The 271,110-nt window shown below is 39.2% G+C and overlaps 11 protein-coding genes and 1 long non-coding RNA gene across 19 annotated transcripts; 9 read left to right on the forward strand and 3 right to left on the reverse strand.

Moving 5' to 3' along the window:
• Positions 1-2,598: 2,598 nt before the first annotated feature.
• nbeal2 (neurobeachin-like 2) lies at positions 2,599-63,641 on the forward strand. Of its 4 annotated transcripts, none has more exons than XM_053233509.1 (55): positions 2,599-3,016; positions 19,352-19,440; positions 20,091-20,246; positions 20,705-20,792; positions 21,181-21,293; positions 21,582-21,664; positions 22,612-22,697; positions 22,808-23,114; positions 25,769-25,875; positions 26,800-26,886; positions 28,400-28,483; positions 28,958-29,056; positions 29,286-29,920; positions 30,308-30,440; positions 30,535-30,654; positions 30,864-31,200; positions 31,832-31,914; positions 32,691-32,783; positions 32,926-33,097; positions 33,580-33,713; positions 35,797-35,956; positions 36,255-36,357; positions 36,458-36,611; positions 37,259-37,405; positions 37,506-37,665; positions 37,762-37,850; positions 39,082-39,777; positions 40,538-40,713; positions 41,810-41,966; positions 42,345-42,488; positions 44,402-44,731; positions 45,871-46,020; positions 46,169-46,326; positions 46,635-46,759; positions 48,373-48,493; positions 48,675-48,835; positions 50,069-50,202; positions 50,330-50,437; positions 50,704-50,799; positions 50,904-51,028; positions 51,282-51,422; positions 52,699-52,829; positions 53,549-53,658; positions 53,929-54,046; positions 54,942-55,039; positions 55,208-55,321; positions 55,415-55,501; positions 55,785-55,894; positions 56,972-57,144; positions 57,515-57,609; positions 58,458-58,574; positions 58,663-58,824; positions 58,954-59,102; positions 59,937-60,072; positions 61,070-63,641. In XM_053233509.1, exons 1-55 carry the CDS (start codon positions 2,981-2,983, stop codon positions 61,175-61,177), a joined length of 8,385 nt encoding a protein of 2,794 aa, XP_053089484.1. In that variant the 5' UTR covers positions 2,599-2,980; the 3' UTR covers positions 61,178-63,641. The 4 variants fall into 4 exon arrangements, with proteins under 4 accessions (XP_053089484.1, XP_053089480.1, XP_053089490.1 ...); XM_053233505.1 differs by having other exon boundaries at positions 2,602-3,016; positions 40,535-40,713; XM_053233510.1 differs by lacking the exon at positions 2,599-3,016 and adding an exon at positions 15,841-17,112 and having other exon boundaries at positions 40,535-40,713.
• A 4,823-nt stretch (positions 63,642-68,464) lies between these two features.
• nradd (neurotrophin receptor associated death domain) lies at positions 68,465-78,503 on the forward strand. The gene is made up of 6 exons (XM_026939608.3): positions 68,465-68,962; positions 73,561-73,693; positions 74,388-74,756; positions 76,635-76,863; positions 77,101-77,243; positions 77,358-78,503. Exons 1-6 carry the CDS (start codon positions 68,909-68,911, stop codon positions 77,666-77,668), a joined length of 1,239 nt encoding a protein of 412 aa, XP_026795409.1. The 5' UTR covers positions 68,465-68,908; the 3' UTR covers positions 77,669-78,503.
• A 691-nt stretch (positions 78,504-79,194) lies between these two features.
• On the reverse strand, positions 79,195-80,379 carry LOC128318054 (uncharacterized). The gene is made up of 3 exons (XR_008301507.1): positions 80,222-80,379; positions 80,064-80,117; positions 79,195-79,308 (listed from the first exon to the last, which is right to left on the reverse strand). It is a non-coding gene; the product is annotated as an uncharacterized LOC128318054 (long non-coding RNA).
• A 1,231-nt stretch (positions 80,380-81,610) lies between these two features.
• Positions 81,611-105,399, reverse strand: setd2 (SET domain containing 2, histone lysine methyltransferase). Its single transcript, XM_026940092.3, has 22 exons — positions 105,251-105,399; positions 103,688-103,810; positions 97,073-97,094; positions 92,856-96,910; positions 92,074-92,205; positions 91,801-91,929; positions 91,588-91,711; positions 91,396-91,473; positions 91,076-91,173; positions 90,830-90,974; positions 90,214-90,348; positions 89,971-90,099; positions 88,390-89,568; positions 88,192-88,240; positions 87,799-88,042; positions 86,953-87,700; positions 86,643-86,768; positions 86,170-86,306; positions 84,906-85,017; positions 84,216-84,290; positions 84,026-84,127; positions 81,611-83,206 (listed from the first exon to the last, which is right to left on the reverse strand). The coding sequence occupies exons 2-22, from the start codon at positions 103,714-103,716 to the stop codon at positions 83,045-83,047; spliced, it is 8,010 nt and encodes a 2,669-aa protein (XP_026795893.2). The 5' UTR covers positions 103,717-103,810; positions 105,251-105,399; the 3' UTR covers positions 81,611-83,044.
• Positions 105,400-105,967: 568 nt separating this feature from the next.
• LOC113542508 (uncharacterized) lies at positions 105,968-110,485 on the forward strand. The gene is made up of 10 exons (XM_026940094.3): positions 105,968-106,101; positions 106,199-106,294; positions 106,372-106,433; positions 106,914-107,051; positions 107,219-107,360; positions 107,446-107,637; positions 108,353-108,448; positions 108,590-108,665; positions 109,713-109,848; positions 109,996-110,485. The coding sequence occupies exons 1-10, from the start codon at positions 106,004-106,006 to the stop codon at positions 110,220-110,222; spliced, it is 1,263 nt and encodes a 420-aa protein (XP_026795895.3). The 5' UTR covers positions 105,968-106,003; the 3' UTR covers positions 110,223-110,485.
• Positions 110,486-113,946: 3,461 nt separating this feature from the next.
• On the forward strand, positions 113,947-118,952 carry rbm12bb (RNA binding motif protein 12Bb). Its single transcript, XM_026939998.3, is given in 3 exon segments — positions 113,947-114,149; positions 115,787-116,582; positions 116,584-118,952. Coding segments are annotated over 2 exon segments (1,890 nt in total). The 5' UTR covers positions 113,947-114,149; positions 115,787-115,806; the 3' UTR covers positions 117,698-118,952.
• A 756-nt stretch (positions 118,953-119,708) lies between these two features.
• gra (granulito) lies at positions 119,709-130,210 on the forward strand. Of its 2 annotated transcripts, none has more exons than XM_026939672.3 (7): positions 119,709-120,316; positions 123,867-123,943; positions 124,113-124,165; positions 124,307-124,382; positions 125,156-125,262; positions 125,372-125,424; positions 128,018-130,210. In XM_026939672.3, the coding sequence occupies exons 2-7, from the start codon at positions 123,868-123,870 to the stop codon at positions 128,028-128,030; spliced, it is 378 nt and encodes a 125-aa protein (XP_026795473.1). In that variant the 5' UTR covers positions 119,709-120,316; position 123,867; the 3' UTR covers positions 128,031-130,210. The 2 variants fall into 2 exon arrangements, with proteins under 2 accessions (XP_026795473.1, XP_026795471.1); XM_026939670.3 differs by having other exon boundaries at positions 119,714-120,244.
• Positions 130,211-130,571: 361 nt separating this feature from the next.
• upp1 (uridine phosphorylase 1) lies at positions 130,572-135,054 on the forward strand. The gene is made up of 8 exons (XM_026939597.3): positions 130,572-130,725; positions 130,930-130,990; positions 132,506-132,617; positions 132,787-132,945; positions 133,108-133,222; positions 133,458-133,667; positions 133,791-133,937; positions 134,651-135,054. The coding sequence occupies exons 2-8, from the start codon at positions 130,944-130,946 to the stop codon at positions 134,797-134,799; spliced, it is 939 nt and encodes a 312-aa protein (XP_026795398.1). The 5' UTR covers positions 130,572-130,725; positions 130,930-130,943; the 3' UTR covers positions 134,800-135,054.
• Positions 135,055-136,069: 1,015 nt separating this feature from the next.
• mrps2 (mitochondrial ribosomal protein S2) lies at positions 136,070-140,751 on the reverse strand. Its single transcript, XM_026940137.3, has 4 exons — positions 140,611-140,751; positions 139,939-140,058; positions 137,272-137,401; positions 136,070-137,079 (listed from the first exon to the last, which is right to left on the reverse strand). The coding sequence occupies exons 1-4, from the start codon at positions 140,633-140,635 to the stop codon at positions 136,566-136,568; spliced, it is 789 nt and encodes a 262-aa protein (XP_026795938.2). The 5' UTR covers positions 140,636-140,751; the 3' UTR covers positions 136,070-136,565.
• A 3,752-nt stretch (positions 140,752-144,503) lies between these two features.
• On the forward strand, positions 144,504-150,243 carry stmn2a (stathmin 2a). Its single transcript, XM_026940138.3, has 5 exons — positions 144,504-144,658; positions 146,800-146,895; positions 147,171-147,346; positions 147,612-147,803; positions 149,005-150,243. Exons 1-5 carry the CDS (start codon positions 144,640-144,642, stop codon positions 149,062-149,064), a joined length of 543 nt encoding a protein of 180 aa, XP_026795939.1. The 5' UTR covers positions 144,504-144,639; the 3' UTR covers positions 149,065-150,243.
• Positions 150,244-160,481: 10,238 nt separating this feature from the next.
• fabp4b (fatty acid binding protein 4b) lies at positions 160,482-161,731 on the forward strand. The gene is made up of 4 exons (XM_026939973.3): positions 160,482-160,691; positions 160,920-161,095; positions 161,165-161,266; positions 161,419-161,731. Exons 1-4 carry the CDS (start codon positions 160,622-160,624, stop codon positions 161,470-161,472), a joined length of 402 nt encoding a protein of 133 aa, XP_026795774.1. The 5' UTR covers positions 160,482-160,621; the 3' UTR covers positions 161,473-161,731.
• Positions 161,732-174,740: 13,009 nt separating this feature from the next.
• Positions 174,741-201,484, forward strand: ankib1b (ankyrin repeat and IBR domain containing 1b). 4 transcript variants are annotated; one of them, XM_026939722.3, is made up of 21 exons: positions 174,741-174,986; positions 181,126-181,384; positions 184,804-185,104; positions 185,245-185,427; positions 185,590-185,707; positions 187,916-188,124; positions 189,623-189,711; positions 189,911-190,055; positions 190,959-191,125; positions 191,929-192,017; positions 192,564-192,694; positions 193,949-194,083; positions 194,259-194,345; positions 194,425-194,491; positions 194,598-194,743; positions 194,927-195,105; positions 195,645-195,696; positions 196,808-196,882; positions 197,945-198,056; positions 198,261-198,304; positions 198,390-201,484. In XM_026939722.3, the coding sequence occupies exons 2-21, from the start codon at positions 181,197-181,199 to the stop codon at positions 199,167-199,169; spliced, it is 3,297 nt and encodes a 1,098-aa protein (XP_026795523.1). In that variant the 5' UTR covers positions 174,741-174,986; positions 181,126-181,196; the 3' UTR covers positions 199,170-201,484. The 4 variants fall into 4 exon arrangements, with proteins under 4 accessions (XP_026795523.1, XP_026795524.1, XP_053088946.1 ...); XM_053232971.1 differs by lacking the exon at positions 174,741-174,986 and adding an exon at positions 177,603-180,991; XM_053232979.1 differs by lacking the exon at positions 174,741-174,986 and adding an exon at positions 182,187-184,317 and having other exon boundaries at positions 181,248-181,384.
• Positions 201,485-271,110: the final 69,626 nt, after the last annotated feature.

Raw genomic sequence — 271,110 nt, forward strand, 5'->3', positions numbered from 1 at the left:
GTTGAATGTAATTTCCATTCTAAATTTTCTGAAACCTTAAAAAATGCTAGATCTCAATGCCAATGAAATGTAGCCTATGCATAAATATGCAGACTCTTAGGTAGTGCCATTTATCTAAAGTGTGTTATTGTAAAATATGTCACAGAGTGATGGTAGAGTAATAACAATTTCATGTAAATACATACAGGGATAACAATGTCTTGTAATAACTAAGTTATAATGTAATTTGAAATTATTACATGTACACACTGTTTAGAGGAACCGTTTTTATTAGATGTTTGAGGGACCACCACTTCCTGAGAGTTGTCCTTGCTGTAATGTGGTGGTGTGATGATCAGACCTGAGCTTTTTGTGCTTGTGAACGATTAATTATATTTGAACGAGCCCTTTAAGTGACTCGATCGGGCAGTGACTCTAACCCGGGTCCCATAGTGAACTTGGGATGAACATGTACATGTTTTTACCTGAGTTGACACATACACGTTGACTCAGGGAGGAGTGCTTAATTAACCAGGCTGAGTTGGCCAAAAGCATTACTGCACAAACATTATGAGAACACATTTAACTATTTACTGGAGATGATCTTTTATAACGCTCTTGAAGTGGTCTGTTTCCTCATTATTTCATGATAAATTAAGGAGATAAAAGTTCAGCAGTTGATTCCATTGTTGAATTTGCATTTGGTAGCTGTTCACGGGAACTTTCAATATGCGGTCCAAGAGGTGTTGATGCAAGTGAAGGAGGCCATCATTAGGCTGAAAAAACAAAACAGACATATCAGAAAGATAGCAGAAACATTAGGAGGGCCAAATCACCAATTTGGTACATTCTTAAAAAGAAGGAATGCACTGGCGAGCTCAGCAACACCAAAAGGCCTGGAAGACCACGGAAGACAACTAAAGTGGATGATCGCAGAATTCTTTCCAATTCTTTCCAAGAAAAACCCCTTCACAGCATCTAGCCAAGTCAAGAACACTCTTAAAGAGGTAGGTGTATCACTGTCAAAATCTACAATCAAGAGACGCCTTCATGAACGTAAATACAGACAGTTTACCTCAAGATGCAAACCACTGGTAACACTCAAGAACAGAAAGGCCAGATTAGACTTTGCTGAAAAACCTCTAAAAAGCCTGACCAGTTCTGATGTAAGATTAACTTGTACCAGAATGATAGGAAGAAAGGAAAGGAAGGGCTCATGATCCAAAGCATACCACATCATCTGTCAAACATGTGGAGGCATACCACATCATCTCAAACATGTGGAGGAAGTGTTATGGCATGGGCATGTATGGCTGCCAATGGAACTGGGTCACTGGTGTTTATTGATGATGTGACTGCTGATAGAAGTAACAGATAGCAATTCTGAAGTGTATAGATCTATACTTTCTGCTTAGATTCAGTCAAATGCTGCAAAGCCGATAGGACAGCGCTTGTCAGTACAGATGGATAATGACACAAAACGTGTGTGTGTGTGTGTGTGTGTGTGTGTGTGTATGTATATGTATATATGTATGCCCCCCTTGTGCCACTTGTGCCACCAAAAACAGCTCTGACCCATTGAGGCATGGACTCTTTGTCATGTTCCTCAAACCATTCCTGAACAATTTTTGCTGTGTGGCAGGGCGCATTATCTTGCTGAAAGAGGCCACTGCCATTAGGGAGTACTGCCATGAAGGGGTGGAAAAGACTACATTCCCATTGTAGGTGCTTTCGGTGGTGGACAGGGGTCAGCATGGGCACTCTGGTCTACAGCTACGCAACCCCATACGCAGCAAGCTGCAATGCATTGTGTGTTCTTACACCTTTCTTTCATAGCTAGCATTAACTTATTCAGCAATTTGTGCTACAGTAGCTCTTCTGTGGGATCGGACCAGACGGGCTAGCCTTCACTCCCCACGCACATCAATGAGCCTTGGGCGTCCATGACCCTATCCCCGGTTCACTGGCTGTCCTTCCTTGGGCCACTTTTGGTAGGTACTAACCACGGGGACACCCCACAAGACCTGTCATTGTGGAGATGCTCTGATCCTGTCTTCTAGCCTTCACAATTTGGCCTTTGTCAAAGTCACTCAGATCCTTACACTTGCCCATTTTTTTCTGCTTCCAACACATCAACTTCAAGTACTGATATATATATATATATATATATATATATATCTCATATGTGTGTGTGTGTGGCAGGAATATTTCAGGGTTGGTTGGAAATCACTTCACTAACTTACCTCAGGTCTTGTAAATGCACTATGTTATCAGTCTTGTCAATGCGGTTTTACAGCGTGTATAGCCTGTTATTAACACTTCAGCAGGACTGGGAGTGGTGTAGACTAATCATTGTTTGAAAAAGAAAGAAAGTGCGTTCTTTCCTATCTACAATCACAGTCTTTACATAGTCCAAGTAATAGTGTAAAACAGTAGGAGACAGTTAATGTGGGTTACTGTATTACTGTAGGGGGCAAGACTGTAGCTATTTCTGGACTCTTGCGTGAACAGCGAGTGAGTCGAATCAAAATAGTCCGATTCATTAAAAAAGATTCATTTGATAGAATCGAAGCACTGAAATGTGTCGGTAAGCCCATCACTAGCGCTCTCTACTGTCATGTTTGAAAAGGTTTGGATTTTGGAGGTGTGTGTTGTGTGTGTGTGTTGTGTGTGTGTGTGTGTGTGTTGGGCGGAAAGTCAGCCCTGCATTTTGCTGGAAGTTTGTAAGGATTCCCCGGACAGGGATGCCTGATTACTCACACAAGCTCTTTTTTTCTCGTGTTGCTCGCTGACATCTTGCGCTATGTGTGTGGCTTTTTCGGACCCCAAGTCATGCGCGACCGAAGCCGCGTAACTTTGGGAGAGCTGGCCGAGCAGGTAGGCTCGCTCTGAGCACAGGAGCATGCGATTCCTCCCCGGCTGGATGGAACGACTCGGCTCATAAAAAGTTCAATGGTTTAATGTGCTGGTGAGGGAGCCGGAGCAGCAGGGCGGCAGGAGAATGGCTTCGAGTGAGCTCTGGATGTTATATACCAAGGTGAGTGGGACTAGCAGAGCCACAGCACGGCACCTGTTGTTGGCTTGGAGTTTGTCTCGAAAACAGCCGTGGTGTGGAGTGTACAGCGTATTTACATAGTCATATATAACAACAACAACAACAACAACAAGAAGCCTTTTGTGGTATGAGGAGAAGTGCTACCTAGCTGGCGTGTGGAGCCATAACCATTCCTGTCCCTGTCTCAGGCAAAACAACAGCAGCGCATTCAGGAAGTGTAAACGCGCTCTGGTAACTGTCAGCGTGAACAGCACTGTATATTCAAAAGTATATTTTTAAATAACCAGATAAACATTGCTGTAGTGGATGTCAAATAATGTAACAGGCAGTCATATCTGAGAATACACAGCAGTTTCTAACTTTCCACTAGCAGCCCTGACAGTGTTACCTGGGAGTCAGGTAGAGGCTGTGGTGAGCTGGGCTATTTCCTTATTCCTTACTGCTTCACTAACAGCAGTAAGAGCTCCCTGGCTTTAAAAGACACAGTGTGAAAGTAAAATAAATAAATAAAAATAATAATAAAAAGACTAGCCTATAACAAAATGACACATTTTACCTTAATAGCAGTGGCACTTTGTTTCTTTAGGATCAGTGCATACACTGTTGAACACAACCTATAATTTAGGTATCTCTACATTTCCAGTATGCATAAACTGTATTATACTGTTGAATCTCGCTGTAATGTGTTCGTAGGGCTTTATATAGATATTTTTATTTTATTTCTATTTATTTATTAAACATATCATTTGGCAGGGACTTGTTTACACTTGTGCTCACTTGTGTTTGGTGAGATAGACTGCATGAGTAAAAGCCCTAAAGACTATTTTATTCAATCAACAGTGTCTAACACTATATTTAACTAATCATTTATGTAAAAATAATAAATAATAATAAAAAAATAAGACAAGTTGCTTGTAGCTGTTTTCTTGAGAAATCCTGCTGAAGGAATAAATACGGACGCGCTGATTGGTTGCTTTCTCTGTGACACGCCCTCTAGTGGTTCATGTTCACAGACTAAAGGAAGATAAACATTTTATTCTCGTAATGAACATTAAAAACACATAGGACTCCATAGTATGTTTCTGAAAAAACGTTTTTAAGAATTATTGAGTGAATTTAGCTATTTGGTGTGTGTTTTTCTTGGAGTTTAGTGTAACTGTGTGTGTGTGTGTGTGTGTGTGTGTGTGTCAGTGCGGTCAGTGTGTTGGCTGGGGGTTCGTTATGAATGGTTGCCATAGAAACGGAGAGAGCCAGGTGCAGGATGCTAGCGGCTACTGCTAAAGCTGATAATACTGATAATGATGCTAATGATGCTTATGTCTCTCATGCGTGCTTATGTAAAAGTAGATATACACATTGTCAGCAGAACTCACTGATAAGGAACACATTTCTTTTAGTTCTTACACGGTCTTTTTTTCCCCTCCTTCTTTATCTCTCTCCGTTTTCTCTGTCGTTCTGATTCAGATATACTGTCATACTTGTAATGCTAAATGCTGTATTTATGAATTATCACTAACTGAGGAGCAGATTGTATCATTACTGCTCTTCTGAATTGTGCATTGCTCTTTAGCATTTTAGGAAATTAACTTGGATGACCACATAACCACATAACCTTTTGCTCAATTAGCTTTTTTTCCCTCATTAATTCATTCATCTTCATCTTCAGAAATCTTTAGCATGGTCAGGGTTGTGACACCAGGCCATCTAGCTAGTTTTTTTTTACCTGGCAATTACAGATACTAAGTTAATATTGAAACTAATATTTTAAGAGCAATTGAATTATATTTTCTACTGTATTTGTGGGTTTGGGGCAGCACAGTGGTGCAGTGTCATTGCCACTTCACAGCTCCAGGGTCTGCGGTTTGATCCTGAGCTCGGGTCACTGTCTGTGTAGAGTTTCACATGCTCTCCAAGTGTTTGCTTGGGTTCTCCATTTTCCAACTACCTTCTAAACACATGCTATACTACGCCAAATTGCTCCTAGGAATGAATCAGGGTGAGCGTAATGGCCTGGACACGGGACTGGTGAATTCTCCCGCCTTGCACCTCCGCTGGACTCTCTGGATCCACCATGACCCTGAGCAGGACAAAACTATTACAGAAGATGAATGAATTAATTTGTGGGCTTGTGTGTGTGTGTGTGTGTGTTTTTGAGGGGTGGGCTGTGTGTGTAGCAAATGAAATCAGTGAAATCTATGTGCTATATTGTTTTGATAAATTGCTGAAAGGCAAGAACAAGATTAGAACGAGCCTTGTAACAAATCTGATTTAATGCAATTTATTCACATCCTGTTAGAAGATGAAGTAGTAAGCAGATGCATTAGGTTTTCTTGGACGACAGCACAGTTGGCTGTATCATACCAAGAAGTCATCATTCCTTTCCACCCCTTTGTTTTTCTTTGAATGCATGCTTGACTGTACAGGGCATGCCTTAAGCCGTTGAATGTTAGACCTCAACACTCTCTTTGTTTCTATCAGTTGGCTGGTATTTTGTGTTTAAAGATTCTCACCTTATAAAGGTCATGGCTTTAAAAAGCCTGGCGTGCAAGTATCCTTCTTCTGCATTATGACCTTAGACTGTAAATCAAGCATTTAGTATTGACAAAGATTTTAAAAAAGTATTTAAACAATCTGTATATAATAAATGTTTAATAAATGTTCACCACTTAATGGGCAGTGCTGGGTCTTTTGTAATACTTCTCTAGTATTAGCATCAGTCTCAGCTGAATGAGCCCTAGACCATGTTGGTAAAGACCTAGATGATGGCGTGTGCATATCGTGAGCCTCAGCGTCTCACTAGTTTTTGAACCCTTAATAACTACTATTTGTCTCACTGTCTGTCAGAAACCATTGTGCCTAGTTAAGGGTGTTATTAAGAGCACTGTTGTCATCTTAATTCGAGCTCGTTCAACCGACTAGACTCTATAGAGGTTTTATGAATATATATAAAACCTGGGTGACTGTGTGAAAGTTTTCTACACTGTGTTTTCTACACGTTATAATTAGCATGCAGTGTGCAGGGTTAAGCACAGCATGTCTCAGAGGTGATACCACAGATAGACTGAGCTGTTCCTATGCCAGGCTGTCTTTAACCTGTTACAGCAGAGAGATGCCTCTATGTCAGACCACTTCCTCTTGCCTGTGCTGCACTGAGGACTTCAGTGATGTGATAAACCCACTTCCTGTTATGGCTGCTATCATTGGTAACCTCTTAAAACAACCTGTTTCTGTGTGATCATCAAAGACATGTCAGAAAATGTTTGTGAATTCAGGGCTGGATCAAATGAGGGAGGGCCTTTTGCATGGCAAAGCCTTTTTGCAAATTGATCCTGGACTTGCTGATTGGAAAATCATTTCCATCATTCAGAGGTATAACTAACAGGCATACAGAGCAGCTGATTATATATGTGTCAAATAACATTGTTTTGCACAGTAATAGAGCTATAATGATATTCATAAAAGATCAAATGAGTCATCATTACGATTCAATATTTCACTGCTGTAGACATCAATTGAATGCATCCTTTAGTGTGTTTAAACACATTTTATTATCTACTAACAGCAATTGTGACAAACAAGGTTAACAATCAGAATCATGCATTTGTCCCATTTCTTTTTGAAAGCTACTAGCCAGTTAGCTACGCTCTGAGGACAGGGATGTCGAGGTGTTGGCTAGTGAAGTACTAAAGGGGTTTACTGCAGGTGGAGAATGAGTAGAAGTGTAGATCTGGTTTTATGTGATAAAAAAATTTGCTTTCCTGTATTATTAGCATATTGAAGATATTTATGGCTGACTAGGAGTCCAAGAGAGCAAAACTGGCCATGCTCTCTGGGAGGGAGGGGTGGCATACTCTCTCTCCCCTATCAGTCACAGTGACACTAGCCAATCATGGGCGTTTGTGGGTTCATGCATGCTGAAGTGCTTTCTTCAGAGTGTGTTACACCGCCCAGTGACACAGCATGAGCAGCAGTTTGAAAAGGTGCAGTTGGCTGGCTTCACATGTCTCAGAGGAAGCACGGCAGCCTTCGCCCTCCTGGATTGGTAGCTGTTGTATGATAGAGAAGACCTAACCTGTGGGTGAGAATTGGCCAAGACTAAAATTTAGGGAGAAAATCTGGGGGAAAAAAGATTCGTGGCAACGTTATTAATATGGCACAATTGGTTGAGAGTAGATCGTGCCTTACTGTTTGCCATTCAAACAAAATGCATGATCGTGTTGCACTTATTAATATAACTGCACAAATGATTTTATGTAGTATTTCCTCATCCTCCAAAAATGAATTCTTGGCTATGAGTGAGCCACTACTGTATCATCATTTGACGAGTTTGCTTTAAAGCTGAATGTCAGAGTATAAATGTTATGATCTGAGTAAGCTGGAAGCTTCTTGTGATTTTTGCCATTTCTTCATGTGCAAAAGAGATCTGCTGCTTAATGACGCCCAAACAAGTTTCTGTATTAGTAAATTTGTGCGGTGGAGAAATCTGCTTATTTTGCTAAAAGTGTGTGGTAAAACTATGTGTACCTCAGTGGGCTTAATGATTACACTTGAGAATTTTTCACAAGGTGGCTCTTGTGGAAATCTTAAGTCATGCACCAGAAGGTCAGGTTCTGATGCTTAGTGGCACCTTTGAGCTAGGCAGTTTACACTGTATGTGTCATTCCAAGTAAACTAGGGATTCAGGTTATTCAGATTATGCCTGTGTTAGCCTTGGCTGGTTTTTATTCTCATATTCATTATGTGTCGAAGGTAATTTTCTTTCACCTTAGCTATATTAATTAAGGATTCGTCCTAATTTTGTTGTAAGACACTGAACATTTGTTTACTCTCATATCTTCTATGGACATTTATAATGCATTATACCACAGTGCTGATGAATTCTGAAACCTGATCAGAAGACGTTGATTCATTTTCCACAACAGTAGCTCTGAGCATTTGTGGCTTTATCACAAAATTGTAACACTGGCTGTCACTGTTTAATTGCAATTTCAGCAGTTCAGAATGTGTCAGTACCCATACTCTTCTTTTAAGCTTCACTTTAATGATGGCTCAATTTTTACATTACACCTACACATTTTTCAAAATACAAAATGGTCCTCTAGTTTTGACTTCTCTTTACAGTCAAACTGAACATTCCATTCAGCAGAAAGTTTTGTTGCATGTGTGGGTTGTTTAGCTGCTGGTAAATCACTGGCATCCATTACTGGAGGTTTAGTCTGTGCACGAAATGAGTTTGAGATAAACGGGCTGAATTGGCTGGAGCTAAATAGGTTACTGAGCCCAGTGTTGCTGTGATGATGCTCTGCAACACACCAGTATGAAACTAGCTTTTTTGTTGGTATGCTTTGAGTGTAAAAAAAAAAAAAAAATTGCCTTCACAGCAGTGAGGCAAAAAAATCATGGGTTTCATAGGTAAACTGTGAGTCTTGACAGGTATGTCAATGCCTAAGGTACCTTAATTAATTATATTAAGGCTTACACCGATCAGCCATAACATTAAAACCACTGACAAGTGAAGGGAATAACATTGATTATCTTGTTACAATGGCATCTGTCAAGGGGTGGGATATATTAGGCAGCAAGTGATCAGTCAGTTTTCAAAGTTGATGTGTTGGAAGCAGGAAAAATGGGCAAAATGGAAGGTCTTTTGGAATGTTCACGATATGCAGTGGTTAGTATCTACCAAAAGTGGTCCAAGGAAGGACAACCGGTGAACCGGCGACAGTGTCATAGTGCCCAAGGTTCATTAATGCACATGGGGAGCGAAGGCTAGTCCGTCTGGTCCAATCCCACAAAAGAGCTATGATAGAAAGGTGTCGGAACACACAGTCACGGCAGCTTGCTGCATTGCCGCAGACCAGTCAGAGTGCCTATGCTGACCCCTGTCCACTGCCGAAAGCACCTACAATGGTAACATGAGCATCAGAACTGGACCATGGAGGTGGCCTGGTCTGATGAATCTTGATGGAAGGCTGGGTGCGTGTGCGTCGCTTACCTGGGGAAGAGGTAGCACCAGGATGCACTATGGGAAGATGGCAGCGGAGGCGGTGTGATGCTCTGGGCAATGTTCTGTTTGGAAACCTTGGGTCCTGGCATTCATACGGATGTTACTTTCACACGTACCACCTACCTAAACATTGCTGCAGACCAAGTACACGCCTTCATGGCAACAGTATTCCCTAATGGCAGTGGCTTCATTCAGCAGGATAATGTGCCCTGCCACACTGCAAAAATTGTTCAGGAATGGTTTGAGGAACATGACAAAGAGATCGAGGTGTTGACTTGGCCTCCAAATTCCCCAGATCTCAAGCCGATCGAGCATATGTGGGATGTGCTGGACAAACAAGTCCGATCCATGGAGGCCCCACCTCACAACTTACAGGACTTAAAGGATCTGCTGCTAATGACTTGGTGCCAGATACCACAGCACACCTTCAGAGGTCTTGTAGAGTCCATGCCTCGACGGGTCAGAGCTGTTTTGGTGGCACAAGGGGGACCTACACAATAATAGGCAGGTGGTTTTAATGTTATGTAGTTTGGAGATTGTTCAAATCCCAATAATGCCACAGCCACCTGTGGCCGGTTGGCTGGCTCCATGTGTCTCGGAGGAAGCACGTGTTAGCCTAAACCCTTCCCAGTTGGTAGCTGTCATGTGATGGTGAGAGCTGGCTGATGGGAGGGAATTGGCAGTTGACCAAATTGGTGAGAAAATGTGGGGAAAAAAATTTTGGCAAATTGTTGTGATAGAAGAGGAATAAAAAATTTTGGGAAATTGTGTTATAGGAAAATAAAATATTTTGGGAATATTTTGGGAAATTGTGTTATAGGAAAATAAAATATGCCTTGTATTGTTTTATTCTTTACTTATTGCTTAACTTCATGGAATGCATAATTGGATAATTGGATAATCAAGGTATTGGGAGGTCACTTATTTCTAAAGAACTTATTATTATCAACAATAGTAATAATAATCATCATCATCATAGTCATAATCATACTCATACTCAGAACAATTTATTAAAACTTTTATTTTGTGTCAAAAATCTTACAATGCTTTGCATGTATGAAACTAAGTATGTTAAGTACAGCACATCTGGGGTCAGTTTCACTGCATTCTCCATAAAATGCAAGATTAATAAAGGGCTGATGGAACTGCTCAAAGATAAAAGCACTTTGTAAACTTAACTTATTTTGATTAAATGCCAGAATAAAGCTGCCAGAATTCCCAAAATGATATGTTTGTGGTCTACTGATAGAGGATGTAAATCTTGGTTCTGCACTGACGAAAATGATTAATTGTGGACAGGATTTAGGGAAAAATCCAGGGATACCTCCCTACTATTAGTTACTGGTTGAAAGAATTGGGATTAACTATTGCATTAGAAAAACCTATGAAGAGGGAGGTTACACATCTTTGATAAACTTTCATCGTTACCTTTGTGGAGGAAAGAATCTTAAGTAGGGAGAATCTTGTGACAGAATTATTCAGTAGTAGTTTAAACACCCTTTAAAGCACTAAGCAAAATTTTGCACAAGTTGCATTACACCTTTTATCTTCATCAGCTATTTATCATATATACGTACATATATATGTATGTATATATGTGTGTGTATGTGTATATATATATATATATATATATATATATATATACATATATATATAATGTGTGTGTGTGTGTGTATTCCTCCTTTTCCCCATATATGTGAAAAACACAGTAATGTAACAAACTATTCAATAAAAATACTTCATTACATTTCAACATTTTAATTCTGTGAAAATGACTGCATAATTAACAAAATCAAGACTCAAAAATTATTAATAAACCAGGATAATAAGTAAATAGGTTTGAAAACCAATTGAGAGTGTTGTCACTATCAAGCCTGACTAATGGTCACTATTCCAGAGTAAAGTGCTTGGGATGAAAGTTAAGATATGTCATGTATGGTTAGCATTTGTAGCAGTGGCTCGTGTCCATAGATTTTGGTGGGGCAGGATGACATTAATAATAATGCCTCAAGAATAATTAAGCCGAGAGGCTATCACACTTGACTTATGCTATAGGCTACTATCTAGTGAACTTTACAGTCATCCAGTATACAGTCTAGCAGCTTGTTTTGAGTGGTTTTAGACATACCCTTGTATATCTGTGTTTGATACAGTAGGTCTGTGTCTTGTCAAGGTGCACACAGTAGAGCTAATGTCATTAACCAGGGTTGCCAGGTTTCAGCAAAATTTCCAGCCCAACTGCATCTCAAGAAACCACACAAAATACCTGAAACTAGTTCAATAAAATTGGGGATTGTAAAAGGGAGACACATTTTTTTCTTCTTTTAATCAGCCTTTCTGTGGGAAACAAAGATACTGTATGTGTGTAGTACAGTTATCTACTACATAATTCCCATTTACCTAATCTTTGCAATACAGTATATCTTACAATAGAAATTGTTCTGTATATCACAATGTCTGAGCTCTGTTAGATTTAATTCTCATTATTTGCTATAAAACAAGGTCTTGGTGGCTGCAGAGCATTTTAAACTAGCCCAGTCTGGGGCGGTGTGATTCCCGCCCCAATGGTCCTCAATTAGTGCTTGTTGCAGATCCAGGTTTTTTCACCACTAGGTGCAATAATAACTCTATGGAACTAAAAAGGGGCAGTGAGCACGCTGCCCCATGATTGTGCAAGAAAAAAGGCGAACAAATCAATAGAACATAGGCTTTTGTCTGTCAAATAACAACATTTCTTTTAAATTGTTGGTCATTTAAAATGTATAGAGTTGTGAATGAGGAGTTTATCAAGATTAACATTTGTTGAATTGCTGACAAGCCACCACTGAGCTTACAGTCTTATTTTGGCTCTTTCTCAAAAGATTTATGACATGTCAGTTATGTGGAAAACAAACAATCAGCTAGCTCTCCTCCATTACCTACCAGGGAGGATGAAAGTTAAATGTGCTTCCTCCAAGTCACGTAAAGCCATCTAACATATCTTTTTGAGCTGCTGCTCATGTTACATCACAGGTCAGTGTGTCAGGTAATGCCTCCCTCCCAGACAGCACAGCCAATTTTATTCTCCGCCACATATGACCGTAGCGTCATCGGGATTCGAACTCACGATCTCCTGACAATAGGGCAAACACTCGGGTGGTGCAATTTAATTGTAATTTTTGAAAAATGAAATTGTAAAACATACAAATTAAGTGCACCTTTATTATTATTATTATTATTGTTGTTGTTGCTGTTGTTGTTTTAACGACGGCAATAATAATTTCACATAAGTTTTTAAATGAGCCCTTAAGGCTCTGTTTCAACATGCAAATCATTTTTTTTGCCTCTTCCTTGAACATACGTTCAAAGTGTACTTAAATCTGAACCTGCAGGACAAACAATCTGGCAGTCATTTCTTTAGAATTCAACCTAAAGTAACTTTGTTTAGCTCAACTTGTTAGACGCCTTAAGGTCAAACAAAGCTGACTGTTCCTTGTGTACAACTGAATCACACACATCGTTTTTTTATTCACGTCTGAATTTATTCACATGTACCAACGCAGTGATTTATCACTTTAATGATAGAGTGTCGCAGTCTACAAATCCTGATGATGAACTCCATTTTGAGGAATTTGCTTCAGACAGCATCTCTTGGAGTTTGCTTCTGGCCCTTGTAATGCTTCTTTGATTCTAAGTTTCCGAGAAAGAATTCTAGCACATTCTGAAGCCTGAGCATTAAAGCACCAGACGATTACTTGTAAAAGGCTCCTGGGTCTGGTTAATATACTTTTATGTCTTTATGTGTAATCATCTTTGACAGTTTATGGTCCATCACCCACATTCTCACATTTGTGCTAATAATGGGTGATTCTGGTTGGACACACACACACACACACACACACACTGTAAAGAACGTTTCAAATATTTTTGAGCTGTCGCAATAAAGCTTTAGCTTCTTTAATGTAGAACATGCAGTCTTATAGTACAGTCCTTTGGGCTTTGCACAAACTTAACCTAGGCCTCTTGTACCTAGAGGGCACATGGGCTAGACTCCCATCTTTGTACCTTTGACGCATCTGGATAATATGAGCTTGACTTGTGTGTACGTGCTTCTGGTTGTGCAAGGGTTCCTCGTAGCTATTGGTTCACATGTCTGCACCTGCCTGTGAAAGTATTCAATAACATCATGTTTCACTTGGAAATGTTTCAGAAGCAAAAATCTACTTTCTAGTAGCCCTTATCTGTCTTTTGAGATATGTTGCCTGACTTTTCAATTGTGTTAGCTGCTTTGGAGGTCCACTACAATGACTTAAGTTATTTAGGTAATTCAAATTATTGCCTGTACTTATTGCATGCTGTAGTGAAAGGCTAAAGGCTAAAGGGTATCTTTTAAACAGCAGGGAAATCTACCCGTTCTTAAGGGACATTTCCACCAAGAAGGACTGTTAAATCTCTCTCAGAGGGATGAGTCTAGGCCTGCTGCTGATGATCAGCTCCAGTACTTTCCACCTCCCTCTTGAGACTATGATTTAGCTATATTTAGCTCTCTTCAACTCATTTAGTATCACTGTTCTTTGTCTTCCTAAGCAAAGCTAGACTGTCAGTTTATAGTGCAGCGCTACAATCTGTGATTTCTGCTTCATCAAACTTTATTATCTAAGTCTGGGTGCTTAACGTTTGATGCACTATAAATGTATCTAAATGGCTCTATTTATTATTTTCATCTAATCATACCCTGTTTTCCCTAAAGCAGTGTTAGCCTACATTAATGCCTGTGACCTAAATGAATAGAATCTGTTTCCTTAAATTAAAACCCCCATCCATCCATTTTCTGTACTGCTTATCCTGCACAGGGTCGCAGGGGAACCTGGAACCTATCCCAGGGAACTCAGGGCACAAGGCAGGGGTGCCAACCCCTCAAAGGGCACAATCGCACACACACTTACACACCAAATGACAATTAGGAGATGCCAGTCAACCTACAACGCATGTGTTTGGACTGAGGAGGAAGCCCCCGAAGCACGGGGAGAGCATGCAAACTCTGCACACACGGAGGTGCAAGACAACAGTGCTAACCACTAAGCCACTGTGCCCCTCCAGCCCATGTCCTTAGTGTTAAACTCTTGTTTATGCGGTTTTAATTCATCACATATCAGATTTCGTTGTTTGCATTGCTGGCTGGTAGTGTTTGGTTTTTATAGGAAGTTAATTTAGCAAAAGAAACTGAGGTTCGGCAGCAGGGCATGCAGCTGAGGAAGCTGCTTTAATTAGTCCAGACAATTAGCTCTGTGAAGGATAATCTAGTTAATGACATAGCAGCTCCCCGTTTGAAAAATTCTAAACAAGCAAGTCTGTTTCCTTACTGTTCCTGAAGCTTTAGGGATCCACTGTCCAATGTGCATACACATTTGAATTACTGTAGTTGTTAAGTAGTTATTACTAGCCCTATTCCTGGACATGTACAGAGTTTAGTTTCAGCCGTGATCTGACAAAGCTGATCCGGCTGGTGAGCTAGGCCATTCCTCTGGAGCAGATGTATTGGATTAGGATGGGGAACCGAATCCTGTTGGAGCGTAGATTTCCACTCACAGGGTTGGTGTTTATTGATCAAAAGCTTCCTGTAAACAAATCATTTTATTCCTAGTTTCATCCTCAGCACATGAATTGAAGGGCATCTGATACCTTTTGTACACTTTTCTGGCCATGACCATAATAATCTTCAAGATTGCAATCTAACCGGCTCTCTGAACTTCTGTGTTTTCCTATTACAGAGGGAAAACAAACTTTTCAACACTGTGACACAATAAACCTTTTGAAACAAGATATAGTCACTGGACAGAACAGAATCTTGTCTTTAAAATCGGTTAAAGAATTTGAAGCAGTTGCTGGTGAGCATACAAGATAATTTTGCGTGTTACAGGAAAAGTCTCTGGTTGGTCGTAAAGTAGGCGGTTCTTTATATGTATAAAAAGAATTTATTTATATATAAAACATACCAGATGTTATAGCTAATGCTGGAAGTCTAGCTTGTGAGACCACTTTAATCCTAAAGCTAATAACTATGTTCAACCGACCTTGCCCTAACCTTTAGTTTTAACCTGTTGACCTACAAAACATAACCATAGCCTGAATGTTCTAGTTTCAGAACCCAACCCTACAAACTTCCCAGCGAGACCAGACTTAACATTCCTCATTCTGGTATCTACATACTTTTCTTAAGTTACTGAATAATATGCCTAAATTAAATAAAGGTTTAAAATTTAAAATTTTAAAATGCTCTGTCCTATTAGAAGCTACATAGGTCCACAAATACACATGCCCACATGCGCGCACACACACACACACACACACACACACACACACTAATCCCTCACGTATATGTGCTCTTAATTAGGTTTGAAATGACTCTTTCATACATGCTCGGGCTGTGTGTTTGCTAACAGAAAGCTGAACGGGGAACCTTAGAGAAACAGTCTTTGTGTCTGCTCAGCTGTTGCTGGAGTCAGGGTTGCTCAGAATGTCAAACACTGTGGACAGCTGCTTATTCAGCCATTTTTCCATCCAGGCTGAATTCAAACTCATCTTTTATACAGCGATTCATGGCATCTCCATTTAAATCCATTCAGATTTGAGTATTGAACTGTTGTGTTCTCAGAGTCATTCATATGTCATTGCTTGTTGTGATCTTGAGTAAGTCATATGTCATTGCTCATTTAAGAGCGCGAATGAGTTCCCCTATCAGCAGGTGCCGGTATAACTGTATGAAGCTGCTTTTACAATGGAAGGTACCGTTATTTCTTCTGGGTTTCACTTCAGATATCTGAATATGACATTTTCATTTCCTATTATTGTTGAATTGATGCTCTTCCTTGCTGCGGCAGTTGGTTTGAATAACAAATTTGGGGAAATTTGGGGTTCTTTATGGATTCTGTGAGTTTATGTCGTAGACTAATCTGTTTTACTTTGTGAAAAGATAGAAAAGTCAAGCATTAGGACAAATGAATTACTTGTCTGTCAGTCTTGATTAGTGCAGAATTTGAAAGTCTAGTATATATCTAGTGACCCAGATTACTTGCCGCATTCTTGTGCGTGCTGTTCTGTCGGCAGTGTAGAGTTTAAAACCAGCTGACTCAGCTTTATATAGTAGTGGCGTTGTAAAAATGGAAAATTCATTAAGGTTGATTTTTCTCACTGGCACCTGCTGAACCCATGGAACTACACCGTTGGCCTTCACCGCTGTTCCAATGCCTTGTCCCTCATGGGATTGACCCTAAAACTCAGTACTGACACACATACATGTGGTCTCACTGAGCATTTTTCCTCTTGTGGATGTAATTATGGTGCAGGAAGAACTGCTAGACACGAGTCACAGCATGTCCATTTACACCTCTTAGTTATTTCCACCTTTCACTTACAGAGCTCTGGGCCTTTGTTGCCTGATCTGTTCCTTTCCCCTAAGACACCTATTGATGCCTTTGGAAAGGAGAAGAGCCTGGAGAGCACATTTAACTGCTCCTGTGTCTGGCAGGAGGGTCGGGTCTTTCTAATTCTTCTGAAAAGCATGCCTATAAAGTCACAGTGTTAAGTTTAGCTGCTTAATCGAGTAATGAGATTCTATAAATGAGCTAGCCGTATAGACGTTTCTTTGTGCTAAGGTCAGAACGCGCAAGGTTACTCTTCCTTGCAGTTTTCTATCTTGCACTACTTTATAATAACTAACTGAGGGAGAATCGTACAAGCTGCTGGAAGTCCACCAATAAAAAAAATAAGACGGCAACAGTGGCAGAAACGGAAGCAGTGATGAGAGGAAATGTGCTTCGCTTAAAGTGACTTGGCATTTCCTGGTTGCTTAACAGAAGCAGAGAGACAAGACAGAAACACAAAGAGAGTCAGAGGGAGTGAGAGAGAGAGTGAAGGAGTGTGAGTTTGTATGAGGTAGAACAGAAGTATGTGCCGGAAGACATGAGTGAGTGTAAATGTTCCTGAGAGTTGTAGCCGTGGTGCCTCTGAAGAGACTGGGGTTCCAGTGCCCCCCTTCATCTTCCCTCAACTGCCATGAGACATGGACTGGTACCCAACAGAACACCAACTGGTAAACATCAGCCTTCTGTTTTTCCTAAGGATGCAAAATAGCTATGGCCGAGTGTTTTTAACATAGTGCATCGTCTTGTCTTGCTTTTCAAAAGGCTTGTGGTGTTTTGTGTATCTCAAGCGTATGACTCGTTTGTGGTGAAGTTGATGAAGAGCCAACTTCCTCTACACACTGATCAGGCTATATCACCGTATCACAGTGTCTGTGCGTAGCATGTTTTCCGGCGAGCATCACACGTAAAAGGCTTTTTCGGGGTGTTCTTGCTCTGTGGCTCAGTTCCATACGTCGGTAGAAGGTGTCATGTTGGCTCATCTCCAGACTTGAATGATGCTGGTTGCTTCTTGTTTAATGAAAGCAAAAATAAATGGCAGGGTGATGACATCTGTGCTATAATCGGTAACGCTGCAGGATATTGTGAAATACCACAATTAGTAATGAATTTGATTACAGTGAGTATTTTAGTGGGAGATGAGATAAGATCTCATACTCCATGCCAAATTGTTTTAGTTTTCAATTCGTGACATGGAAAATGAGATGGTACGAAACAATGGGTTTGTATGAATTTTATATGGGAGCTAACATGTAAACCTTATTAGGTGAAAATGAACTGAAAGGTCCAGTTGTGTTGTTGTATTAAATCTTGTGCTTATCTGATGTTAAAATCAGGTAGAACATCATCCCAGTAGAATAATTCAAGACAAATCAAGGATAAGCCCTTTGTTTATTAGTCTGGTTTGATTAGCCTGAAACTGAGGAACTTGCTGAACTCGCTCGATTTGTTAATGACAAAAGGATGATGATGAACTCTCAACTTCATCACATCACATCTTCATCCATATTAAACTTCCCTCTTTGATTTTTTTTGCACAAGTTTGGGAGTTATGTAACCGAGCGATGGTGTAAAGGCTTGACCGTTATTCCAAACCATTAAAGACAAATCTATGTTCTCACTTTGCGCAGAACCAGTCAAACATGTGGTTTCTGTCTTGCAATATTCTCCCAGTGACATCACACTGAAGCACCCACTGCAACATCCTGTTTCACCAACAACAGCCCTAGCAAGTTCTGGAGATAACGTACAGTGTGAAACACCACACACTGTGGCTTCACAACTCACTACACAAACATCCACGCAGCTCCCATAAAAGCGGTTGAGGACGATCATCTCCCACTGAAGGATGAAGGACGTCTTGTTTGAATCTTCACCTACACTTTTAGCAAAGACACTTTTTCTTTGTCTTTTCTTTACTAGTTTTGCACATTGAGGGTTCAAGTTTTGACCGTTCAGTGTTGTTTAAACGTGGCAAAGTTTTTAAAACTCTAACTTTCAATACTTCCTTTTAAATAGGCTAACACTACACTATCAGGGTTCTTCAAGGATTATTTGTATACTTAAGTGTTTTTCACTTCTTGGAGAAGTTATACATGGAACCTTCTCTGAAAGGAAAGCCCTCTGTTGGAGCATTCTGAGACATTCAAGAGTCCCAAAAAAAACTGTCAGTGTTCAAGATTTGTTTCTGAGTGTGTGTTCAGCTTGGGCGGAAGCACGTGTGTTATTCGTATCTGCAACCTTGTAAAGCTTATTGTGGGGGGTTAGTCCATAACAGGAGTCAGAACACAGATTTGGAGACGAGACAAAGAAACAGCGGGGTATAAATAGACATCCTAATCAATGGTGAGACAAAGAACAGGTGAACACATTAGGCTAATCAACCAATGACAACATAGAACTGAAACAAAAGCGCATGGCATGAACTCAATACAAAATGACATGAAAGCAGCATTGATTGCACTCGGTACTGTCCCGCACACTGAGAAGGGGGATTTTGCGGCAAATGCTTGTTTTCATGAACCCTAATTTTACATGATGTGTAACACATTGATGTTTAAAACAAAAATTTTGTGTTAAAACACAGATGTAGAGTCATACAAAGAACCCAGTGGGGAAAACTGCATTGCAAACAAATTGCTTTTTCAGGGCTGTTAGCATCTGCAACACACAGATGAAGAGTTTTATTCTGAACATGAGCTTATGCTCCTAGAAGCTATCCAAATATACAAACTCAGAAAGGAAATTTGTCTTTGTTTTAAGTATAGTGTGATGAAGGACTGACAATGAAGTATTTTTTTTGGCCTTAGTATCATTTTGGTAGCTGGTGTTGTTATACCTGGTATTGCTATCAAAGTCAAAATGATGTTATGGTGATTTGTGTCAATTATTCCTTCCTCTGTTCTACAGAAAGATGTTAGCTACCTGCAGCAGTGTCTGGAAGCTTTTGTGGCGTCCTTCGAGAAGATCATCGATGTACAGTCCCTGGAGCCACGCCGGTGAGTCAGTCTCACGCTGACTAATCCAAAGCATCAGGAGGACTTGGCACTGGCGAAAGTGTACTCAGCCAGTGTTAACTTCTAGGCGTGAAGGAAATAGGTTGTCTCTGTCATCCTTCCTGCAGCCGTGAATCTTAGTCAAGGCATAGCACTTGTTCACTGGAATATGTGCCACACTTCGAATGTTTCACAAAGACAACAAAACTTGTCTTTTTAATTATAGACTGATTTATTAAATAAATTATACGTTTTATACCCAAGAAACTTTGGCATCTACCATGGAAATGGTGTCAGTCACAGATCCTTGGTGTTTACCTAAAAACTCCTACCCACAATTGCTCTCTAGTGCTTTAAATAATTAAGTGACTCCTGTTGTTTTTCTCATCCCTGATCATATCCTAAAGGAATGTGTATAAATCAAATCATTCACAATGTCTTGCTCCTGAGTCGTACAATTAAAAAAAACATTTGCTGTATCGTCCAGAGCTCGCACTTCTATCTGTGGTCAGGAGACAAGAGACCAAAACTGGCCATGCTCTTTCTCCCCTGTCTGTTCACAGTATTCTATATCTCCATTTCTTCAAACCCTGCATCATGTCCATAATATTATATCTTAGCTCATACAGTAACTACTGTCCATATGTCTGTAGTCTGGAGGAGTGGAATGCTGAGGTGCCTGTCGTGCCGCGGGATTTTCTCGTGTTCCTGGGAACCCAGCTGTGGCACAGCGTCCTGCACCTGTCCGGTCAGGAGCAGAACAACAGCACGCCTCACCCACTGCTCCTCATCAAGTTCTTCATCATCACCTGCAGGCAAGGGTTCACTAGTGTTACACGTACTGCGTTTTGTTTTTCTGCTGGAGTTCAGTACACCTCTAGTGATTGTACTTTGCACCTTTTCTGTATCAAGGCCTGAATAACACAGGAACTGGTTCCTTTTATTAATGTTCGATGAGTCACACTTAAGTGTCTGAAGTTAAATGCAGCACTGCTCTTACTAAGTGTGAAATTCAGAGAATTAGAGGAATTAGTGATGTTTTTGCTAGGGTGAGAAATGTGGAAGCAGTTTAACACAATACTGATGTTCCTGTGAATGGTTCTGTAGGTGAAATAAAATGACCTACTCGTTATTGTTGGTTGGATTTTACTTGCTGTTGAAGAATCTTGTGCTGTTTCGGGCTTTGTTCTTGGAACTGGTTTGACAAGCACAGTGTCAACAATGGGTGGGAACAGTAGATTTGTGTTTGAACTAACTGTGAATGAACTTGCAGGAACATGGAGAATATTGACTCTGACAAGACCCCCGGCTTTGTGCTTGAGACCATCAAGCTGTTAAACTACTGTCTGAATCAGGTACACATTCACCATTTTGTAGCAGTATGTTTGTAACAAATGCTACAAACATAGTGCTACGAACATAATGCTACATAGTGCTAGGTATTAGGTTTTTCTTTTTGCTGTTTTTTAAAGAATAGTATTAAATTGTATATATGTCATATGCATTAAGCTTTGTCTGTTTAATGAAAGAATTCATCACATGCTTATTTTAATATCATAAAAAGCAAGATGTTTTAAATTACTTTTTTTGAACAAAGGTGGAAAAATGAGTTCATCCTTCTGAGCTTTCTTGTTGCTGTTTTTGTGATAAACACTAAGCACACTCAAGCCATTTACAAAACTCATGTAAATCTGTGTTTAAAAGGCGTGGAATGTGGGTGTGGTATGTTTGGGTGTGTTCCAGATAAAGAAGAAGCCCGAGGAGCAAAGCACTCTGCAGTCAGTGGCACAGCACTGCCTACTGCTCTGTGAAAACCTCTTTGACCCTTATCAGACATGGAGGAGACGGCAAGCAGGGTGAGCGTGTGTGTGTGTGTGTGTGTGTGTGTGTGTGTGTGTGTGTGAAAGGGGCAGGGTATTAACCCATATCAGGAATGTGTGGGAGATGAGCAGGCCCCTTCGTGAGTCTTGCCAGTAATAAACATACACACTCACACACACACACAAATGCACCATCACCCAGATCTGTGGGTATGCTGCTCATAAAAATACTGCACTCATGAGCTGTCCGATTCAACACATGTTAACGTACACTTGGTGTGTGGATAAGTGTGTAAATGACATTATTATGTTTGTGTGTCTCAGTGAGGAGGTCAGCATGCTGGAAAGGAGCAAATATAAATTCTCACCTCTCACCCTTCCAGAGGAGCTACCTGCATTCTTTCATGGTACACCACACGCTCCTACCTTTTCTGTCAATCTTTAAACATATACACACACACATACACACACACAGGTCCATAAGTATTTGGACAGTGACGCAATTTTTGTAATTTTGCCTTTGTACACCACCACAATGGATTTGAAATGAACCAAGATGTGATTGGAGTGTAGACTTTCAGCTTTAATTCAAGGGGTTTAAAGAAAGTAGTGCATTAATCATTTAGGAATTACAGCCATTTTTCCGGAGTCCCTCCATTTAGACAAATCCATTGTGGTGGTATATAGAGAAAATTGCAAATATTGTGTCACTGTCCAAATACTTATGGACCTCACTGTACCTTGTCGTTATGACCCCACATCTCATTAATCATCACCTTATTATTTATTTGAACCACATCTTTATGTAAGATCTTGTGTTCTGATATATATATATATATATATATAGATATATATATATATATATATATATATATATATATATGATTTTATCTGATGGTATTCATGTAGGAACCAGACAAGTTTGAAATTATTCTTGGCAGGTGTTTGATTTTTGAATTTATGTAGTTCTTGATATTGAAACACATATCATAATTTTGGTCCAAAAAAATTAGATATTTTACCCAGATCTTCCAGCCATAGGTGTTAGGATTTGGAACGTCCTCTTGTTTATGTGCTTCAAATTTGTCCCATCCAAGAGCAAGTGCACAGCTGCTCACTGATCCTGAAAATGTGTGGCATATGTGAGTGTGTTAATGTGAATATGTAACACATATAAATGAATATAGATACATATGACCATCAAACATCACCTCCTACAGCTGCAGAAGCACTGCAAATCTGGTGAAGGAATTTTGTCTGAATCGCCTTGTTCCTATAGACATTTTGTATACTCTGCTTTAATTTTACTATCTTTTTACATTGAATGCATATTTGGTCCTGGCTGTGTGTACAGACTGCCTGCAGGAGAGCGAGCGAATTCCCGATCCTCTGCTGCTGCGGCTGGTGCATCTACAGGGCGCCGTCACCAGCGGGTGCAAGGTAACCCACACTATACCCACCCCCTCTCCCAGACTGCTTTATGTTGACTGAAATGTTCTCTAACAGTACATGCTGTGTGTGTGTGTGTGTGTGTGTGTGTGTGTGTATAGAAGAATGGCCTGCTCTCCATCACACCCCATGCCGTGGAGGATCTCATGTCTGTGCTGCGCTCCTGGTGCCTCCGTCCTGCCCAAGATGAGCCCAAGGACCCACAAGTGTTATGCCTCACACTGCGCTGCCTGACTGCCATGATCCACCTGCTGCACTGCAGCAGCCCCGCCGAAAGGCAGGTGGAGATTAAGACCGTCCTCAACAACTATTTCCAGCTGCTCAACTGGAACAGACCGCCAGTGAGCGAGCAGGGAGACGGCCTAGCCTGGGAGGAGAGCATCATCACCCTGCAAACGCACATGCTCAGTAAGAGAAGCTTAACACACATGCTCATGTCAGAGCTTATCGACCATCATTTATCTTGCGTCATCAATACACTGTCACACTGTCCTAAACATCACTGTAATATAGTATTTGTGTGTGAGCATGGGAAAAACCTTTACATGTATCTCATTAATGTCTTTTTATTAGATCAGCATTTTAAAACTTTGTCCACTGTTGTCTGTACAGAGTGTATAAGCGCTCTTCTCTGTTTTGATGATGATTTGTGGGAGCAGTAGCACCACAGCATTTTTTTGACAGTATCTGATTACAAATGGAATTGATTAGGATTATGTCCACTTCCATATGGCATGTAACTCTCCAAAAACTTCAAATCATGATAAAAGCGCACGTAGCTAGCAAGGTTCTTTAGGACTTCTTTAGGAAGACTGACTGCATTTATTATTTGTGTTTGTCTCCTTAAAGCAGAAATGTCAAAGAAGAATGGTTTTGGTCAAAATCTTTCATCTTTTTTTAGCTGTTTCCTTTTTTTTTTTTTTAGCTCTATTCAGGGTTGCCCCACCCTGCAGACTCACTTTGGAGCTGCCCTGCCTCAAAAAAAAAAAAAAAAAAAAAAAAAAAAGAAAAGAATCAGATAATGATCTACTGATCCCCCCCAGTGTTACAGGGTCCGTTTCTTCATGTGGAGAAATAGAGAAGTGAATTTAAACAGATGTTCTTCTGTTCGCCTTTCCATCTGATCACTTCTCCAATGGCACTACACACTATTTCCTCTTTATTACTGTACAGGGACAGTGTAATGTAAGCACTGATTTGAAGGGATATTTATATTTGGCAAAGTTCTTATGCAATTTCTGAAACCAGTTCTGAGAGCAAAAACTCTGTTGTTTGTGATTGGAGAAAAGATCAGCGAGAGTAGATATAAAAAGTCTACACACCCTCGTTAAAATTGCAGGTTTTCGTGAAATAAAGATTTAAACCAAGATAAATCATGTCAGATCTTTTTCTATTTTTAATGTGATATAGCAACCAGTAATATTCAAGTGAAAAACAAATAGAAACATTTTAGAGGAAAAAAGAAAAGTAAAAACTTACAATAACCTGGTTGCATAAGTGTGCATACCCCTTAACTAATACTTTGTTACAGCACTTTTTGCTTGTAATACAGCACTCAATGTTTCTGAGTAAGAGTCTGCCAACCTCTTGGTTTAGGAATTTTGTTCCACTCTTCCATGCAAAAATGCTCCAGATCTATCAGATTGTGAGGGGATCTCCTGTGCACAGCCCTCTTCAAGTCATTCCACAGGTTTTCTATAGGATTTAGATCCTGGGCTCTGACTGGGTCATTCCAAAACATTGATCAAAGCCATTCCTTTGTTGACTCGTGTTTGTGCTTTGGGTTGTTATTGCGCTGGATATTGAAAATTTTCTTCATCTTTAGTAGTCTAACAGAGGCCTGCAGGTTTTGTGCCAAAATAGATGGGTATTTGGAGCTATTCATGATTCCCTCTATATTAACAGGAGCCCCAGTCCCAGCTGTAGAGATGTTGCCGCATAGCATGGTGCTAGCACCACCATGCTTCACTGTTGGTATGGAGTTCTTTGGGTGATAAGCTTGTGATATGTTTTTGTGCCAAACTTATATTTTACTATAACACATTTTTGCCACATGGTTTGGGGTGATTTAGGATGTTTTATTATTTTTTTTCTGTGAGAAAGGGCTTCCAGCTTGCCACCCTACCCCGTAGCCCAGACATGTGAAGAATACAAGACATTGTTCTCACATGCAGAGAGTAATCAGTACTTGCCAGATATTCCTGCAGCTCCTTTAATGTTGCTGTAGGTCTCTTGGCAGACTCCCTGATAAGTTTCTTTTTGTCAATTTCTCTATTTTGGAGGATGTCCTTTTCTTGGTTCTTCACCATGGTACCCCATTTTCTCCACTTGGTGATGGCCTTCATGGTGTTCCATATTATATGTAATGTTTTGGAAATTTTTTTTGTACCCCTCTTCTGATACTGTCCTGCAGTGAGATTCTGTACATGCTTTGTAATCTTTTTGAGGGCCATGGCTTCAACAGTCAGATGAAACCAAGAAAATGTCAAGAAATTCCTACAGAAACACTGGATCTTTATTTGGGGTTAATCAGAATCACTTAATGACAGCTGTATGATAATTATTTTCGAACATGAGTTTGAATGTCATTGGTTCGTTCTGAACACAGTCACATGCCCATGACAAAATTATTTCTTATTCCTTTTTTTCCTAAAACGTTTCTATTTGTTTTTCACTTTTTTGTTGGTCGTTGTATCACATTAAAGGTAGAAAAAGATCTGACATGATTTATCTTGGTTTTATTTTTTTTTAATAACAAATGCCTGCTATTTTTACAGGAATGTCTAGACTTTTTATATCCACTGTACATGGAAGACCAACATCCACCCAATCAGGATCGTAAGCGTTCTGGAAAGCTTTCTATCCTGCGCTAGCATCTAGCCAAGATTTGTGTTTTGGAGATACGGCTTTGAAACGAACCCTGAAGGGAAGGGCTGTATTTGGTTAAATTTTGAGTTTCAAAACAGAGAGCTTTAGCTAACTTTCGCCAAAATTGTTCACTAGAGCTTCAATCCAAATTCAGTTTAGTGCATGGCTGTAAATAACAGTGTGTTCTCCTGTAGATGCCATCCCAGAGATCCTGCAGTGTCCCGACCGACCCGTGCTGCAGGCCATTTTTCTGAACAATAACTGCTTCGAGCACATACTCCGGCTCATCCAGAACAGCAAGGTCAGTGTACACACTCTCACAGAAGTGTGTTCTCTGTGAGCACAGATTCTCTGCAATGTTCTCGACACACTGTTGTGCTGTAGGCAAAACTCAGAGTTCACATGTTCAAGGCCAGGGCAGAAATGCACGACCCTGAAATAGGATTGAAATTTTTAAATATTAATATGTCTTCACTAAGTTGCCAGTACATTAGGTACATCTACTTGTACCTAGCCATTTGCTAGTCTGTTGGTCTCTCTGTCTGTCTATCTGTCTACCGTTCAGAGCAAAAGTTTGTATGCCACTAGGACAAAATACAGACAAGGAAATTCATTCTATACCAAGAGATTTAGGTTAGGTTTCACAGTAAATCTAAACAGTATCAGTTAAAAAAAAAAGTTTGCACTCCCTTTCTTAAAGTGATATAAATATCCTCCTAATAACCGTTGTGCCCACATTTTGTGTTTATAACTAGCTCCAAGCTCTTTCATATCCTCTCTGCTGCTTTTGGATCATCTCCACCTTTGCACTGAGCTGTATTTAACTGTCAATCTGTGTATCTGTCTGTCTTTACTGGTTAAATTTGACATATACAATATGTACAGATAGATAACATTTCCATGTGTATATAAGGAAGAAAAAACAGCCAGGGAGAAAGGAGTTGAGAGTGAGTAGGTTGTAAGTTCTGTTATGTATTTCAACAGTATGGTTTTGAAAGACGGGTAGCCATGTGGTAATAATGTAAACTCAGGATTAGGAAGAGTCTCTTTTCTTTTCTTTTCTTTTCTTTTCTCTCATTTTCACCTCTCTTCATTTTCTACGGTTCATTTTTTTGCTAAAAAAAAAGTGCCTACTGCTGAACATGTTTCTGACTGTCTGTGTTCATTATGTGTGTTTTTCATGTTTGTGTGTATGTGTGTGTGTTCATGTCTGCACACACTGCAGCTCTATCAAAGCAGCAGGGGTAGAACAGAGTATGAGGCTCAGTGTGACCTCACCATGCGTTTGCTCACAGAAGCTGAAGTGGAGCAGGTACTTTCCCCTGAGGGCCCGTCCACAGGAAGCTCACCCTCCTCATTACACACACACGAACACACGCACACTTACACACACAAACATACAGATTGCTCACATTTTTTTTCTTATCAACAAATATCTGTGTGCATGCAGTCCTGCTGCACACACAGACCTGCAAACATGCACACAGGAAAAAACAAGAAATGGAGCCTTTCTTTTAGCCTTTGTTCAGATATGGAGGGAGAGTTTACTGTTGGCGAGCGTTTGGTGTGCTTGGGTGCATGGGTTTACATTTGGTGTGAACATGTCTGTGTATGTGTTACCTAGAGATCTGTGTATAGTTGTGTCACTGTTCATGTTTTCCTGCAATGGCTCATGGGTTTGTTGCATGTGCTGTCTTATGTAACTTGTCTTACATGGAGAGACGGGATATGTTTTTGGTGATGGCTGATCAGTGTTGGAAAATCTTATCATATGCCTTTCATATTTTGACTCTTTGTATGTGTGTGTGTGTGTGTGTGTGTTTAGCTCTAAATGGAAAACAAAATCTCCATGTTGAAAGGAATATATGATCATTTTGACATTAGGCCTCATTTATCAAACTGGATATGAACACATGTATTCATGAAGAGCACGTATACAAGGACTATGATATTCATGAAAATCCAGTTAGTCCAGAAAATGTTTATATCCCACAAGAACTTTGATTGATCAGCTTCAAATCATAAATCAAGGCATGGCCAGGCAAGACAGGTTTATTTCTATAGTACATTTAATACACAAAGGCAAATCAAAGCGCCTCACATAGCTAAAAGCAAAATAAAAGATAAGGAGGAAATGAAAGATGTAGAAGAGATATGTAAATAAAGTAGAAAACATTCTACATAAAACAGATTTAGATAAATAATTAAAAAGAATTGCAAAGTGTGGGCTGAAGTGTAAAGTTCTAAGTGTCAGGCTCAGGAGACAAGAAGTGTTGAGAAGTGTAAATTATGACAAATTAGACTTAGTACTTTATAGGCATTTACACGTGAATAAGAAGAAAATCAGCATTACCGAGTCCTTTGTAAATCTGGTGGGAATTTTTAGTTCTGTTATCACATTAACACGCAAGTTTACTAAAAGATGAGGCCCACTGTGAAGAAAAGACTTATGCATATAATTATTTAGCCACAGTAACACACATAATGGAAATATCCTGTGTGTGTATATGTACACTGGATTTACAGTTTATTAGATATAGATACACTCAGTGGCCATTTTATCAGTTACTTTGTGTCCAGTTACTAACCGTAGCCCATCTGTTGCCGTGCATCGCACACGTACCAATGTATCTGTCAGTGGAAAGAGTGTATCACAGGACCACCGCTGAGTGGTGACACTGACAGGGTTGTGGCATGGTAATGTGTACAGCGCAGCTATAAGTGTAACAGCCACATCAGAGGTGCTGGGCTACAATCAGAAAGTCATTGTAGCTTGGTAGGTGTATGTCATAAACTGGCAGCTCAGCTCATGTGTGTGTTTGTAGGTCTGGGAAAAAGGTTCTGACTGCATTACCGTACATGCCATTGGAGTCCTTACTGCCATCATGAGCAGCTCGCCATCTGCCAAGGTATGTGTGCTCTTAGTCTTACTCATCCACACACACCACATACACACACACCTCAGCTACTTCATCCCTACATCAAATCCCCCTTTCTTTTCTGCATTTATCATACATGCCGTTGAAGCTCTATAACCCTTCTACTCATTTAGCTCTCTGAGCTTTTTCATCAGTACTTAAGTGCTGATATTTGAGAGGGTTTGAAAGCTTGGTAAACATACAGAGGAGAAGTGGCTATAGCTTATCATATCAACATTGTTTAAACTAATGATATGAAACCACAGTGCCTGAATGGTGCCCTATGAAGGATTTTCTTAATGTTTTAATATTTGGTAATTGCTGTCAGTGGTTTTATGTTTATATGAAGTGAAGTTGACAGTGAAATACATGTCCATGAGTTTGCTGCTTTTGTAAAATCACAATGTTCCTCTATTTTTTGTTTAGGGTATGAGAGTGTATTTTTCTGTTGGCTTTCCTTTGCAGGAGGTGTTTAAGGAGCGCATAGGATACTCTCAGCTCTTTGATGTTTTAAAAAGTCAAGGTCAGCCGACCAAAAGGCTCCTCCAGGAGCTCATGAACATGGTACGTGAACTCGCTCACAGTTCAGATGAAACAGAATGTGACCTTGAAATGAATATGAACTGAACTTATCTCTCCTTTCCTGTTTCCACCTTTACTCTTTCTTCTTTTTCTTTCATTTCTCTCATTCACTCTCTTCTCATGTTGTCCCTTTCTCACTCTCTCTGTCCATGTCTCTTTCACTCTTTCTCCCTTGCCCACTATCCTCTCTTATCTCCCCACCCGTCTGCAGGCAGTAGAAGGAGAGCACTACCAGGCTGTCCCGCTGGGAATCAGTAACGAGCAGCCCCTGCTCCTGCTTCTGCAGTGGCTTCCCGAGCTAGGTTCTCGCTCTCTGCAGCTGCTGGTGTGCGAATGGCTGTTGGCCGTGTGTCGTGGTTCTCTGGCGTGCCGCTCTGTGGCCGTGGAAGCCGGCTTGGTGGACGCTGTGCTGGATGTGCTGAACCAGGGTCCCGAGCGACTTGAGCGCCAGTGTGCAGACTCTCTGTTGGGCCTGGTGCAGGAGCTCGGCTCACTCTCACTGCGCCCTCATCACCTGAAGAGCCTCCTGAGACTGTTTCGTACAAACCCGGGCTCACCACCTCATCCCTACTGCACTCGTACCGTACGGGCACTCGCTGCAATGGCTGCCCACGCCCACACAGGCACCAGTGCTCTGCAGTACTTTGACCTCACCCCGCCCATGGCTGGCATCATGGTCCCCGCTATCCACCGCTGGCCGGGTAACGGCTTTGCCTTTCACGCCTGGTTATGCCTCAACACCAACTTCCCTCCTCCAGTGCAGCAGCACCACTCTGAGTCGCACGTCACCGTCCCTGATAATACACTCCGCATGACCAAGGGCCCTCGCCGCAAACAGCTCTACAGGTGGGTTTGTTTTTGTGTACAGATATATTAATTATTACATTAATATTGATGGTGTTCCATAAAGAAAATACGATGTTGCTCTGAATGCTATCTGTGGGTTTTTAAAACACATTTCTATAACACAGTGCATTATGACATGACAATGTACGTGATTACTAATCTAAATACAAGACTATCTGTATCCTTGTTTAGTACTTGTGGCACTGTATGACTCAGGAAATAATTGCAAACTGTCAGATCACTGATTTATTACTCTTTATTTACTAGTACTATTTTATTTTCTACTATTTATTACTATATACAATATCATGCTATACCAGACTGTCTGGTCTATATATGTAATGGTCCTCATAAAAACGTAAGACAATTTCTAAATGATTCTCCTAGCTTCTTCACGGCAAGTGGGACAGGGTTCGAGGCTTTCTTCACCATGGAGGGAGTGCTGGTGGTGGCTGTGTGCACCAAGAAGGAGTACATGGCTATTTCACTGCCTGAGATGCCCCTCAACGATGGTGCCTGGGTAAGTGAAGTACATGCTATGTACCACACGCACAAATATGCATGCCTAGTGCATGTAAAGCACTTTGTAAATATGCTGTTTCTATTTTCTTCAGCACTCTTTAGCTATAGTCCACATCTCCGGTCGAAGGCCGTTTGGACAAAATCTGGTCACTATCTATGTGGATGGAAGCTCATGTAAGACAGCACAGCTGCGCTTCCCTACTCTCAGTGAGGTAAGGAGGATAAAATAAGATACAAATATAGTGCCAGAATCTGATATTATGGCATCTGTTTTGCTGACACATCATATAATTAAATATTTCTTCCTCTATGCTGTCCAATAATTATGACTTATTATGATTAATGAATTGTCTTAAGCATGATGCAATACATTAATCGTAACTAAGTTTAACTGATCTAAATTTCCGTCTCCATCTTCCAGCCTTTTACGTCCTGCTGTATTGGTTCAGCGGGTCACCGCACCACCACTACCACCACCTCCCCGACTCTGCCTCCCCCGGTACACTCATCTGAGCTGGCGTTCCCTGTGTCCACTGGCCCTCCGGCTCTCACCCGCTCTCAGTCTTTCCCAGCCTCGTTTGCTGCAGGAGGGGGAGGACGCTGGGGTTTGGGCAGAGATGTCCCTGTCTACACCATTCCCGCAGGACTACAGGACACAGAGTGGGGCTCACCGTCATCGCTGGATGGCCTGCTGGCCACCGCCTTCATCTGCCACGAAGCACTGCAGCCAGCACAGATACGCACACTCTATATGGCTGGTGAGAGTTTTGCACACACACACACACACACACACAAATGTCCATAGCTGTGTACAATAGCAATATAATAAACGCGACTTGCAAAGAAATGGTATGACACACCCACATGTGCACACAAATACTCAAACATTCTCACACACAAATAGCATAAGCCAGCCACATAGTAGTGCTGCATGATAATGCCTTAAATAATAATCATAATTCATTTTCTGAGTATTGAGATAATTTTCTCATATATAAAATATTGAAATAATTTTTTTTTATTGCATCATTTTAAATCAACAGCAACCAACTTTTCTAGTCTTCATACATATTACTTGTGCATATATTTTGGTGCTGAATGTAAACAAAATTAGACTGAAAATAAATAAATAATTGTGCTAAAACACGGCATGCTGTTAACTATAAACCATATGAATGTGGAACTCGTGATTTAATGGATCAGAGTCAGTAAACTGATATCTAACCTAAGCTAAATAGCTACATTTATTTCTCTAGTATTTCTGTTGATTGTGTTTATTTAACTGAGGAAGCCAAAACTGTGGTTTTGATTAAAATATGATAAATCATCATAATGTATCGCTTCTATATATGATACTTTAGTGTTCAGCTCTCTGCTTTTCTGATTCAGGTCCCAATAGTGTGTCCCTGTATAAAGCAGATGGAGAACTGTCAGAGCTCTGCAGTAAACTCCTGTTGTACTACACACCTCAGGTACGATCAGTCCCATTTCTTCACTACTGACCATTTTGCTAGCAAAGAGAGATTGTCACGCAGTGTATTCACAGCTAGTGCATGCATACAGTACCTGCTATTAGATTATATATGTACTTATTTATTTATTTATTTATGAAGATCAACAACAGCGTGGTGTGATGCCATTCCCACTGTGAAATGGATTATTTTTCTATAACAGCACATCCCAAAATGTTCCTCTTATATCACAACAGTTTGCCAATAATTATGATTTTTTTATTATTAATTAAAAAAATGACACAATAGTGTATATTGATTTACAGTTACATTTGCTGTTACGGAACATCCACAAGACAAGTTAGATCCTGTTATCACTTGTGTTATAACAGCTACAACATTAATTCCCTCACCAGGCTTGTTTATGTCTCTCTTAAAGTCAATAACAAAAGCACAGCTTGTTATTTTACTGAGAAACAGGAAAGTGCAAAGTCCTCTTTCCTGAAGACTTTCCCATGGTGGAATACTGACTGAATGTTACAAGGCTTTGACACCCAAGACTCCTTCAGTCCTTTCTTAAAGAAACCATATCAATGATTAGATGGGGAATTAGCTGTTACTATAAAAACCAATAAAGTATTAGAATGATCACATTAATTTAAACCTGTGATTTGCCTGTAAGAGCTGCTGTAATAGATAATTAATTATCATCTTGTGACTAATGAAATTTAAAAATTCAGCAGCCCTGTGGTATGAAATGCTTTAAGATTTTCTGTTGTGTGTTTTGTATCTTGCAGGCCTTTAAAAACCAGATCTGTCTGGATCTATCCCCCAACCATATGTATGACGGCAGACTAACCGGACACAGGGTTGTCAACTGGGACGTAAAGGTCCAAACGCTTTACTGTTTACATGGCAACATGCAGGGGGCTGGGTAGTAATTCGTCAGCATTAAGCAAAACACAGAACATGAGGGAGTGTATCCTGTATTCTTGCATTTATTTAACCCTGCCCCTGGTTGTTTTTGTGTAGGACGTGCTGAACTGTGTGGGTGGAATGGGGGCTCTGCTGCCCCTGCTAGAGCAGGTGTGTGTGCTGGAGCAAGGTGAGACTGCTGGGCAGGAGACCTCTGACCTGCTGGGACCAGATCTGACCTCCTCCAGGGGTCCTGCAGGCATGCTGCTCCCCCTGGGAAAATCCTGTGGTTAGTAATAGTGCAGACTCTAAGTGGATCTGTATCAACTTTTCATGCCTATTCTTGTCCTCAGAAAAATGTAGGGAGAATAAGGAATATGTAATGCTCAGGAATACTCATATACATAACATGTTTAGTTAGTGTAAAGGGTTCAGCTTTTCCATGGGTGCATTTGGCTAAGTTATGCAGTCAGCAGCTCTACAAATCCTTATAAATCATTAAATGGACACACTGAAGAATCACTAAACAGTGTGCAAATCTGTAATAGTTAATCTACACGGTGAGCCACAAGGTCATGATTTTAACATGTAACTCATGTCAAATGGACCATCCCTGCACATACAGTAGCACTTTATAAATGCATGATATTTATGCCTGAGGTATTTTTAGTAAACTATAAATGGAAACCACACATTATAAACTGATATGATATACGATTCCTGCGCTTTTCTAACCATGGATTTTTTTCTCTCTCTCCTTCACTCCATCAGAGGGCCGTTTAGAAAGGAACAGTGTGGCCGCATTCCTCCTTATGGTTAGGAACATGCTGCGCAATCACCCGGTCAATCAAGAGAGTCTCCTCCAGTGCCATGGACCGCCCATCATTGGAGCCATGCTCAGCAAGGTAGCACCCACTGGCAGTATGGCTAAAAATACTCTATTCACTGCACATAAAGGCATTTTCTCAGTGTACAACATGTTCAATTAGTTATACCACAGCACTGTTGAATTCCTGATTCTGATCCTGAATAGAAAATTAATTAATTAATTTTCTCTAGCAGCATGGCTCTGACAAGGCTCATTCTAATACGTTATCATTTTTATAGTAGCAACTCATTTACAGGGACTTGTATAGCAGACGCCATACATATTCTTTTAACCTATTCATAAATGGACTACTACCATGCTGATTTTTTTTAACAAAGATGCCAAATCATTGATATGGTGAAGCTTTGTGTCAGAAGGCATTTATTTAACATTTATAGAAGGATTCTTGGGTGTCTTTGTAACAGTCAGTTATATGAAATTCTTCTAGAAAGAGGACAGCACTCTTCTTGTTAACATGGCAAGCTGTATTTTTTTGTCAAGCTGTGTTTTTCTTTTTTTTTTGTGATTATATTCTACCAACATTTTCAACATACTGTAGTTCAAAGTAAAAAAAAAAAAAGGCATAGGAAAATGTATATTATAATATAATATAAAACCACTACTTCTTCCCTCTGAAGAAGTAGTCCCATGTCTGAAAGTACAAATTATACAGAATTAGAACTTTACAAATACTTTACTGAAGAATTCTTGAAAGTGTTCTTCAGAAATATGTTTTATATAAACATATATGATCTTAGACATCTGATATAATTGAGACTAAAAGCAGGTTTTCTCTTCTTTTCTCAGTAAAGGAAAACGTGTTGAATCTCTTGTCAATGGTAATAACAGATGTGTAGTAGATGCAGTATACATGGAGTTTCAGTTGAAAAACCTTTAAGTTTAAGAATTTCTTTATCAGTTTAAGTTTAAGAATTCCTTTCCTAGACCATGCTTTTATACATTCACATAAAATGCAAGGAGAGTGTACAAAGTGCCTTGACCGTTACACCTGACACCCGAGACTGTTTCCGTAAATGTTACAGCAATAAAAACTTCACCACATGAACTAGTATGCATCTTTCCTTGTTAAACATGTTTTTTTAAATCTGTTTATTATTAGCCTTACATTATGTGGAGTGTACCATACATCCTGGTGAATGAATGCATTAATATAAACCTATAATTTATATTACAGCTGGAAATACTGTCCAAGCCATGCAGTTATATAAAATTAATCCACACTTTCTGACCAATCAGATTCAAGAATTCAACCTTGCTGTGGTATAAACTGTAATAATATGTTTGGGGTTCTTCTGGCGATAAATTTGACATGCTCAGAAAAGTCTTAACGTGACATACACTCCCAGACAAAAGTGTTTGAACATGTTTTATTATTAAAGTTTAATCACTATTATTGCCACAGACCTAACAAAATGATACAGAACAGCAGTTAAATAAGGAAACTTAATTCTCTGTAACTCTCTGAAACTTATTAACTGCTTGCTCTCAGATCCTGATACTTTATTAAAGACAGGTGGACTTGGAGGATAATCCCAATAAGCACATAGATAAAAGACTTGACAATGTTATTATTAACTGTAAAATATTATATATATTAAAGTATCTCTAAATTGCTCTAAATAATGTCATTTCAAATGTCAAATGTCAACATTTCAAATGTCAAATGTGCAAACATTTCTTTGCTAAACAGTTTAATAATAAACTTTCATAATTCACTTATACCTAATCATTGGTTAGATTTTCAAATTTAAAGTATTAAAAATGAGATCATTTAAACAAAAATGCTAAATGTACAGTGTTTTAACAAACATTTGACAGTGCATTTATTAATGATTAATAATGATTAATGTCATGCTGCCCAGACCCACAAACGCACCTCTACCAGTATATGTATGCATGTCCGGTGACAGACAGACATTGTGGATCAGATGGGGTTGAGAAGAGGTCTGTGGCTTTAATACGACTCACATTCATTGATGTCTAAAACGTTTGCTTCTGCCATCACGTAACCATGCCACAACAAACAGGTTTCATTTTCTGCCAGACACGCATTACCATAGCTTTGTTTCTGTCTCACTCTCACTTTCTCTCTGTGTCAGGTGCCCAGCACTATGATGGATATGAGTGTGTTGATGGCATGCCAGCTGCTGCTGGAGCAGGTCTCCAGTGATGGCAACAGCACTCTGCTGTCTCTGCTCTACCAGCACCTCCTGTTTGATTTCCGCATCTGGAGCCACTGTCACTTTGCCGTCTGCCTCGGTAAATGCTGCCAGTCCAGCCTATTCCACTAATGACTCTGTTTTGGGAACAATTTACCAGTACACAATACCCAGAAAAGCTCCGAAAATAGTCATATTAATTTTCTTGTATAGTTGGACTCTCTGAAATACTCTGCTGTAGAAATATGTAACCTTAAACACTGTTTTAGGTTTTGACCAGCACGTAAAACCTCAAAAGCTGATTAATTAAAGTATTAAGCAGAAGGCCATGAGCCTTAAAGTGTATGTGTGTGTGTGTGTGTGTGTGTGTGTGTGTGTGTGTGTGTGTGTGTGTGTAGGTCACGTGCAGTATCTGTCCTCTGTCTTGAAGGAGGGCAAGCAGAGAACACGCAGAAAGTATGGGGTTCAGTACATCCTGGACTCCATTCGCTCACACTACAGGTAATAACTGCAAACACAAGACAGCACTGTTACAAAAGATAGACTGTAAAAGAGGACTTGAAATATGTTCTTTTGTGTGTGTGTGTGTGTGTGTGTGTAGTGTGGAGAAGGATGGCAGTGCTCTGTCAGATGAGAGGAAGACAGTGCAGACATCGCTCTTTGATCTACTGAAAGATTTCCTGTTGAAGTCTCCCACGACGAGGGAGCTGCACAGTATTCTAGCTTACACTGCAGTAGTACAGGACCAGCAGCAGGTTACACGCTGTCTCTGTCTCTTCCTCAGCTCTTCTCTCTCTCTCTGCTTTCCTCTAAAGTCTCTCAAGTCACAGTATTTACACTTCCTTAAATGAGAAGGACTGCAACTGTCCTTGATTCTATTCTATTCTATTCTGTTCTATTCTATTCTATTCTATTCCTACTCATTTCTGTTTTATTCTATTCTATTCTATTCTATTCTATTCTCTTCTATTCTATTTTATTTTGTTCCTTTCAGTTCTATCTACTGTTTTTTTGTTATTCTATTCTGTTCTGTTCTATTTTGTCCTACTGCAACATTTATCTCAAGTATAGGGAAATGGATTATTTTGTTTGATCTTATCCATGACACTCAGGCCTTAAAATTAAATTTCTTTGATATTGGAATAGATTAAAATATATTTTATATTATGTGACTATTACTGTAATATTTATATATTCTTAACCACTGTCTTCTTGGAGGCTGCACGAAGCAGATGCATAAACAGAGTTTATTTCTTTATGACACATCTCTCTCTCCTGTCTCTCTCTTTCTCTCACATTCTTAACCACTTCCCTTTTTGTTAGCCACAAGACATACTATTTGTTTAATTATAATAGCTCTCTCTCTCTCTCTCTCTCTCTCTCTCTCTCTGCCTGTCTGCAGGCGATCATGCTGTTGGATGTTTTGTACACTGTGCTGAGGAGCAGTCCTCAGGCTCTGTCTGTGCTACTGGATTGGGGGGTGGAGCAGCTCTACTGTCTGCTGCTGAAGCCCAGCTTTAGTGATGACGCACGTGAAAGAGTGTTCAGGGTGAGCACATCAAGCCCCTTGCCACTGCTTCCTTCTGTGTTTGTATATCCAGCCTCTGTATATCCAAAACTAGATACTAATTCTCCATGCTGCTCTGCAGATCATGTACAAAGTGCTGAAGAGCGAGCGAGTACCAGAGCGCAACAAACAGCGGGTTAAGCTGCGAGAGCCCACCTACCTTGGCCTGGTCTGCTTTCTGGAGGAGGTCCCAGTCACAATGACGATCATCCGCTGCCTGTACGAGCAGGTGCTGGCTACAGGTAAACAACTGATGAGCAGTGGGACTCCAGACAGTATGACATGATAAAGAACTTCTGGTTCTCATGTAGGTCTGTGTGTGTTTGTGTGTGCTGCAGATCCCTCGCCCAGCTTCAGAGATCTTTTGGCAGTTGTGTACCTGTCCCATCGGGCTGATCTCACTGTCCGACTGGATATATGTCGCAAGGTAAGTGGCTACCAGGAAGGAATAAAAGAGACATGAAATTGTCAGGGATTTCAGTCCAAAGGACAAACAGGAATCTTGCTAGGGTTATGGATTGCTTTTGATGCCATGTGGCAGGAAATTACAAAATCCATAATTATTGATGTAATATATCATGCCCTTTTTTTGTCAGTACTGAGAAGGTCATTGTATAATTCAGCTACACTAAATTAGTGTCTCAAAAATTGGTTATTTTATCTGAACATTTTTAAAGGAATACCGCATCATGTTGTCAACCTCATCTCCCTTATCTGTAGTGTATGGGTAATTACCATGGATTAGTATTGTGGCATGTTTTTCTGTCCTGAAAAAAAGAATGAAAATACTGTTTAGTCAAAACAGTCATCTATCAAGTGGAAACTGAACATAGAGGTGTCACCTCTCAGCATGCGGTGCGGCTCTGAGAGCTACGAGTACTCAATTCATGTTTTGTTTTGAGATCATGACATTTGCTTTTGTTTCAGTTCTAGTCCTCTCTCCTCCCTGTCCGGTTATTGGTGTGTTTCCCAATTGTGTCCTGGTATTCACTGTCAAGCTTGTAATTCGTTTGGCTGTTTAAACCTAGATGTGTGTATCTTTTGTGTGAAGTATTATTGTGCATATTGTATGGTTAAGCCCGAGCCTTGTTTTTGAAGTTCCGTGTTCCTTGTTTCCTGGTATTGACCCTTGCTCATGTATTTTTTGACTAGGGATTATCTGTGTTTAAGGTTCTCTGCTTGTTCTCTGAACCCCCACCTAGAATGTTGAGAGTGATTACTGGATTTGCCCTATTAAACATCACACACTTGCCTCCTGTGTCTAACTCCCACATGTTACAGGAGGCACTTCTATGTTTACTTTGAGCTACATTGACTACGTTGCTTATACATAACCACAAACTCAGACAAAGCAGTTCCATCTTTAAAATTATGAATTATACAGAATCAAGATAACTATTACTCCCCAACAAGTGCCCACGTGCCTAAGTTTCAAGTAAACATGTTTCCAGTCTTTTCCCAGTACAGAGAAATTGAGCAAAGCATCAGAATTCATGTCCATGGTAATCATAAATACAAATGCATTAAATAGAGATTTGGTTATAAAGTGCTGGAGTATTCCTTTAAAAATAATGATGTGTGTATGTAGTGTAGGCTTAGATATATTGGTGATGAGAGTATGACCTGATGTTTCTCTGGCCATCTGATTCCACCTACAGCTTTTCTACCTGATCTACTCCAATGAGGACTACATTAAGCAGCTTGCCCGGCAGCCTGGCTGGCAGGACATTCTCACTAAACTCTACGTCAAGGAGTCCTATGAGTCTCGCACTGCCAGCATATCCAGCCCTCACCCCTCACTGGAGCCTATTCCCTCCAGGCCCCTGCTCCGAAGGGATGACAGCATGGTGGACGGCCCTCGCTCTGACCTCTTCATCCCCTACAGCTCCCACCGTGAGGAAGCAGAGGAGGACGAGGATGATGAAGAGGAAGAAGCATCTCAGGATATTACAGAGAGTTTTATGGAATTGTCTCAGTCTCCATCTGCAGGAGGTCAGCTGAAGAGCTTCAGTGACTCAATGAACTTCAAGTCTTTCGACTCGGTGGAACAGGGCAGCCGCTCGTCATCCCTGTCCAACACAGTTGACGTGCCATCCACGTCACAGCTGTTAGAAGAAGAGGATGAGGGTCTCTATCAGCCGATCTCACCCTTCGGTACATCGCCGCTGGAGCTGGATCTGGGAGGGCAGAGAGGATCGCAGACTCCAGACACACCGTCTCCTCTAGAACATAACAAGCCTTTTCTTGGCCTCAGAGCGCGCAAGAGTTCCAGCTTGTCAAATGTTCTGGATGACACCAGCTACTGTACTGAGCCTCCAACTGCCGACACCATCTCCAACAACTCCAACCCACAGGTACTGCCACCTACAGCAAAACTCCTGTGACTGACATCTTATAATATAGATTGGGTGTTTGGGTTACAGCATTGTTGGGTTGAATCTGTTGTTTTCTCAGGGGTGGACAAATCAGTCTCCCAGGCACACAGAACAAGCAGATTCTGTTAGCTTTTTAATCCTAGTTGCATGGCAGATAAATGGGTTCAACAACCAGAGAAAGAAAAAAAGACTCCTTCATGACTTTTGGAAACCAGAGATTTCCATTCGGTTTGTAGATGTGTTTAAACATAACGCACTTCACAGAGGTGCGACACACCACAGTGCTGTAACTATACATGCTTTCGAATCCCACCACCTGCCGCGCTACACACATCACTTGAGCCAATTTGGCTAATGGCAGAATGATTTTAAGCCATAATATATATGTCTCCTGTTATCACAATAGATCTCGTGGTCCACAGAAAGTTCATATTATTGGTCCATGCTAGTCAGACTCAGAATAATATCTCATAGCTGAAACGCTTGTCATGCACACAACCATCATGTGCTATATTAGAAACTTTATTAGAAGTAATTAATGACCATAAATTTGATTGTTTTCCTTAGTCACTTAATTAGCAAATTCGCACGGCATACGTTATTATGTTACATTAGCTACCACTTTTTAGCCTAATCAGTTTCCAGACAACAGAAACATGGGACTGGGCAAACAGAGTGGAGCTTTTACTTGCCCTTAAACACTCAACACTTCTTTTCTTTTTCTGTTTATCTTTAGCAGGCCCCAGAGGAGGAGTTGTGCAACTTGCTGACTAACATTGTGTTCCGAGTGCTGTGGACTGGCACAGAAGGCACGGAGGATGCAATGTGGAGAGAGCGAGGGCAGGTTTTCTCTGCCCTCACCAAACTGGGCTCTTCCTGGCAGCTTGTGCGCCCCCCGGATGATATCAAGCGCAAGTGAGAAACGCATTCATTTCACCCCTGAAGAACTACTAGCATACCATTGGGGTGTGCCTAGTGTGCAATGCCTGAAATCCTCTGTAAAGATCTGAAATACCAGTCACAGGGTAGCTCAAGCCTCTGACTGATAAGAAACATCTGTTGCTTGATCTCTGCAACTAGTCAAACACATCATTTGTTACAGCTGGAAGGTTGGATAAAGCAGTAAAGCCTCAAGATCATACATAATGAATCTCCATGCTTCGTCCTGTTAGAGCTGTCATGACATACTGTTTGTTGACTATAAATAATATTTATCTGCATGTTTAAAATTCCTCGTTCTATTTTTAGGCAGCTAACTGAAACCTGTCAACAATGAGTGTGTGTGTGTGTGTGTGTGTGTGTGTACAGTACATACACCGTACATATACACAATCATTGGTTTAAAACATGTCTCCTAAACTATTTGGCCAAATAATCTTGATGCTTGATTTAGAAAAAGACTGAATAAATGCATGTCATTTTTGGCTTCCTTCATTTTCACTGGTAATGTGCACAGTAATGCGCTTTCTTACTAATACTTTAACTAATATTTTCTTACTAATACTTCTTTCTAGTACTTTTTAATTTGTTTATAGTTATGTTTATAATGTTACGTTAGTTCCTGTGATCACTTACATTGTAGCAGCTATAAAACAGTCATTCTCACACTCCCTCTCCTTCCTGTGAAGTTAATAAGACAAAAATGCAGCTCATCATGTTGCTGAGAAACCACAAAGTGCAAATTCTTCTGTCTAGAAGACGTTCCCTTGTCATAAAACTTGAATCTGTTTAAATCTGTTTATGTGGCGCATCTGCCATAGAAGTCTGTGTGTAAGACGTTACTATAGAAACAATGCCGTATTAGAACAAGCACATTAATATAAACCTTACAGCCAGAACTATTGTCAGACCTGCTGCTTATTTATTGTTTGTTTATTATTGACCTCAGAATCGAGCATTCAACAGTGCTGTGGTATAAAGACATTACAAACATTATGTTCTTGTTTTAATGGATATTGATTCATTTATATTTTCTCATGTTCTGTATATTGACTCTGTGTTTGTGTTTCAGTCTTTTGGAGATGATGCTGGAGTCGTCTCTTTCAGACCTGCGGGACTCTCAGGGCGTCTCTTTGCCTCACATTCCCTCATTGCTTCGCCTCCTCAGACTGCTACAGGATTTCCTGTTCGCAGAGGGCACTGACAATCAAACACTGTGGAGCGAAAAGGTACAGGATACGAGTATAAGCGTTCCACTATTTTCCGTCTGTCATACTTACACATAAAAAGGAATTTTCATATAAATGATAGAAATTGAACATTTGTGCATCTATTAGAAAGTGAGCTAACTGTTTTAATGCAGTATATTCATAGCTGCATACTGTTATTATTCACTTAGACATACACACACACACACACACACACTCTGCTTTGTAGAAAGTGTATACTATGGATGTCATGGTGTAGTCATTCTGTAAAGAGAAAAGCTGTAACTTCCTGTTATTGAACACTGTAGTGCACATTTCGCTGGCCATGAACTGTTAATGAGTAGTGTGTCTCCTCTGGTCTGCATGTGTGCTCATTGTGGTGTGTGTGTGTTTTTTCAGATCTTTGAAGGAGTGGTGAATCTGCTCGACAGGCTGCAGGCGTGGCACACCACTTCTGCAACAGCCGGAGCTACAGAGCTCAAACGGATGGCTCAGATTGGCTTGTGGATTATTACTGGATACGTACAGCAGCAGAACTCGCAGGTACACAATAACACACACTCATGCATTCAAGTCCTGAATCACTGTGAACTTTCTCAAGCAGCCTGAAGTAGCTGCTTGCATTTGACCTTTGGAAAGAAGATTTTTTTCAGGATGAATGGAGAGCCATTAGCGAAACTAAAAGCAGCGCATGTCAAACAAATGTTAATGTCAGCGTTCTGCCGCTCTGCTTTATTACAGAGCTGTCAGCCTTCTTTCTGCAGCTGGAGATAAAAGGAACATGCAAATACACACATGCATGCACACAATTTATGATGTTTTTAATACCTACCATCTTTACCAGCCCTTCATTCTCATGGTATAGTTTAAGTCATTTCAGAGAACTAAATACGTTCCCAATTTAATAAGTACAGAATGACTTTATGTCAAGATTTGACATTTAAGCAGTCTTCCAGTTGATTTCTATTAATGAAAATAGCTTAGCTTCTTCCAGTAATGGATGGCCATATTTGGGTTTATATGGTACACCCATTATTTCTCATTATTTCACTGACCTACTGTGTTCTAGCTCCAAAACTATCCTGAGAAATTAGTTAATTGAATCTGTTCTTTTTCTTTAATACTAATGTGGTATATTTAAGACCAGTCCGTTTTTCTTATAGCCATATTTTGCACCTCTTTAATGGTCTTCTAACCCACCACCTAAGCAGGCTCAGTAAATTTTAAGCACCTAAAACCAAGGGGGTGGTCACTTGTGCCTAACTGCCTATGCCTTTAGGAAAATCTAATGGGGAAAAATGCTGGATGGACATGATTGTAATGAGCCACTCATTGCTATTTATCAGTGCTAATGCTAATTACTGATTTTGTGAGCGCTATTTAACGTTGCTGAAAAGCTAGTGCTGTTACCAAAAAGAGAGTTTTCAAACGAATATTAATTTACATCCAGTAGCTGATGAATGTATTAAATAACAAGTCACATCATTATGAAGTTAATTTAAGAAATTAAAAGGTTTGGCACCCCAAACTAAAAGGCGTCCTTGGACAGCCTTCCCTTTCTCACCTCTGGTTCTAGCTCTGCGGTCACTACTGCAACTAGTTTATAATGACACACAGCTACCAAAATGCCTGGAATGCACTTTAATGAAGTGTTTCCACAGGTACTCAATGTGGTAGACACTATTTCAATTCCACAGCCGAACAGAAAGCACATTAGGTTTAATAACAAATGTTGTTAATTAGGAAATGTGCCTGGGTTTGTTTACATACACGTTCTTTGTAGAGAGGCGTCCAAGAGGCGTCCAAATTGGCTGAAAATTCATAGATTGGAAGAATCTATCTGGAAGAAGCTTACTATAAACCATCTCTGGGACTCAGGAAACATACACTATATGGCCAAAAATTTGTGGAGACCTGACCAGCACCCATATGTGTTTGTTGAACATCCCATTCCAGAATTATTCCCTCTTTGCTGTTATATCAACCTCCACTCTTCTGGGAAGGCTTTATACTAGATTTTGGCTGTGGATTTGCTCATTCAGCCACAAGAGCATTAGTGAGTTCAGGTACTGATGTCGTGCAAGGAGGGCTGGAATTCCAGTTCATCCCAAAGGTGTTCAGTGGGGTTGAGGTCAGGGTTCTGTGCAGGCCAATCGAGTTCTTCCACGTCTTCATGGAGTTTAGTTTGTGCACTGGGGCATTGTCATGCTGGAACATGTTTGAGCTACTTAGCTCCAGTGAAGAGAAATTGGAATGCTATTATATGCCATAATGTTGGAAGTGCACAAAAAGCAACAATTTGGGGAAGAATCACATATGGGTATGGTGTTCAGGTGTCCATAATCCTTTGGACATATAGTGTATCTTAGGTGAGAGCAATGCTTTATGTGACTGTATATGTTTATGATCACGTAATCTGAATGTTTATTCTGCATCTGCACTGTTTGTGTGGACAGGTTTGTGAGATGGCGTGTGTGAAGCTGCACAGTTTGCTGCAGACTGTGTTGTGTCTCTCATGGGAGGAGGTGTGTTTCTTGTTGGGCCGTCTGGGAGCCACTCTGTGGCCTGCAGAAGGCATGTCTATGACGGTTGGTACAGCGGGCATAGAGGCGGTGTTGAGGCCCCTGGTGCCGGTGGTACGCACACTCCTGGACCAGCATGCCGACCCTACCAAGCTGCAGCAGCTTCTGCCCAGCCTGCCCCCCACCAACGGCAGCGCCACCTTTGCCCAGGACCTGCTGTCCTACTGCAAAACAGCTGAGTGGCAGCTCTTCTACTGCAGCCATGTGAGTACATGCACATACACAGACTGAAACGTCTCCTTACAGAAAACCTCACCATATGAACTGGTAGAAATGTTTCTTTGTTAAATAACTGGACATTTTGTAATTCGTTTCTTATTAGCCTTAGATTGTGTAGATCATCCACCACATACTTGTAAATAAGCTGCTAGTATAGAAATGATAACATCTTAAAACGTGTGATTTGAATTACAGTTGACAAAAATAATCAACGCCTTCTGATTATTCAGATTCGGGAGTTCAACAACGCTATGGTATAATTAGGTATATATTATTAGGATTGCACTACAATTCTACATTTTTAAAAGCAAAATGTAAAAAATACATTAGGGATCAAAGAGCTGTACACTAATGCTGTGTGTATTTAGTCAGTTTATTTTGTTCCTTTTAATAAACATATCAAAGTCTTTTTAAAAAAATTATTATTATTAAGTTTATTTTTACAGTTAGCATCAATACTAAATTGTCTTCAGTTCACGCATAGCAAGTTAATCTTTACTCATTTTCACAGTTTTCAATGTAATGATGACCTCTGCCTGATTTAATTGGGCAAATAATTCACACGGTGGGCATGGGTTTGTTTTAAGAGGAGGATAATGATCCTGTATGGGCATGGATACTGTAGGAACGGAGTCCATATTTAGACCAGCTCAAGATTAAAGCAGTCTGCATTGCCAAAGCAAGGCAGAAAAGAAGGTGTGATTTATTTGCAGCATCTCCCAGATGGAAAATAAATCTTGGATTTAGATTAAACAGATGTCTAGCTCACTGGCTCTGGAGAGGCTTTATGGAGCAGAATATGACAACACAGTCATTAATCCGCTCTGCTTGTATATACAAATCACACACTATATTAGCATTCCATGCCTGAATTTGCGTGTGTGTGCATGCGTGTGTGTGTATATGTGTGTATATATGTGTGTGTGTGTGTGTGTGTGTGTGTGGTATGTTGCTTGGTGTAGCTAATGTTCAAATATATTGTATCTGTGCAGGTTCTGTTTGATTCTTCGTATTTGTGTGTGTACACAGTGTATGGCCATATTGCCAGATGTGTTCTATGCCTGAAGGAGGATTTAAATGACCTGTGAGCTAATCTCTGTTGGTTATTTTCTTTCCATTTCTAGGTGAGACCCACCATGCAGCAGTACGAGCTGGACACTTTTGGGAAAAGTCATGACTTACTGTCCAACTTTTGGAACTCGTGTTTCGATGACCTGATGAGCATGGCCGAAAAGAAGGCCAAGGACAAAGCAGATTTCAAAGCCAAGTTTCAGGTCTCTATCCAGTCATCTCCTGGCAGCAGGAAAATGACACCCAAAATGATGTTGCTGTGCTTTGTGTTAATGAAGAAATAGACTGGTGTACCATTCTGTTTTAACTCCTTCTCATTCATGGTAATTTTGTGTGTGTGTGTGTGTTCAGGAGTTGATTGTAGACCCGTACCTGAAGCGTGTACGCATTGAGAACAGTCGCTATTTGAGTGCACAGAAGCTAAATAACAGCCAGCAGGGGGTGGTGTGGAAGCACTGGAAATCCCTGCGCAGACTGCTCACCAGTGAGAGAGGAGCCTGGGCAAACAGGTGTGTGTGTGTATACATCCAGGGTCCTGCAGGAACTTATTTAACATCAATTCTCACTGTGCCTGCAGTCCTTATTGATTCATAGGATCATAGAAAGCTGATTTTGAATCAGTGCTTCAGTAATGCCTAGTGACAGTAGAGTAAAGTAATGACATATTATTATTATCATTATTATTATTATTATTATTATTATTATAAATCATCCATTGCTTTGTATTCTAGAGTGTAGATGTTAGTCGTACAAAATGCCTGGGATTCATCCCATTAAAAGGGCAGGTTTGATTAATTTTGGTGTGTTTGTGTTTTAGGGATCAGCCAGAAGTGAAATGGAAGCTGTCTAATGCAGAGACTTATTCCAAGATGCGTTTGAAACTCGTGCCCAACTACAACTTCGACTCCCACAGCGAGGCCAGTGCACTTCGGGATAACATGGGTGTGTCTCTCAGTGGAAATGGAGCATGTATTTAATACACTATATACATTCATTTATGCACTAGCACGAATCATAAGCTTACATGTTTATCTTGTTTAATGGAGACTACCTGACTTTTAAAGGGCATTTCATCAGCTAAAAAGGACTAATACAAATTTACTAATACAAAGACACTTTTCTTAGTAATGATGTAGATCACTTGTTGTAGGGTTTTATATTACACTGTATATTCAGTACACTTAAATATAGCTAAATACTTAGCAGCTTGATGTGTACTGGAAAAGTGTGCCTCAAAATTATAAGAAGTGGCTTCTGCAAGTGTGTTTTGTTTTTTTGTTTTTTTTGTTTTTTTACAGGTGCTCGCACAAAATTAGGTTTGTCACTTGGAGTTAATAGGAACTGTGATATATTAATAAAAGAGTGAAAATGAATTTCTCATAATAGCACACTTGGCAACTATGGACCAGATATATAACCAGATATATAAATGAAATGATGACAAATTCATAACCACTCGTATTTCTAAAGGTTATATAAATGTTATATTGGAATGAGACAATGCAAATATGCATATGGTGAAGAAAACTGCTCTTTAACACTTTAAACTTACAACTAATTTTATTCAGTTATTCATCTTATTCATCTTATTAAAGCATACTATTCAATAACTACTATGAATTATTCAGTACTACAGTGAAACTGATAGAAAGGCTGTGTAGTTATGGGAGTGAGGAATGTAAGTTTACTCCATGGGAGTTTAAGTGGTTAATGAAAAGACGAGAGCATGCGTTTAGGCTGATCTTATTAAAGACTACCACACTAAACTTTCACCACACTAACTCATTCCATACTGCACTGTTTGCAATAACATTCACATTACAATAATAATCACTTGAGGGCTTTTTTCCCCAAAGAGTATGTATGTATTACAATTCAGTATATACACTCACTTTATTAGGATTATTCATCCAATTATCCAATCAGCCAATTATGTGGCAGCAGCGCGAGCTGCATAACATCATGCAGCTACAGGTCAAGAGCTTCAGTAGATGTTCACATTAAACATGTGCACCAAGTGTTTTCCGCACCATTCTGTGAAAACTCTACAGACTGTTGTAGATGAAAATGTCAGATGTTCTGTTTCTGAACTACTCAAACCAGACAGCTATGCCATGTGTCACATTTTCTCCTCATTCTGATATTTAATGTGAACATTAACTGAAGCTCTAGTTCTGCATCTGTATGATTTTATGCACTGCACTTTTGCCACATGATTGACTAGTTGGATAATTGCATGAATGAGCAGGTATCCTAATAAAGTGTTTGATGAATATATTTCTAATACTGATTAAATCTGCCTATGCTCGCATGACTTTGCGTAATAGGTATGTATTAAGTAGCTACTTACAGATGATGCGCAAAGCTTATGGGATTTCCTCCAATTCCAATTATGCCAATGGTAGTAGCTTAATAAATGTTTTTATTTCGTTTCAGACTTAAACTCTGATGTTGACCTGATGTTGAACAGTTGTGATGTTTTGTGTTATTTGTGTGGTAATATCACCTTTGTGTGCATGGCATTAGTATTTAAATCCATTCTCTTTGCCTTGTAGGAGCTGAGAGCCCTCGCAGTTCCACCGAGCCCCTCCCGTTGGCTGTAGCTAAGGAAGCTAAAGTGAGTGACATGGAGGACGATCAACTGGAGGAAGAATACCTTCTCTTCATCGACAGCCAGTAAGCAGCCCCACCCACACACAATATATGCAAAGTATAAATTGGTAAGCTTAAAAGTACAAGTGCAGAATAATGCACATAAAGCCCTGGCATGTGCTGAGTGTAAAAGAGTTAAACAGCAACTGTGCATGTGAGTGTCAGAGATGACTGAAGTGCCAATGTGTGTGTCTGTGTGCGTCAGGGCGGAGGAGGTGGAGGAGGAGAGCCAAAAGGAGAAGCTGGTACTCTCTGAGGACTGTGAGCTCATCACTATAGTGGCTGTGGTAACGGGTCGCCTGGAGGTTACTACACACCACATCTACTTCTATGATGCCAGCAGTGAGAAGGAGGAGACAGAGGAAGGTACGGACAAGACTGTAGTCTTGCATATATTTATTTAAATTTATGCATATATGTATTTTAAAGAAAACAGAGCTCTTTTACTTGAACCACTATTCTTCTGCAGAGCAATCATGCCATACATTTAGCTGTATATACCAGGCTAGTAATCTAGTAGCATTGTCTTATAGTTAGATAGGTTGTAAAGCACAAATTAATTTATTATTACTGTATGTAAGTCTGTTTCATAAGTATCTGTACTTCAGTTGAGTTTTTCTTTCAACGAATGCTTTTATCTCAACGTTCTACTCACTACATTTCTCTATAAAAAAGTTTTGATGTGACTTTTTAGCATCAGACAGCTTCAAGGATCTAAATTCCTAACTAATCTAAACTTTACCAGATGCTTATCACTGTAATTTATCCGCTGCTACGTACACTCTGTATTATCAAGGCAGTTTGTTTTGTGAAAGCTAGCTATTAGCATACAGCTAGTTTGTGTTGTCAGAGTTATTATCATGCTTGCTAATGTTTAAGAGATTAGGTGCTCTTAGATGGGTTTGTATCTGATTTATTTTAATTGAGTTGTTGATGTATATGCTTATTTTTTAGGATTTGTTTTTATACATGATTGTGATTTTTATGTACAGCGCCATGAGAAGCTACTTTTAAAGGTGCTGTATAAAATAAATTATTATTATTATTACTTTTACTTACATACTTAAAGTAACTTTAAGTTTTTATACTTTTCTACTGGAGTGAAGAAGTTGAAGCTGTACATCAACTTTTACCCCAGAACTTTAATTACAAAAGAATAGTAAATATACTGTTACTTGAGTAAATAATTAGGGTACTTTTACCGCTTGTGTTTATAACATTCCAAATGGCTTAAATGATGGAAAATATTTATAGACAGAATAAGACTTTAATGGAATGGGTCAGGAAAAATAAATTTTCAAACAAACTGTCCTCAAACGTAGGGGAGAAGTCAGGACAGGTTATTCTGTCTGAAGAATTTGCCTTGTAGTTTGCATTATGTTGATTAGTACCATGTTATCTACATTAGCCTTGAAGAGCAAAAAGAATTAAACTGTGGACACTGAACATATCCTAGTTGATGTTTGAGTTTAATCAAAAGTTTGTGCACGTTTCCCTGAACACAGTGTTAAAGCGACCACATACGGGACATATCGTATATATGCTACCCCACACAGAGTGTGTCTATTAGAGTTTAAATGCTGGCGTGTGTTGCTGCAGGGATAGGCTTTGATTTCAAGCGGCCACTGAGTCAGCTGAGAGAGGTCCACCTGAGACGCTATAACCTGCGCCGCTCGGCCCTCGAGCTTTTCTTTATCGACCAGGCTCACTACTTCATCAACTTCAGGAAGAAGGTGAGCTCAATCCAGTAGTGATCATTAGCTCTGATGATACACACCCTGCACGAGGGATACTGCTGAAGGTTTCACGTGCACTCTTCTGATCATGTGAATGCACGGATGCTTTTTCTGACCACCGCAGGTGCGGAACAAAGTCTACTCCAGGATTCTCGGTCTTCGGCCGCCTAATCTGTTTTACTTCGGTTCCCGCTCTCCTCAGGAACTCCTCAAAGCCTCCAATCTCACTCAGGTATTATTCTAACCTTTATTCTAAACATTATGTGTTCATCTGACGTAGAGAAATGAAATGCAAGTTAATATTCTGAATAACAATTAATATGTAGTTAATATATCTATATTTGTAATATGGAATTTATGTTATTGGTAAAGACCTTTATTAGAAAACAAAGAAAACTGGTGTTAGTATTATACAGTGTTAAGAATTTAGGAATTCTAAATTTAGGAGTTTTGTTGGTGTGGTTTTGTACAGATATTTTTTGTGTGTATGTCCTGCAGAAATGGGTGTGCAGAGAGATTTCAAACTTTGAGTATCTCATGCAGCTCAACACCATTGCTGGTCGCACCTACAACGATCTGTCGCAGTACCCTGTGGTAAAACTCCACTTCATTTGCTTTCTCAGGTTTCTTTTACCCTTTAACTGGTGTTTCAGTGCAGCACTGCTGTGTGTGTGTGTGTGTGTGTGTGTGTCTTTCAGTTCCCATGGGTGCTATGTGACTACACATCTAGCGTACTGGATTTAGAAGACCCAGCTGTCTTCAGAGATCTGTCTAAGCCCATCGGAGTGGTGAACCCTCGCCATGCCCAAGATGTCCGAGAGAAGTGAGCTAGCTACTTTATCCTTACTGTATATCATCTACACCTGAAATTCAAAACCAGGCCTTTTCAACAAGCCACTCAAGTAATGCTGATATTTGGTCCGGCTGTAACCACTATGACTTATTCAGTAGTAACTAAAAAAACAGGAAAAAGTATGTAGTTACAAAAGAATGTAAGTCTGGACCTGCTGATGACTGCTGGGATTTAAAGGTGTTAAACAGAATGTAATGTGTGTGTGTTTGTGATGTGTGTACAGGTATGAGAGCTTTGAAGACCCCACAGGCACTGTTGATAAGTTCCACTACGGCACACACTACTCCAACGCAGCAGGCGTCATGCACTACATGATCCGCATGGAGCCTTTCACCAGGCTGCACATCCAGCTGCAGAGCGGCAAGTAGGGACCCGCATCACACTGACAGCACACGTAACACAAGACAGGGACATAAAGCATTGATGACTGTATACATGACTGCCTAGTACATGACTAGGGATCTCTTTATGCATTAGAAGATAAATGTATTTTTAGAGATGACATACCACTTTTTTCATTTCCGATACCGATACTGAAACCTTGAGTATCAGCCAATAACGATACCCATCCGAAATTTATTTCTTTTAAAACTACAAAGCTTTACAATTCTTTTTTTCTGAAACACATTATGTAAGAATACAAGGATGCTAAAGATATACCTTACACAAAACAGCAGCTTTTTTACTCAGTTAAACTCAAACACACGAAAATCACTTACGTTGCAAATAAAATACAACTATAATAAAATCAATTCCAGCAAAAAACGGCTAATATGTATTAATTTGTTACATGATTGGATCTAATCTGCTCATTTTTCTCCAATATTTGAGCCACCATTTTTTTTGCCGGTACTGGCTATCAAAAGATTTCTACTTATTTTACAAAAGGAGTTTTTGCTCTTGTAATGATCCCAGAATCAAAAAATTTCTAGTACCATATCTAGAAATTATGATCAGAATTATTTAAAAAATTAGTGTCATTATCTAGTGTTAATAAAAATTTCAACACTTTATAAAAACAGTACATTTAAGCTGCCAAAACTGCAGTCATGTCAGTAAGGTACTTTTGGTGTTTTTGTCAAAGGTGACCTAATTAGTGTAATTTTTTTCTTGTTTTTTCCTGGTAGCTGTAACCATATTTGCAACTGTCAGCGTGTTAAAGTCCTTAATGCCGATGCATCCAGCAGCTTGACATTACATGATTATAATGAATGATGTAAAACAGATTACAAGTCACTGCTTTTCTTTGAAATTAATCTTTTGTTTTAAAGCTGAGGTTAAGGAGTACTGGTAGTGTGTCACCATGATTGGCCAGTAGATGGCAGTATTGTACCTGAGGAGGCTGTGCTCTCTTTGGCATTGCTTACACCTGGGTTTGTTTCATGGTGTGGTGAAAGGGCTAAACAACTGTAAACTTACAGTTAATTATTCATTACCAATGTCATACTGGATAAAAAAGCACTCATGATAATGTTTCACAGTGTATCTTCAATCACAGTTTGTACAAGAGATAAAAAATATTCATATTAGGCTATACGTGTGTGCTTATGTATGCCTATGAGTAAGCAATTTTTAAGTATTATATCCTCCAGCCTCCTGATCCATTTTGTTTTGGGTGTGTGTTTGTGGTGTGTGTGCAGGTTTGACTGCGCAGACAGACAGTTCCACTCAGTAGCAGCAGCATGGCAGGCTCGTATGGAGAGCCCAGCTGATGTGAAAGAGCTCATCCCTGAGTTCTTCTACTTCCCAGAATTCCTGCAGAACATGAATGGTAGCTATCAGCACAGGGCATTTCTCTTTATTCTATAATGGCTTTCATTTGGACTTATACAGCTCACCCCTTGCACATATCTCCTTATATAATATGTTGTTTAAAAAAATATATTTATTATCACGTGGTTTGGCCTTGAACCAATATCAGATTGTGCTTTTCCACCAGACAGTGTGATATGGTATAGTTGCTAATCCTCACACTATACTATTTGTATTCTGGTCAAGTGTGTATTCTGTGTCTCCCATTGCATAATAAGACACATGACATTAGGAAGAGTTCTCCCCATGTCTGCATGTAGTTTTTCCAGTTTCCTCTCACCACCCAAAAGCATACCATTAGGTGGATTGGCTAGGCTAAACTGCCCCTCGGATCCACCTTGATCGTGACCAGGATAATGCATTTACTAAAGATGAATGAATGAATGATTTTCTTTGACACAAAATTTGAAAAAAAAAAAAATAATCAGACATATTGCTTACATAACACTAAAATGTGTGAGCCAGGGTCCCTATTAAGCACAAGAAACAACCCAAAGTGACAATACTTTAAGTTTACTAACAACAGAGAATGATGATTATTCAAAAAAAAAAAGAGGTAAACTTAATGTAGTGAACGAACATTTGGCTTTCCTTACTGTAAAGCATTTTAAGCTGCTCCAGGAAAAGATCTCTAAAGTACTGTATTATAATTGTTTTAACATATATTTGGTTCTACAGGGTTCAATTTGGGCTGTCTTCAGGTAAATCAGGAACAAGTGAATGATGTGGTACTGCCACGCTGGGCCTCTTCCAGAGAAGATTTCATCAGAAAACACCGCCAGGCCCTGGTAATTTACACACACAGACATGTATACACACGCACTCACACACACACACACACACACACACACACACACACACACACACACATACGTACAATCACGTACATACAATCAGCCACATACAATCAGGCACATACAATCAGGCACATCAGCATGGACTCACACATATACAAATAGAAACCACAAAGTCTGGTGCTTAGCATTCACACATGTGTACCTTGCCTGCATGTTTGCGCGCACATACACACACATCCAACATTCTGGTTGTGTTTGCAGGAGAGTGAGCATGTCTCTGCCCACCTGCATGAGTGGATTGATCTGATATTTGGCTATAAACAGCGTGGGCCCGCAGCTGTGGATGCACTCAATGTGTTCTACTACTGCACGTATGAAGGTAAGACACTCAGGCTCCCTGGCTACGGTTTAAATCAATCACCAATGTTTGCACGTATTTTTGAACGTGGTCTATATTCAACATTTGCCTGCTTGAATGGATAAATGTTTAAGGAATACATCAGCGATTCTCAAGTGAGGGACTCGTACACAACTATTACAAAAGGTGCAAACATTCACTGATGCCCAAGAAGGCAACACACTGCATTAAGAGCCGGGAAGTGTAAACTTTTGAAAAGGATGATTGGTGTAAATTGTTATTATTTTGTTTAAATATCTTTTTTTTGGTCATTTAGTATTGCCCTTCAGAAGTTACATAAGATATTTACATGTTTCCCACAAAACAAAAGTTTGTTCAAAAGTTTGCAACCCCCCTGGCTCTTAATGCAGTATTTTGCCTTCTTGAGCATCAGTGAATGTTTGCGCCTTTTGTAATAGTTGTGTACGAGTCCCTCAGGACAAACAAGGGACTCATGACAACTATCACAAAACATAAAAACAGTCGTTGATCATCCAGGTAACAACTGACAGGGTTAAGAATCAAGCGTCTGTAACCTTTTGAACTGGTTCATTTGTGTAAATTAAGTTATTATTGTGTATATGTAAACATCTGTTATATGAAATAGCTTATTCAGGGCAGTCCGAAATAAAAAACAAAATGCAATTTTTATGGTGTCTCTTATTTTTTTTTAATTATTAACATTTTGCAGATTCTGCAAGACATATGTAAACTTATGACCCCAACTGTAGACAAAGGGTTATGCATAGGCAGTAATAAACAAGTTTCACAAGACGCGAGACAAAGCAAACCTGAAAAACATGCGGCACCAGCTACACCAACATAAGCACACCATATATGGAACTGAAGAGCAAATGTTGTGTTATTTGCTCTTCAGGTGCTGTGGATCTGGATGCCATAGCCAATGAGACAGAACGCAAGGCTCTGGAAGGCATCATCAGTAACTTTGGGCAAACACCTTGTCAGCTTCTCAAGGTAGAACCTCAAAACATATCAGCCACAGCTCTAGTCCATGAAACATGCACAGAAATGTTTTACGTGACTTTCTTTTCTCTGTGCATGAAATATCCTCTTCTATTGCTGTTTTTAAAATACAGCAGTCTACAGTATATTGCTTAACTACTGTGCCTGGTTGTGCTTCAGGAGCCCCATCCTCCCCGTATGTTAGCGCAGAGCGCGTCCAGACGTCAGGCACGTATCGACACTCTGCCTCCCAACCTCTTCGAGCATCTGGACAAACTGAGACCATTCGTCGAGGTCAGATCTCACTTTTAGTGGAGACACTGGAAACCCTGGGTTTTTTTCATTAGATAAATTAAAACGTGTTTGTCTATATGTGTGTGTCTGCAGGTGGTGAATGATGGTGTGCCTCTAGTGCAGGCTATGGTGCCCAGGAATCAGACCCGCTCCTTCATCATCCCGGGGTCTGATGTGCTGGTGAGACATGAGCATCTTTTTACACACACACACACACACACACACACACACACACACACAGAGAGAGCCATGTCTGGATTATTTCTAGGCCAAGGCCTAGATTTCATTAACAGTAGCTAATCATATAATATAACCATCCAGCCATGAATATGTTTGATCAACGCTTATTTCTTACTGTCTTATTTATATCTGTCAATCACATACTTTTTTGATTCTAGAAAGCTATATATATAAGTGGTGTGTTTACATTCTATAAGTCTGTCATGTGTCTGTGTTAAACCAGGTGACTGTGAGTGCTAAAGGACAGATAGGAACACACAGCTGGCTGCCCTACGACAAGAACATCGCCAATTATTTTACTTTTACTAAGGACCCCACTATGAGCAATCCGAAGTAAGCCCACAAACACACACACGCACACACACTCACACACATATAAATTGACACATGGATATGGTTCACTAATCTGTAATGCTGTTAAGTCCAGACTTATTAGCACCCTTTGTAAAACATAAGAAATGTTCTATAGTAGTGCACTGGTTTCAGAATTATTGACACCCCACTTATCCTCTCTTGGAAAGAGAAAAACAGCAAGGAGCCTCTGCTGTAATAGACTATATGTCTAAAAGTATGTGGACACCTGATCATTACATCCATATGTGCTTGTTGAACATCCCATTCCAGATTTAATCCCACTTTGCTGTTATAATAACCCCTACTCTTCTGGGAAGGCTTTCCACTAGATTTTGGAGCTTTACTGTGGGGATTCGCTCATTCAGCCACAAGAGCATTAGTGAGGTCAGGCGCTGGTGTTGGGGCGAGGAGGCGCAGTCAGTTTTCCAGTTCATCCCAAAAGTGTTCAGTGGGGTCGAGATTAGGGCTCTGTGCAGATCACTCAAGGTCTTTTACACCAAACTTGGCAACTTGGCCTTCATGGATTTGGCTTTGTGTACAGGGGCATTGTCATGCTGGAACATGTTCAGGCCCCTTAGTTCCAGTGAAAGGAAATTCTTAATGCTACAGCAAACAAAAGACCTCCTGGAAAATTGTTTGCTTCCAACTTTGTGGCAACAGTTTTGCAAAAAAACCACTTATGGATGTCCAAATACTTCTGGCCTTATAGTGTTTCTACCAAGATCAAAGACATTCGTAGAGGGAACTTGGGCCTCTCCTACAGGCAGAATATTTCAATTTCCTTTATGTTCTTAGGTTCGTGCATGTGGACTTCCCTTTCCGATTCAGACCACAGGTTTTCAGTGAGGTTCAAATCCAGAAACTAAGAACACTGATTTTGTGTCCCTGCAACCATTTTTGTGTGGTTTTTTTTTTTTCAAGGATGATGATGTAGTTTATTTTTAGGGGTTCCAGTAAATTTTTGTACATTCTCATTGTTTCATGTTCACTGTTTCATCAGAAGAAGTTTTACGTTTTACTTACATGCGTGTGTGTGTGTGTGTGTGTGACATTTAGAACGCAGCGGTTCCTGAGTGGCCCCTTCTCCCCAGGGGTGGACATCGGGGCCCAGGTGCTGGTGGTGTCCAATGACGCCCGCCTGCTGTTCAGCGGAGGACACTGGGACTGTAGCCTTCGCGTCACCACGCTGGCAAAGGCCAAACTGGTGGGCAGGATCTGCCGTCACATAGGTGAGACATGAAAACACAACCAGACATTCAGACATACACAATCAGTCATAAACACCCAGAAATCCAGAGGGAAGAAGTGCAGTGTTATGAAATGATGCTGTCTTATATCTGAAAAGTGGTAAAGTGAATGACTCACTGAATAGACATTTAAAAATAAGTGATGTTAAATAACAAGAGCTGTCTTTCAAAGTATATATCTAGCTGATTAAAAAAAAGGAAAGAAAGTATTTCGGATACAAATAAAATAAATCCTAAATACAAATTGGCATTTGTTGAAACTGGTTTTGGTTACAGTGGAATAATAATGCATGTGCTCTAAATCTATCTCAAATGGTTATTAAATATTCTCCTGACACGGTGTGTTTTTTAGACGTGGTGACGTGTCTGGCTTTGGACCTGTGTGGTATCTACCTCATCTCAGGCTCTCGTGACACCACCTGCATGGTGTGGCAGGTTCTCCAGCAGGTCTGATCAGTGTTTAATAATCTAGTACTTTGTTAAGTTGGAGTCTGAATTGTAAAATGTAAAACATATAAAACTGCAGCAGGTTTTCCCAAGAAGAACAAGACCTTTCTAATTATTACATTTTTTTTATTTACTAATGAACAAACATGTCAGTCTTTTAGCCTGTGGAAAGTCCGTAAAACAACTTAGTTCCTGTTATCACTTAACGATGTAAACTATAGCTATAAAAATCGCTCCCTCGCCAGCATCTATTTTTTCTCTCTTGAAGTCAATAAAGCAAAAAATGGAGCTTGTCATGTTACAGAGAAGCCGGAAAGCCCAAAGTTCTCTGTCCTGAAGACTTTCCCATGGTGGAAAACTTATTGACCGTTACAACGTTCTGACACCCTTGTTTTATTAGTTTATTATTAGGTATAGATGATGTGGAGTGCAATACCGCCACACTTGTCCCTGTGAATAAGCTGTTACTATAGAATATATATTAGAATACAGTATATTAATATATGCAATCATATATGAGAACTAGCGCATTAATGTAAACCTGTGATCTTATAAAGCTGGCACTACAATCAGAGCTGTGTTGTTATGGAAAATAAATCAACACCTTCTGACCAATTAGAAGTCGACTGTGGCACTGTGATGTAACTGTTATTATTTCCTCAATGTTTTACTTAACTGCTTAAATGATATGATATCGGCAGTGGACTTACTTAACTAAACACATTTAATAACTAAGAACATGAATGATACTCCAGACAACTGAGGCAGATCACTCACATGATTTTTCATTTCTCTCTCCCTCTCTGTGTCTCTCCCTCTCTATCTCTCTATCTCTCTCTCTCATGCAGGGTGGTTTCTCCAGTGGTCTGTCTCCACGACCAGTGCAGGTGCTGTGTGGTCATGACACAGAGGTCACCTGTGTCTCCATTAGCACTGAGCTGGACATGGCTGTCTCAGGATCAAAAGTTAGTCACACTTAAAGCTAGTCAGACGTCACCTTCTCCTTGCTGCTACAAAATACAGATTTTGCTTCACTTTCTGTGTCTCTCTCAGGACGGAACGGTGATCGTGCACAGCGTCCGGCGAGGCCAGTACCTACGCACACTGCGTCCTCCCTGTGAGAGCTGCGTTTCTGTCCGGGTTAACCAGCTGCAGGTGGGAATGGAGGGTCACATGGTGGCACACACCATCCTGGAGGGCTGCTCTGCTGGGAAGGCAAGTCATCTTATTTACTTTTCTGTACTGCTTCATTGTTTATATGAACATGATGTATGTGCTGCTGATAGTCTGGCATGTTTGTATATTAATTTATGTGTGTGTGAATGTGTGTGCATGGTGTTGCAGGAGAAGTGTGCACTGCATGTGTACTCTGTGAACGGCACACTGCTGGCATCCATGGTGCTGGAGGAGCCAGTGTCAGCGCTCTATTTGGTTTCTGACTACCTCATACTGGGCACACTACAGGGCAACCTGCACATTAAAGACCTGTTCAGGTAATCAGCACCAATCAGGCTCTGGCTCATAATTAGCTCTGCCTCTTTCCAGGTTTTAATGGAAGCTATGCTTAAACTTTAGGTTGACTGTACTCTTAGAAAAAAAAGGCTCCATCATGCACCCTTATCTGGTCTTCACTTTGTCCCTTTGGGGAAACCTACAGTGGGGTCCAAAGGTCCGAGTGAAAATGCTTCCACTTGGCATTCCTATTCAATTTAACACAAAGGTTTTCATTACATGATATTGTGTAATGATATTATCAGCCAACACTGAATTTTTTTAATGAATTTCAGTGTTTCTTAGTATCTGGTATATCCCCTTTTTGCTTTAATGACAGTGTGCACTCAAGCTGGCTTGGACTCCAAGTTGTGTGCAAAACCTTATGATCCATTTTAGATCAAATCCATTGGCGTGTCGTCTGAACACATGCTTCAATGGAAGAAATCAGACTCACAGAAAATCTGATCTTTTGTACAAAGGAGTTAAATTTGCTTAAATTTGAATAGTGACCTAGAAATAGTGTAGGATCTTGAACACTGAATAGCCAAGATGTTGCACATTTCCATTTTTTGTTTTATAATTTTCAAAATTCTAAAACTTTCTGTTTATTTCCAGTTTTAAACAAAAATAAAATCCCAGATTTTCAATGTGGTCTCAGACTTTTGGACCCCACTATACATATAACTCCACCCTGTTTAGTAAGTGACAAGACCAATAGGTCCTTAAAGAACCATTTTTTCCGAGTGTGGATATGGTTTTGTAGTCCAGTTTATGGGACTACTAAGGCCTATTATTGAACATTTTGTGTGTATGTGTGTGGGTGTGTGTTGCAGCTTAGGGCAGGCTGCTAAGCCCTTGGCGCTGAAGCTCCCTATTCGCAGTGTATCAGTCACCAAGGAGAGCAGTCACATTCTAGTGGGACTGGAAGACGGCAAACTCATCGTCGTGGGAGCTGGGAAACCAGAGGAGGTAACAGAGTGTATTTTAAAATGTATACTTTTAATATAAAGTCGGAAAAGTTCTATCTGCTTTGACTGTATTGAAGATCAAAACATTATGGTGTAATATTTAAAAAATCACAGAACTGTAAGAATAATTCTTAATCATTGTGAAAATATACCCTAACAAACACAACTAGTTAGCTACCTAGTTTCTGAGTACTACATCATCCTCTGATAATTTGCATATTATATGGTGCTGGGTCAACATGGAGCTTATTTCTCGACATCACTAACTAGGCATAATCGAAGGAAGTATCGACTGTATGTGTGATCGTATGTGTGACCTTATGTGTGGACGTCTCCGAAAACCCACCAGATTTCACTCTGGAAAGCAGCCAAAAAGTTGAAATATAAAGCTGTTTACTGCATATGACATATTTTGACAACCCCAACTTTAAGAAACCAAAATGATATTTCACCAAACCATGTGGAAATGATTCATTTATTTTTTTTAACCTAGCCTTCCTTCAAATATCACATAGGATAAGGAGTTTGTTAACAAACTCAGTGGTAAAAAGGCAGTCTGTCTAAAGGTGTATAAAATGTTGCTATTTTCTCACACAGTGAATATCACGTTTTTATGTGCCAAAGCGAAATGGACCTAAAATGGAGTCTAATCAGTTCAGGTTGTAATCAGATACTGGCTGTGAAAATACCTGTGATAAAATACCTGCGCTGCAGTCAGAATGGAATCTTTACATTCAATTTTCTTGTTCTTCACTTTGGGGTATAACCAGATTGTATAATGCTATACCTGATACTTGTAAAAGTGAATCATATTTCAGATTATGTAATTTTCAGAAATTTATACAGTAGAACATGTCAAAATTTTACCACATCAAAGTTTTTCCCAGGCCACCATACAGAGAAATTTTGCAGTTCAAAATCCAAGTGTTTTTGTATTTGTAAGTATATTTCTTATTCTGGATCATAAAGTAAAATGTTCTCTTTGTGTGTTCATTCAGGTGCGCTCAGGTCAGTTCTCTCGGCGTCTGTGGGGATCTACGCGCAGAATCTCGCAGGTCTCTGCAGGAGAGACTGAGTACAACCCTACTGAGCATGCTGGGAAATGATCATCATACACACTCCACATGCCTTCAATAGGCCTTTTCACACACACACACCTGAGATGTTGACCCTGAACACGGGTCAACATATTTGGGGCTGCTGCTCTGGTTTTGTGGAATAAAGCAGAGTCGTCCAAAGCTGCACTTTTTAAAAAAAAAAAAAAAAAAAGGGAAAGGAACATTTCTATTTTATTGTTTTGAACTGTTTTTAGCAGAAATCATTCCAAAGATTGAGAATCAGAGAGAGGCTTTTACTCACATGAACTGGGATGTGAGAGTGGATTCAATCTCAGAGCCAGGAATTCTGGAATAACAGGATAAAGTCCTGACACACACCATCTACTCTGGGCAGGAAGCTGAGGGCACACACACCTCTCTCGAGCTGCTGGACATGGCTGGAGTGTGTGGTTATCTGTGCCGCTCGCTCCTGCTCTGCAGTACTGCAACTGTGCAAAACTTGAATTCAAAACTGCAGGCACACTGATATACCAACATTCTGATATACTTTTACCAGTGTGTGTAGGAGATAGAGAGAGAGGAAGAGAAAGAGAGAGCATTCGTTTATGTATTTGAGTGAGTGTGTGTGTGAATATCCCGTGGTTACACACTGTTGCTTAAAGCAATAATCAATGCACAGGTTATGTTTAGTCCACGTTTAAAGTTCACGTTTGCTTGATCTTATGCAGATTTGTAAAATCTGTGCCTTAAAATTTCTGTCTGCTGTTTATATTGTACTACACTGTTACACAATTCTATATTTGTAACTGCGTTTTTGTGTTCCACTCATGGTGGTTGCTTGTGATGTTTTTTAGAGGGCTTGTGCACTGGTTCCAGGTTTTTTCCACTTGTCCTATCGTATAAGAAGTGCCTTTCTGAATCCTGTGTTAAAACACATTGCTTTGGAAGTGTATAATTTCTTTACTTCTCATCAGTCAGGTATTCTAGCCCTCTCCTTATCTTTTCTCTTTGTTCCTGCCCTCATCTCTCTTAAGCTGTCTCTCTTAAGTGCCTTGACAACTAAAATCATTAATGAGTCTTAGCCATATGTGAAACTGCTTTTACACTGGTCATATGGATGTAAGGCTTGGCGTTAGGCAGAATGCCAACCATTTTGAGTTGTCCTCACTGGTATGTTTTTCTTTTTTGGTAAAACACTGAATCCTTTGAAGAGAGTTGGGTGTCTGTGGAACACATGGGAATGCAGCCACGCTGAGTTCGGGCTGCAGTATCGGCCCCCCTCGGCCCTGTGGATTGCTGTACAGCACACAGCCTCTTTACCACCCAGCTTTCCCTGCTGGCTTTTTCTACTGCAGTACAGGTCAAACACTGGCAAACGGTAAATGCTTGATGCCTTTTAAATGCTGATGAATGCTGTTTTGTTTGATTGTACGCCCCTCACCCCTCCAACACACATGCACGCACTTTTCTTATCCTAGCATACTACAATTTGCTCATCAAACTGAAGCCATGTCCTCTAGTTTGTGTTTCAAGTCTCATTTGTAGTGAACACTGCTGTGCAGACTGAATGAGTCTTTTCATGTTCGCACCACTGCCTGTCTTCTATTCATGCCCTGCACTCCAAGTAAACACGGTGGGAATAATCGATGTGAGTAGATGCCCTGCGGTGGGCTCTGGCACGCACACTGTTGGGAGATTTGTCTTCACACAAATTCATATTGCTGCGTTGTCTGGTATCCGGCTGGTGCTTATTAACCGCCACACATCTTGCAGTCTGTCTCTCTGAATTTGTTCTTTTTCCAGTATGTGTATGAGTGGGAGTGTATGGACTTGAAATACATCATGTTTCTCTCAACTGTCCTGTTGCCTCATTTTGTAACTACCTTGGATATCAGACGTCTGAGGAGGATCCCAGTGATCTTTTTTTTTTTTTTTTTTAGACAATGATACACAGTAAAACAAGGAATAACTCCTGGGGTTAGAGTTGGGGTTTGTTATGGTTCGTACTGCTCCTGGACTTTTCAATACCCTAATTTCCAATACATTCATTTCAATTAGTTCATGGGTGAAGTGAGAATACACCCTGGATGGGATGCAGTGCAATCCTTCTACTGACATGTTTGGAGTTGTCTGGAAGTTTTTTTTTATGTGATAAAATGATTATTAACATACAACACAATAGCAGTTGTAGAAGGTTTGCTTGTTTGTGTACCAGACAAAGGCAACTGGTACAAGAGCATTGTATATAAGCATGGGAGATGACTTTAGTATTATGAGCTTCTATCTCTTATTCATTCTTAGATCACAAAATGCAATTCAGCAACACTTAAGTATAATAAGAAGCAATTCAGCAAATAAGTCTACATAAGCAGCTTAGGAGATTTTTTTTATTTAGTGTTCTCACATTCTTACCTCATATTAATGTTGTTCTGTGTTTTCCCTTAATAATTACTGTTATTCTGTAAATGCAAAGCCTAAATAGTGGTTAGTAAAATCAATAATTAGGATCTAATTGTTCTCTTTATTCATTGTCTCAGCACTAGACATATAAAGTGATAAAACCTCCTAAATGACTGCTCTTAATTTTATCAGCTGTACTTTACCAACTCCAATGTACAGGGAAGTTAATGTTGGGTCGAAAGATGGTAAGTACCATGAGAGGTTTACTCAGTTGAACTAAAAAGCATATTTTTAAGGAAATATTACCAAAACATCAAATATGAAGACAATAATAAATATTTGAAATGCTGGTAACACTTTACTTTAAGGGTCACAGAAACAGTAATTATTAAGGAGAAGGAGTTAGCATCTACAATACGGTCAGAATATTAGTACCCCAAATAAAACACTAATAAGCAGTTAATGTTTCCAAATAACCACTGTATGCCTGTATGCAAATATCTAATATGTGACCCCATATATAGTGTTCCCTGTAACTTTAGCAAACATGCAGGCAATAATGTAAAAGCCCTTGCAGTGTCACAGCCATGCTTGAACGATTTCTCTTCAATGGCTGTTTCAGATTTTAAGCTTCCTCTAACTCAAGGGCCAACTCCTTTTTTCAGAACAAACTCTTTCTCTTTGAAACGTCTCACTCTGTGCCTCCCTCCTCCTGTCCAGACGTGTCAACCCAATCAGGGTTGAAAAGGTCACAGTTACCCTACATTTATCTGGCATAAGAATCCTTTGATGCGCTTGTGGGCCGAACATCCTGTAGCTCTGCCCATAAACACCCCAAGGGGGACAATAGAAGTGGGGGGGTGGAGGGAGACAGCCTGTGGCCTTTCTAGCCAGAGCGTGCTCAGAGAGAGAGACAGAATGAGAGAGGAACAAGGGGAGGGGGTGTTATGGTCACTATTCCGTCTCTGATCTGCCAGGCTGACAATGGGAGGAGGGCTCGACACCTCGCTCTCCATAAAAGCAGGTATCTCCTTCCCAGTCCCGAGGCAGGGGGAAGGAGGAAGAGAAATGGAAAGCCCCTGACAATTACTTGTTGTCTGAGTACTTAACTGTTAGAACCACAAGCACTTGTGAACAACCACAAATCCTCTCCACCCCTCCCAGATTCACTGCTGACCACCTATTTGTTAGCCTCTGGAAATCTACAGGACGAGCTGCCGCTGTTTTTTACTGCAGCTTTCTTTTCAGTGTTCTGTAACTTTTTACCCCAGTATGACGAGCCTGATTATGGGTTTGGACTTGCAGTGTAAATGCCATCAGGTGCTGCAATCACTGACGGTATGATACATCAGATCTGTTTATGTGATGGTTTGAAATTTAGACATCTAGATTTTGAAAAATGTGAATTTACTGCCTTCATAAGCAGAGCTTAAGTTAGATATATTGTGTTTTTAAAGCAATTGAAAAGAATGCAGTATGGTGCACTTACATGCTTTTCTGAATCAGCTGCATTTAAAGTTTTTATCAAATCAAATCTACCTGCTTATATCTACTACTTTGGCCCTAATATGATTGTATTTTGGTGCTCAACATTCATATTTCAATAGAACTGAGAAGCTGTTTTAGCCTTTCATGATGAATTCTAAAAGTGTATTTTCTGCATGTCCACAGAGACATTTCCTCAATATTAGACTAAATTACAATCAGTTAAACTAGAAATGACTAAAACATCACTATAGTTTTTTTACCTTTCAGTTCACATACTTAAAATTATTCTAAAATATATCAGGAAGCCATTTCACGAACTTTCACTTTTTTATCGGTCACTTCAAGAAAAGGTTTGTACTGCTTGTCATTTTCAGTCCACAAAGATGAGGTGGACAACATGGAGCAAACAGCGAGACAACTCTGACAAAGCAAATCCACATCAACAGCTGCTTTTTTAACTGAATAGAGCTTCAATACTTTGAATAGAGCTTCAATACTTTGAATAGAGCATCAATAGAGCAATGTGCAATCCAGTTGTTGTTTTGGCCCTGATGAAGAGTTACCCCTCAAAAACAGGCTGTGTAGAAGTGGTGCTATCTGATCTCCTTCATTCAAATGAATCAATGCAGATTTAATATGATTTGCTGAAATGGAAAACATATGTTATAGTAAAGATCAAGATAACCAATTACAGGACAGCCTGATGACACAAAAATCAAAACACAAAAAAAACAGTCAAGTCACATATCCAGTAACCTAAAATGGGCTGAATTGACAGTAAATTTAACAACATTTACAGATATTTAGATGTTTGCACATAAAATGCACATAAAATACTGTTTTATACGTATTTAAAGAAAGTGAAAATGTCTTCAATAATAACAAACTGAAAAGTTTGGAAATTTATTACTATTCAGAGCAGCAAGGAGTAAAACAATCAATAAAAATGATCAAATCAATTTGCCTTTTCATTTAAAGCTGTATATTTTCTCTTTGGTAAACTGTTAGGCAGTTTTCTAAGGAAACTGGATGTTAGGTTATTCCAGGCTCCTTGGAAAACTTGATACAGTTCTTTTGTCTCTGCAGATAAAATCCCAGACAGCCATGATAATGTGAAAACATTAACTCATATGGTCCATTACTTAATAAAATACTAAAATAAACTGTATCATTGACATTGAAAGAAATAATTTAGGCAAATATCTCTTTTATTCTTAAAATGTATGCATAAAATAGTTATGTAAGAACTTTTCTATACAAACAATGGTATCTATGACCATATTTATGAAATTTATTGCCATTTATTTAAATATTTAAAAGTGTGTACACTGGACGAATATTTGTTGTGAACACGTTTGTTTATAAATCATAAGTAAAATTGGATATTTTCCAAATAAAAATATTATTTGAGTTAGAATGTGATTTATATTTTGTGTATGTGTAAATCTGCATGAATCAGACTTGTGTTGAGGTTCGTATTGTGTAGCCTGGTGTAGCGCTTGTAAAGCATCAGCTGTGCTTTACTAAACTGAGTGTGTAAACAGCCAGTGGATGCTGAGACACATATCTGTTTTATTCTTTTCTCTTTTCCTCAGTAGTTGCATACTTCTCTTTCTGTGTCTCTTTGAAGCTCTCCTCTCATTGTAATTTGGGGGCTGTCTCCATTTGTTGCCCTCTGAAGTATCCAGACCACATGTGGTGCATCCCTGCGGTTTTACGACCACTGCCACTGACCGCTTGTTTATCTAGAAGACCTTCAGTCCCTCTGATTCAAAAAAAGACTGGACTATCCGTCTCAAGTGAAGAAGAGCATACAGCTATAGGCAGAATAGGTCCCTAATACACACACTACTATGAATATGATGATGCTGACTACAATAGTCATAAACCCTGTGATGGACTGGCATCCTACCCAGGGTGTATTCCCACCTCATGGCCAGTGTTTCTGGGGATAAGCACCAGATCCACCACAGCCCTCCCTCACGGAAAAATCACATACATGTCACATGTGATCATAAGGATTTCACGTGTGATTGTGTGACTAATATATGATCACATGTGAAAATCATGTGAAGGTAAGTTTTAACATGTTTTGTCCTGAACACGTGGCATCATGTGAACAATATGGAATAATGTGTGAAAAATAAATTATTCTGCATTTTTCAGAAAAATCAGAAAATTCTACTTCATATGTAAAAAATGACATAATAATGAATTAATAAATAAATGAATCGTGTGCCTCATGTGTGAAAAATCATATGTGAAACGTCCACTATGTGTGAAAAACTGTGCAGAATAATATTGTACATGCAAAGTGTGCAAAACATTATGTGTCTAAAATCCATGTGTAAATCTGACATGTGTATCAGGTGATCGTCCTCTGCAACTGATCCAGAATGCAGCTGCACAACTGGTTTTCAACCTTCCTAAGTTCTCCCACACCACCCCATTGCTGCGCTCCCTCCACTGGCTTCCTGTAGCTGCCTGCATCAGATTTAAAACACTGATGCTCGCCTACAAAGCCAAAAACTGACCAGCACCCACTTATCTCAAAGCACTTATCACACCTCGAGCGCCACCACGCTCCCTCCGATCCTCTAGCACTGCTCGACTGGTCCCACCATCTCTCAGGGCACAAGGAAGGCATGCATCGAGACTCTTCTCTGTTCTGGCACCAAGGTGGAGGAATGAACTTCCCCTAGATGTCCAAACAGCTGAGTGACTGGCAGTCTTCAAACGACGGCTAAAGACTTACCTCTTCATAAAATACTTAAATTAGCACTTTCACAAAAAAAAAAAAAAATAAATTACCTCCCCAACAGAGTCTTGGACTAATGGTATTCCTAGTTTGTGACCTAGTGAGCCAATATCAGAATGTATTTTTGATAGACTTCAAAGCACTATTGTAAGTTGCTCTGGATGAGGGCGTCTGCCAAATGCCATAAATGTAAATGTAAATGTCACATCCATGTGACTTTATTCAGTGAATATAGCAAGAAGAAGAAGAAGAATTAATTACAGTTCACTGGTGTCATTTCTCCCACTATGCACTAGGCCGCTAATACAGTGACACACTAATTGCAATTCATCCATCCATCCATCTATCCATCCATCCATCCTGTTCTCCATCCATCCATTCATCCATCCATCCATCCGTTCATCCATTTATCCATTTCTCCAGCCATCCATCCATCCATCCGTTCATCCGTCCATCCATTTATCCATTTCTCCAGCCATCCATCCATCCATCCATCCGTTCATCCGTCCATCCATTCATCTCCTTTCTCTATCCCTAATTCTTTCCTTTTTTAAATTTTTTTAATTTTGGAAACTTCCATTTCCCAACCACCATTCTGTCTCTCCGGTCTTCCCTCTGTCCAATCAGGAACGAAAAGAGAAGTGACGTCACAGCGGCACGCAGAAGCGGCTCATAAGCGGCTCGCTGCACATTTCAGTGTTGTGGCGGTAGTGCGCGAGGAGCGGCGCGTGTCCCGGTCGCTTTATCACGGAAACAAACTCAATCCCAACAGGAAACGACACCGGGATTATTTCTCATTCCTGTATCAGTGTTTCTAGAGTATATAGAGTCCATGTATCAGTGTTACTAGAGTATATAGAGTCCATGTATCAGTGTTACTAGAGTATATAGAGTCCATGTATCAGTGTTACTAGAGTATATAGAGTCCATGTATCAGTGTTACTAGTCTAGAGAAGCTGTAACGCGCGCGCGGAGAGCTCACACTGCTCTTTTCAGCAGTTCACGTTTGTACATGTGCGCGCAGCTTTTCACACACACACACACACACACACACACACACACACACACAGAGCTTCCACAGCCCTGAGCCACGCTCCGTGATTCCTGCGCGAGCCTGAAAGCAGAAGGCAGAGATGAAGTTTGTGGCTGCAGTGCTCGCGCTTTCCCTCCACATCACAGCCCTGAAGGTGAGTCGAAGCAGCGTTATGAGCTTTAATAACGTGTTACACTGTATTTCCGCTTTTCTCAAACATACTGCATGAAGAACAATGCTTTTCAGCTTTACTTCTGCTTAGAAATACATGTTCTGTTAGAAGATATCTGATCTGTGTAATATCTGCTATCTGTAAACTGTTTACAGTGAGGGACCCATTTAACTGTAACACTTCAAAAAACCAGGACCTCCTCAGTATAGATTTATTTTGCAAATGAAATGTTAAGAAAAAATGTTTAAATGTGTACAATAATGGCAGCAGTATGATAACAATAACAAAGAGATTTTTCCCCGTTTTTATTAACATTCTCATAGTCGATCATTGTCATGTATGTGGTTTCTATAACTAACAAAAGTCTTTAAAAAATGATGGATCCTTGGCTGTTTTTTTTTTTTTTTTTTTTTTACCACTTGGAGAACCATGGATTTTATACTTTTAACAGCAAAGAAATTATGAGTGTAGTTGTGTGAAAGAAAGAAGAATAAGAATAAGATTACTACTACTACTACTACTACTACTACTAATAATAATAATAATAATGATGATGAACAGTGACCCTAATGATTAATGAAGACAAAGATTATAATAAGTAATCTTAATAAATTTTAGCCATAAAAGGTTTCACTGAGTATTACACTGGCAAGTTTCATATATACAACAGGACAAGCAATGATACTCTACACCATCAACATTTCATCTGTTTTCTTCTAAAAACTATGGAAATATAAAGTATACATGACCAAATATACAAATTTTGGCTATAGAACTAATGCTGTGTGTTTGTACTGAGCTAGAAATGTGCTATTAAACTTTGGTCTTTGTTCCTTTTTCACATATAATCTCTCCTAAACGCTGATATCCTTTAGAGATATGTGCTATAATAACAGGTCATGAGAATTCTTAATGCAAGCTCTGGCTTTAAGTCTCGTCAAGTATTCCTCGGAGAAGCCAGATGTCCCAGCGCTCGTCTTAAACAAATCGTTCCCACAAAAATGCTCTCTTTATTCTCTGTATCAAAACATGGCATCCCGCAGACTGAAAAAAAAAAGCTATGATCTAATCAGTTTGTTATGCTGTCTGTCTTCAAACGAGGACTCTATTCATGTGCTCATGCTAGCTTTTGTTTTAGGTAGAAAATCAGTGTAAGGCAGATGCGGGTCATTCAGTGCATGGAAAGAGTGTGGAGGGATGAGGACAGTGCCACATCTGTCCCTCATGTCAGCTCTCGGTGAAAAGGCAACCACAGCTTAACTATTGCTGGGGCTGTGTGTATGCAGAGTGTAGTAATTATCCTCATTTTCTCCTGGTCTGCGGACGGCGAGGGGGGAGAGTTTGCAGTTTAGTAATTTGACTTTCCGTTTTGCTGCATGGCTTTGGTATGTGTGTGCATGTGTGTGTGTGCGCGTGTGTGTGTGTGTGGGTTCCTCTTGAACTCCAAACCCTCCCCTTCCTCAAACAGACTCCTTTGATGCGACTGCTCGGGGTCTCCAGCTTCTAACTGGCAGGTCTGTAAATGAGCTTGAAGTTTTATAGGTGAGAGAGAGAGAGAGAGAGAGAGAGAGCTTGATAAGCATGTCGTTTAATGTCTCCTGATTAAAGGGATGAAACATTTGTGGAAACACGTGTCACCTTTCAGGTTTCATCTTTGCAGGAATTACAACAAGTACTTTTGGAAATAGCAGTCTTGCATTCACTTGAATTGCACATTGGATGTGTTCAATTTTTTAAACTTTTAAATGTTAATAATTATATAATTAATAAGATTGGTGCAGAGTCTAGTTCTCTTTAGTGTGGACATGCATGTTTTTTTTTGTTTTTTTGTTTTTACTTTCACTAAGCCCTGCGTAATGAGATGATTTTGTGTAGAGCAGGCAAACTAATATATACAAATCACAAATACTAGATAATGTTGATCATTTTGGATTGCTAGTATATACGTTGTTATCATAGTATATGTTATTGAAGCTTGTTGTTTTAGTTATTGTTCTTTGTTACATGATTTATTATTTGTAAAAATGGCAGACTGCCCACCCTCTTCCTGCTGTTGATCTGCAGACCGGCTGCTGTTGATGGTTTGTGACAGACACCTGGGTGTGAAGCAGTGGCAATGAAGTTGTTTTCTGACTGAGCTCCAACCTCGAGTGGCTTTACATGTGTTCAACTTTCAGGCCTATCGTTAATCCCTTACACACTCCACATGTGCCCATACATCAAGTTCAGTCAGCAGCATGTGTGTGTGTGTGTGTGTGTGTGAGAGAGAGAGAGAGAGAGAGAGAGAGAGTGTGTGTGTGAGAGTGTGAGTGACCAGGACAGCCGTAGAGCAGAGCTCCCTTTGAAGCCCTCGCTGATCTTTGGTGGTCCTTTGCTGGCAACCTGGTGGAAACAGGAACCTCTTAAGCTAGTGCTGAACAACTGTGCCCTCTCTAGGGGACCTATCCCCAGTCCCTCAGAGCGAAGGATAAAATCTTTGTTGAGAGACTTCAGGATCAAAGGCACGAGCCTGTTCCATGCTAACTGACTTCTTTCGTATGCGTCGTCTCCACCTCACCGAGTCCACTCACAGACCTTGTGGTCATTCCGCTGATGTTTAACCATCTGGAGTTTATTCAGTGTTTGATTTAAGTTGCAGTGTTTAGAGACGGTTAGTGCCAGCATAGTTTATAGAGTAGGCAACATTTAATGCCATATTAGGAAATTAAAAGGGGAAATGTCCTTAATTTCCTAATATGGCATTCAGTGTGACCTAAAACAGCTTGTGGGGTTTCTCTCTTGCACGTCTCCCTCACTTGTTATTTTTAAATTATGTTAAGGAGTATATGACGTGAGTAGTGTGATGATATAACATTTTTGCCTTTTAACCTGCAAATATTGGTTAGATAGCAAAGTGAAGCGAAACCAGACACAGAGCGTGAATATGTCCAGACATACAGTATATTCCTCCCTTTGGTGTTATGCTTTGAAAGGGACTTTAAGGGGTTAAGCATGAAACAGAGGCTTTTGGATCTATTCTAAATGCATGCCTATATCATACAATATCCTGAAGTCCAGATCCTGTTATTATAGCACTCGTTCCCTCAGTCACGTTTAATCAGCACTGCATCTTTTATAACCGTAATACCAACTTATTAAAGTCTGCCATGATGATTATGGAATGTGCAGCCAAGGCTGTAGACTGGAACAAGTTTTAGCCTGTGGGTATAGCTTTGTGTGTGTGTGTGTTCACATTCGACAGGACAGCACACGCTGCCCAGAGATCAGAGAGAGACATCAGAGGGGTTGTTGAGGTTTTGCTTTTCCCCCACTTTGCAGGAGGTTAGTTGTTAGACATCTGTTTGCTCTTGTCAGCTCCCTGGAGGGGAAAAGGCCAGTCTGCCTTAAACCTAGCACACGTTTCAAACACCGCAGTCCTGACCTTTTCTCACACATCTGCGGAGCTGCAATGGGAACACATCAAAGGTCCCAGCGCACATTCACATGCTAGACTTGCCTCGTCTGTCCACACCCTGTCCTCGGGACTGCGACTGTGTCCCCTCCCCTCTGTCGCTCCTTCCCTCAGAGCACATGCGAGGACAGCTGTGGTATTTCTGCTTCATACCCATGGCCTGTGCACCCGTCCTCGTCTTGCCTTTTCCTGTGATTGAGGGTGGGTGGTTCTCTCGGGTCTCTTTTGTCCCATTTGCATTCACGCCCATGTGTGTAATGTCCCAGAGTGCCAGGATTGCCTTACCCTCCTCCCAGAACCTCTCCCTCACTCTCTCTTGTGTTTTAATATCTTCTTTCCATTGTGTGTGGCTGGGTTTGATTAAAGCCAGTCACAGCTGTTAGACAGTAAGACACACTGGAGACATACCAGGGTTTAGGACCATTCAGACACGGGTCCCGTCGCCAATCATTACAGACCAGAACCAACACTTAGGGAGGATTAGATACAGTACATTTATATTTACAGTTAGACACTTGGCATATGCTTTTATCCAAAGTGGCTTATAAGCACAACGCTGAGCAGTTGAAGACTGATGGCGTTGCTCAAGGGCTTTTTAGCACAGCTCTCGCTTTCGTTCTATTAAGCGTTATTGAGGAAGTATGTATGTGCCATGTTTTCTACTCTATTCTGGTGTTGTGGAAATGTAGTGTATCGGAAAGTGAGCTGATTTATTTTAAGGTACATAATTTCTAGTGTGACAGACGAGTGCGAAGTATGCAGAAAGAGGTTCGGGTGTAACGTTAAGAGACTCGCACCAAAAGGTTATCTGATCTCTGGTGTCCTCATCTGTCTTCAGAAGAGACTATTGATCCTCTCATTTGCATTGCTAATAGCTGATTGTTCTCACCACAGCCCCCCTTAACTTGCTGGACCACTCAAAACCTTTGATATGCTTGTGCCAGAGAGCAGTTGAGTAACGTTTTCGTCAGACGCTTTTCAAAAGGATTGTATATTCATTTATGTAATAAAAATCAAATATGTTTGTTTTATAGTAGCACTGTAATTAGTGCTGCTCTCCATTTACATCTGCTGTAGTATTAAAAACATATAACTTGTCGTATGTGTGTATGTGTTTCTGTTTGTGCAGGTGGTGGCAGGTGATGTGTGTGTTAGCGGGAAGTATACGTCCTCGGGTGAGTGTTGTAGTCTGTGTCCTGCAGGCACAGGAGTGGCGTCCAATTGTGAACAAGACGACACCAAATGCCAGCCATGCCAAGAGGGTGAGTGTTCCAGATCCAGCTCTGAAATCGTATGTGTGTACGTATATGGTATCACATGCGTTGATTTGTATCACACAATCCACACTTATTAGCTTTAATGACTCATTTTTATTTAGTCATTTTTGTAGTCAGTGACATTTAGCTGGATTTTCAAACGTGTGGCGGTCTGGCTTCTTACCCAGCATGATCTTTTCATTTTCAGCATGTCCATGTAGATTTGATTAAATATATTTATGTTTTCTCAAAGCTTAGGTGTCATAATAAGTTTTATAACGAGAAGAAAGCAAAGCGTAATTTTTATTCAGCCACAGGGTTTTCCCAGACATCCATCTCTTTCTTTCTTTCTGTCTTTTCTTTCTTTCTGTCTTTTCTTTCTTTCTTTCTTTCTGTCTTTTCTTTCTGTCTTTTCTTTCTTTCTTTCTTTCTGTACCCTATTTAAGGATCACATGTTTTGATAGGCTTAGAATGTGCAACTGAAAGTCAACTATTTGAGAGTTTCTTTGCCTTTGAACACAAAAATCCGAAGTGTGTTCTGACATGCCTAATACATGTATACAGTATTTGCCGTGTGAATAGATAAGCATTTATTCTGAACTCTCTCAGTATCTTAATCCAGTGTGTGTGAAGTGTAGTTCCATGTATGAATTTAGATGTCTGTGTTAGCTGAAATCTCATTCTTTCTCCTTCATCACAGGTGTGACTTTCTCAGGCTCTGAGGGACTGTCAGGGTGTCGGCCTTGTTCACAATGCCCTTCAGGTATCCCCCAGCTGGCACGCTGCACCATCACCCAAGACACCCACTGTGACTGCGGCAAGGGCTTCTTCCTGTGGAAGCGGATGAACGACACCGATGCTGTCTGTGCCCCGTGTGCCGTTTGTGGCCGAGGAGAGGGCGTAGTGCGGGAGTGTGGCCCTGCAGGAAACACTGTGTGTCAGCCATGTGGTCCCGGCACCTTCTCTGAGGATAAAAGCTACAACCACACCTGCATGCCATGCTCCCAGTGCGGAGAGGAAGAGGTGGAGATCAGGCCATGCCAGCCCAAGTCAGACACACTCTGCATGGGTGGGTACACGATTCTAAAACTTTAGCTGATCAGTGACAGATATACAAATAATTACAATTAATTAAAGGATTTTAGATATAGTAATACCAATTACATATAGATAATAACTGGAATACAATATGTAAAGCCTAAAATACAAAAATACACAAAGAAATGACTGATCACTAAACAATATTATATAGCAAAGGCTATGTAAATAATCTGTGAGCATGAAATAGGCCATTCACAGCCAATTCTCACAGCAGACCCATCCTAGGTTTTTGATCCTTAGCAATTATATTTAATTTTCTGTGATACTGCTGTTTAATTTTCTATCACACCAAATACATATTATTTGATGAAAATGTGTATTGTTAACCAAACCAGAGCAGCACTAACCTCTTTGTGGTCCATGCGTGTGTGCTTGTGGATAAACACGCTGCTGCTCACAGGTCTTACAGAATAAACAATTATTCCATTTGTGATAGTTTCTGCTCTAATTTGGCTCACAGCAGAGCCAGATTTTTTTATGACTGTTTTGGTTGCTTTTGGTCGGCCAAACAAAACTCGCATTTTCATGTGGAGTCGGTTACACAGGCCAAGCCAAGCTGCAAATGACGGTTACAACTCACACACTACTAAACATAACACAACACAAAGTAACTGCAATTGTTCATAGTTTAAAGGCTTTGACTAGAAGAATGATTTAAATATGACTGCAGATTGAATTTATCAGTTATGATTGCTGATATCCCCTTGAATTTAGTGTTACATACAGTGTATTATCTGTATGATGAACATGTTGCTAAGAGCAGCACCTCTGAGAGAGAAATGTTTTACATTTGAACAGTCAGGAAACCATTTTCCATGTCTCTTCACATCAAGTACATAGCTGTAGTGATGTATTTAAGCACAAGTCAGGCTTACAGAGTGCACCGGCAAAACCTTTCTAACAGGGTTAATAAAACTGTAAACATGATGCAGTGCCTTCATCATTATGCTGATGTATCTGAAGGTACTGAAGGAATAAAACTGGTTTTAAATTGTGCCTCAGAGCTGACACCTACACCAGCTGCCCCAGTGTGAAACGTGTGAGATGTGTTAAGTTGGTTAACAGGTTTTGAGGCAGCTGGATAGTGGGTCATGACCCACATTGATTGCTAGAGGACTGCATTGATCTCTCTCTCGTGCACACACACACACACACACACACACACACACACACACACACACACACACACACACACAAACAAACCTGAGGCACAGCATGAGACAAGACACTCGACCTAAACAGGGAAAGGCAGCAATGTTTGATCTGCATTTAGGGAGCCCACAAGGGTGTGTGTGTGTGCGTGTGTGTGTGTGAAATATTCATTTGGTTGGAGGGGATTTCCGCTATAGCATGGGTATGAAGCCTTGCTGAGTGATATTTGTGTTGTACTGCATGCCTGTTCCTTCCTTACGTTTCAGCTTACTACCTGGTACTCCAGTCTCGCCTGGCACGCAGGCGGTTTCTGGCCATGTGTTGCTCAGATTCCTATCTTGTGTGTGTGTGTGGGTGTGTGTGTGTGTGTGTGTGTGTGTGTGACAAGAGTGTCAGCTTGCTCCTCTTAATGTGGCTGTTGGAATTCTTCATAGCTTCAAACTCTGCTTGAGACCAGATGTTGTTCCCGTCACTATTAATAAACATGTTATTAAGCATTTAAAGCAACGGAATACAGTGATGATTTTTGGGTAGAGAGAAAACCAACAAGTCATGTCATTTGCAAAAAATCTATAAACAAACAAAGAACAGATTTAACTGCTATGGTGTGGATCCTAACAGAGGAATGGAAAGTTTACAGATGCCAAAATCCTTTGTTGAAACTGGAAATATCCTCTGAATTCTTTGCGTGCAGATCGAGACCTGCACATCTTTTCGCGGAATGGATCTGAGGGGCCGTGGGAGTTTCCACGTCGACCTGTTTCGTCCGACGAGGAGCGTGAGAAGAAGAACAGAGTGGTGACTGGATCTGAAGCTCCAGACCTTAGCTCTCAGCACCATCAGGGAGGCAACAATATCCTGATCTATGTATCTGTGCTAGCAGCCGTGGTGCTGGGACTCCTGATCTACGTCGCCTACAAGTGGTGAGGACTCTGACAATAAGATTTTATCATTCCGTAAAAATAACACTACAGCATTAACCCTTAAAGATATGGCTCAGTGAAAAATGCTAATCTGGCAAATAGTTGCCTCTTAGCATGATTGCATTTACATAGTACCAGTTAGTAGCTATTCATTTATTTGCAGGCAGCCATTTTATCTGAACCCAACTGGCTGACCGGTATGAGTTATAAGCTAATAAATATGTCTGTGTGTATTAGCTGGAAATCATTCCAGCAGAAGGCGGCTCTGGGGAAAGCCCGTGCTGCAGAGCTGAACAACGTGGTCGAGGGCGAGAAGCTACACAGCGACAGCGGCGTGTTCCTCGACTCTCACAGCCTGCAGGAGAGCCAGCCGAGCAAAGGTAAGCACAGCAGTCTCAGATCACGTCCTCACCTCCATGTGCATTACATCGTCACCACTGATATGTCCAGGCAGGATGCTGAATGCTGAGCCCACACTTTACTCTTCTCTGCAGGCAGTAAGCAGGACAGCAAGCAGGACTCACGCTACATTAACCTGCCCCCTCACAGGCAGGAGGAGGTGGAGAAGCTCCTGGCTGAGGGTGGAGGTCGGAGCTGGAGGCAGCTGGCCACTTTGTTGGGTTACGAGCAGGAGCGAGTGGACATGTTTGGCCGTGGTGAGGACCCCATCCACACACTGCTTACTGACTGGGCACAACAGGACAGCTCAACACTCGAGCTGCTGTCCACCGCACTGAGCAACATCGAGCGCCACGATGTAGCCAAAGCACTCAGTTCCCCCAATCAAGGTATTACCATGGTCTGAATTCACTTCATTTCAGTGGCCTGAAAGATGGACAGCAATGGACCCTAATGAGGAAAAGAGCACAGCACTCGTTTCTGCCTGACATGGAGAGACTTTACACTCCAAACGTGAGGAAAAGAACTGTATCCTGCTTGTTTTATATCGATATAAGTGCCTTTTTGCTCAATTTTGCAGCGCTTTCCACCAAGAATGGATGCTCTGCTCGTCTTCCGTTCAAGACTGTTTCAGTATTTATGTGCAGAGGACAGACTTCCTTTTCAGAGTGTTGACAAGCCAGAGCAAAACGTAATACTGGCTTTATAATAGGGAAAAAACTGGCCCTTTGTTCTTCATACCGCATTATAGTAAACGTTGTCATTAAGAGTGGTTCAGATGGCTTTGGTTACTGCCTGTGGGTTGCATCAAAAAGCAGGGAACGTGTTTCAGTGCTGTTTTCCACACTCACTCTTGCAGGAGGAGGAGCGTTTTGTTTTGGAGGAGTTATTATTCCTGCAAAAAATGCTTCGTCTTTCTAATGCAAACATTCAGATTCTTTGAACCTGAGCACAGCTTTCCAATGTGTGACTCAGTTTTCCCCCAAACTGAAACAAACGTACACACATGCTGTAAATGAAAAAGGAAGCAATGTTGTTTTATGGACAAACTATGTGTTGTATGTTAGCAAATACCTAATCATAAAGCACTGTTTCCTTCTGTGTGTAAACAGTTGATCAAATTATACAACTAGAAATATATCAGTGATAGGGAGCAGCACCATGTGACTGTATTGTTTGTCCTGTCAATCATGAAAAACATTTGTCTTTTCTTTGTCTTTTAATAAAAAATAATAACAGCCTGTGTGAGCAAAGAATGGGAGCATTTTCAATGAGACAACTTTTGTATTGACTCAGTTATAAGGTACAACAGTGATAACCTGCGAGAGAGACAGGACTGTCTTATAACAGTTAAGTACAGAATTAAACATGATGGGGCATGCTGTTGTAGGAAAATAATATATGACGAGGTGGAGTGATATGGCCTGAAACGAAGCGGAGTCACTGTTACAACCCTGAAGTGTTTTACTTTCTTCAAACAGCACATACAAAAAGTCACGCTGATACGCAGGACTCCTCCATTAATGTTAAACACAACACCTGTCTCTGTACAGAAGACATTTAAGTGGAAATTTAATACCACTGCATCCCTAATCACAAATATTACAGAAACAATGGACCTGAAACTTATTTGCTTGCATACTTTGTCTTCAGTAACTAAAGATTTCGATATGAAGAGTAAAGCGCTGATCTGCAGTGGATATTAAAGGTCTACATGCCCCTGCAGGTTTTGTGATATAAAAAACAATTTGAAAAACACATAGAAACTTTTTAGGGGGGAAAAAGAAAAAACTTACAATTACCTGGTTGCACAAGTGTGCATACTCTCTTGTAATGATATGTGACTGTGCTCAGAATGAACCAATCACATTCAAACTCATGTTCAAAAGTAATTATCATACAGCTGTCATCAATGACGTGAATCTGATTAACCCCCAATTAAAGGTCAGCTTTTCTGTAGGATTTTCTTTATAACATCATCTTGGTTTCATCCAACTGTTGAAGCCATGGTCCTCCAAGAGCTTCCAAAGCATGCACAGGATCTCACTGTGGAAGGGTATCAATCAGGAGAGGAGTACTAAAGAATTTACAAAATTTTAACATGCAACACCATGAAGGCCATCATCAAGAAGTGGAAAAAATGGGGCACCACAGTGACGTGACATACCAAGTACAGGACGTCCCTCCAAAAACAACAACAAAAGACAAGAAAAACCCTTATCAGGGAAGCTGGCAAGAGACCTACAGCAACATTAAAGGAGCTGCAGGAATATCTGGCAAGTATTTATCACTCTCTGCATGTGACAATGTCTCACATTTTTCACCTCTGGGCTATGGGGTAGGGTGGCTAGATGGAAGCCTTTTCTCACGAGGAAAAAACAAAAACAAAACATCTATAAGTCACCCCAAACCATGTGGCAAAATGTGTCTATAGTGTAATGAAACCAAGGCAGAACTTTTTGGGCATACAGTCTGGTCCATAATTTGGACAGTGACACAATTTTTGTAATTTTGTTTCTGTACACCACCACAATGGATTTGAAATGAAGCAGTCAAGATGTGATTGAAGTGTAGACCTTCAGAGAGTGACAAACACAGATATTCCTGCAGCTCCTTTAACGTTGCTGCAGGTGTCTTGGCAGCTTCCCTGATAAGTGTTTTTCTTGTCTTTTGTCTATTTTGGAGGGACGTCCTGTTCTTGGTAATGTCACAGTGGTCCAAATACTTATGGACCTGACTGTAATTCTGAAAGATATGCTTGGTGCAAAAACTAGTCAACGCTCAAAGAACACCAAACTTACGGTGAAGCATGGTGGTGGCAGCATCATCCATTCTCTTCAGCTGGGACTGGGGCTCTAGTCAAGATAGATGGAACAATGGTTAGTTCCAAATACCAATTTATTTTGGCACAAAACCTGAAGGCCTCTGTTAGACAAATGAAGGGGAAGAAAACATTCACCTTCCAGCACAATAACAACCCAAAGCACAAACATAAGTCAACAAAGGAATGGCTTCAGAAGTTCAAGAGATCCCCTCACAATCTGATAGATCTGGAGCATTTCTGCAAGGAAGAGTGGAATAAAATTGTTGAATTAAGATGCGCTAAGTTGGTAGACTCTTACTCAAAAACACAGAGTGCTGTATTACAAGCAAAGGGTATTTTAACAAAGCATTAGTTAAGAAGTGTGCACACTTATGCAACCAGGTTATTGAAAATGTTTCTATTTGTTTTTTGCTTGAATTTTGCTGGTTGGCGTATCACATTAAAGGTGGAAAAAGATCTGACATGATTTACCTTGGTTTCAATTTTTACATCACAAAAAAACCCTGCAAGTTTATAGTAGAGCTTCTACATCCACTGTATTTCATAACTACCTGACAACCTTTTGTGAATTCTCCATTATGCTTGTATTGGCATTTCTTTTTAGTTGTATCGATCAACAATAAGATAAATCAAGTAAGCGCTGGGTAAATCCACCACTCATGCAACAAAACATCTCCCTGATGGCATAAGTTAGCTCTTTTGAAGCTACACCCATTTCTCCACCTTGTTTTAGCAAAGCAATTATTCTTATGCCTTATATAAAAATAAATAAATAAATAATATATACATACATACATACATATTTATACATATTTATATATATATATATATATAGTTTATGGGATTTCTGTTATTAGTCTTGTATCAGTATGCTACACCACTATTTACCAGGTTGTGTACACATATCTTGTGCATGCAGAAAATGAAAACTCACTATCTAAAGATGGAGCATGACTGCTGTAGTCTCAGCTGGTACTTAGGAGCTTGTACTTTTATGCAACATTTTAGCTCCTAGCACCTTTCCTCCCTCTCAATCTGTTAATGATTTCTTAGGTTGTTCTGTTAAGCAGGATGTGAGAAGCGCCTGAGCTCTGGGCGCCTTTGCATGCCTCCACATTCTCCAGATGGAGCTGCTTAACTGCGGTCTGGAGCAGTGCTGCTGGAATGCCCGGCTCTGGAGGAGAAGGAGAAATGAAGAGGAAAGAAAGAGGGGGGTGCTTACTGCTAAAAAGGCACAGAAGTAAAGTCTGGGCTATATTCATCCTAGTCTCATAGAGTCTCTAATGAAAACAGTGAATCACTTTGATTCTGCCGTTACTTGGAGCCAGACATCTGCTGTGTTCCTACACACTGATGTCGCTCACTTGATAGTGAAGCAACAGCGCAGGCTTCAAAGTGCTCTGATGTTTTCAGCATTATGGTACTGCTCTAAATGTTCACATTAAACACAACAGGCAGCTATGGCATGACACATGAAGCATGTTCAAAGGAGCTGTGAAGCGGGAGACCACAAGCACATGTGACTTATTTTTACAAAACAGTTTATTTTAAAATGTTCTTTACACTCAGTATGACAATGTGCTTGCACAGTACTTACAGTGGAGTGGGACTCCATTTTATACATAAAAAATGTCTTTCAATAGAGAAAGAAAGAAATAAAAAGGGAGGAATAAATGACAACAACAACAAAAAAATACACCACCCACACACCCCTTTAAACCCAACAAAGAGCTGTGGGAAGGAATCCTGGTTGCTATGGGAGTACTAGAGCTGCTGGCTGGACTGAGGACTGACCTTATTTGTTAGTTTGGTATTCACATATTTACACAATAAACCACAATCTCCACAGTCCTTTTACAACATCTCTGCTTATTTAAAGGATTTCAAAAAACTATTTCTCAATATATTCACATATAAAGCAATATAATACATGTTTTTTGGGGGCGGGGGATTAATGCAACTTAAAAACAGGTGAGATGAGCTCATGATGCCATTATTGTACAAGAACCCTGATGATCTTGAATGTGGGGAAGAAAAAGTTCCAACACACCTAGAGGGCTTCACATTTACCTGTCTGAAGCTTAGTAAAAGAGTAATAGTTAATGGGAGTTAACGTAAAACAGCGAGAAACAAGTTGATAAAACAACAAATGCTACATGCCTCTGCTGTGAGGAGAATAAAAGTGGCCAAGAGTGGCTTAGAGTGAATGGATACATTGACAAACGTCCTTCACACTTCAATTCACTAAAAGTTATTAAAAATGCAGCTAAACGGAATGTCCCAAGATCCTCGGCTGTGCTGCAGGAACTGGGCAGTAGAGCCATGCTTGATGCTCTGAGAGAAGATGAACGCAAACCTCTGATAGCCTGAGACCGCACTTGATCCCGAAAAAGACCAAAAATCACAAACTCCAGCAGTCCATCTCAACCTGACAGGCTTGGCTTCCCCTTCGTCTGGTAGTCTTGATTAACAGCTGGTAAGGAAATGCCTGTCTCCTTCAATAAGGACTGCTAACAGAAGCCACCACTGACTAAGACAATTCAAACATGAACTAGGGCAACTGGCAATGCATGCAAGCAGATAACGAAGGAAATGGAATGAACTCCCAGTTTCCATGTTCTCACCAGCCATCTGATGAATGAGCTGCTGCGGGTCCTGTGAGTGAACATGAAGCTGAAACCGTAGTGCAGAGAGGTCATCGTGGAAAAGGCTAAAAGCATACATGATATCTAGGGGAAAGTCTGTGTAGCACCTATTTGTGCGTTTTCTGCACGTTTCTCTGCTTGCTGGCTGCGAGATTTTTCGCATGATTATCTTGTCTCCGTGCAGGGGCAGGACTTTCAGAGCAGCAGTTAGGACATGGTCAGAGAGTCAGTATAAAAACAGATGGACTAAGAGGCCCCAGAGATTTGCTGGGTAGTTTGCTGCTCGATACCTGCGGCATTGAGAGGAAGGAGGCTACTCCACCTCCGCGTCCTCTTTGGGCCGGTAAACAGCTCCAAACTTCTGCATGTATTTCTTAATGTATTCCTTGGTCTTGTGTTTAACGTTCTCGTTGCACTCTAGGTCCTCTGGGTTTTTGCAGGATTTGAGCTCCTTGTTCATCACTCCATGAGTCAACTGTAAACATACACACACAAAGTTCTGCTGATGAAAATAAGTCCTCAAAAAAAGTCCATTGAAAACAAAGTTTAGGGACACTTTCAGAATGGTGACAGTAGATACACAAACCATCTTGCTATGGAAAATAAGCGTTCATGATCCAACATATTCCACTTGTGGCCTTTACATAAGCTTTTGCTTAATAACGGGTCTGGACTGTTAAATTAAATAAACACTTTACTGATCAAAAGTCTTTCCTAGGCCTTTCCTATGCACCCAATGTTATTGTGTGTACGAAAAGTCTTTTTGTGTAAGAACACAACTTAGAACCTTTTCTACGCAATGTCAATAAACAAGACCCAGATGTGTCTCTAGTTACAAGCAGTAACAAGATTGCTTAAGTAGCAGCATCGCCAAATCGCCAAGCGCAAACAGCATAATGTCACAAAAACAGCATAATGTCACATTAAGATTGGCTCACGACGGAAATAAAGTACCTTTAGCCTTCGGCTGGCATTTCCTAATTATTCTATAAAGTAGGAAATGGTTATTTGGCCCAAATGTGTTTTGAGTGACACCAACAATGCCTAAATGTCAAATGCGATCTAAAACAATAAAAAAAAAAAAATATATATATATATATATATATATATATATATATATACACACACACACACACACACACACACATATATATATATATATATATAAATACCCTTTACATATGTAATATTAACAACATTCAAATGATATTTCAAACAATTAAATTTGTTGGCTTTTCTTAATATTTTTTTATTTCAGGAAAACCAAAAAACCCCAAACCAAACTAGTCCTTACCTTCCTGGCAAGATGTTTGAAATCTTCAGTGTTGCTAATGCGGCCCAGTTTGCAGTCAGGCTTTCGGTACGGATTAAGGCATTGGACAATAAACTGTGACATCTAGGTATACAATGAAAAAAAGGAGAAAGGTAAGGAAAGGAAAACAACACATAGCATGCACTAACGTAAGCATGAGCAAGTAGTATACCTCTTTGCGGAAGACCTCTTTACTTTTCTTTGCAAGCTCACTGGAGGTGTCTGCCTCAGCTGTCTTTGTGGAAAACTGTAAACATACAACGAGGTGTTATATTTTATGATGTGTCAGATTATTTCTTCATGGCAAATACTTAAAACTAGAGGCAGATGGGGTCTGTTAGTGTTTAAACAAAGTTTCGAACAGCTAAAATCAAGGTTTTCTGGGAAGCAGATCTAAAACAATAAGTAGAGCCAGAAGGAGCAAACAGCGTCAATCTTCACTGCATAGCGTTCTGTAAAGGACAGGGATATGATAGATGTGGCATGACAAGCCCCCAATGGCGTTCAAAAATAATTCCTAAAGGTTTATAAATGCTATCAAAGATGTACAGTGCAAAGTAAAACCAGTGCCTTTTATTAAGCTTGGGGCAAAGTAGAGCAGTTAAAACACATATGTCCTTTTGCTTAACAAAAAGTTCGGTCTCTCTGGGGACAAGTCCCAGCTGCTGCCCATTACATTGTGCAGCATCTTCAATTTACCACAAGCCAAACCTCAAACCCTGAAGACAACTCCAGAACAAGTCCTTTACAGTCCTTATTTGGACATTTACGACTTAGAAAAAAGAATTCAAATTAAAATATTTTCCTTAACAGAAACATAAGATTTGGAAAGTGGTGAAAGAGAACAAGATTTAATTCATACCTTTGAGGGATTTTCATCGTATGTTGGTGTCCCCAAGTCCATCTCAGCCTCATGCTCCACACTGGCCTCTTCCCCAACTCCATCCCAACTAGGAGGATCCCACTGGGTTTGCCTAACACACAGGGTAAAGTTCATTATAGGTTACACTCTGTATAAATACATTGATCATATATGCAAAGCCAGTGGACACAAGAGTTATTACAGGAAGCTCTCTGTTCAAAAGACCATGATTACTGTACGGAACACTGGGAATCTCTCAGCACCTCACAATTCAATTTGATTATAAAATAATTGTTATTTCTACAGCCTACATTATGATTGTTACCTCCTGCAGCTTTTAAAACAAAACACTAATTTAACATAATTTTTTTTTTCGATGAGAACAAATGCCACTTGAATTTTCATAATATTTACACATTCAAAGGCAAAAAAAAATCCACTTTGGAATGTCTAAGATCTCATCGGTATACAAGCCAGAATTGAAGCATTAGTCAATAACCCCTGATAAACATGTGAATGTATCTCATTAATTCACTACTAACTGCTCCAAACTAAACTCAATATAAGTAAACTAAATAACTTCTTGAATAATTAGGATTATGTGAACTTTTGTCCCTGTGTCTGTGCATCAGAGATTCGCATTAGCGCAATATCTCAAGAACTAGTGGATGAACGTTTGTAGAATTTATACAGGATTATCACTGAACTGATTAGATTTTGGAAGTCTTCTTATTTGAAGTACAAGTTAATTGTATTTCAGACATGTACATATACATACTGTATATATTAGTAACAAGAAGACTAGACTTGGAGGCGAAGGCAACCCTGTTCTACCTGTTTCATGTGTTTTGAATTACGGAAAAAAAAATTACAAATAACTTGTAGCCTATTATCACCTTTAGGGCATGTACTTTGTTTTATTCTAAATGGGCAATTTAGATCAATTTTAATTCATTTCAAATGCATATATTAGGCATTGGATATATATGGGCACTACACAAGCGCTACAATGTCATTATGTTTACTAACTAATGAAATGACACAATTGAACACAACTGAAAGCCATTTGGCATAACTGTACATTTTTGTTCCTGTGTGAAGCCAGGTTAAATATGGTGAATGTTTAGGTGGCTTGTCTAAGAAACTGAAGTATAGTCTAACTCCAGCCTTACCATTAATACAAAACACGAGTAAGATACAAGACTCACACAAGATCTCAAAGAGACAGCTATTTGGGCCAAATCTCAGTAGTGGAATTTTATACCTGGTGACTATATGATAGTAGTAGATCTTGCCCTCAGGATCCCGTGCTACCTTCCAGCTGGGAGGCAGGACAATGGTTTTAGGTTTGGGAGGTGAAGGAGGAGGCAGGTCCATGATGTTGTTGGGTACGATCATTTCCTGTAGACAAGTGAGTTAGAAGTGGAGTTACAATACTTGAACTGAACTTAAAATAACTATTAGACTGGTAATCTGAAAACACTGAATTTTAAGTCCTTAACTAGGGCTTCTATTCAAAATATCAACATCAATACACTCACATGTTCCAATATGACAAAGTATTCTTAGAACAAAGTCAGCAAGGAAACACTACACTGCCTTTAGAGAACTCTAAAAGTTCTCTAAAAGTCATGTTCTAGCTCCTAGAAGCTTTTGTTGCTGTGAGGATACACAAATATGTAGGCAGAGGCCCAACAGCGCCCTCTTCTGGTGTCCCGATTGAATTTCATTACCTACCTGCTGTACAGTTTGAGACGTGACTATGGTGGTAACTGTGCCGCCTTGCTGGACCACCACTCCCTGCTGGTGACCAGCGTAGACCTGCTGCCCCTGTAGGTAGGCAGTGGCTGGCTCGGTGTATGTCTGCATTGACACACAGACACAAAACAATTAGCAGTAGAAGTCTGTTAGGACATTAAACTTGGCACTCTGAAACAAGAAAGGGTCAGTGTTCTCAATTCTGCTAGGGCAATTTCTAGTTATACTTTGTATTTCAGGCTTTCCTGGATTGATAAGGTGTGTGTTAGTTGTGTGTCAAGTTTCCTACCTGAATGACGGGAGTGTTGGTCTGTGGGTAACCTGCAGGAATGCTGTAGATTGTCTGGCATGGTTGGCCTTGGTAATAAATGGCAGTCTGTGGCTGGGCTGTGTTCGAGTACTGCTGAGCAGGCTGCACGGTCACTGCCTGTTGTGTATTGGGATCCCAAAGTGTTGCATAGCCCTGCTGACCCTGCACTTGGGTGCCAGCTGTCTGAGTAGGAACTGACAGGACAGTGACGCCAGGGTCCTGAGCTTGTGCGGCTGGCTGGACAAACTGCTGTGGCTGGGCAGATGATGCCAGCTCCAGTGTAGCAGGCACATGTGCCAGACTTGTAGCTGAGCTGGCCTGAGTGGTGCTGGGGGACTGAGCTGCCAGAGTCAGGTCAGAAATGAGCGGCTGAGTAGTCTGATCAAAGGAAACTGTGCCGGCTGGAGTCACACACAGAGGCTCCATGGGCGGTGTAGGTAATAGCACCTTGCCTGCATTGGGGTTAGATGGGTCCACATACGTCTGAATAGGGTAGCCAGGTGGATAGGTCATGAAGCCTGGGCTTGAGGGATACACAAGAGGATTGAATGCTAGTCTCTGTAGCTGCTGTTGTTGTTGCTGTTGTTGTTGCTGCTGCTGCTGCTGTTGTTGTTTCTGGGCTTCTCGCTGAGCCACCTCCTGCTCAAAGAGCTTCCTTCGCTCCTCTGTTGAAAGCTTGGTACGAGCCTCCTTGGTTCGAGGTTTCTTACTGCTGGATGAATCATAGCTAAAAAAAAAAAAAAAAAGCCACACAAAGGGTCACACGCTATAATTAAGGAACTAGATAGTGTTAAGCTGAGCATTGAAGTGTATTGCACATCTCACCGGTCTTCATTTCTGCGGCTGCTCCTTTCATAGGGAGATGGGTATGGAGGAGAGGCGGAGCCTCGTCTACGCCGCCTTTCGGCACTGCGTAGCAATGACCTGTCAGAGTCTTTTTCTCGGTCCCAGTCTCGATCTCGGTCCCAGTCCCGCTCTCTCTCCCGCTCTCTGTCTCTGTCCCGCTCTCTCTCACGGCTGCTGGAGGAGGTGCGGGGTGTCAGCAGTGCCTCTCTGTCCCGACTGCGGTCTGTTTTTCAAAATTAAGACCAATTTGAACATTAAATTGCAAAGAATCATTAGAAAACCGGTGATATATTAATTTTAAACAGAAATCAGAACACAGTTCAGTACATAAAGACTATACAATATGGTCATCTAAAAGGACTTCAGACATACCATTAGATTCTTTCTCGGCCTGACTCTTCTTTGGGATCCTGTACACCTCCTGATTGATTGACGAAACACATAATTATAATCACAGAAATGTGTGTCTCATTCCACTTCTCTTTCCAACAACTTAAAATACTAAGAATACCACTGAAAGCAATTTATTAGATAACTGAAATTTCTTTTTTTTAAATGACTCAATCTTGCCTTCAGGTCTTTCCAGCTGTCAAGTAGGCGGGTGGCCATCTCACTGATGTCAGCAGCTCCAATCTGAGGCTCTTGGCTTCTCTCACTTTCCACATCAGATACAGCTTCCTCCTCATCCTGGGAAGGTGTGCCCACCACTGTGCCCTCTGTCGCCACTATCCCCAGTGGCAGCAACTCTACTGTGCCAACAGCTGAAACTGAAGGACTACTCTCCACAGTAACAGCACTAACTTCAGCTGATGTTTTCTCTGCAGAGCTGGCACCAGAACTAGGTGGAATGTTATCCAAGTTGGGAGGTGAAGATTCTTGGTTAACTGTAGACTCGGAAGGTGTAGTTTCCATACCATCTGAAGGCGTGTTGACATCAAGGGGTTCTGTAGGTGCACTGCTGATGGTGGAAGGAGCCATGATGTTTGTGACTGAAGGCTCAGTGCTCTCATTCTCCGAAGAAGACTCAGAGCTGGGAGTGCTCTCATCAGGGGGATGTACAGAGGGGCTAGCGTCTTCTTCAGCTTTGCCACTGGCAGCATCATGAGGTTGATCTATTGCAGGTGTCTGCACTTGAGTTTTTATTTCTGCAGGCTCAGATTCACTGTTCTCCTCCATGAGAGCAGGCAGATTCTCATCTGTCTTGCTAGTTGGTTTCTCCTCAGTTTCCTGTGCTTCTGTTTTATCCTGCTCAACATCCTCCTCCTTTATCTCTAGTTTTGCTTGACTACTCTCCACAGCATCTGAAGCTTCCTGTTTCACTAGTGGCTCTGGGGTCACAGCCATCTCCTCGCTGGTCTCTTTTTTTTCTGCTGTGTCTGCTGTCACCTCCTGTGAGGGCTCCTCCTCCACCTCCTCCTCTTCCTCATCTTCTTCCTCTTTACCATCAGAGACCTTGCTTCCATCTGAGAGCGCACTATCCAGGCTGTTCTCACTGATGATCTTCAGCCTGCGGTAGACAGCACGTTTTGGAGTGTCTCCATCCAGCTCTGGCGCCAGTTTGGCTGGGGGGCCGTCTGGGGTGTTGAGAGGTGTGTGGGCTCTGGAGGTGCTCTCACTGGAGTAACCATCTTGCTCTGTAGGCTGGCAAAGCTGATGGCTCTGGGCCCAGCGCTGGATGTATTGCAGCACACGGCTCTCTTCCAGCATGTTCTTAGTAGAAATGGGCAACACTGCTAATGCCTTCATTATCTGTGCAGAGCATGACAATACAATGGGAAGGTTTCAGTGGTTTTTAGGAAAAAAAACAACAAACAAAGATGTACTGTAATGTAGACAAGGTAAAAGCTTGTGTTGCTGCACTAAATATCAGATATCAAAATGCAAAAAAATGTGTTTTGCTTTATTATTACAATTATGAGACAAGCCCTGATATAAAATCTGCATATATATGCACACTCCCAATATAAATGGTTCCTATCTTGGGAAGGCATCAGAACACTGAACAGTGACCTGTGAAAAAATCTGTTTTGCTGAAACTAGCGCAATTTAGGCAGTAGTGTGTGTCTTCTTGTATAGTGCTGTATTTCTCTTGTCCAACTAAGTTCGAGATTTTGAGCATTACAAAAATACCACCCATTACTGCACATTTACCTCCATCTGCAGTTTGATGTTATTAACAGAGTTGCTTTTGGCTTCAGAGAGATCAACCATGAATATCCACAACAATGAGAGACCATGATGATCCAAAAACTGCTTGAGGCATGAAGAATTTGAAGTATTCTACACATATAAAACATGGCAAGTTAGAATGAAATTAAGCAACTACATCATCATCGTCTTGTAGATACCATAATAACAATATATTACTAGATAATGTTTTAATATGGCACCTACCTGGATGAGTTTCACACAAGTGAGTCTTTGCTCCATAGTTTCCACACGCACCATCAGTCTGCAGAGTGAAACCACTTGCTTCTCGTCACTCAGACCTTCCCCATTCTCTAGCAGAGCCTCTAGCTCCTCATCCACCTGTAATATGGAGATTATCACTTACAACATGAGTACTAAAAGCCAACACAATGGAAATGCCATAAAAGCAGCTCTGATCTCAGTTAAACTATCAACTGGTTACATAAGCAATGGCATCTCATGTGAAAAGAACCCTGCTTAGAAGCAGAGCTTTAATTTCACTATAGCAGTGGAATTCATACATCAAACTTCCTCCAGTGCATGTAATTTCAGGAACAGAATTTATGGACCAAAAGAGGTACTTGAAGTCTCAATTTACATGTTCCAGGTACACATCTGACCCAAATCAGCCCAGTATCGTTCTCTCAATACCCCTGGCATTCATAGATCAGTGTGGCAATCATCCAGACAAAAGAGGATGTTTGATTTGATTGTGCTGCACAGAAAACAGGTCTATAAGCTGCCATGATAACGATCTGTTTGGTTCACCTTTTTACTTCTCATAAATAGGCTGTACATTGTTAGGGCCAAACACACTTACTGTAGTCAGTGCACTGACAGCTTCTTTCTTCCGAGACCGCTCCCTTTGTTTCTTCCCCACCGCTGCCCGTACACTGACGCGATTCTCCCCACCCAGGAAGCCCCGGCAACTCGGTGCTCCACAGTAACACTTCTGTGCCTCTTTCCTGGGAGAAGAAGATAGAAAATTATTAACAAAAAGACTTTTGTAAAGGAAAAATAGTGTTGTATTGCTGTTGCAGAATGAAAATAAATGAAGTAAATTTACCCATATCTTTGGAACTGATAATCAAAAGTGAGCTCTGTCCCAGCCTTCACAGCTTTGGTGGTAAAGAAGCCAACTCTGAGCTGACCATTCACTGTCCACTGTAGGAGACAACAACTTATTTTGATTAAAAAAAAAAAACAAAAAAAAAAACACAGTGTTCTTGCCTTAAAAAATGAGAACTTCCAGACATCATGGGAATTCGCCCTAACACCACATGTCCAAGTGAAAAAGACACTACACAAATACTAAGAAATTAATTAGACTTTAAGTAATTAAACTATATTTAAGCTTGCTGGTCAGAATGCTAGTACAGCACTGACCTTCTGAGTTTCACAGTTGGGCTCACAGCTGTGGTTCATAAACCTTGAGCAGTTGCCTTTCAGTGTGGCATCAATGATCTGTAAATGAAACAAAGGAGACTCAATAAAATTTCTAAACGAAAGCAATTAAATGATAAAAGCAAGAGTTGTTGATAGCACATGTTTGTGTTTGACCAAAGGGCATAAGTTCACCTCGTTATTTTTCAAAGCCATGAAGTAGTAGTGGACATTCTTGCTGCGAGCATACTCTTTTACCCGTGACTTGAACTCCCTGTGATCCAGAACCTCACCGCAATACTCCAACACAAATGTGTTCCTGGATTAAATCAACTTAAATTAAATTCTGAGTCTCAATAGATTCAATTCTTTTATGATATATTGGTCTCATTGGCACTTGGTACTTACGGCTGTAAGTCTTTGGCAGCCCGCAAACCCCAGCCTTTGCTTTCAGTGAGAATTACTTCAAAATCTGCATGCTGCTTCATCTGAAAGCGCCGGTTTGAGCAATATACTCCATTTAAGCACCGTGATGAGCTTATAAGAAAGAGAAACAATACTTCTCAGGTTTTTTTTTTTTTTTGCAATCATTACTTCCAGTGATGAACAATTTTATAGCAAAAAAAAAAAAATAAAAGTACAATGCTTAAGCAAAACTTTAAGCAGTATGAGGTCACATACCATTCAATCATCAGCAGGCGATTCAAACAATCTTCTCCACAAGCCATAACTCCCTGTGCCCGCTCCTCTCTTGAAAGGACAGCACACTCACACTGCATTCGCTTAATATCTCGATGAGACTTATTCTTCTTGCTGTGTTTAACAGAGATTGGATGGGTTGTTGGTTATTTACTATTTTATAAAACGTTAGAAAGAATTTTGGAAGACATTCACCGCTTTACATATATGATACAGAAAGCAGTAGTTTTGGAATAATTAAGTAAATAAACATTGCATGCACATGCTAGTAAAATACTGAACATTTGCCGAAATATTCTCCAAAATTGTTCTCCCACTAAAATGCAAATGCAAGTACTTATTTAAGATCATTGGTTTCAGGCGAGCTTGGATGCAATGAAAAGACAACGTAAATTAATTCTCCCTTGCAAATAATGACCATAGATGTCACAGTATGAATCTTTTATTAAGCAAGAGAGAGAACTGTGAATTCTACACATGACTATAGATTTACATAAAGCTATGTGACTAGAACTGGTGATTCTAAAACACAGCTTGATATAACCGATGATAAGGTTACAGATAGGTCAGGTTGATCACCTAACTGACATCCTTTCTTAATTCTATATTCTTTTTATTTTAGATTCTGATATTTCAGTGAATGTGCTAGTATGAGCATTACTATTATTAAGAATATTAAAGTATATTATACATTAACCTTCAGAACAGGGGAAGAAAAAAAAAAAAAAAAAAAAGTTGTGACTTAAGGCAGAAGAGATACTAACCGTTCTGTCAGGTAGACGTTTTCCTCAATGAGATCAAAATAAGGAGGCATCATTTTAAGCTTAGCTTTTTCCTTCCAGAAAGCAGGATCCAAAAATTCTTTCAGACTAAGCAGTGGACGTTGTTCTTCTTGCTGTGAGGATATCTTGGTCTCTTTCGTATCCTTGAAGCGCTCGCGCTCCTCTAAGCATTCTCGCTTACAAGCAAGACCTGCCTCTGCCTCATTGTCTGATTCTGACTCCAGTTCTGGTCGTCTTTTCTTGGGTGGACCTCTGCCTCTATGAGGCTTTTGGCTGCCTTCCCTTGGAGGCTCTGAGATGATCTGACTCTCAGCAGTGGCTGTTACAAAGCTGCAATTGCTGCTTATCTCATTGGCTTGGACAAACGCTGATGCTGGAGGTTTTCTAGATGGTATAACTCCACCACCAAGTCCAAAGGCTTTTCCTTCATAATCTTCCTCATGGTCATTAGTTAAAGAGTCAGGGTGAATCTGGCACACTGTCTCATGACAAAGAGAAGGCACAAGTGTATTGACTGACATGCTTTTATCAGAGACTTTTGCCTGGGTCCAGTAACCACTATCTTGCCTGGTAAATGCACTTCCTATCTGCGACGGTTGTTGAGTGCTGTGACTGCTGTCTGGCTGCTGAAATGTGCTGCTGGGCTGCTCTGTTTGGGTGAAGTCACAAGCCAGGTTCAAACCATTCTGGGGCCTGAGATCATCTGTGCAACTGAAATCTCCAAATTGTTCCCTTCCTCCCTTTCTTCCATGCCAGCTGTCTGGATTGTCATGATACCGGTGACAACCTGATTCAGCCTCTCTCTGCGTATAGGTAGGTACTTGGTCGATTGGGACACAAGTCTTTGGTCTTTCTTTGACAGTGCAGTTCCGTTCTGTGTGAGCCAGTGTTGTGGTTGCCTCAGACTGGCTAGTGCTGTCAACGAAGTCGCTCTGGGACTGGTAGGGCATTTGCACAGAAGGCATACATTTATTCTCAGCAACTGACAAGATATTGTGTTTGCTTCCTTCAGCTGAACATTCTACAGGTTTTGGAGTGATTGGAGTGTTGAGATTTTTAGAAATCTCACTGTTAATGCTTATACTCAACTCATCTGCCTGATAAGTTAGTTGCCCAGAGAGAGCTGATGGGCTAGCTGGTGGTGTTGGCTGGTCAGTTGTCTCAAGGGTAATAGTAGAATTCTTTGGCACAACCACCACAGAGTGCAGCCGCTTCAAAGAGACCTGTCCATCATCTGAGTCGGAGTCGGAGTCGTCAGTTTCACTTTCCTCACTGTGGCTTTTACCATCACAATTGAACGACACACACTCTTGAGTCAAAGGCTTATATGAGTCGTCACTGTTCAATTTGTCAGAATTGGCATATTTCTGATCAATATGAATAACAGCACATGGACTGCAATTAGGTTTCAGAGTAACTTGATTTGCCAGGGATTGGTCAGCTACATGATCACTACCTTTATCACTGGCTTGTTGTGCGTCAACAGCAAATGGCTCTTGCTCAGGATCTTGCTTGATTTCTTTCTCAGAATCCATTGTTGCCTTGTCTGTCTCCTCGTCCAACTCAGACTTTAGTGAATCCATCATAGATTTCTCTTTCTTTGAGCATTTTTCTTCATGACTAGCATCATTGTTAAATTCTATTTTCTTAACTGAAATGACCTTTTTCACAGAGGAAGTCTCATTCTTTTGGGGGGTCTGATTTTCTGCAGTGTCTTGACCAACAATATCCCACCGCGACTTTTTAACATGTTTTATAACTGCAGCATTAGTCTGTTTAGGCTTCATGTCTGACTGCTCAGTTACTTTTTGAGAGGTTTCGACATTCATGGGCAGTCTACTGACTTCGTTACTGAGAAGCAACTGGGAAACAAATTTAGTGTTAGGTTTCAAGCATTCTCCAGGTGGTAATTCTTTCACAGAAAGAGTGTCTGCCAATGAACCTAATGAATCCTGACTGGGGGCGTAGCCTGGATAAAGTGGCTCATTCAAGCTAGAAGAATCATTAGTTTTGAAAAAGGTACCAACATTTGCCACACTAGTCTGTGCCTCTTTCAAGATCTGTACTTTATTTTGAATTAGAATGTCTGTCTGTTTTCCAAGTTGATCATCCTCTAAAGAAATGTCTTTGAGAGTAACCTGACATTTACTAATATTTACTTCACTGATAGCTGGCCACTTTTCCGTAACATTGGAATCTTTGTTTACACCTTGAAATTCAACATGACTTTTTAAACTGTCCTTTAGGATAACTTGCTGCTTTTGTTGGGAAGAATTATTTGTTAATTTAGACTGCCTGCTTTCTTCATGTTGGGAACAAACATCCACCTTGTTGAATTCTCCCTGAGACTTGATTTTGTCAGAACCCAAGTGTGGAAGTTTAGCATTAATATTTACTTTTGCTACTAATTGTCCATCTGTTCCAATATTACTTGACTTCGACTCTGAATTATTAGTTTTTTTAACAGATAACCTAACAGACCGGTCTGAGCCTTGAAATCGAGTTTTCGTTTTGTGCTCATCATCAGAGTCAGAACTCCCACTGGTTTTTTGGACCTTTTTCTCAGACCTTGACATGTTATTTGAATTGGATGTTTTACCATGTACCTCTGATTTTGAGTGGGAACTGGACTTTTTGTGACTGGTTTCAGTCTCGGGAGAACTCCTTTTACTAGGTTCAGAGCCACCAGTTCTCCCAGATCTCTCTGTTCTTGAGTATTGTGTTCTTTTGTCTGATTCTGATGAATGAGGAGAAGATTTTGAGTCTCTGTAGGATTTTGAATTAGAGGATGTCTTTGAATCTCTTTGTGAGCTAGAGTATGTGGAGGACCGGCTTGAATCACTGCCTCGAGTCCTGGGCTTCCTGAGGTCATCTTCAGAGTCAGAGCTGTCCCGAGATCTGCCATCACCTCGTGAGCGGGACCTCCTCCGTTCACGTGAACTTCTGTGGGCTCTCCTTTCGGAATCATGGTAATGTGACCTATCTGACCTTGACTGTCTTTCATTTCTTGATCTCTCAGATCTGGAGTAGGAAGAACTTGTTCGAGAACTTCGTGATCTAGACCGTGACCGACTCTTGGTCCTCCTTCGGTCAGAACGAGAAGATCGTGAGGATGTGTGTCTAGTGTCTCTATCTGATTTACATCGACTAGACCCTTTTTCATCTTTCTCCTCTCTCTTATCAGATCTGGATTTGTCTGAGACTTCATTTCTGGAGCTCGAGGACTTCTTAACAACAGCACTCTGACTATCACACTTTGCCACATTCTTGGAATCACTAGTCTTTTGGGTAGATGATGTCCGAACAGACTCGCCATCAAAGTCAGAACCTGGCAGGATATGGTCGGACTGACGGACATTTTTGCTGTGTTCAGGCTCAGAAATACTATCCTTACACTCTTTCCCAATATGGGAGGAATCAGTTGGTCCCTTAAGACGAGTGTCTAATTTCTCCTGAGCACCTTCCTCTATGTTAACTTTTTCAGAACAGTCAGTGACAGAGTCGTGTTGGAACAGAGCCACAGAGGGTTCACCTTCAATCTTTGCTGAAGATCTAATTAAAACTTCGGTCTCTGAGGTGGTATCATTTAAAACATCACTGACAGTGGGACGTTCTTCAACAACAGATACACTCAGAATCTGTTTCTTAAAATGCACCCTGTCATGTTTCGGTTTGGAGGTGAGGGGTACTGGGGAGTGTGTCGGCTGGGACTCAGCTACAGCTGTGGCCACAACAGAGGGATCAATTTGCTCATTCTTGCTTTCAGCACTCTGTCCTGTTAGGTCTGCAGAGGGCAGATTTGTAGATTGCACTGCAGGAGAAATTTCACTTGCAGCTTTCTCTGGACTTGGTGGGACAAGGAACACTTTCTGGCGTGGCTTCTTAGACTGGGTGAAGCTGAAAGAGACCTTCTGTCGACCCTGTTCCTCAAGGTTCACTTTAGTCTTTGTTCCTTTAGGCAGGAGATGGTTTGTTAAAACAACTCTAGGAGCAAGGCCTTTAAATATGACTTGCTTTGAGGTGTTTTCAACCTTGATCTGGGAATGAACAGAAAAGCAAAATATATTCTGCAATCAGAACAATATTTTGACATCATATTTACCCCAAAGAAAAGGAAAAAGGTTACAATAGAATAAACTGTAATCACAGAAAACTGATTTAAAAAAAAAAAAGAAAAGGAAGGAAGGAAACTTGCATACCGAACCATCAAGTGTCTTTTCCCTGAAGTTGATCATCAGCAGCAAGCGAAGGAAAAAGAAAAATATCAATTAATATTTTGGAATGAAGTAAATAAGAGACAAAGTGGTTTGAAATTATGTAAAAAGGTACACTTTCCACTAGCAGAAAAAATTATCAGTGTTTCCCACACATAGGTGATACTTTGGCCCTGGTATATTGACAACTGCCTAAGTGTAATTAGTTAGATTAAAAATCTCATTTATTTATTAATCCACTCATAGAAATGAACATGCATCATTTTTTTTTAAATAGCTGCGACATAAATACAGGTAGAAAGAGAGTGAGAGAGAGAGAGAGAGAGAGAGACTCTGGACATTAATTATCCTATGAGTTTGATGGCTAGCTACTAAGTTCCTATTGTAAAGAAGCCAGGAAACTGCTGCATTCGTAGTCAGCTCTTATTTCTGCACACTTTGTGACAGTAGCGGAACACAAAGCGAAGTCCAACCATTACCAAAATGAACAAGAGGTCAATCTTCTGGAATAATGTTGCTTACAAAACAACAAAATGGACTGTTCTCCTGAACCGATGTGTTAAACAAAATAGTTTCCGACTATTTTTCCCTGCTAGTTTGCTTTTATTGAGAAGATAACACAACCTATTCCACCATGCAATCACTTGGAATAGTGTGCTTTATTGCAGTCTTGCAATGTATTTCCAAGCAGCAGAATGTTATAGTTAAATAAAAGCAATTCAAGTCGATATCAAGCTGTTTTTGTGATGACACATGGCAACACATGGAAGGCTCTTTAAGCCGCCTTTTGTAATAGCTGACCTCTACTAAGCTGCCATGCACAATTCACTTTCCTCTTCACAAGAGTTTAAAACATTGAAATAAAACAAGAAATAGATCTGTAAAGTTACTGATATGTCATCAGTTTTAATTATTGCATTGGGGCCAAAATTTCTTACAATAACACACATTTATAGAATTCCACCTACACTATATCGTGGTTGGGAAGGCTGTGTGATTTCAGCTTGCACCCACAGTCTGGAAATTCAGTTCTTTTCTTGTTTTCATTAGTTGGCATTAATGCATTTAACTACAAAACTAGCTCATCATACACTGAGGTTAAATTATCTTACCCTGTAGGTTGCGAGGCAGCCAAAACATCAGACACATTGAGGGTTTCATTTGCCTGATAGGCTAGCTAATTTGTTCATTTTCACATTCCTGCATAAAACACCTGTAAAAATATAAAACGACAAGGACTTGAACCACCCCCACCACCAACCTACACCTCCAACCCTATATGTGTGGGAAACACTGATGATTTCATTTCTCTTGTACAATGGTCTGGTTAATGCACACAAATGTAACGTTCAACCTGAAAACAAGAATATCGCTTCTCATTAGGAACTAAATAAGGATCCGAGGCAAAAAACTAGGTTACATGATCCTCAGAGAATTATTTCTTTCCTACGACCTTCATAATATACTTCACAATGACAGTTGCAAAAAAAAAAAAAAAAAAAAGTGCTTTCAGTGATTCTTTTATAAATAGTCACTTATAACAGTATATGATCCACCTAGAGTGGATATAAAGTCTACACACCCATGTTCAAAAATGTCAGGTTTTGCGATGTAAAAAAATGTAAATGTAAATAAATGTCAGAACTTTTTCCACTCTCAATGTGATTACAACACATGGAGAGTGCAATTACAATTTACAATAAAATACAAATACAATTACGATGTAGAAAAATTAAGTGAAAAACAATCAAAAACATTTTAGGGAAAAATAGGAAAAATAAAAAACTTACAATAATCTGGTTGCATAAGTGTGCACACCTCTAACCTAATACTTTGTTGAAGTACCTTTTGATTTTAATACACCAGTAATAGACATTACATTCAGGCTTTTTGGCTAAGAGTCTCTCTGTGTGGCACATTCTAGAGCTATCAAATTGTAAGCGCATCTCCTGCGCACAGCCCGCTTCAGGTCATCCCACAGATTTTTAGTTAGATTCAGGTCTGGGCTCTGGCTATGTCATTCAAAAACATTTACCTTTTTGTTAAGCCATTCTTTTGTTGATTTGGTTGTTTGCTTTGGGTCATTGTCATGCTAAAAGGGGAAATTCCTTTTCATCTTCAGCTTACTAGCAAACACCTGAATGTTTTGTAATAAAATCGACTGGTATTTGTAGCTATTCATGATTCCCTCCACCTAGATAAAAGCCCCAGTTCTGGCTGAAGAAAAGCAGCCCTGAAATGATGCTGCCACCACCATTGTCTTGTCTACGGTCGTCTATAGTCTTATTTATTGTCTAATGTTATATGTTTGTTTTTATAACACCAGTCAAAAGCAGTGCTTCTAATTTCGTTGTATACAGAGATATACAATGACAATAAAGGCATTCATTCATTTATTCGCCATGCTTCACCGTAGGTACGGTGTTCTTTTAATGATGTGCTTTTTTTTTTTGCACCAAACATACTGTATGGTAGGGCTGCAGCTATTGATTATTTCAGTAAATAAGATTATTAGGCTGCAGCTATCGATTATTTTAGTAATCGAGTATTCTACCGACTATTCCATCGATTAATCGAGTAATCGGATAAGAAGTAATTTTTCTTTATTAAAGAGCAATACTAAATATACAAGAGAAAATAAGATAGGTCTCTTAAAATAAACAACTAAGAGAGAGAGAGAGAAAGAGAGAATGAGACAATCAACGTGAATGGCGCTTAGTCTTTCACAAAACATAGCTAACTTAGGGACATCATAACTAGCCACCATATTGATTTACGGTCTTAAATAGTCACTACATATAGCTACAATCAACAATCAAACGCTAACGTTGCCTTGTGTCGACTCCGCTCTGTGGATTTGATGCGAGGACTGGGTGAGATGTTGAAGCATCGAACTTTTACTGTTGTGGTACGCCAGTTCAGTCTTACAGTAAACACACTGTACGGAGTTTTCTTTTGGTTTTAGTTTGAAACGATCCTAAACTTTGGAAACTTTCTGCCGTTTTCTTTGGCCTGAATCTTCTCCTCGCCCCTCGCTGTTTTCTCGCCGTTCCTCCATTTTTCATTCTGCCGCGTCTTCTGTGTTTACATCACATGTCCAGCGTTTATCGGGTTGTGCGGCAGTAATAATGGTCCGTGGGGAAACACAGTGTTCCGTGTGTAGTTACAGTAAATGGACTGATTTTTTGTATTCGAGCTACTCGAGTTACTCAAGGAATTGTTTCAGCCCTACCTGAATTATTATACTTTCGGAATTGGTCTCATCAGACCATAACACATTTTGCCACATGGTTTGGGGTGATTTAGTTGAGCTTGGATGTTTTGTGTGAGAAAGGGCTTCTGTCTACCCACCCTACCCCATAGCCCAGACATGTGAAGAATATGAGAGACTGTTCTCACATGCAGAGTGTAATCAGTACTTATTAGATATTCCTGCAGCTCCTTTAATGTTGCTGTAGGTCTTTTGGCAGCTTCCTGGGAAGTTTTTGTCTTGTCCTTTAGTAAATTTTGGAGGGATGTCCTGTTCTTGGTGATGTCACCGTGCTGCTCCATTTTCTCCACTTGTTGATGATGGCCTTCACAGTGTTCCATGGTACATCTAATGTTTTGGAAATTTTTTGTACCTCTCTCCTGATTGATACCTTTTGACTGTGGGACCCAGTACATCATAAGCTCTTTGCAGACCATGAGTCAGAAGAAACCAAGATGATGTGAAGAAAATCCTACAGAAACAGCTGGTCTTTATTTGGGGTTAATCAGAATAATTTCATTGATGACAGCAGAGTGGTAATTACTTTTGAACATGAGATTGGATGTGATTGGTTCATTCTGAACACAGCCCCATCCCCAATTATAAAAGGGCATGCACACTTATGCAAGCAGGTTGTTGTAAGTTTATTTTTCCTATTTTTCCCTAAAATGTTTCTGATTGTTTTTCACTTAATTTTTTTATATATTACTTCATATTGAGGGTGGAAAAAGTTCTGACATGATTTATCCAAAAACCTGCCATTTTAACAGGGGTGTGTAGACTGTTTATATCCACTGTATGCTTAATAGATGCTTAATATTTCATCACTGTAGTAGACTGCAAGCACCTCAAAAACATTCAGTAAGGTCAGTTGTGCAGCCATTCGATTCAATCGGTGCAGATTAGTCTTGTGCAATTTTATTTTTGGCTGCTAGCAATTTTAATTTTAATTTAAAATATTGAGATAAATAATTTAACTGTCCAAAACCGTCAGCCTAAAAAAAAAAAAGACAGGAAAATAAGCATTTCCACCATTTAAGGAGAGTCCAGGAGGGCATAATAATATTACCAGCTGTGCAGTCTGGAGCTGATAAGCAGACTGAGTGATTCTGCACTAATGTACATTAAACAGTTTAAAAAAAAAAAAAAACATAACAGGACATTTCAATATATAATCCTTTAACAAACAGGTTGTCTAATGTCCATATGGATGATTTGTTGATGCTGCTCACAGTGTTGAGCAGGAGAGCACCAGTCCAAAAAAAAAAAAAAAAAAAACAACCAGTGTATTTAATCATCATTATCACCATTAATATTTGTAAAGTGATTTGACACTTGGATTTGACACTTTGTAGGCCTATTGATTCTTTTTAGGTCAAAAAACCTTTTCTCTCTATCAGCCGAATACCAAAAGTGCTGTTTTGACCATATTATAATAAATATAGTAAACCGATGTTAAATATATAGAAAGCGAGGGCACCACATGAGCCGAGAGCTTGAGAGATTGGGGTAAGTGTGCTTCCAGTAAGTGCCTGTTAATATTGGAGCGCTCAAAACACCTACACACATCATTCCAGATTTATGCGTTGAGTGGCTCCCATTGTATTTGGAAGAAAAAGAATGCTCTTTTGGAGTATTTTTCAGTGAGAACTCACACTAGCGTACTCCGATGTTTTTGTGGAGCTCCTACACAAAACGCCTAATGATTGGCAGGTCTGGTAATATAATCCGCGATAAACGTCACTGGATATCATGGCAATGTACTATTGTATAGGCATGATAATACTGTTGTATCACACAAAGCCTAGTGCAGATTAATCTTAGTCGGAAATGACAAATCTATACACATACAAATATCAAGGAATACGTATAACACTGGCATTAATCTGTGATCACATACAATGCTATTCTCAAAAGTTCGGGCCAAATCCAATCTGACTATTTCAACTTTGAACTGACATTTAAAAGCACCTTTGAGGGCTACACTTACAAATTAAACGCTTTTTGTGTCATGATGCAAACACAGTGCATTCAGAAACTATTCAGACCCCTTCCTTTTTTCCCCACATTTTGTTATGTCACAGCCTTATGTTAAAATGCTTTAAATTACCTTTTTGCCCCAATCCACCCCCCCTTCAGCTGTTAGACCGTATATAGACAGGTTTGTGCATTTCCAAATCAAGTCCAATCAATTGAATTTGCCACAGGCGGACTCCAAAGTGTAGCAACACCTCAAATATGATCCAGAGAAATGGGATGCACCTGAGCTGAATTTCAAGTACCATAGCAAAGGGTCTGAATACTTTTGTCAATGTGATATTTCAGTTTTTTCTTTTTATAAATTTGCATAGTTATCACAAATCTGGTTTTGCTTTGTCATTATGAGGTATGGAGTGTAGATTGATGTGAAAAAAAAATCAGCATGAGGCTGCAACATAAATGTGAAAAAAATGAAGAGGTCTGAATAGTGAATGTATACACAAACATACACACACACACACCCATACACACCTACCTGAGAGAATGCACATAAGCATATTTGCATCATGATACAAAAGGGGTTTAATTTGTAGCCCTCAGAGGTCCTAATATTCCCAGCTCCAAAATCACGACTACACATTGTGTGAAGGTTGTGTAGGAAAATACATCAAGTAGCACTGGGGCACTGGGATTGGCGCATGACCCAAACTAGAACTAGTGCAAAAGTGTATTATAGCAGTGTGAGGAGTGGTTAACAGAAGAGATGAGTGACTTTAGGCACATATACAGCTCATCTTCAAAACAATGAATCAACAGTGAATTCTCTGAGGAAGACAGGGAAACCAGTCTGCCTTTGAAGGTGTGCAGAGAAAAAAAAAATCAAAGGCAATGCGAGAAAAAAAAAAAAGTCAGTGTAACATTGCCACAAATAATTCTTTTAAGATTTTGAGATTACTTTGCTTCTGAAAACAGGTAACCACTCAAAAGGGATATTGAGGGAGAAAGTACGCCAAAAGTAGAAAATGCTTTAATTTAGTTTTGTATTATTTATAGTCAACTGCCCAGTCATCTAAAATCCTTCACTGGTGAAGGACTAATGCATATTTGGAAATGGATTCAAATTTCTTGCCAGCCTAGCTAAACACTTAGATACACTAACTTCAGACAAAACAGTGATCATGATAACCTGATCATCACTGTTCTAATAATATGAGCTAAAATGAGGAAACATGTGATGGGAACACCTCTGTACTAACAACGTGATTATTAAATGAGCCAGCAAAATGAAAACGCTAAATTACTTCCGGTCAGAAGCAACATGTAACGCTAACCTTGATCGTAGTTGCTTGGTGACACATGTAGAGGCTTACCTGAGTTCAGGATTCAGCAGTGCATCCATTTTGAGGCAGGCCGAGCGAGGAGCACCTTGATGGAAGCTCCCTCACTGGGATAAAGCAGCTCAGAGAAGCACGCTCTCTGATGTAATGCAAAACCTGAAGATGAGTGACAACACAAACGTGATTCTTCCTTTTGCATACCTTTTCATTCTTACTCTCTCTTGTACCTATTCTCACCCTGTCTTACTTTGACTTAGACTAGGATGCTGATTTGTTTGCACTACAGCTCAATGTTTACAAAATCTTACTTTTGCACAGGAAAAAACTTAATGTAGTGTCAGTGGTGGTGTAATTAGGTTATGGCAAGAGCTAACTTGTCTGTGTGGTGTGTTTGTGTATATACCCAGGTCATGAGAACAACAACTTGACACTTGAGGGGGGAAAAGAGCTGTTAGTGTTAATGGGAAGATGTAAAGCTGCCTGACGCCAAAGGAAACCAAATTAATATGCAAATATCATCTTGTAAGACTCTGAACAAAAATCAAGGGTAAACAGGTCTCAGGAGAGTTGCACAGAGTCTTAGCTTTGAAAAGGTTTCGAGCACTATACAAGCCAACACACACACGTTATTTGTGAAATCAGTATTTTACCTGGCCTTGGTCACAGAGGCTAGCTTTTGTTTCAGACAGCAAAAGCCTTACATGTGCAGAAAACGATGGCAGATCTTCAACATGATGCACACTCGATCGATGCAACAAAACAAAACAAAACCAAACCACACAAAACCCTTGGCTTAGACTGAATAGATGCTGGTGCTGATAAATGTTACATATGCACGTTTTTATCTCTAGTGAATTTAGAGCTAGCCAAAGCATAAACAATCCCAAGTGGGCAAATAATTTAGATTTAGCTCATCTTAACCATCTAATCTGATCAGTTGTTGGGAGCAGGACGAGCAGGTCCAAGGACGTAGGAATGGGATTGATCTGAACAAGGCAGTCCACAAGAATAACCCCAATAAACGGAAACACAGGAAGGAGACATGGGGGTTGTGAAATTTACACCGCGGACCTGAGGCCTAACGGCTAGGCCTTTCTATCCGTCCGTGTTAGCGAGAGAGAGACTGCTATGTCTCAGCTATTTTGACGCTTTGACTGGTCGCCATAGTTGTGTTTTTCGGTGTGACTGATGTGATCTGAAAGAGCTTCAGCCCACATACTCACTTAGTTTAGTTAAGCAAATATGGTTCGATAAACCAGTTCTGCATGAGGTTAACGAATGCTAAAAACCAAAGTCGGCTAGTTCACGACTAGTAGCTAGCTGTATGTTTTTCTTTACATGTTACTAGTGATAATTTAGTACATTTTAAGTGTAGAAAAGTGGTGTATCCTATTCAAAACACAGCATGAGGGTTTAGTGTGATTTCTGGGCTTAGAAACATGTTAAGCCTGGTAAAGCAGCCGGAGCACGATAACTAGTTAGCTCGCTGGCTCACTAGCCTTTTAGCTAGCAAGATATTTGTAGTAGATGTTTGTGTTCAGTGTGTAAGTTAACTAAACTGTTAAGTGGCAGTGTAAACATTGAGAAATTACTCACTTCGGACTCTGGTCTAGTTCAGGTAAATCCCCCATCGTCGACACCAAGAGCTGCAGTCTCCTTCGGTTGTTTGATAAACATCCACCATCAAACGTCAAATCCACACGGGATAGCCAGCTAGCCTTCCCCGAGCGCTCGCCTGCTAGCCGGCTAACTGTCCTCAAAAACAAGTCGTCCCACGTCTTAGGTAGATGCGTTTAGGGTCAAGTTAGTTTTGAATTAATTGTGGGTGCAAGTTAATCCAATGGAGTCCGTGAATAGAGCCGGGGTTTGCTTTTGGTGCACTTTTTTAGCACCATAGAGCATGTCGTGAAAAGCAACCTCCTTTTTGCTTCATGGTCTAATGAAGACGGCCAGGGCAAGCTCACACTATCCTGACTCGATACAATGCACCGGTTTCGACTCCTCCTCTTCAACTGCACTCAAAGCCAAGACGACACTGATAAGCACACTTCAGTCGAGCTCCGAAAGACCGCTTATAACCGGTCAAAGCAGGCCAGGTCGATGCGGCTACATGATAGTGGCGACTAGTCGTGTGTTTGTTCCACGGATTTAAAACAAACTCGTACTCAGTTAGCTCCGAGAGCTAGCATCATCACTTAGGCTAGTTTAGGGACTCTGTATTAGGATATCAGTTATGTAGCCGTTATTTTACGTAACGAACATGAAGTAACGAACATTAAGTCATTGATTAGGCGTGTAATAACGCTATAAGATTTCCTAGCGTCTTTGAGAGGCTGTTTAAGAGGCACTATGTCTGCTATAGTGCTGCAAGTTGGACAGTGTGGAAATCAGCTGGGCCTGGACTGGTGGAAGCTCATAACCAAAAAGTCAACTCAGCACAAGAAAAGGTAACTAACTAACTTTTAAACCAAACAAATCTCATACAAATTCATATTTTCTATCCTCCTTTTAAGACAATATCTTTTTTTTTTTGTCCATTTCTAGATGTCCATTCAGCTCCAGAGAGGGTAAACTAGCAGCAGTGTGTGTTGACACTGAGCCCAAAGTCCTCAGAAAAGCTGCTGAGTTTGTCAAAAATAAGTAAGTCATAATCCTAAAGACTGAAACATTTTCATTTATGTTGTCAGTGAAATTTCAATTTTAGTTCTTTCATCCAGGGAAATCCATCCATCCAACATTATTGAGGGGAAAGGAGGACGTGGAGGAAACTGGGCATATGGTCAGTCAAGAGTCATGCTCAGTGCCAAACAATGCAAATACACTCTATATAGCTCAAGATACAGATATTTAATATACATTATATAGACCTCAATTATACTTAAATGTTAAGTTTCTGAGAAATTATGCTTCCAGTTGTTACAAAGTAATAAAACACAAATATTTAGAAGGGTGACGTTTATTTTAGGTTACATTTTAAGTTAACTTGTTTCATGTCCTAACATTTTAAGCATACAAAAACAACCATTTCAGTATTTACACCTAATAAAGACAATAAAAACGTAAATTTTGCAAACCAATGTTTTTGAAGACAATAACAATTAAAATAAAATATTATAACAGTCGTCTGAGATAAGTCATGTGGCCATGTTAAAAAGAGGCGTATGTACTTCTATTACCGCATGGTGCATTATATGTTGTGGTATGTTTGCTGTGTTTCTGAAAAACAAAGTAACCCAAGCTGTTTGTATCTATAAAACAGGTTACTATGGAGGCCGAGGTGAAGGTGAGAATGGCTTACTCCAGCATACAATGGAGGCAGTGCGTCGAGAGGCGGAGAGACGAGATTACTATGGTGGAACGGTTGTCCTGCACAGTCTGAGTGGAGGCACAGGGTCTGGTGAGCAGTATGGCCCTGCAGTCAGTATTTAATTACTTCATCAAAACCAGTGAACTCTATCGTCAGTGTGGAAAGGACATTTATCCAATAAAGAAGACAAATGAAATCCCTCCATTTGTTTCCATTAGAGACTGTATATCTTTATTTCCACCTTTATGGGCGAGCAGGTCTTGGTTCACGGCTATGTGAGGAAATTCGTGAGGAGTTTCCTGTGGGTCATATCCTGACTGTGTCTGTGGTCCCTCATCAAAGCGGAGAGAGCCCGCTCCAGCACTACAACACTTTACTGAGTCTAGCAGCACTACACAGGTTTCTCAAATGTTAATTTGTTCGATCAGTTGTACATAAACTATACTCTACAGTTCTATGCAACTAAGTTCTCCCTAACTCACAGGTCTGCTGACGGCATACTTCTGTTTCATAATGACCATGTATTAAGTCGCGCTGGATTTCAACAGAAATCACATGCAGGGTTTGGAGCTGTCTCCTGTGGTTTTCCACAAAACACACTCTCAGCAATGAATGCCCACATAACCTCATGCATGGCTGGACTCCTGATGCCAGTGAATTCTCTTACTACAGGCAGGTAAATGTGATTCTGTGCCAAATTTGGCTGTTGAGCATGACATCATTATCAAAATTGTTTTCATCTTACTGTTTAATCTTACCTTATTTAGGCCAAAGAGTTGATGCTTTATTCCTTTTAATTCAATATGTGTTCTAGTGTTCTTAGTACTATTATCACACCATACGGCCAAAACTATGTGGACACCTGACTATCACACCCATATGTGGGCCTTCCCAAAATTGTTCCCACAGAGTTGGAGGCACACAATTGTATATGATGTCTTTGTATGCTGTAGCGTTACAATTTCCCTTCACTGAAACTAAGAGGCCCAAACCTGTTCCACCACGACAATGACCCTGTGCACAAAGCGAGGTCCATGAAGACCTTTGCCATGGTTTGCCAAGGTTGGAGTGGAAGAGATCTAGTGACCTGCACAGAGCCCTGACCTCAACCCCACTGAACACTTTCAGGATGAACTGGAACAATGACTGCACCCCAGGCCACCTCGCCCAACATCAGTGCCTGACCTCATGCTCTTGTAGCTGAATGAGCACAAATCCCCACAGTCACACTCCAAAATCTAGTGGAAAGCCTTCCCAGAAGAGTGGAGGTAATAATAACAGCAAAGTGGGGACTAAATCTGGGATGGGATGTTCAACAAGCACATATGGGTGTGATGGTCAGGTGTCCACACACTTTTGGCCATATAGTGTAATCAATGATTTCTATAAAGTGGCCAGAGTTTGGGAATGGAGCCATGGGAGTTGGTGAGGTCTGTATGCCCCATTCCTACAGCCAAACTACTCTACACCACTCAGGCTTCTGCTAGGTAAGTTGCGATCAGCTCAGTAGGCTGATTATGTTTTAATATCTTGAGATTTTTTTGTGTGTGTCTTTGGATGTTTTACTAATACGTATTAATGAATGGCAAGTTTGTACGTTGCTAATAACTTCTTACGCTTCTCTCTAGTGAGATGTCGCACTGGGACACTTTAGTCAGTGAAACACTTAAGAATCTGCTTCAGCATTCACCTGATGGAAAACCTGTATCCTTAAATAGGCATTATGTAAATGGGTATAATTTGCATGTTTGGTGAAGTCACAGAGCTTAGTTTCAAGCCTCATGCACTACTCCTAAAACTGGTATTCAAAGCCTACAAGACTATCTGAGAGTACTTAAATATTACACACAGACCATAAAAGAATTTGATAGTCCAAATTCTTTTATGCTGTGACTATTGAAAACTGTTTAACAAACATTATTGTTTATATTCAGTAACATACACAATTGTCAAACAAAACTAAATTGTTAATATTTTTACAATTCGCAAATGAATGCAATAAAGCAAGGTTTGTAACAGAAATTGTTTTTTTAAAGGAATATATAAGTTACATTCCTTTCATATATTTAAAGCTACAGGACGTAGATGCAGGCAGAAAATGCTTCTGGAAGCTACTTGCAGAAGAACCTTTTTTAAATGTGGGGTGTGTTGTGTTTTTCTTTTATTGTGTGCATCAATAATTTAGATAGAATTCAAGACTGTGTCCCAAATTGCACAATGCACAATAAAGAATGTACGTAAATATTAATACCATTGGTGTAGTGACATATTATTTAGTATGGTAGTATGCAGTTTGTAATGTGGCCAAAGTATTCACAACTCAATATTACAGGAGTGTTATGAGAATAAAATAATTTTAATGTCACACATCATGGCACAAACTCTCAACACAAGCTTGTTGTCAGTTGGTTAGCTGTGACTGCCTGATCCAGCAGCAGTGACTGGCATCAAAGATACTGTGGTGTAACTGCTAATTCTGCAAACTCATAAACAGCACATATGCTACAGAATGAAATAGTCACCTAACATTAGCTCTCTCTAGCTAAAATTTATGCTTGTTTATATTGGTCAAAGGGAAAAGATATAGACCTGCAGGAATTTCAGTGGGCATTAGATACAATTTCAGGTGTCGTTGAGGGGTTTGAGTCTCAGTGATGCTTAGAATACCCAGGACTAGAGTTGAAATTCCTGTTCTTGTGTAGGGTTACTGTTTATTTTTGTGTGTTGGTTATTCCTTATGGCTGAGTGCAGTATTCTAGTCGTGCTGTGCTGGCAGTTGCACGTGGCAACCGGGACAACTCATTTATCGATTCAAATGTCCTGCAGAAGCTGCGACAAGCACATAGGTGTGTCCACTGGAATCCTTTTCCTGTTGACCACTGGACTGGTGAGCTACATTTTCCACATCATTTGGTCAGGGTTTTTTTTTTATTTATTTATTTTTTTAAGTGTAAGCAGTTGTGTGAGAATGCTAGAATATGAAAGGATACAGAGCCAAACTCAACATGTATAACTTCTTTTCCTTATTTTCCAGATCCCCGAAATGAGGCTAATGGCTCCTTGTCCACCCGCATGCTCACTGTATGTTCCAACCACAGCAGTGTCACAAGGTTATTAGGCCATGTAGCTCAACGTGCCACAGAGATGTTAAGTGCACGAGCCTATCTACACTGGTATGAACGTTACGGCATAGAGATGGAAGAATTTCAGCGGGCATTAAATACACTTTCCGGTCTCATTGAGGAGTATGAGACTCAGTGATGCTTAGAGCTGTCACTGAATCATGAATCTATTAATGCGATATCCATGGATGGTGTTTAATGCCTAGTTGTGTACTTAGGTTTTAAAATGTCTTCATCTGCAAGCATTTTTAAAGTTCAAGGACATAAAAATATCTCTAGCTGTATCTGCTGGTGAAAAAACACATGGTCTGGCTTTTATTGTTGAAACCATTCACATCATAGAATTAAAACTGAATAAACAAAGAAGAGATAAAAGAAAATACAGACCTTCTTAGAATCAAAGCTTTGTGTCTTGGTTCCTTTTGTCATCATGCACATACAGTATACAGTCAAGTCAGAAATACACTGTTTTGCTCACTCGAGACATAATAGCAAATCCAGACAACTTGAACACTGAGTTCACTGAGGTACCTGTTCTCTTTCCCAAGCCTTATAGCAGTGAGAATTCTGTGGATGAGTATCAGAATGTCTCAAAAATTATACTAGTCTGGTCTCCCGGATTTTCTAAAAGAGACTGAAGACCAGGACAAAGGACATTATAAAACCTTAATGTAGGAAACGAAGCGGGAGTGGAGTGCCTCTAAACACTGTTCTCACCTATGTTATAGCTGCAGTAAACAGTCATTCCCTCACCAGTCTCTCTCTGTCTCTCTCTCACACACTCACACATACACACAAGTACGCACAAGTCTCAGACGCAGCCTGTCATTTTACAGAGAAAATGGAAAGCAGTACTGAGACCAAGAATGCCTACAACCGAGACTTCTTCCAAAACCTCACCACATCAAAGATAAAAATTACTTTGATAAATAACAACCCATTTTTAAATCCACTTATTATTAGGCTTAGATTATGTGGAACATCCCTATGTATGAGCTGTCACTATTAGAAACAATAACATATTGGAATGAGTGCATTAATGTTAATGTTCATGTTAAAGCCAGAGCTACCTGTGCTATTATACGAAAATAATGACACCTTATGTCCAATCAGATTCAAGCATTCAACAGTGCTGTGGTATAATGTACTTTACAAATGACCATAGAACCCCAAATCCACACCCTTGTCATGAACACTATCAAGTTCCAAAAAAACAAAATGGTAACTGAAATAAAAAAAATAAATAAAAAAAATTCTAAGTACCACAGGCTAATTGTTTTCTTCTACATTAAGATCCTATTATAAGGAAACAATGCATCAAAATACTGTCCTAGGATGGCTTGTGGACAAGCTCACAGCAAAACTTTGTGTATGTTGAGGCTTTAGATTTCCTTATAGTTTATGGGAAAACCTTACTATGCTTTATGTTAACTTTTCAGTAATGTTCTTTTGACAGCAAACACTGTGTATGACTGATGTCATGTGCGAGGTTTTGTACATGATGGAACATTATGTATTTTTGTGTTGTAGCATCTTAAGCATGACATTTTCCCAACCCCATTTTTAGTGATGCTGGCTGCAGTTTGTAATAAACAGGATACATTTCAATGCAGGTTCCCTTTTGTTGGTGTGGATTTTTTTTACTCGTAAATGCTGGATTATATTGTTAGTTACTGCTTGCAAAGTTTTAGAATGAAGGTTTAGTAACTGATTTTTTTTTTCGTAAGCCTGTGTATATATGTTTTTATACCATGGTGGACACCAAATGTCCCCACAAAGACAGGAATAGCTGAGTCTTGACTTTTTTTTTTAACCGCAGCTTTCATTTAAAAAAAAAGATTCTGTTTGTCACTTTTAAACCACAAGACTTTCCATTTGCAGTTATGTGACAGTTCAATGGTGAGGGCACTAACATTACATTGCTGTTAGTGGTTATGACTAGTGAAGTTAGAAGACTGATTAGATTAGATTAGATTCGACTTCATTTTCATCGCACAGAGTTTACAACTACAACAAAATGCAGTTTATCATCTAGCCAGAGTATAATACTCAAAGTGCAGAGTAACCAAAGAAAGAAAGAAAGAAAGGTATACACTATATAGCCAAAAGTTTGTGGACACTTGGTCAGTCACACTCATAAGCTTTTTGAAAATCCCATTCCAGATTTACTCTCCTTTGCAGTTATAATAACCTCCACTATTCTTGGAAGGCTTTCCACTAGATTTTGAAGTGTGGCTGTGGGGATTTGTGCTCATTCAGCCACAAGAGAATTAGTGAGATCAGGCAGGTCAGGTGAAGAGGCCGGGTGCACAGTCGGCGTTCCAGTTCATCCCAAAGATGTTCAGTGAGTGGGGTTGAGGTCAGGGCTCGAGTTCTTCCACTCCAACCTTGGCAAACCATATTTTCATGGAGCTCACTTTGCGCATGGGGGCATTGTCATGCTGGAACAGGTTTGGGCCTCTTAGTTTCAGTGAAAAGAAATGGGGGCATTGATGGCTCAGTGGTTAAGGCTCTGGGTTACTGATCAGGTTGGGGGTTCAAGCCCCAGCACTGCCAAGCTGCTGCTGTTGGGCCCTTGAGCAAGGCCCTTAACCCTCTCCCCTCTAGGGGTACAGCATCATGGCTGACCCTGTGCCCTAACCCCAACTTCCTAACAAGCTAGAATATGTGAAGAAAAAGAATTTCACTGTGCTGTAATGTATATGTGACAAATAAAGGCTGCTTCTTAGCTATAGCACACAAAGACATCATAGATAACTGTATGCTTCAAACTTTATGGCAACAGTTTGGAAAAGAACGACATATGGGTGTGATGGTCAGGTGTCCACAGATTTTTGGTCATATAGTGTATATGAACAGTGAGATGAGTATGTGCAGATCCAGTGGCGAATACGAACATTATCATGTCAATTAGGCTCATCAGAGACAGGTGTAAAGTTAGGAACAAAATATATTTCTCCAAGAATCACAGTGCTACACTTAACACGAAACAATGTCAGAGAAGAGGATAAGTAACACAGTGACAGTGTCAATAAATGCAGTAAACATAGACTATACAATAAACTGTAAACTATACACTCCTGGGGAAAAATGGGCCAAGTCCAAAATGGCAAAATATTAAGCTTTTAATGGTTTTAACAACAAATCAGTGGTCAGGAAATTAGCAAGAATTAAACGAACAGATAAAGGAATTTAGTATGAGAGAGCTTTTCCCTTTGATTTCTTTAAATATTTAAGCCTTGTGGCCCTTGATGGGCTGCATCAGATAACTGACAGATAACTGAATAATGACTAAACTTTTAACAAAAAAAAAAAAACATCCCAGAAGATATTTTTGGAAAAATTTTGTACACCCAGACATGTGTTCATGTGTTAGTTTGAATTTTACATCAAACATTTTAATCATTATCATGATTTTACCTTTGCGTACAAAAAGAGTACATAAGTGAATTTCCCTGTTTCTAGCTTTTCCCCAAACAGTTCACTGCAGCAAAAGTAAACGAGCAAATGGTGGCACAGGAGCTCTCAGGAAAGCATTTGTTTCATTCTTGCTAATTTTCTAACCAATGATTTGTTGTTAGGACCATTAAAAGCTTAATATTTGCCATTTTGGCCCTTTTCTTTTTTTGCCCAGGAGTTACTGTAAACAAACAATATAGTAAATGTTCAGCACAAATGTAATATTAATGTAAACATTGTTAACAGTCCTGAACAGCAATAGAAGATGTAAAGTGACTTTGTGCATGTTAGTAACCCCAATTTAATGATTTTATTAATGAATTTCTTTGAAATTTCCGGCTTCAGAAGCAGCTAGCCTGTGTTGCTGTCCTCAGTGCTGTAGATGGCGGTATGAGGAGCAGCTCTGTCTCTGTAACTAGCGCCGAGCAAGAGCACTCTCCTCTAGCTAGCTTGCTGCTGGAAAGCTTGATTTACTGACACGTTTTTTTTTTTTTTTTTGTCAAGAAAAAAGACAGAATTACAAAAAACCCAGCTTGTTTCCACCCTGGTTAAACAAGCACAGCAGTGGTTTATAAGCTAAATAAGGTGCTGGTCCGTGGCAGCTCGTGTAAGTGATCCGGTATTGCGCTTGTGATTTGCGTCTTGCTCTGTATGTGCGTCATCATGGCGGCCATACCTAGCATTGTTCTGCTCTGAAGCCTTTACTTTTCTACTACAGCTAACAAGTTAATATAAGATACTGGAATAGTATCTTGGTCTGTTTTGTGCGTTTCCTGGTGTGTTATCACATCTGTTTGGGTTTTTAACTGCTCTAGTAATCTACCGTGTCCCGTAACAGTATTATGTAAGCTATTATTTGGCTAATGGCGAGTTGGCGGTATTTTCTTTGTCACCACGATACAAGATGGCTAACATGTTTCATGTGTTTTTGGTGTGTTTAACTGGTGTTAAATTGGTGGCGTCTTTTTTCTGTCTGTGTGTAAACCAAAGATACATCCTGGAAGCTGGTTTGGTGGCATTGGTGACTGTTTTTGTTGCTGAATTTTGTTTTCTCAACAGTTGGCAAAGTAACATGAGGTCATTTTATTTATGGAGACTGTTGGGATAACAGAGTGTCATGTTGATTTAGGTTTTCACTTAAATGTGTTGAATACTTCACTTTTTGTCTCACTTCCCAGGGTTCCTAACAGCTTGGGTGACTGTTTGTTCAGAGTTTCACATGTCCGTATGGGTTTCCTCCCACCTCTCCAAAACATGCTATTAGGTGGATTGGCTACACTAAATTGCCTCTGTGTGTATGTGTGTATGTGTACATAATGCCCCTGCCATGGACAAGTGTCCCATCCAGGGTGTATTACAGCCTCGCACCCAGTAATCCCGGGATAGGCTCCGGATTCACCTCAACCCTGACCAGGATAAAGCGGTTACTGAAGATAGATGAATAAATTAATGAATGTCTAACTTTCATTCACTGAAAAACTGGTTGATCTTATCTCTGTGTGTACCTCATAAAGACATTCACTTCTTGGCCTTTAAGAAAGAAGTTGTACATTTGCACCAGATAATGTTTCAGGCCTTGGGATAACATGTTTATATGAGATGGTATCTGAAAAGTGGGATTAAGGTGTTTTGAATTCAAAGGTAAGTCTTGTGTGTTGGGAGTGGCATAGTGAAATAATTGGTGACTGTATTCTTCAAAGGGAAATTGAATGATGAAGTGCTTTGGAGAAGACTGAAGTGATCTTGGATGAAGTTTCAGACATGGTGGAACTGGTGAATGTAATCTTTGTGGAATGTCAGTTCATGAATCCATTCTGGTTGTAGCAGTAGACTATATTGTGGTGTGAACTGTCATTCGAGTGGACTTTACAGAAGGATCCGATTAGTGTGGTTGTGTTATAAAGTACCGAACAGTCTGTCGATTTCTGCATTGACAGAGATGGGTCATGCTTTGATCATGAGGAAATTGTAAGGAATGAATGTTGGATTGCTCAGGATGCACGTTTGTTTAAAGGTTTGTGTTTTTGAGAACTGGAGTGCTGTTATTGTGGAGGCCAAGTCAAGGGATCAAGTAACCTTGTTACTGAGAACAGGAAGTCACAATTTATTCTGTGTACATATGTTAATTGCTCTGTGGTCCATTATTAAGCATTGGTTTTGGAAAAAGGAAGACCTTGAATATTGTGACATGGTGGACCATGGCCAAGATGGAGATAACACTATCATGTGTACTTTTGTCTGCAGGTGCTGTTGTGTGTGCCATCATGGCGGTGGTCATCCGGTTACAGGGACTTAGAATCACAGCTGGTTCTGAGGACATTCGCAATTTCTTCACTGGCCTTAGAATACCCGATGGTGGGGTACATATAATTGGCGGAGAACTTGAGGAAGCATTCATAATTTTTGCATCCGATGAAGATGCAAGACGAGCGATGACTCGCTCAGGAGGATGCATTAAAGGCTCTCCAGTCAACTTACTTTTGAGTAGCAGGTCAGAGATGCAGAAGGTTCTTGAGGAAAGCACAAGGAAATCAGAAGCCGATAACAGGAGGAATTACAAGGAGGTTGTCAAAAGACCAGCAGTCGAAGGGAGACCCATGTCACTGAATGAGGACATGAAAGTAGATATGCGAAGAGGAGATAATCAAACCATGGGAAACAGACCTCCCCTAGCTTCTCCTAATGACTCTCGAACTCAGAAGAAAGAAGGAGATGGAGATAGCCTGTATTTGTACTTGTCTGGAATGCCATTCTCAGCAACGAAGGAGGATGTTCGTGTCTTTTTTGACGGTATACAAATTGATGACCTAATTTTCATGCGAAACAATTATGGAATGTTTAATGGATGTGGTTTGGTCAAATTTAGAACCAGAGAGGATGCGATTGAAGGTCTGAAGAGGGATCGAAAATATATTGGGCCACGTTACATCAGAGTTATGCCAGCCTCAGAGCATCAGTGGGTCAAATCAGGGGGCTCGGTTGTACCAGAAGTTGCAAGTCAGAGAAAACACACTTTAGAGCGTACAAGATCTCGCTCTCCCCGTTCGCCATCGGTCACATTCTCCTTCCAGTGAAGAGTTTGGTGTGTTGTATGAAAACCTCCCATATTCAGTCGAAAAGCGAGATATAAAAGCCTTCCTCCATCCTGTGTCTTTGACAGATGACCAGATCAGTATTTTTGTTGATAACAATAGCAATAGGAGCAAATCAGCTATTGTGGTGTTCAAGAATCTAAAGGACTATTGTTCTGGCCTGGCTCACCACAAGGAAACGTTTCTCCACAGCGTTGTTTATGTGTCTCCTGTCTCCAAAGAGAAGATTGCCACTATACTAGAATCTACTGATAACCCAAGAGAAGACCATAGAAGATCCAGCAGATCATCTGAACGTTCACAAAAGAGTGTTTATGACTCTGAGAAACGGTGCATATATGTTCGCAACCTGCCTTTTGATGTCCGTAAAGTAGAGATCATGGACTTCTTCCATGGATTCCAGCTTGCAGAGGACAGGATTATCCTGCTCCATGATGACAGAGGAGCTGGGCTTGGTGAGGCTTTAGTGATTTTTCAGACAGAAAAGGAGGCAATGATGGCACAGTCTCTGAATGGGCAAAGATTTCTTGGATCGGAGGTCATGCTGAAATGCATCACCTGGGCTCAGATGCAAGAATTTGGTATTGACAACAGCAGTATGCCCGAGAGGAACTTTCAGATGAACTTGCCAAGGTACGGCGGTGATGCAAATTTGCTTAATGACCGAATGTATCAGGACAGTTGTGACCTGATGCCAGATGCTCCTCACTATGGTCCTGGAAACAGTGGTCCAGTGGATCATTTTGAAAACCCTGATGCTTATGGACAGGGGCCGTGTGGTTCTGACCCTCATCAGTATGGACCACCTGACCAACAATTTAATCGGCCAACATGCGTCAGGTTGCTCAATCTACCCTCTAAGATAAGGGTTGATGAAATCTATGACTTCTGCTATGGGTACAGAGTAATTCCGGGGTCGGTCTCGTTGCAGTATAATAGGAGCGGAGCACCTACAGGCACTGCAACTGTTGTGTTTGAAAGCCACAGTGAGGCAGTCACTGCTGTCCAAGAATTAAATGGAAGACCCATTGGTACGAGGAAAATTAATATTGTGTTTGAGTAGAATGAGAGACTTTGGGCATTTCTGTAGACAGCTGTTTATATTGACTTGTCTTGTTTGCTCATTATATTTCTAAATACTCAACTTTTTTTCTTGCCTCATAAAGAAGAATACATGAACGATTAAATGATCTTTATTCATTTCAGTGTTTTTTGTGGTGTAACTTTTATTTCTTTTAGAAACTTTGTGGTAATAGTTATGCTAGTATATTACCATTTTACAGTTATGGCTGACTGAAATGAAATTTCTGTCCTTCATTAACATTCTTTCAGAAATGTTTGTTAATTTTTCACAAGTAAATATATGTGCTGATAATGTTGATTTTGAAGCCACTGTATTATTGATTTAAGATGGATGCCTACATGCTACTTTTTGTAATTTTATTTGATACATGTTTATACTGTGTACTGACAAAAAACAAACAAAAAAAAAACAGTAACACAACATTTCCTGGTGTGAGGGTAGGTTGTGTGCATTATGTAGGAGGTGGTAATTTATGTAAAGTTCCAGGCAACAGACTGTAAAATAAAACAAATTGTACAACACCTAAGTTGGGTGATATCCAAACTTTGCAGGATGTTTGAAAAACAAAATAGAAATGCAACATGATTGGCTGCTTGGATACTTGCATGAATGAGCAGGGGTACAGGTTCTCTTTTTAAAGGAGCTGGCGAGTCTAGCTAATTTGCTGTCTCGCACAGGAGTAAAGCACGTTTACTGTTTCCAGACTGTATGAGGTTTCAGCAGACTGACAGCTGCCTCCTCCTTATCTCCGAATCCCACCAGGAGATGATGTGACCCTTTTTGCCTGCACATGACCAGCAACTTCATTTGGCCTTTCTACAGGAAAGATCCACTGGTTTTTGTGAGGAGTTGAGCAGTGGTGCCTATAAAAGACGATCACATGGGTGTCTGTTAATGTTCACACTGATTATTTTCATTTGTTTTTGTTAATATCATTTCCCCCCCAGTATGTATGGCCTATATGCATGCATTTATTATGTTAGATTATGTTCCAGTAAAATAATTTAAATGTGAGCCAGAAAGGGAGGACATACTGTATGTGTTGTGGTGCACTGAATTATTAATTAATAATTATTATTGGCTTCGGTTGTTATGGTTAACACAAACCCATTCTTATGTTCCTTTTTATTGAAATAAAAGTACAATGGCATTACTTTTATATTAATGCAGCTCAGTGTTATTAAAATGCATCAAGTGTTGTAATGGAGCAAATAAATGGTCTGGATTAAATTAATCTTATCGATGGTGTCAATATGTCCATATGAACTCGCAGACAGAGATATGTTACCTCCTCTTACATTTCCAGACATTGTTTCCTATCTAGTGTACAGTTCAGTGCATGTTCTTTTGATCAATAGAAAATAAAAATAAAAACTGAAGTCACTCAAAGCCTCATTGTGTACGAATGAATGGGTGCAGTACCTGCACATGTAGGCTACAGGAAGCCCAAATGTGATAGCACAATATACAGCTAACTTCACAGCACCCTTGTCCTCAGCAGTGACTTTATTAACGTTTGCTACATTGTGTTACTGACAGTTCAAATAAGTGTATGTATTTAAACATATATTTAAGCATTAAATAAGCACACATTTCCTATTTTTTAACCTCAGCTGTCATGTGTTCCTACCATAATGACACACACACTATCTGTGTGAAAGCACGTCTGCTACCTAGGCGGGCTGGCTGAGTAGGCTACTGACTGACCAAAATGGCGGATCATTCACCAAAGAGACTGGGTCATGACGTCACATTCCCAAGCCCTATTATGATAATACACTTGTGTAGGGAATAGGGAATCATTTGGGAACAAATACTGTGGCTATATATATATATATATATATATATATATATATATATATATATATATATATATATATGTATATATATATATATATATATATATATATATATATATATATGTGTGTGTGTGTGTGTGTGTGTGTGTGTGTGTGTATTTAAAAATCTTTATTCGTCAGAGTGTCCTAAAATCAAATGGAAAACCAAATATTAACGACTATGTCTGCACTATGTGTGAAAGTATAAGCAGTAGCATTGAAACAGAGATTATTTTATATGTGTTTATAACGAACACTTGCCTGTTTAAATACCAACAGCACCTAACAGTGCTTTTACACCTAAAATAAAACTTATATTAAAAAAAAAGGTGATAATTATTACGAAGCAGCCACATGGATTATCTCTTCGGGGATTGATGTGCTCCGAGCTCGTGATTTGTTATTTTTTCGGGGCTATATCCTAAATAGCACCCTTCTCCCTATATAGTGTGCTGAAATGATAGCCGGAACACCCTTCCTAGGGCACCATAATATGAATCAGGGAGCTGTTTCGGCTTATCCCAGATGCTGAGTCCGGAATGGCACACTACCGTACTAAATAGGGTGTCAGAAATGCTGCGTGCCTCTGTATCATAGCTACTATCTGTAGATACTACGTAGTACGAGAGTATGTAGTAGGAGAGACCTTAGAGAGAGCACCGTTTCTGGCGTTGGAGAAATACATCACGTAAGACAGCAATGACAGTTTAACTATTAGAACTTTTTACACTAGTCACAGTCTGTGTTGGTTGATAGCATGGTAAGGTTTCATGTAGTTATTTTTTAAAAACTTTGTTTTAACGCTAAATGTTCAATGCTAGCAGGTTGCTCCATCAGCCATGAACACGGCATGGGCTGCTAACTTGTTTTTGTCTTATTTGGCCACTAAATCATTTATGTGCTGTGTTTTAGGCTCTTTGACCCACGTCCACGAGGGATTTTGAATCTTTCCATAAGTTAAATAGTATGAAAATAGTGTAAATATATGTGTTTATGTTTGAAATGGCAGTTGTGAGGAGCTCTTATCAGTCAGCGATGCTCTAGCATTTAAATGTAATCCTGGGGCAGAGGTGAACGTTAGCTAACATGTAGGAGCTAAAGCCATTTAACTCGCTTCTCCTGTGAATCACCAAAACAACAAAACTAAACTAGTTCACTTAAAGCTAACCAAACTCTATTCTCTCATGAGTGGGACAGGTGGTATTTATTTAAATACTGAAAAAACCACAGTAGAAACCCTCATAGAATTTGTAATGGTTTTAATGGTTATAATGGGACTTGTATTGGTTTTAATGGAAACTGTAATAGTCCCTGTGGGTCTCTACTGGTCATTCGTTGCCTTCTATTGGTGGCATGTTATGTCTAATGGATACCATTAAGGATCAGTAATGGCTTTAATGGTTAGCTGATGGTTTGTAATGTATTTGTAGTGGAAACCAGTAGAATTTCTGTAATGGTTTCTATTGTTTTTCTCAGCAGGGATGCCAGTCAGAAGCAGTAGTTAAAATATTTCTCATATTTGTGGTGATGGGTATTAAATTTTATATCGCTTAATATATTATTGCGTTAATGAATTACTGTATCTTTATCGTATATCACTTAATGTATTATTGTATCTTTAAACAATTGTTGATAGCAGATTTGTGCAATGTTTATCTAGCCTTCAGTATAGCAAAGGTTTGCACCCCAGCTTGGTTTCTGGGCAGGATTATCAGGTCTTAAAATGTTCATTTCAAAAATTGCACAAAAAGACATGAGCCCAACATGTTCAGGCATTGGAAAAAGTGGAGGATGCATTTTTCTTTTTTTTTCTGTCTTTGCATGGAAAACATGGTCACTTTGGTGCGCATGCATTTCTGTTTTGCAGTATCTACAATACGCCTTTTATCATCGCCTGGTACAGCCATTATCCACTGCACAATACCCTTTTTCCCTCTCCAAACCTCAGAACCAAAACAGCAATGGATCTCTACATTGTAGATTCACCACTATATGGCCAAAAGTATGTGGACACCTGACCTTCACACTCATATGTGCTTGTTGAACATCAAATTTCAAGATTTATTCCCCCCTTTGCTGTTATAATAATCTCCACTCTTCTGGGAAGGCTTTCCACTAGATTTTGGAGCGTGGTTGTAGGGATTTGTGCTCATTCACCTGCAAGAGCATTAGTGAGGTCACTGATGCTGGTTGAGGAGGCCTGGGGTGCAGCCAGTGTTCCAGTTCATCCCAAACGTGTTCAGTGGGGTTGAGTTCTTCTGCTCCTTTGCAAACCAGGTCTTTATGGACTTCCCATTGTGCACAAGGGCATTGGCTACGTTAACATGCACATCAAATTGTGTTTAAGGTCTATATTCGGGTTGCAGCCATTTTGCGAATACGATGTTTATATGCGTACAGGCATCAGAATATTCCTGTATACGTGGTTGTTTCAATATTCCTGTATACGTGGTTGTTGTAAGTAAGCCAATCTACACATGCACTTTTCCTTTCCCGCTATTATTTCCCGGGAGATTCAAGATGCTGCTGTTGGTTATAGAGTATATTCAGTTATTAGGTTTATCATTACCTTTCACACTAATTTAATTAGGACTATAGCACGCTAACTCTCACCATCAAAAATGCCCAACAACACCGCCTCAAAATGGAAAGGGTCGGGTAAGCATCTGTTAAGCTAAGCATGTGTTAGCACCCAGAATTCCTTGTGGACTGAGCATGTGCATATATCTCCTTTCAGTGGATTTTCTGAATAAGGTGTTTATAAATTTCTGATTAAAACAGGCATATTCTGTGGGTGGGAATCAGAATTTGGGGAATCAGAATACTGTCTTAATCTGAATCGTTTACAATATAATATATTGTATTATTATTATTATTATTATTATTATTATATACAATATAATAATATTGGAATATTGATGTGCATGTAGACATTGCCATCGTCATGCTGGAACAGGTTTGGGCCTTTTAGTTCCGGTGAAGGGAAACTATAATGCTACGGTGTAGAAAGACATTCTATACAATTGTGTGCTTCCTACTTTGTGGCAACAGTTTGGAGAAGAACCACATATGGGTGAGATGGTCCGGTGTCCACAAACTTTTGGCCATATAGTGTACATTGTTTTCACTTACATTTCCCTTTGTTTGCCATGGAAATGGATTAGATTTAATTCCAGTCATTTGCTTTAAAACAAGATCTGAGCAGCCGCCACAGATCTTTGAACTAGCCCCGAAAATGCCACCCATGGACTTGCTTGTCTATCTGTAACCTTGTTCCGAAACTAGCCCAATTTGGTTTAAAACAGTTATCCTGGCAATGCTGTTTCTAGGTGAAAGAATTCCGGAACAGAATTCCATGTTCGTTTAATTGTGTTTTCTACTTAAAAACTGTTATAGCAAGAGAGTCTAAGTCAGAAGTTATCTTTATTAGCAAGCTCAAAAATGTTTAATAACTTGGATGTAACTTGTTAAGGTGTCTAGTGACTTACATTATCAACACAGGTTTACATTTAAAAGTCGTGTGTAAGACTTGAAACATTAAAACCGTCTCAAACTCTCAAGCGGTTTGCTGTGACCATTACCATACACTCGTGGCTATTTTTATTACTTGTGATAATGAAGGAACTTTTACAGAATGTTCCTGGTAGGTTTCTTCATTTCAGGGTAAGGGTATGCAAACATGCACCCGATTACATTTTGCTGGACCTGTGTATGCTTTATATCCCAAGTGTTTTATTCTTCTAATACAAAAGTAATTTGGAATGCTAGCTATTTTTTTTTACATACATATATATTTATATAATTGAATCTGTTTATACTTACATTTAATGTTGTGGAACATTTGCAAATTAAGTTCCAGTTATCACTTAGGATTTCTCACCAGCCTCACCTTTTTCAATCCTTAATAATACCAAGTTAATAATAAAAAAATGCAGCTTGTCATGTTGCTAAGAAAACACAAAGCCTCAGTCCTGAGGTTTTTCCCATGAAGAAAAACGTTCCATGACATAAAACATAACTACAAACAGACAAAGAGCATGATGTCATTGGCAACCTGCTAAGGTATAAGAGGAATAAAACACTTCAGGATGCGCTGTCAGGCCGCATCACACCACACCACACCGTCGTTGATTATTTTCCTAAAAGCAGGCGTGTTTTCTTCCTTACATAAATAAATACCATAGTGGTTCAGTCTGACTTGACAAATTAGATTAATAATATTGATTAATGACCACACGCAAAGTGGTTTATTTAGTCATGAGTAAGGAAGCTTATGAATCTTAAGCATGACTGTGATGTTATTTCATCAGAATGATGGAGGTCTCCACAAGGAGGATGCGAAATCTGGCGCCAGCAAGGCCACTGCGCAGACTAAATAGTAATCAAGGTAACAGTCAATTCTCTCTGGATCAAGCTAATGCTTTTTAAGTACATGCTGGAAAAGTACATTTTCTGACATGTATCAAGGTGTATTAGCTGCCTAACCTGAGCAGTTCTGTTGCAGTGAACAATATTGTATGCCTTTATTCTAAGTCGTGTGCTGTTTATGTGTGTAGTGGTGCAGGCAGATGTAGTGGCTGAGCCTGTGGAGAAGCCAACAGAAAGACCAGTAAGGCTGTGTTTTTGTATCACATACTGTAAACATTCTCATAAAGTTGGCCGGTTACAGCGTGTCACTTTCTTCTCATTCATATCCAGTATACCTGGTAACCCTTTAGTAACAAAACAGAACCTGATGTTCTTGTTTCAGCTAAACATGATAAGAGTGGAGCATTTTTATGAAATTCTCAAGCTGCACAGCCAAAGTCAAGCACCTGCCAAACCAGGTAGGAGTCAGTTTTCAGGTATTCAGTCATTGTTGACTGTGCTGTTTTTTGGGGGGATAATCTATCTGAAAGTGGATTATTTTCCTATAAAAGCATGCATCAAAGTGTTCTATCCCCCTTATACCACAGCAATTTTTAATTTATCGAACGACTTGTACTTTCTATCTTTTTATACTTACTTTTAATGTTCTGGAATGTCCTGCAAGACCTACTGTGTTATAGCGGCTATAAACAGTCACCCCTCACCAGCCTTTCTTTTTCCCTCTCTACTGAAGTCAATAAGACAAAAGCAACAGCTTGGCATCTTACCAAGAAACTGGAAAGCCGGAAAGTCCTCTGTCCTGAATACTTTCACAAGGCGGAAAACTTACTATAAACGCACTAACCCCCGAGACATTAATAGAAACCTGTGATTTGAATTACAGCTGACACTATTATAAGAGCTGCTGTTATAGAAATTTAATGAACACCTTCTGACCAATCATATTCAAGAATTCAACAGTGCTGTGGTATAATGGAATATAAGGTATGAGGGAAACCTGCAGTATAACAAAAGTAAATCAGATTGTGACTGGCGAATGATCCCGGCTTGGTTTGTAGTGTAACACTGAATAAAGTTCAGCATAGTGCCAGTGTGATAACATGGCATTGCGAAGAGGACTTGATTAATAATATTAGAGCGTGTCCAATGCACAGGTAGCTGAATAATTTGATTGAATTGTTTTGGTTAAATGATCTTTGAGAATAAAGCTGGGCTCTTTTGTTCTTGATAGAGAGAATATCATACAGCAGAGACTTCTTGATCAAGTTGGCAAATTCACCAATGGCAAAGAAAAAACCTGACTTTCTACCAGATCACCCAATAGTTCTGAACAAGGGGGTAGGTTGCTCTTTACACAGATTTCAGTAAAATTCTAGGGTTGTTTCTATATGGACTGTAGGAGTGACTTTAAATTTCATTGTCTATTTGTCATTTTACCTATTCACAGAGGGAACCAGACACATACAAGTTGTTTGGCAACAACTGTGCTAAAGGGGACATGTAAGTACATTTATATGAATGCAAACATGTGCTTGAAAGCAGCAGTTAGCGTTGCTCCCTCACAGCTCTGGGGTCTCCTGAGCTTGGGTAACTGTCTATATGGAGTTTCACGTCCCCCCTCTGGGTTCTCCAGTTTCTTCCAACTTCCCAAAAAACCTGCTGGTAGGTGTATTGGTAATTCTAAATTGCCCCTAGGTGTGAATGTATATGTGTATGGTGGGCTGGTCTCCCATCCAGGCTGTATTCCCGCCTTATGCCTGGTGTTCCCAGGATAGGCTCTTGATCTGCCATGACCCGGATGAGGATAAAGTGCTTCCTGAAGGGTAGTGAATGAATGAATGAATGAATGAATGAAAGAATGGATGAAAGAATGGATGAAAATCTACTGATGGAACTCACAAATATCACAATTACAAGGACACACAGTATCATTAATGCAATGCACCACATATGCTCACTCACAAATGGCACAACTTTGCCGTTATTTGTGTGTCTGTGAAGGTAAAATTAATGCCATTATTTGTGTGTCTGTGACACTAATAAAATAAAACATAAAATATAATACAGGGTATCCCAAAAGTCTCTATACATAGGGGCTATGTATGCCAGCACCATGTCACTTGTACCTTCTTCAGTGGATGTTTGTAGATGTCCACTTCCCGGTTGGTCCGCAACATTTCAGTTGAAAAAAAATGGTCTTTTTTTGAATTAGTTAATAAGTTTGGCAACAGTGTTGTGTGTGATGTGCTTGCCATGTTTCCTGTTAAAGTCCATCGCAACCTTGCGACAGCTTCCCGATCCACCCATGAGAATGATTTCAATACATTTTTCTTTTGTCAAAGGCATTCTTAAAGGCTATCTGAAAAAATATATATATATAATATAAACTAAGTATGAAAAATTTGCTCAAAAGAGTTGTATGGAGACTTTTGTATGGAGACTTTTGAGGCTCCCTGTAGAAAATAAGCACAAACACAAAATTAAACGACTGTCTAAATAAAATGTTAAATAAAATAAATTAATGTGTTAGATATACAAATTAAGCAGGAAAAATGTAATATAGAATAAGAAAATAGAAAAGAACATAAAATAAACATAAGAAAGAAAGCCACAATTAAGACAGTCAGTCTAAAACGGGACAGCAGAGAGTGCTAAGAATCAAAGCTGAGGTGACATTTACATTTACATTTACGGCATTTGGCAGACGTCCTTATCCAGAGTGACTTTGAAGTCTCTAAAAAATCAAAAAATACATCCTGATACTGGTTCACTAGGTCATGGACTAAGAGTATTATCAGGCTAAAAAACTCTGTTGGGGAGGTAATATAGTAAGACAAACACACAGGCAGCACAAGAATTAATCAGTTAATTAATTTTTTTAAAATAAAGTGCTAATTTAAGTACTCCATGAAGACGTAGGTCTTTAATCATTGTTTGAAGACTGCCAGTGACTTAGCTATTCGGATATCTAGGGCAAGTTCATTCCAATAAGCGAGTCCAAACTGGTGGGGAACGCCTTTCTATAAAGCTAAATTTTCAGATTAGATTTCACAGCGGATAGTGAAGCAGTAGATTTAATACGGAGAGGGAGACTGTTCCAGAGAATTGAGGCCCTGACTACAAAGCTGCATTCACCTTTAGTCATCAGATGGGACTATGGAACAGCCAGCAGACCTAGACTAGATGTGTTGAGAGGTGTGGCATGTAACACCTTGTAAGTTATTAAACAAATTTTTAAATCAGTTCTCAAGATTGGTGTAATATGAGCTGTGTACTTCGTTGGCTTCAGCAGCTTCGCGGCTTGGCTGTTTGAGAAAAGAGCTTTACAAAAATTGAGCCTCTGGGAAATAAAAACATGAATAATTTTCAAAAAAAAAAAAAAAAGATTTTTTCACTTGATCCAGCTTGAGATTTTTCTGAACTGGAGAAAGCAAGACTGAACCAGCTTCTTCAAATGCTGTGTAAAACTCAGACCTAAATCCAGACTTGCTCCTAGGTTTGTAGAGGCAGGTCTAGCATAAGATATGAGACATCTAAGGTAAGAGTGTGGGAAGTTTGGGAATTGTTTTGGCTGATGAAAATGACTTCAGTTTTGTCCTTGTTTGGCTATAAAGAAGTTGCACAACATCCAGGTCTTAATGTCAGCCAAACAGTCCTGGACTGTGGAACTTCTTCAGCAAGTTTGGCTTAACTGACAGATGAAGTTGGGTGTCATGAGCATAAAAATGGAAAGAGAAGTGATAACTGATTATGAGAAAATCAGATAGAATAGAATTAAAAACACTATAAATATTGTAAGCTTAGACCTCATGGGGTCTGTCAGTGTAAAATTCAGGAATAGAAAGCTGTTTGGCTCCAAGTAGCCAGATTATTATTGTATATATTGAATAGTTGGATTACATTCATAAAATGTATTCTACAGATAAAGGGGTTCATGGCTGCAAAAAGTTTGACTCCCTGGTATACAGGGATGAAAGTTTTTTTTCATGTGCAATTGATATTTATTCACCTCTGTCTTCTGTCGAGAATTAGCACTAGGTTGTTGCGAAACTGAGACACAAAATAAGCTGATGTTTGTATGTCTTTTCTCTAGGTTGCCTGAATAATGATTCATCTCGATGTTGGAGTTTCAACAGATTGTTCCATCTTTAACATGTAATAATGAAAAGCTAAGAAGCAATGAGAATTTCTACTCGGAAAAAAACTTTACAGTAATGTATGTCATTATCTTTGTGGAAATGGTTCAACCTCAGAGCCTTGACAAGGCTTTTGGATAAGTTTCCATTTGGACCTTTGACATTACTTAATTTTGGCATTTAGACCATATCCAGCAGTTTCCAATTTCAGTGTAAAGTGTGTGGTCTGTAATACTTACTTACTAACGAACACTACAATGACCTTTTGTGACTTTTTTTTTTTTTTCATTCGAAGTGGAATACTAACAGAGGTTTGAATTTTGGAATGTAGTATAGAGTTGTGCTGCACTTTGTCCCTGAGGAGACTGTGTGCCTGGGGTCTACAGTATGCAAAGTTTACATGATTCCACTATTCCAGATTAGACTAAACTTCCTGCACATATTTATTTGCCAAAACAGACCTTGCTGCTTGTATGTCAGTGTGCCTAACTGTAAATAAGGGGAATAAAGGGGTTTGAGTTCTGTGCAAGCATTCTGAGCTGTGTCATTTTGAACATGGTACCTTTCAGTTACCAAAGTCAATGCATGCACTCATTTTATTTTTTGTTTGAAATGTATCTAAAAGGAATATTTGTACATATTGTATTTTGTAACTGTTTTTGTGTGTTTTGGTGAAACTTAGTATAAACCAACTGTGTTATAGTCTTGAAAAACAAATACAAGTCTTATGCAAGAAAGTTTTTAGTTGTGAAATTATTCCACTTTGACCTGTTAGGGAGAAAAATATAGATGACATTTTGGTTTTCATCTCATGATTGTACTGTGTGTGGGTAAATGAAGGCGTATTCCGTGCAAGAACCTTATTCTAGATAATGAAACTCAGCACTTTCCATATTGAATTCGTTAGTGAGGTGTGCAACTGTGGTCAGATTGAAAGTCTGCACCTACAACGATGTTTTGTAAATGACATCATTGGTAAGCAATTGGCTATCATAGTTATAACCTGTGTTGCTTCTTTTTTGGTCTAGCTAATGTGAATGTTATAAAGGTGCACAGTTTCCTTCCTAAACCCTTCTAACCAAAAAATCTAGGAAATTCTTTATTTGGTTCATACAGTATATGGCCAAAAGTTTGTGGACACCTGACCATCACTCCCATATGTGGTTCTTCCCCAGACTGTCGTCACAAAATTGTAAGCACACAATTGTCTAGAAAGTCTTTGTATGCTGTAGTATTAATATTTCCCTTCGCTGGAATTAAGTGGCTCAAACTCGTTTCAGCATGACAATGCCCCTGTGCACAAAGTGAGGTCCATTAAAACATGGTTTGCCAAGGTTGGAGTGGAAGAACTCAAGTTTCTTCTCTTGTGGCTGAATGAGCACAAATCCACACAGCCACACTCCAAAGTCTAGTGGAAAGCCTTCCCAGAAGAGTGAAGGTTATTATAACAGCATAAGGGCACTAAATCTGGAATGGGATGTTCAAAAAGCACATATAAGTGTGATGGTTAGCCCTGCTGAAAACAACAATAGAAACCCTCATAGAATTTGTAATGGTTTTAATGGTTATAATGGGAGTTGTATTGGTTTTAATGGAAACTGGAATGGTCCCTGTGGGTCTCTACTGGTCATTTGTTGCCTTCTATTGGTGGCATGTTATGTCTAATGGATACCATTAGAGACCAGTAATGGTTTTAATGGTTAGCTGATGGTTTGTAATGGTATTTGTAGTGGAAAGCATTAGAATTTCTGTGATGGTTTCTACAGATTTTTTTCAGCAGGGATATGTGTTGTCTACAAATCTTTGGCCATATGGTGTATATCTGGATAATATTTAAATTTTAGTTGCTGATTACAGTGTGAGAGATTTGAATTTTTTTCTTCAGCATCTGTTGTAGCATTTAGTTCATGTTTCATTACAAAAACAAAAAACTACTGTTGCAGCATAACAGATTTTCTGCTAATGTTAGCTTTGTCATAGCCACCACGTTTCTGTAAATTGGTTGTAAATAGTAAAATGAGTAACTAATGTCTCAAAAATGTAATTTTAAATAACTCTATTTTACTTTTATTGTTTGGGTTTTATGAAGTTTTGTGAATTTATTAGTATTTGTGATAAGTTGTTAATGTTAGCATAAGAGACAAGGCTAGCAGTCTTTTCTTAGCACTTTATTTGTACCAAATGCGACTCTTTGTCCAACTGTAAGGCTTATGAGATCTTCTATCAAGTTTTCCATGTTAATTTGTTAATGTAATAAGTTCATGTGTGTGGCTGTAATGTCACTAGTTAGCCGGTGCAGTTCGTGTGGCGCTAAGTGCCCAGAGCTCAGCACTTCCTTACTGAAGGGTGAAGCGCTGTCACGTACTCCAGTGTTACAGCCGGATGTTATGGGCTCGAGCTAAATCATCACCCTATTCCCTATACACGGCTACTGTATAGCGTATAAAACAGCGTCTTCCTGCACCCTATCTAGCGCACTACATGTACACTGAGGAGTCGTTTCGGATTCAGCCATAATCTATTAGCTGTAATATCGGGAAGCCCGTCCCGTATCCTTTTCATGAGCTGTCTGAAGCAGGACATACACAACCTTAGAGAATAAGAGCATCATTTCAGGGAATCACATCCTGCCTGAAACAGCATTCCAGCCGTCAGTCTGACAAAGGTAAAGTGCTTTAATTCTATCCATGTATTCACCTATTCGAGAAAGATCATGCCATTGATTAGAGAGAGAGGGAGAGAGAGAGAGGAGAGAAATAGAGGGTGTGAGACAGAGGTCATTTCTTTGCTCATGACCTCAGGGTCGACTGTGTGTGTTGACATCTTGTGCTCTCCTGCTGTCCTGCTGTCCCTGTGTCTGGCTCTGTAGAGGACAGGAAGAAAATGCCTCCGGGTTTCGGCGATGAGAGAAACGGAGACCAGTGTGACAGGTAGGCAGTCATGTCAAGCACTGATCTGTTCTTCACTTTCAGCCAGAAAGAAAACAAAACTCCTTCAATCTTCTGTTCTGTTCAAGTCAAAATCATCCGTTAGAAATGTGTAGCTACTCAAATCAGACCGGATTTTGTGGCCTGTAATAAAGATATAGGTTTAAACAAACAAACAAACAAAAAACCAACCAAACAAAAACACACCAACCAAACAAATAAACCAAACAAAAAAACAAACAAGCAAAAAAATCAAACAAAACAAACAAAAAAACAACAACCAAAACAACCAACCAAAACAAAACAAACAAACAAACAAAAAAAACAGAAAAAAATCTGGGAAAATGGCCTATTTGAAGTAGTAATCAGACTATGAAGATTAAATAGACAATCCTGTAGATAAATCCTTTTCCTTTAGTAAAGAGAATTATTTAGCTGAGGTCAGTGCTAATCACAGTAACGCTCCTGTTTTTGTTCAGTTCTTTGTTCAGCTGTTTCCAAGCGCTGATCACAAGTGCACCCCAAACCTGTTTGCTCTAGACAGCTGGCTTATATAAACAGTGTTTTGTTTATTTTGGTGTGTATTTGTGTTAGTGTGTGTTTAAATATTCAGACCTATTAAAACTTAAAGCAAAAATCCACCTTGAATGACTTGCGTGATTTTTGTAATTGTGATTTTTATTGATGCGTGATCTGTAACTGTGAATTCTAATGTGATCTTTAGTGGCGTCAGTGATTTATTTTTTTCATCGCAGAGCATGTTGGTCTGTTTTCACTACAGCTAACAGTTTCCTACATTATCCACAATGCTGTATGACTACCTGCTGATAGTCGGGCCAGTGGGATTTAGCCCTTGCTTCATCTCTGCTTGTTAAAAAGAGCAATGCAGCAGCACTTCAGTCCTTTAGTCTGTCCATCTCTCTCACTTCCTCATCTGTACACTCTGCTCCAACAGATTAGGTTACAACTTTCATGCTAATCCCGCTGTCTACACCATTGCACTCGTCATCTAGTAAATCGCTAACCAGCCAAGCCAAGTCTCTGCCATAACTCAGCACGACTGCTTCTTACAGTTGCACTTTGCTGAACTTTGAGTCCAGCATTTGCTGTCTCCACTACTTCTATTTCTCATACATATGACATCGAACATCACTGGAAAATAGTGACTGAGAAAATAAACCCTTGTTAGGAATGGGAAAGGAATTAGAAAAAATTAGGAAACCTGACCATTATCCTTTGTTTGGAATTGCTGATTTTTTTTTTGTTCTCTGATTAAAGGCCATTGTAACAGTGTCAGCAGTGTCCCTCTGCCATGTCAGCATGGGACAAAACACCTGACTTTTCATAGGATTAATGAAAATGCAACAACAACCAACAAAATAGCACCAGAATCGCTAAGAACATCACAAATATTTCAATATAAACCCATTTCATGTGCTTCAGGGTGGCGTTTTCCTTTAAGGTACAGTTACACTGCCTGTTTATGTAGTGGGTTTCCATTTATTTATTCACTAATAGGTCCATATGTGTTAACAACCCTCATCTGGAGTCCATGAAAGAAGACATACTGTACCATCTCAACCTGGATACAGCCACTCATGACTTGCCAAAACAGTTTGGGGATGTTAAAGTAAGTTAATAAATGATCAGATTGTATTGTACTATGCTATAATATTGCTTAATTGTCCAGGGTGTGCCCAAAGTTTAATCTTCCTGTTTTTTTTTTTTGTTTTTTTTTTTTTAATCGAGATTACTTGGTTTCTTGCATCATAGCCAAACTGTATTTTCTTTTCTTGTAGTTTGTATGTGTCGGAGGAAGTCCATGGAGGATGAAGTCTTTCATCGAGTACATTGCTAAAGAGCTGGGCCTAGCAGATCCAAAAGGAGAGTACCCAAACATCTGTGAGGGGACGGATCGCTATGCCATGTACAAAGTAGGACCTGTGCTGTCTGTTAGTGTAAGTCATCAAATGTCAAAGGAGAAAGATTCAGAGATCTGATGCGTGCAGAGTTGCTTTAACACTATACTGTGTGTGTTTTTTTTTTGTTGTTGTTTTGTTTTAATATCAATTCAGTCTGAGTTGTTCTGCATTGTAGACTTTAATGTCTCTGTGTTTTAGCATGGCATGGGCATTCCCTCAATCTCAATAATGTTACACGAGCTTATCAAACTCCTCTATCATGCCCGCTGCACTGATGTCACTGTGGTGCGCATTGGGACCTCTGGTGGAATAGGTACACTTTTATAACACACTGCTTCTCTTAATAAAGCAGGAACAGACACAGCAGATTGATTGTGACCAGCATCTGTTTTATGTTGCATGTAGAATACTCTAATAATATTAGATTTATGCATTAACAGTAATATTATTACTTATGTATGTACTTGTTAAAGGAAGCAGCAGGGCTTTATAACTAGGATGAGTGATAATGAATACACTGGACTCTGACCTTCTTGGTGTGTTTTCAGGTCTGCAGCCAGGCACAGTTGTAGTCACCAAACAGTCGGTGGACGCCATGTTCCTGCCGCGCTTCGAGCAGGTGGTCCTGGGTAAGACACTGGTGAGGAGCACGGAGCTGGACGTCGAGCTGGCAGAGGAGCTGCTACAGTGCAGCAAAGACCTGGCAGAGTTTGAGACTGTCATTGGGAACACCATGTGCACTCTGGACTTCTATGAAGGTATTGTTGTGTGTCCTGCACATGCAGGAGTGAGCAATATATACGATTTTTTACACCCATTATGCCAGTTTTAACAGCTGTTTTCTGTCTGTCTCACTCACTGCATTGCTGGTGCTGATGCAGGTCAAGCCCGTTTGGACGGGGCTTTCTGTTCATACACTGAAGAGGAAAAACAAAACTACCTGTCCGAGGCGTACGCAGCAGGAGTCCGCAATATTGAGATGGAGTCTTCTGTTTTTGCTGCCATGTGCAAACTCAGTAATATACGAGGTAGAACTATTACTTCAAAACCCATTAACGGTTCACTCTGATGGGAATGTCTGAAAACGCTCATATGTGGCTTATTTTGCAGTTCAATATGAAGCTAACAAGAATAGTTCTTGCTGTGGCTGAATGTTTATTTAAATTTGTACGAATCATTTAGATAGTTAGATTATAGAGATCTTAAAAAAGAAAAAGTGGGAAAAGAGAAAACAATCAAGTATGAACATAAGTGTAAAGAAATGAAAATAAACCTCTTCAAATCAGGATCCATAAGAACTTTGTGACGACGTTCTGAGGTTTTGGCTGTTTGCAGCTGTTTAAACAATAAGGAGCTTTACCTTTAACATTATTATGCTAACATTATGATGATCATTATTGAGTTCCTGGATTTATTTAGCCTGTTTGGTTGTTCACTTGAATTGAATGGGTTTAATCCAAACCTTAATAACTCAGGCCTATATATAATAGACCTGGGCCTTAGGGTTCTGTGACTGGAAATTCAGGAATAAAAATGCTCTGGTGCACCAATAAAAAATAGCCAGAATATTTGAATAATGAGCCTAATATTTAAATAGTTGGATTATGTTCATGAAGTAAAGGGTGTGACAGTAGCCCAGCAGCATTAAGAATCTAATATACATGCACACATACACCATATTTCTTATTTCAAAGATACAACATTGCATAGGTGTAAAATCTCATTTCGACTTCTTTCCCAGCGGCTGTGGTGTGTGTGACGCTCTTGGACCGGCAGAAAGGAGACCAGCTGACCAGTTCTCATGAAGTCCTGCACAGCTACCAACAAAGGCCACAGATCCTCGTTGGCCATTACATCAAAAAGAAGCTTAATGCCTTCAAGAGAACTTAGCTTTTCCGTTCATAACACTGGAATGTAAAACAAACCAAAGTTTCAGAGACATCCTATCCTGGTGATATCAGTATGATTTTACATGAATTATACAGAATTGCCTTTGCTAGTAGCCACACCTGTATACTGATTATACAAGCACTTGAATATATTTGAATATTTTAAGATTTTATGACACATGCTCTGTGCTTGATGCTGTCTATTATTTGAAAAAATTTATATAATAAAATGCAGAACTATTATATAAAGATTAAACCAAGTTGTTGTTTCATGAGTAGCATATGTGTACTGAAATGTAAAACATCAAATATTGCACAGCCCAGCTGGAATAACACACTGTGTGCCTCAAACACGTTCCCCATGCTTGGCCCCAAACATCCATACCAACACATACTTCTTTTCAGTGCGCTGACTCGAACTATTGTTGTTGTTCTCTGAAAAGTGCACATGGATGCATATTTTTTTCTCTTCATGTCTGATGCTTGGGTTTGTTGTCTTTGTCACTGCTTTATGAGGGGCATACATCATGTCCAGTAATGAAGTCATATTCATTCTGCAAATATGCATGATGAGATGTTTAAAATGGTTCACTAGGTCTACTGGTGACCCCTGCTGGATCTGATTGAAATCTTTATATCTTGTTTTTAAAGAACTGCTCAGAGCTTCATACAGGATACAGATCTCACACTCAGTTGCTCTGAAATTATGGATGTCACTGATACAGCCTTGAGTGTATACAGTAGATGATGTTACTCTTTCATGTCAAGCTCGATTTCTATATTATTGGTTCAAATGAAGGGCAGCTCAGGTTATCATCTGCATGGTGTTTAGGTGATTCCACCAGGTTCTACAGTCTCCTCAGACTGTCCAAAAACATACTCTTAGGTGCAAGTGTGTGTGTGTGTGTGTGTGTGTGTGTGTGCATGTTGCCCTGCGATGGACTGGCGTTCCAACATGAGATGTGGTCTCCCACCTTGTGCCCAGTGTTCCCAGGATAGGTGCTGCATAAAGCCATTACTGAAGATGAAGGAGTTAATACACATGTTCCTAAACCTGGTCCTGGAGTACCCCCTGTGTCTTCCCTGCTCCCAACACACCTGATTCAACTGATACAACTAACCAACATTCCTTCCTGACCTGAAGTGAGTGTGTTAGAGCTGGAAAACCACTAAAATGTGCAGGACAGGGGGTTTCTCCAGAACCAAGGTTGGGAACTTGTGAATTAGTGAATGGTTCAGATGATGTGTAGAACTACAAAAAAAACCCCAGATTTAATCAGAAACGTTAATTTTACTTAGTGATGGAACCCAAATGTTTAATAGTACATCAAATCTCAACATGATACACAAAAAATCCTGGAGACTTTCAGTATCCTTGGCTACTTGTTGAGATATAATGGGGATTCTTAACCCAGTCCTCAGTGCCTCAGAGATGGTCTACATTTTTGCTCTATCTCGGTGAGAGTTGGGATACAGTGGTTTTCCAACCCAATCCTGAGGATACCATACACTCCACATTTTAGTGAATCCCTGCTTGGACACACCCAGAGGTGGTGCTGGGTTTGATAATTAGCTGATTCTATCAGTGGTGTGTTTGAGGGGAGGGGAAAAAAAATATCAACAAGGACCAAGAACTAGATCAACACTAAGCTCTGAATTGTGATGACCAGCTGACAAAAAAAATTCAGATTAAGTGCAGAACTTAAACTTATCCTCATGTCTCTGTGGGTCTCTAGACTGTCTCTCTCTCTCTCTCTCTCTTTTTGTTCATATCCCCTTGAGCAGCTCCATTTGCTTCCTCTTGTCCTTTGCCCTGTTGATAGCCATCCTGAACAGACGGCAGTACAGCTCCACTGCAGCCGGAGTGTCATCGTTGCCCGGCACTGGATACGTAATGAGGCTTGGGTCACAGTCTGAGTCGATGATGCCCACTGTGGGAATGTTGACCTTGGCGGCATCGCGTACGCCAGTGTGTGTCTGGAAGACACTGTTTTGTGTACAGAGGAAGATGATGAGGTCAGGAAGGCGCACCCCAGTGGCATTGGCATTGGTGAGCACACCTCCCTGCCAGTAGCGAGCGTGAGCATATTCACCGCATTGCTGCGCTGTAGATTCAATCAGGTGTGTGAACTGGCGCCGGCGGCTTACAAAGAGCACGATGCCGCCGCGGTAAGCCACGTGTGCTGTGAAGTTCAGAGCCTGCTGTAGGTGGGATGCGGTCTGCTCCAAATCAATGATGTCCATGTCCAGGCGTGTACCAAACAGATAGGGCTCCATCAATCTTCAGAGAGAGACAAACAGACAGGGCAATTCAACACAGGACACAGACAGAGATGGAAAGAGTACGAGAGAGGCTGTGTGTGCCTGAGTTAGCTGACGAGTGTAAAGAACAATTATGTACAGAATGCTATCAAACTTAATTGGCTTGATGAATGATTACACTAATGAAATAATATAAATAATTTTGCTCTACCTGTGCCTGCAGCCTTTCTTGTGGCCAAGGTGGACTCGGGCCTCAAACAGGTCCTTTACAGTAAAGAGCTCAGACACACTGAAGAAGTCCGGCTGGGTCAGAGGAAAGTTCATGATCTTATCATTCACATCTGTGAGACAAAACACGAACATGGGTAAGCATATAAACACTGTTTATATAAATAAAAACAAACATTTCGGTGTGTTCAGACTGTCCAACGCAAACATTACTGTATTAATACATATATACTGTACTTTGTTGGGCAGCATTTTAAGGAGCAAGAACATTTTAGACGAGCAATTAACATATATTTTTTAACATATTCCTCGGTTGGCTGTAGAGTTCTGCTTGCCACTTTGTTTAAATCTTCATGTCATCCTATAAACAAAATTGTCGTGTTTGTTGAGAAGGATATGCTGCCTTAATGTTTGACCTGATATAAATAATGCACCATAAAAAAATGTTTATGCTGCTTTCTAAATGGAAGAGATGCATCAATTCCACAAGTTTCATTTTTGATACTATATATCAGAGCACTGAGTGTCAGCTGATAGCCAGTATTTATCTGATACTGACGTCTTTACACTGCCACTCTTCTGAATGCTTCTGTTGGCAAAAGATGTAAAACAACAGAGGAGTAAGGCCAGTGTGATTTAAGAGTTTGTCCTTGGCAACATTTGTGTTGTGTCGTTCAATATTACACAAGTTCACGGCATAGACTACGACAGTGGATTGGATCAGAATAAATCCAAACGGATTCTGATGCGGTGTTTCATCTCAGTACAGGCTTGCTACTGACTCTATTCAGGAATGTCCAAAAGCTGCTCAAAAATGCTGCCAAATCCAAAATGTGTCTTGAATTATATTCTGAAGTGTCCCTTATTACCTTGATACAAATGGTGAATATCATGGAATGCATTGTATAACTAATTACACACAGACATTTCTGATTGGTCAGAAGGTGTTGATTAATTCAATTGCAATTTTATTTGTATAGCACTTTTAACAATGGACATTGTCACAAAGCAGCTTTTTGACTATAGAGTCAAAACGTGCAACTGTGTAACCAGGAACTTGTGATCTTAAACTTTTTTAACTTTCTATAAAAGCATCTCTGACAGTAGAGCTAAATACTAGGCAAATCAGAGATTTGTATTAAATGCACTAATTCTATACAATTTATTTACAAGGATTTGTATGGAAGACGCTCCACATAATCTTAGGCTAATATAAAGTAGAACAGATTTTAAAATGTTGTTATTTAACATTTACATATAACTTGTAATTATTGACATGGTGAAGCTTTCTGTTAGGAGATGTTTATTTAACATTTATGTAAAGAGTCTTTGTAATGGTCAGTGAGTTTTCCACCACAGGAACGTCTTCAAGAAATAGGGCTTTAATCTTTCTGTCAATGACAAGCTGTGTTTTTTTTTTTTTTTTTGTATTTCAATTTCAAGAGAGCAAAAATAAATAAGTAGGTGAGGTTCAACTATGAATGCTTGTTTATAGCTGCTATAATGGAAATGATAACAGAAACTAACTTGTCTTATGAACATTCCACAACATTATAGTTAACTAAATGAAAAGAAGCAGCCTTTATTTGTCACATACACTCCTGGGCAAAAAAATTGGGCAAATATTAAGCTTTTAATGGTCCTAACAACAAATCACTGGTCAGAAAATTAGCAAGAATGAAACAAATGCACTCCTGAGAGCTCCTGTGCCACCATTTGCTCGTTTACTTTTGCTGCAGTGAACTGTTTGGGGAAAAGCTAGAAACAGGGAAATTCACTTATATAGTCTTCTTTTACACAAAGGTAAAATAATGATAATGATTAAAATGTTGATGTAAAATTCAAACACATCTAGGTGTACAATATTTTCCAAAAATATCTTCTGGGATGTTTTTTTTTTCTTAAAAGCTTAGTCATTATTCAGTTATCTGTCAGTTATCTGATGCAGCCCATCAAGGGCCACAAGGCTTAAATATTTAAAGAAATCAAAGGAAAAGCTCTCTCATACTAAATTCCTTTATCTGTTCGTTTAATTCTTGCTAATTTCCTGACCACTGATTTGTTGTAAAAACCATTAAAAGCTTAATATTTTGCCATTTTGTTTTTTTTTTGTCCAGGATTATATACATTACAGTACAGTGAAATTCTTTTTCTTCAAATATCCCAGCTTGTTAGGAAGTTGGGGTCAGAGTGCAGGGTCAGCCATGATGCAGCACATGGCGCCAGCAGCAGAGAGGGTTAAGGGCCTTGCCCAAGGGCCCAACTGTGGTAGGTTGGTGGTTCTGGGGCTTGAACCTACAACCTTCTAATCAGTAACCCAGAGCCTTAACCCTTTACCCTCAACTGCTCAGATTTATAAATGAGATAAATGTAAGTCACCCTGGATAAGGGTGTTTGCCAAATGCCATAAATGTAATTCATTAATAATGAAAACTGTAATGATTGCTAAACTGCTGTGGTATAACTGGAATAAAACACTTCAGGACATGCTGTTTGGGGTGGTAATGCATCACCCCACCCCATTGCTGATGATTTTTCCTTCACTACCACGCCCTGTCATGTTGTATTCCTTACGGATCACATTTCTAGTCATGGTACTGAGCAGAAATGATGTAAATACACATGCAAATGTTTGAATTGAGTTCCATACCAGCATCTTGGTTGTGAAAAGCAGGTGTAGGTTTGGCAGCAGTGGTGTATGTGTGGCTGCTGCAGGAGAACACTGATCCCACCTGCCTCACACTCCTCACACTCCTCACACCATGGATTACTAATGACACCAAACCAACAAGGAGAGATCACGTCAGAAGAAGATATGGAGAAATAAATCAAACAAGTCAAACTAATTAAAATACCAGAAGTGACACCTGGCTGATTAGCAGGGGTATTTCAGTAGCATAGACACTCTACTGTAAATACACATTATACAGTATAATATAGTGAATCAGTACACTGAATATGAAAATATTAACCTCACACATGGCTCAGCACCTGCTAGTCTAAATGCTACGTATGGATTAATAGAGGTGTTGCTGAATAACAGATTGAAGCGTTCATATATTTATACATTTCTCACGCGCTCCTTCACGTGCCAGTGTGTTGAGTCTCACTGACTAGCTTAGAAACATTTAGCACACTTAGCCGCTAGCCGGTTATTAGCTAGGAAACATGACTCTATATGAATAAAACAAATCAAACTATCTTTCTTTTTTTACATTTTAAAAGAAATATGCATACATCCATTTCTAACACTCATTTACTGCTTCCATGTCAAGCCTCACAGCTAAATCCTGTAAGAAATATGTTTCATTTAACATTTCACCTTTGGTTAGTATCCCTGCAGCCATGCTTCCGATTTCCCCGTGTCTCCTCCCACTGAAGGTCAGCCGAGTAGCATTCTGGGTAATGATGTCATAATGGGGAAAAAACCACAAAGGACACGGACTACAAGTATGACGTACACAGCTATAGGCTAGATGTGACTGATGCTAAGCGTCAACACTAGAGACGCCTTTCATTAATGTTATGTTCATTAAACGTTTCCTTACAGAAATCTTCACCATAATCAACATTTTTAATCCTTTTATTATTAGGTTTAGTTTCTGTGGAGTGTCCTCCATACGTGTTCCTGTGAATGAGCTGTTACTATAGAAACAACAGTATTGGGAAGGAGTCTATTAATACACACCTTTGATTTGAATTACTGTTGTTACAGAAAATTAATCAACACCTTCTGACCTAGATTCTCAAATTCAACCATGTTGTGGCATAGTAACAAAAAAAACTTTTGAACAGAATGGAGATGTGTACATTTTTCTTATTTTGCCTAAATATCGTATTTTTTCATTTAGTACTGCCCTTCAGAGGCTACAGAAGATAGTTACATGTTTCCCAGAAGACAAAATAAGTTAAATTTACCCTGATCTTCAAATTCAAAAAGTTTTCACCCCCCGGCTCTTAATGCATGGTTTTTCCTTCTGGAGCATCTGTGAGCGTTTGAACCTTCTGTAATAGTTGCATATGAGTCCCTCAGTTGTCCTCAGTGTGAAAAGATGGATCTCAAAATCATACAGTCATTGGAAAGGGTTCAAATACACAAAAATGCTGGAAAACCAAAGAATTTGAAGGACCTGAAGGATTTTTCTGAAGAACAGCAGGCAGTTTAACTGTTCAGGACAAACACGGCACTCTTGAACAACTATCACTAAACAAAAAAACACAGCTGTGGATCATTCAGGTAACAACACAGTATTAAGAATCAAGGGGATGTAAACTTTTGAACGGGGTCATTTTTATAAATTCAACTATTATTTTCTCTTGTGGACTATATGTAAACATCTTTTATGTGAAATATCCTATTCAGGTCAGTACTAAATAAACAATAACATGCATTTTGTATCATCCCTCTTATTTTGGTAAAATAATTAACATTTTGCAGATTCTGAAAGGGGGATGTAAACTTTTGACCTCAACTGTATATTCACACCTAAGGACAATTTAGCATAACCAATCTGCCAAGTGTATGTTGGTATGTTTTTGGACAGTGGGAGGAAACCGGAAAACTCAGAGTAAGCCTGCATGCAAACACAGGGAGAAGACGCTAAACTCTGGACAGATGGAAAGAGTTCAGGATAGAACCAGGTTCCCCAAAACCACTACACCACCGTGCCACCTGAAATGAATAACATTTATAAATATTTTTAGAATATAAACAGACAACAGTAAGGCAAAATGCAAGAGAAGAGAATAAAACAGAATAGAAGAAAAGAGAAGAGATGAGAATGGAATAGAAGTCACACACAAGTCACAGGTCACAACACTGATTGTCATATGTATAAGTACCACGTATACAATGAAATATTTGCTTGAACGCTTCTCCACAGACTATAAACAAGACAATAACACAACAGACAACACTACTAAATACAAAACCTTAGATTAATGTAGTACAGAGAGAATAAATCAGAACAGAATAGAATAGTAGAGATTAGTATAATATAGAAAAGAATAAAACAGAATAGAATAGAATAGAATAGAATAGAATAGAATAGAATAGTTAGTGCAGAATAGAATAAAATAGACTAGTATAGTATAGGAAAGAGTAAAACAGAGTAGAGTAGAACAGAAGAGATTAGAACAGAATAGAATAGAATAGAATAGAATAGAATAGAATAGAATAGAATAGAATAGAAGAAATTATAATAGAATAGAACAGAAGAGATTAGTACAGTGTAGAATAGAATAGACTAGACTAGACTAGTATAGTGTAGAAAAGAATAGAATAGAATAGAATAGAATAGAACAGAATAGAATAGAATAGAATAGAAGAAATTATAATAGAATAGAACAGAAGAGATTAGTACAGTGTAGAATAGAATAGACTAGACTAGTATAGTGTAGAAAAGAATAGAATAGAATAGAATATAATAGCAGAGAAGAGAATAGAATAGAACAGAATAGAATAGTATAGAAGAGATTAGTATAATATAGAAAAGGATAAAACAGAATAGAATAGAATAGAATAGAATAGAACAGAGTTGCTGTTTTGCTATTTCTGCCGTGTTTGCTCGAGTGTGTGAAGTACGCTCAGTGACATTTGAGGATTTGTCTGCAGAGCTTTGTCAGACTGTGAGAGTGTGAGAGAGCGGTGGATATGTGCTGTGCTGTACAGGGCAGCTGTAACTCTGATCATGTTCTTGCACTATCTGTGATAAGTGGAGCCATCCTTTAACATTGCACTGCTTTGCTATGTCCATGACACAGCAGTATAGAGTCTATTTTATTTTATTTTCTATTTATAGATCAAACTACACAGTAAAATGTTTTGTAATCCGGAGGTAATTCTGATTGTGTATCTCTGTATAATGCCAGTTTTAGTTGGCCTGGTTACTGGTTACTGGCAAACTGAAAATTCTGATCATGATGTGTGGATGATTCACTCTGTGATGCAGCATAATTAAGGGGAGGGAGATTTACCGATTATCTCACATAGCATTTGATTCCAAGGGTCCGTAAGCAGCCACTTTAAAGGTTTTTGTGATATTTGCCATCTAATGCAGGTGTCGTGTTTCAGTCTTGGGTCAAAAAGGGCCTGACTGTTCTGGTGCATATCATGTGTGTGATGTGGACCTTAATAAGGGCTGTGTTCTACGGCACGTGGAAAAAGATGAGTGTGGGCCAGGAATTAATTGCTGTCTGCTATAAGTAAATGAAATAACCGATGGATAGCACAGTGCTGTGATGGAATGGTGTCCCATTCAGGGTGTATTCCCATCTCACTATCAGTGTTCCTGGGATAGGCTCCAGATCCATCGCAACCCTGACCAGAAAAAAAGCAGTTACTGAAAGCGAGTGAAAGTAAGTAAGGGTAGCACAGTGGCGCAGTAAGTACACAGCTCCAGGGTCCCAGGCTGGATCCTGACTTTGGGTGGAGCTCTCTGACCCCCTGTGTGGAGTTTCTCATATTCTCCTAAGGTTCCTGAGGGTTTTCTTCATGTTCTCTGGTTTCCCCCCACCAGAATAATAATTAAATTGAATTGAATTGGCTAGACCAAGGGTCTTCAATCATATCTGCAAAGGACCATTGTGGCTACAGGCGTCCATTCCACCCAAAACAGATGGCACACTTCATAGTGGATTGGAGTCCAATATGAACTGATTAACCCAGCGGAATCAGGTGTGGCTCCTGCTTGCTGGGAATGAAAACCTGCAGCCACACCGGCCCTTTGGGGATAAGAGCGAAGAATCCTGGGCTAGACTAAATTGCCTCTGAATGTGTGAATGTGTGTGTGCATAGTGGCCTGTGATGGACTGCATCCTATTCAGGGTGTGTCCCTGTATTGTGTCCTGGGCTAGGTTTAGGATCCTCTGTGACCATAGACCAGGATAATGCTGTAATACTGAAGAAGAAGAAGAAGAATGAATGAATGAATGAATGATGAATAAACAACCTGTCTATCTTTGTCAGATACATCTGAAATACCCTCTTATTAAATAATTATTATTAAAAAAAAAAACAAGGGATCAAAAATATGAACTGGGCATAGATCCAGCTTTCCTTTCCTGGCATGCTGATTTACACTGGTCGGTGGCAACAGCAGGAAAACATCTGTAAGATCATTTCTGAGCTGTGTAAGCTATTCGCTTAAACGCCTGCCTTTTTTTACGTAAAGTGGCAACGGCCAATCTGCTCTCGTGTGGAGATGCTGATCACTGAACCGCTCCCAGTGCTTATTAGTGCTCTCTCTCTGCCGGATCGCATTGTGCTCTGCTGATTCAGTGCCTTAAGCATCGCTCCTCAACGCCTCCGGCACAAACCGCAACGCCTGAACACTTCACCCAAACCACGACAATGGACAAAATCGCTGTCGGTAAGTCTGCTCTTTCTACATCACATTTTGACTAGATTTATGTTATTAGGCTCTAATTTGTCGACGCTGATTGAGATGTCTGATTCCAGAGGATGGACTGACTATTCACAGAAATCCCGACAGATCCTATCCAACTAGAATACATAAAATCATCATCATAATAATAAAAAACATGGATTTCCATTTAGATCAGATTGAATGCAGTTGCGTTCATTCTATTTTGTAAGCCGGGGCATCATGATTCAATAGCCTAGCAGTCTCCTTTTCCCAAAGCTAAAAAATGATTTGGAAATAGGATATAAGCCTAGGTAAATGCATTAAGTGTAAAACGAACCCATATCTGTATATAAATTTTTATCCGTTTCTGCGTGCAGAATGGCGCACCTGCCACAGCTCCCTCCCCAGCATAATGCAGAAAGACCCCACCCAAGACACCCGGCATCTTCTCCTCTACAACCGCTCCTGCAAAATCCTGCACAAACAAATGCAGCTTTATAGCAACCATCCACGCACCTTTTAGCTCATTTTCACACTCTAACCGCGCGTCATGCCTTTTATATTCATAATGCGTTATGGCAGATGGAGTGCGTCTGTGCTCTCCGCCTGGCATTGTGTATGCTCGATGGCCTTTAAGAGCTTTATATGTTACACATTTGGCAAAGGCTGTTGATCAGATCATACGCCCTGTTAAGATCAGAGATACAGAGAAATATACAGAGGAGTTCTTGGTTTAGGAATATCGACTCACAAATGAAAGAGATGTCAAACATTTATTGAAATGCAATAGAAATAAGAAATGGGTTTTTATGTTTATGTGCTGGATATAGCCTACCTAATTTGTTACTGATTTATTGAAAGACTAACACACATTTGTGAGTAACAATGGTCTACAATTCTTTAAATCGACAACAACAAAAGAACCCAGCATTAATAAATAAATGTAAAAAAAAAAACTCATTATTTTTGAAAGGAAGCTCAGGCATCAATGGGTTGAGCCTCAGGTTTTACTGAAAGCTTGGCTGTGAATGGGTGTGACTGTTTTACGACCCAGACAGCAGCAGCAGCACAGGCCCAAATATCAAAATATGCAGTCTTATCTTCATCATATTTAATATAGATACAGGTCTGATTCACCATATATATATATATATATATATATATATATATATATATATATATATATATATGCATGTATGTATATGTATATGGGTATATAGGCATGGGCTTGTGTGTGGTGTATCACATAAGGCCTGGCTGTTCTGTACATTGAGGGAAATTGCTGAGGAGTAGCAGCAGGCCAAGCGGACCACAGATTGGGAGGCTGGCCAGCCCTGCAGCAATGGAACACTGCACATGGTGGCCTTTGCTGCTCCATGCAAATCATTATCTACGCTCTGTGGACACTAGTGGACATCCGTGCACGGGGGACCATGTGTCTGCTCCTTTGTCTTGTTGGCTGTGTGTGCTGGGATTGGTCATAAAGGAAAAAACCAGCTTTGGGGTGGGATGGCTGATGTCAGATCAGAAACCACAGACTATCTCCACCTAACTCTAGTCTAGTGTCTCACTGCTGAGTAAAATGTTTTAGCTTTGTTCTGTTCCCCTAGATAATGGAGTTTGGAGGATGTGCCTGCAATCTGTAAAACTCTACAGATGACAGGAAATGACCAGCATCATTAGTCTGTCCTGCATATTTCATGAGACTGTGAGCTCAGGCCTCAAAATGTTCATAATTCGTTTGTAGCTGAGCCACCTGTGCTGTAAGGCTTTGGAAAGACTTAAATATGCACTTGGTAAAGGAATATGCACTTTGCGCTCGGTAAAAGCTTCATATTTCATTTTGAAATTAACTGAATTAACTGGACTAAATGGAATGTATCAGGTGGTATGTGGGAATATCGCTGAAATACTTCTATATTAAACTAAAGCCCTGTACTTGGGAACTGTGGATTTTAACATACAAGTTAGAGTTGTAATGATTAACAGCTTCTAAAAAATAAGCTTATTATTATAAAATTAGTGTTCTTTAATAATGTAAAATTGGTTGCTCAGAAACACACACACAAGCAAAACACTCATTTGATATAATTTTATGACACTTTGCACTTATGGATGAATATTTAATTGCACTTTTTTCACAGCATACAAAGAAAAGATGAAGGAGCTGTCTGTGTTCTCACTCATATGCTCCTGTTTTAACCCGAGACTACAGAAAAACCTGGACTCCAAGTCAGAGTGTAAGATATACTTCAGTCTTATATTGGTCTACATGCTTAGATTTACATTCACTCATTTACAGTACTTGATTTGAATGACATAATTCATATGTAATCTTACTTAATCGGTATGGATTAAATATGAATTTAATTGGACACCTTAGGATGAGGAATTCAGTTGGACTTCAAGGAGACTATTATTATTATTACTTCTGAACACCAATTAGAACACAATTAAGACTTTAAACCACAAAGAATGCTTCTTTTCAGTCGTTTCACATGTGCTTGTCATGCAGTCATGGAGGTGAAGCCCATAAACAAACGGGCCTCGGGTCAGGCCTTCGAGGTGATCCTGAAGCCCCCCTCTCCAGTGTCAGATGTGGCACACAATATCGTAACCCCTCCCAAGAAGAGGGACATCTCTCTGGAAGACATTCAGAAGAAACTGGAGGCTGCCGAAGACCGCAGGAGAGTGAGTGTTTGCAATTCGGTATTAATACTGACATGTTAGCATTCATGTCTTGATATGAATATTGATAGCGAGATTAGCTTATGCTGTGCATTCTGATGTGGAATCAGGACCCAAATTGCTTTAACAGGGTAAGATAATACATATAAAAGGAAGCGTGATGAATTTGCTAAACTTTATGTTATTTATTAATTTCATGCACTCACTAGCTTATCGTTTGTTTGCATTGCTTATAGCGTGCTTGCTTATAGTTGGCTTCTCTCCCCAGTCTCAAGAGGCCCAGGTGCTGAGAGCTCTGGCTGAGAAACGGGAGCACGAGCGGGATGTGCTGTTCAAAGCCATGGAGGAGAACAACAACTTTAGCAGGATGGCCGAGGAAAAGCTCATTTTGAAAATGGAGCAAAACACCGAGAACCGCAGGGCTCACATGGCGGCCATGTTGGAGCGCCTGCATGAGAAGGTAGAACATGACATTGACACCATGTGACCAGTTAGCCAGGTTTTGCTTATATTTAAAATTCTTTTAGTTCCAAAAAGTTGAACATGTTGGCTTGATGCTACAATAGTCTCAGAATGTACGTACAATTATATTTTGAAGTCACTGATTGACATGTGACTCTACGGTGTGAAAGAGTGTGTGAATGTGTTAAAAGTAGAAAGCTATTAGTCATCTGTGTGATTCAGGGAATGTCAGGGATATAAAATAAGTTTGTAGTCTAGAGATCATATGCATATGGATACATTTGGAATGAACAGATAACGTGTTTGAAACAGACACAAATACTGAAACAAATGGGAGGTGTATTATCAGTTTTTGTTTTTAGAAAGCTTGCCAGTAAGATTCACATGCCACCTGCTTGAGTCTAGAGGTGTGCATCAGGACTGGGATCCTGCAGAATGCAACTAAAATGTCAAGCTAGCGGGAGGTTTTCTACTTTCATGCAGACAAGTGGTCAGATATGAAGCTCACAGGAGAAAGAAAGCCCACATTCATTTACACGAACATGAACGATGCGTTTACAGCATTCATTCATCCTTAGTAACTTAGGTTGGGGGTGTGGTGTATATTTTTTTTTACATATTTTTACATATTTTTACATATAACATCTATATCTTGTCTAATAGATTCTATTCTATTCTATTCTACTTTTCAATTTTATTCATTATATTCTGCTTTTATTATATTTTATTATATATTATTTTATTATATTATGCACTGTGGGACGAGGCACTAAGGAAAAACATTTCACTACATTAATACATCACATGTATGCAGTGTATGTGACAAATAAAGAATCTTGAACCTTGGTGATTTGAATTAGTAGCTAGTACTTAATTTATATTTTGGGAAATAGAATCAACTGCATTTGTTAGAAAATGTCACAAGTAGGTACAAACAGAAAATAATAATTGCACAAGCAGTCCCATGCACACCTCTATTTAAAAAAAAAGGAAAAAAAAATCCATTTGGAGTAGGACACGCCCACTTCAGGTTTAAATCCCAAAACAGATACAGATATTTGGATCATTAAACAGACATAAATACAGGTATTATAGAGTGTACCAATAGTTTTGGTGTAATTAGGTCATGTACGAAGGCCTTGGTGTGATATTTCTTTGCTGTCATTATGTGACTGTTGTTGTTTTTGTGCTTTTGTCAGGAGCAACACGCTGCTGTGGTCCGCAGAAACAAGGAGCTGAGAGAAGAGCTCACAGCGTGAAGGCATCTTTCCCTCACTTTTCCTCACTCCGCTCATCAGCTCACTTACCCTCCTCTTACACACACACACACACACACACACACACACACAGAGTCAGTCAGTACTAACTAGCAAGTAACATTCTCCTATACCGTTTAAAAGGTCTTGCTTGATTTCATAGATTATGACACAGATTATTTTGTAAATATATCATATAACTTTTAGATTAAACAAAAACACATGTCAAATGTATCAAACTTATCAATGACACAGTGTCATTATTAATTTATTTATCCAATTATTTTTACTCTAATTATTTTTGATTAGAGATATCATGTGTTTATTTATTCGTTTGGAAGATTCTGGAATTCTGGAATAAATGATGGTTAGTTTCATTATGACGAATGCAAACAGAGACACACTGGGACATTCCCAGCATCCACATACACTCACACACACACACACACACACACACACACACATAAATATACGACAAACCGTACAGTGTATTTATGCTTACATACAATATAATCATGACATTGCACTTCTTCCATCTACTGAATGAAACAACCTTGTTCAAGCTTAACACATTCTTCATCTGCAGCAGCACATCGACACTCTTTTGCTCCTGAGCCAACGTCTGGACTTAATATTAAATACAAAATGTTTAGTCTCTTTACATGCCCTTTTTATATTACTCATAAGAGCATGTTTTTCTCACTTTGACTTCTCCAGCTAATGTTGGCACTGGCTATCATTTTCTGAACACAAACGCACTCGATTTACTGTTTTTTTTTCAGCAGGACACGTCATCATCTCAAATGCCATCATTATTCCGCCATATAATCTGCTATTAACTAATGTAAAACCTTTGCCGGTCAAATTTCATCCTCCTAACTTCAGCCATTGAGGAGGAGTGACTAATCGTTTGTGTGAATCTGAATGTGTGTTTGTGTGTGTGTGTGGGCGTGTGTGTGTGTCCATGTTACGGTGGCTAAGCTTCTGTGATCGTTCTCTTCGGAAGCAACATGTGAGATGGAAACAGAATATGCATCGAATGTTTTTTTTTTAATTTTTTTTTAAACTTTCATGGTTTCCTCTCAAAATATGCCTGCCTGCATCTTCTGCTGCATAAACTGTGTTTTCCCCTCATTTCTCTGTGTGCAAAATTTGGTGAATAAAGATTTGGGGTTCTGTGAACATGCTGTGGATGTAATTTCTGTGGGTAGATTTTTGGCAGGCAGTAAGCACAATCTAGTTGACTTATACATTCAAAATATCAGCTGTTATGTACAGATGGCATAGATACATAAAACTCTTTCTGAGCATAACACATTTGAACAAATTCTGCTCCTGAAGTGTATGTTGACTTGAGCCCTGTGAGGCATCTTACACACTTCATTTAAGATAATAAAGTATTGGAACATGGCAGCAGGGATTGCAAACGCTATTGTAGCACACACTGGCACTGTGCTATATAATGGCTGCAGTTGTTAACCCCTTAAATATCCAGAACCTGTTGGTGAGTCCAGACTTACAGTCCTCACTCTTATAACTACTTCACTATTACCGTCATTCTAATTACTAATAATTCATTACAGTAAGAGGAATAACTGAATAATTAGCTGGGATTTAAAGTCAAAATGTACTTCCACAATCAAACAACAGATTGTGTAGAGATCTCTAAACTGCCAAAACCACTTATACCAATCACTGCTCAGTTCTCGATTCTAATTGGTCAGAAGGTGTTGATTAATTTTCTATAACAGCGCAACTCTGACAATAGTGCCAGCTCATATGTTTATATTAATACTCTTAATATGTTGTTTCTATAGTCACATCTTACACAGGGGCCTTTATGGCAGACCTGTGTGTAATTGTTGATATGGTGAAGTTTTCTGTGAGGAGTTGTTAGCATTTTTTGGAAGGAGTCTCCAGTGTCAGTGTTTTGTAATGATCAGAGCTAAAGCAACAACTTTTTATTTTTTTAATTTTTAAGCATTGCAGATTCTTGACAAGCTCCATTTTTTATCGAGAGAGAAAGAAAGAAATGCTGGTGAGGAAACGACTGCTATAATGTTTAATAACGTAAGTGATAACAGAAACTAACTTTTTTTCATGGATGTTCCACAACATTAAATTATAAATGAAAAAAAGTATGGTAAGGTGTTCTTTAATGTAAAAAAAATTTGTAAACGTTGGTAAATATGTTAGTATAATATGGTAGTATAAGAGAAATAAACCATTTTGGGACAACATTAACTGCTGGCAGCTTTCCAAAACCATCAAATAATAATGGCAGTTTCCAACAATGAAATAATAACGTGGAATATTCTAAAATGATTTTAGATGGCCCTTTTGCAGTATTTGTTGAAACAAATGTACGCTAGCTCATCCTTGATGACTACAGTTAGATAAACAGGTTCACTTCAGGAAGAATGGAAATGCTGTTTATTTAACCTACAGTAAAATGTACCAGCTAAGTTAATATGCTTGGTGTTTTATTCAATTAGTGTGTTTTATATTAAATTATCTGTATGTAAGCATAAACATTGTAAATAATAATGTAATGTATAATTTAATGTAATCTTTCATTAAATGGGAGCCTTGTTTCTAAGCCATCCTTTTTGACTCTGTACAAATATCCATGTTGATCTCCTGCTTGTCCATGTACTTATATAGCCAGCCATCTATGACAGGACAAGAAAAGTCAGAACACCAACCCCATTTCTCTGTTCAATATAGTCTATAAGATTTACTTTCCACTCCTGCAAGGTTGAGGAGGATTTGGAGAGGCTTCAGCTCACCTGAGCCCAAACTCTGTGGCATGCAATCTATCTACTATGATGGATAATGAGCCGGTCATTGTGACCATTTGCTTGCAGCTGATGTCTGTTCACGTGGCAGATGCATTCATATGACAGAGACAGTGCTATGATCAGTAGACATTCAGGGCTTAATCCCTATAAGACTGTACCTATGCCAAACCAAGTATGCCTAATAACGCACACTTGTGATACAAGAGTATTTTAAGTTAAAGTAAATAAAGAAACCTTGTACTCTGCTGACTGGGATTTAACATACCAAACCAGACCCAACATACTTTGCAAACGTTGTTCATGTGAAATTTGGAATGTGTGTTTTAATGAATAAATTAACAGACCTGTGACATTTACTCAGAGGTACAGCTCCCCCACCTTTGTTTGATATGAACAACTAGCAGAGCTCTGTTCCTATAATACGGTGTAAATGTAAATCATACCATGGCGTAACGGTGGTATGAATAAAGATAGCGAAATGCTTTATAGCAAAATGCTTTCAGTCAAAGTTGTAAAATGTTTTCCTTAATTCAAGTTGCAGTGGTTTTACATCTGATCATTAAACTAAATGTGTTTGTTGTGCTAGTTTATAGGCTTTTTAAAAGCTATTTTAAATTGTCTCATGTGTCTCGGCCAGAAAATAATCGTATTATTTTCATATCATTTCAGTACTGACAAAAAGGAAAACTGAAAACTTTAGGTTAGACAACGTTAATAATTTTAAATAAGCCCTTGTGACAGAAACAAATATATTGCAAACATTTTTTGTAAATGACATTGCCAGTGTTAAAAACACACATAATATAATGCATCCATTTAACATTACTGTACCCACACTGATGGTACCAATGAAAGAAGCAGAAAAACCTTAACACTCAGTTTGCACATGCTTTTGCTAACCATCCCAAACACTCATGGTTTGCAGAATGTTAGGAAAATAAAGGTTGATTAAAAATGACAAAAAAAAAAAACGGCTCTTTTCTAGTTTTTCATGTAAACAGATCTCATCCTTGCTCTTGGCTCTCTTAATGCCCAATGCCTGCTGTGACACGAAGTGATGCAAAGGGAATTAAAAAAAAGTGAAGTGTCTATCAAACATAATCATGAGAGAATGAGGGACGGTGGACACTTTAGTTCTGTCAGCCCTCCTAACCTCCAGTGGTGGTACCTTCAAGTGCATGCACACTGCAACTATCAATAAAGTAACCAAGTAAGCATCTGACGTAGTATTTGATATAAATCTCATTGTCATACAGCCACTGTTCCCTTTTTTCTTCATGCCTCATATTTATATTTATATATATATATATGTCTGACCTCATGTGCACTGTGTAACTATCAGCTAACAGTGATTATGGCCAGAGCTACAGGTAACCTGTCCTGTAAAAATTGGCGACATACTGCTATCATCTTTTTTCATCTATTCAGTTCAGTAATGCCGCATTTGACTTACCTCATGGTTGAATGGTTCTCCCGCACTATATCACGCTCTCCACCACTGAGCTTGTGAAGTTAGATGGACTCTTCTAGCATGCATACAGTGCCTGGAATTCCAATCTCCTCCATTCCCTTCATTTTCCCTGTATCTCCACGAACTAAGACCTCTGCACTTCAGCTCGTTCCCACAGCCCCCACAGTAAGTCTCCCGGGTAGCAGGTGTCTGGCTCAGCATGTCTAACATAGTGGTCAACTCCAGCTTCGGCACCATCCATAAATGAATCCGAATTAGCCTCGACCAGCTCACATGCACTGCTAGCAGGCTCCAAACAGGCTACAAATATGCAGTGACAGCTACCCTGATGGACCCGGTCTTCTGCATGGTCACAAAGAATTTCAAGGTGGCACAGTTATACGAATATTGAAACATTAAAGGAGGGCTCTGTGGCACATGCCTTAGCTAACAGGATGGTTTACCCGCAGGCTGGCCTAGGCCCACTGGTGGTGTCACCTGACAAAAACCAATGTTCAGACAAGCTGCCCAAGCACTGAATGCATTCATTGATAACATTATGTTGAGGTTTTATGACACTGAATATGTATACAGGAACTATTGGTCCAATAAGCAGCTATGACAGAACTAGTTCCTCTATCTAAAACACCTAGGCCAAGGCTTTTCACTCATCTCCTTTTTGGACAGCACCAAGTGTGGATGACAGAGTCATGCCGTTGGACACATTCACAACCCTGTGAAACCTACCCTATGTAATAGGGTCACTCTTTGGGCCTGTGCCCAATGATGCCAGAGAGAGAAGGGCAACGGTTTCAGAAATTAGAAACCAGCATAGCCAGATGGACTGGCCATGTGGCACCCTGAAATCGCCACAACCTGGCTAATAAGCTAGATGCCCGCAAGTTCCATTGGCTTTGTGCGAGTCCTAAATGGACAAAGTCATGTGCTCAGGTCCCTAGCTGGTGCATTAAATGTTGCCATAAGTGCCATAATGACTCATTTATGGCATGAGTCAGGCTTTAGACATTGCCCCTCAATTCTAAGGAATCCTGTTGAGCATGCTCAAGAACGAAGGGGGCTGCTGGCAAGACACTTTAAACAGAGCCTGTCCTACTGGGTGGTAGACATCATCACCATGGCCTATACATTTTGGACACCCAGTCCATACTGTGACATTCTACTCTACAAGGTGCATCTCCTTCTCATGGGCCTTATTTTGGGCCTTTGTACTCCAGGACGTCTGGGCTGCTGGTTCCTGGATGTCCCCATTGCACCTTCTCCATGTTCTACATGAAGGTTTACATCACCCCTCCCAGTGGTGCAGCATCAACTCTAAGCACATTTCTGGGTAGTTCTGATGTCCTAAATGTCCGGTTCCACAGGAAATATTTGGCATACATTGTTCAGGTGCCTCATAGCACCCCTGGCAGTTTTGCTGAGATAGGACACTAGCAACAGTGATTCTATGAATCCTGCATAACTGCCAGGGTTTTTTGTCATTTGGAACCAGTGTCTGCTCACTGACATGTTTCCAGGAACAGATGGCTGAATGATGATGGTGTTTATTCCAAATACTGCATCATGCAACACATGACTTTGTTTTAAGATCTCGACAGGCATTTATTCTATTCTTGTATCCAATAGACGCACTGTCACACACTGTGTGTGTTTGTGTGTGTGTGTCAGACACAGCACTAAATAATCTGATCAGTTTAGGATTTTACCTGAGGCAAGCAGTTACAAGCTCTGATCCCTCTTATGCTCATATTCAGTGCATGTCACTCAGTGTGTGTGTATTTGTGTAATAGAATTCATTTTTAGGTTGCTGTACAGAATTTATTCCAGTCTGTTTGTGTGTATGTAAGGATGTGTGTGGAGTGGGGTGGGGGTGGTGATGTGTCTGCAGGTGTGTTATGCAGATAATGGTTCATTTCTGATCCTCCGGCACAAAGCAATTATTATCATTTTGCCCGAGTGGGATTGCAGGCGCTTGTTAACAGAAGCATGAAAAAGGTGAATACAATCTACAGTTTATACGTCTGCAGATGTCTCAGAGAGCCTCATACGAGCTGGTGATTCATGCCTCGCAAATATTCGGCCAATATCAGTGCCACTAATGTGAAAGCCAGAAGCTGAATGTGTAGTTGTCAGATTGAGACAGACTAAGCTTAGATAAAGACTAGATTAAGACTAACCCAGAAAAAGGCAGTTTTGTTATAACACAAGCAAACAGAACAAAATGAGAGGCAAAAGAGCTCTCAAAAAAAATAGACTATTCTTATCCTTACAAAGAGTTAACACAGAGGGAAGATCATCAGCACTCAAGCTATATAAAGAGAACAAAGCTTCATAGACTGAATGAATGAGAGGTATCCCATCACATAATGTTACCAGTGAAAGCATTAGATCTCTGGAGGTGGAGGTTGTGGAGTGACTGATACTAAATTATTATGAAACTCGCAAAGTAATTATCATTGACATCCACACATCTAACTTATTTTACATTCAAATGTGTCTGACACTGACACTTGTATATCATGCAGGCTAAAGGGTGCCAATTCTTTAATCCGAGTGAAAATAGACAATTTAAAGTGCAAACTTTTCCATATGATGTTAAACTACAACAAAACTCAAGGATTTTCTGTGGCTTAATCTAAAATGGTGTTTTGTCAGGCGCTCGACATACATCACCACTGTTATACCCTATTTAAAAATGAAACTTAAAAATGGTGTTTTTTATATGAAGCATGGGTAAGAAATGTGTAAGTCCAGCTAAATACAAACAACAAAAAAATACTGTGGATAAAAAAATTTAATGTCATGATGAAACAGTACTGGTTTGAGGAATGAAAACAAAACCCAGAAATGAACAGTATTTTGCTAGGAACAAAAATGTAATCATCTTTAGCTGTTCCAGAACAGAAATATTCATCTGAAATCTCTAATACCGGTTAATAACTTCTTTTTTTCCATTCCATGTGGGCCACTAACTTATTATTCCTATTTCACTTCCATCAGAGTGTTGTATGAGAATTGCTACAAAGCCTTTTGGCACAAAGCCTACCATCTGCACATGCACAAGCCTCATATAAATGCACATACCCACCATCTCATGTCCAGTTAATACATAACTACAAATATAAAGCATCATAAAATATAGTCTAGAATTTTGTTTTTCATAAAATATTAAGCATTATTGCTACTCAGATACTGAGGTTGGATTGTATAGTTTTACCTTTATAATTTGCATTATTAATTAGGTTGAAATGCTTGAGCAATCCACTATAATTAGTCCACTTAATGTTATAATGTTTGCAGCTCTCAGCATGTTTCTGCCAGCCTGATGGTGCTGAGCTCGAAGTTTCTTATACAACAGGAAGCATATTTACAATACTCATGCCTGCATGTGTACAAAAAGCTGCCCTCAATAATGAAATGGGTCTAAATGACTGTAGGGGGTAAGAAGATGATAACTCTATGAAGAGAGAGAGAGAGAGACTTTCCACTGTAGATTATTCTAGCACGTTTCTAGAATAAAGGACTCTGGAGTGTACAGTTATTAAAAAATAATCAACTCCAGGGTAATAACAGCCACATCAAACCACCCCATGTTGACTACTTTCTTATAACTGCACACTCTGTGGGGCTTTATTCTAGAAGCTTGCTAGAATAATACAGTTGAAGTCACCCTCTGCTTTATTCCTTACAGTTGGAAGGCTATGTATTCATATTCTGACAGTCATAAAGCAGGTGAATTGTGTATTCTCTTACAGGATCTACAGTCCAAGACCACTGTAGATCATTTTAATACCTCCAGCTGATCCTGTTGACATCATCAACCATCCACTGTCCACAAGTACTACATAACTGCCCAAATGCCCATATGGATCAGTGTGTGTATTCACAATGCAGTGCACTATTTAGTAATGTTAATGTTAGGACAATGGGCAAATTTAAATCCACGATTGTCAGCAGTTTGGCTTGCAGTCTGGTCTCCAGTTAAGACCAGTAGGATGTTTATCAGACCCAGAATAAGCCTCATGTTCTTCATGCAGGACAGTGATGCTCTGGCCAGGTGTGTTTAAAACTAAGTAAGAGCAATGAAACTGTGAAATAGAGGAAAGAAGGATGTTTCTTGTGTAGGAACAGTGCCTCCTGCTGGACGCACAACAATTTAGCAGTTTTCACACCCCATCAAACATCACAAATCACCTATGAATATTGATAGAATCCATATTGAGTGTGTCTGTTTTTAAAATCATAAATAGCCCTAGTCTAATTTTAATATTCAGATGCTGCAGGTTGTATTAAAGACACAGAGTTATAGCTTTTTTTGTAGCTGTTTTGTCCTGTGTGGATTGTGTTTGACTCATGGAGATCCATGACCTTTACTGAGTACTACCGTATTAACACAGTAGGACAAATTAGAGCTTAAACTAAATGGTCCACTGAAAGTCAGCAAATAACAAGGAATAAGTGTATATGGGTGGTAGGGTGGTGCAGGGTAGCGTTGCTGCCTCACATTTCCTGGGTTCCTGGTTTAACCCTGAGCTCGGGTTATTGTCCAAGTTTGGTGTGTTCTCCCCGTGCCTGTGTGGGCTTCCTCTGCATCCTGTGGTTTTCTGCCACTGTCCAAAAACATGCAGGCAGGTGGATTGGCTATGCTAAATTGCCACTAGGTGAGAATGAGTGTATGGTGCCCTGCTAATTCACCTGCCTTGTGCCCAGTTTTCCAGAGATAGACTCTGGATCCACCACAACCCTGACCAGGATAAAGGACTTACTGATGATGAATGAATGAATGAATGAATGAATGAATGAATGACTGTTAATATGATTAACTATTTACTAGCAATAGTTATATTTTTAGGACAAATGTTTGATGTAAATCATATCTGACCAATTAAAACATTGCTGTGAGCTGTGTCATCAGACTGGCCCCTGGACACAATCAAAACCAACGCAATGACATACATTTCAGACCTCTGTGTTTGTAGGTGTTTACACAAAAGGGCTAAAGCGTTCCCCATTCTTTCAAACAGACCCACACACTGGTTGCCTTCACATCACTTATGGCACATAAACTAAGGAAGAAAGGCTTAAAAGCTTGAGCCATAAAATCTTTTTCTGGGCAGATACAGTACATCATGTATGGTATTTTGTTGTAAACACATAAATATCACTAGTCATGTCTGAAATACAAAGGATGCGCAAAACTTCCCTGCTACAAATGCTGAGCAATTGTCTTTAAGGATGTGTAAGTATACTGTGAAGCTAATGTAAAATACTTTCAAAAGTCTCTAAGTTGCTTTTCTGTTTCTTCTTAATGAAATGATTAAGCCTCTGAACTCCAAGGACCCATGAGAGGGTCCGGACATACAGTACATTCATCATTATCGTAACTACATGCTTTTCTTTAGCAGTTTCTCTTTAGTTACTGAACACTTCAATTCAGTTCAAAGCAGCTTTACTGGCATGACCAAAAATAGTACAATATTACCATAGCATCAGGGAAAAAAAAAAAAAGATTGAAGATTCAAGAACTTTATTGTCATATGTGCAGTAGGCCCACACACTGAAATCATACTTTGTTACACACCTCTGGATGGTGCATAAAATTAAGTAAACTGAGAAAAACACAATATATACAAAGATATACACAATATATATATATATATATATATATATATATATATATATATATATATATATATATATATAAGAGAATTTAAAAAAGTCCTGTGAGACAATGAGCAAAAAAATTTCCAAAATAAATAAATAAAACAGAAAATATCAGCAAGGACAATAATAATATAACTGACAAAATAACTGATTAACAATAGTAAATAGCAGCAGAAATATGAATAAAACAGTACTAATTGCAGTGATTATGCATGACAATAATAGGAATATGTTGCTTGAAGATACATTGCTTTAAGATAACTAAATAATGGACTGACTGGAATAAAAGCTCCTGTGTCTAGTTGGCCTAGAAGTGTGTCCTCATAGACTGAGTAGCCTAGCCACTTAATGCACCAGTGTGCTATACTGGTACACTGGGACAGCAATCACAATACGAACAATTGCTGTCTCTGTCTCCAAAATAAATGCTCATAATTGCAACAGTCAGAGAATCACATCCCCATCTTCCTATCTATTCTTATCATCTATACCAGTGCTTGAGCATTATTAAAAGCGCTACATTTCTAATAAATGATCATTGTCCATTATATTGTTTTTAATATTGTTTAACCTGTCAACATGACTTGCAAACAGAAATGGTTAACCTCTAAAGCTTAATTTGAATATATACGCATATTTATTGTACCAAAATATTGCTACAGACTTTAATCTATATGTGGAAAATGTGTTGTTTCATTAAATTTATTAACCTCATGAGAATGTGTAACCCAGCCAGAATTGCTAATCCAGCATGCTTAATAAAATTCCTATAATCAGGATTAGAGCTGGCTACATTCTCACAGCATGACAGCTGTACACTGTGTGAGATATGCAGTGTGTCAGTCCTACGTCAGCCCTGACATGGCCACTGGGTGTCATAAATCAACCCATAATGTTAATACTGTATTGTAAAGTGTACTGTACAGTTTCATAGTTCTAACTCCAGAACTGATACCAGTTTTAAGATTAACTACATGCAGCCTTACTGGCCAGACATAAACGTTTTTGTCATTTGCCAAAGGTTTTGCTTGAAAGGTTTTTATCAGACACTTAAGCCTTATCGAATCCCTTTATTCACTTTGATTCTTGATTATTGACTCATTGGTTCCGAGCAATGTATTTCTCAATAACTGGAACTCGTGGAGTTTCTGTGCATGCTTTCTACGTGTTCACCTGGGTTTCTTCAAGGTTCTCTTGCTTCCCCCAACCTTCCAAAACATACCTATAGGCAGATTGGCTATGATAAATGTGTGTGTGTGTGTGTGTGTGTGTGTGTTTGTGTGTGTGTATACAACTGTATGTAATTCAATTCTTTTGAGAGAGTAGTGCATAATATATATTGAGTTCTTTCTACATGTTTCATAATGTGACACAACTAGTGATTTATGTTCCTATTTCTACACACACACACACACACACACACACACACACTAATACCCCACCCTTCTTAAAAAGCTGGGGCCAATGAAATTTTTCCACCTCTAGGTAGTGGCCTGCTTACGCTGCACATGCCTCTCTCTTTAATTCCTCTAATATATGCTCCCCAGTGTTCAAATCAGCATTAGAATTTTACATTAGAGAACACCACACAGTCTTGTTTCACTCATATTTATAAAGCACTGTGAAAATGGACCAGTTCCAGGGTACATGGAAATTAACTGCAAGTGAGAATTTTGATGAATACATGAAGGCCATAGGTAAGTTTTTTCTTACACTATTACATACTAAATTAAAAGTAAATGGATGTTTAGCACTTTTCCACTATAATCACATATCTAAGAAAGTGTGCACTTGTTTGCATTGCCCAGGTTTTAGATTTTTTTTTTGTTGCTTTCAGTAGTTTAGGTCTGCTATTGCACCTGCTCCCTTCCTGATTCCCATCACCATCCTCTAAGGATTAATTGATATAATCTTTGGATTTGCAGGTGTTAGTTTTGCGTCCAGGCAAATCGCTAATTTGGCCAAGCCAACTCTGTTATTCAGCATGGATGATCAGGGGCTCATATCGATGAAAACCACAACTACTTTCAAGACAGTGGAAATAAAATTCCGGTTGGATGAGGAATTTGTCGAGATCACCGCAGATGACAGGCAGGCAAAGGTAGATTCCACAAACCTTTAAAAACTGCAGGTTTTACTGTATATTCTTCCAATATGCATCTTGTTTCAGACTGTTATGGGACTGGTGGATGGTAAACTCATTCAAACACAGACCTGGGAAGGCAAGAGCACAACGATTGAAAGAGAAGTTCAGGGTGGGAAATTGATAGCGGTGAGTAAGACTGATTGCCTAATTTGAGGTTGATGCTTCCCTTTCTGTCACATGCCCCTGTTTACCAAATGTTCCAGAGGAATGCAGAAGTGTGTGTGTGTGTGTGTGTGTGTGTGTATGTGTGTGTGTGTGTGTGTGTTTCTTTTCTTTAGAAATGCATCATGGATGACGTGGTATGTACGAGGACGTATGAGAAAGATCAGTGACCCACTTTTACAGACCTGCTGAAAAGACAATACCTGTATCCTAAATGGCTACATAATCCAAATTAATGTACACATTAAATATGATATAACAGCTTCTACGCCCCATGCAGTGCCCTCACTGTCCAGGAGGGAGCGGAAGTGGATTTCAGTGAAACATCCAGCTTTCAAGAGCTCATTTTTTTAAATGTTGTCTATTAAAACTCATTGATCTAATTGTTATAAAACCAAGCAAGATGTCAATAAAATTGAATAAACTATGCATGATGTTTGATTTTATCAAAGTAATTCATGCACACACCCAGCAAATATTAATTTGTTTAAAATGCACATTGAATCTGTAGCCATGCAACAGCTCTTGAAGAAAAAAAAAAGAAAGTTCATATAAGGTCAAACGAAACTAGAGTGTTACTCATCACTTTATTACACATTAGTGCCAATGATATAAATCATATATCACGTTATTTATGCTTAGCGCTTTGCAGCAAGCTGGATTAGGAGTATTAGGAGATAAAAAACATCTGTTTAGTGTCTACCTATCTGCAAACCAGGATACAAGGAGAGGATTAACACATAAAAGATCAGGTTTTCATACAGAACCTGTAGGATTAAGGGCAGGAGACCAGCGACTTGTAATTAGAAGAATGAGACAGAATGAAACCAACCTAAAAAAGGGTCTCTCTTGAACAATACAGAACAAAGCATTAAAGCAAGCAGGCTTCCACTGAAATGATGAATGTCATAATACCTGGCAAATATTAACACTATAAAAGTAATTACTGAGAAAATGACTAAAATATAGGAAATAAATGTAAGGAATAAAACACTTCGGGACCATTACTACCCAAAGCTGATATTTTAAAAATAAAAAAGTCGTGTTTTAATATAACAACCGGGGCGCCGTTATGATTTTTGGGCCCCCTGACAAATTTCTACTCCGGGCCCCAAGTCCCCACCTCCCCAATTATCTGATGAAAATATGGGGTTCTGCTGGGCCCCCTGTCTGACCAGGGCCCTTAGAATCATCCCAACCTCCCCCGTTATGACATCCCTTATAACAACACATCCCAAAGTGTTTTATTTCTTTTATACTGTAGCAATTTGCCAAGTATTACAAGTTTTATTTTATTAATAACAACACAGTGTTCTTTTTAACCCTACATAGTTACAGTTAATGTTGTGGAACACTTACTTACTTTTTCTCTGAAGTTGATAAAAAAAAATGCAGCTTGTCATGTTTCTGAGAAACCAGAAAGCGCAAAGACCTCTGTCCTGATACCTTCCCATGGATGAAAACTTACTGACCCTTAATGAGCTTCACCATATCAATGATTATATGTTTTTTCTTCATTAAATGACAACACAGTAATATACTTATTATTATGCTTAAATTTTGCAGAGGTCCTACCATATAAATTCCTGTGAAATGAACCATACCATAGAAATGATAACACAGTAGAATGAGCACATTAATATAAATCTTGGATTTGACATACAGCCAGAGCTATTTTCAGAGTTGCTGTTATAGAAAACGAATATAATGAATCTTCTGACAAAGTTTGACAATTCAAAAGTCCTGTCATATAAATAGAAAATATTAAAATATTACATGTAATATAGGTGAATATTACTAAACAAGATTATTATTAATCATTTTTTGTATATTTTACTCATAGAATCAGATATTCATTTATTAAATAATTTCCCAAATTCTCCTGATTGTTGGAAATGTATTCTGAAAAACTATATACCACTTGACTTTCATTTTGAGGCTGGGAAGTTTCAGTGGCAAGATTTTTGCAGTCCAATCAATGTAAAGGATATCATCTGACCACTAAGTACCCCTTCCCACCTAAGCATGTGATGTCTTAATCTTTAGCAGTCTTTAATTCAATGGCCCATTGAATTAAAAATCCTCAATAACCCTGGATTAATATTGATTTGACCCACTTGAAGGTAGGTAACAGGGAATGCTTTGTAGATTTGACCCCTCAAGGACCTATATTCTACCACCCATGCAGTCATAATCTTCATTTCATTATCATTTGGAAAAATACCTATTAATGAGGTTTCTGCTGTTTCAGTTTCTTCAATTTGAAGAATTTACCTAGAAGTACAGTAGCTTTGATTTTTGTAATAATCAACATAATTATGATAATTTGTAACAACCTCTACTCCACTGCATTTACAGAAAGTCTTCTTTTGCCCCAGGATTTCCACTAAAGTTTTTCACCATTTTCAGGAGGACAAATATGTGGCTTCAGCTATGAAAATGGAAGTCATAGTGTGGTATAACCGTGACAATAAACCGCTAATGGTGCTGTAACACAGTTTCACACAGCTTTTAGAGAAATGCACTTTAAGTTCCGGCAACCCAATTGTATTTGAGTTTATAACAATTCAAAAGCTTAATGATTATTAATGATTATTAATGATTATAATGATCTGAATATAATAACACATAAATTCAGAGACACTGTTTCCACATTATTGGTATACATAAAAGAATTAGAGCTCCAAATTATGGACTTGGGCCTTACATGAACTATACAAAGAATTTGTTTTTTGCTAATGCTTCTGTGGAGTCACTGAAAACAGATTAACATGGCTTAATGAAAAAGTGAACAGACTACTTGTCATGTCTTTGTCTGTTTCCACTACGAACTCTGTCGCCCAGAATCCTCCACAGCAAAACACTTCTACATTCAACTCCATTTCCCATCAGCCGCAAGAACTACAAATGTTGTCACATGACCAATACCCATGTTCATGTTCACCAGACTTCTAAACACTTGATTACAATCACTAACACACACACACAACAGCACACAAGCGCTCATTCATTGCGAGGTCTTGCTCCTGGTGCATGCTAGTGACATAAGCCTTTGTATTCTCGGTTGATCTAATGGTTTTAATTATAGTTTGTTTGACTACATTTTTGAATACCTCTTTGGATTTGTCTTATTGTGTTTAATAAACCTGCATTTGTATACAACCTGAACCACCTCCGTGACACTACTCAGTACAAGGCACTCCTTTTATAGATTTTAGGTCAGTTTTTTGTGGCACTTTCATGATTCAATAGCTACAGAATGTTGGATGGATACAAGGGTGGATGAATGGATAGATAGATGGAAGGATTTTGGGATATTTATATATCTCAATATCAATGAAACTGACAACTTAATAAAGAATACAGCTTAATAACTCACTATTCTACTCATAATCTCAACAACACATGCCTTTGACCTACAGAAATTCTTTAAAAAGGCATATTCATTCATTCATTCAATCATCTTCAGTAATCACTTTATCTTGTTCAGGGTCATAGTATTACTGGAGCCTCTCCTGGGAACAATGGGTGTGAGATGGGAATAGACCGTGGATTGGACACCAGTCCATCACAGGGCTTCATGCACACACACTCACACACACTCATTCACACCTAGGGCCAATTTAAGGTTGGCAGTCCACCTACTGGTATGTTTTGGGAGGTGGGAGAAAACAGAAAAACCCTGAGGAAACCCACATGGGCACAGGGAGAACATGTGAAACTCCACACAGGTCAGCATCGACCCAGGAGCCCTGGAGCTGTGAGCAGGCAACACTACCCGCTATGCCACTCTAAACAGGTGCAGACAATAAACTATTAGATTTCAAACCCCTCAACATTAGGTTCTTGACATTTTAAGAAAAATGAAATTTGCTGACTTTCTTTTGGCAATTTCTGCAGCATGCTGACTGCTTAAAATATTAAACAAATCACAGTTTAGCCAAGTAGTCTATTATTGTTCATTGCTGAATTGTTTAAAGAGTTATCATCTTATTTGGCAGCTTGGTAATTTTACCAAGTGGTTCACAGCAGATGAATAAACCCTATAACATGGTTTAGGTTACAAAACAAAATATTTCTAAAGTAAATCTTGGCAGTGAAATAAATCCAGTATTTTCTCCAAATCAATGCCTTCCAATCTTGCCCTGCTTATGGCAAAAAACGCTCATGTTGTCAAGTCCCTACAAACAATCCCTGTGAAAGACATGGCGTGAGTTCACATATAAAATGTTCACCTCTACTGTTCGTATAATGTCTGTGTACATTAAGTGTAGCCATACACATCCTAGTTCACTTAACACCTTTGGACACATGAAACGAATAGCAGAAAAGGTGAACAAGAGCCAGTGACTATTATAAACATTGTTGTGAACAGACTGTCCTGCAAATATAAACACGACTTTAACTCTGAGAGTACTGATCTAAACAGTGCTGTTTTTACCCTGGAAAGAGTCTTTATAGTACAGCAGTAGCTTTCTTTTTGGCAGTGTGTTCACTCAAATTAAGGTGTATTTGGGATTGCTTTTAAACATTAACGCAGCACTGCCATCTTGTGTGCCCTTTACGCACATACACACTGTTCAATTTGCTGATTTTTACAATCCTTGAAATGTTTTGCATGATTAAAATTAAAACTTGTGATTAAAACTTTCTAAGCTGGGTTCTGACAGTCTGTAAGTAGAGTTGTAATGATAACTGGGCTATTTAAAAACATGGCCAATTCAATTTCAGCAGACATTTCACAATATTTTATACAGTATGTTCATCTATGGTCTCTTTACTGTCTTGTGTCAATTGGCAAGAACTAACCACTGGAGGCACTATTTGCGAAGAGTCAGTCTTGGACCCTGAAGATTGTCTGAAGTGTTGAAACTCAATGATCATGTGTTAAATGCAGTGGCAAACCGAGGCCATAGGTTTTGGTGTGGCCACTTGGATCATGAGCCTAATATTTATGATTCATTTATGTATTCAATTCTTGCTGCTACAATATTTATTATATACTGTATATAGTCTTTATAGTCTCTACCCGGCTGCTACTCCTTATGTTTATATTTACAGCAACTTATATTGTTACACTTTTGCACTACTGTCATCTGATTCACTTTCTACTAGAACCGTGTACTAGTCAGCGCTGCACTGTAACTTACTGTGCCCATTGTCTTGTTTTAGGTAGTTTTGTACTGTCTTGTGTTGTCTGCACATGTCTGCACTGTGCACTTTATGTAAATATACAGTATGTAGTCTTCTGTAGTTCTGTGTTTGTTTTATGTAGCACCTTGGTCCTGGAGGAACGTTGTTTTGTTTCACTGTGTACTAACTAGCTGTATATGGTTGAACTGACAATAAAGCCACTTGACTTGACTTGATTATGTTAGTTTGTCCAATTACTCTTGAGCCTGTGAAAATGGAAGGACTCTGTAAAAAATGGCTGTAATTCCTAAACGATTAATGCAATACTTTTGTTAAACCCCTTGAAATGTAGCTGAAAGTCTACACTTCAGTCACATCTTGATTGCTTCATTTCAAATCCATTGTCGTGGTGTACAGAGGTAAAATTACGAAAATTGTGTCACTGTCCAAATACTTATGGACCTGACTGTATAATACACACACCCACACACACACCCCACCCACAGACTCACCATCCAGGAAATGGAACATGGCCAGACTGGTTTGAGCTGCCAGGAAGGATATAGTAACTCACATAATCACTCTTTACAACTTTGGCTCACCCAAACTGGACAGTTGAAGAATAGAAAAAAAAACTTGGTCTTTTTCCAGTCTTCAACTGTCCAGTTTTGGTGAGTGTGTGCCCATGAAAGTTTGATATATTGTGCATTCTGAGATGCTTTTCTGCTCACCACAATTGTGCAGAGTGGTAATCTGAGTTACTGTAGCCTTTCTGTCAGCTTGAACCAATCTGGCCATTCTACACTGACCTCTCTCATCAACAAGGCGTTTCCATTCGCAGAACTGCAGAACTGCAGAACTGCTGCTCGCTGGATGTTTTTTATTTATTGCATCATTCTGAGTAAACTCTAGAGACTGTTGTGTGTGAAAATCCCAAGAGATCAGCAGTTATAGAAATACCCAAACCAGCTACCAACACTCATGCCATGGTCAAAATCTCTAAGATCACATTTTCTCCCCATTCTGATGGTTGATGTGAACATTACCTGAAGCTGCTGGCCCGTATCTGCATTATTTTATGCATTGCACTGCTGCCACATGATTGACTGATAAGATAATTGCATGAATGAATAGGTGTACATGTGTTCCTAATAAAGGGCTCCAGGGACCCTGGTTTGAGCCAGAGATCAGGTTACTGTGTGTGGAGTTTCCTCCGAAAAACATGCTGATAGGGGGAACCCAAACAGGATGTATTCCCACCTTGTGCAAGTGTTCCCAGGAGGGACTCTGCTTCCAGTGGGACCTTGAGCAGGAAAAAGCAGTTACTGAAGATGGTGATTTGGATAAATATTAACCAAACTTTTATTCTGATTTGAAGACTGAAATGCTGACTGTGCAAAACAAGGAGTCAGCACACACACACACACACAGACAGTGTGTGTGTGTGTGTGTGTGAGAGAGAGAGAGAGAGAGAGAGAGAGAGAGAGAGAGAGAGAGAGAGAAAGACAGACAGAGAGAGAGGGACCGACAGAGAGATAAAGAGAGAGAGAGACAGACAGAGAGAGAGAGACCGACAGAGAGATAAAGAGAGAGAGAGACAGACAGAGAGAGAGAGACAGCGAGAGAGAGACAGAGAGAAAGAGACAGACAGAGAGAGAGAGAGACAGACAGACAGACAGAAACTTGACTTTGACAGTCCCTTATTTTAAACAATTCATGATGTGTCCACCATTTTTATATCAAATAAATAGCATTTTTAAATGCCTATTTAAATAAATAAATAGATAAAAAATTAAGTAGTTAAATGCGTAAGTAAAAAGGTAGATAAAACACAAACGTAATGATTAGAACACCATAATAATTTGCTTTAAAAAATCAATTAAAACCTTATTTATACAATAAGTTTCTTGGAGAGACATAAACATTACCTGTAAAAGCATTTCATATAAGAGTAAGTGCTTCTGTTAAAAGGTTAAGATTAATGATTCATTTTCAACACAACATGAAACCTCACCCTGCCCCCAAACCTTACAGAAGTCCTGCAGTCTGTGCGTCATTTTCGAGTAAGAAAACTCAACTCTGAGTCTGGCCTTCAAAAGGGCTTTTAGCATCACTTCTGGGTTTAGTGTTCCACTGCCTTTTATTTTGTTTTGTTTCGTGTGAGCCAGGTAGCTAGTCTGGCCTGACCTATTAAAAAATTGAGCACGAAGATTTTTTCTTTCTGTGCAACTGAGTATTTAGGGCCAAAAACGAACAGGTTTTCTGTCAGAATTTGACCCATCTTCCCTAGACAGAGAGAGAGAGAGAGAGAGAGAGAGAGAGAGGGAGAGAGAGAGACAGAGAGAGAGAGAGACAGACAGACAGACAGAGAGAGAGAGAGAGAGAAAGAGAGAGACAGACAGAGAGAGAGAGAGAGAGAGAGAGAGAGAATTGAATTTTAACAAGACTTTTATTACAAAAAAAAACCTCTCCTATTCACAATACACTCCTACAACACAGTAAGTTTAGGTGGGGGGGAGGGGGAGGAAAAAAAAAAAAAAAAAAAAAAAAAAAAAAAAAAAAAAAAAAAAAAATCACAAAGTATGCATAAAAATCAGTTCACCCTCAAAAACAGAGCACAGAGCCTCATTACAACACCAAATACATTTAAAAGTGACAAAATCATCAATGGACTTATAATAAAGAAAATCAATCAAAACTCTTGACTTCACCAAGTTAAAAAACAAGGCTACTATGTTCTGATTTAAGTTTTGTTCTATTTTCTTTTTCCTACTTGTATAAATGGCCAGTTTTGCTTGGCCTAAGACAAAATTCAGTAGTTGACAGACAAATCTTTTCTTCCTCACATATTTGTACCCCAAAATAAAAGTCTCTAGAGAAAAGGTCTCATTACAACTCCTGAAAACATTACCTACAGCTAGAAATAGAGGTTGCAATCTACAACAATTCATAAAAGCATGAAAGATGGTTTCTCTGTCAGAACAGAAAGGACATGTAGAAGTAACCTCAGGGTTTAGAACTGAGATAAAAGCATTGACCGCGACAGCACCATGAATAATTCTCCATTGCAAATCACCTGTTCTCTTGGTCAACGGTGGTTTATACAAGGATCTCCACTCAGGTCTTGTGTTTTGATCCAGTTTAAAAACATCACGCCAGGGAGTATCAACTTTCCCATTTAAAACCTTTTTGCTAAAAACCAAAACACAAGACCTGTACAAAGATTTACCAGTACTTAAAAAGAAGTCTTTACACAGAGATGTAACATTTTCAATGAAAGGAGATGTAATCCCTTCAACATTTACAGACAGTAGTAGACAAGGAAAAGAGTCTTTAGGATCAGGAACTCGGGAACCAGCACAATACTCTGCTAGCAAGTCCATTTCAGTTGTCTTAAACGCCGCTTTCCATTTCATGAGCAACTGGGTAACCAGACGAATAGACCTGATTCCCAAATGTTGAGCTAATGCTGCTTTGTTCTTGAAATCCGGCCCTACAGTGTTCAGTAGCTGACTCAGAGTAATAATGTTGTGTTCAATCAGCAACCTACTAAGTCCAGGGAAAAAGGAACTGTCTGTTAGGTCCAACCGGGAGCCACAGATTAAAGGCTCCTCCAGTAACCAATGAAGAGAATGTGATTTTTCTGGTCGTTGAACAGCAAAGAGACTCCAAACTTTAAAAATGTTCTTGTAAAAAATTGGCAACGTGGAGGTGTCCAGTTTTAGGGGATCCATCAAAAAAAGTGCTTTGTCCAGCCCCAAACCTGCAAAACTACGTAAAATCAGGCATGAAACAGCACGCCAGCTAAAACGTGATGGTCCATCCAACAGTCTTTGCACAAACTGCAGACGAAAGGTTGCAATTCTGCTCTGGAGATGAATTAGTCCTTGACCACCTTCCTCCTTGGGCAAGAACAGAACATTTTGTGAGACCCAATGTAATTTATCCCAAAAGAAGTCCACCAGGGTAGCCTGGATTTTTGATAGCAGCTGCAAAGGAGGATCTACACAGGCAAACTTATGCCATAAGGAAGATGCCACCAAATTATTAATAACTAAAATGCGTCCTCTGTATGACAATTTTGGGGACAAAGACTTCCATTTTTCTAGGCGTCCTTTGACTTTTTCTATTAAACCTTCCCAGTTTTTCTGCACTGTTGTGTCATTGCCTAAAAAGACCCCCAAATATTTAAAACCTTCTTTTCCCCAATGTAAACCAGCAGGAAGTTTCGGTTTTCCACTTTTCCAGCTTCCTATCAGTAGTGCTTCACTTTTATTCCAATTTATATTAGCAGAAGATAAAACTTTAAATTTTCCAAGCAATTCAGATAAAACCTGTACATCATTTTGCTTACTGATCATAACTACTATATCATCAGCATACGCTGATAATAAGAAATTGCCATCACAGTTTGGCAAAGATATACCATGAAGTTTCATTCTTATTTGTTGTAACAAAGGCTCTATGGCCAAAGAATAAAGCATACCAGAAAGTGAACACCCCTGTCTGATACCTCTACAGGCTCCAAAAGGAGCACACAAACCACCATTGACCTTGAGAATGCTCTGAACATCACTATAGAGAACTTTCACCTGATCTATAAATTTTTTACAAAAACCAAAGGCTTTCAAAACTCTCCATAAATAAACATGTTCAACACGATCAAAGGCTTTCTCTTGATCCAATGATATTAAACCACAATCTAGATTTAGCACCTTAGAGACATCGAGAAGATCTCTAATCAGGGAAACATTATCAAAGATTGACCTACCAGGGACACAGTATGTCTGGTCAGGATGTATGACCTTGTCCATAACCTCTGCCAACCGATTAGCTAAAACCTTAGAGAGCAGCTTGTAGTCACTGCACAGGAGGGAGACCGGCCGCCAGCACTTGATGTCCGTCAGGTCACCCTTCTTGGGTAGGAGAGTCAAGACTGCTCTGCGGCAGCTCAACGGCAATAGCCCTCCGGCTAAACTGTCATTCAGTACCTCCAGCAAGTCTTCTCCAAGCTCTGACCAAAATGACTTATAGACGTCGACTGGCAGGCCATCCATCCCTGGTGCTTTTCCCAGCTCCATACCTTGGAGGGCCTTCCAGAGTTCCCCCATGGTCAAGGCACCTGAAATCTTTGCGTTAACTTCCTCTGACACTTGAGGAAGGTTGTCAAAGAAATCACTATCATGCCTATAATCTGGACTCAGTTCATTTTTATATAAAGACTCGTAAAAAGTGACTGCTCTCTTACGAATGTCTTTGGGGTCAGTCAGCAATACCCCAGATTCAGAACGTAAAGCATGAATAACCCTGTTCTGTCCATTTTTTCTTTCCAAACTGAAAAAAAACCTTGAGGGTACATCCATCTCATTTACACTTAAAAAACGTGACCTGACCAGAGCACCCTGTGTTTTAACCCCTAGTAGATCAGACAACTGAGTTTTCTTGTTTTTTATAAGAGACTCCACATTACTTTGATTCCCAGGCAAGTGAGCCAATTCTTGCAATTTTAAAATATCAGTCTCTAAGGTGTTCAAAGTCAGGGTTATCTCTCTAGTGATATTCTGGGAGTATTGTTGACAAAACTGTTTTATCTGAACTTTCCCAAAATCCCACCATTGCTGCAGTGTTCTAAAAGAATTCTTTGTAGTTTTAAAAACATCCCAGAAATTTTTAAAACTTTCTTTAAAACACTTATCATCCAATAAGGTGGTATTTAGATGCCAATAAGCACTCTTTGGCTTAATAGAGTTTAAAAAGATACAACACTGCACCATACTATGATCTGAAAGACATGATGGGATAATAACACAACTCTGAACAATACTACCATGATGTTTAAAAACATAAAACCTATCCAGTCTTGCCAATGAAATCGTGTTATCACGAACATGGGTCCAAGTGTATTGTCTTTGTTCTCCATTAAGCTGTCTCCAAATATCAATTAATTCATGTGTTTTTGTTAGCTGAACAAGACGTTGACGTGAAGGTAAATGGGGTTCAATGTGATTTCTATCCAAGTTGGACTCTGTGCAATTAAAATCACCACCCAAAAATAAATATTCATCAACACCAACATTTTGTAAAACAGAGCACAAAGTATTTAGAAATAGCATTCTTTCAACAGCTGAAGTTGGTGTATATACACAAATAAAAACAAATACAACATTTTCAAAAGAGGCTCTTACTTTCAAAAGTCTCCCTTTAATAACCTCTTCAATCTGATAAGAGCGTGGGCTGAAACTCTTAGCAAAAAGAATAGCAACTCCACCACTCAGTGAAGTATTGTGACTTAGAACAGCAATCCCATTCCATTCTACTGCCCAATCAGCAGCATTATTAACATCAGTGTGTGTTTCCTGTAACAGAGTGACATCAATTTTTTTCTGATAAATTACTTCAAATAATGAAGCTCTTTTGTGCATATCTCTAGCACCATTCAGATTCAGGGTAGCAACATTAACATGACACATACTTAAGGAAAAGAAAAAAATCCCTGCCCACAGGAACATTCTATTACAATACCTGGCATTAGGCTTTCTCACTGTCCTCATTACTGAGCTCAGAGTTAAGTTTGCTCAATGTCTTTTTCAATCGATAAACCTCTTTATTTGTAAAGGAGCCCTCCATCATGAAGCACCTTGTTTTCTCAACAAACTGCTTTATGTCAGGAAAGTATTCGTTAATGCGCACTCCTCTCTTATTCTTCGTAGCTCTGAGGAACAGTTTAATGTCATCTACCTCATAATGACGTCCAGAAAAATCACTCTGAGAAAGACTAACACTCGAATCAGAAAACTCACTGTCACTTTCCGTTTCATCCTGATCACTTGGCTCGGTTATATCTGCTTTCTTTGCATGTCTAACAATCGGAGCTTTACCAGACTTCTTTCTTTTTAATGGGACTTTAAAATCTGCCTGCTCTGTTTCCATTCGACTGTCATCATGTACATTACTCACAGTAGATTGCAAGTCATTGTGGAAAGCATCGTTTAAAAGGATATCTGTCTCAGTAACGGCTATCTCCGCCTGAGCATTAGACACTTCTACACCAGAAACTGTGTTTTCAGCTGCTAATTCTTTAGCATCAGTTGGTGTGATCACAGGTAAAGCATCATCATTCTTATCCTTCACTACTCCTATCCCTGATACACCCGGGGCCTCGTCTGACGGTCCTGCTTCATCGGGTTCAGCGTTAACTACCACGTCACTTCCGACAGCGGCAACGTCACCATCAGCTGACGGGTCGTTTGAGTTTTTTGCGGGACAAGCACGGATTAAATGACCAGATTGCCCACAATTAAAACATTTCATTTTATCAGTTGTTACGTAAATAATGTAATCATACTCATCAACCCGAAAGTGCAAGGACACATCTAACTCAGCATCGTCATTCATAATCATGTAAACAAAGCGCCTAAACGAGACAACATGCTTCAGGAAAGGCGATTCGCTACTGATGGGGATCTTTTTAATAGGAGAAACCAGTTTACCGTAACGAGACAAAGCTTTAGCTAATACCTCATCACTTAAAAACGGTGGTACATTGGACAATGTGACTTTCTTTGATGGTGCAGAAAGTGGAAGCACAAAGGTAAAAAAATCATCAATAACAATCCCTGTCTCAACTAGTTCGTTAGCCTTTTCAGTAGTGCTGAGAAATATAACCGTAGCGTTATTCATCCTGGAGGCAGACAATATGTTTTCATGCCCAACAACATCACCCACTGCCAGGCAGCATTTCTCTACACTAACCCCGGACGCCACTTTCACTCCATGACGCCGGGTCAGTGAACTCAAACACTGCGAGCGCGGGGCCGGCATGCTCCCGATAAAACAGGTAGCACGCGGCCCAAAACAACTGCACCGTAAACCAAAAACACACAAAAACAACTAACAAAGAGAAAAGCCAAGAAAAGAGAAAAAAGATTCACTCACAGAATCCAAACGCACTCACACCACTCAGTCCACACGCTCACCCCCAACAATCACACCGGAAGTGAGAGAGAGAGAGAGAGAGAGAGACAAAGAGAGAGAGAGAGAGACAGACAGAGAGAGAGAGAGAGAGAGACAGACAGACAGACAGACAGACAGAGAAAGAGAGAGAGAGACAGACAGACAGACAGAGAGAGAGAGAGAGAGAGAGAGAGAGAGAGAGAGAGACAGACAGAGAGAGACAGAGAGAAAGAGAGAGAGACAGACAGACAGACAGACAGAGAAAGAGAGAGAGAGAGAGAGAGAGAGAGAGAGAGACAGACAGACAGGCAGACAGACAGAGAAAGAGAGACAGACAGACAGACAGGCAGAGAGAGAGAGGAGAGAGCGCAGGAGCAGGAGAGGGACTTGTATTTTGGTGGAAGGTTAAACAGAGAGGGAAACTGGCTGCTTGTTTACTGCTTCACGCTTATTTGAGCTCGTTTACAACAAAGAGCAGAGAAGGGAGGCGATTTTTGGAGTGAAAGTAACCCAGATCGGATTGATGACTGCAACGTTACCAGAGTTTTTCCAGTTCAGCAGGACGAGCGGACTCGCAGCTATTGTTCCTGATACTCGGGTAAACACATTTAAAATTCTCATCTATCATGTTACCATCTTTCCATTACGTTAGACGCGTGATTCTCGGTGTTAAGGTTATCAGTTTCATACGTTATCAGTGAGTCAACAACAAAGTTAGCATTTAAGACAACACAAATGAGCGCTACTGCTTCTCCCCCTAACCCTCGCTCATGTTAGTAAACAAGCCGCCTAGCTAGCTAACACCGTGGCATGCTAGCTTAGCCAGGTATAATGTCCAAGCGGGTTGTTTTTTCTGGTGTTCGTTATCAGCAGCTAACCTCATTATTTTATTGTCTGTTTTATCTTGATAGCTGGGTCATTGTTGTAAAGTAAGAGTATCCGCAGGGTTGTTTTATTAGCCCGTCAGATAGGTGTCTGACTCCGTTATGTAAAGCGGTGAAAATGTCTGGAGCAAGTTAGTGTTTATGTTCACGCCGAGTGTGTTTTGCTTAGTAACGCTAGCTAGCTACTGTACAGCCAGGCCGGTGTCAGGGCACGCTAACTAGCTGGCTTTCTAACATTACCTCTTAGTATTAGTTCTCTGAAGGCTCTGGGTCAGTGAGTTAGACAGCTAACTGCTAGCTAAATGGATGTATCTCAGGAGCCAGACGGTTCTTCGAGAAAAATAAACTGAAGCTAGCTAAATACGAGTGACACGACAAGGCATACTACGTTAATACGGATAAAGAAATAGTCTGAAAAGTATGTGACTCCTTTTATTTCTCATATGAAAATGGCTAAGGTTGGGGCTCTGGACGTTAATGCTGTGTGTGGAAGACGTTTAGGAAGCTAGGCAATACTGCTGTCTTGGTGAATAAGGTGTGGTTGCTTAACAAGGTATTCTCCTCTGGCATGTGTGTGTTAGAAAGCAGAGCACACACACACACACACTCACACACACAGCCCAGACTCTTCTAGGAAATTTAGCTAGTTTATCTCTAAACAGCAGTGAGGAGCTGCAGGACAGCTGGAGGACACCACACAGCCTCCAGTCCACACCTTTCAGCAGAGCCCCTCTGCACAGCCCTGCTCACACACACCAAGCTGAAGTGCTCTGCAGTGTGAGACATTTCAGGTTTGCTTCAGCCTGGTGTGTGCCTGCTGAGGTGACTGATGAGCCTTGTTGCTCACAGTTGTGTATCCTGCTGAAAAATCCAGCCTGCTACCGAAACACAAGCCGAGCAGGTCAAACTTGTAGACTGTCTTTGCCAGGTGGTGGATGGAAACAGTTTCTGAAGTACTGCATAAGATTCAAATCTAACATCCTAGACAAGTTGTTTTTAAGAATAAGAATAATAAAAGAAGAGTAAGGGAAATTGGAAAACCTCTAATATTTATTGATCTGTTTAAAGAATAAGGAAGATGGAAAATAATTTACCAGCTGGCAGAAATGGTCTGTCAGCTTGACCAGCTCGGTGTGTGTTTTGGCGGATGATAGCTGGTCAGACCAAGCTGGGTTTTTCAGCACGGGTGTCGATTTGAAATTTTCACGCTATGGTAACGTAGTCTAAACATACCATGACACGCACGAGCTGTTCTTTTTGGTTAGAAGGATATTTCTGAGAAAGATTTCCTCCTAAAGTCTCTTACACTGTCAGTATTTATAACGCTGAGCCCCCCAAGAAACACATCTAACTAGCATGACAGTGCTTTTTAACCAAAAATAGATAGTTCTAGTCAGCGATGTCGTGTTGTTCTGTGCTTTTGATACAGTTACGGATGTGCTAGTGCTGGCAACGGAAGTAGCAAATTAACATGTTTTGAACAGTAGAGGATTCCATAGCCAAAGAGTTTTCAGTGTAATCAGCGTCTCCTTGTCTGGAGTGCGATTTAAGGGGAAATTTTTAGGGAGTCATAGCCAGACACAAAAGGGATGAGAAAAGTAAACGGGTCAACGGTAATAGACAGAAATACATTTTAATTTTATCAGTACTTTGAAAAATCAGCAGTGAGGTCACCATCTAATCATACACTATGACTAATCGTGACATCATAACAACTCTAGTTATGTGTATTACTTGGCACTGGTGCTAGCTGGCCTTCTCTAACTTGTAAGATTGTATCATAACACTCCTGTAACACTCCTGATGACCAACGCTCACTCCAGTCCTCATATTTTGTGGCCTCTCTCTTTCTCACAGTGTGTAGTTGTGGCTGATAAAGAAAGTGTGTGTGTGAGTGTGTGTGTGTGTGTGAGTGTGTGAGTGTGTGAGTGTGTGAGTGTGTGAGTGTGTGTGTGAGTGTGTGTGTGTGTGTGTGTGTGTGTGTGTGTGTGTGTGTGAGTGTGTGTGAGTGTGTGTGAGTGTGTGTGAGTGTGTGTGAGTGTGTGTGTGTGTGTGTTAGTTGTTGCTCTGTTTGTTTTGCTCTGTGTCTGATCAGTGATGATTGTACTACTGTCTGCTTCTCTAACACCTCTGTGGATTGGTTTCTGCCTCACTTATAAGTCACTTGGATAAGCATATATATATATATATATATATATATATATATATATATATATATATATATATAAAATATAGTAATTTTTTATAGTAACTTTTTTTTATTGTAATAGTTGTCTCCTGATTATGTTGAGTACAGAGTGGCATAGTAACTCAGACTACATGCAGGAAAAAAAAAAAAAAAGGATAAATGCATTAAATGATTCCCTTCGATTTCTATGACGTAATTTAGAGATGTAATTTAGGTTTTTGAGCATTTTCAGCACAGCAGTGACACAATCAGTGGCCTAATAATGTGTGTCTCTATCAGGAGTGGCAGTTGTTAAGGTTTTAAAACACCCTAATGCCACTGCTGGGTTGAGAAATGTTCACCAGACAAAGGCAGTCCTGTGGTCACAAACTGAAACTGATGAAAGATGAACATACACTGAACTACAGACTCGAACTGCATACCTACCTTTAAGGTCTATTAAAGTGGTCACTAAGTGTACTGTGTTTAAAAACCACAGCAACGCTCCTGAACCTGATGCACTTGTATCATATCTGTGTTTCTGCATCCACCATTCAAATCATTCATCTTTTTTCTTTTATAAATGTCTTGTTAATAAATTCATTATAAACATTAATATAACAGTTATAGTGTAGTGTTTCAGTCAGTACATTTCTCTCTGCTTCCCTGTAGAGGCAAATGTATGATGATGTTTTACTTGGAAATGCTATTTGTGACAAGAAATGCACTCACAAGTTGTTGTTGTTGAATCCTGAGGTCACGACAGATAAAAAATGAAAATACGTCAATGTTGAAACAGTAACCTATTGAAAAAATAGTATGAATAAATTATATATGGAAAAAAATAATAACAATAAATAATGAGTTCTAGAATATTTCATAAAATTGGAAAAAATATAATGACTCTTTGCCTAATTTATCTGTTTTTTTGTTTTTTTCTTAATAGATAAAGGGGTTTGTATTGAATAGGATGGTGAGGTAGTGGTAGATGAGACAGAGCTCTTTACAGTCTTCATTTAATGGTTTAAAACTTTTCACAATACATTTGTTTGACGTGAACGTCTATTATCTGTATGTACCTGTATCTGTATGTATGTTTCAAACCCGGTCACAGCCGTAATGCTTTTTTATTCTTCACATGATATTAAGTGAAATACAAATATTTCAAAAAAAAGATTTTTAGCTTAAGACAAGCTGCATTTAAGATATGTATGTTAATCATTCTGATTTCAAATCTAAACTTCACAGCTTTTTAAAAGTATGTTTCTCCCTAAAATGTTAATTTCTATTCACGTCCATAATGGAATTTACTTCGCTGCAGTCTCTGCTAAGTGAAAACATGTTTTTGTGTTTGTGTTCCTGTGAGGTTCTCGGAAAATACAAGCCAAATGATTTGCTAAATGCTTAATCAGTGCAATTTGTAAGCTATTTAGTTCCACTTTATGAGTGCAAATGTTACATCCATAAATCTGGAATTTCCTTTTTGCAAATAACAGCTAGGAAACAAAGACTGTACATTTTATATTAACCAAAAATGGTCTTGGTTGTCTTGTGGGTGTATGTGAGTTGTAACCTCTCAGGCTAAAAGCAGACTTGAGCATCAGCTGACTGGTCACTTCGGGTGCCTGTGTGGACAGATGGTACGAGTAGGGGTATAACTGTAGCCGTGCTGAATCCTGCCCCTCCAACAGAACCTGTTCCCAGTGGGTTGAGGGCAGTTGGCAGAGGGAGCCGGATGCCCCTGGTGCTCCTGAAGGAAAAGTGTGTCTCGTCTCCCTGGCTCCTGTGGAGCATGAGTCACTATACTGGTGGATGTTGCACTACATTTTTTGCTGAAACGTGTGGTCTTAAATTGTGAGCCTAGTTCTTTTGTTGGCTTAAGCCAAATGCACACTATAGAACTTTCAGAATCTCTAACCTGCGCACACTACAAGACTTGTGACTCAGTTGTTTGGTGGATGTAGGGGCATAGATACTACACAACCTATCACCTGGACAGATCCCTGAACCCTAAATACTGCATTCTCACGAAAATAAACGCAAAAGCTGTGTATCGTGTGACTTTGTACGGAAACATTAAAAAGAGAAATAGGAGAACATGTGGAGGACGGATTGATTGGTAAAACACAGGCAGCGAGGATCGTCAATTCTGCCAAGAGAACCTGAGGTATAGTGTAAACGTAGCTATTTTTATACTGCGCGTCACGAGGAATCATGTGTTTGTTTTTATTTTTGCTGTTCCTAACGACCATTTAGGTATGCCATGCCATGCTTTCTTACAGAAGCATTTTTATTGTGCCTACATTTTGCATTTGTCCTACTACACAAATAGCTGGATGGAGAGAACTGGATTCAGGAATCTGCTGCGCATGACAGCGGATGAATTTGAGTTCCTCTTGGGCTCTCATTGGCTGTTTTTCAGTGTTGTTCTAGCTTCTAGTCTCAGAGGGCGTCATTGCCAAGAGAATCAAACAAGTTTGAAAATATCTGAGCCTCTGCAATCGCTCACAGACTAAGAAAAATTGCGTTGATTAACTGCACACTTCCTGAACTTCACACTACATGAGCAGTCGTTTCGGGAAAGTGCAGCGAATAATCACAAAACCGAGTTGTTAAATTAGTTGGACATTGGGGCTAAAGTCATGTAGTGTGGCTTTATGAGGCAATATGCAGTTTAGATTGCAGCAACTCATACAGCTTTATCCCTGTCATTTGCAGTAGAACTTCAATTACCAGATTTACTGAATTACTTTACAAGGCCTTCAGTTATTTAACAGCACTAGTATGTCATGATGGTTTGCAAAGACAAAGATATTTTTCATGTCTAATCCTCTGAAGCCATGTTTATCCATTAATTTTCATTCTTTTCATATGGGTGCGTCCCTAATTGTTACATACAGTTAACTGAGGAGCACAGCAGGGAAAACCGGTTATTTTACTGAATCATGTCCATATGCTCTGTACTTTGTTCCTTTAACATCCTGCTCTGTCAGTGGGGTGCTAGCATGCCATCACGCAAGTCAAATATTATTTTGTTAACACAAAAGAACTGTTGATAGCAAATTGAAACACAACGCTTTATACTTAGAGGATCTGTATTCTCTCAGCGCTGAATGTATTCAGCTTTAATAAGAATTTAATGATCTGAAAGTACAGATAAATTTTTTATGGGCCGGTTGTTGTGCTCTGTCACAAATATTTAATTAGCATAAACAGTTAAAGTATCCTGGTGCGTTTAACGTTAGTATCTGTGTAAAAGAGCTAAACGTTAAAGGCACTTCTGTCCTGCAAGTAGAGAAAAATGCATCAAGTAGGACATGCTCAGCATCTGCTCCTGTCAGGCCCCTCATGTGGCTGAGCATGTGACTTTGTTTTTGTGAATACTGCTGGGCCTCGATGGGGAGAACTAACTCTTCATTCTCTAGCAGAGAAAAGAGACAATGTCTGCGTGGACACATTAGGCCTTGTTTGCTCTCATAGTTCACTGGACTACACTGAGGTTTTATGAGAAACTAAAAAGGCAATCTTGAGATGGATTAGACTCCTCCTCTGGTAAGTGTTTGGCAGATAATGATTTGGCTTGTGAGCATGTAGGCTAGTGAAAACTGGATACTAGACTGTGCTGCTGTTTCCATTCTCAACATGCATGTGTAATAGGATCATTTTTGTCTTTCTGATGTTACCAGGAGATGCGCGATGCCGGATCCACAGCCTAAGTAGTGCTGAGTGGAGAGAGCTGAGAGCTGGGAGCTGAACGATGGGGAATATAGCGACTAAGTTTCGAAAGGCGCTGATTAACGGAGATGAGGTGCTCGCCTACCAGCTGTACGAGGGCAACCCGCAGTTTAAAGAGTCACTGGACCCCAACACCTCATATGGGGAGCCTTATCAACATAACACCCCTCTCCACTACGCTGCTAGGCATGCGATGACACGGATACTCAGGTAACACACAATATTGGGTCATCTCAAGGTTACATTTTATTACTTAGAAGGTTTAATGGTACTATTAATGCTTTTGGGCAGGATTTTTTGCGCTGTACTGGAGAGTAGGGGTGGTCGATATAACGTTATATCGATGATATCATTATACTTGAAGATATTTCTATTATACATGATATATATCATGATAAATATTTCCTCCGTTACTGCCAGAGTTTTAATAAATTAACATTTAAAAGAAGGAAAAATTGTAAAATTAATTGTTCATATTAAAAATGTTAAAAAACAAAAGATACCATGGTACCTGTGATATTGAAGAAAAGTGTACTGGGGCACAATTGATATTATATCATCCCAACACTGCTGGAAAAAGATGTGTTGTTACTGACACCAACTTTATATGTTTTATTTATTGTTTCTGAACACCTTCTTAATTGTTCTGAATGTTTTGAACACACTTATATGACCCTACTTAGGTAGAAGTCTTAAGTCTTGTGTAGAACTGTAGAACTGCCCTATGAACTTATTTTGTTTATTATCAGGTTATATGTAGTTTACCACTTGCACATTAAACTATTTGATTTAACAACAGAATGTGATTTGACTGGATTATTAAATTAAATAGTATGTGAAGTGTAGAGTTTTCTGGAATTGTGTCCATATGCTAGATATTTATTCCCCTATTAGGATAAAAATATTCGAAACGGCTTGTTATCTGGCAGGTGTCTTCTGCTTTACATGCTTGTGGTCACAGTACAGGCGCAACAGGATAAGCCATAATTGTGGGATTTGCTTTTGCTCTTAGGTGTTGTTTGCTGTCAGGTGTTGATGTCTCAACTGTAAGGAGGGGGTTGAAGGAGCAAAGGAGCTGTCCATGTTCCCAATCATATCCAGTCATCTAAACACTTAGAGCTTTGAGTGTTGTGTCTCAGCTGCTTGTATAGCTGGGTTTATTTCTCAACAGTGAGAATGATAGTAAGAAATGAAATAGTGAAAAAGCAGACATTTCTTTACCAAATTCCTCACAGCATTTTTGGACATGACCTCATCAGCCTTGGGGAAAAGTGGAGAGTTCTTGACAGACCATCTGCCTCAGCCAGCCCAAGAAGGAAGATGTAATGGTGAACGTAGTACAAGCCTGATTTACCATCAGCGGGGGGGATACGTCAATGTCTGTGTGTCACAGGATGTTTTTACAATGAGAAATATGCAACTCTGTCAGATTAGCAGGAAAATCGTCTGTCCAAATGCTTTGACCTAAAATGGTTATGTAGGAAACATTCTGTAATTTAGAAATGCAGTTTTATTCCATTTCTTAAATCTGATTTAAAGCTGCATTTTAATCTTAGTAGGTGATCATGTCTGAAGTACAGCACCAAAGCAACAAATTGTTAACAGTGCTTTTGGAGTTTACTCTCTGTCTACAAAGTCCTGGTGCATCTGAGATCTATTGATACTGGAGCGTATACAAGCCCTGGGTTTGTCTGAGTGCTAGTATTTGTTTCAGTGGTTGAGATGGTAGATAACGTGGCTGAAGATAAAGTACAAATTATGCATCCCAAACGTTTCTCTGGTCATCGTAAAGGAACTCGGAGCTTATCTCTTCTGATCTAGGACGTGTCACTTGATAGTGTTTGTCTGCTGCGTAAAATAAAAATAAACCCCATACATCAAATTCACACAGGAAGTACCATGTAAGCAAAACGTCTGCTTGGTGTAAGCAACTGTCTGTCCAGACCACACCAACTGCGTGGCGTCCGTGCTATTGCTGCTATTTGTCACATGAGGAATGGGACAAAGTTGAGCAAGCTGTAATTACAATGGAATAGTAAACAAAGTGCATATTTGTTTTAATCCACTTAGCATTATAAGTAGCAATACTATACAGACTCTTTACTGTGTAACATTTGCAGGATTAATATAAAATCATGTCACCTTCATCACATTTTTTTCAGATTTTTGCAAATTGATCTCTCTTGTATCTAATTTTGAAATTAAACTTTGTCACCATCTCACGGACAAGATTCTGTCAATCAGTGCTTACACTAAGGGGGCAGTTTCCTTTTTTTTTTTTTTTATAGAGTATTGTACTTGGTTGGCTAATGCAGAGACTAATTTTTACAAATGTGCACAGGAAGAGGAGATTGCTGTGGGGATTTCTGATGAGCTGTGGAACTCTTGAGAACATTAATAAATGCTCAGTTAACACAAGGAATAATTTGATACACTTTAAAATGTGCATAGGCTCTAAGTTACATAAAATATTTCAAGAAATTTCCCCACTGTGTGCAAACTGTAAAATACAACGGGCAAATATAGAACGTAAAGTTTTGGACATGATTAAAACTCCATCAGTTTTGGGAATGTGTCTTTTAGTTTATTTTGACGTTCGACAGAGTTTGCTGTTCAGATCCAGATCATAAAGGTGTAATTGTAAGTTCTGTACTTAACTTCCAAATGTTCCAGTTGTGGATTACTGGAATTTTCTTTTGTCTTTTTCTTCTTTTTTTTCCTTTATACTAAGGTGCTTATGCTTTTTTTTTCTTGCCTCATGAGCTGTGGAACTCAGTTAAAACAAGGAAGATTTTGATGCAGTTTAAAATGTGCATAGGCTCTAAGTTACATAAAATATTTCACGAAATCTCCCCATTGTGTGCAACCTATAAAATTGCATGATAAAATTAAAAAGTATTCTTTGCTCGTGAGTTAAGATCAGCGGTCTTAGAATGCATACTGTGACATGTTCCCAAGTGGCCAAATTAGTGCAGCTTTTACCATCTAACCACCAAGTTTTGTCAGTGTCAGAAATTTTTTTTTATCTCAGAATATGACCACAGTGGGGAAACCTCGTTTAAAAGCCACCAATAAGAAGAAGGCATAGGACTCACGATGACTCAAGAGACAGCAACAAAATACTGTAGTGTCAATGGTAAAAGGTAAACAAAATATGCTAAAGGACAGAAAAATTATCCTTATTACCTCAAGCTCGCTTTGAAGAATGCTTCTGTTTATGTGACCCCATTTTCTGCACAAGCCCAGATCGCTCTGATTGATTCCGTAAGCTTAACATAGTCATTTTCTTTAATCACAGGTCTATATTTAGAGGATCTTCATTGTATAATCTGACACGGAGAACACATGATCTTGCATAGTCTGTTATAGAATTGGGCCAAGATTTTATTAGGCTCATTTCATACATTGTGACGAGTAATAGTGTTAGAAGTCTGCTGTAAACGCACAGTGTAAAACAAGCTTTAGTTAACAAAGTTTGAATTGTTCTACTTATAATGTAACTGGGCAATCATAAATTATACAGCTGTTCTCATCAGTGGGGGAAATGACCTTAATAAGTAGATTATTTTTTTTCTTCTTTCTTTCATCCATTTACCCTGATTCCCTTCTCTCCATTCTTTCCTCTTCAGGTCCTTCCTATTCAGCAAGGATGGCAACCCCAACAAACGCAACGTGCACAATGAGACGGCGCTGCACGTGCTGTGCATGGGACCGCACATCCTGCTGGCAGAGGGGACGCTGCAGCCGCGCCTGGCACGGCCCTACGAGGATGAGCGGCGTCGTGCTGACTGCCTCCAGATGATCCTTAAGTGGACCGGTGCCAAGCTGGACCGTGGCGAGTACGAGAGTGCTGATGTCAACGCCACTGACAACAAGAAAAACACGCCACTGCACTATGCCGCTGCCTCAGGGATGAAGACGTGTGTGGAGGTGGGCATGTTCTTCAAATGACTTCTAGATCTTCTGTGATTTTAGTGTTTCTCTAAGTCATGCTACGTAGTAGACATACTGTCGTGCATAATGCCATTACTAATATGTTTTTGCATTATGTATAATTTCTTTCATCACAGCTGCTTGTAAAGCGTGATGCAGACCTGTTTGCTGAGAACGACAATAAGGAGACACCATGCGACTGTGCAGAGAAGCAGCATCATAAGGAGTTGGCACTGAGTCTGGAGTCTCAGATGGTCTTCTCAACAGACCCCAATGCTGAGGACATTGAGGCTGAGTACGCTGCCCTTGACCGCAGGGAGGTGAGCAGCATAATAACCTTTGTAAAATGTCAAGACTTTGTAGTTTTCATGGGGCTTGTCATAAAGTACACTTTAGATTAGAAAGCTGTAATTGGTGGAGGTGCTGATTTGGGATGTAGAATACTTGGCTGAATGATTAATCTGTCTCTGATTATGTCTCAGTTTTACGAGGGCCTGCGGGTCCAGGACCTGAGGAGACTGAAGGACATGTTGATAGTGGAGACAGCAGACATGCTGCAGGCTCCTCTCTTCACTGCAGAGGCTCTCCTCAGGGCACATGGTACGCATGCCATAGTCACACTAAGATATCTGTTGGGATCTTCTTCACTTGGCCAGGTTCAGTCTTTGGAGAATGGAAAATGTCAGACTATTTAAACATAAGTCGATATTGGACATGTTAAAGCTGCCTGTTCTAATACTCACAATAGCTGATGGAATTTGAACCCCAATATCCCCTGAAAACTGCATTCCCCTGAAAATGCCAAATGTGAAATGTGTGTAACACTGGTCCATCTCTTGCATTTGCTTTTGTATGTTTTATCAAATGGAATTAAAGCCTAGAAGTTAAAGGCTCTCTGGAACAAGTCACACAGTTGGATCTGTGCTTTCTTTAATTATCTCCAATTAAGTGATCAGGCCAGTAGAAGGCCTTGTTCTAGATGAGTTGCACCCATGGGGAAAACAGGCAGAGTTCTGCTCCACCATGCTTGCTATTATTACAAGTCTGTCCTCTTTGGATTTTGCTAGCGCAGGTTAAAATATGGGGTGTTGCCTCCTTAGAATGTGTAAAAGATAATTCTGTGAATGCAAAGGATAAACAGTATGTATAATTACAGGTTATATATGAACATTATTTTACAAAAACTTAACTGAAAACATAATCATTTTCCACAAAAGATTCAGTCATTTGAAATTGGTTACTGGCTAATAAAGTCACTTTTTTGTTCCATGTCACCCACAAACTTCTAATTTCTGTCTTACCTCCAAACTCCCAAATAATTTTGGATCAACATGATGTATGATTACTATATGATTTCATTCAGCGTATCATTTATCACATGCTATACAGCATAGGCTCTATATAACATTACATGGCTTTCATTTACATTACAAGGTAAATTTAACTTATTGTAAACATTTTCTCAACATAATACTTCATTATGTTTGTTTGCTTTAGACAGATTACCAAGCGTTTAAGTTGTTGCACTCTGCTTATGAGAACAAGAGAAAGACCGCTATGCCATCTAATCCAGAATTGGGAATAAATACGGGCAATTTGCTAACTCCTGAACTTGATATTAATATACTGGTGGTTATTATTGTGGGCTACTTCTTAGCAGTATTTGGAACCTCCATAGAGTATAATTCCATAATGTCTGTCCATATATTTTATTATATTAGACCTACATATAGCCTATGTAAAAGGAACAGAATTAACCAGTTTTTCATTTTGTTCTAACCAATTTATGAACATTATGTTGAGGTTGGAACGCAAGAATGGAAACGTATTTCTAAAATACTGATTGTTTGTTTTATTTTTTTTTGGCTCTGTTTCTGAGCTCTGGTCGGCAGTGCTTTCTATCAGTTGTAATATGTTATTTATCTGAGATCCGGTTGCTTATGTATTAGTAACTTGCTAGTATATTAGTAACCTGGAAGATACAATGAAAAGAGAAAAATGTTCTCTCCCTACCTTTCCCCTTCTTACTATTAAATTTTAAACCTGAGTCTTAATTCTGTTAGTGATGGTGTCGTCAGTGGTCAACTTTTTTTAAAATTATTATTTATTTATTATTATTGTTAGTATTTTTTTAAAGGACTGGTGTCTACCAACATTTAGAGACTCCTGAATCTGGATTGTAACTGTGTAATTCTAATGTAATTGTATTTAAATATATTACTAAATACTCACTTAAATACTGGGTCCTCTATTGGCTCAGCTAACAACCTTCACTTTGCTTTAGAAGTTTTGGAATGTGCTTTAAGTCAGTGATGGTTTAAATCAGTATTGACGTGGTGCTCTGACTTAAGTACTACACTACAGTGCTGTGTTAGTTGTTGAGCTTGAACAGGATGACTGAGCATGTTTTACATAACAGCAAAGTCAAGAAGTTATATGACTGGACTTTGTGCTTCCCTAGTTCAAACTTGTGCATTAAGCAGATCCTCATTATAAATTGTGATGTGCGTGACCTGCTTTAGGGCCTGTTTGGGCCCTATAAAATGCTTTTATTTTAATATCCTGTGCATAATATTTGGACTAGGGAGATCTAGGGATTCCCAAAGGCTGTATTTGGAAGTTCATCAGAAATTAAGGTTTCCGAGGATATTATTCTTTTCACATAAAATTAGAAGACTAAGTAATTAGACTGAATGAATGAATTCTGAAGTGAAGTCTTGTATTATAATATCATTTTGGAGCAGTATGATCTATCAGACAGTTCTGCAGTATGATACACTTAGTATAAACTATATCTCTTCTACACAGACTGGGACAGAGAGAAGCTTCTAGAGGCGTGGATGTCCAATGCTGAGGACTGCTGCCAGCGCTCTGGTGTTCAGATGCCCACTCCTCCACCCAAAGGCTACAATGCCTGGGATACACTACCCTCACCCCGAACGCCACGCACCACCCGCTCCTCCATCACGTCACCTGACGAAATCAGCCTCTCGCCTGCTGATGACGATCGCTCCCTGGTGAGAATGCAGAAACATAAACACATCTTTTTTTAATATGGAAGCTGTACATGTCTACGTTATTTTAATGCTGTTCTAGCTCTGTCTCAGTGAGTCATGTTGTAGGAGGGAGGTGTCAGTGTCATTTTTACGGTTTAGGTTTGTTTATGTACACTAGTGTGCGTTCAGATTTAGCAGACAGACTGTTTCCCAATTTGTCCCCTTGGAGGATATTTTGTGAGAAAATCATAGTGTGCATTAGACTGTGTGATGGTAACTGTATCTCGGTATTTTTCGCAATATCTGCTGATCAGTTAGCACTTTATAGCTTCGATCTAGTGAGCCTTTTCTATTAGAAAGACACTAGCTTGAGCACAGTCAGTCTATTAACGTATCAATACAGACACTGTAGTCAAACAATGACTTTTTCACAGTGGCCACTTGTACACTCTTATAGACAGTAAAACCACAGTCTTCAGAATAGAGGAGCTTTTTAGTAGATGACTGAATGGACAAGATGATGTTTGCCATGACAAATACGCTGTTTCATCCAAGTGTTAAGTGTGCACACTACACGACTGTCAAAATCTCAGAATCGCTGAACCACTCAAACTACATGATTTTAATCAGTTCTTTCTTTGATGTAGTAGTGTTCACACTACACAAGCTATTGCAAGCAAGGCTCTTGTACTACACAAAAATTTTTCACTTGTAGAGTTCCCTGATGAAGTGTACATGATCCCCAATTCCCACTTGCTCATGAAAATAAACTCAAAAGCTGTCTATCAGGTGTCTTTGGCTGTGGTGGGTGTTTGTACACTATTTTGCAAGAAATAAGAGAAAATCGATTGGTAGGACGCGAGCAGCGAGGACTGTCTGTTCTGCAAAGAGAACCTGAGGTATAGTGCAAAGAAACTCTATTATTAAGCTAGATAAGCTATTTTTATACTGATTGCTGCCAGGAATCATGTTGTGTTTATTTTTAATTTTGCTATTCCCAACAACCATTGGGGTATGACATGCCACATGTAAGCACAACATTATTGTGCTTACATATTGCTCTCACCCACACAAATAGATGGATGAGATCTGGATTCAGGGATCTGCTGTGCTTGACAGCAGATGAATTTGTTTTCCTCTTAGACTGTCATTGGTACTCACACTGCACGAATCATCTTAAAAAAATATCAGCATGTGTGACAACTTGCAGACTGAGAAACTCGCATCACTGAACCGCTCACACTACATGAGCTGTCGCCACGGGACCATGCAGTGAGTTGTCCCCAATCTAGAGGAAGGGGGTCAGTGACTGAAATCAAGGTTAACTCGTGTAATGTGCACTTGGCTTAAGCTCCTCTGACACTTGAAACATGAATATTGTGTATATTTTTATCCACAGCACTTTTTAGATTTCTCACTTTGGTATTCCCAGTTGGCCTGGTCCTGGTATGGATGTGTATCACCTCAAACTTCCTGAAAGCTTCTTGCTCTGATTTTTGCTTTGTGTTTATTCTCTCAGTGTGGTATATGTATGTGTGCTGCCTCCATGTTCGAAGAGCCTGTTGATATCCCGTGTGGGCATGAGTTCTGCAGATCATGCTGGGAAAGGTGAGAGTTGTTTTTTCCCCCGTTGTTCCGCAGGCCATTTGCCGCTACTCAAATTAAATTGGGCTTTTAAAACTGATTAGATGCACGATGTGTGCCATGTGCTACCTTGTGACAGCTGTGCTATTTTCATCCAACACTTGGACCAGTATGTCCACTAAAGACTAGATTCATTTGTTTAGTGAAATGTCTTCTCTGGCAGCTTTTTGAATATGAAGATCCAGGAGGGAGAGGCTCATAACATCTTCTGCCCAGCCTATGACTGCTTCCAGCTGGTTCCCGTGGAGGTTATAGAAAGTGTCGTGTCCAGGGAGATGGACAAGCGGTACCTGCAGTTTGACATTAAGGTATAACCTTATCATGGACGACACATGCTACATTTTATAATCGGTTGTTGTGCAGTTTGTCCTCTAAGAACCTAAAGTGATACTGTATGATATGTAAGCTCAAGCCTCATGCAAGGAAATCTTTTTATTTACACTGAATGTTTTGTTTTGATAAATTTTTTTTTTGCAAATTTAATTTGTACTCAAGATAAGGAATTTACTGTCTCACAAAATGAGTCATCTTTTGCTTCACCGCTGCTGACCCAACTTTTTTAATTTAATCGCTAGCTGTTAATTTGTCACTGCTCCGTGACATTCCAGTCACATTTTCCTGAAGGAACTTCGATGTGTAATGTGACATCTGGCTAAGACAGCTAACGTAACCTAAAATGTGAACTATGGGGGGAAACAACAGTAATGATTCGCTGCCCCTGCAATCTGAACATGCCTTGGAATGACGTGTTTCATGCTGTGTGCCCAATAACTATTCATTATGTTGCCATAACAACTCTGAATCTTTTGCTGGGATGCTCTAGTTCTGTTGGTAATGCTGGTCAGGGTAGAGGTTACTAACGGACATGATGGCTGTCTCGATCTGCTAGTAAAAAATTAACTTCTTTATCATAATGCAGTTGTGCTTGAAATTAAAGACTCCCATTAGCGATCATTTGCTTTGTGCTGTACAATGTTTTACAGCCTATATATTAACTTTGATTTGGTGACACATTACTGTGTATTGTAAAACACAGTTACTATGCTCATGTAAAATGAGGATGCATCAGTTTTTCTTTTTATTGTGCTTGTTTTGATAATTATAAATGTGCTGAGTTTACTGGGTCCATCTCTCTGATTTATTTGTCTGTATTTATTTCTTTCCCTTCCCTTTCCCCCGTCTTGTTGCGTCTCCCTGATGTTCTCTGCCAGGCCTTTGTGGAGAACAACCCTGCCATCCGGTGGTGTCCGCGGGCAGGCTGTGAGAGAGCGGTACGCTTAGCGAGGCAGGGGCCTGGTGCCAGCGCCTCCGACCCGCTCAGCTTTCCTCTGCTCCAGGCCCCGGCTGTGGACTGTGGCAAAGGCCATCTCTTCTGCTGGTCAGTGCTGATTTCCACCACAGCGCCATAATTACCATTCTAAAACCACAATGCTGGCAGGTTCTACTTTTAAGAGCAGGGTTAAAATTTTCTTTTTTATGGCTTTGGACAAGAAAATCATTGGTTTAAATGTTACAGATTTTTGCCCTTTTGAAAACTATTCATATGCATTTGTATTTTATGATTTGTGGTATACATGTATATTTTGCCTCCTGGCATGGCAAATCACTGATCATCTCTTCCCTGCAGCTCTGTCCCTTCTGTTCAAACTGCACACATGCACAGTCTTCAGTTATGTATCTAGCACTGATTGTGCCAGGCCTCATTACACTTACCTCAGCGCACTTTTGTCTCCATTCCTCCATATGCTGTGTGGACATTTGCTCATAGCTTTATCTAAGCAAGTATGGCAGGAACATAGCTCTGCTCTCTTGCTGATATAACTCCATTTTCTTAACAGTCCCTTTCATTAACAGTAAATGACCACACTTCACTTAAGAGTCCAGCTTTTCACATTGATACATTCTGAGAGTCACTAGTCTGCCAATTCAGCATAATTATTGTTGATCCTTTTGTGGCTTTCCAAACTCTGATGCCTGTTTCAATTGTGTGGTTTTGTCTGGACAGTGAAATAATGATAAATGCTTTCCTTATTTAGCTGCTGCAATACTGAAGTGCTCAATGGCCAAAATGCAAGTTTGAAATTAAGCACGTTTACAGGATATATGTTCAGATGTACGTGCTACTATGCACATCCTTCGCCCTGAGCTACAGTGTCTGTGTGCTTGTGTGTGACTCTGCAGGGAGTGCCAGGGGGAGGCTCATGAACCCTGTGACTGCCAAACATGGAAAATGTGGCTGCAGAAAGTTACTGAGATGAAGCCAGAAGAATGTGAGTATGGTTTTGCTCTACACCTGAACAACAAATGCATAGCAGGTACTAACCTGTGTCAGTCTTAGGGTTCAATGTATTGGAGCTCCATGGTGGTTTTAAAAAAAAAAAAAAAAAAGACCTTTGCCTTCATGCTAGGATTGGATTGCAGACTTGTAACTAGTTTGTGAAGTAGCACTGCACATAATATTTGATCTGTAGTGTTGTTATCTCATATTGGATTAATAAGTGGACTTTTCTTGAATGGGATGAAATATAACTGAGTGCATGGCCAAATGTGTGGAAACCATTTTACATGTCTATAAGGAATTCTCTGAGGTACAAGTTGTGTAAGAAACAATCGTGTAAGAAATTGCCATTTACATATTAAGGGTTTTGTCCTAAGCTACCCCTGAATCAAATGGGAGCTAGAACTGCAGTGAAAACATAGGAATCTTATTTTCATTTCTAATCATGTTTATTGTGTAACCATATGAAAATTTGCCTTGTCTGGTTGTCTGTGCTTGAAACAAGACGAAGATCTATTTTTGTCCTTTTCCCCTGCAGTGGCAGGTGTGAGTGAGGCGTATGAAGATGCTGCCAACTGTCTGTGGTTACTCACCAACTCCAAACCCTGCGCCAACTGCAAGTCTCCCATTCAGAAGAATGAAGGCTGCAACCACATGCAGTGTGCCAAGGTGCTCTTTTAGTTTCTGTTCCGAGGTGCATGGCATAAATATTGAACTTCAGGCATTACCTTAATGTTTTCCTTCTTTTTCTCTCTCTCTCTCTCTCTCTCTCTCTCTCTCCCTCTCTCCCTCTCTCTGACTGCCAAATATTTGTTGAGGTGCTGCAGGAAAGACTAATATTATTTTTAGGCTGGAGCAATAAATATCAAGTCAGAGATGTCCTTATATAAATCAGCATTATGCACTCTGATGTTGGACATGAACATAAATTAATATGGAAATAAATATTTCAGTCCACCATGATACGCATTATTTAGAATATTTTGTCAAGATACTTGTCACAGGAATTCTTTAATATTTGTGTTATTTTTCCTTATTATTTCATTTAAAGGTTATTATAGTTTTATATTTTATATAGACCATATCGCTGTTGAAATTTTAAACCTGATTGGTCAGGTGTTGATTAATTTTCTATAACACCCTCTGACAGTAGTGCTGACTTTAATTCACATGATAGGTTTATATTAATTATACTGTTTATATTAATTATAGGGTTATATTAATTATATTGTTATAGATCTACATAATCTAAGGCTAATGACAAATGGAAAATAATTTATTTAACAAAGAAAAATTGCTGACATGGTGAATTCTGTAAGTAGACATTTATTTTACATTTATGTAAGGAATATTTGGTGCCAGCTGTTTGTAACAGTGACTTTGTAACATGACAAGCTGCATTTTTTTGTCTTTATTTGTCATTAATATTGTCAAATATAATATTGTCATTAACTTCTAGAGAGAATAATAAGAGAGGCTGTTGATGTACAATAAAATGTACAATAAAATGTACAGTACACTGTGTCATTCTTTAACATAAAAAAATTGCTGTGTTGCCAGAGAAATAAAACTCTTCAGGGTGTGCTGTTATTGGTATTCAGCTTTGAGAATTTAAATCACAACACCCTTGAGCTCAACACAGTCTTGATCTCTGCAGTACTGATACTGCAGACGTCTTCAGTATGAAGCACACTAAAGAAAACACATTTCGTTTATGGTCACCAGTTTGATCACAGCTTCTCCAGTTTGTTTTAACATATTGCAAATCATATTACAATCGCAGTGTCTAGCAGTGTAATCGCAAAATTTATTAAACAGAAATAAATGGTTATTAAATCGTCACGATAGGCTTTTGATACATTTTAATAAGCATTACCACAGTGTCCTCCTGTGTGATCATATGCTTCCCTTGTGTCTCTACAGTGTAAGTATGATTTCTGCTGGATCTGTCTGGAGGAGTGGAAGAAGCACAGCTCTTCTACAGGAGGATATTACCGCTGCACTCGCTACGAGGTCATCCAACAGGTGGAAGAGCAGTCTAAAGAAATGACCGTGGAGGTGCACACATTTTTATTCATTACGCTCACTTTGTGTATATACAGAAATATTTAAGTATGCGCAAATGATTTATTTGTGCCTTAGGGAATAATATTAATAAAAACCTTTCTTGATTCTGAAGTTTTCTGCACTGATTATTGTAAAAGTTCATTTCTGGTTTTATTTAAACATGCAGGCTGAGAAGAAGCACAAGAGCTACCAGGAACTTGATCGCTTTATGCACTACTACACACGCTTCAAAAATCATGAGCACAGCTACCAGGTGATGGATTGTTTTGAAAGTTTTTTTCTGTAGTAGGATTATACTCAGTCCTAATGTCCCCTCTTACTGTTCTATATAGCTGGAAGAGCGTCTCCTTAAAACGGCCAAAGACAAGATGGAGCAGCTGAGCAAAGTCCTGAGTGGAAGTAAGGCTGTGTATTTCTGCACTTGTTTCACACAAATGCCTCTTGTCAGAGCAGCAAGTCTCTGCTATTAGATGCAGAATGAAGACTCTCTGGCTTGCTATTACAGGGGAAGGAGGCGCTCCAGACACTACTTTCATTGAAGATGCAGTCCATGAACTTCTTAAGACTCGCCGTATCCTCAAGTGCTCTTACCCTTATGGTTTCTTTCTGGAGCCCAAAAGCACCAAGAAAGAGATCTTTGAACTTATGCAGGTAATGCTACATCCATTTCCACTTGCCTTAACGTCCTGCTACTGAGACTTTGCAAAGAAACATCTACCACACCAAATTCTGAGTCATCTCCAGTTAATGATCATTGTGCTGGACAGCAGGGTAGTGGACTGTGGTCTTTATGAATACAATCTGGTTCATGTTCACTTCCGTTGCTCTCCTCAGACCGATCTAGAGATGGTAACGGAGGATCTTGCCCAAAAAGTAAACAGGCCCTACCTCCGTACCCCTCGCCATAAGATAATCCGTGCCGCCTGCCTGGTGCAACAGAAGAGGCAGGAGTTCCTGGCCTCTGTGGCTCGAGGCGTGGCACCCAACGACTCACCTGAAGCCCCACGACGCAGGTTTGTACCACTTCTCTATCTTATTTTATCTGTATTGTACAGATTTATGTATGTTGCCCAGATTTTTGCCATGCAGGAGTGGCGGCAATTTTTGGTCAGCAATTTATCAGTAAACTTAAAGAAGAAGAGTAATAAGGATCCCTCATATCATGTTATATTTTCCACATCCGTGTCTGACAAATTTCGGATGTGGCTACAGTTATTCCTGCCTCCTATGCTGGTATTACCAAGCACTCCAACAATTAGAGGACAGAGCCGAATATCCTGCAAAAGGGATTTGTCTGAACACAAGTGGAGGGGTAACACATCTCCAATTCTTCTGAAGTTTCACTGTTAGATTTGATATGGTTGCATCTCCGAGCTGAACCGCATCTTGAATGTTTGATCACTGAATTGCTCTCCAGGGGGGGGAAAAAACAGGCTTGTCTTGTTGTCTATGACTTGGATGACACTGTGCGACTCTACTTTCATTTTCCATATGACATCCGGTCATATCGGTTGTAGGATTGTACGTTGATCATGTTTCTGTGGTTTCACAGTTTTGCTGGGGGCACATGGGACTGGGAGTACCTGGGTTTCGCATCTCCAGAGGTAATTTCTTTTCCTGTTGACTCATGTTAAATAAATGCCATTTGCATGTTAGCCTAGTAAAAATAATACATCTAATGGGAAATTTCTCAACTCAGCCTTAACTATGTGAATACTATAGCATCTGTTTCATTAAGATGTTGAATTTACATTCCCTAATTTGCATCATAATGGCAGCGCATTAATGAAGGTTAGACACATGTATTATTTCAGTAGCCTACTTAGTTGTTCTAAGCAAGTTCTAAGCAGACATTCACCAGTAAAAGTAGCTCTAATTATATACCAATTTTGGAAAAGGTTCTCTTATTTCCTTATCTTGGTCAGAAAAAAAAATCAAGGTTCTCAAATAAAGGGCAATTTACTCCATCACCATGGGAGTTTATGATTGGATTTAATTAGACTTAGAGGATCTGTTAGGCTGAAGTCTTTAGGAAAAAAGAATCACTGTTTCAGCAGAGAGTACTTTCAGAGAGAGAAAAATCTCTTATATTGGACATAAGAATTTACTTTATGCATATTCATAGCTTAAAGTGTTGTAGAAGTACAGACAAGTATTATGGCACAATACAGAACTAAATTAAAGTAGTAATATTTATTGTATGTGCACATGTATATAGTATTTCGTCTTGTGTATTTTGTTGTTTTTCCTTCTCTCTCTTAGTGTTTTTACTGAATTTCTCTATTTGATTTATTTTTGATGCATTTTTTTAGTAAATGCAATAAAACTATAAGCTTCACAAGATATTCTCTATTGAGAAACATCTTTTATATTGCCAGAATGTGGGAGGGAGTGGTAAACATGTGTACCACGAAGCATTTAGAATAACCCTTCCCTTTGTGTATTATTTGTGTATAACCTGCTTTTGATTGTGGATAATTGATTTAAGCCACGGTCTACCATTTGGAATTCTAGGTAATGAAATAACAGCTATGTTAGAATTAATTCTCTGATTTATTGTTTACTTGTATTTCTTTGATTAAGGCTTTACTGGTACATAACGGTCTATAGCTCAAAATAAGCATGCTGAGATTTGAGGTGCAACACTATTGGATGTCTGAGTGTGTTCATGTATAGCTGAATGGTATTCCACTGCTATTCTGTTCTAATCTAAAGATCCAGGGGAGTCAGGCAATTCTCGGAGGAATTGATCCGAGAGTCCACATTCAAAATGCAGGAGGCCAGCGGCAGGTATTACTGAAACCCCCCTCCCCCCCAATATTCTTCCATTTTAGGGATGGCAGCATCAGCAACAGAATGGCACCTGTCATCTGCACTCCATCACTCTTTTCATTGTTCGTTCTTTTATTTGGCAGCATGCTTTTTTTTTTTTTGGTTGTGTACTCTGCAGTTGACTTAAAAATCTCATGCCTGAGAGAATATTACCTTTGTTTTGTTTGTTGTGGAGTTGCATCTCTTAGTGAGCCCCTTTTTAAAAAAATAAATAAATAAATTTTTGTTTGGTATCGTTGAAAATCTGCTCCATTCCTTTGCAAGCATGTACATGAACCAGCCATGTACATACTTTTTTTTTTTCTTTTCTCTGTTTTTTTTTTCTTTTCGAAATATTGTAGCTCCCACAATATGACTTGCTGAGATGTGATGGTTCAGGTGTCTTGCCTTTTATTTATGTTTTATGCACTCAAAAACTATATCAGTTCAGTAAGAAGGGGATAAAATAAAGGAAGAAAGAACTACTTCTTAATCATCATTTACTCTGATTACTGATGTAATATAATATCGTTCCCTTAGTATAATACTTCTTTGAGCCTAGACCTTTCTTTTGCATGCATCTTATTTTTTTTTAAAAGATAATCATTTTTCTGAAAACAAGTTGCTTGGCCTCCTGATATAATTGAAACAACTGCCTTTTTCTGATTGCTTAAAGTTAATACCATTGTTCATGATGGTGTCACAAAACAAGGAATTACCACATACTGTATACTTTCCACAAGTCCAGTCCCGGACGGCCACTGTACAGGGTTGTGTTTTATTTATTTATTTATTTATTTATATTATTTTTTTAACATTTTACTTTACATTTTATTTTATTTTTGCTAGCCTGCTAGATGTGCTGTGGTCATACAGGTCTGTATTTGTGTCACAGTTTTGTGGAGGTTGTTTTGCGATTTCCCTTGAACGTGTTTTAAACAGGCTCTTCTTCAACAGGGTAGGGGGGAGTCTTCTGTGCATGGGCTCAACAGCTTCTCTGAAGTGGTTGAGTATGTTGTGTTTTGTTGTGTTACACTGTAGGAGTATGCGGAGTTCCAGTACAGACGCAGACACAGACAGCGCAGGCGCGGAGACATGACCAGTCTGCGCAGCAACACCCCGGACTCTGATGAGCCCAACCCCAGCAATTTAGGTAACTTCCAGAAGCGAAAAAGCTGCAGTATGCTTTTTATGCCTAGTTATAGAAAACCCCTTGGAATAGTTACTCATGTTCCTCTACATACTCTTGCTATAATTGTGGATAAGAGCTGAAGAGTATTCGGAATTATTCTTTGAGGAAAGCATTTTCATATGAGTTTCTTGTGAGTTGATTTCCTTCTCCTGCCCATTCTCTCAGATTCCGAACAAGTTGGTTGTAGTCAGAGACAAGGATTACCTATGGTAAGTTTTGTAACTCTTTTAATAATAACGTCCACACTGAAAAATTACAATGTGAGTAATTCCTTTCCTTTCTTCTGTCCTGCAGCCCAACAGCTCCTTGGATGAAGACGATCCTAACATCCTGCTGGCCATCCAGCTCTCTCTGCAGGAGACTGGAATGGCCATGGGGGACGGAGGTGCTGTAGACACCCAGGAGCTGCTGGCTCACGAGGCATCTCTGGGGGCCATCGGCACTTCTCTGCCCTCCAGACTGGACCCATTGCTCCATGGTGTGGATGTTCCCCGTGCTGCACTGAGCAGTTCTGAGCTTCTGGAGCTCGGAGACAGTCTAAAGAAGCTGGGTAACATGAGTGGCCAGAACGTCCCGCAACGCTTTAACATTGTGGGCAATTCCAGCCGCGAGCCCACCGGAGGCCCTTTTCCACCTCCTTCTGGACACGCAGACTCTGCTGAATTAGACTCTGCTGACAATGCTAATCTTCTGGGCAACATAATGGCCTGGTTCCATGACATGAACCCTCAGAACATCAGTCTGGTTCCTTCAGCCACTTCTTCTGATCCAGAGTTTGGCGCTCAGCTCAGCTCTGAGCAGACAGTGGAAAAGCCCTTCCAGCAGTGGACAGCAGAGGGCGAGCAAGAGGATTGCGAATACAGCAGCATGCAAGAGAGGGAGCCTGTCAGACCCACTCAGCTGGACCTGGTGAGTGTAGATGTGCCATCTGCAACCGCTCTTGTGCCCCAGATGAGTGAAACCCTTGGCGCCTCTCAGCCGAGCCACCACGGCGACACCCTTAAATGTGACTCGGACCCTGAGCAGCCAAGCAGCAGCTCTTCAGAGTGGGAGGGTCAAGTGCACCTTGTATGAAATCAAGCCTCCTCCTCCTCCTGTTCCTCCTCCATAACCACTTTTGATGTGAATAAGCTGATGAAGACATCAATCGTGAGAAGGGAATCATTCATATACTGACATGATTAGAAATCGGCTGAAGCCCTATTTTAAGAACAATGAAATTGTCTTGAAACTTGTCTGGTGTCTCTTGCTGCAGGCCTGTGTTTTTTGTGCTTTGAGGACATGATGTGTAATTTTCTAATTAGAAGCAGACAGTGTTTCACAGTCTTGAAAAGGTGAACAATTATGAAAAGGAAAGCAGTTGAAGCAGAAACCGCCAACGGAACAAAATATGCCTGTCTGTAGTCTGTGGCAGGGAATAATTAGGGTAGTGAGCTTCACTATAGAACTGTCAGATCTCTTTACACAAAAAGGTCTACTGTATTGAACAGGACTGTTCAGTCTGACAGAACTGGTTTCCGTGAATGTCCCGTGCAACCTGAGCAGGTATTTTTTTTTTTTTTTTTTTTTTTTTTTTTTTTTGGGAAAGACCTGCCATCATAGTGATAGGTGTTACTGTAGGTGCCATAAACACTGGTCAGCACATGCAGAGTTCACACACACAGTGGACAGAGTGTTGACTGTGCCTGCTGCTGAGGGCTAGAGAGCCCTTTTGTAAACACAACCCTTCCTTTAAACCCAGTGTATAGTAGTGGAGAAATTAACTCTAGCAGCTTCCTTTGGAGAGCTGGGCTGTTCTGAGGTGTTGATCATGGCAAAAGAAAGCGCAGTTGTTCCAGTCGCAAACTCTTCATTTCTTTGGTCAAACCTGATCACTGTAATATGCTACTGGTATTTTAAAATGGAAAGTAACGTTGAATTCGTCCTGTGCAGGAACACTGCAATGGTTACACTACGCAACTTATTACAGTGCCTTGTCCCTGAACCTCCCCACTTATTTATTGCCACATCTCTCGAGTGCTCTATCAATGATGCGTGCTACCTTAAACTGCACGTCACTCTAGTTTTCAATGGCAATGGAAGTAACAGTCTCCAGATTTAGCATTTGTATTAACTTTTTTCTATATTCTTGACCACCCTTTAGTTAGTCTCTGGGCTCCATCTCCAGAGCTTTTTATAAAACAGCTATTAACACAGGCTTGTGTGGGATCACTGCTGATGATATTTTTTCCTGTATCTCTTATCCAAACCAGTTTTAGTGGTGATAAAATGAGTTGAGTGTTCGAGATGATGTGTGTACAGTACGTGATGCCATTGTGCTTCATCCATAATGTAAAGCGCCAGACCTAATATATTGTGAAATTGATTTTCTATTTATTTGAAATTGAATGTCTTTCATAAAAAAAAAAACCTGAAATAATGGATAATGTACAAAAAATGAATGAAAGCCAATGTTTTTGTCCATGTGTCAAAAAACAGTCCTTTTACAGTGCCACTTTTAAATAATGCGCTTTAAACTAATTAATTGTTACTACTGAGGTGATTTCTTTTGTTAATAGCCTTTTAAACAAACAAACGGCAAGCTTTTTGGTATGGGCATATAATTCCTATAAACCCCCCTGGCCATATTCTCAATCTAAACTGCCATTTTATTAATCCTGAATGGCAGTATTCACTGATAACATTTTGGAAGTGGTAAATTCGCACTTAACTTTAAAGAAATCCCCAAACGATAATGGTATATATTAATGCAGTTTTGCATTGCTGAAGAAAAACAATTACTGTATTGCCAATCAAAATTTAATTCCGTAGTGAAAAAGCAAATCTGTCCTAGTAGTGATGGTAGAATTACTGAAATTCTGTACTTTACATTTGACATCGTCTCATGTATTTTGTGTACTCATGTAGTACAAAATGCTTTAAAGGTTTTTTTCTTTTTCTTTTCATACCTAAATAGAATTGACTAAGTAACCTGCAGTATTTCTTCAGTAAGCAGTAATGTATGTTGCCAAAGTGATGGAGCTAACATCGTGAAGCGCTCGGTAGGTTCTTTCCATCGGTTTAGATGTGAAGTGACACGTCCTTTATGTGACAGTATGCTGTGCATTAAATCAAAATACACAAGTTCTATTTTCTTGGAGAAAAAAAGGTGATTTGAGTGTCAATGCAGGCAATTGGAGGAAAAAAAAGGCAAGCACATTTTGTAACCCATTTTAAAAATTTATATTGTTAAGTGACTAATCCTTGAAATGTTATTTGCACTTTCATAGTCTATACTTGATACATTCCCAGTTTATATGGAAAAAAATATATATAAATGGTTGATGTTTGGCCAATACATTTGACTGAACTGAGTATGAAACTCAATAAAGTTATGAAGCCCCCCAGTAGCTGGACTTTCCTCTTGAAATTACTGTCGCATGTACAACTGTAGTTCTCAGTCCAAGTGCTGGGTGCCCTATGCTTTTGCTAATTCCTTTTATCAGCTGATTAGCAAGGGTTTCCTGCGCTGTGATGGAACATGGAAAACCCCAAATATGTGGCGATCATGGTGTGGAATAGAGAAGCTCTGATGTGTAGTGTAACAGCAAGTAGGGGTATAAACCTCAGGCTTCCACACAATACAATATGTTTTTGATTCTTAAGGCAACAATTTGATATTTGACAATACAACTGAATCTGCTTTGATATGTTATGATGTGATATTAGATTTAGTAGCCTCTGATCGATACGTGACCAACTTCATTCAGAGTCTGGAGTGGGCCTACTTTCAATTCGCAAATCATGATGACTATCGTAAGTACCAGAGTTATGGGCAAGTGACCTTGCTAGCCTATTAAATTATTTACACATCAGTTTAAAAATCTCAATTATTACATAATTGTCTCTTTGTTTCTGGTCAGTTATTGTGGATAATCAATTTATGATTCTTGCCTTGATTAATTTCAACCATTGCCTTTTAAATAGGTGCATCCATCCAAATCATCCGATCGTTACGCCCCTAGTAATAAGCAACATTTAACTTAAAAGTAGAACATATTTTATATTTCACTTTTACATGTCAGCTTGAAACCATTATAATGCTAATAGGGAGTTCAGCTGAACACATCCAAATGTTAATATACAAAACAAAAGAAATGCTACCCTACCTTAAACCAGCTCCACAGATGCGAGGGAGTGTGATGCTTTCCAGGCGTTGCACTGCCAGAGCGCCAACATGTTTCATTTGCATCGTTAGCTGGAAAAATTTATGAACTTGTGCTAAATCCTCTCATTTGTTGTAGGCTAGGGATTTAAGGTTTAGCAATGGAGTTGATTTAAAACATTAAACATTTTGGACATTGGTCAATGTGATTGAAATGCTGTCTTGACAGTCCCACAGCGACAACAGAAACATGGGTCAAAACACAAGTATAATAGTCTTTTAAACTCAGTAGGGATTAGGGAGGGAGCTTTATTAAGCTTAAATGTCAGATTAAATGATGCTGCAGAGAACCTTTAATACGGTGGTTCTGAATTCTGGTGCTAAAGGACCCCTGCAAATTTTGTTCTACAGCACTCCTGACCCAACTCTGATTGGTCAGCTGATTACCAAGCATGGACATGGGCGTGTTGGAGCAGAGGTCTTGCAGCACCAGGGATGGAAACCATTATTCCCTAATTAGAAGAAGTAAAGATTCTTATCAGGCTTGTCAAGAATTCTTTACTCTTTAAACACTAGTGAAAATCTGTAACTTATGCAACTGAGGGGAAAAAAAAATCTTGAAATTGATTTCCTGTAATGTTTTGGTTTGATTTCTGAGAAAGCTTAAGTATATATTTGTACACAAAAACACTTAATAGACTGTGACTGATAATGGAGTCCATTTACAGATTGGTATCTCTTAAGGGTGTATGGAAACAGGACGATTTTGCTGTTATACTCTAAGAGTCCAGTAGAGTGTAGTAAGCTTCCACAGAATGAGAGTCTGTCTATTCTGCTACTCATTCTGGCAGCTGTGTGTGTGTGTGTTGCTGGCAGACGCTCCTGGCATGCTCCACCCCAGACGTGATTTGGAGAGGAAGAACCAAAAGCTTCCTCTGGTGACTATTAAAGTATGTCGACATCCGGCTTGATATTCCCACAGTCTATCTATCACAGGTTGCTTAAATGAGATACTGTACATAGAGTATAGATATATTTATTTGGTGTTATTTTCCAGAGGGGAATAATTGTATAGTTGTTACAGTAGAATTTACAGTACCGTCTTAGGCACATGTAAAGAAATGCTGTAAAGTAAAGACACCTTCAAAAAAAAAAAAAAAAAGTTACTTATTTTCAACAAATTAGTAGAAAATTTAGATGGTAGGTGGGTGAAATAACTTCTCTTAGTGGTACAACAGGAAGATTGTTTAGCTGATTCAACTTTTCAAGCTGAATTTCTCTAGAAGTGATTCACCAAATGTGAAACATGTTTTAATTCAGCAGTGATGTTTCCAACTTAATGTTAACACATTTTTGAAAAATCTTGTTTTATGCAGTCTTATGTATCTTACTCACTTTAGTCTTTTATGTTACTCCTTGATCCTTGAGGTACAATGTTTCATCCCACTGTACCTGTATGTATTGATGGGATGATTATAAAATCTACTTGTCTTGAATGGGTTCTAGGCCAGTTGATATCTGACATCTGAACAGTACACTTAGGCACATATACTGTAATTACATTCCCAATTTGCTGAATTGTGTGCATTTGCAACTGCCTTTACAAACCACACATGCAGTATGCATTTGCCAAGACTGCCTTCTGTGTGAGCAAGGCCCTTAAGTTGCTCTTTGGGCCTGCTGTTGCTTTATCTACAAGAAACTCCTCATAACATGGGCTTGTAGTACATCTGATTCCAGGCACACTGCTAGTGATCCATTCCTTATGAAGTACCTGATTAGTTTGCAAGAGATGTTCTCGTGGTATATGGCAACGATGAAAAACTCCATGTTGGAGCTGTCTGGTATTCATTTGTTGCCACACACGCACACAGACGGGTGGTTTTAATCCCAATACCAGGGCTTTGGTCATTAGTTTACTTTGCTTATTACTATAAATTGGCCTGTGTGGTTTTACTGCACACTCATAATTAGATGCTTTTCTTTGTAGGACACAGGACCTCATTTGCCTTCCTGTGAACTTAGATTCAGAATTTCAACAACAACTAAACAGATGCTAGTCATTCCAAGTTCATTATTCAGTACATATCCTGAGTGTAAGTTATCCATTAGTTAATTTTATTGCCAGTATTAATTATTAAGCAACTCTAAAAATTAAAGAAAAAACATTTGTTTAAATACTGAAATTGGTGCTAAATGTATTGAAAAGAAAGGCACAACATTCTTCAAAATAAATACTACCATTTTTCTTTTGAAAGTAGGATTAAAATCTAGTCTGTTCATATCTTTTCTGTTAGATACAGTATGTTACTTTTCTATTTGATGTTTTTTTTTTTTTTTTGCGATGGATTATATGTGAGACAGTGTGTGATTATATGTGTGGTTTTACCAAAATAAATAGTTTGGCAGATTGAGTAAGCTCAATTATTCATTCTCATAAACAGTTAAGAAAAACTGTAATATACACTTGGGGAAAAAAACGACAGGTGAAATCTAGAACCCTACTAAAGCATTCTTTCTGGGAAAATGCTTAAAGGTTCTAGGTTCTATGTTCCCCTTTCATAGTGGGCTCCAAGTATCTAAGTACCCTTAACTATACAAAGAAGAGAACAGGCAGATATGAACTGCTGAAGTGGTGATGTTCACAATTTTATATGTGTAATTATCACCACACACTATTGGAGACAAGAACACACTATTAAACCTGTTTGCATGTGCTATGAATGAAGTACGTTGTAAGAGAGATTTGTTAAAGTTGCTTAGTTTTCTTATAATCAGTAGGTCGGATTCCGTCATATTTTCCAAATCCTCATCAGGAAGGCCTTCTGTCTGCAATTCATTATACCCACCTGTAGGTTCACCTTGTCTTAACTGAAGTGAATGGTTTATGAGGACTTCTGTGAGCCCCCTCCGCCCGCCCCCTTCCCTAGTGCTTAAATGCCACTTTGGTTCCCTGGCTCTTAAATTTCCCTGGATACAAAAAAGTAATAGAAGTAATAAGTAATAGAGTTTGTGGGAACAAACAGTGCGCTCCTCTCAGACACAAACTGAGAGGCCCGCAGGTAATACTGAACCCCTGGAGAGGTAGCCTCAGATGCCGGCCTGGATGAGGGCAAGTGTTGGATTACTGTTGCACAGTGACAACACGATTATCACACAATGAACGTGCTTGGGCACAGGAGCTCAAACGCCTTGTATGTAATGAACACCGGGCACCATTACAACGTGATACCTGGCTGTGGAGAAGGACAGACTGCACCCGTCTTCTTCCACTACAGAACGTAGTCCTGTCTCACCAAGATTTAGATGTTAAGTGATTCTCTGCTATATGTTTAAACAAAAATGGAAGGCTCCCTCTTCGGAAATGGTCCTGTTTCAAAGGATAATGTCTTATCACTGGAATAAAGCCCCTTGGGATCCCTTCTACTGCTACCAGTAGATCATTCTTTGCAGGGAGAATCTAAATAGTGTATGTAAACTAGCTGGGAGTCTTCCCCTTTGCTCCTTAACTCTGGCCATATGGGGCAGCTACAAGCCCATGTGGTTGTGATAAAGGCACAGTGATAGCTTCTCTCCACGCTTTCTCACAGAGACGCACTGTTGCTTGGCAAAAGTAGGGCAGTCTTACTGACAACCACATGCAGTTACGAGGAACAAACAGAAATCTGCGCACAGGTTTATGGCAATATGTTGGAGGACCAAGTGTAATAGATTAAGATTGTATGCTTTATAAGAGTTCCTGAGATTATTTGGTCATGGTAGATAAAATCTCTTTTTTTTCCCCTTGTACTGAGACTGTTAGCCTTGTAGAGCATTGGTCTAATGTCAGATTTAATCAGAAAGCAAAGGCAGAGCTTCCAGCTTGTGCATAAGCATAAATTAATATCCTCTTTTTCTTTACAAAGAAATAACTGTACTGTTAGATTGTGTACGCTGGCAAAAATCACTATCATACAGGCTCTGGTGTACAGTGTGGTGTTACTAAATGATTTAAGTACGTACGGGACATGCATGAGGTAATCTGTGTTTGCTAGTTGTACATAATGATCTGCTTTACCTATCATTTAATTTCAATGACATGCCATGTCTGATTAGATACAGTGCAGCTCATGATACACAGTGGTGGTGAATGCAATGAGAATGTCATGCCCATGCTTTTTCCTGTCTTTTCTCAATATTCTGGTCTCTATATGGTTTCTGGATGACCCTATAATGTCCTTTAATCTTCTTGCTTTAAGGAAGATGATAGTTGTTCTGTTCCTCTTCAATCTGACTACAGCTTGTTTCATGTAAGCAACTCTACCACAGCTCCTTCATTTTTCATGTGCAAAGATGGCAGCTATTCTTTCTCTGCACAACATTTTCATCTGCATGTTGGAATGAATCTTCGGAACAAATCACCAAAACATTTGCAAACATCTGTACGTCGATGTATGAGTCAGTCATGTATTCGCAGAACTGAAATTCACTTTAGTTTGCTGAGGCCTTTCAAGGAAAGATGACTCCCTGGGTGTGCTGTTTGACTGTGGCTTTCCAAACAGCTGGGGGACGTGATTATCTGTTCAGTGTCGCTTACCGAGTAGACTCTGCTTCCAGCTTCCGTCAGAGGGTTCTCAGAGGCACTGCTCTGACACACATTGCAGACAATAAGGACTCTGTGAGCCCCTCTCCATCTAGGGCATTGAGCCAGCAAGGAGCATCATTTCGGCCCAAAGCAAAACTGAGTACTGAAGCGATCCATCTGGGCAAAATAGTGTTAGACATGGGTTGATGTCAGTTGCCTAGGTAATTTGGCAGTGCATCCATATTTCTGTGGATTGAAATCAGAAAAGTTGTTCATTTTCAGGTCAATTACATGGTGAATATTGTACATAACCCATGAATAAACCTTGTGTGATCACCGATGGTGCAAAAAAAAAAAAAAAAAAAAAGTTGTTGGTCTAGGAGGATGGGTTACCTCTTTCCGAGACGAACACTTTGTCTTGGGAAGTTTTGCCACGTGATACTAACAGCTGGACAAACAACTGTAAAGCACTTGTAAAGCACTTGTGTGCTCTATTGTAAAACACTCTGTATTGCAAATTGCAAGACAAATCTTGTATTTGTTTCTGAGATCACTGTACTTTAGATTTACTAAAGTACATCACAGTGAGTGACAATGTAAACTGTGAAATCAAATTTTATTATATAAATCTAGGAATGAATCTTTGGTGCAAATGATCAAAGCCTAAAATGTAATATTGTTTTAGGCTAAAATGTCTTTAGGACAAAAGCATTTAGGACACACACACACATTCTAAAGTCTAACCTCTGCTACCCCAGTTAGTTTCTTTGAAGAGAATGTTAGCACGATCCAACAGTCTTTTCACAGCACCTCTCCTCTCTTCAAAAGTCCTCTAACCAAATGATATTCTACACTAAACCATTCTGATGTCACAGCTTCCAAACAATATCAGCACTGCTAAGTAGCTCCAGGATGCCAAACAGCCTTGCTTCAAACTCATACACCCTATAGAAACTGCCCATGCTAGATCAGGTTAACTGATCCTGATCTTTTTGATCTCATCAAAGCCTTTGATACAGTTAATCTTAATATCCTACTGTCCATCCTCACTGGCCTTGAAATCTCAAGCACAGCATGACTGCGTGATGTTTGCATCATATCTGGATCGGCACCCGTATCAAGTGAGATGGAGAAGATTTGCATATGCTTCATGCAGACTTTATATTTGTTTGCTATGTCTTTCATTTGTTTATGGTCAGTAAGTGTTTTATCCTGGTGAGGGTTGCAGTGGATGCAGACCCAATCCTTGGAACACTGGATGCGAGATGGGACCCTCTATCGCAAGGCACCATGCACACATATATTTGCGCATTGACACCTAATGGCAATTTAGAGTCACCAATCCAGCTGCTAGCATGTTTTGCGAGGTGAGAAGAAACCAGAGGAAGAAACCTTAGGAAATCCACACAGACATGGGGAGAACATTCTAAAGATCCACATAGGCAGTAACCTGAGCTCAGGATTGATCCAGGAACCCTGAAGCAACGAGGCTCTATATCTTACCATTTGGTATATCTTACCAAAATTTTACCAAAAAATTATTATTACTTTTTTTCATCTCCTCTCAGACCTTTTTTAATGAAAATTTCCAGTTAAACTATCTGTTTATGAGAGTGATCAGATGAGAATTGCCAGACTGGTTCAAGCTGACAGGAAGGTTACGGTAACTCAAATAACCTCTCTCTACAACTGTTACTCTTTACAACCGATGTAAGTAGAAAAGCATTTCAGAACAAACACCATGCCAAACCTTGGGTGGATGGGCTACAAAAGCACTTTTTTGACAGGTTCCACTCCTGTCAGCCAAGAGCAGGAATCTGAGGCAACAGTGGGCACGGGATCACCGAAAGTGGACAGTTGAAGATTGAAAAAACATCGCTTGGTCTTTTTACAATCTTCCATTGGAAAACTGTCCAGTTTCTGTAAACCTGTGCCCACCGTATTCTCAAGAGCTCCTAACTGAAGCTCTTGACCTGTATCTGTGCGATTTTATGCACTGCTGCCACATTATTAGCTGATTGAATAATTGCATGAATGAGCAGAAATACAAGTAAACCGGTTGGTACACTCCTGGGCAAAAAAAAAAAAAATGGGCCAAGCCCAAAATGGCTATCTAATGGTTATCTAATTCAGGTTTTGTGGCTAGAAGATGTGTTAAAAAGCCACTGCTGTCTTGGAAAAAACATCAGAGACAGAAGTTTTTGGCAGAATATGGAAAGTTTGATACAGAGCGGTTCAGTAGAGATGTGTGGAGTGATGAATCACGATTTGAGTTGCATGGTGATGCTTCAGAGAGGTGTCTTTGAAGATCTGTTGAGAAATACAATAGTGTTTGCATCTCTACGACAGTTAAGCGTGGAGGAAGCGGTGTCATGGTGTGGGGAGCCTTTTCAGCTGCTGGTGGAAAGTCAGTTAATGCTTTGGAATACAGGAGAATTTTGGCTCGCTTCCCACAATTGAAAAGTTGTTTTCTAAAGAGGGCCGATCAGATATAATTTTTCAACAAGACAATGCTCCTGCCCACACTGCAAAGACCACCAAAAAGTGGCTTGAGAAGTCCATCAGGCTCATGTTTTGGCCTGGTCAGAGTACAGATTTGAACCCTATAGAGAATACTTGGTCTCACATAAAACCCATCTAACTGGGAAACATTTTTCAACTACTCATCAACATTGAATGGAGCAACAATGACTCTTCTTTCTGTAAAAAGCTGTCCACAAGTTTACCCACAAGGCTTAAACATTTAAAGAAATCAAAGGGAAAAGCTATCCTATACTAAGTTACTTTCTCTATTTGTTTAATTCTTTCTAATTTCCTGACCAATGATTTGTTGGTAAGACAATTAAAAGCTTAATATTTTGCCATTTTGGGCTGAGCTCTTTTTTTTTTTTTCACCAGAAGTGTATAATATATAGTATTCTTAAGTATCTTGATAAATATGTGAAGATACTATTACAAACTTGTAAAAGAGTGGAGACATTTCATTAGTGGATATGTGTTAGGATGAAGGCTGCTAGCTCGAGAGAAGGTGTATAGGGCACCTTGAGTAATAGTTGCCTGTCCTCTGAACCCACATCAAAGTGTGTGGGATTCAGCACGGAGCCTGCAGTGGCTCCTTCACACATTCCATGGGCAAAAAAGATTACTTAGAGAAATACAGTAGTACAAACAAGTAAATATGACCAATTTTATCATTTGATGAAATCCTATTTTGCATACATGTTACATAAATAATGATCAGATGCATTCAGTATTTAATGTTACAGCAATCGATGAACTTTTCCCACGTGTGACTGAGCCAAAAGTTGTAGGTGTTTCAGGTTTGTCAGAGAATAAACCGTCTGTAATTAAATCATTATTTAATTATACCTGGCAGCTGAGGGGATTCTTGATGAACACATACAAGGTTTCAGAGTACCAGATTTGTTGCTCTGCTGTGGCATATATTCCTTTACTTTATCCTCTCCTTAAAGTTAAGATTTCACTCCCTCCCAGCACTCTTTCCTTCTCAGAATCTCAGCATATACAGTGGGGTCCAAAAGTCTGAGACCACTAAAGAAAATGCTTCTATTTGCAAGTTTACAAATTTAATACAAAATGTTTAATTACAAATAATCCCTTCTGCTTTAATTACTGTTTGCACTCGCGCTGGCATGGACTCCACAAGTTTGTGTAAAAACTGATGACTCATGTTAGATCAAAACCATGGGAGTGTCGTCCGAACACGCTTTTCAGTGGAAGGAATAAATATCAAGGAATATCTGACTTTTTGTACAAAGGAGTTACAAACGTCACAATGTCACAAATTTGCTTGAATTTAAACAGTGACCAACAAATCATGCATAATCTTGAATATTTAAGATTTTTAAAATTTCCTTTTCTTTGGTTTATTTAATTCTTTAAAACATTCATTTACTTCTAGTCATAAATGGAAAAAAAACAAACAAAAAAACAACACAACAGAATTTCAATGTGGTCTCAGACTTTTGGACCCCACTGTATCTGTTCCCCCCTCCCATTCTTTGTCATCAGATGAACCGATAGTTAGAGGTAGTGTTGGCATGACAAAGCCCAAGTGTGTTGTAAGGTGACAGTTAACAGTTCCTGCACAATTTGTGACTAATATGACTTCTAGGCACAGGTGCTGTTTGAACCTTTAAGTGCTTTGATCTTTCTTTCATTCATCCCCATTCATCAGCAGATTCTGTGCAGGCTCACACACGATAGCTGACTCACTCTTTCACGTTGCCTCTGTAAAATAATAATAATAAAAAAAAAGTATTGTCATTCACATTCACTCCAATGAGCTAGTAAAATTCCAAGGAAAGTGTGGTTAATAATTTCAGTCAGTCTAAATAACTGAGCCACTGTACAGAGTAGACTATTTCATCTCCAAGAGTCAGGCTCAGGGGATTCCAGTTATCCAAACTGTGGTTTTCTTTGAGCTACGATATACTGTACGAGATGTGATCCTTTATGGAGTGAGACTCTGGATGTGAACAGGATTCCAAAGCTCATAAACACACCGCTTAGGCAGAGTTAAAGAGACAAGGTTAGAGTAATGGATCCTATTGTCCTCTGTCTGACCTCTCTCTGAACAGCAGATACGACCCAGGGTGCTAAAAAAACGAACATTTTCACCTTTTAAGTGGAGTAGACAATGTTTAATTTTTGAGACTATACAGAGAAATTAAATATCAAATAAAAATTGTGGAGTTGATATGGTATTGTTTTATGAATTATATTATTTTAATTATACAACTAATGTTTAAAAGTCCCCATAATATTTAGTGTCGTTGTAAGTTTAGATGATATTTTTAGTGTAAATTATTCTTGGTCGTGATTCAAAATCTTCTGACTTACTCTCACGTGAACACTCAGTAGTACTATGGCAGCATTTATGGTCAGATGAAACATGACTCCTCATTTCAGGCCACCATACAGGTAGTCAATAAAAGCTGTTATGTTCCTCATAAAAGTAGCACATGGTATATAAGTAGGAATGGAGTAGTCTTGTGACTTATGATTGGACTGGAGGATGCTGGAGCATTTATATTTGGCTGAAGACAATGGTCACTCATAAAATAGGAGTTGGCCTGTCAATATAGCTAATGGTAATAATTAAAGATAACGTTACCCCTTTAACATGCTTAAACTCTTACACATGTTTTCATCATTTAAAGAAAATTTCAATTTCATTCATTTTAGTTAAAAAAACAGTATATGTATACACTATATGGCAAAAAGTATATGGACATCTGACCATCGCACTCATATGTGCTTGTTGAACATTCTCATTGCAGATATATAAGTCCCTCTTTGCTGTTATAATAACCTCCACATTTTGGAGCGTGGCTGTAGGGATTTGTGCTCATTCAACCACAAGAGCATTATTGAGGTCAGGTACTGATGCGAAAGATGTGAAATCCTGGTGCACACTCAGCATTACAGTTCATCCCGAAGGTGTTCAGTGTGGTTGAGGTCAGGGATCTGTGCGGGCCACTTGAGTTATTCCACACCAACCTTGGCAAACCATGTCTTCATGGACCTCTTTTTGTGCAAAGGAACATTCCAACTTTGTGGCAACAGTTTGGGGAAGAATCAGATATGGGTGTGATGTTCAGGTGCCCACAAACTTTTGGCCATATAGTGTACCTACTGATTAGGATAGGACCATACTCAAGGCCAGTACACATTAGGGATCTAACCAAATATGAATACATTAGTTGGATTGAAAAAGTAATGAATAGAGTACACAGGGCATGCGGTACGAGTGGTTATATGCATTTACATAATAACTGTCTGGTCAGGGTCGCAGGGCTACTCCTTTACATGTTTGGGAATAGAACCAACTAAATTCGTTAGAAAATATCACAAGCATGTACAAACACAGATAATAACTGCACAAGCAGGATTACAAAAAACAGCCTTGCGCAAATGTTTAGTTGAAACCGATTATAAACGGGAGTGATGAAGAATTGTAAGAACCTGAATTCATAGACCATGCTAACAGTGCACTTCTGTCATAGTAGAAGGGTCAAATATTAAAAAAAGCTTCAAGCTCAAATCTGAATACAGTTATGAATATTTGGAGCATTAAACAGATACAGATAGTGTACTTGCCTAACACCCCTAGCACATATGAATCAACAGCACAAAGATACTGTCTGTAACATGAGCGCTATTAACATACAGTAGTCATATATAGTGTTTATGTGGATCAGGTACAGACATGAAACATGTATAGTAAAATAAATTGTAATTTTGGACAAATAAATGGAAATGAATAAAGTATTAAAATGTTTGACAGGGCTCTTTGCTTTTGTCACTACTGTGAACACAGATCTTACCAGTGTGTTTTTTTGTAATAGCCCTGGCTTGTGTAATACCTAAAATTACTGCCTCCACTGACCACAACCACAAGCTGGTCGCTCTCCATCGTGGGTAAACTCAGGCTCCTCAGCTAATGAGCAATGTGAAATTACAAAAATGTCCAAAACTTTCTTGATCCAATTTGAATGAGCTAACATGTCAGCAGACATTAAATTAAAGCTGTGTGGCTAACCAGTAAAGTTGCCGAGCACTCATTAATTAAGCTGCTAACAGGATCCAGAATTAACAAGCCAGCATGCTAAGCCTGCGTCTAAAACGGCGTACCACCGGAACAACAAAATAGTATGCCACTGGTAGTTTGAATATGAATAACTCTGCAAAAAAAGGATATAATGCTCAAGTGTCCAAAAAGTGTACATGCTATTTGTTTGTGCATTATCAGTATGTAGTCATATAAGTTCATACAGTATGTCACTCAGGCACTGGGCCACACCTGGAGAAAGTGGCCCAGCAACATATTGTTTGTTAAGCCAGAATCAGAACATACATATAACTATTTATTAATATACAGAATGATATTAATCTCTTAAAAAGTCCAAAACCATTGGCTGCCAGCTGGGGTGTTCTTGGGAATGATAAAAAGGACGATCATCCAGGAAACTTCCATAAAAAATGACCCGCAACAATCCCAACTGCAAGCCATGTTGTGGGAAAGAGACCTTTGGTAGGTGGTCAGAAATATGATATTTGTTTAATGTCATGGTTGCCATATTGACAGTTTTGATGAGAATTTTCTGGCAGGAATTTGTCTCAAGGGTTGATCCATTTTAGGAACAAAGTACTCCTATTCCTCTGATGCTGCTCAGTGTTTATAAAAGTGGAATGCAACAGTTGTTTTGGAAACATTGCAGCACGAATGAGGGTGTGTGTAAAAGTGCAATTTTGCGCATTTTCTGCGTAGAAGAGTGGGTGTACTCTTGGGTGTTTCTGTGTATGTGTTTCCTAGTTGCTCAACATGGGTTCGTTCCATTTTTTTTCTTAATTTTTCATCTTGAGTGTTCCAAAACCCAAGTGTTTTCTCTTGTTTTGGCTGATGTTTTGTTTCTAACCAATTTTGTTGCTGATACAACTTATTTGTTGGTGTAATTATTTCTCCGGCGGTGTCATCTGAAGAGTTGTGAAATTAGGTGGTGAAATGTGAAGGGAATGCTGTTCTTAACCGCAATTTATTTGTGTTTATGTTTCAATTATAACCTGCCATTAATATTGCATTAATAATGGTGCAAGGCTTTCGGAGGAACTCTTGAGTTTGGTAGAGGGAATAAGCTTTGTCTGGGTAAGAAAATCGTCACAGTCTTAGCATAAATCAAACAAATGAAAAGTGTTTCAAATGTACATCTGGATAAGTGCAAAGTTCAGTGAAGAAAGCTCTAATGGATCAAATAAATTAAATATAATCACACATATTAACTCTATGGTTCTTAAAATTAATTCTGTGCTGTGATCATATGGTGGTCTTTAGAAATGGTTTTATTCTGGAAAGGATGAACTAATGAACACAGATCCAGAAATAAACCAGCACCATTCATTTGAAAGTATCTCCAATAAACAGGGTGTCACAAAAGTCTCCATACATTGGGGTCTATGTATGCCAGCACCACGTCAGCTGTGCCTTCGTCAGTGGATGCTCGAGATCCGCAACACTTCCAATCTTTTTGAATTAGTTAATAAGTTTGGCAACAGTGTCATGTGTGATGTGCTTGCCATGTTTCCTGTTAAATCCATCACAACCTTGCAACAGCTTCCCGATCCACCCATGAGAATATGTTCTTCTTTTGTCATACGTACTTCTTTTGACAAAAGAAGAACGTATGACAAAATATGAAAAACTTTGGAAGTATGGAGACTTTGGGGACACCCTGTAGTAAGATTTTGGGTCAATATCCTGTCTTTCTCCATTCTAAAGGCTTTACATCTTACAGTCCTCCAAGCCTCAACAGTATCAGAGATTTGGAAAAGGGTCTGCAGTGCTCCCATCAGAGCCCCTGCTACTGTAGAGAAATCCAAGTGCTTACAAAAAGGGCTGAGTTTAGCCGGACCCATTACACTGTCTGGTTCCCTAAGAGCCCAGCTTTACTGATCAAATGACAGACTGGGCACGAAAACAAAGGCCACCGTAAACCCTCTCTCTATGCAGAACATTGTATGATATTTCACTGTTGTGATGTTGTTGGTCACAAAGACACCTACTACAGGAGTGTGCCAAAAGTAAATCCCTTGTAGCATTCTTGGTGGTTGTTTGGTTTGAAATATTGAATTGAGAAACACTGTACTGTAGGTTGGCTATAAAAGTAAAACACATTTATAAAGTAATCAGGCACTAGACCTAAGAATATATGCCTTTGGTGGCACAGTAGATGACAGTGCATTTAACTTGGAAGGTTTGCAGATAGGATAGTGGAATACATTCAAGGCCCCACATTACATCCAATTAACTACAGTTAAATCCAAACTCCAAGATGAGATGACATATTGTTGGTTTGGTATTCAAAAATAGACTGAAACAGAAAGTGTCTGCAATCTTCACAAGGCTTTTTTTCATGTTGTGTAAGGATAAGCTGTCAGGCTGCAATTCAACAACAGAGAGACAGAGAGAGACAGAGAGAGAGAGAGACAGAGATACAGATGCTGATGGAACTTTGTGATTCTCCAAATACAGCATAGACACATATGAAAATAATATCACGGTACATTTGGGATTATGAGGAGCTGTTTTTTTTTAAGACAAGATAAATGGAAACTGAAAGACATCGCCTACACAAAAAGATAGTGTTGAATTTCGCTTCCAGTTTTAAAGAATCTCTTTTTTTTCTAGAAGTAACCATGTGGAAGATGTGGAAGTGGTACACATTTGGCAGGAGTCCCGTCTATTGTTTTTAGACTTTATAATAGTAGGAGAAGCAAATGTGATATTCATTGCACATGTGTTGTTCTTGGATCTTACTTACATTGAGAAATACGCAATGATTTATTCCTTCTGTATATGCTGATTCAATAGAATTGGGTAAGCCTTTCCAAAATTTACAGTAGATACATACAGTATGAAGCCGTTTTTATGGCCTTTTTGTTAAATTAATATCTTGTAATATGGCAACCAGTTGTTAACTATTATGTATGTACATTTGCTCACTAAAGTGTAATACATTAAATAATCTACATGCTGTCATGGTTTCATTGTCAAGCTTTTGTCATTGTCATGCATATGTGTCATCTTGTGTTCCACAGCCTTGCTCATAGTCTGTCTGTTTTTAATATCCATTGTTTACATTTATGGTTCTTGTTTCATGGTTTTGGTGTTACACTTTTTCAGTAAAATCTGCACTTGTATCCGCTGCCTCTACAAAATCCTGACATGCAAAATTATTTATTTTTAAATTGAACATTAATGCCACATAATACTGTACATGTTATGTGACTGGAACCAATGGTCCAAGTACTAGTTTATGTTTATATAGAGCTCATTTAAGTGATTTGACTAAAAGGATTGTTCAGGAGGTCCTTATACATGTTTCTTAAACTTAGGAAAATAACTCTTAGGAGAGACTGAGGTAGTCCCCAAAAGCCCTGTAGTAATTTATCTTCAGCTTATTCTACAATCCTTGTGAGATAAGATCCCTGTAGTGTAAGACCCATTCCTAGTGTTTCTAGGAAAGCTAAACCTTGGCTGTTAACCTCTTCCCTTGATACACTGCTCTTTTAGGTACACTTCTATTTCATATTAACAGGATTCATTCATTTCACATCTGTGTGGGATATGGACACTGTACACATCATAAATCTTCTCTCACTCCTCTGCTTCTATACATTTAATGGTGTTTGGGCTGAATTCCAGCTCTATGGGTGAACTGCCCATCAAGATCCATGCAAAAAAAAAACAAAAACAAAAAAAAAATAGCCACATTACAGCCAATTCCATCCCTGCTGCAGATGGGACGCAGAACATACCTGAACTCAAATACTAAAACTTTTGGCATAGTGTTATTTGAGTTCCCCAGGGCTGGATCTATTCTGCAATATGAGGTAATATGATTTTCTAAGATTTGCTATTATATTGGAACTGTCAGAAACACATGCCTTTATCAGGGACTGAACAATTCGCTAGGATGTGATCAGGTTAAGATAAACTATCCTTCGCCTAAAAGAAACATTTCCCATTTCCAGGTGATCTCGTGCCTGCAATAATTTGTTCAATTGTGCTAATCTATTTTAGGAAGTGACTCTTATTGGCTTTTGTTTTCCTGAAACCTAAGAAAAGAAGGGTGAAGCAAAACATGCACTCTATTTACTCAGGAAATAAATAACCCAGTATTCACAACAGTCACAACAATCAACCCTCAAATTACAAAACAGTATAACCAGAATCCCAATTACTCTCCACTCGTTGTCACTAAGCCACACAGCATTATGCTAGGCACACAAAGCCTTTTGCTTTACACTGTAAAACATTTCAGTATAATGTCTAGGCTAAGGGCTGCACACACAGAGGATCTGTATCGTAGCTCTTTCTTGGATGTGGATCAAATATCATTTGTTCAATTGTACTGTGAGTTTAATGGATCTTGGCCATGTTTTGCAGTCTCCAAGCCATGTGGACAAATTCACAGTCTCCTCCCTGTCCACAGGAACTGACTAATCCTAAACTGCTATTTCTGCCTGGGTAACAGCAGTGAGATGCCTTTCTCCATCTTACGCACCTTCCAGCTAATTAACTCAGATGACAAGTTTCTGGAAATTACTGGAAATGAGGACCTCCCACTGCTCTAAGTAGCTCTCATAGAGCTGGCATTTGATTGCCATTTTATTCAATTATCTCAGTGAATTTCCAGTTATACAACTGATTTAGACTGAAAATTGTAAACTTGGAAAAGTCGAATTGCTCCAGTATATCAGAAGTAAGGATGCAATGCAATGCCTGTATCTGTATCCTTATCAGTATATGTATTGTTCTACACCACTTGAGTTTATAATTGGTCTCAACTAAAAAAAATAAAGAAATTAATTAATTAACTAACTGATCTCTGTCTGCAGGTTTCATGATGAATGAAGAATCTGGTCAAAATCAATGAAATTCTGAATACTAGGAATATAAATAGTTTTGGCTTACTATGCTCTATCATCGGGAACTTTGGGACTGAATGGAAAATCCTTGAAGTAATTCACTGTAGCACTACGCCAGAGTTTTTCACATTTGGTATTTTATGTTTGTGTAAAGTGTATAACTGAACCGAATACGTAGTGGCGCAGTGTGTGCATCCTTCAGTCACTATTAAAATTGGGCTTAAATTGGGATTTAGTTATTAGAAGTTGTTCACACTAATAACATGAAATTGTGATTTAAAAAACCAAACAAATGTTTAATATGCCTGCTGCTCTATTTAGGTTTTAAAAATGTATTACTACAGTTACAATTTTAATAGTAGCTAGGCCTTAACTTTTCAGTTTTCCTTATATCTTCTGATAATTTTTTTCTGACAAATATAAATGATACAGTGAAGCCAGGCACTGGGTTTCTGATCAGAAACCCAGGTTGTGGGTTCAAGCCACTACACCACCAAGCTGCCTCAGTTGGGCCCTTAACCGTTTCTGCTCCAGGCTTGCCAAATCATGGCCGACCCTGCACTCTGACCCCAACTTCCTAACAAGCTGAGATATGCGAAGATAAGACTTTCACTGTACTGTAATGTATATGTGACAAATAAAGGCTTCTTCTCATGGCCTAATGGTTAGAGGCTCGGACTTGTAACCCAAAGGTCGTGGGTTTGAGTCTCAGGTCCGGCAGGGATTGTAGGTGGGGGAGTGAATGACCAGCGCTCTCTCCCACCCTCAATACCACGACTGAGGTGAGACCCTTGAGCAAGGCACCGAACCCCCAACTGCTCCCCGGGCGCCGCAGCAAAAAAGGCTGCCCACAACTCCGGGTGTTTGTTCACAGTGTGTGTGCGCACTTGGATGGGTTAAATGCAGAGCACAAATTCCGAGTATGGGTCACCATACTTGGCCACACATCACTTTACTCACTCATAGAAGTTAAGCTTTTCAAATGAATGTTATTTATTAATTAATTTATAAACAAACAAACAAATAAATAAAAATTGAGAAGGATGTATTTTGAAGCTCATTTTCGTGATAGTAAGAATCTCATACAGTAATTCTATTGCCTCATAATATTGCTCAAAGACAGAAATTACAGTATAGGATGACTTATTATTAACCTCTCTATAAACACAATGACCAGAACTGCAGAAAAAATGAAAACAATACATTATTGGTTCATAAAATCACTGCCTGTTGCAATGTTTTGTTTTAATTATTGGGCTGTCAACACACAGCATGACCAGGCCATCATAAAACAGTTGTTTAGTTTAGATGTGAGACATCATTATGTCCCTCATTTTAGGATCCTCAGCCCAGGCTTTCCTCACTGCATTGATCTCATACCCTGAACTCCAGTTTCACAATGGAAGAAGTGTTTCTAAATATTGGGGCCACCTAGACCTGTTTTACTGTTGCAAGACAGGCTGATCTATGTGTGTAATAACACATGTAACCTCTAATACTCAGAATGAGCTCTTTTATGGAGAGGTATGTATGGGTATATGTGCTCCCAGAGTTGCTCAGACTTGCGTGCTAGAGTTTGTTATTTATCTACATACTGACTGTACACTGAGGATCCAGACCTTCACCTGACACACACTCTACCATTATTCCCAACAGAGAATTGTGTTGAATGCCAACTGCTCTGTTCTGCAAACTGTCCATATTGAAATCAGAGCAGCAGGCTTTCCCTCCTAGTGATTTAATGATATGATTAAAAGTTGCAAAATCAACCAGAAATGTTGTTCTTACCATGTTACAGCTGATGTGCTTTAGGCGATAAGAGTGGAGAAATAACGGGCAGAGAGTAAAGCCTGGGGAGGACACTCCACAGCTAGAGGCTGTTAACAGGGTGTAAGAGGGACTTTTCCTCATGTTATTGTCAAGCTTTAACTTTCTCCCGACTGCATAGATCAGAAGATTGACAAATGATAAAAATTGAGAAAAAAAAAAAACGATTAGGGGATCACTATTGAGAGATTGATGTTGTGCCACCCTGGTTGAATTGGCTGAACATTCTGGAACAAAAGTAAGAAAATAGTTGCGTAAGTGTAAAACTTAATCACAGGCACCATTTTCTTTGCTTATAAACAAAAATGAGCGTGAAGTTCACATGACTGTAAAAAAAAGCTGCACCCGCTATATTAGTATTAGGCATATTAGGCATAAATCTTTAAAAAAGCAAGGCTTAAGGACAACATCATGCTACATAAAACCTCTAAAGTAACATCTTGAGGCCTTTCAAAAATCCTCCAGTACTGATTTATAAACTGTTAAATATTTATAAATATTTATTCAAGGCTTATAAATGTGTCACATTATAAATGTGTTACATTAAACAGTGTCTAACTTGGGGTGGTTCAGTTTAAACATCATTAAAATCATCATTAACATCATTAAAATCAGTGCATAATTGTTCCAAATTGCTAATGCACTGATGTTATGTCACCTCACAATCCTCAGGATTTGTCATTAGTCACATCAAAACATGCATCTTTATTCAAAGTTTTCAAAAGGATCACAAACTCTTACCCACAAGAACTTCACAGAGTTTAGCCAATGACATCTTGTCTTAAAAGCAGCGGCCAGGAAAGGCAAAGCTTGGTAAATAAACAGTGTTTGGAGAAATTGAGGATTGCACTGGGACTAATTAACTTTTCCCAAACATATCTGGAACAGTGAGTCCTCAGTGCATACACAACAGCAATTCCATACCCTTTGGGCTTCTTAGACTCACTATTTTATGCATAACCCCAAAAAGAAATACATATACCGACCCTTTCTGAGGACTGATGGAAAATTTGCATTCTGGTATCAAGTTTTTGTTTTGAGAATGTTAACATGTGCGCTATCTTTTCTAAGAAAGTGCATTCCATTGAATAAGGATGCCTAAATGATGTGAGTTCATTTTTGGCAGTGTACCAGCATTTGTTATGATTATATCTCTATAACATTTCCTGGTCTGACTGGCCTTTAAGGATCAGCATGATCCTGGGATTACACTTTGAACTGGCTGGGTGCCAAATAAACACTATGGATATGTTTGGTGAAGTGACTTGTTTCTGATTTCGATTGCCTTCATTTAACAGCAACATTTTTTTTAAAAAAGATTTTTATTAGTATTGTTATTGTGAATATTTGAAAGAGATAAGACAAACATGACTATCATATATATACAATTTTAAGTTAAGGGATCACGACTTGATTCAGATGATAGTCATGTTTGTCTTTTTATTTGCAAAATGTTTAAAGTAACCTAATAAATATGCTTTCTAACTTGCTGATCTATGTTGTTGCTATAAAAGTGAGTCAAAATCAGAATCAAAGTATGTCAGCAACTTACAAAGCATATTTATTATGTTACTGTGAACATTTGAAAAAGAAAAGACAGACATGACTTATCATCTGTTTATAATGTTATGTGATAAAGGCTTGATTCAGATTTCTCTTGATTCATATAACAAAGCATTAAATTATTGCGTAGTTCAGGAAACACATACAAGTTTGGCAAGTGAAATGTCAAATCTGCCAATAAAGAATCAATTTCTCTTTAAGAAAAGAAGGTCAAGCTCATGTTGTCTTCTGCCATTTGGCTCTGACAGTATCGCTTTTCTCAGTGTTATCCCAGACATTGCAGCTTGACCACCACTTCCCTACTCCGACTTTGCATCTTTAGGGACAGCTCTGAGTGGCAAGACAGATGTGCGGACAATAGACACTTCATTCAGCCTGTTGTTGAGGCGGAGACTTTTTTGGAAGATCTAGCTAGTGTTGAATACACCAAATCTGATGAGACAATTCATGTATACTACACAGGATGCTGATGATTTTTTTTTTTGTTTAATTGTCATTGTATCTGTTTACACACAAGCAGTAAGATGAAGTAGTTGACCCATTCACTCAGTTGAACAAATTAAACAAATGCAGCATATATTGTAAAAGATGGTGTCAGATCCTGAGGAGCATTAGCTTTGATTGTCTGTTCCTTGCACAGAGCACAGAGCACAGGAGAAACCAGCGTCTCTGTGCACACTAAGTTTGTGAGTTCTGTGAATCTGCCTCCAGTCACTCTGCACTTATGAGCTCAGCTCTGCTGGCAAGTCTTACAGCTCTGTGATCTCAAGCCAGTCTGCACTGGCACTCTTGTTAACCAGCTCCACAACAAGAAACTGCATTTCTTTCTGCTTTAGCACTCTCACTCTCTCTTTTCTCTTTCTGTTGCATTTTTCTGGCATCCTATAACCAGGAGAGCTGGCACCTTATGCTCATTCTCTTTATTTGGCTTCCATTCCCCTTTGTCTCCTTCCTGACAACACTTCTCCATACAGACCCATTTCTGGTAACAGTGTCAGGTTTTGAGAACATGTTTATATCTTTTCTAAACCTTCCAACATTATTAGTTGCACAGCTGTTAACAATAATATTTCCACAATGATAGTTTTAATTTAACTGGGAATGTTATGTGAAGCAAACTGTTGCAGCGGGTCACTGAAAGTCATTCGTGGTCAAATTATATAGCCAGAAATCACACTAACCTACAGTTACCTTTCAGTAATTATGAATAAATTATACCAACTGATGCAGGACAAACACACAAAAGAAAAAAACACCCAATTGTTGGTGGCAAAGTGTGGCAGGGAAATGCTTTTCCATGCAGCTCCATCGTAATCCTCAACAGCCAAGCGAACAGTTTTTTTGCCAGGTAAAAGCGGTTCTATGTGGGGGCCGGCAGTCGCATTCACCTGTCTTCTCCCTCCCTTTTGTTCTGTAGACTGAAGCATCAGGCAGAGGGTTGGGTGCTGTTTTGTCCCAGGTGGTGGAGGGGGAGGAGCACCCAGTGCTCTGCTTACAACTGCCAGCCCCGCTCCAGTGCTTCCTCCGCATGGAGGATGCTGATGCCTGGATAACCCATTGGTATTTGGCACTTGAGCCATTTAAATTTGATGTGGTCCACAGGCCAGGGGCACAGATGGAGTTGGCAGAGACCTGTTTGATCTGTTGGTTTTTGTTTTTAAAGTTTATGGGAAGCATACTTTAAAAATGATTGCACGACATAAAAAGGGAAAGTTAAAAGTAACCAAAATCATCCAGCATCCAGCATCCTTTACACACACACACACCGGGTTCTACACAAACCATTATTACATTACAATGCAGGAATATTATTTATGCAAGGTTACAGCCTAACCTTTATAGAACCTGCTGAATACGTTACTAAATGTTCTGTCAATATTCTCACTCAGCTTAATAAAACTATTATGCATGCACATAGGAACACACTCAAGTCAAGTCAAGTGGGTTTTTATTGTCATTCTTCTATATAGCTGGTATACATCAGAACGAAATGTCGTTTCTAGAGGACCATGGTGCAACACATAACAGTACAGTAGTACAGTATACAAGACTACATAATGTGCAAATACACAACAGTGTATTGAGACGAGTGCAAGACAATAAGTACACAGAACAAAATACACAGAACAGTGAATACACAAGACAAAAGATAAGCAGTGCAGTGATAAAAGAACAGTGTTGTGTAGGAAAGGTTTTGCAAAGATGGGCTGTAAACTACTCAGTAGTGTAGCAGCATTATTGGCTGCAATGTAGACGCAACGTTAACAGCCAATGTTTCTCATAAATTTATAGGGTCTAATGCAGCATTGCAAAATGCAGGTGTGCAGTGGTATTGAGTCTTACTGGGTTAGGTGTTTGACTAGCCCAGGTGAGCGCTGGGAGGCAGCAGGTTACTGAATAATCTGACTGCCTCAGGGAAGAAACTGTTGCAGTCTTGTGGTGGTGGCAAGGATGCTCCTGTACCTTCTGCCAGATGGCTGAGAGGGGTTATGCACAATGCTGGTGGCTTTGCAGATGCAGCAGCTGTTGTTCTTGGCTAGGCAGGTGGTGTTGAGAGTCCAGGAGATGTCCTCTGTCATGTGCACACCAATAAACTTGGAGCTTTTAACTCTCTCCACAGTTGTTCTGTTGATGTGCAGTGGTGAGTGGTCCACTCGTGTTCTTGTGAAGTCAACATTCATCTCTTTTGTCTTATCAACATTAAGAGATAGACTGCTGTCTCTACACCGTTCTGCAAGCTGCTCCACCTCCTCTCAGTACACTGATTCATCATTGTTGCTGATGGGGCCCACATCTGTAGTGTCATCAGCAAACTTGATGATGTGTTTTGAACTGTACTTTGCAGCACAGTAATGAGTGAGCAGGATAAACAGCAGTGGACCGAGCATGCAGCCCTGAGGAGTGCTGGTGTTCAGCGTGGTGGTGCTGGAGGTGGTGTTGCTGATCTTAATGGACTGGGGTCTCCCAGTCAAAAAGTCCAGGATCTAGTTGCAGAGGGAGGTTTTCACACAAAATAGCCTCAGCTTTCCTTTCAGCTGTTGTGAGATGATTGTATTGAATACTGTCTATCAACAGCATCCTTATATAATTGTCCTTTTTGTCCAGGTGGGTCAGAGAAAGACTCACTCACTGAAATACAGAGCAATTTACTGTTGCCAATCCACCTACATGCATGTTTTTGGATGTGGGAGGAAACCGGAGAACCTGCAGGAACACAGACAGTAACAGAGCTCAGGACTTAACCATTTTGGCTGGAGCTGTGAGTCAGCAATGCTACCTGCTGCACTATCAATTGTGATTGCTATTTTTTTTAAGTCTTTCAAGTTCCAGATATAACAGCCAGCCAACAGAGGAGTCCACTAACTGACTATGCACATCCATTAAATAAATGAAATTAAAGGCTGTGGAGGAACAGCCAGTCAAAACTTTTCATGTCCCCTTTTGCAGGAGTAAAGCCACAATTACTTCACTGTCTGTGATGTGATAAAGATGGTATTTCACTAGTCACAACTCCTAAGTTAGTAAGCATCCTCAGAGGCTAAATTGGTACATGTCCATATATGGGTCTCTCTAGGAAGTGGATGAAGAGTGAGGCCACAAGATTTAATCCTTGGTATTGAATGTGGCTGGACTTAAGAGAACAACACTAGAGGCTTGTGTACAGTATTGGTGCTGATATTAAAGGCCCACACATTGAGGTCCGATAAGCAAACTGGCTAACCAGACAGTGGAACCATTCAGGTGCTTTTCAAATAATACAATCCTGAACAGATGGAACACATGTGCTGGAAACGATTGCTGTGGAGCTTTTACCAGTTTTTCTCACCCACTAAAATGTTTGCACCATATCCCCTTGCAGCAAAGTGCTGCTTAGAACTGCCAGCGTTGTCAAAAAGGGAAAAAAATGCAGGGTGAAAATGTGAATCAGATGGTATAAGCAAGCCTATAATTGTCCTTGCCTACCCTGCTCTAATCTATGTTCTACTTGCATAGGATTATCATGAAGCTATCTTACTGTCAAGATTGCATGTGATTCAGCTGTGTATGTTTCCCAGAAAATGCACACTCAGAACTGAGTCAGTGTTTGCGGAAGGGGGTGGGGGCTGAAATCACTAGTTTATAACATTACTTTTGGCACATGCTCTGGAATCTGAATAACTACTTGAGTGGACAGGACATAAAAGCACCGTCTGAAGGCATTCTAGGGTTGAACTAGTGTTTGAAAATATACAGAACATTAAGACCAAGGATTTATTCTAAATGTATAATTATGTACTGAAAGCTCCAGAGTCAGCATTAAATATGCTGAGGGTCAAGTCCAGTAAAAGCATTTATATGTGAGGGTCCAAAGCATACATAATACCAGCACTGGTTTTGCTGGTTATATCAAAGCTCTCATTTCAGAACAAATGTTAATTTCTCATGTACAATGGATATAAAAAGTCTACACACCCCTGTTAAAATGACAGGTTTTTGTGAAGTAAAAAGAATGACACTAAGCTAAAGCATGTCAGATCTTGTCCCACCTTTAATGTGCAATTGCAAAGAATACAAATAAAGTGAAAAACAATTAGAAACACTTTATGGAAAAAAAAAAAAAAAACTTACAATAAGCTAGTTGCATAAGTGTGCACACCCCTAAACTAATACTTTGTTGAAGCACCTTTTGATTTTATTCCACCACTCAGTCTTTTTGGGTAAGAGTCTATCAGCATGGCACATCTTGACTTAGCAATGTTTTCCCACTCTTTCTTGCAAAAACATTTGTGAAACATCAAATTGCGAGGGCATCTCCTGCACACAGCCCACTTCAGGTCACTCCACAGATTTTTAGTTCAGGTCTGGGCTCTGGTTAGGTCATTCAAAAACACTGATCTTCTTTTGGTTAAGCCATCCCTTTGTTGATTTGGATGTATGCATTGGGTCTTTGTCATGCTGAAAGGTGAAATTCCTTTTCATCTTCAGCTTACTAGCAGACACCTGAATTTTTTTTGCACTAAAATCAGCTGGTATTTGTAGCTATTCATGATTCCCTCCACCTTGATAAAACCCACAGTTCTGGCTGAAGAAAAGCAGCCCTGAAGCATGATGCCACCATCACCATGCTTCACCATGGGTATGGTGTTCTTTGATTTCCTTTTTTTGTGCCAAACATACCTTTTGGAATTGTGGACTTATCATACCTTTTGGAATTATGGACTTTTCATACCTTTTGGAATTATGGACTTATCATACCTTTTGGAATTGGTCTCATCAGACTATAACACATTTTGCCACATGGTTTGGGGTGATTTAGTTGAGCTTGGATGTTTTTTATGAGAAAGAGCTTCCATCTAGCAACCCTACCCCATAGCGCAGACATGTGTAGAATATGAGAGATTGTTGTCACATGCAGAGAGTAATCAGTGCTTGTCAGATATTCCTGCAGCTCCTTTAATGTTGCTGTTAGTCTCTTGACAGCCTTCCTGGTAAGTTTCTGTCTTGTCCTTTTGTAAATTCTGTTCTTGGTAATGCCACTGTGGTGCTCCATTTTCTCCACTTGTTGATGACGGCCTTCACAGTGTTCCATGGTACATGTAATGTTTTGGATATATTTTGTACCTCTCTCCTGATTGATTCCTTTTGACAGTGAGACCCTGTACAGGCTTTATCAGCTCTATGCAGGCCATGGTTTCAGCAGTCAGATGAAACCAAGAAGATGTCAAGAAAATCCTACACAAACAGCTGGTCTTTATTTGGGGTTAATCAGAATCACTTCATTGATGCCAGCTCTATGATAATTTCTTATGAACATGAGACTGAATGTTCTGAACACAGCCACGTCCCCAATTATAAAAGGGTGTGCACACTTATACGACCAGGTTACTGTAACTTTTTTATTTTTCCTATTTTCCCCTAAAATATTTCTGATTGTTTTTCACTTAATATTTATTCGTTGTAATTTCACATTGAGGGTGGGAACAGTTCTGACATGATTTATCTGGGTTTAACTTTTTTCATCACAAAAACTTAACAGGGGTGTGTAGACCTTTTATTTCTACTGTACCTCTATTTAAACCTCATATTCTTTAATAAAAAATTGTTGGCTAAGAGACTTTGAATATCTTAGCTCTTATTGCCTTTAATAGCATGATGATATTTCATACTAGTTAACCTGTCGACCTCTTACATTTTGAGATAATGTTTTGAATGTGGTAGGGTTTTTCACTAAAGAAGAAAATGGATTTTGTGTGATAGACAACAAACATTCTTTAATTTACTGTAGTGTGTTTATTGTATTCAATGTATCACTCCATGAGTGCCATCTTTGTTAGCCTGGGTATTTTATTCAGGCCGTATGTATACACTTTGTAAGAGTGTATTATCCAGGCCAGATGTTTTGCATAAAGATAACGCTTATGTAGTCCTTTTTTTCTGGGCACAAATTATGTTGACCACTTGAAAACACTAAATACACATGACACTGGTCCTTGCAATGACAGAAATGTTGCAATTTGGCTGTTTATTTACTGCTCTAAACATCTTTTAGATAACTTTGAGTTCAGAAAATTAGTTTTAAATGCCTTCTCTGGAGAACTCTATAATGAAAGGAATACTTAAGCTTTAACAAACATATAAATCAGGGTATAAATTGATGTATTATTGTTTGAAAATGATATTGCTCTTAAAAAGCAATTTGATACTTATACCATTCATCAGTTTTTTGCAGATTACTGGTCACAGATTTTGAACAACATTCACTTCATATTTTAGCTAATAAACTCTGTGATAAAAAAAAGAGTGTTATGGCTAATTAAGTCCATTTTCAATATGTCCAGAATTGCAAACAGGTTTCCTCATTGATCCTCAGCTATGAACTCTGCTTTGAATTTAAGAACCGTTTCTATGTGGGTTTTTTCCAGATACAGTAGGTCCTACTACTTCTGAGAAAGGTAGTATGCATTGGCTACTTAAACTGCTCCAGTGTATGAATGTGTGTGTGTGTGTGTGTGTGTGAGTGAGAGACTGTCGTTTATGATTATGTACTTGCCAATGCAAATAGATATAAATGAGTCATCAATTATCATGACTCATGTTTACATTCACTTCCCAGATGCCAGAACAATGAACAGATTCCACCTAGCAATGTTTTAACAATAATTCATACCATCTTTTTTTTTAAAAATTTATTTATTTATTTATTATTATTTATTTTTTCACCATGCCACCATGAGACAATGGCTTCAAACTGATGCAAGTGTCTTAATGTTCACTCTATATTTGGGATATCACAACTGTAAGTTCTAAGCACCAACCAAGCCACAGAAAAAAAAAAAAAGTTTAATTCAAATGTGTGAAAGAAACACTTCACTATGACAACATTTGAAAATTTGTTCCCAGGAACACTGGGCATGGTACATCAGCCAGTTGAAGGGCACCATGCAAACACACTTACACACTTACCCATTTACACCCAGGGGCAATTTGGAGTCACCAATCCACCTACTGGTATACTTTTGGAAGGTGGGAGGAAACCAGAAAACCAGGATGAAACCCACAGGGAGAACATGTCAAACTCCACACAGAGAGTAACCTGAGCTCAGGATCAACCCAGGCACCCTGAAACTATGGGACAGTAATGCTAGTCACTGTGCCACTCTATCTGAAACCAAATCATTTCAAATAACATGGTCACAAATACTTGCCTTAAATACAGTTCCCTCTGAAAGTATTGGAATGGCAAGGCCAATTCTTTTGTTTTTGCTGAAGACATTTGAGTTTGAGAGCAAAAGATGAATATGAGATGAAAGATCAGAATTTCCTGATATTTACATTTAGATGTGTTAACAACTTAGAACATGGCACCTTTTGTTTGAACCCACCCATTTTTCACGTGATCAGAAAATATTGGAACATGTGACTGACAGGTGGTTCCTGTTGCCCAGGTGTGCCCTGTTAGATTGATTGTTTATACTAAGTATACATGCCTCATTTGATCAGTCTATATGAATATGCAATAGTTTAAAACATAAATACAGCAGTTCATTTGACCAGTTTATTATAACCAAATATTCAATGGTAAAAAAAAATCTACAGTACTGCTGTGATTTTGTGCTGTGGGGCTGGTTTTGGTACTTTTTCTTGTTGTACAGCTGTCTTATTTGGGTTTGGTCATGCTCTTTTAGACTCTTAGTGTTTCAAGCTTTGTTATTTTTGGCAGTCACAGTAACAGTTGATCTGTCAGTGTTGCAGAGGTGATCAGGCGGAGCACCCATTTTATTGCGTGCAGGCCACCACCCTACATTATGCATCATCATAGCCCTGTCCCAACAGCTTCTAACTAAGCTTTGCAAAATAGCAGCAGGATTTATGATTCATACATCAACAAACAGATTTCTATTTACGACACTGAACTGTTGAGCATTGCTTTAGATTACGTTGACTGAAGGGTTGTCATCTTAAATGGGAACGGAAGGACAAAAATGATTGCAACACTTACCATTCAACAGTCTTAGGTCTTCCATGGGAAAATTCCAGCGGAAATAGTGCAAGTCATCAGACTATTTTGTTTATGCACCAACTCACCTACACAGAAGCCCTGAACTGCAAGTTGTGATAAACCGAGTTTAAGTGTTATGATGTTATTTCAGTAAATATGTAAGTCTTATTCATAGATCGGAATTTGAAATTTGATTTGAATTTGGAGTATATTTCCGGATATATACTTAGGATTAATACTTTTGGAGTATTAAATATTAAGTCAAAATAATTCCATAATAATGAGTTATTATGCTGAATTATTCGTTCATTATTAGTTAATGAGATATTATGTAGAAGTATCAACACAACACTTTTCTTTTCACAAAATTTTCTTCACAACTTGCAGTTCAGGGCTTCCATACCATCAGGCTTTTACTGTGACACAGTTTTGTCAACTTACGTTGTATTTTAGAGATTAAATCATTATTTTATGTCAAACCATACATTATGAACTAATTATTGTTGGTATTGCACTCTGACTTTATGACCTTCTCCGCACGTTGAAATATTAACCTGCTTATTTGTAATCTGCTAAGCATCATGTCCAAATCATGCTCATAATTGCCTCAACACCAGCAGTAACATCAGTTCAAAACAGCTCACTCCAACCGTACATTCTGCTGTGGTTCCTGGAAAAGAAGCGTAGATGTTTGAAACACAGTTAATGACACCTAGCCACTGAACTCTCCCCTGGGGAACATCAGGCAGATTTGGCCTCAGAATGGGGCCTGCTGCTTGCACACAGAAAAAACATACATAGAAAAGGTGGAAATCTGGCTTTTACTCCTTTCTGTAATGACTACAGGTCTGATTAACTGCTTCTAAAATAACAGTGCTTATAGAAACACATTGCATCACTCTACAACCACAGTGCAAACCCTAATGGGACATTTGCAAGTGCCCCTTTCTATACACCACAGGTGTATTCCAGTGGTCACCACCTCTGGACTAAGATGAGATTCCTTAGCTTGAACCCTTACTGTATTGATGAACGATTCTGCAAAAACAACAACAACAACAACAACAACAACTAAAAAACACATAAAGCACCTATCAGCATCAAAACATAGAGTTGTCATTGTACAAGTCAGGATAAAAGATGTGGGATAGCTGACTTATTTATATGCTTGCCAAGACTTCTGACTTTATATGGCTGGGATGCAAATGCAGGTTTAATGATGCAAATCACAGAGTAAAAGTCATAAACATAGAATGGTTCAGACAAACAGACAAGAATAGGGAAACAAGCAGGGTTAAAACCAGAACAGCATGCACACAATAGTAAAGGTGTGGTAATGTCACTAGTGATGTGCTAGAGCAATACTTCGCATTGAACAGAGGCTTGAAGTGTCCAGTAATTTCAGTTTAACATCCAATCAAACTTATCAATGTAGATAAATATCAAGAACAGTGCCAGTTTATCATCTACAATGACTTTGTCTTGCTAAAGTATTTAGTGCTAGAGCAGGGTTGCCAGATTCAGGCAATGGAAAAACACTAATTTTTCTTGTTCTCAGTCTTTGTGTAAGAAACATGGTCACTTTGATGCGCTTGAATTTTTGATTTACAATATTTGCAATAATTTTTGTCATCATCTAGTACAGACATTATCCACTCCAGAACCCCCTTTTCCCCCTCACAATTTTTGTAATATATTTTACAAGACAAATCGTACACTTGCATTACAAGACAATCGTGTACACTTGCACATTCCCTTTGTTTGCCATAGCCTACTGTATATTCATCTGTGTGCATCTGAATATGGATAAGGCACCAGACTGCAGCATGGAACTTGAGGATGAGCGCCCTACCTCAGTAAAATGTTTCAAAATGCTGGATTAAGCAAAAACTCATATACAATGAGGTGTCTCTTTTGTATCCTTAGATGCCTTGAACTCCATCTAATGTGAAAAAACATTAAATTCCATTCAATTTTATTTGTATAGTGCTTTTAACAATGGACATTGTCACAAAGCAGCTTTACAGAAATATATAAATTCAGGATATACATTTTAAATTTATAAAGTTATCCCTAAAGAGCAAGCCAGAGGCGACAGTGGCAAAGAAAACTCTCTGAGACGATATGAGGAAGAAACCTTGAGAGGAAAGAGACTCAAAGGGGAACCCATCCTCATCTGGGTGACAATGGATAGTGAAATTATAAATAATTCCCTTCTATAACTGTGTACTACATGGTCAAAAAGTGAAAATGAGTAACCAGGAAATTCATTATAGTTTTCACATGAAGTCTATTTTGTTGTAAGTTATCAACTGTTCACTGATGGATACTTGAGTGCAAAACGTGGCAATTGCAGTCCAAAGCCATCATCATGGTTTTTTAAGTGGTACCATCCACAGTAATCTCATGTATCGTTAGGCTGTCCATGTGGGGCCATCCCCATCAGCAGAGAGTGATTTCCAAGTGATGAGAGCTCCAACCAGAAGTAGGGCATCAGGATGGATCAGGCAGGTCCGGAGAGCAGAAGGGTTCAGGATCACTGGTATCACAGGAGTAGCACGTGTAGCTTGACAGAGAGAGAGAGAGAGAGATTATTAGGTATGCTAATTGTCATATAATGGTAAAGGACAATCTATATTGTGTGCAGTGTGCAAGCAGGGACTCCAGCAAGACTAGCTATGACAGCATAACTAAGGGAGAGTCAGAAGGTAACACAGACATGAGGGTGGTCTGGGACATAAAGCGGCCAGCCACTCCACCGTCAACAAACCTGAGTGAACATGTGAGATTTTGGGGGAGGGGTGGTACTGACAGCATCCAAACATCCCCGTTCACCACAACACTTTATGCCCGTGAACCCTCTAGATCTGCTTCTTTAACTGAGAAAAAAAACATTCACAAACGGTTTGACTAAACAAATATGTTTTCAGTCTACACTTAAACACTAAGCCTGTGTCTGAGGTCAATAGTAGTATTTTATAATCAAAGCAGAATTTGATTGGGAACCAATGCAGGGAAGATAGGGATGATGTGGTCATATCTTCAGGTGCTAGTAAGGACTCTCATTGCTGCATTCTGACTAACTGGAGCTTGTATATGCACCTCCTGGAACATCCAGACAGTAAGGCATTGCAATAATCCAACCTAGAGGAAACAAAGCTTGACCTTGTTCAACTAAGTTACTGTTTTCTTTGCTAATGCTGAGTTAGACTAGCATCAATTCCAGTGAATAAGATAACTGGCTGGGCAGAAATTCAAATTCTAGCTAATGGTAAATATTAGTTATTAGTTTACAGGATTTACAAGATATTTATTTATTTTTTGCTTCTGATGAATTCATTAGCAAAATATGTAGTGCCAATCATGCATATTACAAGCAAACCTAAAGAGAATGAATGATGTTTTCAGGCAAAGCAGCAGAGTGGCTTTAAAATAAAAATAATCTAGCAGTTTTAGATAAGTAATAAAAGTTAGGTTTCACGTGAAAACATGGTATTTACTTAATTGCATCAGCTGAAACATTTACTTTTTACTTGTTAATACTTGTGTACATTTAAAAGGAGCCACCATTTTACTTTCACTTGAATATATTTTTGGCTGGATACTTCTGCTTTTAATTGAGTATGATTTTGACACATTATCTATACACATTATCTATTTCATTTCAGTTGCCTATAATTTCTAAAGGATTCTGTGAAATGGAGTGTTTACAGAGGGGGACGACCTGACACTTGCCAGCACTTAAAATTCATTCAAACTGTTATGTATTGGATTGGAGAAATCCTTGTGGCTTATTTACTGTAAAGTGTTTTTCACAGATTGAGACTGAAACTGACAAGCAATAGGATTATTCTGTCTCACTGAAAACAGACAAATCAAGGTAGCTGAGAATATTAGCATTGGACATTTCATATCCTTGGAAAGGTTTTCTGTTAAACTGGAAATTAACAAACTGAGACCCACACAAAGATCCCCAGAGATAATCTCTGCACTGCAAAACAGTCAGTAATGATGCAAGGTAAGGACGCAAGTGTAGGTATTCAAGGCTTTATTCAATGTAGCAATCAAAACAAAGACTTAATTCAAAGTCTGTCAAGGAAACCAGAAACAAGATCAATTGGCAAAGCCCTGCAGAGAGTGGTATGCTTAACTGAGCGCATCTCCGGATCTGCTCTCCCCTCTCTGCGTCATCTACACCAGGTTCTTGGTTTGGAAATTGCGCCATCTCAGATTGCAACACCCTTCGGCGGATAGTGAGGACAGCTCATCGGGGTCTCTCTTCCCTCCATCACAGACATTTACACCACAGGCTGCATCCACAAAGCCACCAGCATTGTGGTTGATTGCACGCACCCCTCACACAAACTTTTCACCCTCCTGCTGTCTGGTAAAAGGTACTGAAGCATTCGGGCCCTCACGGCCAGACTGTGTAACAGTTTCTTTTCACATTTCTGTATTTACTTTACGACCAGCATTTTTGCTGCTACAGTATTTATAAAATACTATACATAATTTTTTGTCACTACTTATACTCTCTACCTGGCTGCTACCCCGATGACTGCTATGTCCATTTATAGTATAAACTTATCTGCCGAATACTATGTCATAGTATGTTATGTTTACATTCACAGCAATTTATTATATTGTTATTCTTTTGCACTACTGTTATATCTGATCCTTTCATACCAGAGCTGTGTACTAATCTGTGCTGAACTGTCTCTTACTGTGCCTATTGTCCTGTTTTGTTAGTTATTGTACTGTCTTGTGTTGCTTGCACATGCACTTTATGTAGTATTGTGTAGTCTCTTGTAGTTCTGTGTTGTTTTATGTAGCACCATGGTCCCGGAGGAATTTTGTTTCGTTTCACTGTGTACTAACTAGCTGTATATGGTTGAAATGACAATAAAGCCACTTGACTTGACAAGAGCTGCTAAAATCATCAGGGACTCCACCCACCCACCCCGGTAACTGTCTGTTCTGTCTGCAGAAATCAGACAAGCGCTTCCGTAGTCTGATGGCTAAAACTGAGTCTCTGGAGGAGCTTCTTTCCCCAGGCCATCAGACTCTTCAACACGGACATGTCCACCATACAGATCACTTAGGACTCCATAAAGATCTGTCCACCATAAAGCTCCCTCAGGACTCCTTAAAGACTCTCCAGTTCCTCTGCACTCCACTTGCACTTTGCACACAGCACTTTGTATTGTTACTACATGTAACATACTAGCATTTTTTCTACGTTCATTTTTTTGCACATTCCCTGCATATATTTTACAACCCTTTTTGCATATTCCTGTACATATATTTAACCCTGTACATATATTCATCCTGTTCATATATTTAATATATTTCGTATTTCTTATTATTTCTGATTTTTTTTTATGTACAGTCTAAAGAGGAGTAGGCCAGGTTCTCATTTCACTGCAAGTTATGTACTGTATATAACTATGTATGTGACAAATAAAAATCTTGAATCTATAGCTGTTAGCTGTTACTAAAGTAGTTAAAATTGTCACATAAGGCTGGATTTGGGTAAAATTGTAGCATTATAGCACCAAAGCTATAAATGTTAATCACAGCCAGTAAGCTTATGTTTAAGGTTAAAGCTACATTAGAGCAGTGGTGGAATGTGAAGAATAGAATTTTACTGTGCTCTAATGTTTATGTGACAAATAAAGGCTGCTTCTTCAATCTGATATTGAAGTAACCATTAGATTATTCAGGATCCATGTGTTACCTATATTGAACTTCTGATCTCTCCTAATGGCATTGTGTGGGTTATTTCTACCATAAGTAACACCAACAAAGCCCTATAAAGGAGTAGAGTTGACTACTGAATTTTAACTTGTAATCCTTCTCCCCACAGCATTCAGAGGTGCTACATCTCTGTAGTTAATATAAATTGCTCTCACACAGCAACAGATTAATACAACATTACTGTTTATACAACAGTTAATACAAAACTGTTTACTTACATTAATAAACAGTTAATAGAGCCAGTTCACAACTTGTGCATCATTATTTTTATTCTGGCTCCCTGGTTTAGCACGAGGATTTTCCAAATTTTGCAACACTAGTTGATAAAAATTAAATGTCATATTGCCTCTTGCTTCAGCATTTTCTTTACATTCATCTGACAGCACTGTTGAATTCTTAATTCTTGTTTGTCCAAAGCCATTTAATAATTTTCTATAACAGCATGCCCTCCCATGTTCTTTTCATAAGCATAAGTAAAACACATAGTAACACACACATAGGGAAAAGGAATGAATATCCTTCACAGAAAAAAATTTTCATTTTCATTTTTTGGTTTTGTTTTATTTCTATAGTGAGATATCTAAATTTGCAGTAGAAAAGTTCTCTGATAAATTTACAGCAACATCTTCACATTTGTCCCTCTTTTCTGTTTGTTATATTATGCTACTTCTCAGGACCTGAGTAGGGTGTCAGTATAGTCTAGGCAACACATAAAAACTCATTGATGTAGTTTAATAATTTTCATAACTACATGCTAGATATCTACAAAATCAGCTTCATTTGTGATCCAATATCAAATCTTTTTATTTTTCACATTGTGAGATTAGATATGTAAGTTCAGTTTGTACAGGAGCAACTTATCTTCAATATCTGAGTATATTGTCATTTTGACTAACATTAATACATACCCTTTTATACATCCTGAGCATACCTTTCTATATTTAATCAATTATTAGACATTGTTGTCAAAGATCAGGTTATCAAATGGGATCAAATGGTTACATCACTACAGTGATGTAGTAGTAAATTAGTAAATTCACTACATTGTTTTCCATGAAATATGAAACTATGCCATGTGTATGTTGTCAGTCTGAGTTTACGGCTGCAATATGTGTCTAATGGAAGTATATCAGTGCATCCAAGTGTTTGTCCAAGCAACACAGAGAAATGTCTGAAGGACTGGGCACTTCTTTGAACTATGGGGGTCGCCTGCATCCTGCAAAGGAAGTAAGGAATAATTTCAAGATGGGACATTCATGCATCTTGCACAATAGTACCACTGGACACTGATGTATCTTTCTGCTGGAAGAAGAGCCACAGCCTGCTGGGAGGGCACAGGAGCTGTAAGCTGTAACAGAGTGCACACCAGACATCAAGATTCCTGACCAGTACCTCCACACAGCTAAAGACGCCTGATGGAACTGAATCTTCAGGAATCATGTCCTGGTTAGTCCTATGATCACCATAGAACATTCCTGCTGGTTGTGATGGTTCTTGAATGCCTCTCTTCCAAACCCAAGAAAATATTTTATATATTACCAAATAATATTAAAAGTTTTGCTAATCGGATGGAGCAGTAACCAGAGTGCAGGAGGTGATGGCCCAATGAAGGGTAAGATTCTCCACTGGCCAGAGGAGGACAACCTAAGGCAGGGCTTCACTGCCACTGGGCACCTGCTTTGATGAAGGTGTAATCTGTATAAAGGAGTGTGTGTGATGCTTCTTTTGGGCCAACAGCATCAAAGGGGGACTGTAAGAAATTACAGTCTGCCTCTAAGCAGATTCCACTCCAAGGTAGGTGTTAGAACAAGCTCATCCCCAAAAAGGCTTAATTATCATAGAGACAATTCATCTCAGTCTCAGCAATGTGTGGATAATACCACTTGAAGTGATGGGCATTCAATTATAGCATGGAAGCAGCAGTGGGACATCAAGAACTATCCCTGAACAAAGGAGTACGTGACCGTAATTATCATTCAGAAAGACATGCGTCTAGACAATTGTTTCACTCCACCATTTGGCTGGTCACAGCTGTAATGACATCAATAATGTGAGAATGGAAGGTGATCACTTCAACTGTTATCTTTAATTTACATTTAGAGCATGACTTCATTCATATTACAGGTGGGAAAATCTGGTTTGAAAAACAGTATAATATGTCTGAGCTGATATCGTTTGAGGTTCACACTGAGTCTAATGAACCCGAAGTGCTTCATGTACTTTGTCACTGCTATGCTGCAATAAAGTTATTTTTCATTTTGATCTTTGATGTCCTCATCATTTTTTTCTTACAGACCCCTCTTTGAGGGCTTCCTCAATATATTCCTTTATGGCCTGCCTGGGTCTCTTTGGCTGAGAGAGGGTAAACACGGTTGCGAGGGAGCATGGGTCCCACTAGAAGCTCGATGTCATATGCATGATGCGGTGAGAGCCCCCTGGCTTTCACTTTACTGAACACCTTGCTGAAAGCATGGAACTCTGGAGGAATTTCCACATGGACTTGGGAATCTGGGCTCTCTATGGTGGTTGAGGTGATGTTGATGGATGGGGCATGGAGATATTGGGTGTGACAGTAAGTCAACCAGTGCACAATCTCTTGTTCTGTCCAGGAGATCTGAGGGTCATGAATCTGCATCCACGGGAAGCCCAGTACCACTGTGAACTTGGTGGTGATAGTAACAAGGAGGGAGATGCTCTCCTGGTCTCCTGGAGATGCTCTTTTTCAGTGTCCTGCCTCAATGACTACCGTCTTGTTGCATTCACACCCATCATCATGAAGTGCTTTGAGAGGCTCCTCATGAGGCACATCAAGACTCTGCTGCCCCTCACTGGATCCCATGCAATTCGAGTATTGTCCCAACCGCACAGCGGATGACATCATCACCACAACCCTCCATCTGGCCCTCACCCACCTGGGCAAAAAAGACACATATTTTCGAATGCTGTTCATAGTCTTCAGTTCAGCATTCAACGCAATCACTCCTCCACACCTGATCAGAAAGCTGAACCTGCTGGGCTTGAACACCACCTTCTGCAACTGGATCCTGGACTTCCTGACTGGAGACCTCAGTCATTCCGGATCGGGAACAGCATCTCCTACACTACCACACTGAACACTGGGGCCCCCCAGGCAAGTCAAGGAAACCAGAAACAAGATTGAGGCCAGGATAGCCAGCAAAATACAAAGGTTTGGTGACGACTGGAACAAATGAACATAGCGTGTATACTTTGTGAAGTGAAGGTGCAGTGAGGGTGCTTATGTACTGTGTGTGATTGAGTCCAGGTGAGTGCAATTAGTAGTCAGGTGAACGTGAACCTTAGTGTATCCGCTGTATTCTGGGAATTGGAGTTTGACGCTGATTCCAGCGTTGACATGACAATCAAGAGGTAGAAAAACAGTTTAATGTTTTCTTAAACAAAGTGGAAATACATTCAGGAGGTAGAATGTGATACTTTGAGGAAACACTGGCTTTGGCAAAACGTCTTTGGTAAGTTTTTGAGCATGAGCTGGAAACAGACCAGTTGCAGAGTGGAGTATACCCCCCACTAACTGCATGAAGATCATGGCAATCTGTCGTCATACTGGCTATTCCATCTAGTGCTCCTGACAACTATAATTTGAATTTAATAAACAAAAGTTTAAAACTCCTTTGTAAGTACTAGCTTTGGTCTCAAGGTCAACATGCCACTTTGCAAAATGGCCATGTCAAAAAATATTGCCATGGATTTTTTTTTTATTTCAGCAACATTATTCAGCTTCATAAGTACTTAGAACAGCTTGATACCACTGTTAATGATGCTATTCTCATAATTAAAGAAGGCACATGCTGTGAATTTCAGGCACCCTGTCTGGGACAGCAGGACAGGAGTAATTATTTGAATCAGGTCCTCACTTCTCTGCCCTTAGCTCTAATGGCATGGAGAGTCAGTGAGTATAATGAGGCTGAAGTGAGGTCCAATTTACATCAATGCCAAATAACACAGGAAATTCTTGCCCTAATGACACTGATCAGAATGAATTTTTCACTGCTGATCAAACCTCACATCCAGGGGCTCCATAATAATAAGTGCTTGATGGCACAAAGTCAGTCACCCTTTTAATTAGCAGGTTTGAAGCAATTCAAGAGGTAGTTTGTATGACATTGCTTACTGTGAGATGTTTCATGTTTTTTCTCAGGTTAGAAAGTTATTAATGGCCAGCAACTGTTAAGATATTTTAGTTTCATGTCAACATTTTAAATTCTGTTCCCAGCAAAAAACAAAGCCTGTAAATGAGAACTGCGCTTGGAAATAGAAACAGGTTTGTCTTTTAAGGAAAGTAATAGAAAGAACCACCAAGAATTCTGCAGCATCTTCCCAAAGCCATAGTTTTAAGTGATTTAAGAAAAAGCCCCAAAGAAACATTACTCCAAAATAAAACCAAGCCCAGATGTGATAAGTACACATAGCAATTTTCTACAGAGAGATATTGTAGCTAAATATCCAGGTTTAGCTAAATTACAGTAATACAGAGTTACGTTCTTGTAGCATCCATGCAACAGACTTACATACAACATTCCTTAAAACACATTGCTTAAAATGGCTCATAACCACCCAAATGAAACTGACAATCATTCAAGCGTGATGATACTAAATGACACTGTTTTATAGTTAAAAAAAAAAAAAAAAACAGGAAAAGGAAACGCTGAGAGGGAAAATTACTATCTTAAGACCAGCTGTATTTATGCTAAACTCTATACAGTTTATGGAGACAGTGTTTACTATAACTGCCATTGTAGCCAATTAGCAAATCCTCTATTTGAAGAAGGTATGGAGAGACAATTCATTTGCTGTGCTTGTAAAAATATCCCATATGATGAATGAAAAGACTGTTTATAGAGTTCTCTAAAGACTTACTTGAGCATGCCATTTTTGGATGTATAAACTTGTGCCTGTTAGGAAAACTGCAAGAAATGAGAGAGCTTGCAAAGCTGTTTGCAAGTGTTAGTAATTGTGTTACTATAGCACTTGCTTCAAACCCAGTGCTTATGATGTTTGCAGCATGGGTACCTTTCATCTAGTTTTCTTGACCTGTACTTAAACTTGCAAAGCTATACTTTATTCATTTCACTGCTTCATACTGTATCTGTATTGCATCTTGGACAATCATATATTTCCCTTTAATGACATCAGAATCAGAATCATAATGTTCAAAGTACACAAGAATTTAACTTGGCAGATCAGCACAAGAACATATAATGTGCAAATAAGCAAAATGTATAAACTACACAACTACAAACACAAAGTCCACATAAACTTGCCAGAACACCTGTACCTCTGTTCGTTCGTGTAGTTATCCATTCAGCCAATCATGTGGCAGCAGTGCAATGCATAAAACCATGCAGAATACAGGTCAAGATCTTCAGTTAATGTTCACATCAAAACATCATAATGGGGAAAAATGATCTCAGTGACTTTGATTGTGGCATTGTTTTGGTACCAGATGGACTGTTTACACAGAGTTAACACAGAATGGTGTGAAAAGCAAAAAACATCCAGAAAGCGGCAGTTCTGTGGGTGGAAACGCCTTGTTGATTATAGAGGTCAGGAGAATGGCCAGACTGTTTTGAGCTGACAGGAAAGCTACAGTAAGTAAAAGTAATGAATCTTTACAACTGTGGAGAGCAGGAAAGCATCACAGAATTCACAACATGCCAAACATGAAGGCGGATGAGTTACAACAGCAGAAGACCACATCAGGTTCCATTCCTCTCAGCTAAGATTGTTGCTACAGTGGGCACAGGCTCACTGAAATCACCTGGTCTTTTTACAGTCCTCAACTGCCCAGTACAGGTTTTCATATTGAAGTGACTGGTTAGTGTACCACACTGTTAGTATCATAAATGGAGGGTGAGTTCAGTTTATTTGTTATAGATGGTTTGATGAGAAGTGTCACCATTGTTGGGAAAAATTTGTTCAGATGTCATGTAGTACCAGTGCCATTTACCTGAAGGGAGTTTCTGAAACAGATTCCCCAGGTGTGTGGAGTCAATTAGGATTTTTCTGGTTGCTTCTTGGCCCGGATGTAATACAGCTCCTGAATTGAGTGCTGCTGCTGAACAGTCAGCTGTGCACACAGTTCATTTCACTGTGGTCTTTGAGGAGGAGACTGAGCTGAACCACATAGTTATGGATGAGGTGAAGATGCTCTCGATCGATGGTGGATCTGTGGTGATCTCAATGGACCTCAGTGGTGAACTGAGACAGAACTGGTTGAGAGATGTTGAGTTTCAACAGCTTTCATAAAAAGATCATTCAAGTTTTTTTTTTTTTTTTAATTATGGTTGTTGTGTTTATTTCCCATTTGAGACCTTTGGATGGTGCCTAGGAATTTGAACAACTCCACTTTCCTTACTGCTCTGTTGTTGGTATTTCAGACTGTATTTCAGTTTAACACTCTACTTTCATAAGAGCTTACCAGGAGCAATTCTTAGTTACAGATCAATCATCTGTAGCCTCATTTCATAACAACAATATGCATGATGCCATGCAGGATCATTTATATAATTTCTCTTATAGTATTTCCCTTTGCTTCAGCGATGTTTCCAGTGGAGTATGTTTTAATAGCAGCTAAAGGTGACAGCACTGAAACAGAAAAGCGCACATACAAATTCCTGCCCACGTAGAAATAAATTAACACAGTACTCATAAATAAAAAAATTAAAAAAAAGAAATGAAAAAAAAGAAAACAAACAAAAATAAAAAGCATAATATCTTTATGAGCTCTGCATCATCAGTCAATTACAATACATCTTTAAATGCATGATTGTTCTGTGTGTGCATCTCTGCATGTGCATAATAGACATTCAGTTATGTTTTGTAATTACTACCCTCAAAGGTATATCACACAGAGAGAGTAAAGACTGTATAACAGTTCAACAGTGATTTTCCTGATGTACATGTAAGTAAGAGGTGTTACATTTGGCCAATGCGATGTTACAAGTGTGCTGCATTGCCAATCTTAAAAGTGAGCTGTTTCAGTGAAAATGTACAGATGATATAGGTAAACTCACAAAAGATATGCATCATGTTATATGGGAAGTATGAAGTCTGTAGTTTAAATTATTGTTGAGTAATTTAACTCAAACCACAAAAAAATGTTACAGTTGTGCCACCTCTCTTCTACCTTGTGGATATGTGTACTACACTATTAGTAGCTTCCCTGTGAGCTAGCACTATCCAACCATGGTGTTACTACTCTGTCTCTCTGCTATCTTGCTCTTGCTTCCGATCAGTTAGTGGATAAACTTGACACTCTCCCTCACTCTCTGTCCAGCTACACATGCTACTTCTGAGATGCCAGTGATCCTGACCCCTTCTGCTCCCCGGACCTGCCTGACCCATCCTGATGCCCTACTTCTGGTTGGAGTTCTCATCGGTTGAGTTCACTCGCTGCTGCTGGGGGTGGCCCCATATGGACGGCCTGAAAAACCATTTGGTTTGCTGGGGATAGTGCCACCTGGGGGCTGTGGAGATGGCTTGGGGATCACATATGGGGAGCTGTACTGTAATGGCTTGGGACTGCGATTGCTGTAGTGGCTTTGGGGCTGCAGTTGTCACGAGCACCTTCATACTCACGACTCCATCAGTGGACAGTGGATAGATTTTAACCAACCGGACTTCTTGCAAAAACTGTGATGAATTTACTGGTTGCACAATTGCACTATTTGTCCATATAGTACACAGTAATAGAAGGGATTTATTTATACTGTAATTGCACTATCCGTTGCACCCAGATGAAGATGGGTTCCCTTTTGAGCCTGGTTCCTCTCAAGGTTTCTTCCTCATATTGTCTCAGGGAGTTTTTCCTTGCCACCGTCACCTCTGGCTTGCTCATTAGGGAAATATTACAATATATTTTTTGTCACATATTTACAATATATTTTTTGTGAATCCATTTATTTCTGTAAAGCTGCTTTGTGACAATGTCAATTGTTAAAAGCGCTATACAAATAAAATTGAATTGAATTGAATTAAACTTGATATCGAAAAAACCCAATGAAAAATGTAAATCTAATTGTTATGTGGTTAAAACATTATGTTATGTGGTTTAACTGACCTCAGTATTTTTTTTATTATTATTTATCACATCCCTTCCATTAATTGAACTCATAGGTCATGTTATCCACTGCAAGTGCTGACTAGATTTCAAGCAGGAAGTTGGTGATTAATAGAAAAATTCACTTGAAATGCCACTCCTTAGAAGCGATCTGATAGAGAATGATTAAGAATTTTGATGAACAGATATTAAATATATACAGCTGCATGGGAATGGCATTTAACACAGATAACACAGTTTGTTCAAATAGAACAAGCTGGGGCAGAAGATCATAGTTTACTCAGTGACAACTATGCATGCAATGAATGTTCACAAAATGAAAGTGTTTTATTCCTCTACACAACAGTAGCTTTCCACCAGTATTTTTTTTTTATTCATTAAAGAAGGACAGGTCATACGTTTTATCTATTTATAGTTACACAATTAATGTGCAGTTACAATATAATTAATGTTGTGGAACATCCATGAAACAGGTTAATTCATGTTATTACTTACACTATATGGCCAAAAGTATGTGGACACCTGACTATGACACATGTACTTGCTGAACATCTCATTCCAAAGTTAGCCCCACCGTTTGCTGTTCTTATAACCTCCACTCTTCTGGGAAATCTTTACACTAGTTTTTGGATCATGGTTGTGTGATGATTTGCACATTCAGCCACAAGAGCATTAATGAGGTCAGGAACTAATGTCTGGTGAAGAGGCCTGGGGTGCAGTCGGTGTTCCAGTTCATCCCAAAGGTGTTCAGTAGTGTTGAGGTCACATATAGGGTTCAAGGTCAGGCATCCGCATACATTTGGCCATAGCAACAAGCCACTTCTTCTTGAAGTTAATAAGGGAAAAAAATGTGAGAAACAGCAAAACACATGTAAAGGAAAAAAATGTAAAGGAACAGCTTGCGTTTTGCCTGTTCGTTTACACGACAACGGCGTTTTGGGGACTGAAAACGCATATTTTTGAAAATGGGTTTCAAAGTGCAAGGTTTTGAAAACGCCACCGTTATCGTCTCCATGTAAACACCCAATACGGGAATCTTTGAAAACGGTGACGTCATGCGCGTAGATTTGATTATATGGAGCATGTCCTATACAAGTCCTTGTGAATGAGCTGTTACTATAGAAATGATAGCATTTTAGAACAAACACATTATGATCAGGACTCCATCAGTGGACAGTGGATAGATTTTAACCAACCGGACTTCTTGCAAAAACTGTGATGACTTTGTTGGTTGCACAATTGCACTATTTGTCCATATAGTACACAGTAATAGAAGGGATTTATTTATAATTGCACTATCCGTTGCACCCAGATGAAGATGGGTTCCCTTTTGAGCCTGGTTCCTCTCAAGGTTTCTTCCTCATATCATCTCAGGGAGTTTTTCCTTGCCACCATCGCATCTGGCTTGCTCATTAGGGATAAATTCACAGTGATAAATTCAAATATTTACAATATATTTTTGTGAATCCATTTATTTCTGTAAAGCTGCTTTGTGACAATGTCCATTGTTAAAAGTGCTATACAAATAAAATTGAATTGAAGTGAATTGAATTATGCAACATATGATTTGAATTATATCTGGCACTACTGTCAGAGTTGCTGTTATAGAAAATTCTGTTATGTTAAAGAAAACACCTTCTGATCAGTCAGGTCTGAGAATTCAACAGCCCTGTGGTATAAACAATAACTATTACATTATATTTTGGCTTGGCACCCTGTTCAGGGTGTCCCCTGCCTTGTGCCCCGAGTTCCCTGGGATAGGCTCCAGGCTCCTGTGTAGGATAAACGGTAAGGAAGATGGATGGATGGATGGAAGGATGGATGGATGGATGGATGGATTTTGGCTTGTCAGGTATTATCATGACTATTGTTCCATGATTATAAAAGAGAATTCTTTTTTACCTTTTTAAATCAGCATGGCAGTACGTTATTTTGCCTAATATTCTAAAATCAGATTTTAAAAGCTATGGATCTGGTTTATTCAATAATTATTATAGTTTTAAGTCAGTAATCTTCTACAACAGATGAAAGGGCAAGAACCCATAAAAACTAAACTCTGCTAAGCATACAAGGTCTGAATAAGTTCTAATCTGTTCACACTACCAGCTGAGCATTTTTTTCCAAATGGCATTGAGGCTAATCTTTTTCAATTACAGATTACATTCTATGATTTATGCTTGGTGAAAACTGTAATTTGTTTCTTTTTACAATGTAAAGAACAGGGTTAAATGAACTTGTGTCTGACATTTCCACACCCGTCTACAGAATGAGAGAGTTACTTCCACTCTCATGCAAGCTACCATGCTGCTACAGCTGCTATAAATTTAAAACTAGGCAACCTGGACTCACTCTTTGAGTCAGTTTAAGTCATGGCTAAATCAGGAAAGGCTCAGTGCTAAACTGAACACTGAAGACAACTGGAGATTCTGTAACGGTTTCATAAATTGAAGACTGAATAAACTTTTACACTTACACTCACATTAACACACAAGAGACAAGAATTTTCAGAAGTTCATTGCTATGTGCCAGTTACTTCCCACACTTTATCTCAGCAAAAGTAGACCTACAAAGACCAGGAATTACGTATCTCACACTGCAGATGTGAACTATTTTTTTTTTTTTTTTTTTAGAAAGGATAGTAAATTAAAAACATTAATAAGGAAGCCATTCTCATTACACTAATCCAATTTTGTCTTATAATATTTTTCTTTACCAGTATGGAATATATGGTAACAGTTAGACCAAAGCTGTTTAGGATATATTGGGATCTACTTGATGCTGTGAGTGACACAGACAGGACTTTAAAACTTCAGACAAATGAACTTTGGACAATGATGGACTTGGACAGGGTAAAATTGGTTCCTCACCAGAATGAACACTGCAGCATGTGCTACAGTAAATCTCACCAATAAACAAGGAAGCCACTTCTTGCCACATAATTGCAAGCAGGGCTTCTGTAGACACAGGGCAGCTAAAATTCATTTTGGATCAAAACTTTGTCAAATAGAGCTTTTGTATTCCTGCTTCTATGCCTCCTTTTAATTTACATAAACAATGGCTGTGTGTCTTACTCCTTGTTTTAGTTTCTTTTACTGTACAGATTTTAAAGCTTGTGGGAATTAACATCAGATTAGGGCCAATTCCTGAATGGATAATGGGTATGTTAATTTGTCTGTGATGTAGCTCCCATTAGAAACTCAAAGACCCCTTTACCAGAAATGGTAAAGTCTTGGTAATGCAGGTATGGGCCACCCCATAAATTTATAAGCCAATAGGCAACACTGGAAAGAGTTTCTTTATAATTCTTAGAAGTCCCAATGAAATCATTTCCAGCTAGTCTTTTTTTTTGTTCTACTGCAGGGTTTGACAAATTTCAACTGTGCATTAGCGGAAAAAAAAATATTTAGCTTGAGAAATTAAATAAAATTTGTGGTCTGTGGCTTGGTGAGCTGTTGCACAATTGTAGTTGCAGGAGAGGGGATGAAGGGATACGACAGGAGTTTGGGTTATTTTCAGTGTGCAGTATTTTACTTTTCCCTTAAAGTATCTATTTAACATTTCAACATTCAATGGATATTGAGTAAAAAGCAAAAAAAAAAGGAACATGCATTGGAAACATAGTATATAAATGCCAGAAAAGATTATTGGCTACATTTAGACCACTCTCAATTTTATTTTTATTGCTCACTGGAGATAGCACTTTATTTCCAGGCATTTTCAAAGAAAAGAACATTAAATCTCTTTTTTCAAACTTGTTTTCCCACAATTCCTAGTATAAAACACTGCCTCTCATGACAAAAGCTGTCAGTGAATAATACAATTTTGGACACTCTACCCTACAGATTAATATGGTGCATATGGTGCCTACATGGACCAGTGCTCAGGACTCTAAATCTACAGACCAGTGATTTCTAAATCAAATACTCTCAGTTTTCTCAGTTTTTTCATGTTGGTTTTTCTTTGTATTTGTATTTCCTGTTATTGTAGGTCTTTGTGTAAAGAAAGTAAACTACCTTATTTGATAAGTAGAAAAAAAGTAGAAAAATGTCTTCTTTTGGGGCGCTGTTGAGTTGTTCCTGTGACTGCATTACACATACAAAAATAACACACTTTCTCCTTGTGTGCCTGTCTCATCCAATCCCTGATGACTAATTGGGCGTCATCAGATGAGACAACAGGATACAAGATGTATCTAAACTTATGTCTCTATCTGCTTGTGTTGTGCTATCTGCTATAGGAGCCATTCCTCTCACCCACTTACCTGATAACCACCATGGGAATTAGAACCCAAGTCACCAACAGCTTACAACCACTGATAAGAAACGCTTTGTACAGTAGCCAGCACAGGAACAAGATAAGCCCGCTGTGTCTGGGTACTCTTGTGACTAAACATGACTTCCCTGTAATGATGTTGGAAAAGAAAGAGTCATTTGAGCATTGTGAGTATCTAGTGCATGGGCTTTCTTGCTTATAAATACTAATATATGTAAATTATAATGGCAACTTTACAATAGCATATAAAAAACTAAGGTCATGAACATTTTCTGAAATTTTCTTGTGGATGGGATGGTAAAAATGTTAAAGAACTTCCTTTTAAGGGCAAGGGGCAGTTTAAGGAAGGGAAATATCTATGGTCTAAATCCAAGTCTAGAGCTGTCCTAATTGTGAGACTTCAATGGCAGTGTTAGATAAGTAGTTGATAGTATCTATTTTCTATTTTAAAAAGAGACAAGAAATGTGCAGTAACTGACAACTGACTGACTGCTAGTTTGTTTTTTTTTTCTTCAAAGGATACATTGTGCATTTCAAACTAACATATACTCTACATCAGATGATCACATTCTTAGCGGTGGTGAGGACTTATTTTTTTCTTGATTGATTTTTGTTTTCAAATCTGTTGTTTTTTATTCTGAATATAGGACCCTGGTATCTGCATCCAGAGTTTCAGGTTTTTTTGACAACCCTGTAAGACAGTGACTGCTGTCATCATTCAGCATGTGGCCCTGTCTGACCCCTGCCTCTTCGCTCCAGCTCTGACACCTCCAGTGGAGTGTGTCAGCCTCCTGCCTGTGTCTTGCACGTTTTGCACTTTTTTTGTGACCACACACACACACATACACACACACACACACCCACACACAGACACACACACATGTTTGTCTTACTATCCTTATGAGAACCTTCAAATGACATAATTATTAATGCAGCTAATTAATTATGCCTATACTTAAACCTAACTTTAACCTCAGTAAGCAAAAGAAAATCTTACTTATTTTAAATTTAATTATTTTTTAAAATGCTGTATTCCTCATGGGGAGCTTTGTGGCCCCCAAACACACCGACATAGAGAATAGATTCCCACCCATCTCCAATTAGACACCTTACTAGTGATAGAACTAGCCATGTTATAAAATAGATTTATACCACAGTCTGGAAGAATGACAGGTTTATTTTAATGCACTCGTTCCTATACATTATCGATAATAGGCCAAGCTCATTCACAGAAACTTCTATGGCGAACGCTCTACATAAATTAAAGCTACTAACCAGATTAAAAATCAGTTTTTTTGGTTAATGAAGAAAAACATATAATCTTTGACATGGTGAAGTGTTTGTTTTTTTTTTTTTGTTAGTAGATTTTATACATTTATTTGATACATTTATAGAAGGAGTCTTGGGTATCTGCACTTTTAGGTTTCTTAACATGGGAAAGTCTTCAGGACAGAGAAGTTTGCACTTTCCAGTTTCTCAATCATGCGTCAAGCTATGTTTTGGTCTTAAATATTAAATGCAACTACAAACAGTTAAAAACACAATTTGTCATTCATTACAAATTTAAAAATCATTGGCACATCACTGTGGTATGTACAGAATAATATGCTTTGCATTGTGCTGTATCACACCATTCCAGCATGTATTATTTTGGTATAACAGCATGTGTTATTCCTTATTTAACATGCCACATGTGTTATATACTGGTTTTATTTGTTTTAAACTGCCAAATGCTGAAATCTAAAAAATAGGGCAGATGCTCAGTAAATCAGAAAGCACCATCATTCCCATAAAAAGCTTCTTAGAAGACTGGAACACATACCTTGAAGTATGTGTTTTATAAATGTAGAACTATTTAATAGGCTGCCGATAATGAGGATCCATAAACCTTCTCTTCACCTGTCTCATAACTTATTCTTGATTGTTTCCTCTCTCTAAAGATGGAAACAATTTGCTGGGTGTATCTTGTAATTGTCCTGGTTTCACCCTTGTATGAGTGAGGAGACTCGGGAGAGCAGAGAAGGATGTATTAGCAGACTTTCTTGGCTCCACTATACATCTGGATCTACTGTACACCAATTCTTTCTAGGCAGATCTGCTATCACTGGAAAATCATATAGACATCAGACATAGTTCCTTCAATCTAAATGTCTCTAGTGATTGTTCCATCAATCATGCATAATAAATAGCAACATATACCACATTTATAAGCTAAACCAGAACAGAGATAATACCAAAAATCTTCAAATCAAATGGAGTGCCAAAAACTAGGGCTGAGAACCAATACTTTGTTCTTTTTTGTGTTTATATTTTAACCCAGGTGTCTGATAGGTCTGATTGATCATAATGTACAGTGGGCGTGCTTCTTAACTTGCCAGCTCACCTTTTAGACAGTGGTGTATAGTAATAAAGTAGAAGTACCTCATTACTGTAGTTAAGTATGTTTTTGGAAGTATTTCTACTTTACTCAGTACAAAGGTTTGTTCACTTTGTTCACTTGTTTACTTTATAAATCTTCAAAAGCAAATGGTTATTTACTCCAGACACATTTGTTACTTGCTTAACTATTGTTACTTTCATGCATTAAAAACATTTGTATGACTTTCAAATATTATGTCTTGGCTGTAAAATCATCAATTTATTTTATTTCTGAAACTGCTTTGCAAAATATGATACTTTTTTTTGAAAATGAAAAAAGAGGAGAGGAGGCACCCAGAATACAGAAAATTGTTAAACTGGTTATTACTATTATTTATAGTCTGCCAGTCTTCCCTTTCTGAAATAACTGTAATGTGAATCTACAGGAAATTTTATCAAAGAGTTTAGCAAATTTTCTAACACCATAGTGTTATTTAAATTAGTGCCTGAACTAACTAGTTAACTACAACCCAAAACTTAACAAAGCTGAGGTGCTGAACGCTGCATATAACTGCCATCAGTGCTGGCTTGAAATAGGAAGGTTATGTACGATTAAGTGGAACGTAATGAAATAGAACTGTGATTAATTATTTTTTTTATTACTCAAATTGATTGTGTACAGATTTACAAATCCTCTCAAAAATCCTGTCAGGTTAACTCATGTTAGATAGCTGTCTAGCGTTAGCAACCACTGAAAATCGCAGTGGAGTGTCTGATATGTGCAATAAGTATTTTTTTTAAATCTATAATAATTATCAGAGCTTCTGTTGTAGAAAATTCTAATCTAAACAAACAAACAAACAAACAAAACACTGATTGCTTCACAAAGTGAATGCTTTACTAAATTAAAGCTACAGGACCATATTCAAATTTGGCGAGTTAACTCTGCAACTTAAATTAAAAACATATGACAATATTTGCACAGGGAACATTCTGGGCATCTCGCTCCCTCTCTCGCTCATTCATTCATTCATTCATTCATTTCATACCAACAGTGGCAGAAAGCATGAAGCATATGAATGAAAAATGTTGTTCAAATGTGTCCATGACATACAAAAACAAGTTCATGAAATCCTTGATACATACATACACACACACACACACACATATATATATATATATATATAATTAAACTGACTATGCACTCATCCTCTATGGTTAAAGATGTTTTATTACTGTAAAACATTTTTAACTGTAAAGAAAATGTGTCATTGAACTCTCATTGGACTCTCTTTTTTTCCTGTCTGGCACCTGCTATTCAATGTATTCAATGTATGTTGAATGTGTGTGCTTTGGCTGTTTTTGAAATTCAACACCGTGACAGCAACAATGATATTAATTGTAGAATCACTGACATGAAGGTAAAAATGTTAGAGTTTGATACGTTGCTTTTATCATTATTAGTATTATACCTTTTGCTCATGATCCAAGGCATGGCACTATTAATATCTACATCTATATTCCAAGTTTGAAAGGCATCAAGTCTGTAATACAGTTTGTATTGAAAAATATAAAAGCATATAAAAATGTCAAATAAGCTGCCATAATAAGACAGCAGTATTGATTTGAAAATATCAAAACAAATATGTAGAAATGATCTATTTATCTGTAAAAGCTAAGCACAAAATGTGCTCAAAAAGTTTTTTTTTTTTTTTTTATTTCTTTTACCTCCGTGATACAGTCTAACACTGTAAGTGCACATGTGAAAGAACTATAATTTTATACAGTATGGTCATCCATGGTGCAGTTCAGTTCAGTGTCCAGAATTACCAGAATGATGTCCATGTAAACTCTAGAGCCTGGCTCGTGTGCTAGAGTGATTGAAATTGTGTGCATATTATTAGAAAAAGAATGAGAACTAGGCGAAAGGTGACCCGGGCCTTGCTTAGTCTCACATTTCAGAAAAAAAAACATGCCTGACTAAAAAGAGCTACATAGTGTTTGAGCTACATAGTGCTTTTGTGCCATTGTTTCCATGGCTTGTTATATCACTCAAGTTCCAAAGGTCATATCCAGCAAAGGAAGTCCCACATAGCTGAGACTGCCAGGCCCCTAGACCCTACCAGCCTCCACACTGATTCTTTATCAGTTGAATGTCTGTGTTTTCCACTTTGGTGGCCATGCGAGCCATTGTTATCAATGTGACTTTGACACACATGACGTCACCAGAACTGTTTGGACTCTGATGACAGCGGAACACTAGCACTGTTCCCTCATCATGCTGTGTATACTGAAAATGACAAACACATCTGCTCAGTTTGAATGAAAGATCTTTGGAGACAGGATTCTACCATACCATACTTTAAAGCCACAGTCAATAATTTCAGGGTAACACTAAGCGAAAGTGTTGGGAGTGTTTTGCTGAGATAAACCTTTGAATGCAGGAACCAATAATCAATAACATGAAACATGATTTCAATTCCATATGAAGTTTATGTGACACCTAAGTGAAGTAGAGTACAATCCATATAGAAAGCAGTGATACAATAGTGCCAATACACTGTGTTTCATTAAATGGCAAGAACTAAGTGTAAGGGAGTAGTTGCAGGAAGAACAGAAAGAGCCTCAAATGAACATGAGGGTTGGAGAGTTCTAGTACTTGCAAGGGCTATCAGTCTGTCAAATTATTAATGACAAAATTTGATAACTAAGTAACTGTAATAGATTCAATGAAATGAAATGAAGTGACTCCAAAGACTGTGTATATCAAGATATCAAGAAATAATCAAAATACAAAAAAAAAAAAAAAAAAAAAAAAAAAAAAAAAAAAAAAAAAAACAATAATAGGGTAATCTATAAATGGAAAAATCACATATCAATTTTCACCTCAAAAGGCAACACCATGACAAAAAGTGACACTTAAATACTTATAAGCATTGCTGCCTCAGAGCTACAGGGTCCCTGGTTTGATCCTGAGCTTGAATTACTGTTTGTGTGGAGTTTTGCATGTTCCCCCAGTATTCACATGGGATAACTCTGGGTAAACTACTTGATAAAAATACATTTGTAATTTTCCCCCATTTTCTCCTCAATTTGGTCATCTGTCCTTTCCTACCCACTGGCCAACTCATAACAGTTACCAACCGTGGAGCATGAAGGCTATTGGGTGCTTCCTCTTGAGACATGTGAAGCCAGGCACACTATCTTCACATCACCGTGTGTCACAGGGCATCGTAACATACTTGAAGGAAAACAATGTCTGCCCTCTTCCCCATACATGAGCTCACAGACACCCGTGATTGGCTATTGTCACTTTGATTGAGAGAGGAGAGAGAGTATGCCATCTCTGTCACACACAATTTTGCTCTTCATCAAAATGTCAAATGAATATATATATATATATATATATATATATATATATATATATATATATATATATATATATATATATATATATATATATATATATTCAATCTAGTGTGTCCGATCCTTAAACTAGCATTTGTTTATGGCAGGACATAAAGGAATACTGGGTGAATGAGAAACATGATGGCTGAACTAAGTGAAACAGTGCTACTGGACATGCTAAAATGCTGAAATGCTAAAATGACATTGCTAATCATCCTAACAACATAAGGAGTGCCCCCTTTATCTTAGGGGCGATAGGAGGTTCCTCCAATGCCAGTGACCCACTGCAGTAATCATCACCCGATATGGATGTGGACAAAATAGCCTGTTCTGATATCAATGCCAGGCAAACTAAACACTACTCCTCCTAGGACATGATGTTTCTACAAAGAGATCAAAAAGCCCACAGAAACCTTTGTGTCCAGAATGGTCAAGGTTTTAAAATATCTCCTGCAAGATATTTACCAGAGTAATTAGGGAACATTAGTTAAGTGACTCAAAAAAGAAACAAAATATGCTTTTAAAAAAGCTAGAATGCAGGAGGACCTGTTCTATTTATTTTTACCAAGTACATGAAGAGAATTCAAAGAACAAAATGGCTCTCAGTGACTGAGTTGTAAACAGATGCTTGTTTTGAGAGGAAATTGCTTATTGGAGAGAAAGAGATCCTTATGCTGAAGCACCACATGTCAGTACCGTGTGTTAAACTACTGTGGTGTTAAACTACCACTTTCTCCAATTTAATTAAACAGATGCCTCACTGCTCCATTTACAACCATCCACAAGATAATACGACAGTTAGAGAGATACATAAGAGACACACAACAAACTGTGAGGAGAATTACTAAAACATTGTCTAAATGACAATTATAAATGAAAGCAACGCTAATTTATGGCAAACAAACAGCAGAGATTACTCATAAGACCCCATGTTCTGGATTACACTGATTTAGCCACTTTGGGGAAGTTCATTACTGGGCATGTGTCACTGGAAGAAATGTGGATGACCACCCATAATAGAAGTCAAACATGGCCGGATATAAGTGGAGTTGGAATTGCGAGAAAATGGGGGCCCTGCTCCACTTCGAGGCCTGACTGGATTAGTGGCTGAGCCATTACCAGCTGTGTGTTAGTGTGTGTGTGTGTGTGTGTGTGTGTGTGTGTGTGTGTGTGAGAGCTGCAGCTGGGGACACAGTACACCAGCTGGGCCTTCCTCTGGTTACACTCATCTTGTCCCTTTGTGCACACACACACACACAGTCAGTGCTCTTCATCATCTACATAGTCATGAAACTGTGTAGGGGAATGTCATTAGCTCGATAGACAGAACTACTGGAAAGGAATATAACAAATAAGTGTATTGATTGCAATGAATGAATTGAATGTATTGATAAATCATCTGAGAAGAGAGGCATTCAGAAAAGGCGGAAAGTACTGCTCTTTAATGTGTTGTTAAAGTAGTATTTGTAATTTTCCCTATTTTGTTCCAAAGGTTATGGAATTGTATTTGCATATTTAAAAGGGAACAAGGATACTACAGGCATTTTCTTTCCAGCTCTGTGCAGTAGAGCCCTCTTTTTATTCTACAGATTTTTGCCATAATTTCATTGTGGTGTGCTAAGAGGCAGTGTGGGAGCTCAGGGAAATACTGGTGGAAACCTCTATAGTTAGGATTGAATGTCATGGCAAGTTGTGTATTGTAACTGTTTTTAGCTGGAGCTGTATATATTGAGGTCAATTAGAAATTCCATCTGCAACAATGATTAAACATTGTTACAAACTGAACATGATTATTAAATTGTTGTGTAGAAACTACACAAACAGCTGTTGTTAAAGCACACACATAGAATTTTCTGTCAAATCTAACAATTTTCTGAGCCACAGTATGACTGTTAAATGTTGAAAGTCTGTAGAACAAATCAGAAATTCCTAGAAAAAAAAGACTCATAAAAACCCTCCTAACATAAGTCACACAAAACAGCACAGAAGTAGACACATATATTAATACAGTAACACAATACCCACATTCATTAGTCTCATCACTGAAATCTGTGAACTCATAAACCACAGATCTCTGTGGATTTCCAAGTAAACATTGCAGTTGGAAATTCACACTAGAGCCATCATGCATCATCAGTGTATGAGAGGTAGTGGTGGTGTTCAATACCAAGAGAATAGGTAAATGTAGTTAACCCAACAAGAGCACATTTCCTAAATGAATACAGATCATTCTTAGTTTTAGTGCTAATCTATACTGTCTACAGCTAGAGGCTGGGAAATTCTGCTCATCAGTCCTGCACCACTGAGTGCTAGGATGAACAGAGGAAGCAGCTCTGATTTATCAAAGACAAGTCTGAGACTTTCAAAGACGAGTCGTATTTCCCCAGCCTCCCCAGGGGCCAACTAATGCAGCCAATACTGCGCCCATCTGAATTTTCCAGATGTTGGACGTTTTTACCTGTCCAACGTCAGAGCTTTATTTCAGGTCATTAACATCACACACCCCAAAAATACTGATGCTGTCAACTTCAGAGCCCAGTGGCTTCTGTGTAACTCAGCGACAGAGGCTTATAAAAGAGAGAAAAATGCATATTTTTCTAGTTATATACTAGCTAGGCAAGTGCAAGCATGAGCAAGGTTTACACACCCACGCCCACACTCAATTACTCATTTGTGAGAAATAAACATGACGGCCAGGCTGAAAAAGAGATTCTGAAGAGATATTCACTCCATCAACTATCATGGCAGAAGTGAGCAGGGGAGAAGAAAAAATACCTATTGTGCAGCATGCAGCCACACAGTGTGGTCAAATGTTTGTTTTGGCTGATCAGAGTTGAATGTCATTACTTTATCTGACCATCGGTGCCAGGAGCATCTCTTACTGGCTCCAGAGCAGCATGAGAAAATGTGTCCTTAATTATCAAGTAGACCACTGCAGAATTGGACTGTGGTGTTCTGCATGCTGGAGAACATCAGCATATGTGTCATGCAACAATAAATTTACAGTAGAGGGGGAATCATATTACTGTTACAGCTTCTCATTGCTAAATCTGCTTGGAATTGGTATGCTCTTTATTTGCACATTATTTGTAAGCTCTTTTGTTCTATGGAGAGTACAAACCCAGAATATTTACTTACAGTTGCTCTAATGATGATAAATAGATAATATTGGCTCAGGCGAGTTGCAGTATGTCAACTGTGCACAGGCAGTGTTTGACAGTGTGATGTAACCACAATATGCAACACTAACATTTATGTTTTGCATCTACAGTCATCATTTTCTATCCCTCATTTTTTTCAAGCTTAAAGGCAAGTGCTTGTGTTTAATGGTGTTGGTCTAGATTCTACTGAGAAACCCCATCTCCGACACTTCTGACACCCAAGAACTACATACAAGACATTTGCATAATCTGAATGAGGTGCCAGAAAATTGTATTAAGCGTATGCATAACCTGTCTCTGAATATGTGTAACTTTCCCTGTGTAAATGCTGATGTAATTTTTTCAATGTCCAACACTGAATTTGTCCCAGTATGAACATCTGACTAAAATTATATATTTTATGAGAAACATTCATTCATTCATCTTCAGTAACCACTTAACCCTGGTCAGGGGTGCAACGGATCTGGAGTGCAAGGCGGCAAAATTCACCCTGTATGTCCATCGAGAGGCTCCATGCACATACAAATTCACACACTATTTCACACCTAAGGGCAATCTAGCATAGGCAGTCTGCCAACCTGTATGTTTTTGGACAATGCAAGGAAACTGGAGAACCTGGAGGAAGCTCCAGCAAACATGGGGAGAACATGCAAAATTCTTCACAGACAGTAACCCGAGCTTAGGATCCCGAAGCTGTATGTTGGCAATGCTACCCAGTACACCACCATGCCACCCTTTTTTATGAGAAACAAAGAAGTAATGTCTTACGTTATTATTTGAGCCTTATGTCATGATTTACAGATTGAGGAAAACGTGTTTGCCAGAAATTTCAAAAGTTCATTTAGAATGCTTGGCATAAAGAGCTTATTAACATTTTTAATGCTTTTTCAAAACTATCATATACTATATATTTTTAGCCACCAGTTTGAAAAGCAGCAAACTGAATCACTATCCACTAATGTAACAGCCCTGTTGTAGGCCTTGTACAGTCAGGTTCCATAATAACATTAAGGTAAGAGATACATACTGTACATCTCAAAGCCATGCTAACACACATCTCTCAAGTTTGTAACACTTTATAGTAAGTGTCTCTAATGCCTATATAGAGTAGTTAGACATAATTTATACATGCAAATACACTGTGGTTATATTTGCAGATGTATGAACTGTCACAGATGGATTACACATACAGTATGTATCAATTTTTGGCAGTTTTGGCAGAACATAGCAAAAGCCTATGAACTGTTTTATGAACCGACATGACATTTTAGATATAGTCAATCTGCTTTCTGTGAGCTACTATTTTCCTACAAATATTGTAGTGTAATTAGAAACAATCTGAACTTTATATACAGTAGGTACCTTGTAATTGGATTGCTGTCAATTCAGCCAACTTTATTGTGTTCCCTTGTGACAATATTGTATGATAATTTAATAACAGTTATACTTCCTGTATATATGGTATTTAAGTATTAATAAATTACGTTTGCTTTAAAGCCTGATCTTTTGCTGGGGTTACACAAGCAAAATGAAAAAATGAACATAAAGAAAAATTTTATTGGAGAACCAGCAGGTCATGCAAATATAATTACCCTCATCCTATTACACATGTAATTAACTGACAGAGAATGTCATGTTACTGTTGTTAGGGTATGTTTGTGTACATGGTATATAAGAAAGTTTATTCATATGTATATTGGCATAAGATACAGCATTTAATACAGCATTTGTAACAGCATTTGTATATAGTGGAGTCCAAAAGTCTGAGACCACACTGAAAATCTGGATTTTTTTCATTTAAATTTGGAAATAAACAGAAAGTATTAGAATTTTGAAATATTTAAAACAAAGAAAGTAAATATTCAATATTTACAATATTTTTATATACAGATTCTGCAATATTTCAAGGTCCCTAGTTACAGTTGTTTTTTTTGTAATCATTGCTAACACGCATTTCTCAATACTGAAGGCACATTTTCAAAACTCTTAACACAGTTCTCAATACCAAAGCACAGCTTGGCACAGCAGTTAATTTTGCCTCCAAACGGCACCTCAGCTATGAAAATACTTTATACATGTCTCAAAAACTAGCAAAGGTTGTCGTTCACCAAGATCATATTGTTGCTCATATCAGAAAGACAGAAAAAAACATACCAGTGTCATTACAAGATATATCATCCTTTTAATTGTTTTTGCTGTTGATTTTATTGAATAGGAAAATATTCAATAATGAGAGAGGAATTACACCTCACTGCACAAAGAAATGATTCAGTAATTCAGCAAAACCCTTCCATGATTTAGTTTTTTGCATTATTGTGCTGAAATTCCAAAGAAAGCAAGTACAAGAAAATGAATAATTTGGAAAAAAAAAAAATCTGGCAGGAAAACTATATGCACTATACAGGATGTACTGTACACACCTTGATGTGTACAGGGCAGTCAAGTCAGTGAATCCGGTCCTGTGGATTGGGCCACAAATTTTCATCTACATCGCATCGGATGTTTTCTCTGGCCATACACCTGGGAAAAAACCTTTCAGAATGCCAGATCCATCCCTGGCAACTCTCCACTGTGAGATCCAGGCACCCAGCATTCAAAGCATCCATGAAGGACATGCGGCCGGTGGTCACAGACTTTCCACTTACTTGAGAAAATGAATTCCTCTATGGGATTCAGAAAAGGGGAACAGGGTGGTGTGCTTCAAAACGCTCTGCGATGGCTGAAAGTGGTGAAATAACACATTGTCCCAAATAATGGCATATGTGTCAAGATTTTGCCTCTCTTGCCCACCTCCATTAGCTGGTACCAGCCTATCATAGAAGTCCTCCAAAAAGGATATTAGCTGGTCTGTGTTGTGTGGCCCTATGAGTGGTTTGTCTAATAGCATTGCATCATCTAAAATGGCTACACACATAGTTATGTTTGCTCCCTTCTGGCCTGGAACATCAACTGCACTTCATCCAATCAAATTCCTGCCTCTGCGGTGACTTTTTTGCCAGGTTAAAACCGGCTTCATCTACAAAGATGAATTTACTGGGTTTTGCCCTACCTTCAAGCTCCATGACTCTCTAAAATATACTGCACTGTATAAATTTATTATTGTGTGTTCTTTGGTTTGGATCACTGTAACATCAGTACTGTAATATATAGACATTTTACTGGACATATTGGCATCTGATTTCTTTTACCTGTTCCGAGTTTTTCTCAAAGAAGACAGAGTATAATTTTTTTATCCAAATCTAATGTTTGTTTAGAATTCTTGCAATTGTAGTTATACTCACTTGTTGTACATTTGCAAACGTGGTATCTGCTAACACTGACTATCTAATTTCCCTGAGTTTTATGCCACTGTTGGCAATTACCATATTCACAATTACAGTTTCTTGTTCTTCTGTGAATACCCTGTCCCTGCCTCCTGTGATGGGCAGCCGCTGAATCCTACAGTAAGACAAAAACACAACTCTTTTCTAACACACATCTCTGGAGGCTTTGCTTACAGTATTTTACAACAGTACAGGAAAATGATGTTCAGTCAGATATCCTCACAGAATGTGCCTCTTACCTGTCGGTTTGATGAAAAATTCTTACAATAGAGGCGACCACAGAGCTTGCTAGGTTTGGCTGCATTCTTAGGCCAGCCTCTTTCATGGATAGACTTACCACATGATTTACCGCATGATCAATGACTGTAGCCCTTATTTCATTTGAAACTATGGTTCTTGATCTCAGCCTCCTCTGTCTTCCACCATGCACACATGCACCTCTCCCTCTCTCTCCTTGCCATTTGTCCTTGATTTTCTTTGCAGGCCTTGTTTAGGGAAGTTTAGAGAGTTCCAAAAAACATCCCTTTTTGTAATGATGGCAATGAAGGCACACCTGGGAGAGTTGTTAGCTAAAATTGATATCAGCTGTAGTTGATATAAAATAAAACACATAACCCTAAACTTTTATTTTTGCAAGTTTGATTTTCCAATATTCATTATAATGTAGTTGTTCTAAAAATCCAGCAAATTGCTGTAGAATTCAATAGAGCTGTGTTTAATAGTTGTGAAAACAGTGGTTTAGCATCTGTGTTCAGACAAAACTCTGATGGATTTGATCTAAAATGGATCTAAAATGGATCATAAGGTTTTGCACAAACTAGTGGGGTCCATGCCAGCTCGAGTGCGCACTATCATTGAAGAAAAAGGGGGCATACCATATACTAAGATTATACTCACATTATTGTTAATAATATAATTTTGTAATGGAAAGTGTTGTATTAAATTAGAAAAGAATGTAAAATAGAAGCATTTTCACTAGAAGCATTTTCACTTTATATCCACAGTAGTTACATTATATTAGCACACATAGGCTATATAGGTAACTCCACTGTCATTACTGATGCAAAATAAAGTGGGATCCAATCTGTTTCCATGAGCAGTTATGCAACCAAACACTGAATGAGTACTAGACAAACAGTGAGTAGCTGTGGGAGCGAAACTATTTTGACTACAGCCAGTATCTCTTAAACAAATTTATTTGAGAGTGGCGGTGAGGTATTCCACGCCAAATTAAACAAAAGTGCACATGGTGAAAAGTTTTTGCACTGAATGATTCACAGTGACAGAACTGAGAAATCCTAGCCCATTGGCTTTATTACAGCTGAATTCCACCTCATACGTGGCTTAAACAGGCATGTGCTTAAGCTCTATTAGCACTTTATTGTATTTAAACAAAAGCACTGTCTGTATGTCTACAAGAATATTCTATTAGTTCTGATACCAGTGGAATTAACAGCAAGCTTCAGATGTAGACTCTAGAACAAGGCTGCCATAACCACAATCAGTCAAAGAAAGAAAGAAAGAAAGAAAGAAGGCAAAGAAGCCTGGCTCTTTTATGGCTCCTCCAAGACTGCAGGCGTGGCAGCAGCATGGAAAGGGGGCACACGCCGTCAGCAAGTAATTGTAAGTAATGGGAGCCCGCCTGAGAAACTGCTGTGAGTGTTCGGGGTCAGGGCAAGCCTAGTTTATGCAGTCCACATGGGACTAAACACAGGATGTGAGAGAAACATGGACATACTCACATTGTCTGGAACTGGGTCCTGCTCCACCTCCTGCTCAGCCCTTTTATGCTCATAATTTAAAGATATTCAAATCTGTGTGCATCATAACATAAAAAGAAGAGCTCTCTTTATGTATTGTACACCATAAAATGTGCTAACTATATCTAGTGGGATATAGTTGATGGGATATGATTGATGGGAGAGGAATTAGAACTTAGCATCCAGAGTGAGGAATGTAAGACTAAACCCAGTTTAAGAGGTTAAGGACCTAAAATAGGAAAAAGCATCACAGAGATAAAGAGCTCCGTTAAAGAGTAGGAAACACCCAGTTAGAACAAAGAAGGGAGGCATGCATTACACCATGTCTGCAGAACTAAATCATTAGCGACGAACCAAATGATGTGCTATGGTGGTCCGCCCACAAGATTTCCTGGGCTGTGACTAACATGCTTTGACGTCACAGTCTGAAAGTTGCACAACTCGGTCGTGAGTTGGCCGCTAGTTCATAACTAGTCCTAGTGACTGCATGACATGCAAAGGCTTTAAGGCTAATAGCCTACATTATTCATGTATTAGACCCAACGCACATCCTGTTCTGGATCATGTTAAGACTCTAACCTCTCATGTGCCTAGATCTTCATATGCTTTGTGTCATAAGCGAATCACTAATCACATCTGTTTCCCAGAGACAGCAAATGCTCATTCATACACTCACTGAATAAACAGTTAACTAACTCACACAGCTGGCCAGGACAAGAACATTACATGTCGGGGTGATCATTTTTTTATCGGTCCATAGTTGGATAGCGGACAAGTTGCTAATATAGGGCCATATTTAAACTTGCTACACGTATGCTACACATATTCAGAGTCAAGTTCAGCATTTATTGGGCTCCCCATTCAGATTAAGCAAATTAACTTTGCGTAGTTCACTCCTCTGAGGTTGCCAGATTTTTGTTGAGTAGAGGTGTCCAAGGTGGAGATTTTCAATAGCGTCTAGACCACTTCGTGTCTAAACACAAGCACTTGCCTTGCAGGAGGCAATTAAATATAAAAATGTTTAAAAATGACTAATATGATGATATATGAATGAGAAACATCTAAAACATCATAAACATCTAACACAGACCTAGCTGTAATGATCAATGATCTATACTGCAAATATGATGTAATTTATTCATTCTCACTATTCAGCAACTTATAAAGTAGCACTTTCTTACTAGCACATTCTATTAATCTGCATTTTTTAAATATTGGGCACATAGAGTTAATTATATGCAAAACATATAATAGGTACAAGACAGTGAATAGAGGTCATGAAATGGTAATGTGTGCACAGGATATAAGTTATTTTATAAGCTGCTTTTAATTGATGATTTTTAGTTGTTGAATTAATAATATAATTGCAACACTTTTGATAATTCTGTGTGCTCTCTTGCAAAGAAAACGTGCAGTTTCCCAGTTTGAAGGATAATCTGTACTCAGCTGCTACAATTACAGCTCACATTAGGTTAATTCATAACTTTATCTATAGAAAATTTGGTTCTCCACATAAGCAACAACTCAGATTATTTAAAATGACTACTTATTAATAGTGTCATATGTAAGTATTTAATAATGATGTTTAAAGTTATTGCATGGTTATTTGAGTGTATTTACAGCCCAAAACATACATTTCTGAGTGACATATTGTGATTACATCAAACTGTTAGCCAACAGCACTGGACTTAATACTGCTCCTCACTTAAGTCAGTAAAAAATGAGCTTCAGTCTAAGATCAGAATAACACATATCTGAGACAGGCCTCTGTTTTAGGCAAACTCCTGTGCATGTAATTCTTGAATACTGATGTGTGCAATTTTGGTATTAACTGCTCACGACACATACTTAACTCATCTCTGAATATGGCCCATAGTGCCCACTTGCAATTTTCCTTTCTCTCATCCAACAAACCTGAAAAGGAAACAAAATCCTGCTTCCTATTCACATTTGAAAAAATGTCAGGTAAGATATATAAAGCCATGGTTCTAAGAATGCGTAGAGCACTGCCAGAGTGTTTTCCATTATAACTAGTCTGGTTTTCCTGTTTGCTCATTTCCTTGCTGAGTCCTAATAGCAATGCCATCACCTAGGGATAGGGTTAGGGTTAGGGGTAGACCGTGACTTCACATATACAGCCTATCGTCTTCTGCCCATTCTTGTCAACCCAAGTGACCCAGTTGGCCCTGACAGTACTCCACACAGTTGTAGGATCATGTTCTCATATGTAATGTTTGCATATGTTCTGTTCTACATCCTTTTGTTCCAGAGTGTCTAGTGGTTTCTTCCTAAAATAGTGGACACCATGTATCTGCTGTACTTTGCCAGCTAATAAACAACACTCAAATAGTGCCAATATCACGCTTTATTGAGCCCGAGCATTACTTAGTGTTAATACTGCATGGTAATAAGGAAGAGAATCACTGAAGTGTTAATACTGCTTCTTAATACGTAAGAGAATCACTGAAGTGTTAATACTGCTTTCTAATGAGGAAGAGAATGATTTAAAGTGGTAATACTGCTTATTATTGAGGGTGAGAATCACTCAATGTAATAATACTGCTTACTACTGAGGAAGAAAATCACTCAAGCTGCTGATATTGCTCTTACGGCTATTAGGTACGAAAATCAATCAAGTGCTGATACTTTTTTTTAATTTTTTTTTTTTTAGGATGACTCACTCAACATTCTCATAGTGCTCTCTACTGAGGGTTAAAATTACTCAGGGTGATCATATTGTAGTGTTTTTGAGAATAAGGATCATTCAGTGTATTAATACTATATTCTACTGGGGTGAGGAACACACCAAGTCACCATATAGCATTGAGATTGTGATGAAACAACAGTCTGGCAAATCTGGTGATGGTAGGCAACGAACTCCATGTCAGCGCTTCACAAATGCCTTAGGAGGTAGCCATAGAGCTTGTTGAATAGTATGTAATGGAAGGGGGCACCTCTTGACCTGCGTTAATGTATGCTTGTGCAATCACTTCCTTTACCAAATGTCTTTAGGCAACTGAGCCCCCGTATGGTGCTCCCCATAGCATAGAAACAGTTGGTCAGTGACCCTCCAGCTGGCTGTCACTTCCACTCCCTGTCTTGGGTACTTGTGGAATCACTGTTTTGCATGAGGGTCTGAAACATTCCATACCTTTTAGAGAAGTCCACAGTGACCCATTCATCTGGGACAGTATGTCTGATGAGTATTGTGCACAGAGGGCCTCCAGACCCCTTGCGAATCTGTGCCTCCCTGGTGGTTGATGTAAAATACCGCTGTGGTGGTGTTGGTCCACACTATTACATGTGATCATGTTAATGGTTTCTGAAAAAATGTTGCAGTGGCAGCCGCACAGTTTTCATTTTCAAGAATGTTGATATACTGACATTGTGCCTGGTTTTTCCATTTTTGTTATACTTTCAGGTTTTCCCACACACCGTCAGCCTTGCTGGGAGGCATTTATTGTTATTATTTCCATCAGGAAGACACCTAAGAGAATATCTCAAAGGAAAAAATGCGCACTGGACCAACAACTCAGGGTATATATATATGCGCTTCTTGCCAATATTGACACATGCTTTTGCGATATGGCTGACAGTGGCTGAGCAGTCAGCCAAGACTGAAATGGTAAGAGGTGCAGCATTCCCAGTTTTACTATTGGGGTAGCTGCTGTCAACATCCCTGCCAAACACAGAAAGTTGACAGTGTCTTGCATATGTACTCACTCACCTCGAGCTTGTCAACATTTTTTAGTGTTACAACCTGGAATTGAAATGGATATAATTGGGATTTTTACCATTTGATTTACACTTGTCTAACATTTGAAGGAGCAAATATCTTTTATTGTTACACAAAGGTTAATTCTTTAGTTGGCTAGTGTTGATATTACAGCTGCAAGTCTTCTGGGTTATTAGCTTTACACATCTGGATCCTGATATGTTTGAATTTCTTTTTTTTGGCAAAATCACTCAAGCTCTGTCTGATTGGATGGAGACCATTGGTAAAGAGAAAATTTTTTTGCCACAGATTCTCAACCAGACTGAGGTCTGGGCTTTGATTGGACCATTTTAACACATTCAGGTTATTGGTTTTGAGCCTCTCCAGTCTAGCTTTGGCAGAATGCTTAAGACTGTTGTCCTGTTGTAAGATGAATCTCTGCCCAAGTTTCAATTCTCTTATAGACTGGAACAGGTTTTCTTCTAGGATTTCCCTGTATTTGGCTTCATTCATCCTACCCTCAAACCTGGCCAGTTTCCAAGTCCCTATGGATGAATATCATTCCCACAACATGATGCTACCACTACCATGCTTCACTATGTCAACATATGGTATCCACAGTTTTTACATTTCCTGAAAGCTCAGTTTTGGTCTGATCAGACCAGAGAATCTTTTGGCAACCTCACATGGCTTTTTTGTCTCTTCTCACCACTTACTATAAACTTGAGCTTGTGGGGGTGTCCATTCTATGGTTGTCCTCTGAACAGCTTCTCCCATCTGAGCTTCAACCCAGTCTCACAGAAAAAATATTGGAATGTAAGTTATTTGCAGCACCTTCCATACGTTGAATATCAACATTCTGGCACAAGCACATGTTGCATAGCAACGTATCAAACATTCACATAAATGCTCTGTATGAGAAATTCTGCAACATATTTTAACCAAGCTAATCTCTACCACTACACTATTGAAATAAGATTAATATTTAATAAACAACTTAACTTCCTTTTTTAAACATATTGAGCATTGCCTAATATTCATGCATAAAGTTGCATTTCATGCATAACATGCATTTCATGCATAAAGTTTGTGCTTTTCATGACATAATATTAGATTAACCCGGCTCATGAAACTACTCCTATTTTCTGCAAAAACAAACAGGCTTGCAAGTCACATGGTACCATGGCTATTTTCAAAATGCGGATAGTTTTTACCCGGTAACATCTTTAGGATACTGAGAATACAGAGACTTTCCGCATTTTGAAAATATCTGCATTACCACATGACTTGAAAGTCTGAGACAACCAGAGGTACAGTGCACAGAAACATAGCTATTTTTATACTGTGTGCTGCCAGTAATCATTTATTTTTGCTGTTCCTAACCTTTTTGGTATACTATGGAATAATTTCTTATAGAAATTATATTGTTCTGCTTACATTTTTCCTCTCAGACTCTCATTGGCTGTTTATCATCACTGTTCTTCCTACTTAGGACCCATGTAGAAGTGCTCACACTATACAATTCATTGCAGAGAAAGTTGCTTGAAATGTTGATGCATCTGTAACATCTGGCAGACAATCATAGAAATTTACGTCGCCAAACTGCTGACTTTACATGAGTTGTCGCTAATCATCAAAATTACTTTGGCGGGGCTCATCACACATGAAGTGTGCACTCAGCTTGTCACAAACGATCAGGTCCCAAACAATTCAGGCGTTGATCATGTCCATTGTCCAAATACTGATTAAACTGAGAAAAATACAGAACAGTACAGCACAAAAACTGCCATATAACTTTAGGTACACCAAGCAGTTACCAAAATGTTAACCAGAAATGTTAACCTGGAAACAGAATGGGAGAAGACCCACATGTGGGTGTGATGTCAAGTGTTCACATATTTTTGGCCATATATTGTAGCACATCGGTTCTTTGTACTCCTGTACACATTCACCTCATATTTTGTTCAAACTTTTTTCTAGCTTGAAAACTTAAAAAAAAAACAAACAATAATAATAAAAGTATAATGAAAATATACTAATACAATGGCAGATTAATAAATGTACCATACAGCCAAAACTATATATATATATATATATATATATATATATATATATATATATATATATATATATATATACATATATATATATATATATATATATATATATATATATATATATATATATATATACCAAAACATGTTGTAACATACAATAAATTATGGCATACGACACAAACTCTATGTAAAACATACTAATGTGTAAACAACAGAATCCAGTATAGGACATTATACAGTATATTAAATTAAGCTGATATAACCAGACAAACACACAAACATGATTCAAAAGTGCATTAACTTTCATCCCACTGTTACAATTATATCAATTATGAAATTACATTATGTAATCATTGTCATCATCATCAGTATTAATTCATTTTCAGTAAGCACTTGTCTTGCTCAGGGACCTGGTGGATCTGGGAGCACTAGGCCTGAGGCTGAAACACACCCTGAATGGGAAGCCAGTCACAGAGCCCTATGTACCCACATTCACATGTTACCAATGTTAACAAACACCTAGGACAATTTAGTGTAGCCAGTTGACTTGCCAGAAATGTTTTTGAGAGGTGGGAGGAAAGCAGAGTACTCTAAATTGCTTAGTGGAAATTCAGGCATGAGGCTCCACAATTAGGAAAATGGCAACTCTTTCTCAGGGCCCAGGTTAGGTTATATTTAATGCCTCTTAGAGGGGTGTATTTCCTTAGAGAGCAAGTGGAGATGCACCTGGGCATTGTTTTACCACAATGTTGCTCCCTGTAACAACTAGGCCATGCAATTACTATGATTGCCATTAATTTAATGGAGACTTTCTCCATATGAGGGCTTATGCTGACCTTTACTCATAAGGAATACATTAGCATTGAGCTGGTCTGAAAGTCATGTTCTAAACATCATTTGAAATATGGGCCCCACTAAGTAGCACTTTGCCTAACATACAGTCAGGTCCATAAATATTGGGACATCGACACAATTCTAAAATTTTTGGCTCTATACACCACCACAATGGATTTCAAATGAAACGAACAAGATGTGCTTTAACTGCAGACTGTCAGCTTTAATTTGAGGGTATTTACATCCAAATCAGGTGAACGGTGTAGGAATTACAACAGTTTGCATATGTTGCTCCCACTTGTTAAGGGACCAAAAGTAATGGGACAGTTGGCTTCTCAGCTGTTCCATGGCCAGGTGTGTGTTATTCCCTCATTATCCCAATTACAATGAGCAGATAAAAGGTCCAGAGTTCATTTCAAGTGTGCTATTTGCATTTGGAATCTGTTGCTGTCAACTCTCAAGATGAGATCCAAAGAGCTGTCACTATCAGTGAAGCAAGCCATCATTAGGCTGAAAAAACAAATCAAACCCATCAGAGAGATAGCAAAAACATTAGGTGTGGCCAAAACAACTGTTTGGAACATTCTTAAAAAGAAGGAACGCAGTGAGCTCAGCAACACCAAAAGACCCGGAAGACCACGGAAAACAACTGTGGTGGATGACCGAAGAATTCTTTCCCTGGTGAAGAAAACACCCTTCACAACAGTTGGCCAGATCAAGAACACTCTCCAGGAGGTAGGTGTATGTGTGTCAAAGTCAACAATCAAGAGAAGACTTCACCTGAGTGAATACAGAGGGTTCGCCACAAGATGTAAACCATTGGTGAGCCTCAAAAACAGGAAGGCCAGATTAGAGTTTGCCAAACGACATCTAAAAAAGCCTTCACAGTTCTGGAACAAGATCCTATGGACAGATGAGACCAAGATCAACTTGTACCAGAGTGATGGGAAGAGAAGAGTATGGAGAAGGAACGGAACTGCTCATGATCCTAAGCATACCACCTCATCAGTGAAGCATGGTGGTGGTAGTGTCATGGCGTGGGCATGTATGGCTGCCAATGGAACTGGTTCTCTTGTATTTATTGATGATGTGACTGCTGACAAAAGCAGCAGGATGAATTCTGAAGTGTTTGGGGCAATATTATCTGCTCATATTCAGCCAAATGCCTCAGAACTCATTGGACGGCGCTTCACAGTGCGGATGGACAATGACCCAAAGCATATTGCAAAAGCAACCAAAGAGTTTTTGAAGGGAAAGAAGTGGACTGTTATGCAATGGCCAAGTCAATCACCTGACCTGAATCCGATTGAGCATGCATTTCACTTGCTGAAGACAAAACTGAAGGGAAAATGCCCCAAGAACAAGCAGGAACTGAAGACAGTTGCAGTAGAGGCCTGGCAGAGCATAACCAGGGATGAAACCCAGCGTCTGGTGATGTCTATGCGTTCCAGACTTCGGGCTGTAATTGACTGCAAAGGATTTGCAACCAAGTATTTAAAAGTGAAAGTTTGATTTATGATTATTATTCTGTCCCATTACTTTTGGTCTCTTAACAAGTGGGAGGCACATATGCAAACTGTTGTAATTCCTACACCGTTCACCTGATTTGGATGTAAATACCCTCAAAGCTGACAGTCTGCAGTTAAAGCACATCTTGTTCGTTTCATTTGAAATCCATTGTGGTGGTGTATAGAGCCAAAAATGTTAGAATTGTGTCGATGTCCCAATATTTATGGACCTGACTATATATATATATATATACATATAACATATAATATACTTCCTAAATATATTGTTTAGATTAACTTTAGATGCTCCTTAAAAGTCATCTTATCCTGAAGCTGAACTCAGACCCTGTATTAGATGCCTAAGCTTCGTTAGTCCATGTTAATAGCCATGGACTAAGGTAAAGTGGACCGCTGAGATTCAATCCCAATACAAGTTCATTTCCTAAACAAATACAACATGCCCTCAGCTGGTGAAAGATCTACATGTGGTGAAAGATTTATGAGTGGGTCGCCGCATTGATGCTTACAAATTTATTCTCAAGAAATAAAGAAAACTGGAATGTAATCTGTGCTTCTCATTAGGGTGATGAGACTTAACACAACAAAAAGGCCAAACACTGTGAAATCAGAGCTACATTATAGAGCTGACCTCTATTTCCCCTGGTTCCATAGGCCAAACGATGGATCATGTTGGACCTACAGTCTAACTGTACAGTGAAACTGTTATGTAGTTCAG

This window comes from Pangasianodon hypophthalmus, chromosome 1 (assembly GCF_027358585.1).
Source record: "Pangasianodon hypophthalmus isolate fPanHyp1 chromosome 1, fPanHyp1.pri, whole genome shotgun sequence".
NCBI lineage: Eukaryota > Metazoa > Chordata > Actinopteri > Siluriformes > Pangasiidae > Pangasianodon > Pangasianodon hypophthalmus.

Coding starts and splice junctions, on each gene's coding strand:
- gra (XM_026939672.3), top strand. CDS start 123,868: ATGATGGAGGTCTCCACAAGGAGGATGCGAAATCTGGCGCCAGCAAGG. Junction 124,166..124,306: donor AGAAGCCAACAGAAAGACCA/GTAAGGCTGTGT, acceptor TTCTTGTTTCAG/CTAAACATGATAAGAGTGGA. Junction 125,263..125,371: donor CAATAGTTCTGAACAAGGGG/GTAGGTTGCTCT, acceptor ACCTATTCACAG/AGGGAACCAGACACATACAA.
- nradd (XM_026939608.3), top strand. CDS start 68,909: ATGAAGTTTGTGGCTGCAGTGCTCGCGCTTTCCCTCCACATCACAGCC. Junction 76,864..77,100: donor ATCTACGTCGCCTACAAGTG/GTGAGGACTCTG, acceptor TGTGTGTATTAG/CTGGAAATCATTCCAGCAGA. Junction 77,244..77,357: donor GGAGAGCCAGCCGAGCAAAG/GTAAGCACAGCA, acceptor TCTTCTCTGCAG/GCAGTAAGCAGGACAGCAAG.
- setd2 (XM_026940092.3), bottom strand. CDS start 103,716: ATGGATGCACTGCTGAATCCTGAACTCAG. Junction 91,174..91,395: donor CCAACTGTGAAACTCAGAAG/GTCAGTGCTGTA, acceptor TGTCTCCTACAG/TGGACAGTGAATGGTCAGCT. Junction 84,291..84,905: donor ACGATGAAAATCCCTCAAAG/GTATGAATTAAA, acceptor GTATGTTTACAG/TTTTCCACAAAGACAGCTGA.
- ankib1b (XM_026939722.3), top strand. CDS start 181,197: ATGGGGAATATAGCGACTAAGTTTCGAAAGGCGCTGATTAACGGAGAT. Junction 191,126..191,928: donor AAAGGCCATCTCTTCTGCTG/GTCAGTGCTGAT, acceptor GTGACTCTGCAG/GGAGTGCCAGGGGGAGGCTC. Junction 194,346..194,424: donor ATCATGAGCACAGCTACCAG/GTGATGGATTGT, acceptor TGTTCTATATAG/CTGGAAGAGCGTCTCCTTAA.
- stmn2a (XM_026940138.3), top strand. Junction 147,347..147,611: donor CTGCCGAAGACCGCAGGAGA/GTGAGTGTTTGC, acceptor TTCTCTCCCCAG/TCTCAAGAGGCCCAGGTGCT. Junction 147,804..149,004: donor TGGAGCGCCTGCATGAGAAG/GTAGAACATGAC, acceptor TGCTTTTGTCAG/GAGCAACACGCTGCTGTGGT.
- LOC113542508 (XM_026940094.3), top strand. CDS start 106,004: ATGTCTGCTATAGTGCTGCAAGTTGGACAGTGTGGAAATCAGCTGGGC. Junction 106,434..106,913: donor TGGAGGAAACTGGGCATATG/GTCAGTCAAGAG, acceptor TCTATAAAACAG/GTTACTATGGAGGCCGAGGT. Junction 107,052..107,218: donor GAGTGGAGGCACAGGGTCTG/GTGAGCAGTATG, acceptor ATGGGCGAGCAG/GTCTTGGTTCACGGCTATGT.
- mrps2 (XM_026940137.3), bottom strand. CDS start 140,635: ATGGCTGCAGGGATACTAACCAAAG. Junction 140,059..140,610: donor TGCAGGGATACTAACCAAAG/GTGAAATGTTAA, acceptor TGGTGTCATTAG/TAATCCATGGTGTGAGGAGT. Junction 137,080..137,271: donor AAGAAAGGCTGCAGGCACAG/GTAGAGCAAAAT, acceptor CTCTCTCTGAAG/ATTGATGGAGCCCTATCTGT.
- nbeal2 (XM_053233505.1), top strand. CDS start 2,981: ATGGCTTCGAGTGAGCTCTGGATGTTATATACCAAG. Junction 41,967..42,344: donor AAACACTGTGGAGCGAAAAG/GTACAGGATACG, acceptor GTGTTTTTTCAG/ATCTTTGAAGGAGTGGTGAA. Junction 55,040..55,207: donor CACCTTGTCAGCTTCTCAAG/GTAGAACCTCAA, acceptor GTTGTGCTTCAG/GAGCCCCATCCTCCCCGTAT.
- upp1 (XM_026939597.3), top strand. CDS start 130,944: ATGCCTCCGGGTTTCGGCGATGAGAGAAACGGAGACCAGTGTGACAG. Junction 132,618..132,786: donor AACAGTTTGGGGATGTTAAA/GTAAGTTAATAA, acceptor CTTTTCTTGTAG/TTTGTATGTGTCGGAGGAAG. Junction 133,668..133,790: donor CACTCTGGACTTCTATGAAG/GTATTGTTGTGT, acceptor GTGCTGATGCAG/GTCAAGCCCGTTTGGACGGG.
- fabp4b (XM_026939973.3), top strand. CDS start 160,622: ATGGACCAGTTCCAGGGTACATGGAAATTAACTGCAAGTGAGAATTTT. Junction 160,692..160,919: donor TGAATACATGAAGGCCATAG/GTAAGTTTTTTC, acceptor TTGGATTTGCAG/GTGTTAGTTTTGCGTCCAGG. Junction 161,267..161,418: donor AGGGTGGGAAATTGATAGCG/GTGAGTAAGACT, acceptor TCTTTTCTTTAG/AAATGCATCATGGATGACGT.